The following is a 288,358-nucleotide window of genomic DNA, read 5'->3' on the forward strand; positions in this document are numbered from 1 at the left end:
AGTTGTTATTTTGCAGGAGGGTGAATGAAGCCTAACTGTACATGTCCTTGGCATAATTGCGATGCACAGTGCTGGAGCAGGTGAAGCGAGGCATTGTCTGTCAGGCCCCTGTTTTTGTTGGCTCAGGCTTCAGATTGTGTGTGTGGGATCCTGTCCTCAGGCACAATAGCTCACTCATAAAGGGGAGAGACTACCCGGCTGCTCCTGCTATGGTGCATGTGAGGGGGGGAACAGCATAAATAGTCACTTTAAGGGGAAAACAATCGTATTAAAACAGCGTTAAAAAGGAAGCCCCTCACGTGTGTCATTAATGCTAATGTTGTTTAATAAATTTATCAGGGTTTGGTTAAATAAGGGTAGAACGAACGCATTAGAAATAGTGCTATATCTGTAACAATGGTGGATATTTGTGCGTATTATTAGAATAAGATGAGCAGGATCGCGAGGCCTGTAATTGTGTCTTTCTGCGCAATGGAATTGGAAGTGTGAAAGAAACTCCAAATCCCATTGTGTGTCGTTTGTTTACACTGATACTAACCTATAATTTGCATACCTTTTTAATACCAAATTGTAATTTTACCCCTAATTTGATCTTAAACAGGTAGAGCTAGTTTCTCATAATGCCTCACAGCGAAAGTCATTTGCACAGAAAAAAAACAAGGAGGTCTGAAATTTGAAGAGCCAGTCAGCAATACCCAGCTGAATTTAGCTAATTCAATCCATAACTGCTGCTTGTCTCAACTAAAGCAATTACAGCTGATTCTCGTTTAGTAATTAATAAGTGTGAGGCCTGTTGTTATAGAATATTGTGGAGGATATGCGAAATAAAATATAAAGCAGGGGTTAAAGTGATGCATTTTTGTGTGATTACGCGTATTCTGCAGGCAGATTGTGATGCTCAAGCAGTGTGTGTGTGTGAGTGTGTGTGTGTGTGTGTAGTGTTCTTTCTATATATTTATTTCACACAGTATTTCTTTGCTTGTAAGGTTCAGTGGCTTGTAGCTGTGTTGATATTTATAGTTTGTAGCAGAGATGTAATGAAGGACAAACACACACTGCCTGCGTGTGTCTGAGCACTTTATTTTGACGTGACACTTTAAATTAAAATCTGCAGCACCAGATTTAAGACTAGATTATGTTTGTATTCGCGGTGCATTTAGATGCTGAATTAATGCTTGTGTGCTTATAATTCAAATATGCACCTATTATTCAATTGATCGCTGTCTGTCTGGCATTTTACGCAACTGTTCATCTCCCACCAGCTGCACGTCACTGCTGCACCCACATGTGTCCCATCCACTTTTTTTTTCTTCCAGCCAGCAGCCATGTTTGTGGTCAGACAGAATCTAGCTGAAGCTGCTGAGCTCATTGCTTGCTGAAAGGAGTGTCTGCATGGCCTAATTACCCCGCAGCACCATCACTACTACAGTCTGCGCTGTAACGCTCGCAGGCAATGCTTTGGAGCTATACTTCGCCTGCGTGGGGAGATTTAGGACAGAAGCCTACAAGGGCCAGATTTGCTCACTCACTGTACTGCCACAAATGCTGGAAGATTGCTATGATTGGAATTTGATTTAAACGCAGCTGTGCTGTTGACATTTAAGCGGAGGGATCTGAGTTTGGTGGAGGTTGGAGCGATTGTTTAAAGATGATCAGTTTTTGCGCAGGACTTTGGAAAGAAATTACGCATTTGAAAAAGATTAGTGTGCAAAGAATGGTGGAAACTTTCTCCTTGTTGATGAAAGAGATGGCCCATTTTCTGGTAGAATTTCTGCCGTCAATTAGAGCTACTTAGATCACATTTAACCGCATTTCAAACTGCCAGCGTAATAATAAGTGGCTTGGACAAGGCGCAGGGCTCCTCTAAATGACATTTGATACGGTTATTGGTGCAATCGAATTATGGGACTTTAAAGTTTGCAATGAAGCGCAAAATGGCTAATTGTCCTCAACTCTGACATCAGCCGTCATTTTGGGGTCACTTTGACCCCCCCTGCCTGGCTCTGACCCCCCCTATGGGCCCCCTTTTGCCCACTCTGAGAGCCAGGGCTCAAAAGCCAAGAGAGGTCAACGACTCCACCAAATCACCAAATCAGGCCTGATTACTTGAGACATTAGGTAATCGATTAGAAAACATTAAGTGACTTTGAATAAACAGAGGGAGTCCTGGAGCAACTGGCGCTCGATACTTCCGGTCACACACACTCATTCACAAAAAGTGAGAGGTAGTTTTATAGTTTTGCAACGTGTGCACACACACTCATTCACACACTCTCTCATGCACAAACGCCCAAGTTTTTTTATTTTTAGTTTCAATTTTATTTCTTTTTGGCTTTGTGAGAAATACACAAAGGTTTTGCACTGTGACATCACTTATCAGGAATCATTGTTGTCACCTATCAAACACTGATTTCTGCCAATTTCACGGCCTTGTGTATCATCAAATATATGAAAAAAGGGCGGATTAAAATTGTGTTAATGTTTCCCTACTTGGTTAATGCAGTTTATATTCTAGTTTTAGTCATTCCCTCTCTCTCCCAGTCTCTCCCTGCATCCTCTGCAGTCAGCCAGGGGGGGAGTGTCGCCCCGGGCCAAACATATGCTTCTTTCCATTGCACTAATCCAAATGCAGCGTGGAGGAATAATTGCTCGAGTGGCCGTGGCTTCGCAGGGGCTTTGTCCCTCACTGGCTCCCGTCAGCCAGGCACACGCCATTTCAATCAACTCCCTCTCTCTCTCTCTCCCTTTTCTCTCTCTGTGTATCAAACCCCAGACCTTTTATCAAACCAGACCCTCACGCTTCATAAGCACACAGCCACATCCTCTAAAACGCGCTTGTTGTTTTGTTGTTGTTGCTGTCAGGTCATCATATTTGGAGCTCCATCTTCATTAATATTGACAGTGCACCATGTTGGCAGGCTGTATTGGCAAAACGGTCGCGTGAGCAATGACTGCAAATGAAAATGACTTTTTTTTTTTTTTTTTCACAGCGCCTCAGACTATTTTAAAGATTCTCACAGATTCCCGAGCACCAAGCGTTACCCAGTCAGGAGGGAGAAATCAACTCGGTCATCCGAGCAGAAAGTTGACATAGCTGATTATAAGTTGCTTGGATTTGTGCAGAGCAGTGGCTGTAATATGTGGTTAGGAGAAGACAAAAATGAAGTGACAAATGACAGGAGATAGACTTTCACAGATGTTGCTTAAAGCTCGGAGCAGTTTGGGAATCTAAAATGACGAGGGCCAATTTCAAGTAAGCTTAATAAATAATAATTATAATAATAATAAAAAATAATAAAAAATAATAATTATAATAATAATAATAAATAATAATTATAATAATAATAATAATAATAATAATAAAAACTATAGTAATATACAGAAAATAATAATAATAAAAATAATAATAATAGTAAGACCGACTTTCTGACGTTTTTGGGGATAATATAATTTGTTAAGGAAACTTTTTTGTCGTAAAAAACTAAATACACTAAATAAAAAATAATATTGGGAAATAAATTGGGGAAAAATGAGTTCCATTTTGTAAATATTGGTGCCAAACTCATATACATACATTTATACGTCCTTACTAGCCCGCTTCATTGTGCAAAGTTTTGCCATCTGACTTTATGTGTTTGATTTGTCATTTATAAAAGCTGATTCGATAAGGCAACAAAAGTCCACGTCTTCCTGATGGATCAAAAACATACACAGTTTTTCCTACAAGTTTAAAAAGTAAATAACCGCGCGCATGGGCCCGTGTTGCGTCCTGTCCACATAAACACCCGCAGCTTTTACGCGCCATCTCCTCCTTTGTCTTATTTTCTGTGAATCAACGCTGAAAAAAATCACTCTAGTAAAATGCTGCATTTGCTAGGAAATCACATATTCCCCCGGATAAGGGAAGGAATAAGACAGAGAGAGGGAGCGGAGGGGTAAGAGGGGGAGCAGCGCAGAGCCGTGGATGTCTGACTGAATTAATAGACATGATAATTTCACACTATTTCATAGCGAGCTATCTGTTCCATCACAGCAAAATAAAAGGGTCACTGCGCAGCTGTGGCGAACCCCAAGCGTTATTATGAAGTTTGATGATAGACACCCCCTCCCCTCTCCTTTTTTCCTCCCCTCTCTCTTTTTTTCTTCTCTCTGGTACTTCGCTTCAGGCCAGCAATAGCTCGGGGCCACGCCGGTGCCTCCCCATGATAAAGGACTTAGACTCTGTCTGCGCGCAAAGAAAGCCGCAGCAGCTCCTCTCTCTCCCGAACCTAATCAACTCGCTGGCTTGGCCCTTTAACGATTGGTATACACCCCCCCCCCCCCATCACTCTTTTTCCCATTTTTTTCTTTTTCTTTTTCTTTTTCTTTTTCTTTTTCTCTTTCTTTCTGTAAGTTACTGCACATGTATTTATTTAGCCTTATGCCCCCAAACAAAACGTTACCATAAATAATAATAATAATAATAATAATAATAATAATACTTTAAAAAATGACATGACACAAAAAAGCTATGACGACAGCATTGAGCCAAACACAAAACAATTAATTATATTAAGCAAAAGTTAAACACACGATAGCCTACTTTTGTTTATCTTTTCATAGAAGCCTACAAACATATATATATATATATATATATGATATTATAGGACTTAAGCTGGGTGAGAACAAACAAAAAGTATTGTAACAAATAGCAGAATTACTTTAAAGTTGTTCATAACTTTCATAAAGTTAGCTACATATTGAATTTTGGACCTTAACTTTTAATTCAGCTGCCCCAAAAAAAACAGGTTTTAAGGATTAAGTGTTCATCCAAATCTGAAGACAACAACAAACATGTGTATTTATAGTTGGTTATAGTTCTCTTAAAATTGTCAGTTTGTTTCCCAAGATAAAAAAACAAAAACATGTATAAAAACAAAGGACAGCTTCGATGGCCTTCTTCCCCTGAAGCTTCCAGGTTGATAGGGACCTAAAACTCTCATCCCAGGTGATGGGGCTCATTCTGTCCATATGGGTTTGCTTCTGCCTCCAGGTCACACAGTTTTAACTTCATCCAGCACTCATGCACTGACAAAACTATTTATTCCAGAGCTAAAGTCAGGGTAGACTGATGGTTGGTGCTTAATTTTCGTAGATGCCACTACTTATTTTTTGGGAATGTTTTTGCTTTGTATTCCTTTATAGTGACAAAAATAAATGGTTACTTCACTCTCAATGGGGATTGAAGTGAATCCAACTCCAAAGGACCCTCAGAGAAGTGCAAGAGTGTTGATGTGTGGGCCTCTGCAGGTGGGAAACATATACCTGTCCAATCTTTCAAAAAGGATATTACAATACAAAATAAACAACATGAAAATACAAAGAAATAAAGTGGCCAGTTGGGACAGTATAACAGTATACAGTGAATACTGTCAGAGATGGAGGGGGGTGGTGGTTGTGACATGTGACAGGGGTCATGAGCCACTTATGGGCCAACACTCCAGAGAGCACATGACGCCTGAACCTGTGGAGCTCCCAGGTGGTGGTGGAGGCTGATCTCTACTTATCTGTATGACAAAATTGAAAGAGACCAAATAACTACCCCAACTATAAGGAAGATAAAAACTGTACGGCTACATTTACTTTGAAGTCATTTTTAGGTTGTGGCTTTAAAAAGATTGGAAAAGCAAACTGTTTTGTCGTAGTTTATTTGCTACTGAGCCGTATTTCACCTGCCTGCATTCAATATCTAATATCTCATTTCTGTCACGCTTAAGACTAACATTTGGACTATTGTTAAAGTTAAAGTTCCTATTCAAGCTTGACACTACCTTAAGGCACAGTGACCTCTTGCACATGTTCAGCGTTAGAGCAAACTTTTTATTACTGTAAAAAAATAAATAAATCAGTATTTTAATATTTAAATAAATGAATAAAATGTGCTAAAATGACATGCCACTGTAGGTGTGAGGCTAATTCTGCTTCTGTTTACATGGTGGTGTTGTTGCACAATATGAAGACAGTCCTTTCCTTCTTTTTAGTAATATCCACATTTATTGTAAAATGATTTGACGTCTATTTAGACACATTTTGGGTGATAAATATGTTAGGAAAAATGACTTTACTCATGGTTAGGGTTAAACTTTTAGCTTATAGCTGATAGAGCTCAATGCTTTAAACCTTTAAGGAACAGGAAGATACACTTCAAACGTCAGGATAGATTTTTTTGAGTCCCTTTTGTGTGTTTGTTTTAGCCTTGTTTAGAACTTCCTGTTTTTAAAGATTGAGAGATGTTGAGCTATTAGCAATAATGGCACAGGCCTCCAACTCCAGAAAACCAACACAATTATGGCTAATAGTGAGATGCTATTGTGCTGCCAGTGATGAAACTACAACATAAGCTACTATTCATTAATAATATTAGCTGATTTGTTATCTTCTCCTTTAGGTGACCACTGAAACATTCATTACATAAAACAGCGAATTCTCCACCACGTCCATCTTTATTTGCGCTTGCATAAAAACTGTAATTGTTCATGACAGCGCAGAAGTGCAACAAAGTTTTCTGTCATTCTTCAGTAGGAGCTACGTTCAGCTGATAGTAATGTAATAACTTTACGATAAGCAGCCACATTAAGAGCTTAAAGGAGACTCTTGTATGGTACAGAGAGTTAGAGAGCTTGCTCTGGCCTCTTGGAGCCTGTGAAGAAACGGTTTTGATCTCACCACAGGCTAAACACTGCCAACAGGACTTGACATTGCAGAACAATTTCCCAATTACCTTTTGACATGCATATTGACACAAACGCGCAAAACTGTAATTTTCTCTCTGAATTTGTTAGCTTGAGGGGCTCACTTTCATGCCAGTGGATTGTCAGATGTGCTGCTCTCTCTCTCTCTCACACACACTCACTATCTCTCTCTCTCTCTCTCTTTCCCTGTGTGCTTCTATGTGAGTGTCCAGAAAAAGGATTCCCTCCTGACAGCTGGAAAATGGAAAAGACCACTTTCAAAATGGAGGAAAAGAGTGTGAAGTTTTATGAGAGAAGCATTTTCTGCGTCTTGTTAAATCTAGTTATCGCCTGCATTTCAGTTGAATTGTGTTGTGTACGATCAAAAGAAGATCTCTGAAAAAGTATATGTATTTTTCACTCATGCGTCTTGGTTTCTGGAAGCTTCACAGATGTAAATGTGATCTGATGGTTTCCTTCCACAAACAAGTTTCGTCTAATACCACTGAACACTTGTGTGCCAAAAACCTCAACCTTTCCCAATAAACTTTGCAGAGCTCACAAACATGTTGTCTCTCCATTGTCAATCTCAACGTCCAGGCCAAACTCAACATGCCAGTTGACACTGAAATGCCATAATCACTGGGATGTTTTCCTGTGTTTGAGATGTCCAGGCAGCAAGGAGAGGAGAGAGGACGACGGCCGTGTCATCGTGAAGCTTGTCATCGCGTTCGGCGTGATTGGCACATGCTCGGCCGGATTACAGGAGCTGGTGTTGATGGAGGGTTACCCTGAGACTCTCAGCCTTCTGCTCGCAGGAACCCCCCGAAAAACTGGGTCAGACTAGGGCCTGGCTCTGCCCCAAGCCCCTTTGCCCCGCCGTTAGTCCCAATGCAGGAGCTAGTGGAAGAGAAGGATCAGGCCTCAGGCCCAGGGTGAAGGCCAAAGCCCAGGCTGGTAGCTCGACCTTCCCATGGTACTCAATTTCAAAATAAGACTCACATATATTTGTAGCCTTAAGTACAGTAAAGTTGATGACACTTTTGGTTATAAATTGTCTTTTTTCATCCCTTTAACATTTTTTCAAACAAACATTTTAATATGAAAGTGTTTATTAGTTGAATAGTTTTCTGTTATAAAATGTTAAATGACAAGAAATACTAAAAGGAAGCTCTAGCCCTTCAAAATAAAGGCGCCATATTCCTGCTTTTGTTTCCACTCCTTTATAAAAAAGGTAATTATTGTAATTAATGTGAGTAACTGCAACAGAGGATGTTAATTTGCTTTGAACCCACCATGTTCAAAGTACACAGCATGTGTGGTTACATGTTGAGCCCTCATGACAACCGGTTCATGACCCGCTGAAGTGTTTATGAAACACACGTTCAAACGAAGTGGGGGAAAAAAAGACTTTTTGACACTATCGGGTAAACAAATGGGTCATGTGTAGGATAGAAGCGAGTTTGTTTGATTTAACTTAGATTACTAATCATATAAAGTTCTCACTGGTCTTACTGGGAAACCACATTAGTGAGTGTGGTGGCAACGGCTGGAGTTTGACACCAGAGTGACATTTAACCAAACACCAGTGTGGCTTCACTGCTGTGGTTTTATGTAGTCATACATTTTGTACTTTAAGTAGAGAGCAGAATATAGAACTTTGTTTAAAACAAGGAAAAGTGTCTCTACTGACTTTAGTGTGTAGACGTTATTAAGCAGATCCAAATGAGGAAATGTAAAAAGCAGCCTATGACTGATTGACTCTGTGCATCCTCTTTTCTCCCTCCTTGGCCCGAGTACACGCTTCCAAAGTGCGTAACCCCAAATGAGCTCCGTCTTCTTTCAGTCGTCACCTAAATGAAAGCAGCCACAACTAAGGGGCCGGGGCTGAACGCCAAAGCTTTGCAGTGGCAGCACCGTGTTTAACACAAGTTCCATTAAAAAGAGCCCATTACTACCACTGAAGGAAACGGTGCCCGGGGCCTCTCTAAAGTGTTGCGAAAAACCTCATTGATAATTAAATGTTGGTTACCCCCGGTATGCATCGCTCCCGCACTTTGCTTACCAATCAAACCTCCGCCCACCGCGGAGGCTGCCATTTGCTCTCTCTCCTCGGTGTTTATCAAGGAATCATGCAGCCCCTCTAATAGGTGCCAATTAGAACCAATGGGGGCTTAGGGGTTAATTATTCCCAACACATTATTTGATTGAGCGTATTTAGAGCGATACAGTGCTGGGGAAAAATGGTGACAGGGGTAGCAGTAGATAACGCTTTGTTGATGTACACTTACAGACAGTGGCGCACACACATGCATGCACACACAAGCAGCTGAAATAACTTTCTCCATGCAGTTTCTCATGCTGCATGTTGTTACGAACCAATTGATTTGTTTAGGATCCTCACATGAAGTCGAAGCTTTGCATCCTCGCCTGTAACATCTCGTATTGATCTGTAAAGGTAGCGTGAGAATACACAAGGCGAGATAAAAGAACCGACTTGTTAATAATTTGTATTGTTGAATAATCTCCCTCACACAAATAAGAAAAAAAAATGCCCCAAATGTATTTCACTGCTAAAGCAAACAAACAAAAACAACAAGCAGTGGAAAAATCGTTATGCAGGTTCTTTCAAGTGCAACATAGACCGTATCAGCATCAATAATACAATAATATGTGTGGAGGGAGAAACAAATGTGGACTCAAGCTGCTCCCCTTGAACAGTAAACACTGGCAGGAGAAGAAAGAGTTAGACAAAAAAATCATATACACAATGAGCGGTAGGTATCTGATTTATGCTGGGTAAATAGATAATAATCATTAAGCCCAAATAGTGGCTCTGCTCAGTCACACAGCAGAGAGGCAGAGACATAAAAGTAAGTTGAGAATAAAGCTTTTGACAGGTTGCTAATGGATCGCTGTAGGCCCATCTGTTTCACTGCAAATAGAGAAATGCTGGGGTTTTGATTTGGGTGTTGAAACTGTTACCACTGTCACTGTAAACAATAATTGTCAAACATATTTACCTCGCAATCGCTTTAGCAGATGTTCCGCTTTTTGTTTCAAGCCGCTTTTTTGTGTGTTGTATCTCCCCTCTGCAGACACACCACATGCCCCACCACCACCACCACCATCACTGCTGCACCCCCAACTGGAATATTGAGCAGGTATTTGCGAAAGGTGCTCCAGGGCACAGAGTGCGAGGGATTGGGTGGGGTAGGTTTGGGGGGGGGGGGGGGGGGGAGTGAGAGGGGAGGAGGGAAAGGGAGAGAGAAGGAGATTATCTGGGCCCTTCATCAGTGGTTCTACCACCCCCCCACCCCCACCAATCCTCCTGCTCCTGCCCATCGTGGAGCCCTGAGGGCCCGGGGAGGCGGCCCTGTGCCTTGCAGCCATGCAACCTCTTTATCACTCTAATCTGTTAATTGTAGGCGCTCAATTGGCACATGGTGGCTTTTTATTAGAGCCTCCCAACATTAACTAGACAGAGAATGTAGCAAAGCTGGGGCCCTCGTCTTTTTGATTTAACTCTGTCTGTCAAAACTAAAAACAGAATACTTCTCTTTGTGTTCTTCATTTACTCACAGTGGTCTCATATTCTCACACTTAGCCTATAACTCATTAAATTAACATTTATAAAATGAAACTCATAACCTGTAGTACATTTTTCTAGATTTGAATCTGCGAAAAATAATTCAAAACCTTTCCAAAATAAATGACTACTATCATGACTTTTTCACAATAAGAGACACAATATATCATCCGCCTAAACGAATTCAGAAAAACCTCATGACTTTTTCAAAACAAGAGACACCATATATCATTTACCTAAAATAAATCAAAAGCCTTGTAATATTTCAAAATAAGAGACACAATATATCATCTGCATAAAAGAGTTATAAAAAACATTATGACCTTTTCAAAATAAGAGACACCATATATCATCTACCTAAAATAAATCAAAAGCATTGTAATATTTCAAAATAAGAGACACAATATATCATCTGCATAAAAGAGTTATAAAAAACATTATGACCTTTTCAAAATAAGAGACACCATATATCATCTACCTAAAATAAATCAAAAGCATTGTAATATTTCAAAATAAGAGACACAATATATCATCTGCATAAAAGAGATAAAAAAACATCATGACTTTTTCAAAATAAGAGACACCATATATCATGTGCATAAAAGAAATAAACGATCATGACTTTTTCAAAATAAGAGACACTGTATATCTTTCAGCCCTTGATGTTTTCCCCTGGCCCTTTAAAAGCAGAGTGAATGCAGAGACCAGCCTTTACTGCAGCCAAGTGATCAGCAGATCTGATCTCAGGTGTTCAGCTCTCCTCCCTCTGCTCCTCCCGCTGCCTTTGTGCAGCTTGTTACAGTGAGCCAATCCCCTCATCCAAAGACAAGACTCTGAGGGATGACTGTTGGAGGGCCAGAGGTCTCCCTCCTGTCCCGTCCGGGCTTGTCCGTGGCGACTGCTCTTTTTAACCCCCTCTGCAATTTCTCTGCCTCCTCCTTTGTTTGTCAGACTTGTGGTTTGTATCAATGAGACGGCTGAGACGTCGACAAAATAAAAGAGGTGGGGGATTTACTCAGGCTGTCCAGGTGACACAGACATCAATGCACTCTTCACACACACTTACACACCTTTACTGCTTTCTGTGGACAAAAAACAGCTTGTGTTTGTTGTCAAAAGACTGATTAGGAAAAAGACCCCTCTCTGCTGGCGCTCCGGAGCCCTCACAAAAGGTCAACAGCAGCTAAAGTCTGATAAATCTGTGTGTTTTTCTGCAGAAACATAATTCTCAATATCAGCAATCCACCAAAAAGCTTCTGTTAAACGGCTGTGACTAATTTAGAGTGTAGTCAGATTGTGTGCCACAAAGGAAGACAGCAAATATATGAAATGTTTTAATGTGAAATTACTCACAAAGAACTTGAATCTAAGTGTTCAGAAGTTCGTTTTCCAGTTTCAAAGGTTTGCCTGCCGATTGATGCTTGAAATGTTTGATTTCAAAGTAACAAGGGGGGGGGGGGCTCGACGTTTTACTTTTCAACAAAGTTTTACCCCATGAACCCCACAGAGAAATGCAGGCCTGCAACTTGGTGACAGAACAATGGAGTGAGCGATTTATGGCCGGCTATTAACAACTCCTGCTTTCAGGCCCCCATACTGCAAACAGGTGTTTTACGAGTCCGCCCGCTGTTTATTTCCAGCAACTTTCAGAGTTTCCATTTCTGCTTCAGACCAAAGGTTAAAAAAATTCAACGGCTCAGTAGATGACAGCTTCGAATCACATGGTTTACACTCACTTCCTGTTTGGTTTGACTGAGAAGAAACACTGGTCCCCTTACAGCTGAATGATGAATATTTGCTTTGTTATGACTGATCGGGGACTAAGCCTTCTTTATTAGTTCTTCACTTTGGATGCAGAAGAATTAGCTCTTTAAGAACATTGAAACTGCCATGAAGGAGATAAAAGCCATGACAGGGCAAGAGTGCAACTATAAACATGCCAAGCTATAATCATCATTGCAGCAGTTATGGCACATGTAACGCCACCTGATGTCCTATGCTGCTTTTTTCTCTTGTGCCATCACTCCCCTCAGAGTCCATGCCACCATATCCTCGGCTAGAAACAAGGCCCATCATGAAAACAAATTGGATGGGACAGTCTGAGATTCAATTTGTCAAAAGTGTTTAATTTTTTCACAGGTTGGCTTCAGTGGGGTCTTTGTGCATGAAGAAGGAGAAGAAGAATAACTTTTTGCAGGTTCGATTTGTCACATAGCATGTGTTAGCGTTAGCACAAGTTTCGATGCACGCTTTAATTTGTACATTTCCAATGTGTCTGTTTGAAATAGCACTTCCTTTAGCGGAACGTTTTATGTGTTTGAGCGAGAAAAGCAAATTAAGAGCTTGTATCAGGGCGAGGCTTTTATCTCCATTCTGCGGCCCGGTCACAAGGACTCCATGCGGCACACAACACTGGGTATGATACAGAAGTAAACACGGCATGAATGCGACTATTTTGGGTCAATGGTGCCACAGAGTGCAGCTGCAGAAACTTTCTTGGCCCCGGCCTCTCCTCGATCACATCTGCTCACACTCTGCGAAGTTCATATTGTCATTAATTTGAGGATTGATTTAAACAGTCAAGGTACATTTATATTCAGTCACTTAGCTATGCTTGAATGGCTCTGGTGAGTGATTGCTGCAGAGTTGGCACAAAAGCGTGCAGTTGATTTCAGTCAGACGATAATAATGAGATCACATGTAAAAAGCTCAGTTTGAACATATCATGTCATGTACTTTAAAACATAGAAGTGTCTTAGTAGGGACTACTTTTTTTCTAAAATGGAATAGTATCTGTGGGAAAGGAGAGGCAGGATTTAAAGCATTTCCTGAATGGATACACTTTCAGGTTGGGGCAGAAGACAGGGTGTAACTCTGCCATCCTGCATGGAGTGAAACTAATCTAATTCACTTTGAGGAATGTAAGTGGGCCAATGCATACAAGGTGTGAGGAGACGGCCTGTAAACAAAACTCTCGCAGGGCTTAATTAGAAACTGACGCACATAGGAAATATCTTTTGAAAAGCTAAATTTATCCTGAAATTGCTACCTTAGCTTCTTTAGCAAATTGCTGAGGTTGTGCTGTTATGTCTATGTTGGTTAAGACCGGCCATATAAGACTACAATATATCCTGAATTCCATCACAAATCTTGTTGACTAGCAATCATGAACTACGGCAAGAGAGAAGTCTATGTGCGTCAAAAGTGTGCTTGATCTCAAAACAGTTCAACTAACAAGCCACGCTAATATTAAAGATCCCTTTCTTTCTATGTGACTCCTTTCACAGTAAAAGCACATGTGTAAGTCCTCCATCTTCACCTCTCTGCTGTGGGAGTTTCTATTTAATTCCTCTCAGTAGAGGAGAAACAGCACTGTAGCATTACGAGTATAAAGTGGGACTTGTCTATACGTGTATGTGCCAGACTTAAACTAATTGTCTGTGTTGTGAAGCATTAGCCGTTTCCTGTTCTGTTGACAGCTTTGTCATTGGCGGTGAAACTTTGCAGCGGGCCGAACATGCCACGCTCCCGACCGCACTCCAGTTAAATAGCTTTTATTGGGTGACTTTTCGCCAGGCTAAATGGGGATACATTTTATTCGTAGTGTTTGGGGAGAGCCCGAGGTGTATACGGCCGACTTAAGTGGAAAGGCTTTGCAACTTAAAGGAGCCCTTACCTTCCGGCACTGTTTTATTACAACTACTGTTTACATCTCCCAATACATCCTAAGTATTTCCATTATTAAGTTTGGACAAATCATTTGCCTGGGGTTCAAGGTAGTATGCCATTGAAACATGATCCTACTGTTGATCTTATTACTGCCAAAGCAAACAAGCAGAAATCAATTTCAGCAGGAAAGGTAAAGGAAGAAGAAAAAAAGAGGAAATTAGATCAAAACGATTGGGGGTGGTGGTTGCAGCTGTGGGTGCAGGAGAGAGGTGGGGCTAGGAGGTATATATATATGCCACAAGAGTGTTTGTTCACTGTCCAAACAAGTCGACAAATAGTCAGCTGCAATTTTCTAAGGCATTAAAATATTGTACCTCTCCACAGAGCTGCTCACCCCCACCCTGCGCTGCCCTGGAGGTGAAATCAGACACCTTGGATTATGCTTTTTTTCAGATTCATCACATACTGTGCTTGTTTTTAAAGACTCACTCCACACTGTGAGAAAGTATGTTCCAACTGCTTTGGTACTAACGATGCCTCAAGTCTGATTATTTGACACTTTAAAGGCTTTTATCCACCGGGTTTGCCTTTCATAGATTGACTTAATGGAGTGTTAATGAAAATACAGATGCTGTTTCTGTAGACTGTGCATCCTGTATTTATTATTTATTGTTGGGAAGAACTTCAGTGCACATGTTCTAAGTTAATTCAACTAAGTTAATCGTTAGAGCGCATTTATTCAAAAACAGCCTGAAAGCGCAAACTGGACTCTACATTAGTTTGCCCCAAAGAGAAGTTGCACCCCTGGAGAAGTATGAGTGAGAAAAGGATGTGATAAATTAGCCCTGGGAGGAAATGCAAAGCAGAGGTTCTGGCGGCAGGCCACTTGGAGCTCCCATAAAACAGCAACATGCATACTCTCTCTGCTGTATTCTTCGCATTAGGGTGGCACTGGAGAGCAGAGGAAAGCAGGGCGACGCGTTAAAACTGTTAATACCAGATGAGTGATGTCATGGAAAAGTTAGCCATGTTTCGCTGCTTCCTCCACCACCACCTCCTCCTTGTTTGTCCACGCAGGGGATGACAGTTCACATACACACCTACTAATTGCATGCAGTATAATGTTTGTGTGCAAATACGCATGCACACTAATGCAAACAGGCCTGTGTGCTCATATGCTAATGCATACAAACGAACATATACACAACATATATATGAAGCATTTTCATGTTTTTTAGTTAAGAAATAGGTCAGCAGTGCTCGAAGCATCCAAATCTTTATTTACAACGTATGTGTTTTTGTAAGTGTGCAGATTTTGGCATTTATATTGGTGTAAACATGAACAGACAAGTCTATGTGAGAATTCCATTGCAAGCTATTTCTATGCTTATACAACGCTTAACAAATGCATTCTGCTTTCACATGGTTAAACCCAGGGTGCAGAGCCTGCTACTAACATATGGCATATTCCTTAAAGATCATACATATTTCAAATATGTTAATATGGCACGGAATATATGCAGTGTGGGGTTACAAAACGCACATTAGAAAACCTAATCTCATGAAAAATGCAAACCTGTCTAATTATTCGTTGGGACAATCATCAATTGCAAAACAGCTTCTTGCATTCAGGAAGAGAGAACAAATAGTTGCAGGGGAAAAGCTTGCTCCCCTCCTGCATTTGCATTTATGTGTTAAGCACTGCAGCGTTTCCAGCACGGGTCAGTCATGCAGGCTGATCGAAACCAACCAGAATTCCCAGGGACTTTCATGTTGCAGAGACAGTAATAAGTGAAGAAGCTCTTTCTCTCTGTATGCAAATCTTTGGGAATGTGCAAGGGGGCCCTTAATGTTACACACAGTTGATTTTCCAGCTTTGCTGCTTTAAATAGCTTTGTGAGTAGGGCAAGGATCACTAGCATGCTCCTGAACATGCACGCACACAGTTGTGAACACACACACAAAAAGTTTTTCAAGCACACTGGTATGCGGTCACTGTGTCTCTGTGTGTCTGTTCAGCTGCGAATGTTTGTGTGTATGCTAATAACTCAACTGCTGCTCCAGCAATAGACATCAAACAATTTAGAACTGAAATTGAAATTAATTGTGTCAGTCAAATGCAAGTACTGAAGAGCAAAGCTCTCCTAGTTTGGCAACTCTAATTGCCTGTTATCCTTGCAGAAAGCTGAGGTGTGGCTTTGATTACATACGCTCTACATGCGCTTTACTGTTCAATTGTCAAGGCAGTCAACCTGTCTATTTGAATCTGTCACTCACAGCGGTCAGCAAAGATGATGGCATGTCAACGTGTGCTCCAACCAGAACAACACACCCAACAAAACCAGCAAGCAGGAAGTTACCTTTATTTTTTGACAACACACAACTTTCAAGCATTTGGACCCTAATGCTGTTTATCACACCAACAGCTAAATAAAACATAGCGCCTGACTTGTCAAGCAAATGTATCTCTCTACACTCAAGTCAAAACATATTTATCTTAAAACTTTAAAGAACAGCTGCATTTCATCAAACAGGAGCTTGGCCTTAAAAGCAGCGCTCTCACCACTTCTTTACCGCTCACAAATCTAAGAGAAGACAGCATTTCTTTGATGCCAGACAACCCAAACGGCAAACATAATACTGTCTGCAAAGTGTGAATATTTGTATCTTTTTTTTTTTTCTTCCTCTTCTCTTTTTTTCTGCCTGCCCTGCTGTCTGCCTGTGTTGTTTTGAAGCGTTGAATAGATTTAAAAGATGCAGGATGACAAGACAAAGAGCTGGGGAATAGCCCCCGGGCGCTTGTGCTTTAAGTCATGCCATTTCCTTGCATGGCAGGCAGCCCTAAATAAGTTACTTATAAGCATTTATTGATGCACAAGTGTGGCATCTGTTCCTAGGCTGCGGTTCTGGATGTAATTAGCTCAGAACCTTACGCACTTCAATCAAGCGACACATTAAGAGATACAACTCCCCCACACCCCCTCCCTTTCAATGTTTCCTCCTCATTCCCTCTTTCAATCTCTCTCGCTTGGGTGTTTTACTCATTCACACTGCGCGGAGTCCTCCATGCACAGTAATTACTCTACGATAACCTCCATCATCATTATCGTTATCTTCTCCAGCATTCAGCCAGCATAGCGGGGATTGCTTAACTGTAAAGCCAGCAAGGTCCTGCTGTAGTGCGGGGACTCGCTTTGATGACATCATCGCGGATAAAGGGACACTAAACAATCAAATAGGCACATGAAAATCAGTCGCTGGTTCAGGCGTGAGCTATTTCACAGAGCCAGATTTGAAACGACCCCTGAAATTCTTTTAATAGGGTTTGTTTCACTGTGTGTGGATCGCTTTGTTGCCTTGTGTGTGCGCACACAGACATACCGTGGTGTGTGTTTGTCTCTGTGTGTCCGTGTGCAAGTACTTAGGCACGGCGCAAAGAGGAATTAAATTTGATTAATTTCAGACGGATTTTGAAAATATAAACTATTCATTTTGTTACATAGAACACAAGAGAAGGTTTAAACCTAGCCCAGGGGTAGAGCCTTTGTGTTGAGTCTCCTTTGATATTACTGAAGGCTTTTTATTGAGCTCTTGACATGATAGATAAACCATACAGTGGATTGAATGGCCTTCTTCTGCAGCACCCAGTAAATGCCATTTGCCATTAACAATGCTGCAGTGGGGTACATAAACCATTAATATAACCTTTATGACCAAACGGTCTAACTGAGCATGTCTCCTATATGCAGCTCCTCTTCTGATGGACGTGTTAGCCGAGGCCTCCTCTCAATACCACTAAAAGAAGAATTTAATTGCACCAAACAGATGAGATGACAGACATTAGCTTTTTAAAGGCTGTCGTAAAATGGAGACAGGATGAAAAACATAAGAAGTGGTTCACCTATCTCCTGCAAACTCATCCAATAAAACCTGTACCTCACCGTGGAGGAAAGAGATGGCGCTTTGTTTCTATGTGTTCTGACAAAGCCACCAACCGCTCTATGACCTGCTGTGAGGGTTTAACTGACAAGACAGGACGAGTGCCGCTTCCAGGCCAGGGGTGTGGAGAGGGTGGAGAGTGACAGGCGATCAGTCACAAGATGAGTGGGCCCAGTATAGCGACCTGTGGGGTGCCACAGACCCTCGGCCACTCCAGCAGGGCCTGGCCATTGATCATCACCAGGGGCCTATCGAGGAAGGGATGTGACTAAAGCAGGCATGCGTGGAACAATGGTCCATAGTTTGGCAGACGTGCTTAAGCAGCTGGGCGTCAGTGCCTTTAATAGAAGGGGTAGACTCCCTCTATATGGTTCACAAAGCATTGTCTGTTCCCCCCTTTGGACAGAAAAGGTGGTTTTCTGCAAGGGGCCGTACCCACTATCATGTGGTGGCTTTTTCCCCCTCAGCCAGCAGTCCCCATCAGCTGAACGGCCTCTGTGGCTGACATGGTCTATATGTTTGTATGTGGATGGAGGGGGATGCGACCAAGGAAGAAAGCAGCCCATTGAGTCACATAGCAAGGGGGAGAACACACACAGCATATCACAAGGGAGCATCTGGTAGGAGGAATGTGTACATGATGTCAAATGATAGTCCAAAGATAGGCCTCTCTTCATAAAAGCTGGAGAGGGTGATAAAGGGCAGCGCTGACAACAAGAGTCAAGAGGAAGAGACTCTTGTTTGTGTTGCCTTGTCGGAGAGTTGTCTTAATGGGGTTCGCTGGCAACGCAGCACAAGATCCGAGAGGTCCTGGCGTCTCATGACACATGAGTAGGAATGTTTCCACGACCAAGTAAACTGTCTGACTCAAATTGTGCGGTTTGCTTGAGGAACAGACAACACAATAGCATCTTCCCCCTCCCATCCCCTTAAAAATCCACACCGAGTATGTCTGTCTGGGAAGATAAAAAAGTTTTGAAGAGCATGCGTGCAAATCCACCTTGATCCGTCCCCTGAATGCACACTTACTGTCAGTGTAGGCCAAGGCATGTTCAGGCACAGGGGAGCTATTAAGAATCCTGCAAACACCTGCTATAACGCTCTGCAGCTTGAGTACGGCTATCAAATCACCACCTGTCTACGCACAGGTATCAGGGAAGATAAGACCTCACTTCATAAATGTCTTTAAGAGTGTAATAAAATGTGTATCAGTTATGAGGCAGCGGGATAACCATGGAGAGGTTATCCTTTAGGTTCAAGCCCCTAAATCTCTTACACTCTCCTACAGGGACCAATCAGGCAAGGTTATATAGAGATGTGTCTGGTATTGCTAAGGGTACTGCCTTCTGTATGTTATATTTAGTGCTTTGAACCTTGAACTTCTAAAAGAACACTTTCAGACAGCTCATTTATAGGAGATATGCCTGTATCTGAATGTTTTGCACTTCATGATTAACATCAAATGGCAATGCTCAGCCTAGGGTAGACGGTAGCTCAGTCTGTAGGGACTTGGCTTGGGAACCAGAGGGTGGCCAGTCAAGTGCCGGTACAGACCAAGCGTGGGATTGGGGCTGGTAGCTGGTGAGGTGCCAGTTCCCTTCCTGGGCACTGTCGAGGTGTCCTTGGGCAAGGCACCGAATCCCCCAACTCCTCAGGGGGCATGTCCATGTGCAGCTCCCTAACTCTGACATCTATCCATTTGTGAATGTCCATAGTGTCCTGTTTTGGCATGTGTGTATTTCAGGCCTGTTTGTGCAGTATGTTTGTAAAACATTGAATTTCTCCGCGGGGATTAATAAAGTATACAGTATCTTCTTCCTCAAGCCTAATCCATATTCCAAGGTAGAAAGTAAAAGTATGGAGGTTAGGGTTGTGGATGGGTTTTTCAATTGATAACCATGAAGCGTCCATTCTCTTAAACATGCTATAAATATCTGTAGTCCCAGCCAGCCAGCCAGCCACAGAGCCTCATGCAGACCAATGGAAGCGGGAAATAGAGGATCAAGCAGCCATTTATCATGCACTTGTCAGATCTTGACCTCCTTAGCAGGCAGATGTTGCCTAGCATTCACTCTGCTGCTGCACACGCACATGAAAACACAGTATTCGTATGTCAGTGGGGACGGAGCCGGGGTCGGGGTGGTGGTTGTGCACAAGTCACAAGGGAACACTCGGCTCTAAAACCCCTTGATGGTTGACCCACCCACCTCCCTCTTTTAGTGTATCTTTTAGCCCCTCTCTCTCACACTCTCTCTCTTTCTCTGTCCCTTGGGGTTGGTGGTTGGAGATCTTCCCAAGGGGGTCCTCCTTTAAGCCACCTGACTATTACCTGTGGACTGAGCTGTCACAGTTAGCTACCTGCGCAGGGGAGATACAGCACACACACACACACACACACACATTAACGTGCTCCCATACACTCGCTCTGGCTGCGACACCCTGAGGGAGCGTTGTGTCAGGGGGGGGAATGAGTCTACCAGGGGACCCAGCAGCTCTGGGGAAAGAGAGCATGCCATCAGTCAGGAGCTGGCCATGTGCTCGCTGTGACATAAGCGAGATAGCTGGGTAGCACGCTATCCTAGGGTGATATGTGTGGAAATACTTTGCTAATAATAAGCAATGGGTGTTAGCCACAAGGATCACACTGGCAATAAGCAATAAAAAGAGTATAAAGGAGCAATTTAGAAAGCTAAATAAAGTGAGTTCTTATGATCAGCTGTTTAACTCCGATTAATTGGAGTTTCTCTAAAAACAGAGGCTAATTGTTGCACATAGCCGAGTCATGCTATCAGTTACCGTTAAGTTAGAACAAGTAAGTGATACAGCAGGGTTTGAATGTAACGGCAAGGTATGCTGATAACAAAGACCATGTCAGTGAATTTTGTTAAATGAGCCACAGGTTGGTCTTGAAACAATCTGCCCTCTCTAACCCCCCTCTCCAATCCATCACTGTCAAAGCTCCTCACATCACTGCCCTTTCTTCCGCTCCCCTATATTGTGAGCACAAATGAAAATGCTCGGCAGCTAATTTAATAATGCTAAGTGTTTGTGCCTGCACAGTTGCATTTGGACGCTTCAGAACTTCAATTTATCACCACCTTCTTTATTCTGACAACAAGCTAGCATCTCTGCAGCTTCTCACCCCCACAACCCCCACCCTAAAAAAGATGTGACGCAGGGCATGTGAGGACTGGAGGGTCATAAGAAGGCACAAGTGCATGATTAGCTTGGTTTGGTGCCAGCAAGGGCTAGCTCATTAGCTACGTCAACGATCTGCCCTCCTGTCAGAATCTCCTATTTTTTAAATGCATCTCAAAGTCACCATGCAGCTACATTTTTAAATGATAATTGCATTTCATGGCTTTCTCTAGCCTCACTCTGCAGTTTTTGGGGTCAGAGTCCTGCTCATCCATGCTATGCGTGGCTGTGGCAAAGTGGCGTTTGAGGCCTTTTGTGCCGGCGTTTGCTATCAAGGGAAGTCAGGCGTCCAAGGGCCACTGTAACTTTATTAAGCACAATGCCAACCCTATGTAGCACCCAAGACAGGGCAGGAGGGAGGTGAGGTGGACAAAGCAGGCCATTGTGGGTGATGCAGGAGGACTGGTGCAGAGAACCACATGCTCCTTTCCCACACTTATCAGTTGGGGCCAGTGTATGAAAATAACAGCTGATGTATAATTACAGCAAGGAAAAGCAGGATTTAACAGTTTTGATAAAGAAGGCATGCCACTGTTACTCGAGTTTAAATCTATTTTTAGTAATGTGCTGTATTATTTAGATTGTTGCAAATACCAACCAAAGCAGATCAATGTCTCCTTTGAACATGTTCTCATCAAATGAAATAAAATAGGCTTTTATTTTTTACAGTTTGATAATACGAATACCACCTTGGTTGTTGCTGTAGTTGACTTCATTCTAAGTCCTAATGGAGAGAAAAAAAAGATTAATATGGAGCAAACATTATAACATAACAGTGCATGTGGTCATGTGATTACTCAATAATTATCATGAAACTTTCTCATCTGTTTATCCATCCATATTTCTTCATTTTTAATGTAGTTTTAAGAGTTTTAGATAAAGGAAAAGAGGCATGGCATGATTAGTTCATATTTAACATTTTTTGACATTTTTCCATCCATGATTGTCTTATGGAATACTTTCACCCAGTGGTGTACTCAGGCTGTTTGAGGCGCAGGGGCCAAATAGATAAAACGGGCACCAGCGGGCACAAAATTGCGATGCTAAACATGTGCTGCATGGTGAAACCAAACCCTGATTAGGATCAAAATTTTATATTGTAAAACTATGTAATATAATTACAATTACATTTAAGATACATTTAAATTCTGCATGTTATAACATGCTACACACTCCAAAACGGAATTTAGTGGTCCAAACTAAGAATTTTGCCGCACACTGATTTTTAAAAGGGTATATTTGGAAAACAACAACAATTGGGGCCTTCGAAGGAGGTGGTCTACGGAGGATGAGCCATTCATAAAGCCGAACTGAAATGAGACGGTCTGATCTACAGAGGATTTCCTGTTTGTGTTCCGCATCTGAAGGAGCCTTTGAATTTGAACAGCATACGATGCACCACTGTGACGCAATCAGCCTTCAAATACGGCTTTTGAGGGCTGAAGCCCCTGGATTGGGACACAGCTATAGTCTCACACGTAGGAGTGTGTGGAGACCAACTAATTTTCCATCATGCATCATTTATCCACTGGAAGGACACCTGAGAGGGCACTTTATCATTTTTTATCTACTACTGGAACGTTTTTTCAACATGAGGGCACCAGGGGGGACGATCATCCCCTCTGCCCCTATGTCCATCTTCGATTTCAATTATAGTATGAAAAGTTACAAATCTAATAAATCACTTAAAAACAGATGATATTCCTGTACAACAACATGTGATTGTTAGAATACTCAACACCTACTGAGGTACTGTACATCCAGGCCCCAGTATGGTCTTAAATGCATCACGTTAAAACAGTCTGCTGACATATATATATTATTTTTTTACACATTTGCACAGAAAGAACTTGTTGTTGCGAGTGAACAGAGTCTTCTCCCTGAGCTGAGAGGTTGTACTCTGGTGCAAAGCACTGACCAGCAGGGTCTCCAGACAGCCGAGGAGAGAGAGACGCAGAAAACAATCTTCTGCTTGTTTCTGCTTTACCTCTGCTGACATGGCCTGACCCCTCCATCGATCTCCTCTCTGCACAATGGGCTTCCTCCTGAAGAGCTGGCCATATGTGTGTGTGTGTGTGTGTGTGTGTGTGTGTGTGTTCTCTTTCCTGACAACATATTTTGTTCTAACCAACATGCCCAGAATTCTCCAGGACAAGTCTCCAAGGTGTTTTCCAGAAAGGCTGATTCTGATGTTGAGAAAATGTTGCTACAGCTTGGACTTCATGCTGATATACTTTTTGTATGTAAACTGTATATGAAAAGTGGCGCTGACACTTAGCGCGTTTCCTTATTTTCAATATTTAACTTTTTTTTTCCTATCCAGAAGTCATCACCTGAGGTGTTTTGGTTTTTTTTCTCGGTGATTTTCAGGAACACTTACCCATTTACCAGCAGAATGAGCAGGTTTGTGTTTATGCTTGTCAACATCAATGACAAAAAGCCGGTTGAATCATCTTACCACACACACACACACACATACACACACACACACACACGCACACACACATACTCACACAGCCCTGTATGCACACAAACACTGCCCACTCGTCTTATCTTACACTGCTTGTTAGAAGTAAATACAGTACAGTGAGTAAACCAGGACGTCTGCCAAAAACCAGAAGAAAGAAAAAAATCAAAATAAAGAGAGGAAGAAAACACAATGAAATTGAGGGAGAGAAAGAAAGAGAGAGAGCGAGGAGAAAGGGATGGAGAGGAAGCTGTTTGGGACCAGAAAGTGACTTGAGATAAAAATAACTAGTCACACGACACAGAGCAGATCTGGGCGCTGCTTCTCTTGCCCCCGGGGCCTCGGCCTGCCCAGCCACCACTCCGAGAGAGGAACAAGAGGGGAGGGGAGGCGGGGAAAGAAGAGGGATGGCAAAAAAATGGGAGCGGGTTTGGGGGATGGATGGATGAGGGAATTGATAGAGTGAACAGGGGAGAAGGTTAAGGTAAGAGGAAAAAATGTGTAGCAGGATAAAAAAGAGGAAAAGGACAATAAAGGAGTGCGAGAAAGAAAAGCAGGCCGACACAAAGAAAGCAAAGAGGAGCTGTGTTTGATGTATGGGCTCTTGCTTACTATTGTAAGTTCCCCTGAATTTGCTGCAGGCAAAACAAAAATCTTTTGTGATTAATTGGAAAAAAGTGGACTATTATGAAGTGACTGCACAAAAGCCGGAGCACACAGTAATATAAATAGTAAATGAGCACCACACAATGCGATGCAAATAGCTGGCAAGGGAGTGAAAAACAAGGTAGGAGTGTTCAAAGCTCTTAATATGTATTCAACTGAATTAATGCATTATTTATGGCTCTTTCACTTCCTCTTTGGGAGGGACTTTTCCCTTTTTTCTTCTCTGTTGATAACGTGTGTAATATGGTGGAGTTTGTGCGTCGGCTTCTGGTTGCTGAAAACAAACTCTGGCTTGTGGTAACCACTTCGTACAAACGCAACTGACATGCAGGTATTGTTGGGTTATTCAGGAGGTTTTGCGATCCCTGCACGCACTTGCAGAGACTAACCCTGCCACTCCAATCCAGCGGAGTTGAAAGACTGTTTTTGTTGCTTAAAACGTCTTAAAAATCACATGTGAAAAACTCTGTCACTCTTACATCTCTTTCCAGAAATAATGTTGTTATTACACGTGATGAGACCTCACTGCCAAACATTCTTGGCCAGTATGTACTGTACATTACATGCATTTGTTCTTAAACTCTAGCTTCTACTACAACTGCCAATGTAGACGTGAAAATGCCGCCAAATAAAACTGAATCTATCTGCAGATACCTCGAGGAGTAACTGGGAAAATATGCTTCTTGGTATTTAAAGTGACCCTTTAAATAAGAATAAATCCTGTCTAAATAAACCTTGTGACATATTCAACATCTCCCACAGCACAGTTTTTGGCGCTTGTCTTTGGGAAAATTTGCCCCGGCTAATGTATTGTAAATATAGGGAATCCGAACTGTGTCGTCAGCTCTCGGGACATCCCACACAGCCGACCTGATGAATAGTTCAAACACCTCCATCACCGAAGGGGATCCTGTTTAAAGTCCATGGCTAACAAGCAGCTTGAGCGAAACATCTTCAGTCCCGCCTCTGCAACAACGTAAAAACTTTTATTTTTCCCTCTGTCAATACGCAACCGACTGACGACAGTGTGTTTCCAACCTGGCACCATATGCCCTCCATGCTGCTTAACAACCTCGTCAGTTGAGTCTGCAAAGGACCATAAAAAATAGGCGACCGCGGATAACGCCTGATGGCCATTCTTGGCATCAGGAGGGGGCTCCCCTCCTCCTGAAGCAGGGCTAATTAACCGACAGGCTTATCTAATGATACCCCTATCTCTCTCTTTCTGTCTATCTCTCTCTCCCTCTCAGGCGAGGCCCCCCTTAGACACCTCTCCCTGCATGCTGACATTGTTTTCTATTATTATTCAGCCACTGATGCCTCAGTAAGTAGTAAAAAGCCTGTTGACCATTCAGTGGCCAGTGGAGAGGAGAGCTGGGGCTGCGGATAATTAAAGTTCCCCGGGTCTCTGGCCCCTCAGGGGTTAAAAGGAGGGGAGGAGCCGGGGGTTTGAGGGGCTGGAACAGGGGGCCTCAGTAGTGGTGATGTACGAGTCGCTCTTTTGGATGCTGAAGTAGCACAACAGATGTGTGTATCAGTGTATTAAGCCCCACAAAAACCATGAATTGACAATATACTGAATTCTGGAGTCTTTGTTTTGTGCTTCTTATTGTTTATTTAGGGCGATCAATGTTGCAAAAGACTCTCTGAAATGCATGTTTTTATTTGCATTAAAACTCAGCTGGCAAAAATGTCCCGATCAGATGGAGCCCTGTAGACGTGGGCCGTGCTTTCACACTATTTGCCCAGTCAGATGAAGCTAGTTAGCTACATGTAAGCTAACCTCAGATCCAGTTGTGTCAGTTTGGTGGTGACTGCAAGGCGAGGGTGGAGTGGGTGGTGATGGCGAAGAGAGTGAGTAAAATAAAAACCACATTGTGAAAATAAATAGTTTTGGATTCAGGAGAGACTATATATACTGTTTGAAACATGCAGAAAAGCAGATTGAACTAAGCTGAAGCTAACATGCACAAACCAATGTAAATCGTAATTATTCAGTAATTTTGAACTGGAATTTTGTGACTTATAATCATCATCACTAGTCTCTTTGTAAGATGTTTTTATATGTAGCCTACTGTATATTTTGTCATTTGCTGTAAATCATTTTCTTTCTCATTTTTTAACAAAAATCCTCAAAATATAAGTCTGCACACCCACCGACCCAACACACAGCACATAGAAGTCACTGTGACTGTGGCCCCAGAGCCCCTCTTCTCCGATCGATCAGCTGATTAACGCTTATTACTGATTGGCTCTGAGCTGATTGGATCCCATCATCAAGAAATCACCTCTAGCCCCAGGCATGTGTGTGTGTGAGTGTGTGTGTGTGTGTGTGAGTATATATGAAGGGGGCTGTCACAGCTCACTCGATTACTTGGAGGTGAGGAGGGGAATAGAGGGGGAGGGTTTGACCATCACAATACACACACAAATCCCCACACTATCCAGGGTCAAAGAGGTGTAAACAGAGGGCCAGAAATCATAATGCAGGAGTGAGGTTTTTTTTTTACTCTCTTACCCTCCCTCCCATCCTCCGTCACTCCCTTTTCTTCCCACCCTCCTTCCCCTCCTCCTTTTTTTTTCGGAGGCAGATTTGAGCTGGGTCAAGCAGAAACGCTAGCCCAGTTTCCGCTGCTATGGCCGATAAGGCATTGTACCTTGGCCCAGTAAACAATGGGATGCCATCTGTCCATTAGTGAGAGCGCAGCGTGAGGAGGGAGGAAGAAAGAGAGTGAGAGGAGCCATTAGTGGGTCCAATGTGAGGGCAACTTGAAACACATGAATGGAAGGGGTCCTCAACGAGGGGTCAAGCGAGTTTGTGTTACATTTTGGTGATGAAGAATACAAAACTTTTTCCATTAAAGTATGTGATGTTTTAAGCTGCGATTAACACATAAACTCTTGGATGAAACACACTTAAAAAATACAGTTTCATCCTAAAATTCTAGTGTTCATCTTTGATATCTTTTAATATGAACATAACTTGGGCATCATGACCTTATTCATAATTTCTTTTCCCTATAATGGGCAAAAACCCATTAATAAATAAGAAGTCACAACACAGCCTCTTGTGGCGTACTCAGATAAAGAGGTGAACACAAAATGCCCTGGGGCGATTCATGTCTGCCTCAAGGCAGAAAGACCACAGCAAAATATGCCCGGAGGCTCAATTTTATCTGTTACTTACCCTGAAATGGGAAATCAGAGTCAAACATCTTCCATCACAGAATTACCAGATACTTCAAAGTGAGTGTTACAGAATAATAATGAGACATTATAACCAGACATTTGTCATTTGTGAGGGAGACAGTGGTTGTATGGGGCTACGATGTGCTGTGCTGGTGCAGATGATGTAAACTACGGAAGCCTTTAGCGGACATGTATCCATACATTTTATTTACTCCTGTGAGTAATTTTTGGTTGTTTTCTTGAGATCTTGACTTATATTTCTTGTCATCTTTAGATAACAAAACTTGTTTTCTCATGATAACAGGATAATTCTGATGATCTTCTGATATTACAGACCGGGACATGCCATGCTGCCCTTGCCCACACTAATGAGGTAAGTTAAGCCCTCTATGTTGTGCTTTTGCAACTCTGGGGATACGAGTTATAAACATCTGACCCTACGATGGTGCAGTGTTTTTTTTACAAGATAAGAAATGAGTCGAGATTTCCAGAAAACAACCGGCAATTACAATCACAGGAAAACAGAGTGAATAAAATGCATGGATGCATGTCCGCTAAGGGCTTCCGTAGAAAAAGGACAAAGATTGTGCTCAGTTTTATATCAAAAATGATGACCAGTGTAATAAAATAATAAATGTTTTTGTAACTTAAATCTTTACATTTTTTGTGTTTTAGAAGATGTTTTCCTTACTGTATGTTTTGACCCCTTACACTGGCCTATGAGTCTTCCTCTGCCTCCCCCTGTCTGCATCCACTGTCTGTCTTCCTCATCTTTTCCATCCAAAGCCATTTCAGTGTAACTCCCTTTTTCTCTCACACACATTCAGAGCACTATAGATGTGGTATCTTCAGACGCATCTCATCAGAGTGAAGGAGTTTCAGGTACAAATGTCTGCTCTTTAGACGACACTGTGCGCTGCAGCCCTGGCACTCCAGGGACCCAAGTGTGGAAGAGCTGCAAAGGAAGTGATCTGAAAACTGTTTTGTGTGTGACACTTTGAGAGAGAGCCGTGTGTAAATTTGAGTGTGAGTGTGAGAGTACATTCCTGCATATGATGGATGTCTCAAAGTAGTTAGTGTGTGTACATGCGTGCATAAACAGAGGCGTTCGGTCATATATAAACGTGCGATGAGTGCGTGCGTGCGTGTGCATGCATGCTTCAGTGTGCCTCGGACTGACTGCGGGGGGGCCACACACACATCTCAGTTCCATCCCTTAGGCAGTAAGTTCTTCCAGAGTGTTTTCACTAAACAGTCTATTTCTCACTTAGGTTGTAACTCTCCCAAAAAAGTGTTGTTTTCTGCTGCTAAAATTTGACAGGGTGTAGTGCATGCTTGACTCGTGGCACACCTTGACAAGGCAGCAGTTCTGAATGAGGAGAAATGTATGAATCTTAAGCTTACACTTCACACATGGGTAGAGTTTGAAAACAGGTTTTTACCAGGTTTTATGCAGACAGGGATCATATAACTTTGAATTGAATGTATAAAACAATCCAATTTGACAAATTGAGAAATTAGAAGTAGGAAATTTGGTAAATTTGCAGTAAAAAAAGAACACGTCTGCTGTTTAGAAGAGACTTTGTGACTGAAAATCATCCACCTTATTATCATCTGTCAGCGTAAAGCTACACGAGTCATGCTGCTCAAGCAGGATGGCAGGTATTCAGAGAGAGATAGAAAGGGGGAGAAATATGTGGGAGAGTAAGACAGACTGACGGGGGAGCGATAGAGAGCCTGAGGGAGGACGAGGAGGGAGGGGGGAGGCGGAGAGCTACCTGCTGCGAAACTTCAAAGTCCAAGCTGTCACCTACATTATTTGACCTTTCACCCCTGCAAACCCCATCATCATATTATTGTTCCAGTGTGTTATGTTACTAAACCAGCTCTGGTGGAAAATGAAATTGTACCAAAGACCTAAGAGAGGACAGGAAGAGGACAGGAATGTGGATCTGAAGGTGTTCCTCATCCCTCTATAGATTTACATTTCTTTATCTCCTCTCTCTCTCGCAGCCCGGCCTTCTCTTCTGCTCTATTTTCTCCCACTCAATCTCCTTCGATTTATCTTCTAGTGATGGTGGTAAAGAGAAGATGCCTTAAAATGATTAGACTTAAATAAACGGTGGCGGGGCCTCGGGGCCTGGAGGCAGAGCCGATGTGGAATCAGATGCTATCAGCAGGTGAAGCCGGGCTCACCTGGCTCCGCAACAACAATAATATGAATAACCGCCATGCACGCCGCTAAATTATCAGGATTTACATACATTTTGTCCTAAAACCGGGACAGGGACTGGAGTTTGATTTCAACTCACTTTCAACTCTGTTAGAGTCTAACCTCCCAATACCACACACACCCTGACATATACACAAACACTATCAGTGCTGATCTGATCTCATTTTAGGCTTAGCAGTGAACAAAGAGCAGAGGACCAAAAATCAAAGATCTGTTTTTTAAAGCTCATTTTATCTTGAAATATTCCAAGACTGCTGATAAAAGAGGAACAAAAGTCAGCCAGCATTTGCATTAGGATAACGCACAAAACAACTGTCGTGTTCCCATGTACACGTCAAGCTGATTCAAGCTCAGATTACACACATACACTTCAAAATAAAAGCACCTGCTTTAAGTCATTCACAAAACAAGAGTTTTTATGTGTATTCTTCTGTTTCATCACAGTTTTTGTAAGACAGTGATCACTGATGATGTCTGACGTCATGCTTGGGTTGCAAGCTACTTGATGTATGCGTGTGTGTGTGTGTGTCTTTGTGCATATTGTGTGTATGTCTGAGGTCATGCCCGGATGGCTATCTATCTTTTTGTGTTACAGCGCCTCAGGGGAGATACTGAAATCTGATAAGCCAAGCAGGAGCGTAAATACCTGGCTACTTTAACATCACTGCAAAGAGGACACACCTTGTTGTGTGTGTGTGTGTGTGTGTGTGTGTTAACGTGTGTGTGCATAAGTGTTAATCTGTATAATTTCCGGTCTCTGTAGCACTTTGAACCAAAATTGGTGCATGCTAGAGATGTATGTTCTGAGTGTGATTACTGTGTGTGCTTTTACTTGTGCGTGCGAGAAAGCATATGGGAGACCTGATCCCCAAACTGTCATCCTTTGTTGTTTAGGTGATAGTCATCACCAGCCCCACAACACACACCTGCTACTAACAGTGTGTATACCGCATCCCTACGCTGTGAGATCTATAATGTTTCTTCTACACTGCAACTGTATTCTGAGTTGAACAAAAAGGCGGTTGCAGTCCCTGTTTAATTTGTAATCCATTTGATCTGCCCTGTTTTTCTGAATTAACGAGTTAATTATTTTGGAATTACGAGAATGAAAAATACAAACAATATTACTTAGACACAGGTGTCTCCCAGTGTGTCGACCCCAAACCAAAATAAAACAGCATTAAACAGGCAGGACAAGCTTGCTTTTATAAAATCGATCTTTCATGTAATGAGAGCTAATCACAGAATCTCGAGGTATATCGTTAATTCAGAAAAACAGGACCGATATTTTATTCTCAATTGAATGCAATACGCCTCTGTACTTGTCAATACACTACAGGAACAAAAACTTTTCAGTCCTTTAGTCACAGAGGCATGCACAGTGAGCTATGACATAGAATAGGAAACATGCTTGCTTTAATGTATGTCAAATATTTCTTGTATGTCCTTCTTGCCCTTATATAAGTTGACCGTCAAGAGTGACAGCATGTGTAACACTTTGCTTCTTAGTGTACTGCATTACCTGGTGCAGTAAATGGATCATGCACTGTATTCTATTCTGTTTGTTTTTGTCTCTATGCATACAGTATATCTTCTGGAACACAAGCAAACAATAATATATGCAAATAATTTGAATAATTATAGGATAAAGGAGAATATTTTATTTATAAATGGTCTGCACTTATAGCGCTTTTCTAGTCTTTGCGACCACTTGAAGCTGCTTTTACACTACATGTCACATTCACCCTTTGACACACACATTCACACACTGATGGCAGAGGCTGCCAAACTGTCAATCAGTCATCACATTCACACGCTGTTGGCTATGCCACCGGGAGCAATTTGGGATTCAGTATTGCCCAAGGACACTTGGACACGTAGACTGAGGGAGCTGGGGATCGAACCACCAACCTTCTGACTGAAAGACAACCGACTCTACCACTGAGCCACAGCTGCTGTAAATCATTTTATACACAAGATACAAAATACACAGAATACATAACAAAAGCTAAATAAAACCCATCTAACAATAATAATAAAGTTAGAAATTAGAGCACATAGAATGCAGACAAGGAAGTACACACAGAAACAGCGTAGTGCAGTGTTAAGTTTCATGAGACTCTTGTTGCTTCTCTGAGGAGTGCAGGAGTAACAATACAAACATGTGGCGCAGGGTTACTTGCATGAAACCACACTCCAGCGCATTGATCGAGGTGGCAGTGCTAAGAAATTCTCATTATTCCTTTCCAACATCTCTCTGCCTTTGTGAAGACACTTCACCTCCACACGGCTCCAGCAGATCTGTGCAGCAGTGGATAGGGCACGACTGGTTATACTGGGCAGCTCTCCGCTGGGAGTTGGAGTGCAATCTTTTCCACGGGCTATCGCCTTGGATGAAATAAAAAAAAATCTTACTCAGCTTTGCTTATATAAACAAATTTTATTTATTGCTGACAATACAAAGTAGACTGCTATTTCATTCTCTTCCATAGATGTGTTTGGAATTGTCTGTGTGCTGGCGGTTTCTGCAGACTTGCACGTGTGCGTCATGCTCTCGTATGTGCACATTCCGTAACGCACGCACACAGGCAGTGAAGAGTGTACAATCTAGGTGTGTGTATGATTGTGTGTCCGGGAAGTAAAATCCAGTGCCTTTTGTTTATCCCCTGCTAAGTGTCTAAATCCAGGGGAACAGGCCTGGGCAGGCTCTTTAAGACGCAGACCTTTCTCATTCAATCATCATTGGCCGCTTTGATGTGTGACCTCTGCTCCTCTTGCTGCAACACGAGAAATTAACAGCAAGAAGAGTTCAGAGGGTCTCAATGTGTGTCTTATTAAAGTACAGACAAATAGACACATTTCCATGTGCATGCAAATGTTCTTATGCACAAATGCATGCTTACACTGTCCCATGGATCCATATGTGAGTAACATGCATGCAAACACACACACGGTTCGGCCCAGACAAGATGAATCCTGTTTTTGTATTTGGAGTCAGATCAGCCTGAGAATCATTTAGGCATGTTATGTAACTTCTGGGCAAATTAAATACAAGAAATGAAAAACTCCTGGTTTTTAAGAAGCAAAGACTACGAGCAAAACCTTCCCTGAAATGTTCTCTGGTCACACCTTTGACTCTTTGTCATTTAGAATCAACTCTAACTGCATTTTCCTCATGTCTTAGCGGCTCTCCACAATCCAGTTTTACCTGGTCCTCTCTGACCCCTGCCAGGTCAAACAGTCAAAAGACTACCGCCTGAAAAAAACAGGAATTATCCTCTAAACCCCCGGCACGAATCTTTCAAAGCTGCAGTCATCGCTTTTTATCCACCAACTAAACACTTCTATTCTTCTCTAAGGCGTGCAGATGCAGATTGGGTTTGGAGACATTAAGTTAGTGCTGAGGAGGAGGATTTGTGGGGGGGACATCACTGCCTTTTTCTTCCCTTCTGTCTTCACTACCTGACTGAAGCAGATGGGACCTGAGCATTACTGCGGCACTTGAGCGTGCAATGATGCTGATCCGCTCAGAATGTGAACCCGACCCGCACCTTTCACACCCAAAGGCAGCATCCTCCCATTTGAGCCTATCCCATGACACACTCACACGCTAAAGCCACGCCATAATCTACCTTGGCGCTGTCTTAGACAACGGCGACGTCTAAGTGTGTGTTTTGTGCTGAGCATCAACGATGTCATCTTTTATGTTGACAGCTTTAAAGCAACTATCTAATCACCCTAACCTGACTCTTTCTGGGCCGAATTACGTGCGTGCCAAGTGTGCCTCTCCTTTGCCGTCGCAAGCTGCGTCTTTGTATCAGCATTACCGAGGATTTAGGAAAGAAGTCGAGGATGCCAGCGCACTTGATGTTGTTACGGAAACACATGTGGATCGTCCATGTGGCAAAGAGACACCGCTGACTTTTGTTTACATCTCTGCCTGTGCCGTGAGGAACAATGAAGATCTATTAAAACCACATTGTCGATACATGCGAATGTCTGGCATGAATCGGGGAGGATATTTTCAATACTTACTTTGTGTTTGCTTTTAACCCCGGCATCCTTTTTTCCCCTAATGATTCCCATGTCTGGCCCAGCGCAAAGCCCTGGAACTAGTTTTCTGTTGAAAACCTTAACTGCACAGTACTATTTAAGGGCATTTAGTGGTTTGTGGCAACCGACTCTAAATTGCAAAAACATTTGCACGGCAATACTCCTTCGCCTCGGAAAGTAGTTTCTAGATCAGGGTTTTATTGTGTTTGTTGATGACTGCCGTCTTTTTATGTGTTTTGCTCCATTGCCTCGCTCCCTGTCCATTTTAGAGGAAAAACAAAGGGAGGGGGAAAAAAAGCATTCCACTTGTTAATTCGCTGATCTCACCACCAATCGATTGAGATGCGTTTGTCACTGTTACGGCAGATTGAATGGCCCAAAAAAGAACATGGAGGCAGTAAAAGCAAGGAGAGTTTAATCTGAAGTTGTGAATGACAATATTGATTTGCCTTTTCTTTTTTGACAGGGAAGAATAGCGACTCAGAATCAAAGATAATGGGGACTATAACTGTCACAACAAGCTGTTACTTGTTTCCCCTCCGTCTTTCACTCTTTCTGCCTTTTCTGTTGCTGCTTTTTCCTCCCGTCTGTTTCGTAGCACGTTTGTGATAGCACTTTTGTCAAGAGGAACGTGTTATCAAGGATGATGATTTAGAAATTGTGTAACACCTTCTGTCATATGTGGAGTTATACCCCTTTTCCACTGAAAATAGCATGCTGACACTGGTTTTTCAGGCCCGGGAAGAATTGTCTCTTTTCCCATTGCCAGTGAAGTATACTGCTTTCGGTCTCTTTTCTGCCGCGTCACCGTCTGATATCACAAACGCGCCAGAAACAGGGTTAACAGTAATGTTACGGTGGTTATGTCTTTATTGTATCTATTACTCATTCAGTCTGTGTATCAAACTCGACGCAGACAAATTTGGAACGATGTTCGAGCGCTGCTCGGACGGATATTGCATAGCATCGCGCCGGGAAAAGGGAAGGAGATTAACGTGCCGACACAGATTTTGTCTTCCCATCAATGCTGATCGGAACCAAGGCGATAATTACCCGGGTCTACTGCAGAGTCATTTGACCCGGGTCTGAATGCCGATTGTAACCTTTCCCACTAAGCAAAAAAGCTGTGTGTTAGTGGGTTTTTTCGACCAGTGGGAAAGCGGCTTGTGTGTGTAAGAGAGACATTCATTATGTCCTACAACATTTAATAAATCTCAAATAATAGCGTTTTAATTGTGATTGCATCCCTATAAATTAGCCCCCTGTCCACTTCAGAGCTTGTTTGACTGTAAATCTAATGCAAATGCATCACAGTAAACACAATAAACATTAAATGTTAACCAACCTAAGTTAACAGACATTAACTTTAATTCCAAACGCGCACAAGTGTTGAAGCAAAGTGCAGCTCGGTGCAGCCTGCACCAGAAGGAAGCTCATCTCAGTGAGTGAGACTGGAGGTATTTGCCTTTAGAGGGCCTTGTGGACACATTAAGGCCTATTTGCATGTCCATAACACCAACAGAGAACCCCAGCCCTGCACTTAGGCTCAGTGGAGCCGTAGGTTTAAATATTGCAGGGAAGCAGAGCATTGAATGCTTGCCTGAGATGCTCTTTTACAGAACAAGTAATGAGTCCCAGCGTTAGCTTGTTTTGGATGATTTAAAACACTGTATTAAGCGTCCACTTGAGGTTTCTTTGTAATACGTCTTTTGAATGGAATCATCTCTTCTAATAGTGGTTTGTATATTTTACAAATAAGCCTTTTTAAAGAAAATGGTCCAGATTCCCCTGTTTTAACAGAAAACAAGGCGTAATTGATCTGTTTGGAATCTCTGTCTCTTGTTTACACAATTATGCAAAATGATGGCCTTTCTTGACCATCCGCTGAGCCCCTCCTCTGTCGCTTTTTAGAAAAATGTTACCTTTTTTCCCCCCTTTGTCCCGACCACCACAATTAAGGGCCCCGGCTCTGAATAACAAAACAGGGGCCCCTCCTTGCAAGGTAGCCTTAGGTTGTGTTTACACTCCAAGACATCAAAGGCATTGCTGAACTTTTCCAAGCCCCTCCTGCTCAGGTAGTAATCCCAAAGTATAATCTCTTTAAAAACTGTAAAACCCATTAGAGTGACACCATCTAAATCCTCAGAGAAGAAGAGAGAGAGCGGCAGAGCGAGTAAGAAAGTGAACTTTGTGGGGCCTCTAAATTGTGACAGACGCCTATTAAGTGAACGTGGCGAGGAAGAGGAGAGATGGCATGTTTACTCTGAACATTTCCTGGGATATATTCACAATAATTGGTTGGATGGATGGTCGCTTCCTGAGCAAACAGGCTATAGGTGGTTTAAACAGCATAATGTGTGTTTACAGAGGAGATGTGATGGTGTTAATTTGGCCTAACTGACTCTAAAACAACAGCCAAGCCAGTAAAACAAACAAATCTCCTTAGCTGCCCTGCCTTTAGGGGGTTCAAAACATAATTCAAACTCAAATAAATATTGTTAAACGTTTGCCACTGCCCTGCGCTGATGGCCTACAAGTAACTGCTGCTGCTACTTTAATACTTTGCTATCTCATAATAATACTTTGCTATCTTACAATATTACATTAACTTATTATTATGCAGAGGTGTGGAATTAAACTTCCAAATAGTTCCTGTCTGTATCATTTCTTAAGGAAATTGCACACAAACACACACTCTCTCTCTCTCGCTCTCTCTCTCTCTCTCTCTCTCTCACACACACAGACACACAATAAACAGAATGACCCACAAACATGCAAAAAAAAAAGTCTTTATAACATTTCTGGCAGTTGTCATGAGAAAGGGGTCTGGCATGTCATGAGAGGACTCACCTGTAACCATTTAGCCATGAGTGAGCATGTAGCTCTTAAGCTAGCAACATGCCCGCAATAACGTTCATTTACCTAGTTATACGGCCCCGAATCAGTCCCCCCGACTGTCTTTTTCGTGAATGTCTTCTCAGTAAAATACATAATTGATTTGAGGCTAGTCTAACACAGCTTAAACTTAATGTTAGCTTTCTACTTCACGCCTGACCAGTTGATAAATTAGCTAAACAGACACCATTACATACCTTTCTTTGTGGGTTTTAAAGGGACGGATGAAGTTTGATGTGTTGGTCGCCATGTCACTCTTTTTTGAAGTGCATACCTTACAAATCGTTGATTTCTTTTTATAGTCATCCATTACATACTCCTTAAATTCAAATGTAATGATTTTTGGCATAGCACCCTCCATGTTTGCTGCCTCCGCCGTTGCCTCTGCTGCGTCCTGTAGGTTGCAGCCAGGTGCAAATGTTTAATTAAAAAAAAGGTCATAAGAGGTCATAAAAAGTCAAGTCTTTTATGAGTCTCAAGTCTAAGTCAAGTCTCAAGTCATTAAGACAAAGTCAAAGTCAAGTTGAGTCTTTTATCAATGTTAGTCAAGCAAGTCTCAAGCCCTCAAATTTCTTGAGTCTTGAGTCTAACTTAAGTCATGTGACACTAGTCCCCCACCTTTGCTTATTTGGCATTGGGTCACGTGCAGATTACAGGCCAAAGAGGTTAGCAGTTTTCACATGACGGCATGGAAGTGAGACCAGGCTTTTACTCTATATACTCTAATTTTGGGCATTTATCTCCCTTTTCCTTCAATCCTTCTTGCACACACATGCTTTGACACTCAGCTATACTCCACATTTCCTCTCGATTACACACAAATTTACAGCACACACACATCCATACACACACAGATACTGTCCAATCATCCACTCCACATGCATCGAGCAGCTTTCTATAAATCCCGGGGTGAAGAAATATTCCATTTCTCCAGCCCCTCGCTGTGTAGCGTCCCCTGGCCCGGGCTCCGCCACGCCATATCACAATCAATTCCATAAGCTAAACTGGGGTGTAAGGTGCTCTATGAGGGTCAGAAAACCCACTTTGACTGCCATCTGAGCGTGAAGCACTTACCCTCCACACCATGTCCAAACTAGCTGCCAAGTACGACCTTAATATCCCTCCTTCCAGCACTGAAACTCTCCCCTCGGGTTTACCCAACACAGGCCTGTGGACGCAGTTATCTATTGATTATTATTTTGTGTATCATTACATTTGACCTTTTTAATGCCAACAATTACAGAGTTTTTATTCATCGGGGTGAAAGCACCTCACAGCAAAAGCTCACTAATGAAATCATTTTAGGTGTGTTAGCAGCAGCTTAAGGCAGGGTGACCCACCCCCATTTATTCTATCGTAAGGAAGACTTTGGGATACATAATCGCCTTTAGATGAGGAATTAATTTACAAAAGACATTGTTAAATAATAAATGAATAGAATAGGATGAATAGGATAGAACGTGGAGAGAAAATAACACTTTATTGCAGCTTTGATCAAGAGGGAAAACTTATCAGAACATATCAGAAGAAAGCAACTTTGACCTTTGGGAAAGGTCACTATTGTCCTGATTGCACTCTGATTTTTCCCTTCACCCTCTGTCTTTATTACCCCCTCCTTCTTATTTCTGCATTTCCAATTAATCTTTATCTCCTTTTTCCTTCTCTCTGTTTGCCCTTTGACTCTCTACCTCACCATCTTTGCTCCACCTACCTGTCTGCATCGCTTTCCTACTGGCAAAGCACAACCGCATGCGCTGGAGAAAAACCCTGTTTACCTCCATGTTCTTGATTAAACCGGGCCACAGAGAAAGAGAGTATTTTATTTAATGAGCGTGACGAACGCAAAGGTGTTCTCGTAAATCATCACATGGTTTACAAACTCAATAAGTAAGGGCTTCCTGCCTCAGCCAGGCGGGCCAGCATACACCTAAATTATTAACGAAGCTGGGGGCCCCCAGAGGCACAACTTTGATGATGTTATAAACAGGGGAGAGGACAAGGTGCCTTCTCAGCAAAAGATTACAGGACCTCCCACCTCCCCCCGAATCCCAGACCCCCACGCACTCACTCCTAATTACCCACCTCCAATGGAGAGAGGGAGAGATAGACATGGAGGGGGGGAAGCATCTAAATAAACTTGACACATTCCTTCCCTCCTTATAGCTTTAATTGAGACTGTACAGTACGCGGCTGCTTGTGCATGCATGTGGGCAACCATCGTCAAACTTTCTGCACTCATATACAGGAATAAAAACTGCATCTGCATTATATTTTTTCTTCAGATCTGTATATATTTGTAAATCATAAATATGCTAATGTTTTCATGCAAATTGCAGTCAGGCAGCCGAGATCATCACACCAACTTCCTCTGCCAGAGTTTTTTTTTTCCCCCCCTCATAGGATAAATTTGTCTCTGGGCAATACTCCATTTTTAAATCCAAATTCATCAAGCTTTGATTATAGCTGATGCAGCGTTTCATTGGGTTAGGTCGGGGGAAATTGTGGAAGAGGAGAGGGAGAGGAGAGCTGTAGGTGTGGATGGGGAGGGGGGGGAAACTGCTGGACAGGAAGTAAGCGTACCAAGTTGAGTTAATGAGAGAATATAGGAGAAGCTGGCAGATGTAACTGTAGACAAATGATAAAAATGGTAAGAGAGAATGGATGATTGAAATTGATCCAACAAACACATTTGTGTAAAACGATCCTGCATCCTTTAGCTCCTCGTAACACCCTCCTAAATAAGGCTACCATCTTTGTAGGCCCAGTTGTACAGCGCTGTTAGTAAACTCACGGCGAGTGGTGAGGTCTCTGGCGAGAATGAGATAAAGAGGTATGATTTCCCCAGCGCAAATATGCTCCAAATTAAAAACCAAAAAGACGTCCCCAGTGTCTTTGCTCTAAATCTGATAGCAAGTCAGATGAATTTGTCATTGAGCAGATAATAACTGTAGCGATTTTAATACGACTGTTGGCTCAAATAATGTCCCATGTAATGCTCATGTTTGTCTGAAGATCTATTTTGGTGCCATTTTTTCTAGTTTTTTTCCCCTATTTACCCTAATGTTAATCCTTTCAAAGGAAAAGGATTGTTCTCTCTAACTATTCGCTTAAATCAAGGTCTGTATTCAGCCTGTTGCACATCTTACAGGACGTGTCCTTTCAGAATAAATGCACCTTGCGTTTTGATGTTTGGTGGGAAGTAACCAACCTTGATAGATGATTCAGATTCAAAGTAAATCAAAGAACTTGATGATATAATAACTTGACACCAAGCATTGTTTATTTATAAATGTGATGGAATTTACCTTGAAGGCAGCACAGCATAAATCACACTGAAACAGTGTCAGATTTCATCGTGCTTTTCAATTTAAAATCTGCGCAGAAGTACTGACTTTAAACAAAAACACACCTAATATACCCGGTTTGATTTCAGTAGAAATAACCTGGAATTAAATCAGCTAATACGTTTGATAATGTTACTCATTTCACTCTCTCTCCTCCTCCGCTGCCCTTACAGTTTTATTATGTCTCTCTCTTTCACATGAGTCCAAACCGACGAGTGTTGGGATGGCAACAAGTGCAAACAGGAACACAACATCTGTTCACACAAACAAAGTGAACAAACATGTGATATGTTGTGTCAAAATGATCTCCCTGACTCTCTTACATGTGACAATTGAAGTCCAGAAACCAGAGTAAAAGCGCTTCGCTCGAACACGCTGCCATTTTCTCTTCTGTGTCCTCCATCTGTGGGAGTCTAGGGCAGCAGTCGTGGCTCGACACAGAGCCATCTGTGAGGGGGATTCAACCACGCACCAGGCCTTCGAAAAACGCACAGAGCATGCTTTCATACGTTTCCCATCACACTCAAGCAGAAAATTGAGAAAGTCGTGTCAAAGACGATTGAGCTTCCCAACCCCTGGTCTTGAACTGTAGCCGAGTTGGGGTGGCAGCTTTGGGAAGTCATGGTCATATACGCGGCCCGATCGCTGCATCGCTCTGGAACGCCAAAAAAACACAGATGCCCCCAGGGGGTTTGGTGGCACACGAAAGTCTCTGTCTCTCGGCTTTTCCCTCTTCTTTCTTCTTGAAAATAAGCATGGCTCTTGCATAATGGCTTCAGATCAGATGACTGTTGCTGAAGTAAACATCTAAATCTCTCTTGTGCTTTGTGTGTTGCCCCTCTTTTATGCTTTCACACATTTCCGATTTTCTCAGGCAAAACTGTATTAACTGTATCCTCTCCTGTGGTTATGAGCTTTAATCATGATTGGACAATTGTGCTTTTGTGTTTTTGCCTTTTGCCTTGGTTCTAATGATTATATGTAACCATCATATAATGTGAGGACATTTTAGAAAAAAAAATGAGGAATTGGGGCAAAGGGGACGACTTGTTTCAAGCTCTGTTATCCTGCATTTACACTTGTTTCGGTTCTCAGTGGTCCACATAACAGAAGTTATGTTTAACTCCTTACTCAAGATGCACAATCTCCTTACAATAAGTCATCTGTTGAATTCCAAAATGAGGCTGATGACACAGATGCCAAAGTATGCACTCTGAAAGGGAAGTGATGTCACTGTGGCTTCCTACTCAAACTGTTCAAATCAAATTAGATCTACGGCGCCGACCACCAAAGACACTGCAATGATTTGACATCTGCAAGGAGAAACTGAGTGCTAACAAAGTCTCTTATACTGAAAAGGGAGTTGGGCCAGTCGACTTCCTGTCTGAAGGGAGTGGCAGATGGTTTTCTTCCTCATCGTTTAGGTCTGAGCAACTGTAACGTACATGCCATGAATATGATGACATTAGCAGAGAAATGCAATATACATTTTCCTCATCTATTCTAGTTATATTGTAACTACGTCACTGTTAGCTTGCTGTTGTTTTGCAGTTGTTTATTGAGGGAGGTGTCCACCGTAGTGGGTAATTAGCTGAGAAGTAGTTCCGAGGGAGTTATTGGTATAAAGTTACGCTTAAGTGGAAGTTCGGCGTTCTGGGATGAATAAAACGCATGTTGAGTGAGCGAGAGCTAAGCCAGAAAGTTAGCCAACCTGTTTGTTGTTTTTCCGGGGATACCTTAGCTGTTGCTCTGACAAGGAAATAAATCTGGGCTCTGTTGAACGCCTCTTCCTCATTCTCCCCCTGTCTAGCTACCCCACAACGTTACAATTTCATTCATACCCAATAAGCAATATTCAAACAGTGGCCATGTTTTATTATGTCATTGAAAATTGTCAATCAAATCACTGCTTCAAGATTGATGAGCAACTGAAAAGACAATGAACAATAAAAAAACACATGGAAATATGGTCTTAATTCAACATAAAACAACATATTGGATAACCCATTAGCTATGGTCATACAACAGCTAACGTTAGCATCCAGCCACCCACTTGATAATACAACGGTTAGCTAGGTTAGCTTAGGTAGTTTTACACAATACAATAAGAAAGGCTTAAATTTCTAGCAAACATAATGTGAGCAAACTTAACATACTTACTAGCATGAAAGCACGAATAAAGAGAGTGCTTAAATGCTAACATTAGCCATTGTCTGATGGTTTACAATGAAATATGGCCAAATTCTCTCGAGATTTTCGCTATCAATTGTCTTTGCAGTTGTTTACTATAAGAGAAAGGTTGAGATGATACTGATTGTCAGGTACCTTGCTAACCTGGAACACAGCAGTCGGCTACCACATTATAGCAGCTTCCACCCTATGCCTACATCAGAGAAAAATGGCTGCCATATTGATATGCTGAATAAAAGCTGAAACAGTGACACTGATTGAATAGACAAATATCTCCTCTTGTTCTACTTACCAAATCCACTAACTAACAGTGACATGAGACAGATCAGTCTGATCCCTCCCTCCATCGTCTCTATGGGTTCATGCATTGATCAGTTGTTGTCAGTGTGCTGGACTTCCCAGCAGTGACACTGTGTACCTTGGACAGGGTTAGGCGTGGAGGCTCCACAGCCATAATTAGCTTGCCATCCAGGGGAAAGTTAATATTTCTCATGTTGAAGTGAAGTTTATTGGTTTCCTGGACAGGCTGTAATGGATAACTCAATGAGGCCAGCGTGCACCCACCCACACACACACAGATGCCAACAGCTGCACACAAATAAAAACACAAACACATACGTCCACTCCCCGGGAGGCCTACAGTCAGACAGACAGTGACACACAAATCTATCCCCATTCCCCACATGACAGACCGGCCGGCCGGCTGAGCAGCCGCCTGATCAATAGTCATCAGTGACCTCGTCCACTTGGCCGTCACTTAAACCAAAACTGTAAGACACAAATTAAGCAAACAGCACACTTTCACTTCCCTTTGAATGTGTGTTTGGTACACAGCACACATGGTTGTGTACATGAGCCTAAAATACAGTAGGTGCATCTGTGCATTTACCAGGTCTATTACATTAATCTTACCAAAACAATGAATGTGTGTGCTTGAGTGTGTTTGCACATCACACGTATTGCTAAATGTGCATTTTTACAGCAAAACTAACAGGGTGTCAAAATACAGTAATCAATTGTTTGCTTGGGTCACTGATCAATCGTCACATATGCCAATCAAAATCTAATTATTCATATTTTGCAGTTATTGCATGGACAGTCAGGCACGGCTGTACAGCACCAACCGCTCAGTCACCCAGAGATTACATATGATTTACTTCAGATTGAGAGTGTTGGATTTTTTAAGGCAATCATATATATTAAGAATGTTTTTTGAATTGTTTTGAATTAAACAGTTAAAGGGAAGATAACCAGTTTTTACTCATGGATTATGTATTATGTGGTCTTTGTTTTTCTAGTTCGATTGTAAAGATTCTGGAAAATCCATTGTCAACCAAATAAAAATAAACTAAAAATGCTGCTACAATTTATTTAAATGTTAATAATTTTTGACAATCATACACATACTCATATGTATGAATATGAATATTTATGTCAAAAAGGAATAAAGATGACCATAAATTCAGTGCAAAATGAAACGGGTACTTGATCTTTGAAAAGCAACAGGCAGCAGGGACCCTGGGAGCTAACACTGGCACCACAACAACAACAACAACAAACAAATGTTTGCTGATAAATAAAACATATTCAATCAAAGCATAACTGCTAATGAAAAGCGAACCTGCAATCACACGAGCTAAACGTGTGAGCTCTGGCACACAGTGTGTGAGAGAGAGGTGTTAATTGCTCTGCTAATTAGGTCCTGATTGCATTGCTCTTGTTTTGCACTTGCAGGTGATTAAAATTTCAACAGAGCACATTATTTGGCACTGTTAACAGGTGCCGAGCTCAGCACACAACACAAACAGAGAAACACACGCGGTTACAGACACAGAAAGGCGTAAACACAAGCATGGTCGTGCAGTGACTGCGCTCGCACAGTCACAAGCACATGCCCGTGCATACACACATTTACACTTACAAATGCCGCTGCAGAGAGCCATTATCAGCTTCCTGTTTCATCCAAGAGGCCAACAAATAGCTGTGTATAGGATTATTTATTCATTTATACATAATTATAGCAAACACATGTATTCAAAGTAAAAAAAATTATAAAATACATCAAAGACATGACTCTCTAAAAGCAAACGCAGGGACTGTTGCGTATGCTCTCTTTCTAGGCAAAATTACAGTTATTACAGTTACAACAATAATACTGTATTGTTCAATTCACTTTGAATTTGGTCCTAATTATTATTTCCAATTTAAACATTCAAGCTGTAGGCCATAGTGTTTTGTTGTAGCTCTTTAAGTAGGTGGCTCATAGCCTTTATGTATTTCTATCAACAGAACTGACACTGCATATCATGCTATGGATATTATATATACATATATACAGTATAGTTGTATACAACATTGTTATCAAAGTACATGATAATTATACATTTCAGTTTCTATTTTGCCTAGTGTACATCATGCAAGTTTAAACGTAACAAATAAGCACGAACCAACTGACCCTTCGTTAAGCCCCTCCCTTGATCGGCCACTGTCCAATCCTACCTTAGCAACCGTAACTTGGCGCAGGAGGCCCGTCAAGCTTTCAGTACAAGAAGAAATGCCGAAATGGTGTGCATATGGAATCTGCAAGTCCAACAGCAGATATTCTCAAAGTTTAGAGGGGGTTGTCTTATTTTTTGCTGGACATGGACGGACCTTACTCGTAAACCTCCTGAAAAATAAAGAGTCCCATGTTGTGTTATCCTAGCAATAAGAAGGGACATGGCTTTTCTTTAGGTGTACTACTAAAGCATGTACATGTACTTGCATTGGGACCGGTGAGCTTTCGCCTCAGATTTTTCTCTTCATTCTCAAGTCTTTGCTGACAAATTGTATTATAGATGTAGCTTTCAAATGCGCATTGTAGTCCTTTCTGTCTGCTTCTCTCCAATATTTGGGAACTGTTTTTCCAGAAATGTGCCAACATTACCTTTGGAACATCTCTCACTGTTATAAGCTAGTTGAAAACGCCGTAATATTTACATGCCGGTGCAAAAGCTTGACAGGCAACAGTAACCAAGGGAGGCAGGACTTAGCAAAGGGTCAATTGACCCCGGGGTGAAACTGGGTGTTTGGGACTTTAAACATTGGTGGCATGAATAAAAGCATGTGAGTATGTTTCCATTGTTGAGACACATGTTAGGAAACAGGGATCCACCGCACACTCTCAGCACAGTGGGCAGCAGGAGGAGGTTGATCAGCGACTGGCTGGCTGGCTGGTTGACAAGTCTCAGGAGGAACTGCTGTTGGGACTACTGCTGAAATGACAGCGAGCGGAGAGCGTGTGATGTGCTCTGTTCCAGAACAGTTGAGCGGCTGTCCCCTTTGAGCCAGCAGTTTGTGTGTGTGTGTGTGTGTGTGTGTGTGTGTGTGTGTGTGTGTGCCTATATTGACGCAGGGCCTGGGAAAATCTGCATCTGTTACTTGAGTGGGATTGCGGGGAGATCTGAGCTGTCAGAGTGACAGGCGAGTGTCTCTCTATTCTCTGTGGAGTGTCTGTCTATCTATCTATCTATCTGACTATCTATCTATCTATCTATCTATCTATCTATCTTTAAAGGCAGCAGAAAGAGCAGACAAGCTCGGAGGCAGACACACGGATGAATATGACTTAATGAATGACATTTGTTTGTTCTACAGGACTTGGCCTAAAGCAACAACTTTCATCACTGTGACAGAAGAGTTACTCACACATGAAACCTACCAGGAGGCACAAATACCCCAACTTCAGAGGCATTTTGTTTTAGTCATCATATGTCAATGCACGTATAACAGCCTCCATAATTCAACCTTAAGAATTAAACAATGTCACTGCAACTTTACCGGATATTCTCAGTGGCTTCTGATGCAGGGTGATTATTGCTGTTATGAATATTGATTATGATATAAACCAATACATGAGAGAAACAATTAATTTCCAGACATCACAGAGCTGGTAAAGAGCATAAAATTATATCTACGTGGCACAGAGCATATTAAATGTATTGTTTTACTAATCAGTCCTAATCACTTAATGTGAGGCCTTTTATAGTGGAATCAATGTAGAAGACACAGCTGAACACACTCAGTTACACATCAGTGTTATGCAGAGAAATGTGAAGAGTTCTCCTTTCCCATTGTAGCATGATGTCTGACAACGTGAACTATGGTAAATATTTTTTTGAATGCATTTTGTTTATTCATGGACAAGAAAATGAGCTGTTTTGGTTATTATTTTCGACATAGGTGCGAAAGTTGTACAAACAGCTCGTGCTTTCGCCCATTCTACATTCCTACAACACCCAGAGTGCATTGCGCCCCTCCCTCTGAAAGGAACGGCCCTAGATTGAGGAAATGTAGTTTAGCAAGCTCCCTGGCCTCTGCCAGATGACACGTTTTACGTGGTCTGGCCGAGGTTTTCCAGGGCCCATTGGAGAAGCGGATAGCATCCTCCAAAGGCACAGAGCGAAATTGAATTTTCTTTCTACCATAATGGCATTAGCTCCCAATAATAGCATGATAGGACTGAGGTTGAAAATCGGCAAACTTACCCTTTAAGGCCAAAAAACTCTTTGGTTTTAATGAGCAATGCTAGCAAAAGTAGCAACACTGGGCTTATAGAAAACAATTTCAATGACAGTAATGGCAAGATAAAGTGCATACAAAGCAATGCACAAAAGAATGAGAATATATATTTTGAATTAACATATAAAGAATCTAATTAACTGGTCAAATTATAAATGTATTGAGTATATAAGGTAAAGTGTGCAGGCTTAATTAAGGCTATTAAAGGCCTGATACATTAGGCATCCATCTGCTACTCCAAAACCAGCCAGTCATAGTCTCATACTCGCATATTTATCCACACAATCACCAAGCCATATGCTAATGGCTAGATGGATCTCCCATCACCAGACCCCTCCCACTTTAACCTTCAGTCTTCATAACTGCAGTTTCATGCTTGTGTCAGTGCAGTGCAAAAAAATTAACCCCTAATTGTCTTTCTCCTTCTCTCTCTCTCTTTCTATCTCCCTCACACGCACACACATTGCCCGAGGTCCCAACCAGCTGCTATGTCTTCCAGAGAGGCCACAGTAGTGGACCGGGACACCTGTCATTCTCCCACGACCAAGAGAGAGAGAGAGACAGGGAGGGAGAGAAAGAAAGTGGTGTGTGTATTTTGCTTTTTGTGGTGTATTTCATGCCAATGAGGAAAAACTGAGCTGAAGTGTGCATCTTTTCACATATGCAAACAAAACAAATACGTCTCATTTATTAAAAAAATGTTTTTCAGAGTGCCAGCAAAAACTCACAATTGTGCAGGAATAACATTATGATACAAGTTATTCCTAGAGTAACATAATCTGCATTCAAATAGCAATTTCAAACTGTTAATATTTGATTTTTGGTTAAGCTTGACAGCTGTACATATTCTACTACATGTGGCATACATCTAAATATGTGATTCGCTGATACAGCTTGTGTTACACTTATAAATCAATCTACTCAAAAACATAATTAAGGCACACACCTACAACTCAAACAGTGAATAAAAAACAAAATAGCACTACTGTTTAAGCAAATAGTTTATGCTGCTGCTACTTAGACAAGCAGACTACCCACATGTCTTTAAGAAGAAATAACATCCTTTGTTTTACAAAAAGCAACATGTGGGCAGATGAAATGAAGTTTTGTTATCAAATGAAACACTGTGATGCAGAAACTTTCTGTTTCTCTGTGGTCATTAAATGTCTGTGCCTTGCTTCGCTCAAAGAAATGGAAGAAGCAATGAGAAATAGCTGCCCTATTTTTGCCCCAGAAACTTTTAACTGCTGATAAAGATCAATGGCACTGCTGATGATATAAATTCTGAGCTGCTAGTTTATATTGATCCGGCTGTAATGCTTTTGGCTCTCAGGATGGCAGATGGAGCCAACAAAGAACTTCAGCAGAGAAAAAATAAAAAAAAATAAAGATTAATGTTGTAAGCCTACTCATCTATAGTTCTGATAGAGAATTCTCCAAGCCAAATATACATGGCTGCAGGACATGTGGGCTTCAGAGGTGTCTGACCCTCTCGAAAAAAAAAAGAAAATGATAAAACAGTTTTTTGTGTTTTATTGTCGATTTTAACATTAGCTAAATGTTTGGAGCCAAGCCTAATGCAGGTGTGCCAAAAACTACGAGAGGAAGAGGAAGAAGGAAAATGTCGTTAGTTGTGATATTTTATTTTGCGATATGTGTATAGCCCTATCTGTTGTAGAAAACAACATCCCACCGCATTACAACAGAATGTTGTTTTTTAACCTCCTGCAGTTTGACGTACAATTCATCCGCATATGTGATGTACAAGAGTACATTTGTCGATATATAAATGTATATATTAACCCTAAAGCAAGCAAAATTAATCCTATCCCCATATTCTGACACAAGACATGTAAGTGTTCACACTGATGCGAAGGGATGCACTGACTTATAAGAGAATCGACCCTTTGGTTAGTGTTGCTACGCCTGTCAAGCTTTCACACCGGCATGTAAATATTATGACGTATTCAACTATAACAGTGAGAGATGTTCCACAGGTCAAATAGCACATTTCTGGAAAAATATCAGAGAGAAATTGACAGAAACGACGACAATACTTGACAATTCATGTTAAGGACAATCATATGCAGGAACAACACTGTTCTTGCACAGCAGGGTGAGCCAATATTTTGTTTTATTTTAAGCTAATGTTTAGTTATTACTCCCTATAACTTTCATTATCTAATGTGTGTTTTAGCCCATTGCTAGCAAAACTAAATTATCCCACTTTTTCATTTTGTTTAAAGCATGTCAGGATATCACTCGCGTATTGTGGGCTTGATCCATACACTGGATCTCCTAAAGGCTCAACCGGAGAGCCACAACAATGGCACAAACCAAGGGGGTGGTAAAATAAAGGCTGTGCCGATATCATCGGTGGTGGTAGCGAAGCCAAACCGGAACAAAAGCGGAGACCAGTTGACCGTCGTCAATTTTTAATCTGTGTCCGACATCTCTCCTTTTGAGTTTTTGGCTTCGGAAAAGCGAAAAATATGACACCCGCCTCTAAACTTTGAGCATATCATCTGTCGGACTTATAGATTCCGTATGAACACCGTTTCCCTTGTTCTTAAAGATTGACAGGCCTCCCGTGCCTAGTTACGGTTGCAAACGTAGGACTGGACAGTGGCCGTTCAAGCGAGGGGTTTGACGAAGGGTCAACCATTATATAACAGTTAGTTCCGACCAAATAATCTGATTGGACAAGAGGCATAAGCTAAGTTCACATATCACATTGGAGATTTTGATGTACTGAATATCAGCACTGCTGTGATTATCTTCCGCATGAGGCCGCCAGGACTGAATCCCAGCAGTGCTCATATATTGCTTGATAATATGACAGTTCCAGACTTTTTTTTTGTTGTTGATTCATCAGTTTCCCTACTGTTTTGTGGATGTTCAACTCGATCATCAATTTGTATCTGGAATGGGTAAGGGGTCATTATGTAGGAAGCAACATGTTAAATTAGGGTTTAAAAGCTAAAGGGAGTTGAGTCCTCACAAAACTTACGTCCTGCTGGCCACTTTACAAGTTAACACTCTACATATTTACCATTGTGTATTTTGGGTATGTTACCCCCTTCTCCCCAACCACGTCAGTGTTAAGGGATTTGTACTGTTGAATCAGAAGCTAATGGGAACTTGCCACAAGCTAAAATGCTACACTAAAGCACTGGGTAATTATGAGTCCTTGGCAGGACACAGGGTTTTTATCTGCAATAGGATAAGTTAATTGGCAGAAATTATCCCTCCATTTACTCACAATGCAGATGTAGAAACTGTAGAGCAGTGTCTGCACCTGGATACGCTCAAGAGTTGAGGTTGTCAACTTCGAAGCACGCACACACACACACCTGAAAACACACCTGAGCAGTCAGCGCTGAGGTAATCACTACCATCACAGCCCCCTCCCTCCCCCTCTCTCGTCTTGGGTTCGACTTCTTTAACTCATCCAGTCATTATCCAGCATTTGATATTCACTCTCTTCTATCCCTCGTAACAGGTTGAGTTTCCACTAATTGGGGCTGAATAATACCAAGGCGATTTACGAGCGCTCTTCCCCCCCATGTGCCGCCGCCGCTGCAGCACAGATTCTGGTTTCATCCCGCCAGTGATTTCTGAAGGTATCATTTCTCTTGACTGGAAAAGGCCCCTGTTGAGTTGTCAGGCTCATTGCTCAAGGTTCGCCCTGGGTTTCAGGAGGGCTCGTGCTGACACATTCATAAATATGACACCTTGTTTTGTCCTTCTGGCGTCTTTTTGGTTGGCGATGGCCTTTGAATTGGAAACAGGTAAGCTAATAGGGCTGCGTCTGATGCATGGGAACCGTGGGCTTTGGGAGAAGGCAGGGTGGCCCCGGGCGACACATGACAGGCAGATAATGACTGTATAGCTGTCAAGTCAAGGATACCTGTCTGCCGGTAAATACAGATTTGCCTTTTTGACATCATTTTTCCACCTCCTGGAAGATCAACTGAATGCAGCTTTCAGACTATTTCAGACTAGCTATCAGACACTTTCACACACACTCAAAAGCACATGCATGTTCCTGCACATACACGTAAGCTAACGCACATATATATGCTGACAAATACATTCATGGACACACACTCATACACACACACCCACACCCACAAATGCAAGCAGGAACAAGAACAAAGGCACTCTAAATGTATGCGCTTATAATTGTGATTTTCTGCACCGTCCGGCGTTCCCACGTAACGCTGCATGTTTGGGAATGCATGGAGCGAGTTAATATGATTCCATTGTAGTCAGGCATGAAAGATAGAGAGAATGTGTATGTGTTTCTGTTATTATATATGTACGTGTGTCTGAGTCCATGCATGAGTGTGTGTGACTGGCAGGCCGGCTGAGGCCTGTGTTTTGCGCGTCGCCCCGGGGAATGCAGGTGAAAGCAATCTTGGTCCGTGAAAGCCGACGAGATGTGCCTTTCTGCACCCAGAGAGCTGGCGAGCTGATTTCTTTTTGATAGGCTCAAGCCCTGACACCAGCCCCCCCAACCCACCCAACCTCCACCCCCACCAAACCCCCAGAGCACCATCAAGCAACGGCCCGAGCACTGGTCGTTCACATCTCCGCTATCTATTCGTTAGCTAGTCGTCGTGCATCCGCTGTGCTATTCACTCCCCGTAATCTGAACATACAATATTCTGCCTTTTTCTATCTTTCCCATAAACCATTGCAGTTCCGTGGACACATGCACGCACGCAAGATAATCTCTCTCACCCCCCCCGTCTCTCTCCACAGCTGCCCGGAACAGAAAAAGCCTTTGATGCATGGCTGAAATGACGAAACACAGCCTAAATATACCTCATTTGTTTACTATTCAGTTACATTTCCTGCGTGCAGAATGATTAGGAACAAACCATGTTGGGTTTTAATCAAGAGGTATTTATGGCTTGATGCGTGTGCTGGGATACAGCGTGCATTAGGCCTAATCTCGTAATAAAGCAATTGTGTTAATTCTGCCTATGGATCCAGCACTGGCTGTAATACAAAACAAAAGTCAGTGCAATGAGAAGCGGGCAGCTGTCCATGAGCATGTGAATGGAACTTATCAGGCCGGGTTTGTTCGTATGGGAATTGAATTATTGCTGATCTGTTTGGTATTTGGTTCTGTAAGCACAGCTTTGGAGAAATGATTATTGTGATAATCAAGTTGGGATATTATGTCATGGATATCATATAATGTCTCAGTGTGTGGTCTGTGGTTGCTGCATATTTAAAGGGGTATTTTGGAGTCAGTATCTATTGTGAGCTCTGTGTTGTTATGTTGTACTGCAGCCTCTTGGGTACAGCTCAGACCTACCTATGAAGCAGACATGAGTGGCTATGGTCACAAACAGACAGATAGACAGAAAGGCTCTCACATGCACACACACACACACACAGAGTTCGTCCCCGGAGGTGGAGAATGCTGACACTTATGACAGTTTATTATACAGTGACACGGCCGCTGAGCGAGGCTAAACAGATTACAATCTGTTTGAATGCTGCCTGCATTCACACAGTTGCAAAAGACACTCAATGGGATCCAAGGAGAGAAAAAAGTGTTGCCCAAACACCAAAAACAAAGTTATTTTATCACTTTTAAAATATATTTTACAGTGTCTAATGTGTAAATGCTGAATATGTGGGTGTGTGGAGGCTCTAAACCTGCAAAAATGTACCTTGAAAAACCAAATAAGGCATCAACATAAATCACTCATGACAGCAGGTTTGAGGCACATCTTGTTAATGTAAACTGAGGCTATATTTTAAAATTTTAAACTTTTAATAGAGGCTTCAATATGATTTGTAAAGAGGTACAACATTGCACTCTTCTTTCTTACAGCCATGACAGTCAGTCACTCATCTTGCCGGCCAGCCAGTCATACGATATCAACCTCTCTAGCCGGCCCGCTAGCTAAAATGGAAATGTGTGTTAGTGCCAGCAGTTGCAGACTGTTGGGGGACTTAGCCTTCATTCTGTTGAGATAAAGTAGCAGGCCTAAGCCTCGCCTGGTGAAATGACATATCCCCCCACCTTCCTGTTCCTGTACAATCGCCATAATATTGTGTTTCTATGCTGGGCCTGTAACCTTTGATTAAATTAGTCCAGTATTGCCTCGGTCCTTTTCTAAACTGTAGGCACTAGAGAGCTACTTAACGGACCCTGTCCCTCGGAGGGAAGAAACTGCTTGAGCTTACAAGTGTACGGCCACAGAAATATCAAACCCCTCTCACTCAAATCTCTCTCCTTCTCTGCTTCTCCTTTCTCCCTCTTTCTCTCTTCGTGTATACCATTCTGCCTTCTCTTCTCGTCCTTCCTGAAGTGTCTTTCCGTGTGTGTGTTTGCATGTGTGTGCACCTGTGAGTCGATCCATCACGCTCTGTCACTCTTTAGGTGAGGCATGCATTACAGGATGTCAAAGAAAGAGCAGCAAAATGACGTGTTATTGTTGTTATTTTTCAAATGAACTATTGGTGCTGCACAGTGAATGACAGCGTGAATGAACAGATCAGAATTGCATTTTGTTCAAGGGAGTGGGATTAATGTGGGGAGAAGGCCAAAGAGACATGGCTTTGGTCAAACGTCAATCAGTTGTAGGTCTTGTTTAAATGAAATGGCACTTGTCGTCCACATGCAGTGTGTTATTTACTGTACAGAGGCAGAACTTCTCCTCAAGGGCACCATGCATTCCTCCATGATGTGTATGATGTAGTTAATTATACAATGTTTTTTTTATTCTGTCAGCTTCTCACTAATCTCATTTTATAACTCAAACGTAGTTCAAAGCACAGTTTCCTCTTTATTTTTCATCATAAATCTAGCCTCACTTTGTTCTTTGCTTGTGTTTTGCTGACTAGTTATCAACAACATGAACCAAGTACTTGATAAGGCCCCTAAACTACTCAGGACGGTTAAGGAAAACATCATGTTTTGGTGTAAAATTATTAAGTATTAATTAAATTAGTATTATTAATAACTTCGAATTTTGGTTTTACGTAGGACATAAACTGTGGTTATGTAAATGGTAAATGGTAAATGGACTGTACTTATATAGTGCTTTTCTAGTCTTTGCGACCACTCAAAGCTGCTTTTACACTACATGTCATCTGATGGCAGAGGCTGCTACATAAAGTGCCTAACTGTCAATCAGTTATCACAATCATACCCGTTGGCTATGCCACCGGGAGCAATTTGGGGTTCAATGTCTTGCCCAAGGACACTTGGACATGTAGACTGAGGGAGCTGAGGATCAAACCTCCGACCTTCCAATTGAAAGACGACCGACTCTACCACTGAACCACAGCCGCCCCAACCAATGTAACAACCAATCACAGCACAGTAGGCCAGGGCTAGGCAGAACACTCAGGGAGAATAAAAAATGTCCTGTGTCCATAAACAGCGTTTTTTTTTTTTTTGCGCTGGCGTCAGTTGTTTTTTTGTCACTTTCAGTTGAAAATAGTTCAACTTTTGGAACACCGCTGCGCTCGTCAATGTCATTTCTCCCTGAAAATCAAACAGGGGCGGGACTTACGACAGGACATTCCTTTCTATAATGATTACGTTTTCTTTGTAAAATTTCCTTGAACAAAAGCAAATATATATCAGTCACCACCAAGGAAGGCAGAAGTGCTGCCAGACAACTTTCGTAACCTAGCAACAGTAAGCACCGGTAAGAAGCGCTCTGAAATTTAGGTCGTGGGTGCTGCCAGCCCAAAAAAATGCTGTTATTGCACACAGGCCCCGACTTCTTTCTTGAGTTCAAGATTAACATTAGCAAGCTAAGCTAACTTTATATAAAACTTAGTTAGCTTGTTAGCATACACTTTTCCAGTGGAATCCAAAATTAACTGTTCGACTTAACTCTGAAATATCGAATCAAACTGTACTCAAACAGTCTATGAAATGTTCCATTAAGAGTACTCAAAAATGTTTATTCAAGTTGACATTCAGATATACTGGGGACATTTGCATGTACATGCGTTGACCAGCGTACCATTTTTTAAACACCATGGTGGTTTTGTGATCTCTGTATACAGTTTAAGTCAAAGTGAATGCTTCACAAATTTGGCTAAACCCCATATTCATGAATTGAAAACTAACACTAACACAAAATCTTATTTCCGCGTAAAACCACATTCTGGCTCGCAGCTTTCCTCTCCTGATTGACTTTGAGGTTTTTTTCTTTTCTGACCAGCCACGAAAGCTTCCTCATATCTGTCATTGTGGTTACCTTCCCACAGCTATCTCACTGATTATTCCTATCCGGAGGCCAGTTGATACAGGAAGGAATCACTTGTCAAAAAACGCTCTGAATGACTCTACTGTGTGTAAAGAGGGTGTGTGTTTGTGCATCTCTGATTATGTGTGTGTTTGTGTGTGTAATTAAGGGTGGTGTGTGAAATCTAAAACTTAAACAGGATGCGCAAATAAATGACTTGCAGCCAGTGTTGTTGTCTCCAAGTGAAATGAGTCATCCTGTCAAACTGTGGTGGTATATGGCTAATAATAACACATCGCTCTGAGTGGTGAAAGGATTCTCTTATTTAAAGCGTGAGAAAAGACGGAAACGTTCAGAGGTGAATTACAAGTTATTCAGTCAGTCAAACCTTAATGCAGGATATCTCTGGAAGCAGTTTACTCCATAATAAAGTCCCAAGAGCGTGACATCTACTCTTGCGAAATGATTGATAGCACAAATGTCTTCGGTTGACGTAGTCAGAGATAGTCATTTTATAGAAGATTTCCTATTGAATGATAGACTTCAAGAACTGATCGCCTGCAACCTTGTGTCTGGATTCTTTATATAAGTCTTAATATCCTTGGTAAACCATTTAATGTGCATTTTGATGCATTAACAAATGGCGTCAAAGGGACAAAGCTACATATTGTCACTCATGGCACAACTCCAGCTCCTGCCCATGCTATGCAGGTGTGTGCACGTGTTTGTATACACACCGGGGACCTGGAAAGATGGAGCACCACCCGCCTACAGATCCCTAATGGGAGGTCTATGCACCTGGGTCCACACACACACACACACACTGCTCCCACGTCATATTTCATGTCAGTGGGCATTTGATTGCAGACATGGGATACCACAACATGACAAGGTGGAAGCCGGCTTTTTCTGCAAGGTGACATCACAGCACCTACTCTAAGGAGATCAGCTACGTGTGTGCGTGCGTGTCTGTGTCCATGTGCATCTGTGTCTGTTTCCATGCCCACACTCTTCACACATGTCAACACACAAAAGCCACATGGGAGGCCATTGAGAGCTGCAGCAGCTGTGGAATATGTTATTCAAATGGTGTGTGACTGTTTGTGTGTCGCAGCATTAATATGTGTGCGCGTGTGTTATCATCTCTGCTTGTAGGAATAAACGGCACTGATGTGTCTCTGCGGGGAGCTTATAGAGAATCACTTACCTCTGTGCTCTTACTGCAGCGTAGCAATGAGTGACTCAGTTCTTCTGGCTACGTCGTATTAGGACAGGACAGAAAACATTAAATGGAATCGAAGAGCTGTTTGAAATAACAATAATGGATATGCCTCAGACGGTAAATACAGGGGAGTGATGTGAAAAGTCAAGATGGTGAAGATGGCCAATCCCTTCCTGCTGGAAGCTGCACAATCAGAGCCTGAATCTAAAGTAATGTAAAATGTCCCTCTTGCTTTTCCATAGCCTCGATGGTTAACTTACAGTTCCTGTGAGGAGTTTTTCGCTGGTTATGAAACAGACTGAAATTAATTCTGATGCTTTTATATGAGCTACAAAAGCAAATCAGACCATCAGCGACAAAATTGTTATTATATAGTTATAAGGGGGTAGGTGTCAGAAGAAGCAATTAACTTGACACTTCCTTTGTTTACATTTTCCATAGTGATAGACCAATTAATTGGTCGGCTGATTAATCGGGCCGATTAATGACATTTTGACATAATCGGCATCGGCTGATGTCTGCACTCACGATGCCGATTAAACAAAATATGTCTGCATGTGCAGGCAGCCTCGTCTGTGGGGCTGGCTTGAAGCATGCGCTTCACGTAGTCTGTTGCAGGTACTTTATCTATACTAACTTCCAATAACAAACCTGCCAGACGTCACATGCATACAACACACATAAGCCCACCATTCTTAAAGGGGAAGGCTAACATAACTCAATAACAATAACTACAATAATGTTCATTCAAGTTTAGCAATTTTGTGTCTCATTTGTTATTATCATTAAATTGTTCTATTTTATCAAATGCAAAATTAAGCAACAACATGATATCAGCCTCATATATCTGCCATTGGCCACCCTGCCCTCTAAATATCGGCATAGGCCATTGAAAAACCCATATCGGTCGACCACTAATTTTCCACTTAAATTTAAAGTGAGTAATAAACAGTATATGACTGTTAAAGAAGGTAGGATGAGACTTTAGCATGTACAGGACAAAATCAATAAAGAGATAAGAGGTACGGCTTTGTCCATAGGGGGCGCCAAAATCAACACAAACAGAAAGTTCCTCACAGGAGCTTTAAATAATGACATCATGTATACATCGTCAATATATCTAGTAAAACAGAACCTTAAATATGTTGAAAATGAACCAATTTTAAAGGCTTAAACATGTTTTAGCATTTCAATTCAATTCAATAAGCTTTATTGGTATGGATATGTAACAGTTATATATTGCCAAAGCATAATGTAATTATATAGATAGCATTTCAATAATAAAGCAATAATCGATATGATATAATATATATTTCATATAGAAGGAAAGCATTTATGCTAGCATATTTTGCTTTGGTTTTGGGCTGCAGCTATCAATTGTTTTAGTAATCCAATGTTCTATTGATTATTCCATCCGTTAATCGAGTCATCTATTAAAAAAGTTTTTTTTTTGTTTTTTTTTACATTTTTGCATTTAGCATTATGAAATAGCAAAAGTTAAAATACAAAATATAGATCAAAAAGTTCTTAAAATAACTAGCCATTGGCAACACTTTTATTGCTGACATTGCATTCAAAATTGTCTATCAAACTAAAACACCATTACATGTCCTATATTACAATCTGAAAACACCAATTTGCAAAAAAGAAAGATAAGTTATAAGATATGTCTTCTCACGTCACGTGTCCAAACAGAAGCATGCTGCGCCAAGATAATAATCATTCTCTGTGCAAAACACAGAGCGCTGTGTACATCTGTATTAAACAAGGCCTCAATTTAAAGAATAAAGCATCTTTGAGAATTTATTATTCAAGCTACTGAAATAATCTTGTTTTAACTATAACTTATAACTTGCTGGTTAAAGTCATTTCTTGCAGGTACATTTTGATCGATCTTTCCCTTTTTGGCAGATTAGGTCCACGGTGTGTGTTTCAGCCCTTAGTTTGCACCAGCCTGGTTAGCAGGATGTGTGTGTGTGTGTGTGTGTGTGCGTGTGTGCACATGGGTCCCCAACCCTCAGTGTGTGTGTGCGTGTGTCTTCATGTGTGTGTGTATGGTTGGCTCCCTAGCCTGTGTCTAGCCTTTGCGGCACGGGCCAGGGCTCCGCGGCTGCCCCGGGGCCACCATTGTCCCCGGTCTCCACAGCCCAGTGGCCACAGATGTTCCCCGTTTGATACCGTGCTCCTCACATATACTCCCCACTCCCCGAGATGTGTGGGTGGCCAAGCGGGGCGCCCTGTTGCGTGTCACACTGGCAAGCCATTGGCCGCCTGGTGCCTGCACGTGACACCGAAAGGGGGGGGGAAGCCATCGCGTCTACAGTTTTAATCCCGCCACCATGCATAATGGAACAGAAGTAGCCCCAAGTGGAGAAAGAAGCTTTGCATGAGGAGGTGTTCATAAAAGGATCATGGGAAAAACGGGGTGCGAGAGGATAGAGGAAGAGCAGGAGCACGCTGAGATGTTGTTCAAAGCACCTCGAGGAAAAGAAAAAGAGAAGACAACTGACATCTCTCCCCAGTTTGTGCTTCTGTATCATGTGTGTGTGTGTTGCATGTAATGCATGAGGAGGGATTGATCTGGTGGCTCAGTGCGACAAACAGGCCGTTTAAATTAACGACAGATGCAACGATGAACATCAAGAGACTTTGGCATCGCAGCTGAAGAAAATAAAGTGCTCGTAGGGGAACATTGTTACGCTTTCTTTCGAAGCACAAAAATGAGACACACACACACAGTTTCCTCTCCCTCTGTACAATTATATAAAGATCAGTGAGCTTCTACTGTTCCGGGTGAACACTTGGATAAAAAGATGCTTTTATTTTTAATCATGTAGGGAAGATTTACTAAGTATATATACTTTTTTTTTATCACTGGCGTGTAATTTAGCGTTGGCCACGAGTGTTTGAGTTTCTCTTAAGGGAGGGGTGAGCATTATTCAGTTACGTCCTCGTTTTCCTGTTAGGTTTGTCACAATCTGTGAAACATCTTCCACCGCTTTAATGAAAGTAGCATTTTGTTTGTGTTTTCAGTTTCCTGCCTAAGAAAATACAGATAAGACATGCAATGTTAAGTATACAGTTCCTCCTGAGGACATATATGTGTTGAAGTTTTCCCTTATCTCCACGACAATCTTTCAACAGCCCGCTTGCTCACAAACTGAACTGTTTGTCTTAGAGATTCAGTTTTCCAGTTAAACAACTGACATGCATTGTTTGCTTATGTATAATTACATCATTTAAAAGGGAAAAAATGCTTCTTTTGAGGGCTGACTTTGCAACAGAAAACATCATTAACAGGCAGGTGAGTTTAGTGAAGTTCTCTTGGCATGCAATGAGCCCCACTGGTCATTTATTGTGTGAATGTGGCAGACGTGAAACATGCTACACCAGTTTGTGTTACGCAACAGTGCCTTATTAACCCGTCACTCCAAAATTGAAGATGCATTCCAAGAAGAACTGACAAATTGAGCGTAAAGAGATAACAGGGCCCGTTTATGAACGCATCATACTTCAAAAGGTTCAAAATCTCAAGAGAAATCTACGGCGATGACTGATGTGTGAAAGCATATATGTGGGACTATTTTACTTATGGCTCTATGCTTTAGTGGCCAAAAAAAAACCGCTGGGAACTCACAGTAAATGATGTGACAGGTGCCAAATGAGGAATGGTTGCACCTTACATAATGTTTGATTCATTGCATCAGAGGCAAAGTTAGTAAAAAAAGACAAAGAGACGGCCATTTCTAAGAAGGATTGTGCTCTGCAGGAAATGACAGTGCGCAAGTAAAACGTAGAACAAGTTAGACGGAGAGAGGAAAGAGCCGCCATTTTCTCCTGCTCCAAGACACAGCTCAGTCTTAATCAAAATCCCACACAGGAAGAACACTTGAGTATCTTAATCAAAGATCAGCCTGCTCGGTATTAATAATAGAGCAGAGTGCTGAAATGGAGTTTTACTTATTCAAGACTGCACTTACTCGCCTCATATACCTTTAGAGTATATTAGGCTCTGGGTGTGGCAGGAGGGGGACTGAAGCCGACAGAGCTCTTACCTGTGTACATGTACAGTAGGCAACCTTCCGGCCATATAACAACTGCGATGTACATTTTAACATGCTGCATATATAAAAGGTAACAATGCTTACTAGCTGTTTCAAAACGGCACAAGTTGATGTTCCTTGCTTCGAGCAAATGTAATTCTAGGGCATGGCTACATCAGTGACTGTAAATATATCAGTAGAAGCTACATCAATGACTATAACACAGTTGGCAAAGGGTTGCAGTTGTGACCTCTAAACTTTGACAAGTCAAACAAGGGTCCACCTGAAAATCACTATCACTTACTTGCCTTTACAAACATGAGGAGGGGGAACATTTGTTGATACTGAACAAATAACTGTTAACTGCCTGGATACATTTGAACACTAGGTAGCACCCGGTCAGGGTAAGGAAAAGATGTACTTGGTTTAATCTAGAAGAGGTTCAATGTGACTTAAAGCACGAGACGTGACATGTTTTACATCATTAAAATTTAACAAAGATATTTTCTTAGTAGTGTTGGGAATTACGGCTCTTTGAAGGGAGCCAGATCTTTTGGCTCGTTTCTTTCCAACAGCCAGCTCATCGTTCTTTGGTCAGACTCGTGAACGTGCCAACACGCATATCTTTAAATGCTGGGCTTTAAAACTGTAAAAGGAAACAGCAGAATAATGTAATGAACGACATTGATTTGCCCGTGATTTATGATACAACTCTGTATGAGTTGGCGGAGGATTTTAACGTTGCTCACCGTCGGCACTATTTTGTGGTGATATGATTCTGCTGCACGTGACCTAGTATAGCAGTGTTGCAGTTGAAAAAAGATGCTTGTGGTAATTCGGCATTAAGGAGAGTGGATCTAGGGCACATCTATAAAGAGAACGGCTCTCACTTACGACTTGGTTCCTGACGTTTGCACCAAAGATCCGTTCAAAAGAATCGGATCGTTTGCAAACGTCACAACACTATTTCTTAGCCTAAGTTTTGTGCGCCCAATCACAACAAAAGTTATCTCATGACACTTTATAGCGCAAGTCTAGACTATACATTTTGTTTTAATACTTATAGAGACCCAAGGTTGACCCCGCAAAAGTAGCTATGACCAGATGGGCTGAGAAATTAGGAAAGAGAGAGAGACAATAAGACAGAAATGGAAAGAGACAGACAGAGAGGAAAACTTACACACAGCAACAGACTTGTGGTAGCAGTGCCAATATTAATAGTATAAATATGACTGATATTAGCAATAACATTGTGATTGTAGCAGTTGGACTCCAGCAGGTGCGAAGCAGCCGGGCAGCAGCTTTAACGCCGACACCTTACTGGTACATGATCTCTGCTCTCCTGTGATCCCTGATACAAAAAGTGTAAGACGTCCTACTCTTCAAACGTTCTTGGATGTATTTCAGACAGCAATTACGTTTCCTTCCACATCAGAATTGGTTTAACCAATTTGTACTATTTAATTGTAAGGCCCAGTTTGAAGTAATTCTTGCAATTAAATCGTACAACGCAATTAGCTTTGATTATGATTGACAGGGTTTACCTGTCACCAAGTTTGGTACTGCAGCAGCTGTTTTCACACTGTCCTAAATGCATGACTCCTGTCATCAGATTATCTGTATATCTAAACCCACGCCTCCACCTCCATCCAATTCATAATACCCTACACCCACCTTTCAACTACTCCAAGAGAGAACAGAGGACACCTCGTAACATCACACCTGCCTTCCCCAAGGGCAACATGGCTTGGGAAAATATCTTCGGGAGGCTTGACTTTCCCTCTCTTCACTCTCCCTCCTCTACTCCAGGAGGAGGTGGTATTTTTTTGGAATGCGAGTCATGAAGTGAACCCCAGCATTATGGAAACTACTGTGTTTTAACAACCTCACGACTAATTTTCCCAGCCAAAAGTCTGACACAAAGCATTCGATGTTCAAAATAACTGAGTTGCCCTCCAAATTGTTGCTAATTTTAAGAGGGTGACCTACATCTTGTCTGGGTCAAATAGAAACTCTTTATGTATATTTAGCTCAGCGTTTCAGCTCAGAACAGGGTTTTTCTACTGTGTTTTTAAGATAATCTTCCAGACATGGCTGTAAGATATGCCGCAGTCTTACTTTAAGTCGTCATTCTGCATTTTCCTTGAATGTTATCTTTAGTAACTTGTACTTGTGAACATAAGGCTTTACCTCTTAAGGCCTTTAATTCCTCTGAGACAAAAGGCAAAACAGAGGAAATAAAACATCGTCTTTAAAGCCATGTCTGGTCATGTCACTCCAGGACTCAGATGTAGCGAGCTAAAGACAAAACATGCAGGCGTTACATGGGATTATTGAAGAGAACCTGCACAGACAATAGCCTGTGCAGATACAGTGGGACAGAGATTCGTGCAGTGACAGCAACAATGGACATGTGTGGCGTGGAGATAGGCAGGCGTCGGCTAATTAGCTCAGTGGGAACACCCTATTGTCTGGGGTTCGGGACTAGTGCACTTCAATGGCACCTCACTTGTAGATTGGTATGCTGCAGACCGGGTTCGATGTGGCTGGGCCATTGTTGAGCTAAATGCTATTAACTTTTAAGCCGAGCGACGCATAAAAGTGAAGCTGGTGTAAATTACAATTCCCCTGCACATAATCCACTTGCTGATGGGAGACATTACAGCGGCCTTGTGTCTTGACAACAGATTACGGCGACGGCTTTAGCCTACCCCGCTCGCAAACAGGAGAAGCCACGGGATTTCTGTTTTTATCCGCCCCATCCCTTCTTCATCGTCTTTCTCTCCCTCCCTCCGTAACTCCCTCCTTTTCTGTCCTCCAGTTCTCCCATTGATCTCACAGTGGTATTCAGTATCTGCCAATGGTGCATGCCTGCAGGGGGGCCCACCAAATCCATTATCAGGTAGGACAACAGTTTCCACACTGTTTCACTCACACTGTATACTATAGGGAGGGAGGGAGCAAAGACAGGGAAGAGAGATGGGGGTCTGCACTAGCTTTTTAACCCAGATTACGAGCCAATGAAAATATAAATTAAACACAACAAAAAGATAAGTGTTATTTACACTACGGATATGCTATAGTGTGATCCTACATAAAGGGGAACAAGATTTAAATGCTCATAAATAGCCGGCAGGGGTTTACATACATCCTGTACGTGTACCTCAATGTTCCCACCACAGTTTCAGGCTTATGTTAATTACTACTGTGGTGCAGAGTAATATATTATCAAGACATGTCTGCACAAAAAGCTGGATAAGTTCAATTTACTTAAAGGGTGCGTGATTTATTTTGACACCTGAGCAGCTCAAAGTATTACCTGCATGACTACAGACTTGAGATTAGACGAAGCGTACGCAGAAGGTGTGCCGAGCATGTCTCTTTTTTTGCATTCCAATAAGTAGATATTGGAAGACATAGCTCACATTAGTTTTGACAACCAGTTGTATCAGGATGAAACAAAGCAATGATATAAACAGAGTAATTTGGCTCCAGGTGTGTGTGTGTGTGTGTGTTTTGGGAGGACAGGCCAGACATCTTCTAATCTCACGAAACATCCAGGTGGAAAGCTACGTCACAGTCTGATGCTGTGGTTTTGGTGCAGGGATGGGTTGTGGAGATACTGGGCAGATACTGGGAACGCTAAAACACCAGTGGCGACTGGCAGCATTTACCACATGTAACACACATAGATACACACACAGAGAGACACACTAACCAAGGGGCCACTGTAGCAGTAGCGATGGCCACTGTGCCAGCCTGAGCGTGAGTGTGTCTGATTCCCGGCTAATGCCGTCTACCCCCCAGGTCCGCTGTCCTTGGCTGCCTGCCACTCTCTCAGTACTCACTACGCTCCTTTAAAAGCCTTTCAAGGAAAAGGACAGAGGCATAAAGCAAGATAACAAACAGACAGACACAAAGCACTCTTTTTCAATATAGATATGAGACAGGTATTTTATCTGAGCAATGTTCGAGGCAAAGGGCAATATTGCTTTTGGAAAGGATGGCAGAAAAAATGTTGCAGTTGATTCTTTTAACATTATGGTTTAAGGAATAAAACAACATTTTTTATCCATTCTCTGTAGAAGTCCTAGTTGGTTAATCAAGTGCTCCTTATCTCTGGTATAAAATACAGACATCTTTTCCCACTTTCACTGGGATAAACTGCCACCTGACCTTTGACCTCTATGTCAACTCGCCTCCACCCACTCGCTTTCATAACCAACACACATCATCAAACAATAAAGATACTGTATCCCCTTGCTCTACACATTCTATGCATTTGCCCTAAATCACAGGTAGGTTTCAGCTCCTGCTTGCACATATTCACACATTCATATACGTGTGTGTGTGTGTAGTGTGCCGTGCAGATGTGTGAACCACTCGAGGCCTTCAGGGCCCGTGGCTTAGTGACATTGTGCTGGAGGCTGCCCCTTTTGAAACCTGACGCCTAGAGCAGAAGCTTACAGATAGTCGGGTTGGATCAGCCTGGGGGCGAATAGCAGGCTACAGCGGGGTGAACCAACCAGTCGGGCCTGTGTAGCTTGTTGTTGTGTTTTGCTATTTGAGCGCCTCTCTCCTTTGCTCATAACACTTCCTCTCTTACGTGCCCACCACCTCTGTAAGGAAATAACATGCACAAAAAAAGAGCTTGCACACATGCATATGCACAGGATGTCTCTGTTTCAATGTACTGTATACACACAGAAATGCACAACCCACATGATATATTCTTTTGCTTGTATCTGGCCCGGTGTTAACAAGACGTGTCCAGGAGCACACCTATCAAAGTGTGTCATCTACGGCACCCAAGGCCTTTTCGAATGCCTCGCTCTCCTCCCTCTTTCTCTCCGGTTTTGTTCTCTCGAGGAATCTAGAATAAATATGCCCTCCACACTATTTGAAACACATATTGTCATCACAATTACCCCCCAGATATGCATTTCAAGCAAAGAACCACAGGCAATTTTTTTTAGGAGATGCCAAAACATAAATGCTGCGCTTCAGGTAATGGAATAAGAAGGATATATTTAGAGCGGCGAGATACTCGGTGGAATTTAAACACTTGACTCATTCATTTTTTTCCCTCCTTTTTTCATCTAATTTGGATGTGTGTTATCTTCTATTTTGTTCTAGGTTGCCTTAAAACACAGGCCATCAACAAAGACAAGTGCTTAATTAAAGCGACAGGCTTTAGAGAACTCTAAAGAGCAGCATTAACATCTCATTTTCCAACAATTGAATAATATGCGTTGTGGAATTTTGAGCTAATAACTAATGTCATGTTGTATATCAAACTTAACTGCCTATTTTAAGAACATGGATGTAAAAACCCAGACTAAAAAAATGTACGCAAATCATTGTATTCCGATACAGTTACTGACTAACTGTTAAAAAATTTATCACAATTTAAAAGTAACTGATTACTTTCAGTTACTTTTGGATTACTTCAATACTAAATCTGCAAATACAGACACAAGAAAAACATTTCAATACTAAATTAATGCTCGAATGCCGGTTTAAATTAACATTAACAAGTCTGCTATTCACACTACTTCACACTCAAACTTCATGTAAACTGTAGAGACAATCAGACGAACCCTTTACAAATGAGAAACCAGATGTTATAGAGCAATTTTGGTATTATATTGTCTTAAAATTATAATCCTGCTAGTAATCTTAATTTTTAATAAATATATCTTTAATCTAATTTCCTCTTTATTCTGTAACTGTAACAGAATACAGTTGCCTTTTTTTGTATCCTAATTACGTAACGCTGTTACTTGTATTCAGTTACTCCCCAAGCTTATGATTTGGATCCATGAGATAGTTTGCATTATGCTGAATCCAGAAAAAATGGAATGATATCAGAATTCATTCACAATCATTAAACTAACATCTCTGGGCATAAGTCATATCTTGAAGATAAAATACTAGAGTGTTATATTTAAAGGTTAACGGCCATGGGTGTTCATCTGCAAGTGCATGTGCACTCAACTGTGTGTATATATGAATTTAAGTGAATATGTGCAAATGTCTGCTGACTTGCACACATCAGGCAAGACAGACGAGGATGACAGATGTGAGTGTATTTGTGCATGGGTGTGTGCGGGCAGAGGGGGGGGGATTCGTGTGTGCATGATGGAAAAATGTCGAATAGACATGGGAGCACAATGACTGCTCTTTGAGTCTCATCCTTCTCCCCATCACTGCCTTCATCCCTCCTTCCCCCACTTTCCTAAAGGCACAAACTCTGCCAGTTGTCACCTTAGAGTATTGCGGGCCCGGCTGAAGCACTCCACTCCTCGGGAGGAGAATGTCAGCCCAGGCTCGGGGCAGTTTTGACAAACAGAGTATATATTGATACATGATAAAGTATGCTAGAAATCACCCGACTGCTGAGGGCTACTATAGTTTTAATATCATCATTTGAATTAACAAGCATTCTGTGGAGAAATAATGAGCTTTCATTATTCAGAACATCATCCTTACCCCGGCGGAGACTCGCAGGGCTATTAGTGCTTGAGAACTTAATGAAAAGAAGATAAAGAAGGTTTGAGATAAAAGTTTGAATGGCCACACTCGGTAACCAGAGTTAAAATTTAATGCGGCCCCAGTGGATGACGGATGAGCTTCTTATCTGGGGCCTGGGGAACGGGTAGACAGGGGATCCACTTTGGAAGGTGCCATTCTGCGGCAGGTGAAGAATGTGCACCCCTCCTGCTTTGTCTGACAGGCCCAGTGTGGTGTACCGAGCTGGGTGGACCCCTCACCCTGCTGCTCAGTGATTCATTCCACACTGTATGTCCTGTACAGTTAAGGAGCACTTTTAGATTTAGGACCAAAAACATTGTTGCTCTGCCAAAATGATATCCCATTAAATTAACTTGGATTTGATAGCAAAATATGTCTGACTATCGTTGCGCCTAAAGTTACGACTGCTTCACTTCCCTTCTATAAGCATCTGCTACAGCGTATTACATAATTAATGATTAGTTATCAACAAGGAAAGATAATTGATGCCCACAGGAGTTGGTAGTTTAAGAGTAGATAGATCTGCAAAGTTAAATATTTAAAAAAAATGTAAAAAATGATCTGTTTTATTTCATTTCTCACAACTTCAATCTCACTAAGACGTGCAAAACCGCCTCAGGATTAAACATGTCCATTCTGCCAACCCTGTGGTGATGTCTCCAAAACAAGTGGTGTGTGTCCCGGCTGCAGTGTGTTACATAACCATCATACACTAAGAGATGTCAAACAAATGAAGCCCAACATATTTTGAATTTACCCGAGCTAATAATAATCCTGCAAATTGTATTATTACAAATTTGACTACTATCTATGAAGTCATCTGTTGATAGGGAAACAATACAATGCACTGTACAATAACACACCCGTAAACACAATTCACATTGAGAAAAGCACACCCACTCACACACACACACGCACAAGAAAAAAAAGACAGCAGCAACCACTCCTGGAGTCCCTCTGCTTGATGCTGTGTTTGTCCCAAGGGCCTTAAGGGAAGTATGTTTGCTTGCTGAACCATTGTGAAGTCTCCAACAGACATGTCTAGCTTGCTGCTGCGCTGTGCTGTGCTGTTCTCTGCTGGAGGAGATCGCTGTGAATGGGAGGGGAATGCATTGATTTGATGAATGAGTGCATATTTGTGGGAGTACTGGTGGCCAATGTGCAGTCTGGTGCGAGGAGTTATTTTTGTGGCTAGAACTTGACAACAAAGCCTTTAGCTCTGAGCGCAGACTGCTAGAATCACAGCTCAGTGAGAGGCTAGCACAGATGTTACTCTCGCACATTGTCTTTATCTGGAGGATAAGAGGCTCTGACTGTGGCATTTCTAAAATTTTCAACATGCATTTAATATTTCATGTTTCATTTGTTTTTATGTGAATGTATTTAGATAAATCTTGGTGAAACATTATGACATCATCTGTATAAAGAGACGCTTTTTCCACTGTCGGATTAAAAAAAAATTGTAGCTCTGTAATATTGAAACTTAAACGGACACAGGCCTTAAACAGGGATTTGAGGGCACTGGTTTAGCTCATTGACTGTATATATAGATGGATGACACGCCTCCATCTGCTCTCATTGTACGAAATTGAAGCCAAAATAGCCCCCGTGACGTCCCTGCTATCTTGCGTGACGTCAGTTGGAGCCAGGGTGGAGCCGCCGTAGCCACTTGCGCTAACCAAAACACGCACTTAACTTACCAATAAAAACATGTTGGTGTGTATTTTGATTTTATGGTTTGACTCATGTCCCATCTGTTAACATGGAGGAGGCGGGCTTTATGACCTATACTGCAGCCAGTCAGCAGGGGGTGCTCTTTTATGGAGCTGTCATGTCGTCCATCTTTTCATCTATGGATTAGCTCAGGCGCCCCACATAAAGAGACTACAGTCCTCACACTGATCGCAAATTCGACTCCTGGTCTACCGATCATTTGGTGCGTGTCATCCCACACTCTCTCCTCCACACATTTCCTGTCTCTCTTCAGCTGTCCTATAAATAAAATCAAAAGCCAAAAAAAGAATCTTAAAAACAAACAAAAAAAGGATTTCAAAGTAACTCAGACACACAGTTTGGACTTTACAGCATCACCAATGAGTTTCTGGCTGTTTCCATACAGCAGTGTGCACCTTGTCCCATTCCCATACATGAAGACGTGTACATATGCTGCCAATGTGCCTTTCAGTTTATAAAACTCTTAAGTTGGGCCATATAATCTTTTTAAAATAAGCAATTAATACTTCTAATAGAACAATAAAGTTTGACATCAAACCCAGGTGTCTCATGGAAAAAAGGACATATGATTTGAATGCAGGACTTTTACTAGTCGTAGCCGTGATGTGGTTTCAACTTCAAAGACAGTGCTTAATTTTTTAAGTTCCAATAAAGGTTCCTTATCCATAATGGCAACTCAATTTATGGTGGCTATATAACTTTAATTAAACACACCCATGTGTTGGCTGCTACAAGTACTTAACACGGAACAGCAACAATCTGACCTGGTAAAAGACATGTGAGGGAGAAGAGGGAGGCTCGGGCCTTTCTAGGGTTTCATTGGTTAGTTGGTTTGCTTAAAGGACCGGAGTGGTGAGAGTATTTAAAGGTTAATGCTTTTTATGTGGCTATTGGCTTCTCAAAACAGCAAAGAAAATTTTGTAAGTAATACCAGAATCCATGTGGTTTCCTAAGACAGGTGTATGCCAAACATCCAAAACATCACCAGCTACCACAATGGCCCATATAGAGTATGTTAGGGGTTACATTACCTATACCTCATTCATTAGTCCTAACACATCTCAAAGCCTCGTCCTATAAAAACACTTTCACAAGGGTTTAAAGTGACACAAAACAGCAGACTTGTATTAAAAGTATTCAGTAATCTAAAGGAATTTATAGGGGGCAAAATACTGCTACATTTACACATTATCTCAGCGTCTTTAATTCAGTTCTATTGCATCATTTTTATGGGACGGGGCAGGGATAGCTGGAGGGTAAGGCTGGGGGATGGAGAGAGGAGCGTGGTATAAGTCCTGTGCAAGTATTCGCATGCCCAGAAAGCAGGCAAGTGTAATAAAAAATGGCCCACTAATCATTTCAATACAGCACCAAGGCAGGCAGGAGGATGGCTCCATGCAACACAAGCACACACATACGTTACAACAGGTGTTATTCATGCAAGCTGAAGGGACACAGAAAGCAGCTGATAAGAGAAGATAAAGAAGCAAAAGAGCAAGAGAGAGACAAAGTCAGCTGTTCGTGTTCTGCAGAGAGAGAAAGAAAAAGAGGAATCTGACAGACAGAGTGATTTAAAAGCATCACACCAGAGACTATTGAAAAGAAGGTAGTATGTTTTTATAAGGTGATCGTGCCTGAGACTCGGAGACACCTCATTTAGATATCTGGAGTAGCGAGCTGCTGTCATCTCAAGGGGAATCTTGCTCCTAATTTCCCCTGGAATCACAAACAGCTGTTGTTTAAACTAGATCACATCACTGTCACATGGCTGCGGGGGCCCGGAGAAGCGGCTCTGCCGCTACTCCCGGCTGTCACCACCCGATAGCCATTTTTAACGCTGATCCCTTTCAGGTACTTTAATGTTCTCGCCGCCTCGTGAGACCATGGGGGTGGAAGACGTTGCAAAGGGAAATGTGAGAATAAGAGAAATGCATTTCTTTAATAAGCTCTGACCTGAGCCCAAAAGGACACATAAGCCTGCAGTCCGAGTCCTGCTAATAAAGATGGGATCTGTTTTGTCGTCTCTATCCTTTCTCCTTTTTCTTCCTGACCCAGGTTGTAAGGGCCCCGTCTCGCTCCTTCCTTTCCCAGGATCCCACGCTCATGCCATGTGTTGTTGCTGATCACAAACATATGGTTTAATTTCTGCAGACTGTGAGCAGACATAACAGCAAACACAGCCGGACCAACTGAGATAGATGTTTTCCAAAACCTTTATCCTTAATATTTATTTTCTTTCAAGAAGTAAAGAAGTAAATCTATTATTTTATTACTTTAAAAAGGTGAATAAAGTAACTATTGTTGGTTCTTGTACATGTACATCCAAAGAAATGTCCCTCAGAACTAAATTTGGTCAAGCATGATGCAAGATATCCGACATTCTTACTCCCCACAAAGAATTTTACTGGGATTCCATTATGCTAACTTTACACACTGACTTAGTTGGGCTCGGATAATTACAAAGTAAAAGTCTGATCTCTGTGCAGATGTTCACACATCCTGAGAAGTAGTGAAACGAGGTATGAGATATTCTGCTGCTCTACTTTCAAAAGTAGATATAGGTGGTCGCCTAGGGCGCCACGCTCTGTGCTGGCTTAAGCCTGAAACGTTTTGAATGCTGCCCCAGGTACCCTTCTGCCAGATTGACACCTTCATTTCTCTTTACTTGCATTTACCATCACTTTGGCGCTCTCTCTCTTTTTTCTTGCTCAACCACTCACTCACTGCCCGCTTCTCGACACATCGAAATCAGGTGATGCGTTCACGTCCAGGTGGAAAAACTCCAACTCCATCTTTAAATAGAGGGGAGGAGAGGGTAGGTTGTAAGGTTGTACATTCTTTTGTTTGATAAGCTTGCCCTACTTGTGTAATCCCACAGCGTTTTATGTAATGAGACAGACAGAGAGCGAGAAATATGTATAGGTTAGTTATTTTATTTTATTTGATCTAAAATGTCAAATTTCTGTGTTAAATAAGAAGTTCTGATATGAAGTAAATTTCCGAGGACTGTCAGAGGTTAAAAAGTAGATACAAAAAGAAGCTTAAATTGACTGCATGCACATAGAAAATATAGAACCTGTGGAGATACATTACCTTCCTCAACTAACAGTTACCGTTCCAACCACGGTGTCCTCTAAATAATACTCCTCATAATTAGGGTGTACTCCAGCTAGCCTAAAGGCTTCACTGTAAACATAGCTTGTATTTACACGTCTGACAGTTGAGCGAGAGCAAGGCAGATGCAGAGAGAGAAAGACAAACTGCAAGTGAGTGTGTGTGAGAGAGAGAGACGGCAGCACGCTGGAGTGATCCTCTGCACACCACGCTTCAGAAGACAGACGCGAGTGTAAAGAAGCAGAAATGTAAATGAGCGCGTCCATCCATCCAAGGGCGCGCTCAAAGCTTGTACACATGAACTTTAAATACCACCCACCCGGCTCTCTCTCTCCCCTTGCCCGTCTGTCAGTGCCCGTCTTAGGAAAGGGCAGCGGACCGAACTCTTTAGTCATTGATTATGTGATTATGCTGGCTTAGTGTGTAGCTACGTCATCCTGAAGCGAGTCTCATGAGGAGTTCTTTTTCAGGACTGTGATGACTGTGTGTGGGTATGAGTGGGTGCGTTGTCTCATATGTGGGCTACTCTTCATTTCACATCTATAGCAACTCATCAATATTCTTAAAAAGATTCTACTCTTATCGATGTTTCATGAAGAAACTTCATGCCGCTGTTTGTTTTTGTTCTGCAACACCATACGGCAATATCTTCAAACTGTTTTCTCCAGGATTATTATGGATGCAATTTCCAACTCTGAATCTCAACCCCTGAACTGAACAACGCTGCTGTTGTGCGTTGCTCATCGCCTCCCTATTGTGTGGGATCTCCCCGCTGCGCTGATCACAAAGTAAGAGACAAATCATCAGGTGAGTCAGAGGGAGCAGCATTCCTGCATCAACAGTTCCACTGTGAGCCGGAGAGTTACCACACAGTTAGAGCCACAGACACACACACACACACACACACACACATATACACACGCACAAGCTCTGCAGGTGTGCCATAAATTAAGTGCATGAGTAACTGTCTAGAAGAAGGAAAGAAAAAAAAAAGCAGTCCGAAGAGACATAAAATGCCAGCACACACTCATAAACAGATGTCTGAAGGTCTCCCTCACACATGCACACCTACATTCTTATGTTATGTTTTTATGCGTAAACGGGTGTGTTTATGTCCTGTACAGTAAAATGAGAGCTGGTTTAAACTCAGATATAACATTGCGAGCCACTGTTTTATGAAAAGCAAGAACAAAATGCTGCTCATACACCTATTTGGTTCTATTCTAAGACCACCCAGGGTTGCATACAGTTTACGGCCTGTGTATATACTTACTTAGGCCACTATTTACCATGAAGCCACACATGGGGGTTTAGTGTCTTGTGAAAAGTATAAAAAATGTACTTTGTGCATTAGTCATTTTGTTTTTTCAACCCAGACCTCACCTGTTTATTTCACTACATGCATGCTCCAGCGCATGACTTCGTTCAGGGCAGGCCTGTCCGTGCCAGTGACACAGAAATAATTAAAAAAAATGGCTTCCCGGTAGCAGTCGCAGTGGAATGTGGCAGAAGGCAGTGGCAACTTGACAGTCCGGTTCTGCGTCGGCGTGTGACGAGCCAGACCAAAAGGTCACAGACTTCAAAGCCTGGAAGCAGCTTCAAAACAGAGCTCCGCACCTCCGACAGCCACATAATGTTTGCTTAAGTGTGTGTGTGTGTGTGTGTGTGTGTGTGTGTGTGTGTACCTGCGTGCGCGTGTGTGTTGCATGTGAGTTATGAGACAGGGACATTTTTGAATTGTGGGTGTTAATGGAAGCCTGCCAAAGTTTTCTTTATGTTGATGGGTCAACACTGAAATCACTTTGATAACCATGTGTTACAGTAAATGGGGTAGTTAAAGAAACAGACCCAAGGACAGGAAGCTGTGGAGTTTTTCCTAGATTTGAGGAGTCATTTTGTCTCAGTAGATGCCCCAATTTTTGCATGTGCATATTTAATTTTGGAACGAAAATGGAGAGGGAGGAAGAATGAGAGCTTCGGTGCACTTGACTTTCTGTGACCTACTGCAGGTTTGGCGTGCACTTGCTCTCGGGAAACTTGATTGAAAAACTCAAAAGGAATGTGTATCTGTGAACATGCGTGGGTTTGTGTACCTAAATACTCCAAGCTGCAGCCAAGGAAGCTATTCTTTACAGACAGATGCAATCGATACACAGACATCAGCACTGACTCGCTGTGTCGAAACTCTGCAAAGTCACATTTAACTTGGGCTCTCACTTTATTTTTTCGAGGACTATGAGAAATTAATTTGTAAGCCTGACACAAATAAACAGCTCATGCATAAATATGCCCATAACTTTAAGACAAAAGGAGAACAGCTCTATCTTGGTTGCAAGGGGGGGATTTCTTTCCTTATCAAAGCAACACAGGGCAAGATTAAAGAGTCAAAATCCTCCCCACGTGTGTGTAGTGTGTGTGTGTGTGTATTCGCTCCTGCATGCCTGCCCCCGGACGTTCTCTTCTCTTCCCCTCCCTCCCTCCCTCCCTCTCGTCACTCTCCCCGTAGCATTAGGAGTTAGCTGCCAGGCTCTCCTCTTTAGCATCCATCCATCCCTCCATCCTTACCCCTGGAGGAGTCTGCATTAATCAGTGCTTTTTTTTACGAAGGGGGTCCTGCTACAGTAGCTGTTTTGTTTCCTCCCATTTGTTAGCATGCAGATGTGGCCTACAGTGAAGTCACATCAATCCTTATACAGTGGAATTACACAGACAATCAATAACATTCAATAACAACAGGCCATTTGCCCATCGGCCTGTCCACTCTTTCATCCCACCCACTGACAGTGGCCTCTAGTTTGTGTGCACACTGCATAGTTAATAGAATACACTGGCGAAATAAGCAAAATTACCTGCAAACAAAGCAAAGCACCTTTTCTGCACTCCTTTATATTTTACTGTATGTTGTGAGGTAATTTGCATCAGCAGAAACTTCATATTCTTCTTAAAAAACTAAGAAGTCAAATGAAACATCAATGCATAGATTATTGTTCCGGGCCTTATTTCCAAAGCCACTTTAAAAAGTCAAAAGAGTTTAACAATGTAAATAATGTTTTTTAATTAACATGACGTAGCAGAATTTACACCTGTGTATTCTTGACTGAACTAATGCATTGTGAAAATACAACAATGTTTTGATATTTTTTTAAAAACATATGAATACTTAAAGGTATAATAAGTAGGATTTTTTCTTGCATTTTCTCAACAACAAATTCAAACTGGGCCCCTCCTCCTGGGCTCTTTGTCACCAGAAGTTCACTCTCAGTCTCTCGTGCGAGAACAGGCCAACTCCGCCGAGCTAACACCGACAGCATCACGGTTACCTTTGCGCTAGCATGCTAACCGCCGGTTACTGTTGTGCTAGCATGCTAACCGCTGGTTACCATTGCGCTAACATGCTATCTGCCGGTTAGCTTGTCCTACCCAGTTTGAGGCACCTACCTGTCCAAAAGAAAGAGGGCCAACTCTGCATCGCTCTTTCGTCATGTTTGCCGTTTGAACCACTCCCACACTCACCTAGACGCTGCGATTGGCTCAGGGAACCACAACAGCGCCCCTCCTGAAAACGTCCCGTGCAAAGCAAAACAACAGAATAGATGCAGAGGGAAGGGTCTCACAGGGGTCTGCACACACACTCACCAACACACATATATAGAGGCCCATAAGTGATGATTATATTTTATTATATTTTATTTTTGTAGAAAAATCCTACTTAATATACCTTGAAGTATTTTTTAAAAGTAAGTACTCCAGTACTTTAACTCAAGTAATAATTAGACTGAGCAACTTTCCAGGAGTATCTGTACTTTGACTCAAGTACTGCGTGTTGGTTTAATTTGAAAAAACTTGCTTCATCTTTCACTACGCTTGAGAAATGTTCCTGCAGCTACTGACATGTTTAAAAAGGCTAGGCAGTAAACACACACAAAAGTTAATAAAAAGACTTTTGGTCATGACCTTAATTTTTTTTCTAGTTAATGATGTCTCCCATAGCAACAGGTACAGAGTAGATGCAGGGACGTCATGCTTCAGGGTTAGGGTTAATTGATCGGATTCAGATTATTGTTGTTATAGTCGGAAGATTTTCATTCCATTGCAGTCAATAACATTGAAATAAGCCTTCAGCACTTTACCGAAAAAATGTGATGTTGTCTTTATTTTGGCATCCATAAATTTAATACATATCTTCAACAAATTCCCAAATCAAAAAGTAAATTTACTTCAGCTGAGTTTGACAACAATATTAATGGCTATCTTTCAACATTATGAACTCCAGTTTGAATTTAACTCCTCAATATAAACATCTAAAATCCTCTGAATACTGCCCTCATATGTAAATTTACAAGCTCTCTAATACTAGCCTCCTACTCTCGGCCACACTGGGTCCAAATCAAGCTGTCAGCAAGTGTGCCAGTGTGTCCAGAGGGCGTCACCACACATACGGCACTGAGCTACGAGCACACAGCACTTCATGCAGCGGGTTTACGGTGTCTGCCAAAGGCCAGAGAGGAGAGGAGCACGGAGGGTGCACGGAGAGAAAATGTGGGACAGAGAGATGCAAAGAGAAGGTGAGAGAAAGAGAGAAAGGGAAAAGTGAAAGTAGGAATGGGTGCACAGAAGAGAAGGAGTAAGAGCGAGGATGAAGAGAGGAGGTTGGAGATGGCAGGAGGGCAGCATGCAGATTTGCCCAGGACCTGACTGGCATATTCTTGGATGGCTAACAGACGGAGAAAGAGACGGAGGAGGGAGGGGTTGGAGAGCCGGGGAAAGTTAGGGCCCTCAGGATGTTCTGTCCCACTGCCAGCCCCAGAAGTGTGGCTGGGAGATAGCAGGCCCACGTGCAGTGGTGCACCATACACACACACGTAGACACACATGCACTGACAGTGAAAATGAGGAGATGGAGCAATGCATAGGATCAAGATGGATAAGAGAATTTGTGCTGAAGAGAAGAATATACAGTAGCTGCTTCGAAAACCCAAACTACAGCTTTTCACAGAGACCAGAATGTAGCTGCATCCTCAGTCAGGTCAGCCTCACTTTCTCCATCTGTATCCTCCACTCTCATTGGCAATGTAGAGTGAAGGAGCTGGAGGCCATGTGTGCAGGTTTGGGCCAATTACAGGGATTCTCATCAGTGCTGGGCTGACTTCTTGCTGCAGGCTCAGAGCACACAGACCAGCCGAGGGTCCACATGGGTCAACCCTGTACCCCTCACATCTCTACGCAATGAGCATACCTAGGAGATAGAGTACTGCTGCTTTGGCAGATCTGAAAAGACAAAGAAGAAAATTATACTCTTTGGGCTTAGGTGTGAAAAATATGTTCATACTTTTAGGAAAAACCATTGAATTTGAATTCGACCTGCAAAACAGGCTGCGCAAACAAACTTAATAGGCTGACAACTGTAAAATGTCTTCACTTCAACTTGTCTCATATTACACAGAAAATCTGAATCAATCTGAAATTCTGTCCTCACATTAAAGCAGCTTCATAGACATTATTACAACTCCTGGACAATTGATTGTTAGACATGCAACAAGCATTAACATTTATGCATCCTGACTGCAAATCATACAGCCCTCAAGTAAATATGGAGAACTGGTGAGTGAGACGTAACTTCTGCAGAAAAAGTGGTCAAGGTGATAGAACCACTCAAAGCACTTTTACAAGACATGTCACATTCACCCTTTCACACACATGGCAAAAGCCTAAGTGCCAATCTCCAGTCAGATCTATGCCCATTCATGCCCGATGGCCTGATGGCACTGGGAGCAATTTGGGGTTCAGTGTCTTGCCAAACGACACTTTGACATGTGACTTTAGCAGTCCGGAATTGAACCCAAACCTCTCGATTGAGAGACGACCAACTCTATCACTGTCGCTGCATGTATATATGAAGACCCAAAAGACACCCTAATTTCCCTCTATCCTCAGAGAGGTCAAAGGTTTGTCTCAAGATTGACTGCTGGATGTATGTTTTATTGATAAATGGATGCGTAATGTACAGTGGGTGCTGACTAAGATGAGTTAATATCTATAAATCATAAAATAGAATTGTGTAAAAAAACAGTGTGTTGCAGGTGCAAGGTGAGAACAGTCAGGATGCACAACAAAAAGTCTCGCTGCTCGGTTTCTTCTTCATACATGTTATCAAAAAAGCAGTTTTGACCCAATTAGAAGGCAAAGCGGAAATGCAAAGATTAAATTACTGAATCAGTAAATGCTTTAATCCGAGAGGAACACCAGCTAAAAACATACACAGCACTATAACATAATAAAAACCCTGAAAATTAAATAATTAAAATATACCTACTGTACGGCCTCATAATCCAAATTGGTGGATGACTTCACTCAGGCTCGGTGCTTACTTCCTCATTTTACCTGCAGGTTAACAGAGGGGGGACTGCACCCGATGCCGGGTCTATAACAACAGCAGCACCAGCAATACTGCAAGTATACACTTTATTCAGCCATAATTACCAGCTCGGAGGGAAATTCGGCTGAGAAAGTGGATTATGCATGACCGAATCGTCTTAAGTGGTTAGAAAATCAAAGCGCACTGAATGTTTGCCCCATACACATTGGCTTGGGGATGAAAGGCTTGGCCGAGGTTCGTGAACTAGCGCCGACACCAGGAAGGTTTTTTTGTCAAATTATCTGCTTTTATACTACCAGAACTTTGAACAGTGCTGGTTCGTGTGTTTGCTGCTGAAACAGAATCTCAAACATGGCCTGAAACTGTGTGTCTTGGAGAAGGAACCAAACTTGTGGCCTGTTTGGCGCGGTTGCAGCAGCGCAGCCCTGAAAGTGGATTGTGCTGGTGTTGTGGATTAGCAGAAGGCAGCAGCAGGCAAGCGTGTGTGTGTGTGTAAGAGTGTGTGTGTGTGTGTGCGTGAATAAAGTATGTGTACATGTCTGTGTGTTGGCGCTGGAGGCTAGCGTGTGGTGAGGAGGGAGATTCACACCTCCATGCACGCTGCTGAAAACCTGCTAACCGTTGCATTTACAACTCTCAGTATGGTGAGGTAAACACATTTTTAGTGAACCCCCCTTCCTCTCCTCTGCGAGACTTTTAAAGGAAAAGCAGCGAAAACATATTCTAAATAGCAGCGCTGTAGAAGAGGGATCATCTTTGCCCCTAAAACTAACATTTTGGATTGCCAAATGATGCTTGTCATCCAAATGCAAACATCCCCTGATACCATCGCATCGACTTAAGCCTGTTGACAAAATGTGGAGAAAATCATGTGAGGTCACCGTCGCCACAGAAACCTGCATCGACATAAAAATGTACCCGCTGTCATACTGCTAATTCTTTAAACGCTAATTTAAGTGCTCTGGATTTTATTAAAACCATAATATAAATACTCATGGGTTTTCTTTCTCCTAAGAGAAGAAAAATGACTACCAGACCCAGATTTCTATCCCACAATGCATTTGGGGTTGTTAGTTGAAGAGGAGGAAAGGCAGACAGGGGAAGCTTTAAATCTGTGTCAAAAAGAGAGACATTAGGCCTGTGCAAGATGTTCATTTAGGAAACCTGGTGTGAAGGTAGGTACGTCGCTGGCCCATTAATTACAATAATCACATCGTAGGTGTTAGAATAATTCATTAACTCAGATTTAGTTAAGGCTTCATTTAATAAGTCCTTGTTGGTCAGGAGAATAGGAGACAGGAGAGAGGAAGGTGGGAGGGAGACAGAGATAGAAAGAAAGGAAGGGAGGGGAGGCAAGAGAGAGAGAGAGAGATACAGGGTGCCTATTAAACCACAAGGCCCGGATTGTCAATTTGTGTTTGAGCGTTCCACAGGGGGAACTGTTCCATCCTTTTTAAGAGATATATCATTTTATAAAAGACCAAAGGGAGGGAAAAGGAGACAAAAACCGGGGGGATGGAAGGGTGGTGCTGATACAGGGGAGGGATGGATGGAGGGAGTTACGGAGGAGGGGTGGTTGGTTAGGGAATCAGTTTTGCCTACTATATTTAACTGACCCATAAATCTGTTTTTAAATTCCCCTCCATTTAAAAACGCCCAGGCGAGCTGCACAGAACTGAAGGCAAGAGAAGGGAGGAAGGGAGGGTTTTTCTTTTTCGCGCCGGCTGTTAAGTACCACAATCCATGCATAGCCGGCGCTACATTTATCCTAACAATGTAATTGGTCCAGCTCCCTTGGCTGGTGGCTCAGTTACTGGCCCTCCCTTAGGCCCCCAAAGTGTGTGTGTGCGTACGTGCGTGTGTGTGTGTGTGTGTGTGTGTGTGTGTGTGTGTATGCGTGCGCAACCAAGGCCCTCCCTTCAGCCCTCAAATGAAAAGAAATCCCTGGCATCCATTGAGACAGAGACTCACTGGGGGGCATGGCGGCTAGGCTAATGTGGCTAATGCTAACATAAACTGTACACACCTGCTAACAACCTCACCGCAGGGCTGTGAGTGTGTGTGTGTGAGTGTGTGCGTGTGGATACTAGGAAGTCGGTTGGGAGTGGGATTGTTGATTGCACCATCGGCAACAGATGAAAAGCAAACAAGATGGACTCACACAAACACAAGTTCGCATGCACACATGTACACAAACAACCCCCCCAACCCCCCTCAAAAACCGTCTCCCACTCTCTTTTTTGTCTCTCTTTCACTCGCACGCATGTACAGTACACACACACACGCGCGCACACACACACACACACACACACACACACACACTCTGCATTGAGCCTCGGTGCAATTACCAGGAAGAGGACAAAAGCTTCACAGACAGAAGCAACATAAGGGTCGGCTCGCTGTTTCACCTGGAGCTAAATATCCAAAGCGGAGGGGAGTCGGAGAGGAGAGGGAGGTGTGGTAGAGGAGGGAGGGGAGGGGGAGGAAGAGATGGAGATGGAGGGGGGTGTAAGGGATAGGGGGACAGGAGGGGAAGAGCAGAGTAAAAGGGTGAGGAGAGGGGAGAGCAGGTGGTTAATCACGGCTATTTTGAGGTTTGATGGGATTTTGTAGTTTTGTTGATCATTTCCTCCTTCAAGTTTTTACTAATTCTGATGCTTAGACACAGGAACTTTTAAGAGACAGACACCTGTGAATTTTGGAGGTTAAAAAGTAAGGAGTGAAAAATTAGGAGATGATGGGAAAGATCTTAGTCAAGAGAGGTTCAGCAATGAGGATAAGGATAGATGTTGGATACGGGTGAGGAAATAGAGGAGAGGGAGGTGAGGTTGTGGAAAAAGGGCGAGTTGGGGGGTGGGGGAAGAGGAGGAGGAGGAGGAGGAGACAGGAGCTGCATAATGAAGTGCTGGGCTAATTTGGAGAACTCCAGCTGGCTGAAGCCAGAGGGCCTGAGCTTCCAGAACATCTGAAGCACCTTAATGCTACACACACACACACACACACGCACGTGACATCACTAGTGTTGTGCAAACATAGACACTTTATTAAGAGAACGCCACACACTCCCTTTGACCTGAACCTGTTTTGCAGTCAGCCACACACACACAAACACACACACACACACACACACACACACACTACAAAACATCAATACATTTGTGTGTTCTCTCTGTGTGTATGCGTGCCTGTGGTGATGTTTGATTTGGGGATTAATAAGGTCTGGGAGTTGGCTGATTCTCTTCGGTGTGTGTGTGCGTGTGTGCATGTAGAGTTATTGGAATGAAGAACGCTGCTATCAGTGACTTTTATTTTCATACAGTGTAATAAGCAACCTGTCCATCATGCTGATTTCTAAGGTATAACAGAACAAGATAATAACATAACATTTTCCATTCAAATCATTACACCTGTCTTGCTGGTGGGTAAAATGCATGCTTTGTCCAACTGCTTCTGTTATTGCGACGGCACAAGACTTTGAAGCAATTCCAATAGAAGAACTGAGCCATTCAAATTAGTTGCAAATTATAATATTATATAATAGAAATTATATTTTCATACAAACAGATTTAAGAGATACAGTATGAATAACCTATTGTTTTTTCTATGTCTACTGTATGTGGAAGCAACATGTTGGGGTACAAGCGAATGCAAAGGCCAGTGATGATTAAATAATGAAGCACATGTTATCTGTTCTTGTCAAACTATCAGGCTTGGGGAGTAACGGAATACAAGTAACAGCGTTACGTACTTAGGATACAAAAAAAGGCAACTGTATTCGTTAGTTACAGAAAAAAGAGGTAATTAGATTACAGATACATTTATGGGAAGGAATTAAAAATGGGGATTACTAGCAGGATTACAATTTTAATATACATATTAAAATGAAAACGATACAATACCAAAGATGCTCTCTAACATCCGGCGTCTCATTTCTAAACCATCCGTCTGACCGTCTCTCATAATAATACCATACACCTGCGCGCACACGTTACGACACTCCACGACGCACAAGTCTTACAACAGCGCTCCTCAAAGTTGCCACGGCCTGTGGTGAAAAAATTGCTTACAGTACAGTGCAAGTTATGCCTCCCGGCTTTCATTATCCAAGGACTCGACACCTAGTTTAAAGAAAAATTTACAGGTAAGACCGACCGCTAATGTTAGCTGCACAGAATTACAGTTAAAGATGTTAGCTAACCTGTCGTATTCTTCTAGTACTACTGATAATTAGTCTGGTGATGGCCGTGGCTGGGATTACTGAAAGTAATCAATTACTTTAAAATTGTGATACTTGATTAGGTTACTGATTACATTTTTTAACAGGTGATTAGTAACTGTATCGGAATTAAATTAACCTTCCCAACCCTGCAAACTATTCACTAAAAGTCGCTTTTAGACTACCAATCTGCTGTTGTGGCATAATGATCATCACCACAGCATGTACATGGTCGGTCCAATTATGCTGTGCCAGCATAATCACTGTTTGGCAGGAAGTTACAACATTTTTAGGTTTGTAAATGTATTTTTTAATTTAGGTGGAAGACATAACTAGTATCTTAATGGATTAGACGATAGTAGTTAATGCTGTTGCCTCACAGCTAGAAGGTTTCTGGTTTGATTCTCGGTTCAGACGTAGGGGGCCTTTCTGTGTGGAGTTTGCATGTTCTCCCTGTGCATGCAGGGGTTCTCTGCGGGTACTCACATGCCAAAGACATGCTTGTTAGGTTCATTGGTGACTCTAACATTGCTTGTAGGTTTAAATGGCTGTCTGTCTCTATGTGTCAGCCCTGTGATTGACTGGTGTCCAGGGTGTACCCCCCCTGTCGTAATTGATAGATGGGATAGGCTCCGGCCCCCCTGCGACTCTGAACAAGATAAGCCGTTTGGTACGGGATAAATTCAATAGATTAAAAATAGAAAGGCTAAAAGTTGCTAACACCAGAAATTGATGAAGACTGTGTGTTTACAGAGTTTATACACATGTCAGTTGTGATATTTGAACACCTTACAAACAGTGTTGGGTCACAGTTGTCAGTCACTCTCAGACGTCGGTCCCCTGATAAACAAAGCTGTTAGTGCCACAGCTTTGAGCAGAACACACTTGGCTGAAATGTGGAAGTAAAATTCCTTTTCTCTGAGGCTACATTACGGTAATGGCTTAAAACACAGCTGGATTAGAGCCTCTCCGGTTTACAACCATCAGGTTTCCCATCTGCAAACAATGCCCAACTATATTTTGTTGCCCTCCTCCATTTGGTTAACCTCAAGCCTTTATGGTTACCTCGGGGTGGCTCGGGGTGATGGCATTTGACTTAAGACTAGAGCCAAAGTGAGATGCTGACTAATCTGTAACATCTGGCAAATTTTATAAGCAAGAGAGAAGGAAGAGAGGGAGAAAATGATGCCAGGTTGGCAGGTGGAGGAGTGGGGAGCACTCACAATACATTTATATAACCACACACACAAGTAGTGACTAGACTTTCCATTGCCTGGGTGTGGTGGCTTCTTATGCCAACAGCTTCCCTCTGTAGTTCCGTGCCATTTTACGACCTAGGGAGTTAACTAACGCACATCCAAGCCCTTGTCTTCTTTACATACGAGTATACCTACAAACACACGCCGCTTATGTCCCGTGCACACACATGAACATATACACACATTTTGTAGAGTGAGGGCATGGCCTGGGCTGTTTTTCAATCATCACCCAGGCCTTCACTCAAAGGCACCATGAGCACCCGACCTGGGAGCTGTCAGCAACTCAAATGCTCTAATAAATAAAGGCAGACGGCTCAGGTTTGTGTGTGTGTGTTACTCAGAGTAGGCCTACAACAGAGGCCCATTCAGTTACAACTCAGAGATCATTCAATAAAGTACAAAGCAAAAGTCAAACAGATGAATGTACAACAGTAACTACTTCTAAAATTAACACACAATAAATAATTCATTGTAATACAAGGGCGGTCTCTTTATGTCAAAGTAGACTTAAGAAGTAGAACACAAAAGCTGTTGTTAAGGTTTCCTTTGAGGGAAGTCTATGGCGATCATTTGGAGATGTTTGTATGGGTGTTGGAAGTTGAATAAAGCATTTACAGTTTTGTTCGTCTTTGCTTTAAACCTGCTCCAAACTGAAGTTGAATCAACCAATCACATAGCATCGGATGCTTGACGAAATGGCAGGCAGAGGCAAAAAACAGGCAAAGGTCGTTCCACAAAAATGACTCACAAGCACAATAACAAATAAGCAGGGACAAGGTGACACCAAGGAACACTTAACGAACTGGCAACAAGAGGGAAGACAAACAGAGTACATTAGGGGAAGACGAGACACAGGTGAGGACAACTAGGGCGGGGCTGACACAGATGGCGGGAAACATGAGGAGCTGAAATCTAAAACACAGAAGCTGTATCCCAATTCAGGGGCTGCGTCCTTCGGATTATGCAGTCTATGGAGGCTGCGCTCTGTAGCTTGTGTAGTCCGCTAAGGTCGAACTGAAATGCAACGGTCTGGATGTCCTGTTTGCCTCAAACATGGCTCCTGTCGCTAACAGGTAGCTAGCGGGCTAACTAGCTATCATAACTTCACATAACTTGACCTATTAATTCGAAGATAATTTGTTTAAAAGGCCTTTTCGTTATTTTTAACAATCACTCGATTGAGTTGAAACCAAAAACTTAGATTTAAAAGTCTTATTCCTCTGCCGATTAAGAGTCCGCTATCTTGTTTGAATTTGTGCGCAATGAACCTTGGGATACATTGGGCTGCACAAATTGGACCCTTCCTGGTCCGGGAAATGGAGGACACATTTGTCGGCCTTTGAAATTGGACAGCCTTCGACACAATCGGCCTTCAAATACGTCCTTCGAAGGATGCGGCCCCTGAATTTGGACACAGCTAGCGACACTGGTAAGTTTCAAAATAAAAATGATAATATATTAAGACAAAGACATTACCTTAGGTAGCTTGACGGGGTGTGTGAATGATTTTTTAGCCGCAATATGTCAGTTCAGGTCAGAAAAGAGTCATTTTCCAGTGTCATGCAGTTAAAAACCCCTTCCTTTGCATTATAAAACAACCAAAAAGATCCCTTGTGCAACCTGCTAACGGTAGTCACAATGAAGACTCTGCAAATAAGAAATTGTAACATGAGAAAGGCGCAAAGTAGGTTGGATCTCATCTTCTGAATGAGTGAGTGAATTTGGGCTTTGGTTCAGGCTTTCATTGATGTTTCCATGCACACATACAGTATAACCATGCACATGCACTTCTCCAGCAGAGACACTCTACCTTCCCAACACGCTGAATTACTCTGATAATCCCAAGAAAAATGAAACCACTATGACACACAATACAACAGAAAAAGAAAAAAAAAACACATGCAACACACATTTACACAGAGTTTACTCCATGTTCTAAGCTGTACCATGTAGCAATCACACGTGTGGTGCGCACCGGGGCGAGAGGAACAGCAACAAATTGGATTTCCCAAGGATGATGGTGTGATGAAAGATTGTGTGTTTTTCTCATCTACCGCCAGTGCTGTTAGAGTGCGGCATGATTAAATAAAACCTTGCCCAAGTTTCAATAAACGCATTATAACAATTGCATTTCCTTGACAAAGATTTAGGGACTGGTGTGATGCGATTGGATTACTGGGGAACATTGAGCTTTTTTAATGCTGTTTTTGCCCTGCCTTAAGTTGAACGTACACCTCCACTTGAGCAAGTTTAAAGGATTTCTCTTCCCTCAACATGTGGTTAGGGACACTTTGATGAAGATGATGGAGGTGGCTTTTGCTCAAACCCTGTTTTTTTTCCACCAGTCTTTATGCAATGGAGGGAAATAAATGGCCAAGCTTCAGTGGAAGACATTGAAGTATTTGTATCTGCTATTGGGGATCAGTCGAGTGCAGTAGCAAGGTAACAAGTGCAATTTAAATAGAGAAATAAAGTTTTGCAACCAGTGTTGGGTGTAACGCAGTAATGTTGCGCATTACTGTCTTAAATTCAGTAATGACATTACCGTTACTAATCAAACAATAAGTTTCACCCGTTACTTGCGCTACATAAGTTCTTCTTCTTTTCATGCACCTATCCACTGCTTTGAACACAACATGGAATATAACCAAGCTCCTGCTAAAGCAACATGCGAACACAAAGCTGGTATCGAAAGACCCTGGAGTGATGCTCAAGGTGAGTGTATGCCGACCCCAACCAAGCAGCCAAAGCTTGCAAACTCAGCTAACAAAAGCAGAGATTAACAGGCTTGTAGCATCGTTTCGTGGAGGAAATGTTGCCTGTTTCTACAGTAGAATCGCTGTCTTTCGGAAACATACTCCAAAATACAGACAACTCCTTATTAGGATAGGGATTTATGCTGATATGTGGGCATATGTAAGATTTAACGTTATATTGTTAACTGGCAATTATGCGTCAATGCATCTCATTTGCGTTTCCATTTGTCACATGCAATCATTCAGACACAATCACAGTGATGACCCTGGGATGCAAAAGAGTAATGCAAAAGTAATGTCACGAGTCGTGAAATTAATTACTTTCCACACGGAGTAATTAAGTAACGTAATGCATTACTTTTTAAACAAGACTAGGTCAAAACCTAGCATGCGTCAACGTTCACTTTTGTGGGCAACACTGGAAGCGTGGCGCGTGAGTCGCACACAGTTCTCGGTCAAAATACACAATGAAAACGAATTGTGATGAGACCTATTGATCTCTGACAGCAATATTAACATATCTTCCTGTAGTAAAAGTCACAGACATGGAGAGTAAAGTAGGTCAACACTTCCGGTATGCTTTTTCAAAGTAAAAGCCCGGTCTGGAATTCTGACTCCCCTCGTTTGTACAACATGCTTTTATTTTGAAGTGTTTCCCGGGCAGTTGTTGTTGTTTTTTAACTTTATTTGGCTCTGAAAGTACCGTCGCTCACTCAGTCAGTTAGTCAGTACAGACCAATGTGTTGGGCTAACCCCGGGGGTCAGCCAAAAAGGATTAACGAGTAAAAAAATACTTTTTTGGAGTAACGACCCCAACACTAATTGCAACATACTTAGACGTGTCTTTCAAAGCGCTAAATTCAGTTTGTCTTCACAGGATTTTCCTTGACTTGACTCGGTTTTGACTGCATATCACACATTTTAGTAGTGTTTTAATATTGCAGCTCAGATTCTTGACGTAAAGTAAGCATTACTGTTCATGATGGTGTACTTGTATGTGTACCAAATGCAGAGAGTAATAGTGACTCATTGCTTTGGGTATTTTTATAGAATTCCAACACTCTGTCATACTGGAAAACAACTGTTTGCAAGGCCATACTCATGTACTCTCAAACAGGAATCAGACACAGTGCTGCAGAGAGAACAGATGTCTGATATGCTGGTGACTAACAAGAGAAAGTGACGAATAACAACTGTGGAAAAAGAGAGAGAGAGAGAGAGTGGGGGAAGCATTAGCACCCGAGATCAAAAGTTGAGACAGCTTATTTTAGAGTGTGTGTATGTGTGTTTGGAGATATGTCATAAACCACCGTGGGAAGATTATACAACTGTGCATCATGATGTAAGGTCAACTGTCAGTCTTTTCACTGATTTAACCCCCAGTGTCAGGATACACACTCAGGTAGGCCTAACGCTACCCATCTGTGATTCTGGCAGGCGGCAACAAGCCGGTTAATAACGCCACACCCTCACAGAAACACACACACGGATTACACACTGATACAGGAGCTCACTGGAAAAAGAAGAAACATATCTGTCGCTCTCGTCAGATATTAAATGAACTTCTCACAGGATTAACTTAAAATCATGTTGTTGGAAGATTTTGATTCATTTAATGAACTCTGTAACTTAGCGATATAAACATTAGCTTACCTCTCTGTAGTGTGTCCAAAGGTCAAGCAGTAATTCATTGGTTATAAAAGACCTACGCTCAATTTATTTCAACATCTTTATTCCATAGGGGAGTCAAGTTGTTGGCATGTCCTGCAGCGGCTCTCTCTTTTTAAGCTTTCTTACTGAGTGATCATTCCAAGCTTCAACAAGTTTAATGATGTTTGGACGAGCTTTGACCATCCGAAAACAGGAAGTCGGTGCACCCAATGGAGGGAAAACCTCCCTCACCAGCAGACAGATAAGGAACCTCTCCGACTGTTGTGTTGTCCATCAGAATGACTTAATTAGGCCCAAAGATCAGATGGAAGTTGGTGATGACGGGTTTAGTACGAGGGCTGTCATTACTGCTCTGGACGTAGGTGCCGTGATGAGTACAACCTACGTATGGTTGGACAGCCCAGTGGAGCATGAGAAGTCACAAAGTGTTATAACCAAGTAATAGTTGATCTGCTGTGATACTATTAACAGAATACCCAGCCTCACACTAACACTCACTCTAACATATTGACTTTATACGTCAAATACCGACGGAAGGATGCCCATATTGCTGCTATGGTGGATTGCTGCCATCTAAATGTAGCTTCTGAACAATTACTAGCTAAATACTAAAGTGCATCTCTGACATTTAAAGTGCAATTAGCAAAGCCTTGTCAGCACAGTTAAACTCCACTCAGGCTCACTTAGACTACAGGAGTTTTGGACCAACTGATTGACAATCTTGGGAGGAATCTGGTTTTGGCTCTTTGTTTGTGCAGATGTTTGGCCTGGATAACAGGCGAGTGAGGGGTTGAATCTTAAAGCTCCTGCACAGCTTGCAGAGTCATCAGAGCTGTGCTGTTAATATCAAACATGTTTTATGTAGGATCTAAAAGCTGGATGAAAATGTCAGAACAACAATAGCCCAAGAGAAAGAGAGCAGAGAGCAAAGGAGACAGAGCCACTCAGTGTTTCCAAACAATGCTAAACATTGTAGCCCCTGTGGCTAACTAGCTAGCATGCTTCCTCTGACAATCCCACCTACAATCTGTACTTAAGGAAAGATAACCCCTGTTGACCAGGCCTCCCCAAACTGTTTCTCATGTGGACTTTCTTTTTTGCAAAGATATCTACCACAGATTGTAAGTTCATGTGAGGTGGTGTGTTGCTTCCTCTGGCACACCCAATAATCTTAACAATATCTTCACCCCAGTATTTTCATATCTTGTAGCGTGTGCATGTTTGAGATTAAAGTTTTTCTTTGTGTGCGTGATGCAACCCGATTTGCAATCGTTTAAAACTCCAGTAGTCTGAGCCCGGCCTTATATCTGTACATGTAATCAAAGGTAAATGTAGGATGCAGACTGAAGGCGTGGTCTGGAACTGACAGTCAGGCAGACAGATAGAAGCAGTATGGTAGAAAGAAGGATTCAAAGATGGATTGATGGTGAGTAGTTTCTCAGCGAGGTTATTGGTGCAACATACAGATACAGATGGCAAAAGACCAAGAGGGTTCAAGACTTAAAGACCAGATGAAAAAGCTGGAAAAAGCACTTTTCTGTCTTGAAATCCACCAGAAAATGTTTGTCAGCCTCGATAATCTAATTAGAAACTGTGTGCTTTTAGTTCTGACACTAACATTGGTAAGAATGAAGCTGTTATCATAACTTTTTTCAACAGGTAAATATATGACATTATGGCATATGATACAAAAGTGACATTGAGTAATGACAAAAACACGCAACAGTATGCCATGTGGCAAAGGCTGCTGTGTCAATTCATTCCCGACTTAAGTGACGTGCCGGCGCCTGAACGCAAAATAAAAATAGAAAGCCGAACAGCATTATAATGAGAAGAAATTGTTTTATTAATGTTTCCCCCCCTCTTCTCTCTTTTCCTCCATTGAAGGGAACCTGCATTCTCCTCAGCATAGCTCACAGTTCCTCCCCGCTTGCACTCTCTCCTTGGAGGGAAAGTCAAAAGGTTTTTCATTTATCTCAGACCGAAGACGAAGCACAAAACACGAGTCCCCCGAGAGACCCACGAGGAAAACTGCGAACACCTTGCCCCAAATATCTGATCTTGGAGGAGCAGAAAATAGCATGCACGTATTTGTTTGCCGGGACGAAGACTTCCCTCGCTCCCCAGACGCGGTGTTGTCATTGAACATTTTGCCGCTGCGTGTTCGGCATATAAAAATACATTTTGATTTTTATTGGGGAAAGAAAAAAACACCTCTCATGAACAAAAGATAATTGTATTGATTTGTTGAGTATGTGGAGCAGTTCAAACAGTGTGTATTCTTGTGCTTGCATACACGTGTGTGCATTTGCTTGCTTGTGTCACCAATGCTGGTCTTCAGGTACAAAATGGATCGTTGAGTTTTTAAACTTTAATTCTAAGTGTGACTTTAAAGGTTTAAATAGATACGTTTTAAACTCATTCTGTGGGTGTGTCTGTGGAGCTGTACCAGCATAGTGTAACTGCATAATGGTGCTAATTTGAAATTGTGTTGCAGAAAATGTGAAGGCCAAACCACAATAGGTTTGAAGTGTGCCATACTCATCGGATTGTCTGGTACATTTAAAGTCCGTCGTTTTTTTCTATGCATGAGTAGCATGTTGGTCTTTTCAATGCAAACCAGTGAATGGATCTCACATAAAATGGCATTTCATGGTTGCTTTCACTGCATCTGAACACACACTGACAACAGTTAATCAGAGTCACTAAGAGGAACCGGTAATGTCAGTTATGGCTCAAAGAAACGTTTCCTCATCTATAGGCAATTACTCTCCCACTCTCACTGTTGCTTGCAGCTATGCTAAATCAGATAGATTTGTGCATTGATAAAGGCAGCTGCTGGACTGGAACAGTGACTGACTGTCCATACAAGAGCCAGAGAATAATAAGTAATTATGCTTTGTTTTCTCTTTATTATATGTTCTTTCTGACTCATTATATGTAAGTCATATTTTCTCGGGGTCACACACAAATGTACACATACATGGATGTCATAAGAATAATAATAATACTAATAATATTAAAAGTACTACTAATATTACTGATAGGAATAATAATACTAAAGATTGTGTGTTGTATGTTTTATTTTTTATCTATTACCTGTTTTATATGTAAGTATATGGGTTAGTAACTGAGGCATCATTAAACTTTTACATAATCAAATGAAAATACTGTTGTAGTTATTTCTATGCATCACAGGAGGAAGAAGGCTTGTAGCTGGGGTACCGGAGGGTGGCCGGTTCAAGTCCCAGTACGGAGCATGGAAATTGGGCCTGGTTGAGCTTGAGAGGTGCAGTGTCATTTCCTAAGCACTGTCGGTGTGCCCCTGAGCAAGGCACTGAATCCCCCACTGCTCAGGCGCATGTCTATGTGCAGCCCCCTCACTCTGATGCATGTCAATAGAATCCTCTTCATTCATGTGTGTATTTCGGGCCTATGTGTGTGTAGCATGTTTGTAATAATACCAGTGAAAACATTGAATCTCCCCTCGGGGATTAATAAAGCATACCTTCTTCCTTCTTTTTCTAAATGGCTAGAAGGACTGATCCCAACAACTTCTCCATGTCACCATTTGTAATGTATACTACTTCGCACAGCATTGCATTAAAGCTGTTGATGAAAGAGAAAAAATAAAACCAAAAGAACAATTAAGCTTTGGTGCATCAGTGTCAGAAGTCTGCAACCGTCAATTCTCAGCAGCGACCCTCAGCGTGTCATCCCCACTCCCTTCCTTCCCGCATGTCCGACTCTATCCAATGTCCTGTCAAAAGAAGGAAAAAATAAAAAGACTTTCAGACACAGATGTTAATAGAATAATTGCAGGGGAGCAGTGCAAAATCCTCCTCAGGTGCTTTCGGAGGAGATCTCCAGGGAGGCAGGCCGCAGGGAGAAAGACTGCAACCCTCCTCCCAGGAATGGTGACCTGCAGGGGGAGAGTGCAGGACAACGGGCCTTCAAAAGCAGAGACATTACTGCCAATCCATCATGCATATAAAATGAAGTAGAGAATCTGAGCAAAGATCTATTTAGTGTACAAAAACACAAGGGAAACTGAAAAGCTATAGAAAGCAGAATTACGGGAGCTGTGTACCTGAACACCGACACACACACACACACACACACAGGACAGATTCTCACTTACATTCACATTCTGCACATAGCAAACTAAAAAAACTCCCTCTTCCTCTTTCACCTACATATACACACACAAACAAACACACACACACACACACACAGAAAGTTTCAATCTGGTTATCAGCCTCGGTCTCTTGGCTACAGGGCTTGTGGGATAGCCCTGCTTCTTGGCAGTCATTTCTAACACAAGCTGGAAAAACAGGCTCTGGGTTTGTGTGTGTGTGTGCGCGTCTGTGCTTCTGACTCATTCTGCTTTTTGAGCGTGTGTTTTGTTGTTATTTCAGTGTGAGTGTGTTTTCGTGAGTGTGCCTGCAACTCAGGCATGGGCATTTTATATGGGCTTTTGTTTGTGTGATAACTTGTGTCTGCACGCCTTTGTGTGCGTGCACATTGGACTCTGTGTAAAGAACATGTGAGGAAGTGACAATAAGAAAATAAAGTGCTTGACGTGAATGATTTCTAATAAATGAATCCACCCCCATCAACTGTTTTTTTCTATGTGCAACAAAAGGACTTTAAAATGTTCTTATGCAGGATTTCTTTTGCTGCTGCTTCAACGATATCAAAGAGACAAAGAAATCTTAGATTTATATGTGAATGTATAAATGACAGAAAGGCAGAATCTAAATTTCAGAAGTGCTCAATGCTTCCATTTTATGTGGGCTAAAATGCCTCAGGGGCAAAAAAAATCTTTAACATTTCATATTATGTAAATCAGACGCTGTCTTCACATTTACAGAGAGTTTTCATATCTGAGTTATTCTAAGTCGGTCTGTTAATATTAGGACATTCTGGGGATATCTGAGAGATTAATTGTGTATTTTAATTAGAAGGAAAAGCAAAGAACAACCACACAAACACAGGTTAAATAATCACGGTCATGATATAATTTCTGAGGCGCAGTTTTAAAGAAGGATATCCGTTTACATCTCACTAACTCGTTTTCCTAAGAACTCCCACATGCACTTCTAACTGCTGCTTTTACTGCCTCCTGTCTGGGCTTTCAGGTCACCTCTTACCTTTAATTACCTCCGTCTGTCCCTCCCTAAATCCCGCCACACATCTATTCATGCTTCCTTTTTTATCTCGACCAAAACAGGAAAGATCCGTTTTGTTTGTTTCTCTGATCGATAAATGGTGAAATTATTTGGTAATTTTTACAGTTTTATTTGATCTCTGGTGACACTCAAAGCTCCTGTGAGTACTTTTTTTATTTGTGTACTTCTGCGCGTACAGGACAGGATTTGGAAACAGCTTTGTCCACAGGCATCACCAAGATTGATACAAAAGGAAAGTTCATTATAGTAGCTTTAATGATAATTGAGAGTATGTCTAATGTTGCGTCTTTTTAAGCTGGATGGCCTGTTTGGTCTTACCTCTAGGGTTATTTTAAGGATCAGTTCGCCCCCGGAAAAAGCTACTGTCAGTCAAAGCTGGTGTTCTCTGTAATCGATAAAAGCAATAATTTTTTAAATTGGCACCATAGCTGTGGAGAAAGTTGTTCAAACAGCTGCTTCTACATTCCTACAACACCCAGCATGCATTGCGCCCCTCCCTCTGAAAGGAATAGCCCAGCGAGAGGCGCTGGAGTGAAATACTACCGCTGACGCTGCAGGCAATGGCTCAGAGCGGTACAGAATCTGGATTTCGACGAGAATATACCGGTGGATTGTCTAAAAAATATTTTACGTAGTCAGGTGGAGGTTTTCCAGGGCCCACTGGAGAAGTCGATAGCATCCTCCAAAGGCATGGAGCCAAATTGCATTTTTCTTCTACCACAATGGCATTAGCTCCCCATAATAGCATGATAGGAATGAGGTGGAAAATCAGCGAACTGGCCCTTTAAGCAACAAGAATGTTGATCAACAAAGTTAAAGTTCATAAAACATATTTATGAGTATTGATATAGTTAAAGCAGGAAAAGCAGCTATGAACTCTGGGACTTGAAGGCTAGATGTATCATCGCAGGCCTGATCAGGTTAATATTTTAAGGGTCCTGATTCTGATCGTCGGTGTTGGTTATCTAACAAATTTTTGTTGCCTCCCTACTCACTCTGTCTCATACGTCATAACTCGTCATCAACAGATCCAGATTTAAGCTTCCATTTCATCCTAGAGGCCACTTAAGATGAAACGTAGCTGCTATGTCTTGCTTATAAATGCAAGTGATGATGTGCCAGGAGCCCAACACATACACGCACAGCTTCCTCTTCCATTCATACGAGCACATTTGCACACACAACTTGTCCCCTCTTAATCTTAAAAAGTGCAGGTGGGTTACTTTTAGATTTGATTTATTCACAGATAATGTCATTGGTATGCATGTGTTAAAATATGCAGAGTTTGGCTGGAAAAGGAAAAGATGGTGAGGTTACCTTCCTGCCAGCCAGAGAGCTAACATCGCTGAAAGGCAAAGAGAGGAGACTTACTAATCCTCACCTGCTTGTCAGGAGATCTACAGGTACCTGCCCTACTGGAAGAAATCTTGAAACTGAGTCAAAAAAAAAAAACCTGAGCACTGAACTGACCCAACTTTATGACAAGTCTGCAAGCCCCTCTGCAGCTGCTGAAAACTGTGAGATGCATTTGAAAGCACTAGTTGAAAGCTAGTTAGAGGCCTTTTTTGAGGTTTTCTTAACAAGATTACAGGTAGTTAATTACCGTACGCTACTGTTAACTGAATAACATTTACTTGACAAGCACAGGATACATATCGAATGGATACTCGGAAGAAATCTGATGCTAAAAAATCCACCACACAGGCCAGGAGTGAAATTCAACACTTGAAATGTGGTTGCAAAAACGATCATCCAACATCTCTATACCGCTGCCCTCCTCCCCTTTAATAAACCAGGTTAGTCTGAAAATCTCCTTGACTCAAGTTGTTTAATGACCATAGCTAATGCCGCCGTGCTCTGCCCTCTCTTTGTCTTGTCTGTGTAGCCCGCCTAATCGCTGCTGACAGTCAGCTTTGCTCTTTTATTAGCTCTGCGTCGCTTGCAATCAGTGACAGTGAAGTCAGGCAGCAGGAAGGGCTTGTGTGAACTCAACACCCACTCGGACCCAATGTTTAGACTTGCATACACACACACACACACACACACACACACACACACACACACACACACACACACACGCGCGCGCGCACGCATGCACACTGACACGACTGTCTCACAAACAAACTTGCACTCTTCCTAAGTCAAAAACACACAACCCTTAACATGTACATTGCTCTCATGCACGCCAAAAATTCACAAATGCACATACAGGCACGTGTTTTTCCTGTCTCTCTCTCACACACACACACTTGCTTTCAAAATAACAGCCTCCAATAGGCAGCCACTGGCCTCACTGTATGTGGGTCAGAGCCATGCAAAGCTGTATTGATTCTCTGGCTGTGTGTCTGACTGTGTGCCGCCATGTTAAAAAAGACTGACAGCTAATACGACAGCCAGCGAGCGCATCTGAAAACACACACACACTCATTCACAGACGAGAGGTTCCACAGTTTGCTAGCCTCTTCTTGTCATTGCCCCATGAATTGGCAGACAATGGACTTGCTTGATAAAGAGGAGGTCTGACATTCGAACGTGCAATTTATGAGCGACGGGGCGGGAGAGAGGACTGGGGGGTGGGGTGGGAGGAGAGGGTCAGGAATTCGCTTCACTCTCTTTAAAGAATGTAGCGTCACCCATATGTCCGTCTGCCCTGGTGCATACTCGATGGAGTGGAAGGGCAGGGATGGGAGAGTGCTCTCGCCCTTTTTCTTCCTCTCTCTATTTCCAGTCTATTTTGCAGGGCTGACGAGCCTTTCTCCCCACTCTAGTGCGGAGCAAAAGCTTAATGCTGTTTTGTCTATTGCATTAAACCATGCAGTGGCCATTTAGGACACTATGTAGGCCACAGCGGAGTGAGAGAGATGGCTTTAAAACCTGTGCCATCCACAGCTGAGGTCAGATCAGTTCATAGGTCAGTCACAGTGAAATATTCTAAAAGCTAAAATGTCCCTCATCCTGACTCGCCAGCACCCATCCATCCTTATTTCCAGTAAACGTGCTGCACGCTATGTTTAAGTGCTTTTGAACGAGCCCTTATTAATCCCCTTAACTGCGGCTTTGCACCTCATATTTACCACAGCTGACCTTTTGACCTTAGCCACTGGCTAACATCTAATGTTGGAAATTGGCTAATTTGTGAAATGGCTGAATTTGGGGGTAAAGACCACTTAGAGCTAATGGCTGGCTCATCTGAATATAAGCGCCTTGCTTAGGGGAGGGCAGGCGCAGGGCAGCAGTGCTACCAGTGTTGGTGAGGTGTATTTGCGAGAATTGCCCATCTCAAAGAAGCCAGATATTTCCCCCCCTAACATCAATCTGAATAGCTGAGACGCTCACTGCCTCCATTATCTACCCATTCGTTATCCTTGTGTGCTGTAGGCTTTTTCTCAATTACAGCCATTTATGGTTTCTGGAGTAATTACATCAAAGTCGAGTCAGTTACCTGTAAGGTGTGTTCTACTGTAAATTAATTTGGAAGTTTCTGTCTTACTTCCTTTTCATTTGGTGGTAATGGGCTCTACTTGTTCTTATGCACGACAACCAGAGGGCTGAATGAATTCTCAAACAGGAAACTGACCTCGTGAGGGAGGAAGACAGAAACTCAAGAGTTCAGAGCAATTTCCATTAAAGCCGCGAGACAGAACATGATATGTGACGAACGACGGCAGGCGAGCATATTGTGCCAGACCGGTACATGCAGTAAAGCTTCGTAACAGTTTAGAGTTTAGTGTCTGTCATGTACAAATTCTTCAACATCATTAACATAAGCATTTTATTATACACGCTTGGACATTTATCCTGTTATATTTTGGATTTTACTTCTTGTTGTTAATTAAATAGCATACAGTGAATTGTTAAAACTTTATTAACACAGGTGAGTGTAGCTTAAAAATGCTAAACTGGTGAGCCAGTTTTTTTCTTACATTTTATGTGATGGACAAAAAAGAAGTTTGGTTCCTTCCATTTACTGTATATCAAAGTTTTGTACTGTCATAGTATATTTTGGAAACATTTACAGTGTGTTAAATGTAATGGGAAGTTAATTTTAACCCTCCAACTGGCTTGACTTGAAGTGCTAATCTTGAAGATCTCAGTTTCATTCTCTGTGGCGGCACCTACAGCGAGAAACGATAATTGCAAGACTCACTTCCCGGATGTCCAAACAGTGTTGCATTTGTGACATCCACGGTTGGCTCCCTTTGTTATGGTTTGAAGTTGTATCTGTCGCCATTGATCTTTTCTTTGTTTGTTCTGCCATAGTAGATTACTGTTTACCTGCAACACTAGCAAAGACCGGAAAAGCAGCCGCTTTGCTCCGTCTACCCTCTAGAATTATTAAAGCTTTATCATGCCTGAGCTCCACTCACATCATGCATCATCTGCATTAACAGTGATTTCTGCCTTTTATGTACTTTTCATCTCTGGTTAAACAGCGGTCACACAGTGACTGCTAATGCTGTTCATCTCACAGCAAACAGAGTGTGTAGCAAACAAAGTCTGTGGATTATCTGGCTTTACAGACGGCATTCTTAGAAGGTATGAGTTTAGTGTGTGAACTGAAAAGAATTTTCCTCGCTGAAAGTTGCTTTCCTTTTCAGACTGTTTGTCTCATCTGACATTTGTTTCTTTTTCTTTGGATTTTCACTTGTGAAGTTGTATCTGTAGTCATCGATCTTTTCTTTGTTTGTTCAGCCATAGTAGATTACTGTTTACTTGCAAAACCGGAAAAGCAGCCACTTAGCTCCGCCTACCCTCTCTGGCAGACCAACCACTGCTGGCTAATGGAAAACACGTCACTAACTGGGCGCCGCTTGAGATTTATTCCACTAAAGTCTCACCAGACACCCAGTCTGTAATCCTACAAACGCAAAGGCTTTCATCAGTGGGCCGTAGGCTCACTCACCATTGTGTTACCTCATCCAGCGATAGATAGATTGTGACTTAACAAACATTTATTTATGTAACTTTTAAACTTGATCGGGCAATGACACGTTTCCTGCAAGAAGCAAATATTAAAGAAACTATATTTTTATAATATTATAAATTAAATAGCCAAAAGCAAATAATAAGTTAAAAAATATTTTTAAATTGACACAGCATTATTTCTACAAAATTACACAAGAGAAGCACACGATTCCAGTAATACCTGAGAAAACTAATTTATTCCTACCTTCTCTCCTCTACTCACTGTAATATGAGTATTACATGTTTCACTATCTCTGTTACCTTCAGCATATTTAGGCAGCCCTTCATTTGCACTCGTCTTTAAGGCTAACAGCTTATTCAGCCTGTTTATGGATGGCCCCTCAGAGCTAAATTAATAGAAGAGGCTTTGGGGACCAGTGAGGAAAGTCATAAGCAAGACTGTAATGCTCATTTGCAACGTAGAGGCTAATTACCAATTTGCCACTCTCCAATCTTGTTTCATAATACGTTCACGGCTCAACTTCTTTTGTGTTTTGGTGCCTGCGAGCGATGTATGACTTTTATACAACAGAGGATGCTTTGCTTCTGTCTTCTTTACAACTTCATGTGCAGGAGATATTGAGCTCTTAGACTTTCCCAACACAGGCCCACATCTAACGCTCGCTCATGTGAGAGCGGCGCCGGGATCGCCTTCAGCTTTGACTGCGTTCTCTTTGGCTGCAGTTTTTTGTCTCACGGACAAAAAGAGATGGAAAGATGACAAAAACATGGAAGAGAAAGTGTTCAATTGAACATCAGTCATCACTCTGCGTTACTGTGCAGTGATAAAGCTGCAAGAGGAGCGTCATGCATTCCATTTTAAGTAGGTTTCATTGAGATTCAGGAAGGACGCAGGAATGTGAATTTAGATAAGGATATCAAAAGAACGAATCTGATAAATAGACATTAAAATCTCGACTTTATTGAACAGTGAACATCAAGAAGACACTTACATAACCTGCATTTAAAATCTTTTATTGTTGAGTCTTTCCACTTTAGTCAAAACCCTGACATGACAGGATTTAAATTACATCAACAAATCTGTTGTTTGTACGGCCATTTACAAAACACAACCCGACTAACTATTGTGTCAAATCCAGCACAAACAGGGGTCTTCTCTCTGAGGGAAACGTGAAGCTGAAATGTGGGATAAGACGCAAGCAGTTAAAGCATTATCATGCCTAAGCTCCACTCACATCGTGCATCGTCTGCATTAACGCTGACTTCTGCCTTTTATGTACTTTTCATCTCTGGTTAAACAGCGGTCACACAGTGACTGCTAATGCTGTTCATCTCACAGCAAACAGAGTGAGTAGCAAACAAAGTCTGTGGATTATCTGGCTTTACGGACGGCATTCTTAGAAATCACAGTATGAGTTTAGTGTGTGAAACTAAGAGTGTTATTTGTACTATAACATGAACAAACATAATGGTCATGCTATAAATAAAATAATACATTATTAAAAATAATAATAAACAATAATATTGATGTTGAATGTTGAAGTAGTCTGTATCCCAGCAGGATTTACTTTAACTATTGGCACTGTCCCGGGTGGCAGCCTGCTACAGTCGCTCCTTTAATTCAAAATGTTGTGCAATGTACGTTTTTACTGTAACTGTCAACACTGCTATCAATTTAATTGCCACCATTACTTTCTGCCTACTTTTGACTACTTATTGTAATGTTATTGTTCTTTTAGGCACTGTCTCTTTTGCATTAACCTATACTCTTTATATTTTCACTTATATTTGAGTTGTTTTTTGTATTCCTCAAATTTTGTAGTGTATTTTTTCACGACAATTTCCTTTGGGATTAATAAAGTTCTATCTTATCGTACTTTCACTCTCAGTCAGTGACATCACAAGGTCACTTTCAGACCCTCTTTTTGTCCTGTAAAGTGACTGAACAACTTAGTTAGCATAGAAAGAGTGGATAGTGTGAATATTATTATATTAATGGGGACTTTCCATTTGTAAGCTTTTATTTTGAAACTCTGAGGGTGAAAGAAATCACAAATGTTCTCTGTAAAATCAACAACCAATCCGATCAATGGCCTTCAAATAACACAGAGAAGTGCACAGGTATGAGCCTTGTTCTTGTGTTTTGATGTGTGAAACAAAAAGGGCATCTTTTACAACATTTATAACAGTAGATTTTATTCAAATATTTAGCCTACATTAAGAAGCTAGCTTGTTCCAATGAAAGCTTATTGAGAAAAGTATTTTGTTTTGTCGATGCTAAAGGCAGTAACTTTATCTAAAGCTCATCTTTGATGCTTTAAAGACTACAAAAACTGTGCTAGAAACTACAAAAATTGCAACACACATTCTGTTAAAACTAATTGTACAACAATAAAGGCATCAGTCTGGATTTCTGACAACAATGACAGTGTATCAGTTGTGTAAGTTAGTAAAAACCTCCAGGCAAACAGACAGTACGCCTGATGCTACTGTTTGCACTGATGCGTACAGTGCTGTGGGAGAAATTGCACTGGCATAAATTAATCTAAAAACACAATTAGATGACACAGAAGTACATGTTGACATACTAATGTTGGTTAAAGAATGAGTCAAACAGAATAAATACAGTGTTACCTCAGTTAACTTCTACATGTAGATGTGCCCTTGCTCTGCCTGCGTGTTAATATGTCAGTGCACACACAGTAGTAAACTTAGTGTTGAATCATTAACTGTAGGAAATAGATCATTAAAAGTTCAAAAGAGATCTAGGTTAAACTCACAGAGTGAACATTATACCCTTTAAAAAACTTAAAAGGCAGGAGGCAGAGGACACAGTCTATGAATAGTCCAATGAGCTCGCTCCTGCCCTCAGGGTCAGCGTTGCATGTCCATTGAAGACAAGCTGAGCCGAGTTGGTCATTGAAGACATTTACATTTCAAACACTCTCACAGATATTTAGACAGATGTGTGGGTTAGCCAGTGACCTGTGAGATCAGGGTTGATCTCATTTCAGGCAATCAGCCGCTGTTACAGCAGGAGTCCAACGCGGACAAACAGTTTCCTGGTTATTCAAACAGGCTAACTTCCTTATGAGTCATCAGTTAATGAGTGTTTTTCAGCTGTAAACAAACTTATTGAGTTTTTTTTTTCCTTTTCCTCAGTCTTTTGTTTTAAACAGGTAAAGACAGCCTTTCCTTTACGTGAGCTGAAACTCTACATGCTTTTTTGGGAAAATTCTCAATTGTCATTGTCATACTTAATAATAATAATGAAATATAACAATAAGTCATGTAAAGGCATACTTTTTTGCATTTGGGAATATGAGAGTGCATGGAGAGTGACAGGAAATGTAAAAGCAAGATATATTGACATGTATCAAAATCTAGATTATAACACAGAACATTACAGCATCAGCAACTTGATTGACAGGTTAGACAGTGGGAGGAGCAAGTGAACTACATCTCTCATTGGTAATGTGTAGGCTAACATCTAAGCTATTTTCCACTGCTGTTGCAGCAAGCACACATTTTATTGAACGAATGTGCAGTGAAAAAAACCCCCACCACAAACAAACTAGAAGTTTCCAGGAAAGGTTTGGATTCACGGCCTTGTGATATGTGCAGTGCAAGAAGGTCAAATATAGTCTAGTAGTAGTATAGAAGAAAAAATACTTTATTAAAAATACCCACATGCACAAACAGGACTCTATGGACATGCACTAATGGAGAGACGTCAGAGTGAGGGGGCTGCACATGGACATGCGCCTCGAGCAGTTGGGGATTTGGTGCCTTGCTCAAGGGCACCTCGATAGTGGCACCTTTCCAGCTAGCAGCCCCAATTCCACACTTCCGTATCAGGACTTGAACCGGCCATCCTCCGGTTCCTAAGCCAAGTCTCTACAGACTGTCTACTTGAATAAATGAAGCTAAGGATTGTGGGCCAATTTTTGATAAATATGGTGGTTCAAAGCCCATTTTTCGTTCCAAAGTAGAATAAGTTTAGAATTTGCTGCAGCTCTGAAAAGGACATTGTTCTTTGGTGGCCACCATTGAAATCTAAAAGGCCATTACATAATACAAGGCCATGTCTCAATGTTCAGTTGTAAATTAAAGGGGCAACCGGAACTTTCTCTAACTTTTTAACTATGTGCTAAATTGAAAAGCTTACCTGACAAATACAGTTGTTGACCTTCCATAATCTTGTTTATCTGGTCATTATACATAAAAAAATGTAACATTTACTCCTGTAAGAACAAACGTCACTCAAAAGCCAGATTTTCAGTTCTTGACGAGTTCTTGACCAACTGCTGCGACCATTGCAGAAACCATTTTAAAGTGCCATTACACCACCTCTGGGGAATTCAAACTGTTAGTCATTAGGGGCGCCTGTAATCACCCAGCTTTCAGCAAATGACAGGCAGGAAACATAGAGTTCATTGTCAAGTCCAAGAAGATGAACAGAGCTGAGAACTAATTTGTCTGGAAAACCACCTGCTTGGATTATTATTTAGGGTGGAGAAACAGCAGATGCAAATTCTTAATGCATCTAAAACGTTCATCTTCACACAAAGACTTGAAAGATCGCAGTATTTATAATTTATATACTGTCTTTTTATGTAAATCCAAGTGATACAAATGACTTGGATCTTCACCTTTGTCAGTCCAAATGAGATAATAGCTATTTAGAAATAAAAGAATTGCAACAAGAATTACCAGAACATAAATCAATCACAGAGATCAACACAGCCACAGCATCCCCATCAATATCCGCCAGTATTAAATATTCCATCTCCATGTATTTTGTGAGTCATCAAAGAGCGGTTCCTTCAATCTACTCAATCCGTCAGCTCTTAATGCCTCAGACTGTATTTCATATCATATCCGATACAAACGACCCTGTGAGCCCCTGACACACCACCGCCTGTGGCCTCTTGAACTTTAAAACAGATCACAAGACCTTCACTGTGCGATGACATCACGGCATCTGCGAGGGAGCGACAAAGGAAGAAAGAAAATGTATTAATAGCACAAAGTTTCATTCCGACGATTGTCTAATTTCCTCGAGCGTTTTGTGCGTGAACTCGCAGTCAGTGCGCTCATCAAAGGGGCAGATTCACTGCCTGTCAGTCGGCACATAATAAATCCTTGTCATGGAGGAGTCAGTCGCATGCAAGCTTGTTGGTCAGCAAGATGCTTCTCAAACACTCCCCCCTTTTGCTCTCAATTTCTCTGAGATCATGCCCTAATGATGACCCTAGGCCCACTTTTAATCACTATTTGCATTGCCCTTTTTAACAATTATTCCACTTCTCTGCACATTTTTAACTCTACAAGCATGAGATGGAATCCTGTGATTGTTAACTGCCTTATAGACACAATCTTCTGGGGCCACGTCAGAAGATGTGATGCATAGAAAGAAAATGATGGGAAATTCAGAAGTATCGTCTTGCATGTCTTTCTGTATTACTTATAATGAATCATGCAAGGAAAGCTCGCTAACACAGCATTTGCTCCCAAGTTTGATTGAAGCAAAGTTTAGGATTTACATAAAAGCAAATCTTATGAAACGGCTTGAACTCTAGTGAAAGAGGACGAATAGCAAGTACGATAGACAAAGACAAGATAAGAGTCAAGCTAAATGACACACTGACTGTAGATTGGAAAACAAAACCCCAGAAACAACATGACAAGTAAAGCAGTAGTTTTCTGACTACACTAACGCCTCATTATGCCAAGTAACACACATAAATTGTCAGTCTGTTGCTTGTTTAAAACAAGCGGCAACTCTGGTGTTGAAAAATGAAGCCAATGCCAAGTGCAAAACACTGCAGTTCCTTTAGAGGCCACTTGAGGCTGGCTCCAGAAAACAAGAAATAACAGCCTGGTAAAAAAAACGGTTTTGTTATAAATAGCTCAGTTTAACTGTGAAAAACACTCGTTTTAATCAGGGGCCGGGGTCACTTGAGTGACAGGTGGATACTAGCTGGCTGTCTGCTAGACGTCAACACAGACACACAGTCACTGAACTTCGCCTGTTTGTGTTGTTGCTGCCTTTTGGGGATTATTTTATTCATAGTTTGGACAAATAATCTGTGTCTCTCTGTGGGATTTATGGAACTTTCTGGCAGTGCAAGAACTCCAGCTTTAATGTTAAATGCTAGTATTATTGTACTGATATATTTTTAGCACTAAACAGCAGGTGTACTGTGCTCGCTATAGCTGCTTATTAGCCTGTTTGGTGTTAACTTTATTTAATGGTCTGCCAGTAAAAAGGAGTCACAAATTGTTGGCTTTTCCCTGGAGAGATTACAGCGAGCCGTAGTGATGAGAGGACTGGTTATTTTACGTTTACCGTTACGTGTTCACCCGCCACTTTCTCACCTTTAGCTACTTCTTTTGTCTGATAAATAAACACCAGCAGTCAGTGACCACCACAAACAGAATCTCCACTGTGAGAAACAAGAAGTTAAAGTAGCTCATTCACGAGGTAATGGATCAGCTACAGGCGTTTTTCAGCTCTCCAGCTCCACCCTCTCATCCAAATGTGGTCACTCCAGGCTCCAGGAAACCAACATGGCGGCGGCTGTATTTCAGCTTCATTTTCGCAGTCAAGAAACAAATGGGGGATGTTACAGTGGCTACGTCCATTATTTATACAGTCTATGGTTTTAACAGAAGTGACATATTTCATAGCAAAACACAGTTATCTAAAAAAGATGACAGATTTTGTCATGCAGGTGTCTCGACAAAGAGTGTCTTTAAATTGTGACTTTAAAAACTATTTGACCTTTGACCTTTTGAAATCCAATTTTAAAACAGAACATAAACTCAGTGTGTCAAAATCTGAAATTTTGATGCTCAGGTCCAAGAAAATAGGTTTCCAGTGCTGCAGCGCCACTTTCATGTTTGAGTAATCTACATGTGAATAATAAAGTAGCCTTCAAGGTTTATGTATTTTTCCCTTCACAGGCTGTGTTATTAATAGCCTCATCTTTCTTGCCGCCTTAAATACAGGATGAAATATTTTGACGTGTTGAAAGCAGAGGGAGGGCGGTCCAGGCCAAATAAACATTTGTTTTAATTAATCATTTGATCTTGAATTAAAAAGTAGCTTTACAGCCCAGTGGCCTTTTCCTTTCAGCTCTGACATCTCCTTGAGTCAAACAGGCGGCTCCTGCCCCTGTAAGTCACATGTGTGTCTATTTAGGGAAAATCTTTACAGAGATAAATTATTTTTGAGCAATGAAGGATGAATCTCCTGTGTTTTCTTTGACCTTGTGAGCAAACTACAAAAAGTGGAGCAATCGATCGCTACCCTCTGAAGATGCTGCAATATTGTATTTTGGAATGAAGAGCGAAAAAAAAAAAAAAAAAGAAGTGGAGCCAGATGAACAGCTGTATTGAGATAAACCGTCACCCCATATGCTGAGGGAAAACAATCTCTGCACATTATGGAGAGCGAAGATGAAAAAAATACACTTAATCAACTAACATTGATATTACTTCTGGCAATTAGGAGCATGCTGGTAATGATATGAGTTTTCAGCTGTAAATAATTATGCTGCCTGCAGGCCATACTTTAATTCTCGGCTGTATCTATAAACAATAATCAAACCAACAGCAGCAGGCGAAAAGTTGGAGATTTGTGCTTTGCAGAGCAGCGGCTGAGGAGCAGCTTATTGGAGCCCTGTGGTGATGCCAGTAGTCAGGGTCACCTTCAGGTGCTCTCTCATCTGTACTCCAGCGCGCTAATGCGCAGCTCTATTGATCAGCCTGTATGCGTCAACACACAAACACACACACACACACACACACATGCAGGTGCACACAAAGCACACAGATAGGAGATCACATCTAATAGAATATACATAAACTCAGGGTTACATGGGTGCATGCGTCATAAGAACATGCACATAGGATAGTACATATGATTTGATGCAGCCACGTAAACGGTGCGAATTACAAGGGAACCAATTAAGGGCTATAATAAGACATGAGCTCCCCTGATTTTGAAATTTTGTGGGGTCACTGAAATATTCACATTTGCTATTTTCGCCATGCATTTGTATTTATTTTATTTTCTATTTATTCTGTATCGTCATCATAATGGATCGTTGGGCTATTATTGATGTATGATTCATGCATAAGGGGGATTCATCACTAATTCACTTCAGTAAAGGTACCGTCATGCATGCTATTCTTGCCATCTCCATCGAAGCATGGCGGCGCAATGTCATAAACTTCACTCTCTTTATGTCAAAGATAAAAAGCAAAACGAAAAACTTTCTAAGTAGTAGAAGTCCCAGTCAGTCTGCACGCCCAATCACTGTTATTCATTTCTCTGTATTACAGTCAACATAGCATACACATAATGTCGAAAAGAAAACAAAGGAGTTTACTCGTAACTTTTGGATTTACCAAGAAATCTATGCCAGAGTCTTCTCCTGCAAATATTAACGTTAGCTTGATAACGACCCACACTGATTGCTCCTTTTTGTGGATATTAATGGACCCCCCGTGGAGAGATTCCACCTAACGCCCTTTATCACATGCTGGATAAAATCAGGTCATCGCCAGTCCACATCATGGGCCTCTGGACAAACTGTAACAGTATTATTCACTGCGTTGGCACTGTATTGTATGTGGCTGGTGTTGATGAGGGCTGGGTCTCTGTAGGCTACAGTGCTCATGTATGTGCGTGTTGTGATAGGCTGGTTTGTTGATACTGACCCTCGCATTTGATGTCTTAATTGTACGGAGAAATTATTGATGGGTGACTTAAACCGTTGTTAATGAGGACTAGATCCTTTGTAGGCATTTGGATTTAATGCTCAAACATTTGTGTTTATAGGCTGTTTTGCTATTCATGTCTTAATTGTGCCAATATAGTAACTACAGTATTCTGTGCCCTGCTCTAGTTGGCAGTATTGTATACTGTGATGTGAAAAGTGATTATTACATATCCGATGTGCTGACATAAAGCAACTAAGCAAGTAGGCCTATGGGCCCATGTTTCATGTCTTACCTGCATCTTTGCAACACGATGTAAATGTAAATGGACTGTTCTTCTATAACGCTCTTCTCGTCTTTGCGAAAACTCAAAGCGGCTTTTACACTACATGTCACATTCACCCACTCACATACTGATGGCAGAGGCTGCTACCTAAACTGTCAATCAGTTAACACATTCATACCCGTACCAGGAGCAATTGGGGTTCAGTGTCTTGCCCAAGGACACTTCCACATGTGGACTGAGGGAGCTGGGGATCGAACCACCAACCTCCAACTCTACCACTGATCCACAGCCGCCTCAAGTCAGTCCCCCCTTCCCCTGGGGGGATTTAGCTCCCCAGAAAGCCATGGCATAGTTTGCACGCATGGATATCTTAACATGTCTAAGCACTCAACTTTATAGTTAATAATGTAATATATATAATATATTCCATACAGTGATTACCGATCAATTTATGTGTTTTATTATTTGTTTTGCTGCCTGGACACTTTCCTAGTTCCGGGGATCGAACAACGAAACTTTTTTTTAACTTGTCTAGTTGCATTTTTAAAAATTCAGAATAAGTTGTTCAATAAAAATAAAGTTATTTGTGTCAAACTCTATTGAAAATAGCATTTTAACATGCTATATGCAAAATCCATGTGCCAAAGTTGAAACTTAACATGCTTAATGTGCACATTTGCTGCCTGTAGTTGCAGTTTGTCACAGTTAAAATAGTGCAAAGAAAGAAAAAACAACACACAGTACAAGAGTGAGACTTGACAGCGAACTTTAACTCACTGTCAAACAGAACGCAGCAGCCTGCTGATGTGTAAGGACTAAGATGAAGTGCATAATTAAGGAAACATATGAAAGCCGGTGCTGGGCCTGAGATTAATTAGGTGAGTGTCAATACCCTCATCAATATCCGATTAACTAATGACACATGGCCCAATGAGGGCTATTGATCCGCTCCAAGTCTGCTGTGTTAATAGGTTGAAGCCGACACTTAAAGGGAAAGCTGACAGGAAAGTGTGAGGAGAGTTTCGCAGTGTGCAGGAATGCAGCGGCCAATAAACACAGGCAAATCAGAAATGTCCCCTCAGTCATAAGTAGTCAAATCACATCCCTGTAATGTTGTCTCTCGGGATTCCGGTGATTGCTGTGACCACAACTGAACTTCCTCGGCTTTGCTAGAATTCCCATCCTTTTAGTGATAATTAAAAATGACCCCAAAGGATCCCCCTCCCCAAAAAGAAAAAAAAAAGGACTCAATCTAGATTAATGGTGATGGAACGGCCAACATCATAAGTTAGACCCTTTATGATAATGATTGTAATGATAATAATGAACACTTGGATGAAGGATGAACAATCCCCTGTCCTGGAGTTGAATCCCTATACAGGTTAATTAGGAAAGATAACATCATTAGCCACTCTCATGCCTGCACTGAGAATTAATTGGATACGATGGAGATTTAGGTCTATATTTAATCGCACAAACGATCGACGACAGCTTAGCCAGGTAATGGGAGGTCCAAATCGGTGGGCATCTTATTTAGATCACATTTAACCAGCTTAATGAGCAAAAAGATCCCTGGAGTTTATAATATGGGTGCTGCAGAGAATCCCTTTGTATGCAGCGTATTGATTAAAATGTGCATTAATGATGTATTATTGTGCCTTGTTAACTTCTGATTGTTTCCAGCAATGTAGGATAATCAAGGGAGACTGTGATACTGAGCATTTGATTGGACAGAACAGAGTTTAAAGCACCTATCATTACTTATATATCAAACAAACTGACATAAAGACTATTCATTGCTATTACATACGAGCAATCTCTCTTCCTCTTCTGAAAAGGCCACCAATGGCCTAATAGCTTTGTCATAAATAAAGCCCAGTCTTAATGTTTGTTTTAAGCAAAGCATATGCTACTTTAGGATCAGACATTATTGTTAATACCCCTGACGCCAAACGTGAGCGGGCCAATCCGCCGGGCGTTTCGCACCTATTCTTCACAGCAGCTGTGAAGCTTGTTGGCTTGTCTTCAGCTGAGGAATACGTTTGTCTGGAGTTGCCTCTAAATAATACATGGAGGGAACTTTTGTGTGAGTTGTCATTCGCTACATAATGGATGTTTACAAAGCAGTGTGAGTACTTTACCTTCAGTTCCGGGGAGTTCATTGTAATCGGTGCTGAAAGGTGATGAAGGAGCCTGTTTTACCAGAAACATCTCTGGTGAAACAATAAGCGAACATCTCTTTGAAGGAGCGCCGCGACACACTCCCTATTAGTCATGAAACATCATTTAAAACACAAACAGGGATGCCATCTGGTAGATGAGACTGCCGCACAGATGAAACTTTATCTTGGCGCAAGTCAACGGTTACAGTTTCTGTAATGGCATGTGTCATATATCTCCCTCCCTGACTTTAAATAACACACATTTAGAAACCCGAGATCTAACTGATGCTTTTTATACATTCAAGAGCTGTATCATTCAATTTAGAGCGTCTCCTGTACTTTTTGTTTCAGTGAGTGAAAGTGAACACGAGCACGTTACCTGAGACTTTGTGTCGGCCTGCTTGTGAGTGTGTGTGTGTTGTCAGGGACTGCGTCATCGTTCCCTTGACGACTGAGGTGTAGCTGACCATGCAGCGGAAGAATACAGGCCTCCAAAGGTAACACAACCTTAAACCTTACAAACAATAATGCTTGTATACAGTTACTGATAAAATGTGCTATTTATTTGCACTAGAGTTGGTTTATAATCCATTAGGATCAAATGGCGTGCTTTGTATGAGAGATGAATTACCTGCTTGAAATGTACCTGAGTGAGAACACCCATAATTCCCTTATGGGTTGCATGAATTCACTCAAATATACTCCACTGCTGTCCACTTCACAGTGCACTACAGAAATGTGTCTTTGTAAGTGCACTTTAAAGAGTGCATTTAGTGTAAAAACTCATGCAAAATGTCTCCAGTGCAGAGCGAAGAACAACAAGTGTGCCCTTTTTCTACCCTTATTGTCATCTGCGTGAACTCTATGTCTTGAGGGAGATCGGCTGTTGTCAGACTCGTAAGAAAAGGCCTCTGTCCACGAGCAAGTCAGATATTCTTTGGTGCATGGTGCCCTGTCCCCTGGTGACTATTGAATTACATCCCGTATCCCTGTTCGTAGAAAAGAGAAAGAATGTCAAGCGAAGATTTCAGGTCGCACTATGCCATAGAGAAGGGGAAGTGGCTCGTCTGGTGTAACACAGAGCCCACTGTCATCCTGGATTAAGGCTTGATTGAGCTTAGCTGACGAGATGACAGAGGAGGTGGTCACTCTCAGGGCAGGGGAGGGAGATAGGGAAAGGGTCGCAGGTCGAATATAGTGTCATGTCATTTTAGAGGAGATGCTTGCTTTCTGTATGAGTATAGTATCTGTGTGAGTATTGTACGATTTACGCTTATTATAGTTTTAGCATTCAGGGATAATAAATAACTTCCACATTCATTATAATCACTGTTTAATTTATGCAAACTAGACAAAGTTTGCTGCTTAAAAGGTCAGGGGATTTTGGAGGTCTGACTGAAGGCCAAGAAGCCATTGATTAAAATCAAGTATTATTGTAAATGTTGCATTATTTAGACAACTAGAAGGTTTTGAAAAAGTCAAGCATCTTTAAAAACTGAGAAATTTCAAGCTCCAAGAATTCTAAACAGCAATCAACTGACAGCACTTTTTTCTTTCTGCTGCTAAACTCTGACCGGAGCAGCTTATTGCCGACTTGTTGCTGCTTTGCGTGCGGGTGAAAAACAAATACATTAGCATGCAATTCCTGTAGATATAATTTAGCTGCATGCTCACTGTGTGTGTTTTTTGACTTAATTTACTCACGTATGACTTTTGACAAAAAGGCTTGAACCCCAAGCGGAAAAGTGAGTCAGTACTTTATGTGGTTAACAACGGTTGTTGGCATTCTCATTGGTTAGGGAGCCAGTGTTTGGCAGGAGGCATGCAGCTTTAACAACTTATGTACTTATGCTTCTCACAGCATCACAATTTTACAACCTGTATAAAACATTCACGCACACAAAGCTCTATTAGTAAACCAGAAAAACACTTCAGCACATTAAAATAGGAATGTTCGGAGTCTTTAATTCAATAAAATACACATGTAAAGGAAATGCTGCAAAGTACCTCTTTATCTAAAAGTGTTTTCCTCTCTTGTGTCATGGTGATAAGCGCCCTCGACACAAATACACACAGCTGGAATCATAGTAAAAGAGTTTGAGTCTGCACACTTGTTTACACAATCAGGTTTTTTTTTGCGGGCCGTGATAAGGTGCATGGATATCCTGTGGTCTTTTCCTAGTTAATGTGTACGGACCGCACAGCGGCTCCGCTTTCACTGAGTTATTACGCCGAGTGTAATTTGAAACAATTACAAAAACACAGGCCCACTTGTTACAACACTCATTTTCCCTCACATATACAAACCACAGATTCAATAGCTTTACATGTTTTTCAATCACACCCAGTGGAGCAGTGTTCAGTGTGAAAAAGTATAGCATTTCATCCGAGCTCGCATGGTATGGGATAATCTTTCACATTTTGCCTGGGGTTTGTTTTGCTATTTCAGCAGAAACTTGTGCGAGCCATGTGAATTACCATAGGAGAGGACGATAAAAATACCGAATGATATTGTATCAGATGTAAATGAATAAACTATTTGAATAATCAGGGCCGATAATTTGTTATCTGTGATAATAAGTGGTGCTTATTGTCCTTTAGATGCATTGCAGAGATAACAGTTTTGAACATATAAGCAGGAGGGAGATTGTGTAACGCTGCATGGAATGAAGGATTCTGTGCTGTAAGCTATTAAAAGAGCTCTAATAACATCAACAAACTTTCAATTATAAGGCAAATTTGTAGCATAAGGTTGATAGCAGATTCTCCTCACACAACTTTAGCTCTTTCTCACCGCATTTCCACACATTCTGTTTCGCAGGCCTCGCCATTGTTCAGAGATCAGGGTCAGCCAGAGATGATCTTTTGCAGTCGGAGGAGATGGACACCTTTAGCAGTGTGAGTACAGTTTCACTTCTGGCCCCTCACAGCAGCGAAGCCTAGCACAAAGAGGTCAGGCCTCATACCTCCGACTCTCATTCTCTGAAGGTGCTGCTGCAGCCTGACCATTGACATTTAGCATTCCTCCGCGCTGCCTCTGGGTTCTCAATGGGGGATTGAGGGGTGCAGAGGCCAGTGCCTGGTTCTCAAGGGTAAAAACAAAAAGGCTCTTGAAAATCCCAAGGAGTTCCCATGATCCTAGGAAAGACCTTGATCCGACCTGTGTTAAATTTCCATTCCGCGGATTAGGGCGCACAAAAAGTACATATTTGGCTGATTTATTTTGTCTTTTGCGTCGGATTTCAGACAATGAATTGCAATGTTTTCCCTGCGCGGCGCTGACATATCTGGCATGGTGATTTGGCAAAAAATAGAAGTTTGTCCGTTTAGCTCAGGAAGATTTATCTCTTGTTAACTTAATCACTATTCATGCTCTTCTCTGACATTTCTCAGTCAGAGCAGACGCTTGTAGTGACATTTAATGGCGGAAAGTTTTCAAAGTCATTTTTCAAGGTTTTTCTGCAGCAACATACATAATCTGTTAGCATCAAAGGAGCACACACGCATAAATAATTGACTAATTCACTTAAAGGGGGCCAGCGTAGATTAATTAAGCTTGAATACTAATTATGTTTTCTGTCTACACCGACTGACGCCGTTGTTGTTTAATAAGGAACTGTTTGGTGGGTCACGATTAGCACGCATTGTTAAAGCTGCTCTATGAATTAAGATGGGTTCACATTTATGGGTAAAATGGCTTTTTTACGCCTTTGAAACAAAATGCTAACCTTATCTTAAGTGATCTGAATAAAGATGCTTTGTAGATGTTTTCATTATTATAATGCAATTTATTGATAAAGCCATATTTATTATGGTGATAGATAAAAAGAGACTTAAAAACATGGAAACAAAATCAACTTTAATGATTAAGAGAGGCATTCACGCTGATGTTTATTACATCTTTTATGATTAAACTACTACTTATAATGATATATAAACACATATTAATGATAAAAGCCGATCTTAGGTCAGGATATCCTGAAAACAGACATTATGGATTCTTTAAGTACAAATTAGAACCCAAACAAGAGACAAACATGTGCAGAAATCTCTACGTAAAACTCCTGTCATCTCCAGAAACACTCTTGTCCTTGACTCCCATGCCTCACACACACAGGGTGCTTGTCTGGAAACGGTAGCTTTAAGTATCTCTGTGAAGCCGAGCTTGTGCCGTCTCCGCTCTCCCCTGGCAAGCAGCGTGCGCGGGGGGGACAGAGGCAGACAGCTCAGAGCCGCGGCCTTGTTTACAGCTGCGTGGGGAAGAAAACAGGCAGACGTAAATGAGGGTTGACGGTTTCATGAAGCACAATTGGTTGATGGCAGATTCAATGTGACTGGGCTGAACTGGGCGATGATCCGTACAGTATGCAAAATTCACTTTCTAGCTGGTCTGTGCCCACCAGCCCCTAGCAGCGAGCGGTCTTCCCCAAGCCCTTCTAGCTATGCCTTTGAATGCAACAAGAACTGAACAAGGCATTGTTGTACTCAATTCCTTTTGACAACAATCACATTTAAAAAAGAAAGAAGAAAAAAAAAGAGTCATGGATGTTTTTTTGTCACCAGTTATAGATGATTTTTTTCTCATGTTGACTGCACAGTAAGCACTTTGTGTGCTGCGCAGTGAGCGGAGGAGAGGGGGGCAGATTAAGTTCATGTAGATGCCTTTAGATGACAAGAGGATGAACTCAGGGGGTATCGCTTTGTGCTGCTGTATATGTATGTTGTAACACACACAAATTTCTTGGCATCAGATTTTAGAGCAGCACCATGATTCCAACATATGTAGGTGCAATATGACAAACACATTATAAGATCTCTCAGCCATTACTGGGCCAGTTTCCCACCTCTTAAAATCAAGTTTATTCCCTGAACCTCTCTGACTTTTCCTCCCTAAGGATTGAATTGTTGTTTATCGCTTTAGAGATGAAACATCTGCATGTTCCATCCAGTTATGGCACATTAAACAACAGTCTGTGTATTACAAGGAGCATGCTGTCAATGTCAGTGGGGTCTAAGGAGCGGGATGAGAACCAGGCATGTTTCTTAGTTTCATAGACAGAGAGGCTCACAGGCTTTTACTGACAGTGACCCAAAGCTTCAGGCCTGGGGAGCGTGTACTGTATACTCTGTGTGCTTCCCCATGTTGTTTCTTTCACTGTGACTGAAGTAAAGGGAAGAATACATTCACAGTGATCAGAGGGCTTCTTGACATTTGGAGGAAATGGAGCTAGTTTTCTTTACATTAACAGAGAAATGGGAAGTGTTGAGATTCAAACTACTTCTATTTTTCTTAATTTAAAGTAAAAAAAGTTTTTGTGAAATTTGATGACTTCTGTTACATTGCCATGTCAGTGATATCCTTGACTGATAAACAAATACATCTGTATAGCATATAGATGTATGGATATTATCGGCCCGTTATCGGCATCTGCTTATATGTAATTTTTCTGCTGATATTTTCCGCCGATAAAACGAAGCTTTAATTCTGCCTAAATGCTCAGTGATTCCCTAAAAAAGCTTGACGTAATGCTACGATATAACTCGGCGTGGGTGCGCGCAGACTGCATTGCACCACGCCTCTTCTGTCAAACGTGAAGAAGGGTGCAAGATGTCTGCGGTATGGCAGTTTTTCAAAGTTTCCGGAACAGACAGCAAGGTTGCTATTTGCAGCGGTTGCTCAGCATCGGTCATGCAACAAGAAGCCTGTCTAAGCTGTGAATATTAGTTTTATTTGAAAGAAAATGTTACATACGAATAAATATGGCATTTTTTACATAACCTAAGTTTAAGTAGTTTTCATATATTGCCCAGTGAGTGCGTACAGTTTAAAAAGCACTGTGTTATGTTATTTCTGCATCCGCCAGTGGGCCACTACAAGAAGAATAGGCATGATATCAATTCCACTACAGGGGAGACTTGATGTTCTCTGGAATAAGGTGGAAAAAAAGATGCGCCTAATATATCGGTAACGCAATCGGCAAAAAAGGTTGGAAAATATCGACATATCGGATATTGGCAAATAATCCAATATCGTGTATCCCTACTATAGATAAAGCTACATGTGATTTCTCCACCTTTAGCCCTAAGGGCAAAAACTATGGTGTGATCCACCTTCAATAATCAATCTTAAATAATATAACATGATGATTAATTACTGCAGAACTTTCAAACTATGCACTCATTAATGACAAGAAAGCATAATATACTTTAGAGGTATATAATTTAAAATACATTCTTTAAACCATCAAGTTTTTAGGTTTGCCTCTGACATTACAATAATAATCAAAAACTTAATACCATATAAAGAATGCTAATGCGACTTATCACCATAGTTTACGACATATTATTGTTGAACATGCTTGGTATTATACATACCAAATGTTGCTTGCATTCTTTTTTTAATAAATAAAATTACCTGATTAATTTTCCCATAATTCTTTTAGGGAGTTTTTCCATTCGCGTATGCACCCAAACAATATTTGTGTTGCAGAAAAAATAAGGTGCCTGATGAAGTAATAAAGAACGGAAAATAGAAGGGAACACAGTGAGACAATCAGCGCTGATGCTGAATATTTCCGTCTCATCCTCCACAGCATGTGAAACTCAGAGAAACTGATTGGAACCCAGTCGAAAAGAAAATGGTTTTTAAATAAGTTACAATTAGATAAGCATTAATCTCAGTGGTATAAATGAATGTCTTGCTGTAGGGCTTGTTGAATGTAAAAACAGATTTACAAAAACTCCTCTTACCAGATTGGTCTGGAAGTAGTCCTTCTCTATTTTAATTGCTCTGTCATTTAGAGTTGAAATAAGCCCCCCACTCGTCTGCCCCTTGATTTTGCCTTTGAAATTAAATATTGTATACAAATACATGCTGTTCATGGGCATGAGCGCAGTTCATCATTGAAATCTGCATAAAATGATGCTTAAAAGGCTCCATACGCTCTGAGCAACGGAGCTCTTTTATGGTGCATTCTTATGTAAACATATCCATAACGAAAACAACTACTTCTGGCTTTTACCTCGACTTTCTTATTGTTCTGTTTGTCCGCAGAAATGAGAGAAATGTGGGAGTGCAGACTTTGTTCCACATACTCTTGATTTCAAAGGATGCTGTGCCTGCTTTAATACATTCCTCATTTCTCTTTCCATGCTATGCCCATGCAGACCACCTAGGACAGCAGACATAATAGTGCTATAGATGTATAGATTGATTTAAGATGCATCACATTAACGCCACATTTTTATTCATCACAGGTTTATGCATGAAGCCCACAACTTTATTTTGAAAATCCTCCAACAAATTACAAGGGACGTGGCAGGATGTTATTTAAAGATAATTCTTTCTCTCTCCTTTAGAGATTTTCTAGGTTGAGTTCATGTGAATTGAAGTAATGGGAAGTGTGCCTGGATTTCCATACTGATTTGCACACCGAGCCTGCATGCTCCCATGCAGCCCTGTGTGTAAAAAAGAAAAAAAACGCATAATTTCCAGGAGAGTGTTGTTGCCCATTCATTTTAGAAACAAGGAGGAAGTATTTTAATGTGACCTTCATTACACATTCATGTCAACTTTTCTTATCTATTTATGATTAAATTCTTTTCCACTCCTGTTGTTCAATTAGTGCTTGACCCCTTTAGCGGCGATGTAAATTAAATGACATTTTAGTGTCGTCCCATATTTAAAATACTGCGTTAGTTGCGGATCATAAATGATGATCTTCATTCTGCAGCTAATTTATTCATTTAACAATTTCCCTCCAGAAGTTACAGCAGAAGGCTCTGCAGCAACCTAAGCAGAAGAAATCCAAGTCGGCTGAATTTCTGATGGGTGAGTCCTGCTTGATGAGTTATTGCTCATAATTTGTGTAAGGATTAATTAACTAATTACAGACAAATGGCTTTGGGCTAAATTTTGCTCTTGCTTGTCAGGGCGCAATTTGTAATTATTTTAATCATTTCTTCTTCTTCTCTTTTTTTTCCTCCTCCTTTGCAAGATTCTGATTTAATTTTAACCTAATTGTGTTTTAGTGTCATTCGAGGAGGATGCGCCTGAGCATGTTGGCGCAGAGAAATCACCAATAGAAGAAAATTGTAGTCATTATTTACGCTTGTTCCTTTGACGATTCACTTTGACCTAACTGTTGTATCGCCCCTCCATGCCCGTGTTTGTATTTTTATTTATGTTTCTGCTTATTTTGTCAGCCAGAGAAGACAGAGCTGCTGTGGTGGGCATAGAAAACCCAGCCTTCGATGGAGGAGGAAGCGCGGAGCTTTCCGTTTCTCCGCTTTGGCTGGGGAGAGAAATTCGAGGTGACAGGCCAGATAGCACCCTTGCAGCTCACCAAAAAAAAATGGAGCTGCAAGCCCCTGCCAAAGAAAGAGGTGAAGCTTCATTTTTCATTAGCCTCAAATTTGTTGACAGTAGATGTGTTCCTGATCTAACCTTTCTCTCACTCCCTCTTTCTTTCTCTCTCTCTCTCCGTTCGAGGGGCCCTTGGTCCCTGCATTCCAAAGCAAGCGTGTCCTAACAAGCAACCCTCGTATAACTTCTTCCTCCGCTGGAGAACGCTACAGTAGTGGGTGTTCTATCTCTATCTAGAAGTACCCTCGACACAATCAGCCTTGACTCCCACTCTCGGCTACATGCCTTGTGGTGGGCTGGAGTCATAGGAGAGTGCATTTACATACGCTACTACGCTACCAAGCCGATCCGCTGTCTGTGTGGTGTACTCACTACGCCCCCGAAACACGGCTTAAGGCCAATCAGGCATACGAATATGCCCCCTTATAATTCAGTATGTCAGGGAGAACTCTTGAGGAATGGGATGGTAAATTAGGATGCGTTCAAGGTTGCGAGCGTGCCAGTTTTCTCAGGGATGAGTCACATGTTAGATTCTTGATTTAATGTGGTTTATTTTGCTATTGCTGTGCTGGCTTGTAATTATTATCAATTATTGTCATGATTTTTGAGCACAGGAGGTGAAATTAGACTGTTGTTGTTTGAGGAACCGGCCGGAAGATTAGCATTAAAGTCAGACTATAAACATTTACAACAAAAGAGAAGTTAATGAACCTTTTTATTGGTTTATTATATTGATAGGTCTTTTTAAATATGCTTTATCAAATCAGTTTAACCACTGCATAAGTAACTCTCTTGTTTCTGCTCATTTGTTTTAGTCCTGAAAACAATGACAACATGTATGCTATCCAGTTTATAGGTTAGGCCACATTGTTAATAACTGACTGTGAAAGTCAGCTTTTCCTGGATGTCTCTTTTCCCTTGATCATGTCAGTTTTCTTGATGTTATGTGACATGTTGTGACTTTTCTTTTTTCTATGAAACTGCAGATAATTAAGAGTAATACCAGAATTGTACCATATCATTTTGAGTTGACTTTTCTTGGTGGCTTCATTGCTCTCTGATCTTTTGATTCCTCATTTATCTACATTAAGTACGTTTTGCTCACAGTGTTTTTGTGGCATAATGACGTTCTGCGTTCTAAACTTTAAAAAGCCAGTGTATAGCAAATGTGTTGCTTAGAAGGAGATGAATCATTGCAGTGAAGTGTTACACCCACCATCGCGTGACTCAACCCAAAATATAAAAAGATAGATTAAACTCGCCCATGAAATTTAGTTAAAACACATCATATTGTTGTCTTATATTAGATAAGTTGAGAGAAAACACATGAAAATGAGTAGTTTCATGAGTATTTTCTTATAAAAACAAGTAAAACGCTGTTCTTAAAATGAAGTAATCATAGACACCCTTATTCTGAAAAGTTGTTTTGTTGGCGACTACAGGATCTACTTTCTCTTAGAGAACCATGTAAACACTTTTTTGGAACGCACATTTGGGCGTGCTGATGACTAAAGATGAGTTAAGTTGCTATTTTTTTCTGTCTTATTTTTTTTCGCTCTATTAATTGAAAAATGCTAATTAGGCCACTTGCCATACCCTTAAAGCATACAAAATGAACTTAACCATATGGCAGCTTATTGATTTGAAAATGCGTTACACTGGCTATGAAGCCATTATGAACAGTCTTTGCTTTGTTAATATAAGTTTGTCAGTTCCAAATAAACCTTTTTCTTTTTATCACAGGCAAGTCTCAAATTGCGTTCAATATGTTGCAGGCTGTGTGTTTTATAGGTTTATAACTTCATCTTAGTGGGAAATGCACTGAATTTGGGGTTTAAATAATACAAAGAACAAAGTAAGTTACATTTCATCAAGTGTGCTTAACAGTTCCCTGACACATGCCTTTATTGGAAGATCTCCAAAGCAGATTGTTCCATGTTTGCGTCTCTTCTATTTGGCCTTCACCAAAATCTTCCCTTATCTCTCCTCCTCCTCTGTTAACAGCACCTCTAACAGGAAATATGTGTCACTTATTGATATTGTGTGTGTAAGAACAGAGAATTGAAACTTTCATTAGAGAGATGAACTGGAGGACAGCCAGACTATTTAGGTAAATCACAGATATGATTCAAAAGGCGATCCACGACGCTTCCGCCATTATGCAAATTTGTGTTTGAAAAAAGGGTTTCATAACCTCAGAGCTATTTGCAGAGAAATTGTTCAAACCCTGTGTTAACGACGGAGAGGGATTTAACATCAGAATTTCACAGTCAATTTATGGCACCGTCGAGGAGTCATCTGGCTGCTCCGCGTTTAATAAGTCTCTCAGTCTGACTGTTTAACTCAGAGTGAGGACAGATTTCTCATAAGAGCACGTCAGATTCCCACTGAGCTGTTTTAGGTTGTGGCCTGTCGGACCAGCAGTCCTCCTGTGCAAACACACTCCAAGCGGTGATACCTTCACACTATAAAGGTGATCCTTGTGTGGAATATATAACATGATTTAATGTACCATGCATTTTTCAGCCCCACAACCTGAGAAATACAAGTAAAGCAATTTAGATTGGAGTGAAATATTCAAGGCCTGTAATGAGAATGATTTGGGGTTAAGAAAGCGGCGTGGTGGGGTGTACCCTTAATAGAAAGACCCTGAAGCCATCGGATTCCCATAAACTCTGTGGAGCAGACTTGATACCCATAGGTCAGTGATTGCTAATAAGAAGTCAATGAGACATGGGCTCAGGTTATTTTCCTTTGGATCTGCTCCTCCAAACTTGCCGGGTCCTCTAGGCCGCTGACCTCGGAGTATTTAGAAGGTATTGTCTTTGAAATTCCAGGTACTTTTGAGCTTGTAGACTTTCTCATTAGTTCCTTTTGAACACGGCAAACATATGGCAGTCGTATTTAAGAGATTGCCTGCCGTGACCTTTCGCGGCATGCTAATTAGGCCCCAGAGCACCGCAGGCCGTGGAGAGGCACACTGAGAAAGCCAGCAGTCTCTTTCCCACTTCTCTCTTTCTGCCTCTGTACTCCTGTCTCGTCTTGGCTCTGCCTTATCTGGTAGCAGCCGCTGCCCCTGCCCTTCCACAGTGTGGGTTTCAAAATTAACATTTCGCTTCATGTGCTTCTAATAACCACTAACCTGAACCTGTACAACTCCCCTCTTCCCTTCCCCGCCACCCCATCAACCAACTCCCAATGCCTCTTTCTCTCATTCTCTCGCCTCCCGCACTTTCCACAGGAAATAATCGCGCCCAAAATTACTTTGACCCGTTGTCGGCAGAGCAGACGGACCCAAGGCATTGCAGGACGGCTGGGGTCAGCGCTGAAGATGAGCTGGAATTAAGTATGCCATTCTCTGTCATAATAGTTCTCCTCGGTTCATTAAAGTGAGGTCACTGGTAGCAGGCCGCCGTTTGTGACGGCAGGACGGTCTATGTAAATACAGCAAATGATGGCATCGCTAGATTGGCTATCCAACTCGCTGTCATTGACGAAGGTCACGTATCATTGGTCAGTTTTCATTTCACCGTCTCTTTCTTTCCCTTGTCAGATGACACACGTAGAGCCACATCAATAGTTTGCAGCCCCCTCCCAAAGTAGGCCTATTAAAAGCGAGCTCTTGGGAGCCAAGCAATATGCATGTTATAATGAAACATGGTTATTAATGGAGAAGCCATTTCACCTGTATCTTTTGGATATCACTGCCGTGTAATATCAAAGGATTCGCCAAACCAAATCTCATCACATGATGACAGGCCGGCTAACAGGCATGTTAATGCTGCTTTTTCATTACCCCTCTGCATACACTTGATTCTCAGGCCTCTCCAGCCACAGCTAATATCACCGGTGTGCATGTTAAGATGTGGTTTAGATTGACTCGTCTGATAAGTGGAGAGTAATTTTGAAGCACACAGAATGCATGTAATTCTTCAGCACCGTTGAAGGTGTACTCATTTTATAATTGTTTTGACTTGTAGCAATGTTGAACGCGGATGAAAACCGGCTGTATCGAAGAATGGCCGCATTGCTGGATGAGGACGAGACGTTTGTAAATATACCTGGTTCGTATCTCCTTCATACTGTATGTCTGTATATTTATTATTCTAAGGCAGTTTGTTTGTGGGCTCCAGCCATTATAGCAAGATACTTTTTATTTTTAGAACTTTGAATGATAAAAAATTAAATTTTGGGATGTAAAACGCTTTCTATTAAGGCCCTTGTAATTAGCGTTAGTTAATAGGTAATAAGTATTGGTATCGGTATAATTGGTAATCTTAAAAGTTCTCATAAGATGCTTATTAACATTAAATATATGTTAATAAGACTGTATAACATTAATACATGCTTTATTATGCAGTAAATAGCGATTAACTATGCACTTATCAACAGTTAATAACGCTTTTTGAAGCTACTGGATCTAAAGCGAGAACAGTGCCTTGTTAAGTTTAATAAATCCTTTATTATGCACTTATTAACAGTGCACTATGCTTTGTTCATTTGTAATGAGCACTACATGGGGGTCAAGGTTGATATAATATAAATAAATCATTACATAAAGATAAAATGTTTTGGCGGGAAAAAAAAGCACTTTCAGACAGTTCCTCTGAATCCCCCCCAACACTTTAAATGTACATGGTTGACACATGGCCCACAAAGTATAAATTGTGCTTATAAATGTCTCATAATCTAACAATAAACCTAATTCTGTTACTACTATTACCCTTATATAGTCTTATTAACATTTGTTTAATGTTAATAAGCATCTTATAAGGCCTTATAAGGGTCTTATTACCGATTAACTAACGCTTATTACAAGGACCTTAATATAAAGAGTAACCTAAAAGGTTAATTTAATCCCTTTTCAGTGGACATGTACTGATAATACTTCTTTTAAGATAATGTGTATCAATGCGCTTAGAAAAGTAGATCTGATATGAGACATTTTTGTAGGTGAACCTGCTGGTTGATGCTGCTAAGATGTATGAACCAATTGTATCTTTACATGTGCATGGTCATTTATTGATGAAATCATCTTGGAACCAAAAGACAAGAGTTACCTCTTAAAATAGCGACTACAGTGTTCACAGTGGTGCCACAGTCTTTACACTCTTCAGGTACTGTAGCTTTAAGAAAAGCTGAGGACAGTGAAATCATAAGAACCCAGACACATATAAGACGCTGCATTTTCCACTAACACTAAGAGCAGCACTTACACAGAACAAAGACTAAGACTAGAAACCGACCCACACCAGTAGTCAGTGCTTTCCAAGCACAGCCATTGTCTCACAGTAGGCGTGCCTTTTCTCATTAGCTCAGTCTCATTTCAATATGTAGCCAACCAGGCAACATTGAGGTGGTTTAAGCTTAGCATTGTTCTGGCAGAAGACAGTCGCACCAGATCCTGTTGACATGACGCACATCTCCCTTGTAATTCCAGCGCACAAGTGATGGGTTTAGGCCCGCTTCAACACGGTAGAATTTTCCCGGCTCGTATTATTTGCCATTGTCTCGGATTTAGCTGTACCACCGAGATTAGCAGCCCCATCCATTGTCTTGGAATGTTCATGAAATCCCACAGAAAAAGTAAAGAGGATCTTGGATTAACTGTTCCTCCATGCAATAGGCTGAGACACATGGAAGGAGAGAGAGAGAGAGGAAGAGAGAGAGAGACAGCTCGTACTTGTACTGTTGGAGTCCAACTGCGTCCGCTGCCAGTAAGCACTTCACCGAGCTACAATAGACTTCAAGACAATCACCTTATGCTGTTGTGTGGATGCCTCCCACCGGTGTAGGCCGCAAGTCTTCTTTGCAGCTGCAGAACCGGCTCAGTGTATGTCACCGCTGATCCTGACATTCTGTGACTGCTTCTCACGCTTTTGTCTCAGCTTTTAGAGGCGACCACAAAGCACCATACACACTTTACAAGAAGGAGAATAAGACAAAGTATTAATGAAATGGACAGTGGCCAGTGCTGTAGACGTTTTAAAACATTCCTGGAGTAATCCCTTCTTCTTCTCTGTCTAAGATCTTCACTTCCTTTTTATCTCGATAAATTCTATTGCTTTGGCTCGGAAATCAAAGAACGTAAACCTGGCACTCTTGTCATTCTACTTCTCTGTGAGGCGTCAGCCATTGATATCAGCCTCTATAACATAACAGCTTTGGCTGTTACACATGTTGGACTGCACACGTTGAGAACACAGATGCTCAAAGAAAACCTTGTGCTTTCTTCCAACGAGGAGACACACAGCAAGCAGGCTAGCTTTTTCATATGACGCGCCTTTGCTTTCAGAAATATATCCTAGATTACTAACAAGAAACTGGTTCACGTAACATGTAGAAGAAAACTTTCTTTCAATGTATTGGCTACTTTAAATTTCTTGTTGAGGTTTGTGTTTATTTTTTTTTAATGTTCACAATGACTGTTTCAGACTCCATCATTGTCCGCCTGTGTAAAAATCTCTATATACATGTGTGTATGTGTTTCCAGATATTCTAGTATGCGCATCCATCAGCGCGTGTGTGTGTGTGTGTCTGTGCATGCCCACTGATGCATATCTCTCCAGGTACGCTGCTTGCCTCCAGGGATGAGGAGGTGTTGGAGGTGAAGGCGGGTGATCCGGTGCTTCAGCGGCGACTGCTGCTCCACGGTGGTGGTGGTGGTGGTGGTGACGCCTCGGGCTCCGGGCCCTCGCAGGCCCACACCGTTGCCAAAACCCAGGCTGAAGCCGGTGCTGGGCTGGGAGGAGAGGCTGGACTCCAAGCAGGGAGGATGGTAATGGGCAGAGAGAACGCTGTAAAAAGTAATGCTATGCTTTTGATTTTTATATTTTATTTTTTATGTGTAGAGGCACTATGTTAGTTTGGTATAGTGTAAGATGATTTAGTGTAGAATGATGGTACTACATGTATTTTCTTTGCACAAATAAATAAAAGCTACCAATGCATTAGTTTACTTACTTGGAGCTTGATAAGATTTTAAACCCACAAAGATTTAAAAAACAAAATGATAAAAAAAATAATTAAACCAAGCAAGGAATCATTCCAGGAAGATGTATACTTTGTAATGGGACAATATTTTATCCTCACATATTTTATTGGTGAAACGACATAAAATGATGAATTACACAGCAATACGGTTGTTTTTTTTAAATAAATATAACATTTGTGTTGCCATTGCTTTATTTCTTGCAGTGAGGACAGCTAAGGAGGCGATCCCCCACTACGCCCAGCAGCTGAGGGAGCGCGTGCGGCCTGACATGATCACGCTTGGCAGCCTTTCACTGCAGCAGGTCAGGGCTACAAAGAGGAATATCTGTGTCATCATCCCATATTCACCAGCACATCAGCCATGTCCATTATGCTGCGGCTTCAGCTAATGGACGTGAAGCGTGTGTGTGTGTGCGTTCCTCTGTTTTGTCTGTCCGCATCCAAATGTGTGTATGTACGTGTGTTTGCGAACATTTTTTTTTCAACATTTGCTTTTTTGTTTTGCTCCACTTTTTGTCCCCAACCTTGTCCCCACGCTACCTTTATAAAAGTTCTGTGTTTCATTTTCAGTGCAGATCTCCGAATGCGGTCACGTTAAACATGCATTGAAGGTTAGATAACTCATTCAGCCTCAGCTCAGAATAAGCACATGCATTTTAACTACATAATCTATTCTACATGTGATCTCCTCACACAATGACTTATTTGTGGAGACAGTTTTTGCTGTGTCTTTGAACTTTGTTGTGCATCATTATGCATATTTGTTCCTGACTGAAGCTGCATTTTCGAGGTTCTTTACCCGTCTTTAGGTCTTTTCAGGAAAAAATAGAGCGTGACCACCTTTTTATTTTCTCACTAGGGAGTGGGGAGATTGTGAACTAGTGTTAAGATCTAAAGCTTCTTTCAAAACAATCTATTTCATAAATCAGGGGGATACACGAATAAGGGGTTTCCATTGTGAAACCCCATCGTTTATGCATATGTATACAGAACGCGCAACTTCTATCCACTGTATTTTTAGTTCTAATCTCACTTGAAAAGAGGCTACGAGTATCAAATTGTGTCTATAGAAAGTCAACGTAATTGGGAAAAAATGGTTCAACAATGTCTTCACATCACTTGGAAGCAGCAGCAACAGTTGACTCATCCTGCCTTTACTCCATAATCAGCAGCATCTAGTGTGTACTGTATCAGTATTGGGATCAGTGTTATCTTATTCCGCCATAATATGTATGCGCTCTCCTACTGTTTCCACACCCACCTCCCATTGAAAGCACATTATCCACCAGAGATTTCACATCTATTTTAAAAATAATAGTGTTTTTCTTCTTTCTCTATTCTGCCGCACAAAGCCTCTACAGGGCGAGACGCTGTCACTTAGCAGTGTCAATGCGTCTGAATGGGGAGTGTGAATGTGCTGACTGAATGTAAAACCGGCAGAAATACTCATCAAACGCTACATGTCTTTAGGGCCTGGCTCAGTATCGATTGCCTGCAGATTGCATTACAGTTGCTCCTTGTGCTTAATTCTGCCATTATGGTGCACTGCACTGTTTCATAAAGCTGCAACCAAAGAAAGTGTGCATGTGTGTTTACACGTATTTTCAGCAGGCGGCTCAGAGGGGACCGCTGAAGAGGAGTGAGTGGGCAAAGAGGAAGAGGAGACTTATGGACTTCTTTACTGGGAAGGTAAAGTCTCATGTATCTACTGTATGGCAGAAGTGTTGAATAACTTTTATACGCATTTTCATCCAATCATAATCTATATTTTTCCATTTCTGCGTAACATAAAGTCAGTAAAAATTCAGATGCTCAGGCCATTATCTTTAAAAATAGTGGGACACAGAAATTAAAAGACCTTACGTTATTTAAATTCAACCGTCAATTAGCTGGTAAAGTTAATGCTAGTTACCACATTAACATAATTTGTTAACATATGCACTTTAATATTACAAAGGGGCCTCATTCAGAGAGAGAGTGTGACGAGGCCGTGAGAGAAACGCCACAGCCCCGGATGAACACGCTGCTTCAGTAAGTCCGTTTCACATTTCTCTCCATATGTAAAATTGATGTCACACGACTGTAATCATTAATTGTGTAAGAAAGCATTTGTATTCTCGCTGACATTCGGGAAGGCATGTAATTCATATGTCCTCTGCATGGCTTCTCCTGTCGATGGGCATTGCATTGTGGGTAGTATGGCTGCGGGGCAGAGAAATCTGTCCATGTCATTGGGCTCGCAGGCGCATCAATTCTTGGTCCATCCACTTTAGTCAGAGATCACACATCAAATCTGGTACGAGAGCCCCGCGGGGAGTCAGCTTAGCATGTTTAAGTTTTTAGTAATTATGGACTACCATGCCAGCTGACATGATAAAATCAAGAAACTGCTTTACACATCAGCATCTTCTGTTGTGTTTGGTTGTTTTATGGGTGGGTGGTTGTCGGACACCAGCTCTGTCAGATGAATGTGGTTCGGAGTTTAGCGAGATGACCTCCTCTCGACAGCCTTGAACTCTGTAAATTCCTTCTGATATCAATGGTGGGTGGCTATTAGACATGGGAGACTTTCTATGCATCACCTAGGGCTACATCTGCCTGAAATTTAATGAGAAATGATTTCACTTTTTCTCTCCCTGCGCCTATAAAAGGGAAAAAAAATAAAGAGGAGAGACGCGGAGCTGACTTGTGGTTTTTGTAACAAATGTGTAATTCATTTGTTTCCACTGTTTCTGATTTAATGGAGGTCGAGTAATTGCATTAGGAAGCACATTGTGCCTTGTTGTGAACTGATGAAAGCACATGTAATACTTTTGATAGGCGAACAGAGAGGAGGGAGAGAATGGGAAGAAAGACCCAGTGCCTGCCTTTGATGCCGAGCATTTATTTGCTGAATTATCCTCCCTTTTACAAGCATCTTATCCCCAGTCACAGGCAGGCCAGGGCCCCTGTGATATTGCTTTATTTTGAGGAATTAAGAGAGGTGGCGAGGAGACAGAGCGAAGCAACCGCTTATTACATTACCACTGATAAGATTGAAAGGCCGAGAAAGGCAGAGGGAGAGAGAAAGAACGAGCGAGAGGGACCCAGTGGAAAGTGTTTTGTTGTGCTGTTATTAGATTGAGCTGCTGTTGGCTGCAGAACAACAAAGAGTCCAAAATGCAGGTGGCTGTAAACAGGGTTAACTTCTTGTGTTTGTGCGTGTTGTATACGCGTGTGTGTGTGCACATAGCATTGAAAGCCCGTCACTCAGAGCGCTGGGGGAAGGCCAAGAGGAAGCGATGGCCAAATACGGGCAGATGACAGAGCTCCAAGAATCCTCCTCTGCAGCATCACAGCCTCAGTGGCAGGTAGGATCTGTTAGTCGCTTCGACCAGACAAACACTCATTTTAAAGTACACAAACAGGAAGTGACTCGCCCCTTAATCTCTGAGAAGGTATTGATCCCTAAGTGTTTACACATCATGGAAAAATAAGAGGGTTGTTTGTTCAAAAACAGAGCAATGATGTAATTATGTGCAATCCTGTGATGAATGGGACGTGGTAGAGAATGGGAAAATCATATCCCTTATTTTTGAGTTTTTCATATTCTTTCACTCCTTTCATTACACCAATGGGGACTGTATGTGCACATGCCTTTACAAAAGCACACATTCAAACACAGACACTATTGAAAAACGCTTCCACATGCAGAATTCGAGGTATCCATCTATGTTTTTTTGTACAGTATATAAAGAATCTTCTCCCTGCTTTGTGTGCATGCTGTCTGTGGTTTTAGGAATCTAAGTAGGAGGGAAAAAGGGAGTCTTTGGAGATGAAAAAGGGGAACAGAGGGAGAGGAGAGAAAAGAGAAACCAAGTGGGAAAGAGAGAAGGAAGCTGCAGCTTTAGCGCTAGCATCACCAGCTGTGGGAGGAGTGTGCTGTTGTGTTGCATCTGGGGATGAGGCTGCCATGCCACCGTGCTGGCTTAAAGATGTAATGAATCTTCAGTCGGGGGCTTTCCTTCCAGGGTGACAACTGGCTTTGAGGAAGGTTGTAAATGCAGGGGAGATTGTGGTATAATTCCTCAGACTGGCGTTTGTGCCCCCCAGTCACCATTCGATTATCTCCCAAATTGCTGTGTTTCACTGAGATAAAGATTTTTTATGGCTTGCTGACTTGAAACAACCGGCACAGGCAGAATAGGGGGCAAAAGAGGGAGAGGGAAATAGAGAAAGAGAGAGAGAGAAAGCAATGGCCAAACCTGCCACGCATAGTAATTTCCTTTGGTAAATGACAAAATCTTTGTTTATATGACATTTCCCTAAAATTACTGCAGCGAGATGAATCTGAAATATAAAATGTCACATTTGGCATGCAAAACTATGAAAATATATTTCTGTGCAAAATTCATGGAGGCATTTAATTTAGAACGTGTTTAATAACTAAGGCAGCCTGCATCAGTAATCCTGCCCGGAGGTCCCAAAAAGATTGTCATATTTATTCTCTGCTTTCTTCACCCCCCTCCTTCATTCCGAAGCCAAAAAATTTTAAGGGTAAATGTTCATTGTTAATTAAGATTTACTAATTAAAATGAAAATAATTAACGAGAAAGCTTAATCTCTGAATATTAGCCCATACTTAGAAAGAAAGGAAGTTTTTGTATGTGGCATTTCCTGTCTCTATTAAGAGTGCATTTTGTGTGATCAGTCAATACGTGGAAAGCCCTGAAAAGATATTTCAGCGAAAGGACGGCTGCTTGCCAGCAAAACCAAGGAAGATCCCTTGCCGGAGCCTTTGATCTCATCTGTAGGAGTGCTGTAATGTTATGGCACTTTAGGCACAACTCAGGCTTGGGGCAAACAAACCACCTCTGATATGGAAAATTGGCTCACTTCACCTTTTACCTTCGCCTTGCTGTCTTGACTGTCTCTCACTGTGCCTGTGCAAGCATATGGGCCAGATAAATACAATTCCTCTTAAAGACATACATAGTGCGAATTGGACACCAGTGTGATGATATTGTTTTTTGTTTCTTTGCTTCTTTTTTTATCCTTTCTCCTCCTCCTCATCTTCCAGTCTGCATGCATACATCTCTTTCCAGTGTGGGGGTTTGGAGGCCTCCATCACCTCCTCCCAAATGTAAGATGTGTGGGCTAAACCGCTTTGCCACCAATTATACTAATTTCACTTCTGCCTAAATTGTTTTTGTTGTTTTGGTATGCAAAGATGCTCACAGTGGGGAGATTGAGGGGCATTACTGCAGGGCTCAGCGCACACCTTCCCCCTTCGCAGTCTGGCAGAGCAGTGGGCACCGCCAGCCCAAGTGAATGTTTATGTGACGTGTGTCTGTAAGTGGAATAGGAGAAGTCTCAGGTTGCTTGGTGACAACACTTTACACAGTATAGTGTAAAACAAACAGTGGATTCAGTGTATGTGTGTGTGTGAGCACATGTAGCCCCTGAGTGCTATATGTCATCGATTGGAATGGAGGACTTTAATTGCCAGACACTCAAAATTTGCCCTCGGGAGTTGGTCAGCACAGTTTAAATTCAAGTACATAAAATAAATGGCCATTAAGAGATGCAGCTTAGATAATCAGAGACAAATAAATGTCTCCACTGAAGAAAGGGAGGCATAAGAAAGGATAGGATAAAGCAAATAATAGGGCAGGGTAGGGCAGGGCAGGATGGGAAAAGATAGGATAGGATAGGGCAAGGTAGAGTGGTGTAGGACAGGATAGTGTATGGTAAGGTAGTTTTGGGTAGGGTGGTGTAGGAAAGGATAGTGTAGGGTAAGGTAGGTTTGGGTAGGGTGGTGTAGGGCAGGGTAAGGTAGGGTTGGTAGGTTGGTGTAGGACATGATAGGGTAGGGCAGGGCAGGATAGGACTGGGGAGGATAGGTTAACGTAGGGTGGGGTAGCACAGGATGAAGGGAAGGAAGATAGGAAGACAGGGAGGAAGATATGGTAGGATAGGAAAGGATAGGGTGAGGTAAGGTGGGTAGAGTGTGGTAGGATGGGATAGGATATGATATGATAGAATAGGAAAATATTGGATAAGGTAGGGTGTGATAGGATAGGATAGGATAGGATAGGATAGGATAGGATAGGATAGGAAAGGATAGGATAAGGTAGGGTGTGGTAGCATAGGATTGGATAGGATAGGAAAGAATGGGGTGAGGTATGCTTTGATATGGTGGGGTAGAGTAGAGTAGAATAGGGGTAGAGTAGGGTAAGGTAGGATAGGGATGTGTTAGGATAGTGGTTGAATAATAGGATATGATATTCCAGTATGAAGAACAAAATGTTTTGATTGTAGAGAGCAGTAGGGTGCGATACTGTAGATTGGTACAGGATAGGATGGGATGAGTTGGTATGGGTTGAGTAGGATAATAAAGGATAGAGCAGGGTGGGGTAACATTAGATGGCATTTGGTGGGGTAGGATCTCATAGGATAAGATTGGGTTAGGTAGAGTGGGAAAGGATAGGGATTGGGCAGGGTAGGTCGGGATAGGGAACCGTTGGATAGGATAGTAGAAAAGGATAGGGTGGGATTGGAGAGCAGAGGATAGGGTTGGATAGGATAGTATGGATGAGGATGAAACGGGATAGAATACAATAGGATAGGTCACGATAGAACAGTGTAGGAAAGAAAAGAATAGGATGGGATAAAATGGGAAAGGACAGGATAGAACATGATGGAAAACAGATAGGAAAGGATCGAATAGGGTAAGAAAGGATCAGATTGGATGGGATTTAATTGGATGGAATAGCAAAAGAAGGGATAGGGTAGGAAAGGGTGGGATGGGAAGGGTTAGGATGAAGACATTTGTTGTACACAATTGGAACTTTTGGTTTGAAGATAACAGAGGAATTAGGGTGAATGAGTCATCAAAGATATCACAAATGGGCACACTTAATGGTTCATTGCAAATGTCATCGCAATCTGGTCCATGCTAAATGACCAAATGGATATGGCATAATGTCTAACTATCCAAAATGTCCAACCAGACAATGAAGAACAAACCTACATTGCTATCAAAGCTTAAAACATAATGGTGATGAAGACCAAGTGACTCTTTTAAAGCCAGATTGACTTTTCATTCAGTGCTGTTCAACAGATGCCATAGGGGACAAAAGACTTAAAGTGTATTTATATTGTTCCCTGATTATGTTTCATTAAAAAGTAAATGTCTAGCCAGCTTACCCTATTACTCATCCTAAGCCCTAAAAAAGAGGCACATGTCACCAAAACAAGCGAGCAAATAAACAACAAGTGGGCTGATGTAGCCTGAAGGTTAGTGGGATGAGCTCACTACCAGAAGGTTGGCGTTTTGAAATCTTTATCTGAATGGGCAATGTGGCCAGGGGAAATAAATATGACTCTCAACTTCAACAAGTTTTGCCCCTGAGCATTGCACTTAACCCCTAAATGGTTGAATGGAGATCAGTGGATGCAAGCCTGCAGCTTTAATGGGACAGTCTTATATACTATGAATGCTCCCAGTTGGGGAAAAAAGCGGTCTTGTTTAGCACCTGAAGATGTCTCTACCTCAAGATGCGACCTTATTTATGTTCAATGTTCTGACGGCCTGATGAAATTAAAGGGATAGTTCGAATTTTTGGACACCAAGTTGTATGAATTACTTGCTAGTAGTGTAGCGGATGCAAAGCTATTATGGCCCACTCACCGAGTCCCGTGGTCAGTGTTCTGGAAGGTTCAGAACGTAGAATAAGTAGTTTCGGCGAGATGCCAGGGTCATGAAACCAAAAAATGTTACCCTGCAAAAACAACACGCATTTCCAACACAAAATCATCATTCTAGGATTTCATTTACTGCGCCTTTTTTTGGGCACTATTTTCTCTCTTGAAAAATCCAGTATCAATACGCCTGCAGCAGGCCAATTAACTTTCTCTTTAAACGTCTTATATTTTTCTCACTTCACTCCTATATATGAAATTCTGGTCATATATGGAGCACAAAATCATCTTTCATTTTTATCTCCTGAGAAAGAAAATGAGCTGGAAACTGTTTTTACATGTCCTTTACTTGCAAGGGCAGGGGGTGTACAGAGATAGCAAAGTGTGAGTAAGGAGGTGTTTCATTGTGTTTACACAGCACTGTTTTAAACAGTAGCGGGGCAGGGGGAGAGTAGATAAGATAACGTAACTGTTGACAGGATTTACAACTATGGTCAATATGGCAGCTTCACACTGTCAACAAATTGTTTGTCTTAGAGGCAGTTTAACTAATTACTTTCACAGGTTTGTGATGGGTGAGTAGATATTTTACAGGCAAACTGCAACATCCCTCAACTGACATTACTGTATTTGCTCAATGATCGACATTAACTGCAGTGTTACGGTTATTTTACAGGTTTTCATCATGTAGGGTAACGGTCAGGGTTAGGGCTGTCTATGTCAAGCTATTGATATAATATACCCTAATTTGTCTTCACTTACCAGAAGATGTGATTTGAGACAATAAAGAAGGAAAAGTGCAGCATGTACTATATGTTCATATTTTAATTGTAAACATGTAGAAAAGGAATCCATCAAGGGGCAGCTGATTACTGATATGTCCTCTGTACAACTGTGTCTGTTATTCACAAGTTCACTCCAGTGTGATGAAATATTTAGCATCCAATCATTTCAACTTAACCACAGTTTCTTTAGCTCCATGGGAAAAAATGTCAACCAATATAGAATCGATAGACTATTGCAATCTTACATTCTGCATCTTGTGTATTACAGCTGAACCAGAGCACAACTCCTCAGTCTGTGGAGGTGTGTGTGCGTTCCCTTAGAGCCACCAGAGACAAGCTACCGAGGGGCCTCTACACGGTCAGTGTGGCCCTTCACAGCCGTCTAGGAGGTCCAGCTTTGGCTTTGTGCAGTAAGAAAGAGCAGCAACAGTGGGCGGTGTCCACTGAGCCGATCGAGCATCGGGGACGCTTCTACGACACCGACCTGCACGTTAACCAGAGTGTGTTCATGGTGAGGGTTTTTGGTGGTGCTAGACATGTTTTGTATCTTTAAACATAAATGTAAACGACATTGTTAAAATTGAGAAATCCTAAATTTTGAAGTTTAAATTTTGTTTAAAAGTGTGGAAAAACATAGATATAAGTGCAAAAACCATACATTTGGTTCATGAATTTCAAGTATGCTGTTTGCAATCAATCAGCACTGAGTATTTGGATCAGAGGTGACTCTAGCTATTGCAATAAATAAATAAATAAAAATGAGAAAAGAAAAAAAAAGCAATGTGCTTTTGCAGGTACCTGTGGCACGTTGCTTGTCTCCACTGACACTAATGTGTTTTATTCAACAAGGCAAAGACAGAATCAGGTTGTGATTTGTGACTGCAATTTTATTTAATACACCCCTTTACTCATATCATGCTTGGGGAAGCTGCTTTAAATATTTCTTTTTGGAATAAAAACCAAACAAAGCAATTTTGACACTGAGGGACCCTGAATTAATAACACACTCTTTTCCAATGACATGGGCAGAGCCTTTGATGTGAAATTCATGGCTAAGATAAAAGCAAACAATAAAACACCCTGTGCTAATATAACAGGAAGTACCATAGTGCACTTTTAGCTTTTAAAAAAATTCAGATTCCACTTTCTGTTTGCCTTGACTACAAGTTTTAGTTATAGGAAGTTATATTGCTGTAAAAGAAGGCATTTAACATAAGCCAAACGCTGCCTCAAAGTTTTTCTCAGGGGATAGTCATACAAATAAAGCAGCAACTTTTCACATACAACATTTAATCCATTGAAGGAAATCAAACCCACGATCAATTATTATTTATATAAGTCAGTACTGTTTTATTACAACAACTTTATAAGTATCATTAGGCATCTTTTCTGCATGTTTTAAAGCCTCTATAATAGGCTTCTCCAACAGCTACTGATAGCTTACGGCCTAGATTTTAGTAGCTCGCCAATAGGTTCACAGAAAAATCCGACAACAACAAATACACCTTGAAAGCCTCTTCCCACTTCCATTCATACAGATGACCCACCCCCTCCAATACAAAAAAAATAGGATAGGCCTATCAGCTGTCAATAGAAAAAATGTTAATGCTCCTGGTAAGTTTGACATTGTCTTAACCTAACCAATCACAGCAATGTTGCAGCAACCTCCATCGACAGGTCGGGTCAGGAGTCCAATGCTATTAGCCTGTTTAGCCAGATTTATGTTGGACAATGAAGGTGGCCACGCCAAGAAAAAGCATACTATTTCCACGGTGAGTGGGAAAGCAAGTTTTTATTCACAAATGTGAAGGACAAGTGTATGAGCCTCATCTGTGGTACCAACATTTCAGTCGACAAAAGAATCAACATGGGGTGCCACCAGCAATTACAGCGATGTAATGCAAGTAGCTTTTGGCCACTTTAATTTTTTCAAAGTAGCTCTCGGATGAAAATGCTCTATACTATAACATAGTGAAGCTTCATTAGAGGACAAAACAAGACATAGAAAAGTTCCGCAGATTGACTAACGTGTTATATTTTTAAAGAGTTTAAAAAAAAAAACGTAACCCCAATTTCCATCAGAAGTAATGGCCTTGGTATGTTTTCACATTTAGTCCTTTTAAAGAAACAACACAGCAGATTACATTAGATGGAATCTATGCACATTTCACAACCACTTTCCTAAACCTCTTGATTTTAGGGGGGGATCTTCCATAGAAGCCGTGCTAATCTTAAAAACCCACATACTCGTTTTAGATCGTCGATATTGACCAGTGGATTAGAAATCTCTGTTTATTTTTATTCAGTGACGATGTTTGCACAGTATGAAAGATTCACAAGAGAAACCTTAAAACAGAAGCCACTAAATCCAGTGTCCCTCCTGATCCCATAGAGTTTTGTGCCGGCTCAGAAAAGGGCTTCTTCAGTGTTCTGATGGCAACTCTAAAGGCCTTAGCTGGAGCATTTAGCACATGTGGACACTGTCAAAAGGCTGGTGGGCGTATTCAGTGAGCGAAAGCATCCTGATAATATTGTCTCCAGCTCCCATAAAACATAAAGGATGGGGTAAAAGCTGGCATAAACTGAATGCGGACCTGGGATCTGATTCAGAGGTAAAAAAAGGTTTAAGTACGGCATGGTAAATGCCTCATGTCACTCTTCCTTCCCTCCTCTCTTCGGCTGCGCTTTATAGACAAACCTGTTGTTGTCCTCCTCATTGACAGCGGTGGAAACGCAGATCAGATTTGTCTGAGACTATCAGGATTGGCTTGGATGTTTTCTCTCCCTCCTCTTGCCCACACTATAGCGTGCGATTTCGGGAGTGCTTGCAGTGCCTTCTAAGAGGAAATGAGGAATTAGTGATGGTAAGAGGAAGCCAGGAGCTTATTTTCCTTTCCTCCCTCTCTCTCCCTCTTTTTTTTTTCATTCACCCTTTGCTTTGTGTGCCTGGGTTTGGATTTAGAGAAACGGAGCAGTTTAGCAGGAGATGTCTCGGATACACTGGCAAGTGGGAGCAGTCGGGAAGAGTTGGGTCCACCGTCTTTATGCAGCTGTTACACCAATGAGAAAGATGCTGTTTTCGTCCCCTTTTTAATCTTCTGTCCTACATTTTGGTCATTTTGGAAGTAGGGCTATGAACTGAGTCACCTTAGTGGAGCTGTTTTTATTTAAGTAACAAAACATCAGCAGGCTACACTGTAAGGAATTTCACTGTAACGACAGGGACGGAAGCAGAGACGGCAGCATTTTTACTGTTATTTTACAATACTGTCATTTTAGATTACATTACATATAGGTTAACTTGGTTTTACGGTAATTTTGCAGTGTATGCCAGCATGTTACTGTTTATTTACAAAGCAGTATTTGTCATACATTGATTTATTTAGCCACAAAATCAACACTTAACACCACTTGATTGAAGTGCTCTCGCTCTCAGATACACTCGGGTGATTCCAGGTCCTCACTCCGTTCCGAAACTCTTCCCGTTTGCGGCTACAGTCGACTCTACAATAGCACAAGTAAACACAAGTCAGCTACATCTTCACTTTTGGTCGAGTAACTTTAATGGCGCTTACTTTACTAGCTATTTTTCCGGTGGCTTCAATTGAGTCGAAGGGTACCGTAGGCCTACCTTATTTACAGAACTGTTTCATAAAAAGGCAGGGAAACTGCCGTTAACTTTGCTGTTAGCTAACGTTAGCTAACATTGCTCGAGCTACAGGGCAATTTTTGCAACCTGACCAACTAAGACATGATCTGAAATGGCAACAGTTCAATAATCATGCTGATAAAGTCATGTTACCTTCTTGGCTGAACTCCCCGAGGACTGCACTCTCTTCCCCGCTGCTTCGACAACAAGTTATGCTCAGGAACCGCCACACGCCACTCAAGATCATATTTCAGCTTAACAGAAAATATAGTTTTATGCTATTAAATAACAGTTACTTCCTGTTGTAAACCGACCACATTAACTGTAAATTTACAAATATTTTGGCGGCTATGGCTCAGTGGTAGAGTTGTCTCTTAATCGGAAGGTTGGGGGTTCAATCCCTGACTGTTACAGTTGCATATCAAAGTGTCCTTGGGCGAGACACTGAACCCTAAATTGCTCCTGGTGGCATAGCCATTAGGTATGAATGCATCGGTCATTAAGTCTCAGATGTACGTCACTTTGGATAAAAGCGTATTTATTATTATGAAAAACTGTAAAATACCATTTTAAATCCACCATAAATTCACAGCAATTTGTTACATATATTTTTTTAATAAACAGGATATTTAGAGTGGTTTAAGGAGCTCCTCCGACAAACCTCTAAAACACATCATCTAGTCTTCCTCACATCAACAGCACATATACTGTACATGCAAACAGGAGCACGTGTCTGCATGCAGCCACTTCACACATGCACACAAATGACTATTTATGCAGGTCATATTTCTTACAGTAAATGAATAATGTGAAATATCCTCAATATCCATAATCTGTGATATTATGCCATAAATTTGTGTCCTGAGTCAGACACTACTACCCATCATTTCACAGGTGCGTACCAACAGCAGATTATCATGGGGAGGGGAGGGATACACATGATTTATGTGTTAAAACAAGTCCCCTGCGTTTTCCATTACAACTAATAAAGGAATAAAATATTTCCACCCGGTGATGGATGAAGCGGCGTACACCTCACTGTCAGTTCATTTTTTAAGCAAACCCACCGTTCTCTGGGTAAATAAGAATGCGTGTTTGCCATCGACTGCTAACTACTAACACTTTTTGGTTCATGCAAGATACCCTTAATAACATCAGTTTGATTGATGGTGGCCTCAGTGCATCGGAAATTCAGTAACTGTCAGCTGGGAGACTACAACGGCAATCTCACCTTCTCCTCCGCCCTGTGTTTGATGCCTACAGTCTTTATCACTCCAACATCTCCTTTTAGGCAATTTGCAGAGTTGGACGGGTATGAACGGCAGTTAAGATGCCTCTTTAAGAACACGGAAATAAGAAAAAGGAGGATTTAAGACTAGGATGTAGATTAAGTTGCTCCCTGAGGGCTCCTGTCCTGTTTGTTACCCTCACTGTGTCTGTTGTCATTGGCTTCATCTATGTGCGCTCCCTCATTGTCTGTGTGTCTGCACATGTGTGCAGACGTTAGTGTGTGTGCCTGCAGGCGTGCGTTGAACTGTGAGTCTTTTTGTGCCTTACTATGTGTGTGCAGATCTTACCTGCAGCCTGTGAGGTCGTCCCGTCCATGGTCCTGGTGTTCCGACTGATCGCACTACCAGGACAGAGCAGACACATGAGCTCGGTGCTGGCTTGGGGGGCATTTCCTGTTTGTGGGACGAGCTTTGGTCATGTCCAAGGGAGGTGTGTCATGGTTGAAAATCACTGTTTTTACATGAAGGAGTTTGTCTTTTGAAGAGTATTTTAGGTCACTTAATCACTACAATTCCCAGCATAACGTCATGAAATCATAAAATCTGTGCAGTGACCATTACCTGTTATGTGTTGTTGACCCAGGTTCAAAACCCCTCTGCTCAGGGGGGAGCCGCACACACAACTGGACCGCTTTAAAGAGATTGAAGACCTCATCTCATCTGATCTAGACCACTGGCTATGCAACCTGTACTTCCAGGTGCGTGTGCAATTAAGAAACATGCTTGTTTCCTCTGAACACTCTTATCTGCTATTTCATATATTTACAATGCTGTGCATGTATGATGGTTATGGTTCTCATGTAAAATCACACGTATGTGTGCGCATATCTTTACCCCCACTCTGGCTCTCCCCTATTATTTGGGAGTTAGGATGGTGGATCTGGATATTTGGGGGCTGGATTTTTGGATTTTGTATGATAAAAAGCTTTTAGAAAGCAATTGGAAATTGGCCCCAGAGAGCAAACAAGAACCACATCTTCTCCCAGCGATTCCGGATGCATTTGAGCTGATGCATTGATTAGATTAGTAAACATCTTAATTGAATTAAAAGCCAGAACAAAGCCCTCCGTCTTGGGTTTGTGTCTTTATTTGTCCCTTCGACTCTGACATGTTGTTTGTATTACTGCATTATTATTACCTCCGATGCTTTGATTTGATGTAAATACCCATTTGTTGCACTTGTTGTTGGAATACAGCACAATCGGATGTGCAATATTGGTATTAGTCACTTTTTAGTCTTAATTGAATTATTTTATAACATTATGGCACACTATGACAAACACTAATAGATGGTTATGTGCAGTTTGATCACTTACACCTGTAGTGTAATTACACAGACATGCTGTGTTCCCACAAATAGCAGTGATGCAATGGAACAATATGAACATAACTGCGGATGAAATTAACATTGAGAGGTTATATTAATATTCACTGAACCCATATGTGCACCTCTAATAAACACCTCCATTGCTCCATTGCGTTGTTTTTCAGATAAAGAGGCTCCCTTCCGGGGGTCCAGAGCGCTGCATCACTGTTTCAATCCCCCCGTCTGACCCCCAACCCGAAGACCCTCCACAAGGCCAACTGCCACCCCAGCCCCAACCTCTGTCACAAACACAGCTCCGTCCCCACTTCATCCACCCCCAGTCTCAGCAGCAGCTTCATGCGGGCCCCAGCAGCCGAGCGGGAGAGCCTGCTGTGGTACGCTCACACCGGGGGTCTCCTCTCCACCTGTCAGCTGACTCTGCTTGCTCTTCCTCATCTCTGCCAGGTAGGGGTCCAATGTTAAAACCCCCGACTATGCCACAGTGGGGAGAAAATGTCACCCTAATGTCACCAGCGCTGGGATGAGAAGAATGGCAGGCCTCACTTCCAGCACGTCTCCACTGAGGTGAATGTGCTGGAGGGAAGGGCTGGGTGGGCCAAGCTTGACAGACAGAAGTTACATCAAACAAAGGATGTTTTCTCAGTTAGATTATATGCAAAAAGCCAACAGATACACTGTAGCATTAGTGTTAGTTCAAGCAAATGTTTGAGCAGCAAGTTCAACACTGATATGCCCAGCTGATATGCTTGTAACATAATAGATTAAGCTTTTTGATAATACTGCCACCACTTTAATAAGTAAACAAACCCTGTTCTGTATGATGAGAGGATAGAAGCTTTATATAAACTAATTATATGACAGAAACTTGAATTTAAAGTGATAATCTCAATGACTTTCATGTAAATAAATGTCTGTTACGTGACTATCTATCGCAGAATGAGGTAACACAATGGTGACTGAGCCTATGGCCCATGGATGAAAGCCTTTGCATTTGCATTATTACTGACTGGGTGTCTGTGGCGACATTCACGGAAAAAAACACAAGCGGCGCCCAGTTAGCGTTTTCCATCACCCAGCAGTGGTTGGTCTGCCAGAGAGGGTAGGCGGAGCTAAGCAGCTGCTTTCCCGGTCTCTGCAAGTGTTGTGAGTAAACAGTAATCTACTATGGCTGAACAAACAAAAGCCTTTTTTACACTGCCAGTTCAAGGCGGGATTATTAGGCCTCTGTTACGTTTCGTCTTCTATGTAGAATTCACAGAGGCGTATTGGTGGGGCTAAGTCATTCCGCCTCTGAGCCGGCATCGGAGGTAGTAACAGAGGCGTAACAGAGGCGCAATGGCGTCTGTGTAAACTGTAGAGCTGGCAGGGCGGAACAGCGCTGTGTGTGCGTATCTGTTTGTTTACACCTCGCACTCGTTTTGCTTCTGCAATGCCGGAACGCTATTTAAAAACACACACTGGGGCGGCTTTACGCCGGCATTGCTTGGTCCAATGTAAAATAACAAAGGTGGCATGAGGACGGAGCTTTGTTACTGCGCTGAAGCAGAACTGCAGTGTAAAAAAAGCCTAAAGAAAAGGTCGATGACTACAGATGCAACTTCAAAAATATCCAAAGAAAAAGAAACAAATTCGACACTCATGAAGGCAAACAGTCTGAGAAGGAAAGCGACCGTCAGTGAGGAAAATCAAGAGTTACAACATGAGCAAACCGTGGACGTCATACATGCGACACACCTGGATATCTGGGAAGTGTGCTACCACAATTACTGTTTATCCTCATAGGTGCCGCCAAAGAGAACGAAACTGAGATCTTTGAGATTACCGCTTTAAATGTAGACGTAAATACAATAAAAAAAATTCTGATTACTACTTTGATGTTGTTATCGTTCCCATTATCCCCTGGAATATTCAAGTTTCATCATTTTCTATCACTCTAGTTGTCACGATCACTGGTGCTGGAAAAGGAGAACCCAAAAGCACGACAATCAGGCAGGCAAGTTGAAAGGGAAGATCCGTTTATTCAGTCCAAAAAACCGGCAGAGTCAAAACCGGGAGATCAGTCAATCAGGCAAACAAATCCGACAAGGGGCAGGCAGGTATCCGAAGTCCAATAAGGCAAGACAGGGTCAGCACTAGAAGGCAGAATAGAAAATACTGGAAAGCTTGGCAAAAATACACACAAGACAATCTGGCAGGGATCAAGTGAAAATGACTAGAATATATACTGAGGGACTAATGACCAAATGGACTGCAGGTGAGGAGATGGGCGGGGAAAACCAGGTGAGGGAAATGAGATGATTGCATGGCAGGGAAGAAAGGCAGGATCTGAAATGACAGGAGAGTTAGTGATAAGACATGAACCAAATAAGAAAAAACAAACTAAGAGTTAGTGTAACTACGTTACACTAGTGGACTACAACAAAGAATGAATTACTTTAGTTGACAAATGAACTATTATAGCAACTGTCTAGTGGCTCAGTGGTTAGTCTTTCTCCACAGCACCTCTGTGGAGCTAGCATGTTTCCCCTCGCGTTTGCACGATTGTCCTCTGGGTGATCTGGTTTCCTCCTACAGTCCGAAGACATGCAGGTTATTTTGATTTGAGTCTTACATTCCCAGGTGTGAATATGATTGTTTCCATGTTTTAGTCATGTGATGGACGGGTGCTCCTTTACTTTTCTGTAAGAGTAGGCTGGGATAAGCTCCAAGATGATCCTGAAAAAGGTAGAAGTCTACCCAGTAGATGCTTTGATTAAATATTCCAATGTGGTCACCCTGCTTATCAGGTGGTCCGAAGAGGTCATACCATGATTGTAACCACATTCAGAGGTGGCTAATGACTTCTGTTAATAGCAATTTGGATCCACTTCCTCATTTTGAAACACTGCTCTGGTTTCAAGGCATCTTAAATCCTGTCCACTGCCAGGATTCAAGTTCAGGCTCATTTGGTATTGATCTACTACAAAGGCGACTGGCTAGCTCCTTTGTTATTAATACATCCGCCTTTTTTTTTTTCCTTTTCTTTTTTTCGCACGCACAGCTCATCTTTATTTAACAGTCCTCAAAAGTTTCTGGGGTGCTCTGCTTTAAACATCACACAGGCTTTTTAATTACAAATGAGTTGTGACAGGTCTGCTGGGTAGCACCCTGGCCCATTTTAAACGTGATGCCGGCTGACAGCTTGGCAGTGTTCTCCCAGCACTGAAACATGTGGAAGAAATTGGTCTTTTACATTTCACAGCTTGTCGCTTCCTCCGCCGACTGACCTGTGACCCCCCACAGAGATCCTAACGCCCACAAGGGAAGTGTCCCCAACGAACTGACTGCCTTTCCAGAGAGAGGTAGGGAGAGAAGGAGGGAGGGAGGTACACGCTATGGGAGATTTATGTTCTGCCACACAAGGAATAAGGTACCAGGTCTGGGCTCGCACACAGACGTGGACGTCAGCACACACACATTCTCGCAGCCAGGTGAGGAGGTTGCTCTGGAAGTGAACCCGATCCGTAAATGTCGGATCAAAAGGTGTCCCAAGCAGCACCTCATCCACACCGAAGCCTAAGCCGACCTGACGTCTGCGCCTCATTTGCATACAGATCCGTTCATTTTGCATTACCTCTGGAGCGAATTATGGCATTCAGATGGGGAGATTACGTCAAGGCTGAAGGGAGCGATTGAACGGACAACTTTAACCTAGCCAAAAAATGGAAATCCAATTCAGCGCGGTAGAAGAAGAACAAATTACGCCCTGTTCCCGAGTCCTCTGTCAAGTCTGGGGGTTTCAGACATTTCCTTCCCATTTCATGCCTCTCTGTTTCTGATGTGCGCCGCGCTGAGAACGCTTTCTCTGCGCATGTGACGCCAGGATTTTCCTCATTACCCATTTGTCTCAGAATCAGGACGCGTATACGGAGACCCCTTGTCATTGGGATAACATAACACACGGCAGAGCTTGACAGTGAGACAGGAAGTTTGTATTCCTGAGGCCTAAAGTTAATTAATCCCTGTAGAAACATCAGGATGTGCGGTGAAGTGTCTATTACAGAAGAAAACCTGACATCCATATCCAAGAGAATAACTCTGACAACTTTCAATCATAATATCACAACAGCACTGAAAGTGCTATTATGGGGGCTTTTAGATTGACTTGATCATAATTCAGATTTACCTCGGTTGACTCGTCGAAACATAATAGAGTGAATAGAGCTTTTTAACGTAGTGATTAGCTGGAGGCACGCTGGGTTAAGTGACCTTTCACATTAACTGAATGATCCAGTTACATTGGGTTTGTTTGAACCCAAATGACTAATTAGATTAGTGTCTCGTTTCATGATCGCCTTTAGTGGATCACTGTGAGCACGCAGATGATTCTGCCATAACTGTATCACTGCCTCATTTCTCTGCCTTTTTTTTTCTGTCATTTTGTATTTTTTTTTTTTTTTTTTTTTACAAATGCATGGTAACATCCATCCCCTTGAGCACACATGGTGATTTCGAGGATTCCTCATCTAATGTCTTCTTTGGAGCGCTGCCCTGCACTTTCAGGATGTGCTCCCCTCCAGGCCGGTCCCAGTCATCAGTGTTGCAAACCACAATGTTACATCATACCGTCTCAATCAGTCGCACTCTGCATCCCCACGATTAATTCAACAATGTCCGGATTCCGAACGGATGGATGCAACCTTTGAAGCCTGTTTGCGGAGATACACATGTAAACCCTTACAGTGGGTGTAGTAAACAAGCCTAGAGGACCGCACATGGGGGACAAATACAGAGCATATGGGACACCCAAAGGTGACACAGTCTTGCTTTCAAAAAGCAAAACTCCCAGTTTTAGTGTGATAAGACAATTGCAGGAAAAATGACAACAGATTTGACTTTCAAGAGCAGCAAAACTGCATGAAAACAGCCTGCAATACGAGTCTGTTATTGTCATTAACGTGCTGGATTACAAAAAAATAAACTCTTGTGTGAAACGACACCGAATCCTCGCAGTATCATAGCAACCTTAACACGAATCCCGACATGGACTCAGGGGTAATCCGTGAGTCACTGACCTTCAATCCCTCTGTAACTTCGGACCAGTCATCAGGCAATTAGGGGCCTAGGTGAGCAAGAGCCGCCATCGCAGCCTGGTTGCATCTCACCGCTAACACAGTGATGGGGTCTCGACAGAGTTACGGCCCTCAGGCTTCTCTCTCTCCTTGGTCTGTTTTTGTGTGTACGCAAAAAAGGAAAAAGAGGTGCGTTGAGTTATGCACTTGTGAGGTACGCTCATTTGTATTTTTCTACCCTGGAAAATGTTAGTGCATGTATGCAAGTGTCTACATATTAATGTGTTTGTTTGCATGCCGTTCTGTGTGTGGGTGTGTCAATGCAGTGTGTGCACTGTATGAGTATGTGTGCGTGTGCGTGCTGGACTTAACACAGCTCAGAGCGCAGGGGGGTTGGGGGTGGGGGGGATAACAAGGAGTTTGTTGTTGGCCTTGAGTGCCCGAAGAGGCTGAAGTTGTGGCAACTCCAGCGCTCCGAGTTCACAGACGTAGCCCTCAGCTGTCGAAGCTGTCGATGGTGTCGAAGCCGTCGATGCTGCCTCCGCACTCATTCTGGTTCCACAGCGTCTGCGCATTAGCAAGCGGGGCCTGCTGTAATGTAATGAGTGTGTGTGAATGTGTGTGTGGCTGTGCGATGTAAAAAAGCATCCTAATCCATGGTGGTCCAAGTCTTGTGAATCCACGGCTGCTGCTGCTGCTGCTGTTGCTAATAGATTTGGAGGTGTGTGTTTATACATGTGTGTGTGTGCACAGGCATCTGGCCATGGGCTGCATCTCACACAGACACACACTTTATTGTAATTATTAGCTTTTACTAGGAATATTAGTGATAAACCTTTAACACAATAGACTTAAACTTGAGTGAAATAATTTTTGGATGTTCTCAAAGTTATAAAAGGAGGGTATTTCGTATTTTCTTTCGAGGTGAAAACAGTTTAAAAAACAAAAAAAAACGGCCAACATCTCACTTTTTTTTTTGTTTATATCTTGTTTTGTTTTATGGTGATTTAAGAGTGTAAAAAATCGTGTCACAAAGTCCATGCTTTGGGTTTTATTTACACATTTAACACAACACAATTGACTGTTGCTGCTATTTGATTTCTAAAATTGAGTATGCACTTATATAATGTCGTGAAAATGTAGAAAAATAACACATTTCTTATCCTTAGAACAGACCAAATATAACCTTATTACCTTATAACTGTAGGCACTCTGAGTGTTTATAGCAGCAAAGCGCTGGTAATTAAAAACTACATCTGTGTTAGGATGAAATCTGATTTCAGACTCGGTTAAAAATAACAGCGAGCAGACTCCTCCTGCCATTTAAGTCGATTTAAGCTGTCAGTAGGATTTCTTATGTGTCGCCTATATTTAAGTTATTATTACTGGTATATTTAATCCTGCAGCAAGAGAGAAATTATATCATCGCAGAGGTTTCCATATGTATTATATAGATGTGACTGGTTCCACGAGGGGGAGAAAAAGTTTCACATAGTGAGATTTTTACATGTATCAAGCTAAGGTTTACTTAATTACAACCTCCAGGCAATGCAGGAACCCTTTTTTAAATTCTGTGAATGTTAATATGCTAAATAATGCAGATCTCCGACTCTTCAAGCATGAGACACACATCTGGCGGCTTACCATTTAAATTACAGCAAAAAAAAAAAAAAAAAGAACGAGTGAGACAGATAGGGAGGAAAGAAAAAAGAGGGTGAGGATGAAAAAATACTTCAAAAGTAATTTTCCCAAGAAGAGAAGAATAGGAAAATGTATTACAACCAAACTTAATTTCTTTTTCCATTTTTCATCATTTCTAATTGCATACATTACAGCGATGAGGCTGGAGAGGTTCAGCTCCGGAGACTGTGGGAGACAGAGTGGCAGTGGGAGCTGCGTTAGTTTTAACGTCACGTCCTTCTGCACAGAGAAAAAATCTGCTTTTGTTGCTTTTGCTGCAAGTCTCCAGAAAGTGAAGCACAACGTCTTCACTACCTGCCGAGGAGAAGACAAAAGCAGCTCTTGCAGTTTGTTCAGGAGGGCAAAGAATATTTCATGCGATTTCTTGTTACACTGTAAACAACATATTTTTTTTGCAGTGGTATAACAAACATAAAAATATAGACTTTTAACTTATTGAGGTGTATTTAATTAGTCACAGTGTTAATTATTGTACTTTTTTTTTTCAATTTTCCATTAATGCTGTTTTTGCATACTTTAAACAACCGTACTCCCGCAATCATTTGGATTTGTCTAATATAAATATTCCTAAAGCAGCCTTGAGCCTCATTATGATTGCCAGATGTGCTTTGCAAAAGAAAAACAAACATGAACCTTTCTTTCTTTTTTCACACTCACTGCTCATAACTTCTCTGTTTGGGATGCAGGCAAGAATTCCTCCTCGGGAGCCATTTCTGGAAACACGGGAGAGAAGAGCGAGCTGTGCCAGGAGAAAGCGGAGGGTGGGATTCACTACAAGGTAACGCTGTGATTTAAGGGAAAGTATTCCCACCCTTGAAATGAGCACCCTCTCTCCGCTTTTCCCTTCCCATTCCTTTCCCGCCCCTCTCTGCACCCCTACACACACCTCCCCGGCTTATTATCTGAGATTTGTCAAAATACATTTCACACTAACAGGTATTTTTCAGCCTTCAAAGCCAGTTTTGATCTGCTTGACAAGCCAAAGCAGCTCAAATTCTGTGAAATCAGCAAAGCCAGCCAGGCCTCCCTTTTTTTTTCTCTCCAAGCCGCTCTAAACACGCCTCTTCCTGTGCTACAGAGGACTTAAGCTAAATTAATCAAAGCCTGCATGTTACCTGCCATACTTTGAAGTGGTAATTGTAAAATTACTCTGTGTGCTGATCTGGCATTGCTGCCTCGCGGTCCGCCCCTTGCCGTTGTGCCTCGGCTGCGGCCTTTTGTTGTTGTGATGTTATTGTCGAGGTAGTTAGAAGCCTAAGAACAAGCCTCCATCTGTCATACACACACATACTGTACACATCCTCCCCTTCTGTAGATGCCCTCCAAGTCTTTATTCTTCTTTACCTCCTTCTGCTGATGTACAAGGCCGCCATTAATCAGTGATGACCTGTTAAATAAATGAGTTTGTTGATATGAGCTTTTATTTCTCCGCAGCCTCTGTAGACCTTTTTTTCTTCTCCTCTCGGCCCTTTCTTTAAAACCTCGCTAACTCTGTCAAATGTCGTGGTGTGGAACCCAGTTGTCTAATGATTAAGTGGAGTGATCTCCAACCTGCCCCAGCCTGGGAGCGCTAGGGATCAGATTTCAACCCTTCAACCTGCAGTGCAGCCCTAATTAAAATGAATTTTCTCCAGGCGACCACTTTGCCCACAGGGCAGGAATCCAGCTATATACGGAATCCGCTCTTAAGGTATTGCATTAAATTTATTGTTGGGAGACACCGGAGAACATTGGGGTTTATATATCTCCTGCTTTTTTTTTCTCCTCCCTGCTTTCTCTCCCGCTCCTTTCCACCTTTTTATTGTGATCATCACTCTGGAATCCAAGCTTGCTTTGGCAAAGATTGCCCTATGAAAACGGATGGAGCTTTTATGGGGCCCTGCCCATTTACTACTTCCTGGGCCTAGTTTATCTCAGAGGGAGAAACAGAGCGAGGGAGAAACGGAGGAGAGGTAGAGATGGAATAATGAAATGGAGAGAGGTAGAGTGAGACAGGGGGGAGAAGAAAGAGAGGGGTTGCTTATTCCAACTGTGGATCTCATTAACATACATCAGCGAGTATTTCACAACTTCAAGCAGTAAGGCACTAAGCCCACCCAAGGGCAACACAGGCAGGGCTGACAGGGCCAGGGAAAGCAAGCCGTTAACATGTTGGCGGCTTAACAAATAATATCTGCTCCCAAGTACCTCGGTGAAATATTTAAAACCCCACTTCCTAACTCCATTTGACTGTGTTTATGACGATGACAGTAAACGACTTGTGTGGAAAAAAACAGTGCCAGCTGCTCAAATATCACATATTTAACGCCGCGCTCACTGTACTGCATGTTCTCCGAATGAACTCGACTTGAATGATGGCGTGCCGTATGCGATTTTGCCGTCATTCTTGTCTCGTGTCAATTGAGGCGCGGTTGAGATATAGGAGAGGCTCCAAAGTGCCACGCACACTGTCACTGTCACCGTGTGCATCCCCCAAGATAAATTCAGAGGCCTGTTTCCTGCTTTGATTACAAATGACATCCGCATGTGTTCCCCCCGATTTCTGCTCCTCACAGAAGAAGCCAATCAAGAAGACAAATAGCTGCGGCCCCAGCATGAGCGGCAGCAGCGCACCGCCACGGCAGGCAGACAAACAGAAGATGCGGAACCTCTCGGCGGAGGAGATGGAGGAGTATACATTCTCCCTACAGTAAGTCTCACCACTCATTATCCCGCCTCAGTCTCGCAACATTCAAACGTGGAAATAAAAAAAAAAAAGAAGAGAAAAACGTGGGTGACAAGTGGATTCTGCGCCTCGCAGACAGTGATGTGCACGGCATCAAGGAGATGCACGCTGACAACTAAATGTGCCTTGAACACCTCACGTACGAGTGAAGATACAGTAGTCACATGTGTTTCAGGGGAAATCCAAACTAAATGAGGTTGCATCTGCTGTAGCTTTAATCTTGTATAACTCACTTGTAATTTGTCAACACAAGCAAGTCACAGGGAGAGTCATCTGCAGAGCCTTGTGGCCTAAACTGAAAGTCATAACCTGCAAGAACTTTGTAAGTCTAGAAGAGCAAAAAACTTGGAGCTTTGACCTAAACTCAACTTTTTTGCATTAAAATGAATGTGGACAAAAATGCCTAAAATGCAGGGGGGAAAAGGGAATTATAACTTTACATTTCACCTTTTTTATTTGCATTTTTTAAGAGAAAACAATCAGTTTCTTTCACACTAATTTGCATGTAGCCAAATCAAACATAGCTCTCCCCATTATGTCACTACGTGCTTTATTTGTTTCCCACTCCTCTGCACGGCAACAAAGGAGGTTTGGAAAAAAACTTGTTTTTCCTCCTCACTGTGGCTTACAGCATTTGATTTTAATGAGAAAACTGGGATGTATGAAATATAAACAAAGCAGGAAGCACTAAATTTCAAACACCTCGGCCAAACGTGTTAAAAGCAGCGAGGTGCAGCACTGTACGCCCATGGAGCATCAAAACAGGCTGAAAGCAAAATTGCTTATTTCAACAAAAAAGTCACAGGTATTTGTTTTTATTTGAACGTCAAGTAAATTAAGGGGAGGGGATCAGCACACACACTGCTACACTAGGGGCGAGAGAGAGAGAGAGAGGGAGGGAGTGTGTGAGTGTAAGAGACAGAAAGAGAGCTCTCCCTGGAGATTTAAAAGTACCCATGTTTCCTCATTTCTGGGAGTTGGTAATTTATAGCTGCTGGTCACATATTAAACAAGATCAGAGACTACTCCCTGACATCTTCTGAACATACTGGGGGAATTCAAATGATTACCAGCGTATCCTGCCAACAAATGACGACACAGGGACTATCTGGAGGGAGAGCGAATACAAAACGAACACAGAGACCCAGGCAGGCTGCGCACAAAGGGACACAATTAAATGGTTTTCACGATTATTCATAGTGCCGCTTTTTTACCTCTGAGCAGTCGCCGGGTTCGGTGAGATGAGACGTTTCTGTCAGTTATAGGTACGGATTGTATTGAGTCGGAGCCCTGGCGGTTCCCTGATGCCCTGTGAAGGGGCTGCTGCTATTGATTTCATCTTTACAAGCACACACGTTACAGTATCTCTGAGCTGAAGGCGCCTTTTATTCCTGCCCTCGCCTAATCAGAGCATTAGAGAGATACAGTGCCAGTGTTGGCTTTCAGAATAAAGTTAAAGACACTGAAATCTCAAAGTCGCACCCTCACTCGTACCCCCCCACTGTGCTGTTTGACTTCCTCTGGGCTCCTCTACATCACCTGAGGATGCAGACGAAAGCGATTGCTTACTGATTCTTTATTTTTGTTGCCTTAATGATGTCATCTCCATCTCTTCTGGCATTTTTTAAGAGCTCTGTTTGTATCTCTTTTTATGTGCATTAGTGCATGTGCGTGGGAGTGTGTTTGTGTTTATGTGTGCATTAGTTCTTGCCTGTGTGCGTGTGTGTGTGTACAGTACGTGTGCACCCGAACGTCTGTGTATACATGTATTTTATGTGGGATGAGGATTCCTGCCGCAGTGATTGAGGGATATTACTGCCATCTATTGAGCCACGAGAGACTGAGCTCATTGAGATTTTTATAGGGCGTCCCGACACGAAATGTGCAAATCAGATGCTCATGCATTATTAAGCAAACACTTACAAACAGTAGGATTCGGTTTGGAAAGTCTGAGGATCCCAAGTAATCTTTTACACGATGCATTTATTTCCAGAACGTCACAGTCTGGAACACTTTATGCTTAAAGTGAAATAAATGTTAAAGAATGTATTGGGATGAAGCAGGTTAGTTCCACAGTGTGTACAATATAATTAGACTGAATCTCATGTGTGTATTGCAGGCTGCGAGGTGTGACTCATAGGATGACTTTATGTTAAAACTTGTACTCAATAAATAATAATATTGTCATATTTATCGCACCTTATAATGACATTTATATTTCAGTAAAAGTCTTTTTTTATATAATTTATAGATTATTCTCTCGTCTATTCAGACTTAATACCTGGGGAGCTGTTAAAGTGTCTCTATTACTTATTATTTTATATATAAGTTGTATTTTATATTAAAAGTTTTTCTTCTTCATTATGTTCTTTTTTAGATTATTTAATGTGAACTACCTGGTTGACAACCTCAAAAGCACGTCCTTCCTTTAGAATAAAAAAACCCATCATGATATATGGCATCATAATAACCGTAGAGCACAAATTACAAAGACAACACAGCGCACCTTTTACTGCACGTATTGACAATTGCAAGTCAATTCTGAGCAAATGAAAAAGACTATGAGAGCAGGCCCCGCAATGACACTTCTTCTTTCTTTCTTTTTTTTTTTTTTTTTTACTTCATGCCGCTGCTATCTGTTTGAACATGCATAAAAGACTCCTGCCGACCTTCCAGCTTATTTGATGTCTACAAGTGTAATCTCAACCACCTTTTTTCTCACAGAATAGCACTGAGCAAAATCAAAGCATCTGACTCAATACGGCTGTTGTAATTCGATAAGGCCGATTTAATGCTTCTGGATGGTGCGGGGAACAACTTCTAGAAAGGGTAAAAATAGTGTAGGAGTACTTTACATTAACTGTATTAACCAGATTTTTCTAAAGTTCATCTTATTTTGCAACTAAAAAATCATTTGCATCTTAATAAAACCTTAATATTAAAAACTTATTATCTCTGTTAAGGATACATATTTTGATTTTCATGCATCCTGTGATTATTGCCAACTATCTTTAGTGTTGCGTCTCACCAAAGTCACCTATTAGTTTTTTTCTACTCTGATTTTGAAGAGAGCAACCTGTTTTAATCAAAGTCATTCTCACATAGCAATTAGATCTAATTAGTCCAATTATCAAGATTCTAATTACATTGAAATATACCCCCTAAATCTCATATCAATTATAGTATGTGTGACTTGTCCTGATCAGGAGACATAAAGAGAGAGAGAGAGAGACGGAGACGAGACAAAGCTGGGTGGGAGGTAGAATAAGAGCATCCACATCCTCCGGAGGCCAAGTGACTGCAGAACTGACTCCATCTGTCCCCGAAGCTTTTATTCTGAAAGCCTGTGTGGCCATGTGGGGATAAATGTCACTTAACCTTCTTCATTTTTTATACATTCAGAACTATTTTGTTACTAGTTATGATGTTATGATTAGCTACATGCTAGTTTTCTATTTCAATTAGATGCCTGACAGGCCAAAATAAGTTGTAGCGTTCAGGTTAAATTACTACGGGAGTAAATAATTATCACCTGTATTAAAATCAAACTTTTGCAGTGTATTAAGTCACATGCCAAAGTGTTGCAGCTAAGCCACAAACACACACATAAACACGTACAGACCTGCACAGTATGATACTTTAGTGATGCAGTATGGCACTGTAGGTGCACCAGTAAAACACACGCGCACACACACACACGCGCGCACAGCCTGTTCTTGTTGTGGAGTCAGAGGGAACACACTGACCTAATTTCCCCCAGTTAGCTCGCCTCGTTGGGGACCAACAATCCTCTCCGCCCGTTTCCCCCAACCGAGCCTATCAGAGCACTCACTCACTGTGTCTCTGTCTTTCTGTGCCCTCCATCTGTTGGAGTCTGTAGACATCATACAAGTGTAGGATTAGCAGGTTAGTGTACAGTAAAGGCTGTTCATCTCGTAAATACATTGACAAATAAATAGATACAGTGACACTGTATTGGGAATTTAGTATCGTGGAGAGAAAGCGAGTTGGCCTGCAGTAACAGACAGAGAAAGAGAGAAAACCACCTGAAATAACAACTAGTTCCAGGCTGTCAATCCCCTGCACACTGCAGCTCCGAATCACAACTCAGTGCAAGGGTCAATCAATTCTGATGTAATGCTGGTAGGAGAGGTGGGTGGAGATGGCAGTGCTGTTCACCCCTGGGTCTCTAGTGCTTTCCAGGGCTCTTTCCTGTGCTGAGGGGGCAGGAATGTGTCTGCGTGCGTGCATGTGCGCGCAAGTGCGTGCATGCATGTGTGAAAGAGAGGCCCCTGGCTAACCGCGGCCCGAGTGCACATGTTAGGGTTTTGTGCGGCCAGACGCGCCCTGGGTCACTTCGGATCTCGCAGACGCACATACACAATCAACGTGCTGCTTCCTTTATGGAAATCCAAGCTGTCAGCTCCCTGACAGGCTAATGTTGCGATATGATTGGTTAATCTGCAGTGATGTGGGTGTCAGTCAGAGCCGACTGCGGTCCCATTGGTGGTCTGGGTCAAATGAATGTGTTTCCCACAGACACGTAAGAGAGACGAGGGGAGGGGTGGTCAGAGAAGGAAGGAGTGACAGGAACTATATGTGGGAGCATATGAGTGATTGCGTGTGATTTGTGCATGTGAGTTGTGTGTGTTTGTGTGTGTGAGGGAGAGAAATAGAGCTAGGCCAGAGGTGACACTTCCCTCACGCTCTTCTTTTTTCATGCAGTCCTTTCTTCTCCTGTTTGACATAAACATCTAAAAAAGATAGTAAAAGTCAACAAACAATTTCCCCGAGAACTTGAAAGTGGATTCTTACATGCAGATACATGTTAGCTAATGCACTACAACACAAACACTCTCTAACGCACTGCGCCCTGTGCAAATAAATATGAACTTTTAGAATAACAGCGCTGACAGGCAGCTCTAATAATAGAACTGACAAGCTGTAGATGTGGATGTAATCACAACTGGATTCACAGCGTAACATTTGTGTTTATATGAGCATGACGTCATTAGCATGCATTTTAGCCAGAGCATGCTCGATTGAGAATTGCACTGACACTAAAGTTAACAATTAGCCTTTTTCCTTACACTTACTTGTTGGCAGGCAGGTACAGTATATATGGGATATAAGTGACATTCATGAAAACACAAACACATACTCTATTTATTGTGTTTTTCCGAGCCAAAATACTGTTTGTGTTTATATCTTTTCCATCAAGTTTTGAGCCAGTTACAGGAACTGTAATTCACAGGTACTAATGGAATACAGAGCAGCAGTCTTAGCAGCTGGACATTTGCAGCCATATAGAAAAACTCACAGACAGACAGTATAATATTAATACAAATATGCTCAGGACATAATACCTTTCTGAAAAACAGATAAAGGATCGGTGTGATTTCTAAAAGTAAGAGAAATGTATTTGTAAGAGGCCCATTTCATCCATAGACTGTATAAAAAGATGGACGACATGACAGCTCCCTTAAAGTGAAGTCAAAACATTTCAAGCGCCCCCTGCTGACTGGATGCAGTACATGTCATAAAGCCCGCCTCCTCCATGTTAACAGATGGGACATGAGTCAAACTCTAAAATCAAAATACACTCCAAATAAGTTTTTCTCAAACATGGTTTCTGTCATTATAGTTCTTATCATGCTGATTTACATCCAAATGTTCATTTTGTCAAGTTTATTAGTTAATTATTAGTTAATTAGTTATTTGATGATGTCACGTCGTCCATCTTTATATACTCTCATTGGTTTAAACCTGCAGAAACGGAAAGCTGCCTTACCTGCTCTGTGACAATGGGTGACATTTCAGGTCATGTCTAAACACAGAAAACCTTTTCACTGCTTGATTTTTTCTTTGTCCATCACCCACTTAATTGCTCTCCACACACATGCATAACGCACATAGTTAGTGTCTCATAATTATTTCCTCTCTCCCTCTAACTCTGTCCCGTTAATTCCGTCTTTATCTCACTCTCTGTGCCTCTAATTTTCTCCATCTCTCTCTCTCTCCATCCTCTCTTCATTCTCTCTCTGTTTCTATCTCTCTGGTGACAATGTCCTGCAGTTATGAGGCAAGGTCAGAGAAGTGAAATCCATTTAAATACTGATGCAACTCTCTGGAGGCTCGTGCTCAGCCTCCGCCGCACTCCTCCCTGTACGCCTCACCCAAATTGATGAATGGATAGATATCCTTAGAACAGAGATTATTTGTTGTGCATTAATCATTTGATTAATTGGCACAATGTTTTCAGTATTTTCTCACTGCCCTAAAAAAAAGTTTATGGAGGGAAAAACAACCTGTTCTTCATTGCTGGTAGTTGTAGTAGCTGTGTGTGTAATGAGAGCCTGGGAAGCCCCAGTGTGTTTGTTGATCCCAGGTGCATCTGCATTTGAAATGTTTCCACCCTAGTTTATGGCGCTCCAAGGGACCTGCCATTTCCATGTTTTAATCCTCTCGTGCTAAGTCAGGCGCTCCATAAAAACTCCACATGTTGCATGGCAATGAAACAGCTACCTCATGTATGCATCTAAACAAGTCCAAGGTGTGTGCGGAGGCCAAAACTTGTTTTTGCAGGAGGGATTTGTTTGGCCAGTGCAGTAGTCATGCTATCACTCATCAAATTACTGCTGTTTAACGGCCCTTTAGCTAGCTAGCATTACCCATTGTGAAATGGAGACATTTCCTTCACAGCCATGTCAAACGTAAAATGTAAGTTGAACATCTAGCCTTGAGTTTCATCGACAACTCTGACAACATTACAGTGATATGAAAAGTTCTCTTTTTCTTCGTCATACTAAAAAAACAGAGGGATAAGAGGGATAAGGGATGTTAGCTTTTTGCTATACAATGATATTTTTGATGTGTTTAAAGTGTGTTAAAGGACCAGGTTGACATTTTGGGAAATACTTTCTTGTTACTGAGGGTCGCTGAGGGTTATTGTAGATGAGAAGGTAAACAACGTGGTCAGTATGAAGCTAAAGCTAACAACTTATTAGCTTAGCCTGCAGTAAAGACTGTAAACAGCTAGCTCAGCTTTTCCAAAGGTAACAAAATCTTCTTACTCACACCTCTAAAGCTCAATTATTAGCATGTTAAATCTTCTCTCTTTAATCTACACATTAAAATCAAACCACATTATACACTAAACATAAACAAGGTGTTATGGGCCTGACTATTTTCTGGGATTGCACAGTTCTTCCTTTGAGGTCCCAGGCAACTAGTCGAGACTCCCGTAAGGTTACCGTATGTGTCGGAAGAGTGAATTAATGAATAACGACTGCAAGTACAATTACTGATCATAGTCCAAAACTAATAATTTTTATTTTGGTACTGATTGTGTGTCGTTAAACACATTAATATCATCTGCAGTACCTTTTAATGTAATCCTCCAATATTGACAATCCCATGTATGGGTTTTGGTTGCCCAACATGATGCTTATGTGAATATTTGTTCCCAGTCTGCCCCTTGGTTCCACGAATGCAACATTTCTATCAGCTCGTTATTCTGTCAGCATTGCAACTCATCTGATCAACAGCACAGAGCTCTCGTGGCCTTTTTCATTGCCAATAAAGTATATTCTTGCCTGTATGTGAGAACCTCCCTCACATTGTAAAAATGAGAAGCCAACTCTTAGTCAAACATGAATTCCTAATTAAGTGGAACATATTTTTTTCAATGCTTCTGATTATGCTCTCTGCCGCTCCCTGTCAGCTGCAAATAATTCTGATAATTTGGTGCTGCATCGTTATACTATTTTAATTATATGATGATGAACTCCAGTTCTGCAGCTGAGTCACAAATCCATAATTTTCTTTTAACTACACCCCAAATACCTGCCACTGTGCTCCCATTTTGTCAATGAAACTCATTTATGTGGATTTCACTTTGCCAGGGTCTCTGTAAAAAACTGAGCTTATAAAGCCCCTGAATGGTAAGATAATTGTTCTTGGAACAAACAAAATGTAAGAGCGAAGAGAGTGAAGGAGAAAGAGGGAGCACGAAGTTAAATCTAAAGCAGATTTCTGTGTTTTTTTGTGACTATTTTAAGTATAAATAAAACTTCTCTCAGGATGATATAAAAATGACTCAATTACCTGAAGGCCTCGCAGGCATATTGTGCTGCTCTGTTCGACTTGTTTCCATGCGCACACACATTCAAGGTGCTTTGGAAAATGATACCAGTTTAGTAACCACTGATTATCATTTAATACATCTTGTGGGAGTGAGTCTCTTTGTGATTTCCACTTTGTGAAGTTTCATGGCTTCCTGCTTTATATTTGCCCCACCTGTGCAAAGGCCCGCTTTATGCCAGTTATTACGTACACTTTTGTGCTTCTGCGTGTGTGAAGTGAATAGGCAGTGAAAGCCAAATATTTCTACTGTGGGAAAGACTGTAGCATCTGTACATGTTGTACACTCGCGCTGGCATGCATACAGGGTGTGCATTGTTCATGTTTATGCGACATGTATGGAAATACATATGCAGAGGCAGTCATAGTTCTGCATATGTATAAGCATACAATAGCTCAACAAATAAATATTCATGACAAGAACAGCTCTAGATAGTGGAAATGGCAAATTGTTGTCTTTTGCAATTTTAACAGCACTGTAAAGGTCATTCAGTGTGTCTGTGTATGTGTGTGTTTCAGCATCTCATTGCTTTTACAAAGACATCATTAAAAAGGGCTACATTAGCTTAGCCCCCCTCTCCTTATATTGTCTGTGTTCTAGCTGCCATTTGAGCAGTGATAAGGACGGCTTCTTTCTTTTCAATAATTTAATAATAACCATAAAGTAAACCCCTGTGACTTAATCTCAGCTCTAATGCAGTATCATGATCCAAAACTTCAGATAAACACTGTTAATTGAGGGAACAGTACACCAATCAGCCAGAACATTATGACCACTGACAGGTGAAGTGAGTAACATTGATTACCTTGTTACAATGGCACCTGTCAGTGGGTGGGATATGTGCGATGTGAGCCATTTTGGCAAGGGTGATTTGACAAGGGCCAAATTGTGATAGCTGGATGACTGGGTCAGTGCATCTCCAAACTGCAGCTCTTGTGGAGTGTTCCTGGTCTGCATTGGTCTGTACATACCAAAAGTGGTCCAATGAAGGACAACAGGGCCATATAATGGCTGATTGGTATACACTTTATGCATACAGTATATATGACATCTGCAAGACATGTTTCAGAAGTTTTTTTCCATCAACACTGACAAAAGGGTTTATGGTGCTTCTTTCAATTTAGTCTGTCCAAACATATACTTATTTTCCCCAGAGAACCTGCTTGGAGTTCTGCTTCAAACCAAAAGTCAGTTTATTCAATATTTCAGCCCAATTCCTGGTGTTTTCCAGACTCTAACCAAATACTTTTGGTGCCAAAACCTAACGGAATAGTTTTAGGAAACCAAATCACTAGGCTATGTTCAGAAAAAGATGGTGGTTTTATCTTTAATAGTAATTCAACTCTGACCTTTGGTTTCACACAAGACATGAACAATGGTCTTGTAGGTTAGAGAAAAAGGGAGAGAAAAAAAATGAAAGGGAGAGATTTACAACCCTAGCTCCTAACCTTTTGCCAGGGGCAAATGATGGACACCTTGGACCTACTTCTTAATGATCTAAAGTCTAATGGAAGTGTTTACATGGCTTTGATTATTAAATTACTTTTTTAACACTTATGTTTAGATGGTGGAACTCAGATTTAAATGGTTGGGAAATTCCACAATTCCTTTTCAGCTGCACCAAAAGCTTCAAGACATTAAATAAACATTATTTGTTTTTGTGTTCATAATTAAATGAAGGGAAGTGGAGAGGACTCAGTTTTCATGTTCACTATGTTGGGTAATGGACATGATTGCTCGCCCTATTAGACTGTGACTGTCTTTTGTATGTTTCCTTTAAACTTTGGTGGCTGTAAAATGTGCTTACATGATATTGTCCTGTTTTAATGGCTGCTTTTGACACTTTATAAACATGCATCTCAGAGAGCTTTTGATGAAACATTTATTCAGGGCTGTTACTAAAAGAGACATTTAACAGGCCTGATAATAACACAAGGGAAAGTAAGTGTAGTACATACTCCTCTCCCTATTATTGTGGGACGATCCCGTGCACAGTTTGAACAGTACTGTTATTGCAGTGTATTGAATTCAGGGCCTGACTGAAGTTACGGTTTTTCTCTAACCAAATTCAAGTTCTTTTTGTTGAAGAAATGTGTTTCTTTTACTCACTGTCAGATTTGACAAAACTGTAATAAGGTACAAAAAATGTACACTACATGTTTTTTAAATGAATCCAGCAGATTCTTTTTGTACAGTTAGAGCTGTAATAACAGCTTTGTATAGACCTGGTTGTGTAACCCATAGAGGACCGATGATAGATACCGTCACAATCCAAAACAAATGCATTATCAACATTCTTCAAATATGAAATGTAAACAAAGACGTGATATCTTCAGTCCTATCTCTCGACACCTCAGATAATCACTCTTCCTTAATCACCACAACACTTGTGCATCTGGGCCACTAAGAAAACAATCACGTTATCTGTCAATCTTTTAAGTCTATTTCCACACTGTATCTTTTGCTTTCTCTATTTCCCCAACAGCAAACCATTCTTCGACTGTGTGGGAAAAGACGTGTGCTTTTATAAACAATGCCCGTGGCCCAAATAAGAAAGTGACAGAAAAAAAATAACTTAATCCCCAAAATAAAGGGATAAGTCGAATACTTTAAGTGGCCTAAGACTGGAGGGTTTAAGCCATCAGGGCCTTGCAAAGGGATTCTGAGGGTTACCTTCAGCCTCCTCGGCCCTGGAGCCTTCTCACCATAAATCTGCTTTTTAAAATGTAACACCCAACTGTACTCCTCTCCTCCCCCCCGCTCCTCCATCTCTCATTACCCAAGCCGTCTTAAAGGTTTAATACATGTCTGTACTTGCTATTCACTTTGTGCTATTTTTAAGAGCACAGCTCCCGTTTGTTGTCATGCCGTACAACGTTTAGGGACACATCGTGAAAAACGGCCTGCGTGATGGTTCTTGCTCGAGTTGTTGACAGATATACGCTAGTTAAATTTGATTTACAAGCGTTGGCACTGGATGGCGAGGTTTGAGGAGGATGATGTGTCCTATGCAATGTGCTGGGATGACATGGGAATGAACAACAAATGTATCAAAACTGAGATAATGAAGTGAACAGCTTCTGGCCCAGATTTCACAGAATCATGTAAAGTACAATTAAAATAGAGTACTATGAGCCAATTCTTCCTGTTGAAATGTTTAGTTTCATCTTTGAGCTGCTACGCCACATGCTATCAGTCGTTCGGGGGACAAGCTGTGATATTGGAATGAAACATCCTTCGTTCCTGCAAGATAAAAAAGCCCACACCTCCACCCCCTGCCTTCCCCTCTTTTTCTGCATTGTACTTTTGTAATTGGAGGTGCCATAATGAAATCAATTCAGTGGCGATAACAGATTTCACATCATGTTACCAGTTTCCTTTGGAAGCGGCCGCCACATGAAGACGTCTAAAAATACCCCTCTTTCATGCATCATCAATATCTTCATTATATGAAAGATGGGCGTCAGGTTGTGTTTGCTGTTTTCGTTTAATGTTACTTGACAGGGTAGCATCTTGCCTGTGTCTGTGACACGCTGCTTTTTTGTCTACTCTGTAATTCCACTTTTGCAGACATGCGGGAAAAGCACTTTTAAACCACACAGTGAAAGCAAGTCGTGATAAAGCCTGGAACAGAAATAAAGCTTCTTTGTCAAAATAAATCATAATAGAGAAGCAGAGACACACATTCGCTCATACATTATCAGTTTTATGTTTTAAGTACAAACACACTCTTGACACTGAAATCACACACTTTTCAATATAAAGTCAAAGCAGAAAAGGCTTTACATTGTAGTGACCTAAAAAGCTGACATATTATGTCATGTGCGGCTCCTTTGCATCATTTTATTTACTCAAAAGATTTAGTGTATTGGCTTTAAAGTTATCCTTATTGTCAGCGTCCTTCATTATTATGGAAACTGACATCTTGTTCTTTAATCACACAAATACTAGAGCACAAAAAAGACAAGTTAACGGTGCCTTCAGTTTACATTTAACAGAAAATGCAGCACGTATGCAGCAGCTCACTGACCTCATACAGGAAATACACTTCGGTTTGAAATAACGGAACAGAGTGATAACTGACTCGTACAACAGATGTTTATCCTCCACTCGAGTTTATTTCAGCCTAGCTATGAATATTTATCAGCCCAAACTGTTGACTGAGCGTTTTCTGAATGAATCTCGAGCTCTCCCATGTGTGCTGTACTCTACACCGCCACTCTTGTGTGCATCCACGAAGGAACCTGATAACTTCAAATAATTTAACACTTCAGAGAGCGTACCCACCTCACAGGACCAGCAAAGATGATCTCTTTTTGTTTTAAATGCTGCTGTGTGACGGTTCATAATTCAGCAGCATTATGAGCAGAAGAAAACACAATGCTGCATTTTGATGTAAGTCTAGCCTAATTATTTGGTGGTGGTGGAGGGGAGGGGGGTAACACAATTGATTCTGTTTTTTTTCTCCTTTTTCGTCTTTAGGCAGTGCACCATTTTCCCTAGATACACACTACAAAGTGAATTCCTACTGTGTTGTGGGAAACAGTGGTGAGACACAGGGATGTCCACAGGCAAAGGCCTAAAGTCACACTCTGTGATGCTAACCAAAGCTGTATACACCGACTTTAGCCGCGTGCTAATTACCGTCAGCCAGACGATAGGGGTCATCAGTGTCTGCTTATGTTGACATGTTCAAACTAAAATAAACGGATGTCTATGCACATAAATACACTTTAATTTCCTATACACACAGACACATTTTACAGTGTTGTATGCTTCCTTTCCTTTCTTTCCCTTTCCTCTCTCTCCTCTCCTCTCTTCTTGCCTCGCACTGTTCCATCTGTGCCCTCTATATGAAAGGGAATAGTTGAGCAGGCCTGACAAAGGGCGGCACAGAGGAGGCAGAGGTGCAGAGGGAAGCTGAGCACTGCTGGAAGGGATTCCTATCTGTTTGTGTGTGCATGTGTGTGTGAGAGTACATTTGTGTGCATGTGTGATGATTTGAATACCACGTTAGGGAAATATAGTGTTTATAAACCTTTACTGAATACTTCTGATGAGAACAAAAACATGCATGTGAATGTACACCTAATGACAGAAAACAAAGGTATGTGTGAACCTACAAATCAATAGATCTAACTTACTTTTAAATGTATTACCTGGTGAAGTCAACAAATGTCTATACAACAGACATGTTTCTGTTTAAATTGTTCAAACAGACGCTGTCACCCATATGCAGGAACTGTTTACAATACGATACGATATAATATTTTACAGTATGATGCGATACAACACGATACATGATGATACAGTACAATATGGTGCGATGCAATACGATACATTGCGATGCGATAAGACGACACAATACGATACATTGCGATGCGATAAGACGACACAATACGATACCGATACTGATACAATAAGATACATTGTGAGGCGATACAATACGGTGCAATGCAATAAAATATGATACATTGCGATGCCATACAACATGTGATAAGACAAGACGGTAATGATGCGATGCAATATGACACAAGATGATACCAATAGGGATACAATACGATACATTGCGAGGCAATACAATACAGTGCGACGAGATGAGACCGATACAACACGATTCGATTCGCTACGTTACAATACGATATGATACGACACGGGATAAGACTGATACGATACAATTCGTTATGTTACGTTACGTTACGTTACGTTACGTTACGATACCTTACCTTACGATACGAGACTGATACGTTACACTATTGTCCCTGTAGGGAAATTTGTCTTCGACTGCTGCTGCAATGCTGTACACATTTAGCTGCCTCCACAGTAGTATAAGTAAAAGTGGAATAGGTAGTAGAATTTCTTATGGGTAGTATCAGAAAAAACAGGATGACACAAATAATTTTTAGGATTAAATTAGTATTATTAATATTAGGGGAAGGAAAAAGTAAAGTACGACCTTATCCTTATGGTTGGTCTCATTTTCTTTCTAAAAACAGATCAGCACCGATTGGACCTGCCTCCTGCCCCTCGCGCCTCTCCGACCGAGCCCGCCTGGCCCTCCGCATGCTGCCGTCCGAGCTGGGCCTGCCGTTGCCTCGGCAACAACAGCCGCATAGTAGCTGGCGTGGCTCCGTTCGGCAGCTCGGCCTCATTATGCTGCTGCTGGCTTTGATGTGGTTTGTGAGGCTCTACCTGCATTACTGCAGCCAGTGGCTCTACCTCCAGGCCATCGCAGTTCCTGTCAACAAGTGAGTTTGCTTCCTTTGATATCGCCCTGAACGCACACACACACACATGCATGGTGCGGGGGGAGTATAGGGATACACACACAAACACACACACACAGAAGTACATAGACACTGTCTGAGCACACACATTGCTGACATAAATCCCTTTACATGGAGGCAGATACATATATAGATTGCTGAGGCACAGAGGCAAACACACAACACGACACGTATGTCAGCTCAGACACACACACATGCAAAAATTGTGTTGAAATGAGATGTGGAGGATGTGCAGTGTTTTAAAGTCTGTGCATGTGTTTCACATGCACAGACTGGATACGCCCAAATCATCTGCTTGGAATCCCCCCATTAACATTTTAACAAGACACCCTCAATATTAACAAACCACTGCTGGGGGAGTTTGTTGGTTTCACCACTCAGCTTTAAGTCCCAAAAGGCTACATTATTTGGAAGGAATTTATTGTTATTATTAAGTACACAGCATCGATAATAAACAGCAATAAGATACCACAGAACTGTTAAATCTCATCTCAATAGCATATGGTGCTGATTTAATTCATCACAATAAAACACGCTGGCTGCAAACATGCACACAAGCAGGTTTTTATTACAATAACATGGGGCTGCAAACATCACGCATTAACTCATGGAAAGTGATAGAGGAGGAAGAAGGGAAAAATGTGGCTGAATAAAGGAAAAAAAAGGATGGACTGAGGGGGTGGGTAGGAGGTGAAAAAACAAAAATGTGAAAACAGAGGGGGTCAACATTGGATGACAACTTCCACATGTCCAAATCGCCTGCTCTCCCTCCGAGCATTTCTCTCTCCATGCAATGTCCAGAGCTGCTGGTGCCCAGTGAGAGAGAGCGAGAGAGAGAGAGAGAGAAAGAGAGACCAAGTGACATTCAGTGTGGCCAGTGTGGTGACAAGCCTCCCTCCCTTCTTGTTTCTATCTCACTTTCTTTTTCCTTCTCTCTGACTCTCTGTCTCTCTTTGCAGAAGGACAAACCTCCTCTGGCCCCGGTGTTGCTTTAACCACCATCAGCTCTCCTTCTTCCTTTTCTCTTTTATATTCTTATGTTTTCACCCTAACACATGAAAGTGTTTAAACAGTCTAAAAATGCTCTGATAAGTCCCACGTTCGATATTGTACTAAAAATGAATGTCGCTGTATTTTAAGGCTCATTTTAGTTGTAATTTAATCATCTTGTAACCATCTGTCAAATGAATAGGGTTCAATATTTCCTTGTTAAATGTAGAGAAGAAAAAGCATAAAATGAAAATATTCACACAAAGAAGTGAGCATTTACTTTCAACCAATGGTCAGTATCAACATTAGCTATAAAGCACATTTCAATACAGTATCACATTTAAGGAGACATCAAATTTGATTTAACATTGAATAATGCATTTAATATGGAACAATGCTGCTATTGTCAAATACTTGTAATATTTAATGTAAAATGTATTGAACTTGTTTCATAATACTATACGGTACGATACAATGTGGTACGATACAATATGGTACGATATGGTATGGTACGGTACGATACAATACGATGCGATGCGATACGATACAATACGATACAATATGGTACGACAATACGATACGATGCGATGCGATACGATACAATACGGTACGATACGATACGATACGATACAATACGGTACGATACGACACGACACGATACGATACGATACAATACGATGCGATGCGATACAATACGGCATGATACAATATGTTTATGCCTTACCATACTATACAATATGATGCGGTAAGATACAATATGATACCATACGATATAATACGATTCAATACGTTACAATATGATACAATACTTTATTGTCTCTGTAGGGAAATTTGTCTTGGACTCGAACGCTGCACACATTTAGCTGCCTCCTAAGTAGTATTGATAACTTTTAAATTCATTTGATCATCATCATGTAAAATATCAAGTATGAAAGCAGGAAAACTTAAGAAAAAACTAATTCTATGATCATATCATGACAAATTGATATTGATGTTCTATAAAAAATATCCTCCTGTCATTCTTGAAATGAAATTAAAATGCCAAATTAATCAGAAGAATAAAGGCCTACCATGTTAAAATTAACATTGAACTCCTCTACCTGAATCTTTCATTCAGTCAGATAATCTCTGTGCTCTAAAGGGACTTCTGGAGGATTGAATCTCTGTGTTTTGAGATTTGCCTCAGATAGACCTCCACTGTCAGATTAATGGACAGAATCTGAGAGACGCTCGACTCTTGGAGCAAATCAGATGGAAATTAATGAGCAAAAACTGGACCTCTCCTCTCCCACCACTGACTCTACCTCCTCCTGACTGATGGAAGATTAAGAAACTCATGAGGCTTGCTGTAAACGGGGAGTTTAACTTACTATAGGAGGCTGAAAAAGCTTTCTTGAGTTTCAAACTGATTTGCAATAACACAGGTGTAAATACTGTTACTGCGACTTGTCCATTTCATCTTTGATTTTGCCACTTTTTGAGCAGATGTACTCGTGACAGACGAGTAAGGCTGCACATACTAGAAAAAGCACAAATTATAATGTTAATTGTCATCAACCTAATTCAATATGATTGAATCAACCACAAACAGACCAACATAGTATGTGAATTGCTTTAACCATTTGCCCTTGAGCTGCAAACCACACAAACACACACACATATTGACACACACACACACACTTCACACTCAGTCTACCCACATGCACATCACCCGCCTCTGTTTCCTCTCTCGTAAGATTCCAGTTCCACGCACACACGGTGGACCTGGTGTACCAGGGTTCTCTGCTCCACACCCGGGAGGAGCTGGCGATGGTGGTGGTGGGTCCCCTGACCTTGAACGCCATAACGTTCCTGCTGGTTCTGATCAGATGGGGCTGTCAACAGATATTTGGCTCACTCCCTTCCTTCACGTCAAAGTTTATCATGGCTCAGGGAGTGTGGACAGTCCTCGACCCCCTGGCAGTCTTTGCAGTGGACGCCGTCCTCGGGGTAAGTCACTTAAAAATAACTTGGACACTTGTGCACTTTAAATAGGAGTTCACTTTATCTTGGCAAAGTGACTTTAGATTACAAAAAAGGGGGGAGGGGAGAGGGTGAGAAAAAAATGTGCAAGGTTAGATGGGTGTCGTTTTTGGCAGTGTGTTGGATTTTGTCAGTGAGGAGGACTGAAATGATTTAGACTGCTTGTTAAAACACTTGACAAGAGGTACGGTCTAAATCTAAATCAAATCCCAGTTAAATGGTTAATCATTCTAAAATCAGTATTCTATTAGTAATAATATACATTTCCACGAATGATTCAAAACCTTTGTTATATTTGTGAATGAAAAAAACAAAACAATCTAGGACATAGAGTCTGAGTCACGCCAGCTGACCAGTGTGACACTCAGTCCTTAAGCCATCATGTGATCTTCCTCTGATCAATCCCTGTCTTGAGCCAGAGCTTCTCCATATTGCAAATGTCCAGTCGTATACATCTAACAGTTACTGATTTATCTTTTTTCTCCCTTTTCTTTCAATCTGTGTCTCCTCAGCGTCTCGCCTACAGCCCAGACACACCGGTGGGTGACGCAGCTAAGCTGTACTGGCACTTCTATCGCGCCGACCAATCAGGAGCAGCGGGAGTTATCATCACGCTCTTCCTGTACGCAGTCCTTTTTCTGCTCTCCATCACCATCCTCTCCATTTACCTGCTCAGGTGAGTGACACAGGTAGACGAAAATCTGTGAATATATCTTGTTTGTTTTCACCTTTCTCCCATAAATACAATCAATTCTATTTCCAGTGGCTTCAGTTCCTTTCCTTTGAGCTCTACGTCTTACCTTTGTGGTAGCTGATAATCCTCACAACACGACTCAAGTCGCCAGTTTTCAAGGGTAGTTTTCCCTGTAGGGACCGTCTGCCGGTGAGGAGGATCTCAGGCCCTCACCAGCTTTCTATTCTCAAGCACCAGTTCAGAAATAACTCCAAAACCGTCCACCCCCGCATCCGCATGCCGTGTTTCACCCCATCCACCACTCCTCTCCCTCCTCTGTCCACAGAAAAGCACAAAAACAACAGAAAATGAAAACAAATGTTGATCTAATCCTTTTTGATTTTATAGTCGCATGGAATTACTTAAGCAGTTATGCATCAACCTCACACATCTACACACACACGCACACACAATGCGTTATCAGACACAGAGCAGAAGTACACACATGCAACACAGTTGCCTTCTTTGAACACACCATACTCTGCGATTGGTTGTAATATTGAAAGCGTTTCGAATTGAAAAGTTAGATGTGTTTTGATACAGCGTGAACATATAACCCCCTTACATTATCCGATTAGGCTGAATGTTTTGCATGGTTGGAATCACCGCAGGTTTCATACATATTGAAATGGACTGCATATACATGGTGGCGAGCATCTTAATGCACTATGTGTTCCACTCATGTCTTGCAGATTGAGGTCAACCATGCTGAAACATTCTCTTGCTTGGTTTATATTATGTTTTTGCCTTCTATAGAGCTGTTAGAAGCTTGGTTAGTGGGGATGAACAGGAAAAGAAGGCTGGTCCCAAACTGTATATCCCTAAAATTACAGGAGATTGACACTGCATTACAACGGGAGGGCAGACTTACACATACTCTGCAGCACCGATAAGTCCACATTTCAGCGTAAAAGATGACTATTGCACTTTTTAAATAATAGAAGGACAATTTTTTGCAGCATGAAAGTGCAAAAGTATAAGGACGGGTGATAAATTACAGATTAATGTAACTCAGCATTCATCCAAGGTGTGTTCTCCCACCCTCATATACGACCAAATTCCATTAACAGCTCAAAATGTAAGAAAAGCCTTATTGAATTAATCAGTTTGAGATTGGCGGCCGAGGAGAGGGTGCCATCTAATTTCAGTAAGCGGGACGCTTATCGGGCTCCGGCTAAATGGACAATATTAAAACAGCAGCCGGGAATAATGACTTCTGCCACTCAACCGCCACACGGGTTTGTATTGAATGTAGGCCACGAGGCTGAAGCAAGGCTGATAATTTTATGGGTTACAGTTTCCTATTGGCTGCAAGGAAGGGGCTCTGACACAGAGCGTGACCTATTTCTAAAAAAAATGCCCCAGGCTATATGTATAGATAGAATGGACTGTTATCCTTTTTTAATTACATTTTAGGCAGCCTTTATTCACTGGCTGCAAAAAATACACATTAGTGATGTGTTAGACACCTCTATCCTGTTTGAAACTTCATAAACACCAACAAAAAAAAGTGATGTGACAGTTATACGGGTGCAGTTACACCCAAATTACACGGTCCAAGACTTAAAAGTGAGTTAGTTTGCATTCCCTTACACAAGTATTGGTTTCTATGTGTATGTGAGGGATTCCATGTGGAAGGGAATTAAGTACTCAAGTTATGTACATACAGCATTCAGTGAGGATGTGCTGTTTAGATCAGTTATCTCTTCTTAGAAGAAAATGGACCCATGGGCTGTAAAAGGAATTTGTATTGGTGTGAGATTGGGAGGAAACTCTAATGTATGGAGTGATTTTCATTTAATGTACAAAGGTTCCAAACACAGATACCCTTTATTTTATCCACCATGATCGTGTTGTCATAAATACTTTCAAATCTTTGTAGCCCTTAAGTTAACACATCATCAGGTCACACTGAACAAATAAGTAATACATACACAACTTACATTCAGGGCACTCCCAACACTAAGACTGGAGACTGTTTTGATGCCAAACATACAAAGATGTTGAATTTCTCCACGAGAGAGAGACAGCATAAATGAATGAGAAGCACAATTCAAGTGTAGGATGAAAATGAATGCATGCTATTCCTGTGTCTGAGGTCAAGATTCTACAAACATCCCTCTCCCAAGAGCGATGGGGAATGATGCTGGGTTCAAAGCTCCACACTAGCGTCTTGTATAAATCCCGGCCTCCTTGATGTTGGTTTTATTTGAGAGTTGATTACCCTCTGACAGGCTAGAATCTCTATGGAAGGGCACAAGGTCTGCTGGTTTTGATGGTCAGCCAAGGCATTTGTTTACAGACATGGTGATTCTTTTTAGGGGTTGGCTGCGTGCACCCTTGTGTGGCAAAGGAAAAATAACACTTTGGTGATGTGCGCTCATCTGGAGGTATGAATCAATACGCCTTTTGCTGTGCAGAATGTTTCCTTGTGACTCAGGCCCGTCTCTCCAGACACATCTGCAACCAAGCACGTCCGTTGCATCTGCCATCTTTGAAGCTCAGCATTAACACTGAAGAGGATCCCAGGATCTGACTCCCACACATTAACAGATGTACAACCACGCAGACACACAGCCAAACACAGACATGGCTACAGTCAGCTTGTGTTAACAAAGTGCTTCCCACTCACAGGCCAATTTGTTTGATTCCTTTTTGCTCTTTCATTGTGTTAGAATTGATGTTTTATATATTTATAGAGCGTTACACTGCAAACACGCTTTGTGTAATCAATAGATGTTTCACATGTTCTTCCAGCAAGTTGGTTTTATTGTCATTCGACCTTTTCAACAAAAGCCAGCCAATGTGGAAGTAAAAACTGGACATGATTCTGCTTGGCACAAGGTAGGTATTGACAGTTTGACCCCACATCTGACCCCAATTTGACCCCATGTGACCTTTATGCGGCCAAAGGCAGTGATTTAGCATGGCCTCAATCCTGCTACAACTTCCCCCTGCTGACTTCTCCTCTCACACTACATCTTCCAGATTCCACAACAATGGCCGCATGCTGGACGTCTTTCAGCGGCTCACAGCCAAGGAGGGGACGTACTTCCTGCCTGAAGACCTGGAGCTGTCCAATCAGGAGCTGAGCTACATTGTGAAGAAAGCAGAGCAGTGGAGAGGCTACAATGGGGAGAGGCGTAAGGTAAGCATCTCCCCACACTGCAGCCTCTCCTGTCTCTGTAGACAACGGTCTTCTCCTCAAACCCTTGGTGATTAATTGGGCTAATGGATGTTTTCTTAACGAGACAATGAGTCAAAAGGTCACCATTACTAATCTGTTAGATTGGTCTGTGAATAAGGAAGGAATTACAGTTTGTTGTCTGTAACCCCCGGGAGGTTTGTTTCATGTTTGAGCGCTAAACGAACGGGAGAGGAAGAGCCATGATGCTATCACTCTCTTCACCAATACCTCTTTCTATTTGGTCACTTTAACGAAGATATTACGTCCGAGAAGATATATACAATAGGCTCATTTTATGTCATTACATTTTCTTTAGTTACATTTCAGAAAGCTGAGAATTCATCTCAGAGGTCTTTAGCTTCATTCTAATTAGTACAAGATAATTACCAAAACAGGATCCCGGCTAGCGGGCTGCCTGATTAGTCTGTGGAAACCAATTTCCGAAGATATTTCATTAAAGAAAGACTGCTCAATCAACACATACTGGGGTGCATATATGCAAAAGCTGCACTGGGCATTCTCTTAAAGTGGACAACTTAGTGTCATGGGGAATGCAAGGTCCCAGTTTGCATAAATCTATGTCCCAGAAATTGCAATTGCTTTGGAGTTTGTTTGACAGCCCAGTGCAGGTCGACGGTGATGACACAGGGAAAGGCAACGTATTAGCACCGAGCCTACACCCAGTGTAAAATCTTTGCATAGTGATTGAAAATGTGACTTGTTGAGATAAGGGAAATGGAACACAGCGATCAAACTGCAGCCCCCTTTAATTTATTTTGTAGGATTTGTTAGTGGCACACATCGGTCCGTGTTCTCCGTGTTCATTAACTCCCCTGCTCTTTGCTTGTACAAGTTCAAATGGCTGCAAAGGGGTAAAATGGAACCAGACAGTGAACTTGAAAAATATGGAATGGCTGGTTGATGATGTAACAATTTGTTTTTTTATGTGGGGTAAAAACAGGCTTTACAAAAAAATGTTTGGGGGGTCAAAGTGGTTAATATTTTTATGATAGGGGAAATCCAATCACTACTAAAACAACTTGCTCTGAGAAGCCCTGCATTGACAAATTGACAGTCTACTTACATTATGAATGGATCTTTAAAAACACAATTAGATGCAGAGATGTAATGATGGACCTTGTTCCAATGAATAAATATATGTTTACTAATGATAAATACAGAATTGTGTCTCTTTGAAATTGTCGCTCTTGTCAGATAAAAGAAAATATTGATTGCAGTTAGTTTTACACAATCTCTATTGAACATTATTATTGATTCTGATTGGCTAATTATGATCTGAATGTCCGGTAAATTTGACGTCGGTCTCAGACGGAAAAAAGACAAGAGACAAAACAGCTGAGAGAAACCAATAAAGGTTCACCGATGTAAAAACTGTAGGCTACGACAGAGAGATCTACACAAGTGAAGACAGCACATGAAGTAAACATAAACAGAACAGTACAGGATACAGTGGTGTTTAAAGACAGTGAATAAAAAAGAAAATGTCAACAGACTCTGACAGTGACGAGACAGAAAACCTCAATCAGGTGCTGCGCTGATTCCTGCGGTCCCATTCAACTTGTCTTACTTCACCATCAGTGGAATTGTTTCCCTTTAACATGAGTAGAAACAGCTAGCTTAGCTCATTTTATTGTGAGTAATAACAGCTAATTTAGCTCATTTTAATGTGAGTAAAACAGCTAGCTTAGCTCATTTTAATGTGAGTAATAACAGCTAGGTTAGCTTATTTTAATGTGAGTCATAACAGCTAGCTTAGCTTATTTTAATGTGAGTAAAAACAGCTAGGTTAGCTTATCTTAATGTGAGTAAAATCAGCTCAGTTAGCTTGCTCGAGTTAACCGTTGTTATGGACGCAGCTGTGAGTGTAGTGGACTAAGCGAAAAATGGAAAGATAATAATTTTTAAATTAATTAAAACTTTTCCAAATAAATATTTGTTGTCAAATTATAGATTTCGTAAGTAGGTAGCCGTGTAATAAGTGGGATAATGTATAGTGAGCAGGTTGTTATTGCAGAGGAACCCCTTTGCATCATCTGCCAAAATAGATGTCTTCAGAAGTTGACCTCACTTCCTGTTCCTGTTGATAGTGAATCCTATCAAAGTTGAACTCCTGAAAAAGATGATGAATATTGTTTACATTTTTGGCACTTTAAAAGGGGACATTCATGTTACTTGAAACATGCATAACTTACTGAATACATTTAGTGTTACTGCTTTTTCCTCCTTGTCCATCTCTTTCTAGACACGTCTTGTAAGCTTTAATGAACTGCAGCCCTGGCTCTGAGAGGTGACTACACCACTGCTAATGGAATGCTGATGCTCCTGTTTATTGGGAGAAAATTGAACCTCCCAATGTTTGGAGACTTTGAAAGAAAATTACAGCCCCAAAGTTTGTGATTAAGAAAATGCTTCATTTAGCGGCTGATGGCCTCTTGCTGCGGTGGCACTGCTAAATCATCCTCGCATTACTGCATATCTCCCTCCACGGCAACAATTACAGCGTACTTCATATTGTCCCTAATTTGCCGTTATTAAACGGATAAAATGCTAACACGTTAACACATTCTCCAGCATGATGAAAATTTAGGGTTATTGCATTTTATGATTTTTACATTATTCAAGCCGACCATTTTTCATCACAATAAGATGGGCTTTGCCATTATTTCATAATTATTGTACCAATTTCTCCTGAGAGAAGGGTCACTTTCCCACCTCAGCAAAGACATATCCCTATTAGACTCATTTGCCTACATGCAAATTTTTGTCACTTTTCCCTCATTAACTATTTATCATCGACAGGAAAAAAAAATATTCATGAAGCCGAGCAAAGGAGCCGCCCGACAGAGCTGAAACTAATATTTTGCAACTCTAATGATTTTTTGCATCCTTAATTAGATAGAATAAGGTTGATATGATTAGGTCAGGATGTAGTGTTTTTCATTAAAAATACATTTCAGAAACTGTATTCCAAATGTGCCCTTGCAATTAAATAATGAATCCGACGCATGCCTTATTACGGACCCAATTAATATCAGAGGCAAGGGCGTAATTTTAATAACAGTGGGCCACGAGGCCTTCATTAGCTGGGAGAGAGAAAGGAGGGATGAGGAGAAGGAAAACAAGGCACTCGCAAGAACAGCAGCAGTCTGATATTGAGCCAATTTTAGAAAGTTATTGAACAGCACACTCTAAAAAAGGATAAAGTGTGACATTTTCAACTAATCAGATCTGGGGCAAGAAGGGACTGAAAATACCTCGTTTGTTTTAGTCTCATTTGATGCCAGTTATATGTCAGGTGCAAGACAAGGAGACTGAGAATTTAAACTCATTTAGAGGATCACATTTGAAAGTATTTTAAGGTTAATCTACTATTAAAATAAGCTTACACAATGCTAGAACCTCTACTTTAGTAACAGATAGAGGAATTTAAGAGATATATTATGTCTTTTAACTGTTTGTCTTGTTTCTTAACTGTCGTCATGTGTTACATTACATCAGATATAATGGAACAAGCAGACTGTTCATTATTTTTACCGAATGTTGACGAGACTTTAAAGTTGTAATCTTGAAGATCTCCGTTTTGTTCTCTTTGGCGGCACCTATGGCGATAAATGGTAATTGCAGGAGCACACTTCCCAGATATCCAGACAGTGTTACATGTGTGACGTCCACGGTTGGCTCCTGTTGTAATGGTTGTAACTCTTGATTTTCCTCGCTGACGGTCGCTTTCCTTTTTACACTGTTTGCCTTCATCTTAACGTCAAGTTTGATGCTGTGTTCGAAATGCCATACTATACCTGCAGTACGTACTGATTTGGCCAAAATGCAGTGTGCAGTATGCAAACAAAAGCAAAATGTGCAGTATGCCAAAAATGCCCAGATGTCGTACTGATTCGGAAAAATACTGCAAAATGAATTTGAAAAGCTCTGCCATACTACATACTACCACCGAATGCAGTATGCAGTGTATAGCATGTAGTATATAGTATGTAGTATGTAGTATGTGGTATATAGTACGGCATTTCGAACACAGCATGTTTCTTTTTCTTTGGATTGTCACTTATTGTCGTATCTGTAGTCATCGATCTTTTCTTTGTTTGTTCAGCCATAGTAGATTACTGTTTACTCGTAACACTTGCAGAGACCGGAAAAGCAGCCGCTAAGCTCCGCCTGCCCTCTCTGGCAGACCAACCACTGTTGGGTGACGGAAAACGCATCACAAACTGGGCGCCACTTGTGATTTTTTCCGCACAAGTCGCACCAGACACCCAGTCCATAATACTGCAAATGCAAAGGCTTTCATCAGTGGGCCATAGGCTCAATCACCATTGTGTTAGCTCATTCAGGGATAGATAGCGACTTAACAGACATTGATGTAAATGAAAATCTTCGAGATTATCACTTTAATATCAGATGCACGTACTAGTTAACTTAAGATTTTGTAAGTAAATGTAAAGCAGTGCTCCAAACATCACATATTTTGTAATTACAACATTTTTTTAAAAGGAGAAATACACAACAAATGACAAAGTTGAAGTGGGTAAAATTGTTTTTTTTAAATATGATTATAATGAAGTTAAATTTGTCATCCTGTGTGCTGTGTTGTAACTTCACACCCAACAAAACCTCTCTGACGCTGTCTCTCCCTCCAGCACTGAAACAATAAAAAAGAATCCACATCCAATAACCAACCTGCAAATGGCCTATTATTATCAAACTTGTAATTTTCACAAGGCAGTCATAAAACATAATCTAATTTTTACTTTCTCACCAATTAACTTTATATTAGAGATCCATCCATGCCATATGATCATTTGAGTTGTTTCAAGGTTTAAGTGTTGCTGGCAGGTTAAGGTGTCAGCCGTAGAGCTGAGAGAGGGTGAGTGAGTCAGTGGCCGATCTACCTGTGTGCTCTTTAATTTGATGTCAGGAAGGAAGGAAGTAGAAAGAATGAGTTTCCGTCAAAGATCAATAGCCTCAAGTGTTGTGGATAACAGCTGAGTGAGGGGGCGTTAGCTCACACACCAATTATGACATCATTATTGAAATTCTTTGAGACTTACCTCACACTTTCCTCACTTCTATTTACATATGTAGCACATACCATAGTGTGCATTATGATAAAACATCGTATGAGCTCAACAGATTATTGCTATAAAATAAAGAAAAACATGTAGGAAGTAAGAGATTTCAGCCCCAAATCAATGCCCAAGAGCAAATTGCCAGTGCATTGTAACTATGACTATGACTGTGTAACTGTTTCTCAGATGGATTAGCATGGACGCTAACAAAACATGTGTAATAATCCAATCAAAAGCTGACAGATATGTATGGGAAACAGCAGTTAATGCTGAACAATTAGAGAAAAACTTTCAAAATAAAACAAACAAACGAGCATCCCTTCTTTCTGAGTGCTTTTAGTGCTTTCATGCTCAGAGCTAGTGAGTGTGCTAGCATGCTCCACATCATGATAGTGTTTCAGTAATGAGCCCCATTAATTATGTAAAGGCAGTGATGCAGATGGACCTAATTAATTGTCTCCCGTCACCCCCTTGATTACTGTACCTGGAAGGGAGTTGTTAATTTCTGTAATACTTAAGCAGGTATGCAAACTGTTTTGTCAGAGCCACCGCCATGACAATGACAGAGTAGAGAACCAGCGTACCCGCTGCACGGCTCGTCCTGCTAATTCACTGAAAGGAAACTTTCCCAGTGGTGGTGGTGACATTGTGATAATTGAAGGAGAGAGGGAGAGATTAAAAGAAGTGGGGAAGGAGGGAGGGGAGGGGAGAGGAGAGAGGGGGTTTGCGTGGTGGCCCTGGAGATGTTTTCGCAACTTGATTGCATCAACATTTGCGTACCTTCGTGCCGTTTGTCTCCGTATGTCTAGGTAATGGGTTACCAGCGGGCAAGTTTGGGAACACCCAAGGTGCTTTGCAACAGCAGCGTGGTTGTTGGGGAGCAAACCTGTTGAGAGTCAAGCAGCACAGATTGGAGTGGTAATGATAACCTGAGTCCGGGAGGCTGGCTGTTAATCATAAAGGATGTGTTCTCCATCTTAACATACAGCCGTGACATGATTGTACCACCTGACCACAGAAATACGAGGGCCATCTTTTTCCTTCCAATTTCCTAAATAACATTTATATCTATAATCTCATTGCACAAGTTAATTCAGAAATATTCTATCTTGCCTTGAATCTCAAAATAAATCACAAAACAATATAATTTTGTTACAGTTTCTTACTGAAAATACCCGAAAAACACTGAATAGCGGTAGGAAACAGTCCTTTTCCACTTTTAATACTGTAACTTAGTTTGCATCCCTGCAAATAAGGAATTTTAACATCATACAATCGGAATGGCCTCTAAACTCTACTATAAAGCAAGAGTGCAATACTCAGCCTTTCACCTGTTTTATTCATCAGTTTCCCGTCCAAATTATACAGTAAGGCAAGTGTGAGGCCACCTGAGACGCGAATCTAACCTCAAGTAAAGGAAGAAGAAACTTTAGTGAGGAAGGGCGGACAGAGGGAGCAGCAGGCCGTGACAGGATACACAGGAACCGCTGTCACACAACAATAGAACCCTCAGCTGCTGAACAGGAACCCATAACAGCAGCACAGGAACACAAGGAGATGCGAGGAGGAGCTGAGTGCTTCGGTAGCTCAGGAGGGGTCGTGTAGAGTCAAAGGGCAACTATTGGTCTATGGTGTGTGTGTGCAAGCGTTTGTGTAAGCGTGGGGTCACCGGAGTCCTCCCAACCCCCCAATAACCTCTACCAAAGAGCAATGTTGTCAGGGTGTGTGCATGTGTGGGCACTTATGTGTACAGTGTGCGTGTATACAGTCTGTCTGTGCATGTGTAAGTGTGACTACATGCACACAAACCTTTCTGTGCACTCGCACGTGCATGTCACATTAGAGTGGCTTCTTCAATTACAGCGGATGAGGTTTTTTTTTTTTTTTTCAGTGGACAGCGCTGAGGGCCCCAATGGCCCCGGGCGATAGCGAGCAGGCAGGCAAGGACAGGAGCGACGTAGCAGCAAGCACAGCTTTCACAGTCAGAGCATTAGGGAGCTCAATATGAGATATGACTGCAAAGGCTACATGCCTGTGTTCCTGAAAAGGTCATGGACTTTGCTGGGCAGCAATGTGTGAAAGCGGTGCTCACTGGTTAAAAAAGAACACACACAAAAAAAAAGATAAAGATCAAACAGATGTTCACTCTCACCGTTTTACCAGTTCACACAGAAGATTTTATAGACACAAATACAAAACCCATCCATATAAACTGGCCGATGTGATATTTATATATATTTACAAATCACAACAGCCATCTGCTGGGACTGGATCTGTGGAGAAAGACATACAACAACAAAGAAAAACTTTACACACGACAGTTCTCATAAGGAAAATATGCTAAAGACCTGGACCCTTTTCATGGCTTTTTGTGCACATTAACCGTGACCTTAAATGTGCTGTTAGAGGTGAGCTGTTCTCTACTAGTCAGTCCCTAGCTCGCTTTTTTCTTCCAGCATTGTTGTGATACTCGTGCCTCATCTTTGACCTCTGTTTAGCACCTGCTGGTAGGAGACAGAGACCACACACAATAGCCAAACTGGGCCTGTACGTAGCTTTCTCAAGAGGCCTGGGCATGTGACGGCAAGAACAGCTTAACCATTGTCACAGTTGTGTAACAAACAGAGGTTGGCATAATAACTCATAATAACTGAGCAGGAATTGGTAATCACTATGACAACACGCCAATGTTGTATTTGGTTACTATTTATTTACAATGCTGTTTGTTGTGGTCAGATCTTATTGGCTAGCATATGATTCATAGGCTCTACGTTGGGTGTACTGTGTCAGATTCACAGAAGGGCCCAGGCATCAGGGTTCACTCCTTACAACTTGACGTATGTTTGAAGACATTTATGCATATAGGAGTCTTCAGCTGCTATTACAGAAGAAAGTAATTCCTCATGAGGAGGTTTATTTTTCTGACATGTTAAATGTCTCATGCATGCTCACAATTTCTAGCTTTCTTTCTCTCTGTCATAGTGAGTATATTTTGTTAAGCAGTGTGTAATCTCTATTTTCTACAAATTTTTTGGTATTTCGGTATTGGAAGGTTTCTGTTTTGTTGTCTGTAGTGTGTTTGTAGTCTATGTAGTATTGGCAGACTACCTTTCTGCAGTCTTAAAGGTATAATAAGTAGGATTTTTTCTTGCATTTTATCAACAACAAATTCAAACTGGGCCCCTCCTCCTGGGCTCTTCGTCACCAGAAGCTCACTCTCACTCTCTTGTGCGAGAACACGCCCAACCCTGCCGAGCTAACACTGACAGCATCACGGTTACCCTTGCGGTAGCATGCTAACCGCCGGTTACCTTTGTGCTAGCATGCTAACCGCCTGCTACCTTTGCGCTAGCATGCTATCTGCCAGTTAGCTTTGAGCTTGCATACTTACCGCTGGTTAGCTTGTCCTACCCGGTTTAAGGCACCTACATGTCCAACAGAAAGGAGGCCAGCTTTGCATCGCTATTTCGCCATGTTCGCCAGTCCGAATGGGGCCCAGTTGCTAATTTGAACCACTCCCACACTCACCTATACACTGTGATTGGCTCAGGGAACCACAACAGCGCCCCACCTGAAAATGTCGCGAGCAAAGCCAAACAATACATGCAGAGGGAAGGGTCTCACAAGGGTCTGCACACACACTCACCAACACACATGTATAGAGGCCCATACGTGATGATTTATATTATATTATACTTGTAAAAGTCTATATATTATTTTTCTAGGAAAATCCTACTTATTATACCTTTAAGTTGCATGCAGGAAAACCAGTCGAGAGAGTAGAGAGTAAAAGAGGTGACTGCAAACCCTGATCCTGTCTGTTGTCATCTGACTTTTGATGTGTTGTGAAAGGTGGGTTCGTCTCATATCCTGGTTTCAGTTACGTTTTACAAACATCAGGCCAATTGAAGTAAGGAAGGGCCTTTATCTTCCTCCTGTTTGTGTTTGAATTCACAAGGTGATGCATGCAGTTTCTCACAAACATGCCACAATAATGTCTCATCCCATTTCCAAAGAGGCCCACTGTTCCAGCGGTAGATAGAGGGAGAAAGTGTTCCAGTATGAACTTGTCGGTGTGAACACTTTAATTACAGGGAGTGTCAGCCCCATTGCTTAATGTGTCCCTCACAATTAATCCAAGGAGAGGATGTCATTATCTACCAAAGCCTGGGCCTGGGCAGCGTCTCTGTCGGAGGGAAAGAAGGAGTGATGAGAGAGTGGAAAAGACAAATCCAGTCAAAAGAAGGAAGTGCCTTTACTCAGCAGCTGATAGTCGACCTCTGTGTCATACAGAAGGATCAGACTAAGATTCTTGCAGATTATTTCAAAAGATTGTGCTCTTTAGATGTTTTGGACAATCGCCTCTTATGACTCCATCAACGAGGAAGAGATTTTTCCTTTAATTTCTTCATATTATGAAGCTTCACCGTCAGCTGTGAAAACAAGTCCAGCTGGAAGAAGTTAGACTGACTCCGGGTTTTCATCACTTGAAGGGGCTTTTCCATCCGTCCCTACCTCTCCTCATCTTTTACCTCCACTCCTTCCTCTTCCATTATACCTAAGGAGTCGTGGCCTGTTGCATTGCCATCCCATAATGTGAGCGAGAAAGCAATAAAGAGTGAGAAAAGATTGCTTTGCACACGGGAAAACAACATACACACACTTTACATACACACAAAGGCACTGCTGTATGTAATGCTGACTCAAACAAACATGTATACAGCCTGTAACTCTGCAGAGCTTTTACAGCTTGAACTTGACAGATCTGATTCTTTGTGACTGTCCATCGTTAGTCACTTCTTCCCCCCTTTCTCCCTTCCTTCCCTTTAAAGAGTTTGACCTTGGCCGCTTCCTGCGGCCCGCAGGGGATGAGGAAGGTCTGGTGATTGTGACAGGTGTCGTGTCTTAACAGCCCCACATGACATCCTGAGGAGAGATAGACATTTGGATTTTTTTTTTTTTTTTCATAGGGGTTTCACTTATAACCTTAAAGAGACAGGGCGTGTGTGCATGTGTGTGTCTGCACATGTACAGTAACCATGTGAGAGGGAATGTGTGTGTGTGTGTGTGTGTGTGTGTGTGTGTGTGTGTGCGTCTTACGGCTCATTCCCAGCTCCCATTTCGATTATTGGCTTGGATACTTATCACCTCCAGCCTCGGAGGCCTGATTAGGTTGAAACTACTCCAAAGTCAAATTTTGGATATCAAAGGCAATACTCAACTTTGGCATCTGTCTGCAGCATCTTAATACGGAGCCCGGGCTCCTGACATGTTGAGAATTGAGCACAACGTCTTAAAATATGTGTTCCGTACAGTTAAAGTGAGGAAATGTGTTTGCAAGGATTACCAGAAGGAGGCATGTCTACAAATACTGAATTAGCTTGGTGTTAGTATCACAGTGTGATCAGTGTAGCCTTTGAGGACTGTATGGTTTGTGATTAGGTCTAGTTAAAGAGTGTGGTATGTGCTTTAATGTGCAGGGATGTATGTTTCTGTTTTAATCCTTGCATTAATACTTATAATTTTGCACCTGCAGGCTACCGCAGGTGGAGGCACCAGTATAATGTGTTAAGTGTTTTAAATAGAACGTGGAACACATATATCTCTCTTCATTTTCAGGTAAACTTAAATTTTCTTCAGCACAAACCTGGAAAACTGATCTCTTTATGGCCCAGATGAGTCAGAAACGCTGTAGAAGTAAAAGACGGGCTACTATCCGAGTTGTTTACTGTAGGCTGCGAGTAGGCTTTATTTTCTGCAAAGGAGATTAGTAACAGTGAATTATGCATATCTTATTTTCTGGATTATCTCAGGCACTCACAGATACTATCTCAGCGGATAATCTCTTTTAAAGTTGTTCAGTTTATTTTGAATGTAAATATAGTCATTGATGCTTGTTTATCTTTTCTCGAAGTCCAATTTAGTCCGTGCTACTTTTGGATCGAGTGTGTTGTTGCACTTTAACTTCAAGTTGAAATATTTATAGTCGGTGATCTTTGCTTTACAACCACAGTAATGAGAGGAGAGCGGATGAAAAGCCAGTGTAGCGTACTAGCAGTTTTATCACTCTGTGTGTGTGTGTGTGTGTGCCCCTGCATGCAATATGAATGGGTGGCCTGTCTTGTCCAGTGGTGCGTTTAACCAGACACAGACCTTTGCTTCAGCCAAATCAGGCCCAACGCAGACAGTGTGCATCCATGCCATTTTCAAGCTGCTCCAATTATATCTGCCGAGCGTCCACATATTGGCCAAATTTACAATAATAGCATATCTATTTCCATCCTAATGGCTGACATTGCTTGGCTTATCCATGCATGTATGTCGGTGGTCTTTTATGCTCTGTGCTTTGGTCTGTTCCCAGCCATGTGCAATGTGCTGTAGCCTGTCTTGGCCTTGCATCTGTGTGTGTTGCATCAGGCTCGTGTGTGCATGTCTATCTGTGTGTATGCATGCATGCATTAATATCTCTATGAATGAACATGTGCGTTTGTACACTGTGACCCCTGACGTAAAAAAAAAAAAAAGCATTTGTACCACAGTATATGTGCCTTTTATTTTAAATGTGTGTGCATGTGTGACCCCAGTGCATGTATGTTGGTGCATGTGTCTATCAGCTTGTGTTGGCACGTGTGTTTGTGTGTCTACACACAGTCTGTGTCTGTGGTATAAACCGAGAGCTCGGCAAACAGGCCTTGAGCCCGGGCCAGCTCTGACAGACAGGGTGGTGGAGGTGGTGGTGGTGGAGTGGAGGGATTGACCCTCTATAGCTTAGAGAGCCTCTGCACAGTACGCTCTCCTCTCCCACTCCCTCCCCATCTCCCCGTAACCCTCCCTCCCCTCCATCCCCCCCCCTCCCTGCTGCCTAGCCCCAAGTGCCCGCAGGCACTGGAGATGCACGCATGCGTTGCCTCGCTGTGTGAGGCTTTGTCTGTTTGTGAGCACGGATGTGTGTGTGTGTGTGTGTGTGTGTGTGTGTGTGTGTTAGCATGTAGATGAGCATTTGTGTGTGTGTGTGTGTGTGTGCGTGTGTGGATGAGGATCCGTGGACAAAAGAAGCAACCATGTCTACCTCTTCTCTCACTTGGCAATAATCATTGATGCTCCTTTCTGCTCTATCTGTGCTCGTGTGCTCGCTGCATGTTCATGTTATGACTGCCTTTTGTTATGAATTGTACAAACAGATCACTGTCATGTGGTTACACTTAATAGAATTACAGTATTCCTACATGAACACAAGGCATAGCCTAATAAAATCAATGTTTAACTAAATCAATGTTTAGTCTTAAGATTTAGTTGCTTCCATAGATCAGTTGACAAAGTTATAAAACATTTCTATTAGGAAGATGAGTCATATTTTTTTTTGTACAATACAGCGGTGATGTAAACACATAAAACTTCTATGGCAGAATCTATAAGCAGTTGCAATTGCCCTTATACTGTGTTTACTTAGAGGAGCAGTTCACCCCCAGAAAAAGCCACTGTCAGTCAAAGCTGGTGTAATCAATAGAAGCAATAATATCTGAAATTGGCACCATAGCTTTGGAGAAAGTTGCACAAACAGCTCTTGGTTTCGCCCATTCTACATTCCTACAACACCCAGCCTGCATTGTGCCTCTCCCTCTGAAAGGAACGGCCCAGCGAGAGACACTGGAGTGAAATACTACCGTTTCCGTTGCAGGCAATGGCTCAGAGCGGTACAGAATCCGAAATATAATGAGAATATACCTGTGGATCGTCTAAAAAATCTTCAGGTCTGCAGTGTAAATTTCAAACCTGATGATTTTGAACGAGACATGACATCGGAGGATGGCGTCCTAGATTGAGGAAGTGTAGTTTAGCAAGTATTTTTTTCAACCATTATGGCGTTAGCTCCACATACTAGCATGATAGGACTGAGGTTGAAAATTGGTGAACTGGCCCTTTAATACAAAAGGATGATCAGTCATATTTTACAATACTACTTATTAACGGTGTTTGACTGTGCAAAATATATGAAAATGGCATAAGTGATGGTTTATGTAGCCTCAGAGTTCTGGACATCCCTGGGTGCCCCCAAGCTGGCCTTTCATAATCTGCTGCAGAGCTGCTGTAATGTGTATCCCAAATAGTTCCAAGTTTTTCCTGATAACAATGCTTTTGTGACTCAGGTTTGGCTCACTTTTGGCACATCTACATTTAATAAGAGTTTGGCAAATACTCAGGTGACTTGCGACCTCATAAATTATTTCAAAGGCTTATGTGCTGTTTGTCTTTTTTACACAGGAAGCTCCACTTTATTCATACCACTGTAACAGCCGATGAAGCCTTGTCCAGACACAGTTTTTCCTCAACTCATTTTCAAACCTAGCACCCTTTGTCCAAATTTAGCCCCCTAAATGTGTTAGTAATAATATCATTTCCTATTACAAGCCCTCTCCTCAGTACAGATATAAATACATATTTAGCCACAGCACAATCTCCACATCCAGCTCCATTCCCACTGCAGCCCTTTCTAAGTGCCAGAACCAACCACAGCCCCATCCTAAGTACCAGGTCCAGAACCAGCACCACCCTCAGTTCTCCCCAATACTATACCTATACCTCTTCTCCACAGTGCTCCAAGTCTCAGTCCCACCATAGTACCAGCCACAGCCGGGGCTTCCATGTGCGACTGACACATAAATAACCAAGCCTGTCCGCCACCCAGGCAAATTCAAATGCACCTGTCAAAGTGATGAAGCACCCGCCCGCAGGGAAGCATTGTTTACATTTTCACTCCACTCTTCACAAAAGTGAGATTCTAATTATTTTCCCACTGTAAATTAAAGCCAAGTGGGACAGAACTACAAACCAGAATGATCATGGCAGTGGCAGGAGGAAAAACCCCAGCCCTACCATGTATGCATGCACTGGGAAAAGGGTGAAGAAAGTGTGTGGGTGGGAGACGGAGGGAAGGTCAGTAGCTTCTGTCAAGAGGGAGACAGAGAGGGGAGAACATGGAGGTATATAGCATTCACACAGGCTACTTATGTTGTGCTCATTATAGGCAGGGTCCAGAGAACTTCAACCAACTTGAATACATTACTCCCCTCACATTTCATACATAATAATGTGCCAAAAATGTGCTGCATTATTTTTCATATCAATGGTCATGGACAGAGAAAGACAGAGAGAGAGAGCGAGAGAGAGAGAGAGAGATTTAATTAGTCTACGGGAACATGCAAATGGAAGGTAAAATTAGACAGTGGACGGGAGACCTGGGGAAGAGTGAATGTATGAATGGTAATGATGGCTATCTAGTTTGGATCAATCATTAAGGGATCAGGGGGACTGACAGGCCTGCTTGTGCCCACGCCTTAGGCTCCTGTGCTGGACAGTCGCCAGCCTGGCTCAGTCTGCCTGCCCAGGGAGACTTCTCTGTCTCTGCTGCTTTCTGTTCAGTCACACACAAGAACATATACATGTACATATATATCAAAAATGCTAGAATGGAAACAACTTGGTAACTTAGACCCCTAGAGTCCTCTCGGATCAGAAGAAGCGCTCTCACCTCGCTGTCTTACCAGTGTTGCTGTACCTTGCACGAAACTAAGAACAAATTCGGCGTTGTTTGGGCTTCTGAATCCCCGCGACAGCAGCCGGAAGTTCAGTGCGCATCACAGCAGTGCGCCGGAAAGGGGGGGCGGAGATCAGCAGGTTTTGTGTTCCCCCTCGGAGCTGAGGCGATTACCGGGTCTACTGCAGAGAGAATGCAGATTGTAACCTTTCCCACTTTTTGACCAGTGGGAAAGGGGCTTTACTGTAGGCAGTAATACATGTTTTCAAAGTGGCATATTAACGCACACATTACTTGACTACAGCTCACTTCTGATTTGCTGTCCAGGCCTATGATTGGTTCCCATTTTGACACTATGTTTTCATAACCAGTTGAAAATAGACAAAGTTTTCTGCAAGGTCAAGAGGTCAAGTTCGGGAACTGTTTTGGATTTCAACTGGGACATGTTGTCTGGAGTCACAGGATATGTCCTTTTTAATGGTGGTCGGTGTTAGACACCATGTTTATGTCCAACATGTCAGAGAATTGAGGAAAATGTCAGACATAGTTATTTGTGACAGTCAAGGACATGTGAGAGAAGTGTGTGAAATACATTGTACCTTTCCCAGACATAGCTTTTACTAGACCAGTCTGTCAGCCAGTGGAAAGTTACTATATTCCTGCCCCTGCTTTTAATTGAGGTAAGAAGAGGGGTCACTTTTTAAATATAACAGGAAAAATATCATTTTTAGAATAAAGTGCATTCATTTTTTTTAGAAATCCAAGGCAGTAATTCCTATTATTTTGCCTTTACCTTACAAAACAGAAGTAGAATTCCAAATCTATCTCTTGACAGACTTTAAATAAACTAAATAAACACACACTTGAATAAAAATGATTGACAGACCAGTCAAATTTTATTACAAGTCACAGCAAATTTTTCAAAAGAAAAGCTTTCCACAGGCGTCTGCATTTAAGTACTGATTGCTTTTCTTCTGCATTCACATGGAGTATGGTATGATTCGGTAGGTGTGAAATCGCATCTTCTCCCAGAAAGACAGACAGACTATATTTGTGAACCATGGAGCCATGTCTGCAGCTGTGCCATCCCCACTTCCTGTGCCCTGTCCCTCCCTCCCATTCTCTCTGTGTGCATTTGCGGTAATGTCTACAAATCCTAAAATTTATGTCCCTGCTGGAAAACATGGTTTGCTGTTTATAGTCCTCCGCTAAAAGAAATAAGGCCCGTCTCTCCTGATGCTAGTCAAGAGACTGATGCAGACTCTATCAGATTTCTAAATACAGACCCCGACAATAAATCCCGGCTTGATTGGGTTTGAATTGGGTTAGCTCACTTGAATGCTATCTGCTTAACCCACAGCTGGCCTGTCTGCTCCATGCAGGCATTGAACCTAAATCAGTCACTTAGTGCTATCAAATGGAACAATGGTGGAGTGGAGAGAGCACTCACGCTAGGGCTAGAAGCCAGGCTAGCATCATAACGCAACACAACAGACCAGAACAGAGTAGTGTGGAGCAGACAGGCCCCTTAATGCTCTTTCCTTTTTGTGTCTCAGCAATGATGCATCCTGAGAGCCATGGTGCATTGCATGAAATGGCATCACCCAAACCGAACACACAAACACCTTTTCAAGCTTTTGTCTGGTCTTGTCAAGTGGATTTCACGTGCTAATTAGCGTAGGATGGTGGCATGGCTAACATCAAAAAAATCTATTTTCATGCAAGCCAAAATACATACACATGCACACTACACAAGGGGATTTAAGCAGGTGCGTTTAACCAAAGTGACTGAGAGTACAGAGGCTCAATGCACGGGTTTCTATCACTACTGTACAGCTTGGTTTGTACTATCCTGGAGTGGGGCCTTAACCGGGTCAAAGGCACACTTCCTGTGACCAGTACAGCAGGGAAGGTGTTTCCTTACTCAGATGTCTTTTTTTTTCCAAATCTGTGGCTCTTAATGTTTTTGTGTTCATACTGTATGAACAAGCCACAATGCAGAAAAGGATGTAGGATTTTCTGCACACTCCTATCTGTGTTCGAAAAAGAAAGAAAAGCAACACACACTATCCAAACAGACTGATTGCTGCCTAGCAGAGGTGCTGATTACTTAAGGAATTCAGGTAATCACTTTCCCCCAGTGTGGGCCGAGGCCAAGCTGCAGGCAACGCGCAGTTGAGGCGATTTCACTAATGAGCGTCTTAATTAGCGCTGAAGAGATGCATCCCCGCGTCCCCATGTCCCCTTTTAAAACACACACATTCACACACACCTTCTTTAAACTTGTCCTCCTTCTTCTTTGCACTTCTGACTCTCTGACATTTTGACAACGAGGGTCCTTTCTGCTCACGAGTCTCTAATCACAAGTGGGGTAATGGCTCCCGCTGTTTTCTCGGTGAGGTGCCTAGAGTTGTGTTTGGCTAACCGTTTGTAAGTGCGGGGTGACATCGATACAGCGCCAAATTAAAGCTCTCCTTCAGCTTGACCCTGCCACTCACGGCCCCGCTGAATGAGTTTGCCTTTTTCCTCTTTCTGTGTTTTTAAACGAATCATAATTACGCAGCCAATTAGGGGGTCACCTTGAGTTTTGCAAATTACTTCGAAAACTTCCTCCTCTTTGACTGCGTGTGTGTGTGTGTGAGGCCGAGTGTGTGTGTGCATGAGCTTGTTAAAAAGCCACACAAATCACTTCTATAATAGTTGTATTATCTTTACTGTGTGCATATGGTTTTACTCCTTTGCCTTTATTTAATGCGATGTATAAGATCCCCCACGATGCATGCTATGGGCACACACTCAGCCTTCACCAGCAGACACTATCAGAAAGAGGGGGAGCCTCCATGATCTTCACACATGGATGACTTCGAGTTACATGACCTATATAACATGTTACACGCTCTGCTTGCTCCACGTGTCTCACCCTAATACAGAGGGGCAGCGCATTACAGGTGTGTAAGCCCCCGACACACACACACACAAAGAGTCATAAACAAGCCTGCCACCGGGATTATACATATGTATGCATGATCACAAACACAACCTGTCTCTTTACCTGCCGCAGATCAGGCCCCACAGGACTCATGCACTACTAGGAATTAGCGTGCTGATGTACTGTACGCCTGTGGTGCTTATCTGGTGGCTGCAGTTGTGTGTGATTAAAATTAACATCTCAGCGTTTTACAAGGTAAGGTTCAGGCTGACTTTAAAATGGATACATGGGTTTTAGATGTTGGGTTCTCTCAATGAAATAAAGTTAGTCAGATATATATATCATTAATACTTCCCCTTGAATTATTTCTTCATTTTTATGTTTTTTTCTGTAAACAACAACAACTTGTTAATGCAATACTATGTTACGCAACACGGAGTTTACAGTCCCTGCTCACCATAAGTATCTTTGTGCTTGATTAGGTGGCAGTCTACGACTATATCTGGACAGTGGAAGACCCCTCAGCAGGCTCCAGTGAATCCCCAAGAGAGGGTGCACCCTTACCAGAGGGAGAGACCAGCACCCACGTGGCTGTCTCCACCCTGTACCTGAGTGGACGGAAGCAAAAATACAGGCACTTTATCAGACAGCCGGATGGAGCCATCATGGAGGTGGGATATCTTCTTTACAGTATATCCAAACAAGTATTTTCACAATAAAACAGACATTACTGTTTTACTGCTGAAAATGGGTGAAGCACAACTTTTGTTTGACATTATTCAGGCTAAATTCTACCTTTCGATGTTTATGTGGACTTTCAGGCGCCGTCCTGGGCAGCAGCCTGCTAGAGTTGCTCTCGTACTTTCCTTCTGGATTAATAACGTTTTATCTTATTTTATCTTGGAAGTGAAAAAGTGAAATTCATTTCAATAATCTGACTATAAATACAGACAAATACAGACAAAACACATACCTACGCCAAGGAAGAGAAATAACAAGAGGAGGACAAAAAAAAAGGGTGGAGAGATGAGTTGGAGATTCACAAAACACTTCCCTGTTTGCTCTCTCTCGGTTTCGTCTCTCTCTTAGGAGAGCAAAAATGGGAGATGACATTATTCTGCATTAACAGTAAAAAGACAACAGTAGCTCTGTGGTCTGACAGGGTGAAATACATCTGGTGAAACTGGATTCAAAGTCTTCTTTTCAAACAGGATATGACTGGATTCAAAAGGTGGTTTATCATGTAACTGCTACTAACTAAAACTTAGTTGTCTTTCTCTCTTCTGCCTGTGTTTTGTCCATTATTACCCCGTGGTTCAACCACAAAAGAAGAACAAAAAAAACCCAACAATGGTGCCTTCATTTTTGCAACTTTTATCAAACTCCTCTTCCTCTCCGTCCCTGCGAGACAGACAGGTCAGAGACAGACTGATTCACAGATTGCTGCCTAATTAAAAGTGGAGCTTTGTGACAACTGCTGCAGAAGCAAGAAGTCATTCCCTTCCTCAATCATTCTGTCAGTCGCCCAAGAGCGACCTGGATCGTCCCGACAAAATTAATATTTTGAAGTTTGAATGTCAGAGGAGTGAGGGAGGAGGAGGTGGGGGGGGGGGGGGGGGGTTGTGTGCGCTAACAATTAGCTCTGAGGCTCTTTTGCGTTCTAATGGTTCTCCGTCATAATTTGAGTGATGGTGAGCTTATGTGAGTAAACACACAGCATGGTATATTTATTACTGGTGTCGCACTGTCTGCGTGTGTGTGTGTGTGTGTGTAGCCTCTAGACCTGTGCATAGCAGATGAGACATCTGGGGGGATTGTGCACAGCCAAACAGCACAGACAAACACACACATATCAACGCTTACTGTGAAAAAAGAAAATGTTACAGAATACATAAAAACCTACAACACTCTCCCTTTGTACAAACACACACATTTACAACACTCATAACCCCGACACGCAGACCTTACTGTGGGTAAAAGATTGAATTCCTGGTATCTCTGCTATGCAAAATCATTTCCACTGTGCTGCTGACTCTCCATTCTTTACACTGTGAAGCCAGATTCATAGAGGCAACCTTAAGTGAAAGATATCTGTAACTGTCCTTGGGAAACACACACACACACACATACGCTATCTTTCTGTTGCTCTCTTTTCTCACACACACTGTGTCCCTTGGGTGTTGCTGTCTGTTCCTCGCAAACTTAACAGGCAGGGACCTCCAGTAGCAAGAGATGCCGATAGCATCCTCTTTCACCCGCTGGTAGTGGGGAGCGATAACACCGCATCGCCGAGAGAGCACTATGCCATTCCCCTTCGCCTCGCAGCAGGGACCCCCACTTTACATATTCAAAACTAATCCTCCCCTGAATATATAGACTGGTTTTATGTATAGAGCAAGATCCAGGAATCACCAAAGGGCATCTCCTAGCACTCGGAAGAACACTTGAGCTGATTTTATTAGCGCTTTATATAATTCTGGCAGCGGTACACACACTGCGACAGGGTGCTGTGTACAAACTGGCCTTCAGATGGAAGGTGACAGCTCCTCGGAGAGGAATAACAGCCGTGCAGGCGCTTGTGCAAAAATTAAATAGATAAAAAATATAGAATGAAATAGGAAAAGGCTCCTCGATGAGATGCAGTGACCACAGTAATGCTGAGAAGTTCCCCCTCTCTTCTTAGATTTATGACGTTTTAAGCAATTTTATGGTTTTTCCTGTACAGGCTTATTACTTTATTCACTTATCCCAATAATAGCATGTTTTATGGTGATGCGGTTACACTGCTGTGTTTGCAGACAAATATTACATAGCATGACTCCTATTTGCGCAATGAAAAGTAATGTTATTTGTTTTACTGGAAGCCAGATATTTTTGACACTTTCACACAGGCCTTCTTCTAACATAATTTAGGACGTAAAGGACGTTTCTATTATTATTAGTAATATTACATACACTGTAGAAGTAGTATTTTTATAAATATATATTTGTAGTTTTTAAAGTCTCCATCATTAGTAGATGACACTTGAAATAAGAGGACAACGGTAGTAAACAAACTCCATTCGCCTGCGTAACAACACGACTCAATCCTCTGTCCCACTTAGTTAAAGACTAATTCCGCTACTTAAGAAGTCTGTTTCCATTCACTGAGGAAATATTGACGGATGGCTCATTTCCTTTAAAGAGCTCTGTTTTCGCAGGCAGTGTCCTGGACGCCGATGCCCCGGAGGACCGGCTCCTCCCTTAGACTAACATGACCACAGCTCCGGGGGGGAAGCAGCTTTGCATAATACCCACAAATTTACACCCAAAATTTGTCTAAACGAACACCTTAAAAAGCAAGTCCTGGAAGAGTCGCCCTGAGCTATAGACACTGTTAGACACTGTTTGGAAGGAACCGAACTGCGAGGTGTGTCCTGTTTGATTTGCTGCGAAGAGAGAGGCTGAGCAGAAGTCATGAGAAACTAAATATTTCTCTTGTTTATTCAGCCATTATTGAACCAGCTCTGTTGACTTTGAGTTATTTTTTTTCTGTCTGCGTTGCGTCGTTAGGAACATAGAGGAAGGAGAGAATTTAGAATTGTGGGTGTGTTGTAAAAAATACAGCGATAATGAACTCTTTATTGACTCGCATATTGAATTCTGTTTAAAGAAAGTTAATATTAATGATCCATCATATGCTCTCATTCAGCGCGTTGCCAGAGGCAGGCGTCTGTAATATTGACCATGTTGGAGGAATCTTCTAGCTGCAGCACAACAATACAAAAAGTTACAGCTACATTCCCATCAGCGTGCGCCAATAAAAGACATTAAAGGTAAAGTGAGGTGTAGCTTTTCAAACACTCATTACCTATAAACAGATGTTCCCCAGCTGCCGACTCACAAAAAGCACTGCTGACAACAACTGTTAGGGCCGAAATTATGCAGGGAAATGCATCCATATAACCTAGGACCTTCAGAGAAGGCCTCATAACCACTCTGTCTGAAGAAACAAGATGGCTGATGAAGAAATTAATGCAGGCAAAGTCATTATCTTCCCTCCTAAAACCACAGTGGGTTTATGTCCCCCTGTGTCGTTTTTTCTCTGGGGCTAGCATTTAAGTGTCGATGGACTTATAAAAGATAGGACAAGCCAACTGTGCTCCTTTTGTCTCCTTCCCTCCATATGGGAGGCAGCAGCATATGCAAGAACTGGCTCAGCTTCTGTAAAACTTCCATTAAAGATGCACAACTAAGGCTCTGCCAGCTTGAATATTACCTCTCTGCGCAAATTATTTATGGCTCGGAAAAAACGCTGATGATGAGCATCTCCAGCGACTTGTATAAATAAAAACACTTTTCTCTGCAATTTCAGCTGCGCTTCCTTTTTTTTCTGCCTGTTTTAGGGGGATGTGCTTAACCATTTGTAGAAACAAAAGGTATGCAGTTTATTCACATAGTGAGGCTGAAATGTGCTGCATTTAATTATTGTAACCTCAGCGGGGATGACTGTGCCGTGGTGTGCATGCTTTTGTATTTTTGGAGACGGTAACAACACAACACACAACAGAAAGCAGTTTGTCGTTCTAAAAATGACACAAAAATGACTCCATAAATGAAAATCAGAGAGAGTATGAGGAATAGAAGACGGAGCGACTTGTAAAGAGCACTCAAAGTCAGCTCATCATCATGATATGCCATCAAATCTCCGATTAACAAGAATCCTTTGTCTCTGCTTTCCATGACTCAGCCGGCCGTCCGTCTGCACACCACGACGGCTCCTCGCCAGACCAATATTGACCTAATTTAACATGCGGAGAATATGAAGAAGTTAACCTTTGGAAAAAAAAAACACCTTGCAGCAACATTAATTGACAAACCGCATCAATTCTCCCTCCTACCCCTCTTTTGTAATTACTCTGCCGCACGTTTGATTGCCGCTGCGGAGCTGAGGACCCACGCTTCATTTGCCGTGAGGTCATCGGCAGCCCTCAGAAATATGAATATGATTTATACAGGAAGTGAGTGCGAGCTGTGTGCTGTGTCTGTGCGTGTGTGAGAGACACAGAAAAGGAGAGAGAGAGAGGGGGGAATGTCCTTGGCTACGTACTGTATGTTGCATGAGGAGATTAATGCCTCCCTGGCAGCCATATCTGCTTAGCAGGAGGACTTCTCCAAAGTACACCGCATGTAATTATCTGGCAAGTTTATACTAGTTTTAGATAAAGAGGCACTCTCTGGCACATTTTTCAAGTTGCCTCAATTGCTGCTCTATCTGTGTAATTTGCAACTTTAGAAAAGTGCCAGCCTTCCTTTTTGACACGACTACTTAATGCTGCTGTTATGAAATATAGAGGTGATGTGTGGAAAGAATGCAGAGGTTATTCTGAGCAAACCCGTCATTTAGCTACATTTCTGCTCATTATTTGTGTATACGAATTGCAAAGCTCTAATTTTCTTCACATATTTATCGTCAAAACATATTTTGCTTGTACAAAAATTGACAATAAATCATTTTATCGCGGCGCACACCAGCGAGATTCAACTTGTATTTCACATCACGGTACATAAGTAGGCCAACCCGGAGTTGCGCGAGCTGTCTCCCCTCTGGGACGAGAGGTAGTGTGTCATGTAAAGTCTCCATTTCTGTTTCTTCTCCAAGTTCACTCTAAGCACCAGGACAGAGGTAGAGACTGTGCATGACAACACTCCTCGCAGGCCTCCAGGAAAATAGCAGTTCTCCTGCCAATCTCAGTCACTGTCATCCAAGTTCAACCTGCACTTTGAGACGTACGACCGCGGGGTCTCCTGAAACAGTTGGGTTCAATGTTGTCGTACTGTACTATTGTTAAGTTTGCTCCTGTCTCGCTGACTCACACTTGCGTGGCTTTTTCTGAAGGTGATTGGTGACATGGAAGGGTTGGATAACGCAAACAAGATGATGGCCTGCCAGGGTCAGGGCTCGGCCAATCAGAGAGAGGATAAGGAAGGCGCATGTTTTCCACAGCAACTACGGAAACGGAAGAAGCTGTTCGGGCGTGAGTGTTAACCTGACTCTTCTTTATAAAAAAAACAACTTGAGTCCTCATCACCTCATCTCACACGTGACCCTTTTACCTTTGCAAACTTTTCCCACCTGCTGTTTGTTAAGTGGAATTTACATTGTTTTTTTCCCCTCAGGGTCCCATCGTGTTGAGCCGGTAGGAGGCAGTGGGTGTGGCTCCAGTTTTGCACTGCAAGACCTCAACCAATGACAAGAAAGCAAAGGAAAAGATAGGTGGACACTAATGTAGGTCATCTATAAACAGTGTTTTTGTCATGTTTAGGAGTTTAAACAAAAAGGGAGAGGACCTAGATGCAGATGAGGATATATTAACACAAAAACAAGGCAATAGCAAAAACACAAAGGCCTACTGTGAGTCCAGGCAACGACTAATCTAACAAAAGGGAGAAAACACAGGGAGAATCAACTAGAGTCCATGAAACGTATATTAACTAAATCCACTGGAGAAAACACGGGTGACTTGACAAAGGTTTGACAAAAGGTTTGACAAAGATTGAGAAAGACGAACTAGCACGGAGACAGGAGAGGACAAAGACTACATACACTGTGGAGGTGAGGATAATCAGGCACAGGTGAGAGCCATCAAGGAGCAGGCGAAAACAATAAGGACAGGGCACATAATCACACAAACGGGAAATCGTACAAGGCAGGAAGTAGAACATCACGAGAGACAAAAGCTGCATCCCAATCCATGGGCTGCAGCCTTTGAAGGACACAGTCTGCGGAGGATGCACTATTCATAGCTTGTTAGTGAGGTTAACATCTCAATTCCGTGACCACTCTCTGGCTGAGATGTTTTGATGATTGATTTGACTTGTATGGACGTTTTATAATAAATTTAGCCCCCAAGTCCCTCACACATTTTTTGCCAGAAGGCCAAATCCAAGATGGCCGCTGGCGCCATATGGAGACTTTTGAACCAAAGCACCTAAAATCATGTATAAAGACACTTTTTCATACAAGTTGACCAAGAGGATTCCAATTCTGACATCAGTTTGACATTATGACCCCATTTTAACCCAGAAATACAAGATGGCCGCACCCGAGTGAAAACTGTATTTTTGAATGGGAAGGTAAGATGTGGTGTTTCCACTTTTACAGTATGTAAGGAACGAGATTAACGATGGTAAATCATAACTATTTTATTAACAACCTCACATGCATGCTTTAGTAATGGCAATTTGTAATATGGGGGTCATTTAATAATTCTGTTTACTGTAAAGCTGTTTATGTCAAAACCTATTTGAAAACCAACTGAAATGAGACGGTCTGGTCTCCGAAGGATTTCCTATTTGTGTCACCAGCCGTTCCCGCCCTTACGTCACCAAATGCCGCTCCTGTCATCTAGCAGCAGGTAGCTAGCGGGCTAACTAGCTAGCATAACTAATAATAATATTTTACATTTAAAAGTGTATTCATCAGCCGGTAGAAGTACACCATCTCGTTTGAATTGCCACGCAATGAATCTTGGGTTGGGCCGAGAAGGATGCACCCGATGGATCCTTCGTGGCCCGAGTAAAGGAGGACGCATTTGTCGGAATTGGGACAGCCTTCAACATGCCGCTGTGACGCAATCAGCCTTCAAATATGGCCTTCAAAGGATGCAGCCCAAACTAACCCCAACCCAACTTTTAGTCTGTGCAGAAGCTGTTGTATTTTCTGCTCTTTGTAGTTTCTGAATTGTGCAGCTCATCAGTGATTGAAAATAAAGCTATATTAATGCTAATGTTTAAAAATGTGGTTGGACTTTTCACATTAATTACTATTTTACAGCTCTCTTTCTCTGTAGTACAAAATGCAAGTGTTTTGTCATGTACTTCTACTCTCTATATAAAAAGGTAAATACATACTGTATATAATATAAAACCATAAATTATTGAAGCTTGACTTATCAGAAAAGCAGGATCCTAAAACTGTAATGTGCTTTATACTGCTCTTGGGTTCCTTGACAACATAGGTAGTATATGTGAACTCATAAACTATCTACACGCTAATAAACAATGTTCAGTAACACCTCTAATGAATGCAGGGCGCTGGGTGTTGAGTGCGGCCTCAACACAATGAAAAATGAAGATGCTAAAAGTCACTAATCAGAACACGAGTGATAAAATATCAATATTGGCCTCACATTAAGCAGGATAATATTCAGGCCAGCTTGATTTGTATTGAATATGTGTCTGCTAGCCGGTGCTCAGTGTAATGAAGTGGCTCACAAATCAGGCCATAATGGCTGCCTACTTACACATATTGCTTAATTAAAGGTTGTGAGCTTATTAGCATGTGTCTCTGGCACAGGGCGCGGGGAGATGGGAATCAGGACTCATGTCATTGAGGGCCTGGCTTTAAAGGTTTTATAGATAGCTAACCTATCATACTAAAGTCATAGCCCCCCCCCCTTAAAATCGGATCTTAATAACCTGTCATTTTCATTGATGATGATTCCACTTTATGGGCGGCCATTATGGATCAACTTCTGGGTCTTGTTGGATGGCGTTAGCGGCCATTCGTGCTCGTCATTACCGGGAACATGCCTCACTTTGGCCTTGAAGTTGCTTCTTACCTCCATGTTTAAACCATCACAGCGGTGGCCTTAGGGCGTGGTGCGCAGCGCATATGGCACACACAACACATTCTGTCTCGCACATACACACACACACCACAAGCCTTTTCTACCTTGAAGACTCCATTAAAGGAAGAGAAAACTTTTTAAATCTTTAAGTCTATCTCTGTCTGACATAAAATGAGGTCATGCTGGAATCATAACAGGGAATTTATTGTATCTCCACAGTATGCTCAGTAAATATTTTGCTTGTTTTTGTGTATTTCCAGCACCGGCAGGATGTGTTAGACTCCCGTGTTGCATCCTGTCCTTCTGCCTGCCTTTGACACTAGCCAGAAACTAAAGAGCTAATGCGCTCCAATTAGAGATCACTCCATTAACAGTGACAGTGCTACACCCCCCAATTCAATCAGCCTCCTAATGAACATTAAGCAGAGACGCTGCCTCTCAGAGATGACAGGAAGCTCCTCTCTCCTCCCATTCTCCGACGTTACTACTTCTGTCGTCCACTTTTCTTATCCCTTTAAGTCTGCTGTTGTTTCTAATATCTCGATATGTATTTTTTAAGCATCATATTGGTCTAAACATATACCTTTTTCGATATATTCATACTGCTCTTCATTTCATCATCAAAACAACGCCCTGTGCAGGATTTTCCAACAGGGTGCAAAAGGTGCAGATCCAAAGAGGGCAGGGGTATTTCACTGGTTCAAATATTTGATTGTTAATGACAAACACCATTTCACCACGATTTAAATTTCAAATTGATCCCTGCGAGCAATTATTTCTGGGGGAGAGAAACACGCCGCCAGGTCTGTGCTGCACACATTTGCTGATTTAAGTTAAAAGAAAACCTTTTTGCAGAGCTATCATAAGGGAGCTGCAACTTTTTGAAGTGCGAGCCTGCATCTGCTTAGAGCCAAGCCAACCTGGGGATGTTGCTGGAGAGCGAAAAAATAAAACATAAAAAGAAAAAAATAACACTTTGTCTAATTCTATATTTATGTAGCCCTCAGCTTGAGGTGTTCACATAAAACAGTTTGTATTCAGAAGTGCTGCGGTGATCGTTATGCTGCAGTGGCGAGATCGGCGGCTCTCCGGGCGCGGTTGGCGGGTCGAGCTCAGCCTGATTCATTTGAATTAAAGTTCCCAACGAAATAAAAGGGATTCAAATTCCCACTTTTGCTGCTTTGTGTTTTTACTCTTTGCAATCCTTTACTGATTGTTTTTTTTAAGGCAGAGCTTTTCTTTTGATGAAGAACTTTGTACATTTACTGTCTTTGCATACACGTCTGTATTTTCTTCACAGCTTTATTTATGGCCCCTTTTTGATGTTGAAATGTAATTGCAATGTGTTGCACTTTAAGAGCTTGGTGCTCTGCTGCTTTCCGATCAAAGAAAACCTACAATATATTATCAATGAGGATAAACTCAGTTAGATGTGTGTACCTTACATGTTTGTTCACTTGACTTTTCATTGCTTTTCTCGTGTTATTTTAAGTGAAGTTGGAACTTTTTTAAACTTCTGTCATGGCCAACAATATCTAAGAAAATGTTGAAAAATTGTAATATTGTTCAGCTTGGAGTGTAAATAAATGAATGTTCCAGATCTGCCTTTATTATTACATCTTCTGTTTCAATAATTTATGTAAAGAAAACCCACCAGTTACATGAAGGAGCTGGTGAGTCAACTCCTGATCCTCTCCTCTGTGCCATGAATTTTCGGTGTTCGTGACTATGAATAACCTGCAACACCAGCTTACGGTGGCATTTATGTCACTGTGGTAGAACAATAATATGCAAAACACATTTAAATTCCAGACCTCTGTCAGGTTTTTCTGCCCGAGCTGTATTCTTCTCCACTGACCCCGAACATGATTTCCTGGTGCTTAAACCGCGGAAAACCCACACGGTCGGGGTGTGCGGAGATGTCAACATCGTGCCATATTTCTGTGGCATCTGGATAGATCATGTGCCTCTCTGCACACATATTTATTTATTTTTCCTCTTCCAGAGCGGTGTCAGGGAGGCAGATGTCCTGCTCACAGGAAAAAAATAATTTGCGGTGAAAAGCGGGGAGGGGAGGTGGAGGGGAAAAAAATATATGAATATGCAAATCTTGTCACAGTGTGGAACCTTGTAATGAGTGGGAAATGTTGTCGCCATCTTTCATTATGCAGAGGTCATTGCTTAATGCCAGGCAGCTGGGCCCAGCTTCTTCTCTCTGCAACCCCCCCCCCCAACCGCTCCTGTCATCTCGCAGCAACTTGAACCAAACTACAGCCTGGCACGAAGCAACACGGAGGTCACACACGCGCACACGCAGTCGCACACATAACCCTCTGCAAAACACCTGCATGTTGCTGCTGTTACAAGAAAACCTTGTAGCTTCAGTTTGTTGGTGTTTTTTTGTCACATTAAGGATCTTAAAAATGTTGAGACTTGAGACGCAACACTTTTCACGCAGAAGAAATAGTCCCTCAGCTTGTACAGATGGTTGTGTGAGAGTTGTTTTAAGTTGAAAGTGCAGAAGTAGGCACAGCCAGAACCGATCACTTTCTAGTTGTTTCCTTTTGATCAACCCTTTCCTGTTTCCGTAGACTTCTGAGACAGCTCGCTGCCGTTCTGTCTCCCCTCGCAACAGCTTTCCAGAAATTTCCGCTGGCATCTGCCCGACATTGAGCTATGGGGCTAATCATTAGGTAAACCTGTCTCACTCTCTCTCACGCACTCTTCAAATAATCCCGAGTTTGAATGCTAAAAATGTAATGAACTTCACGGTTCATTGTGTCTGACATTGCTTAATTAATGGGTGCATTTAAAGTACATAGGGCCCCGGTAATTGATTTATATGCATGATTTGCACATACAGCTGTTGGTTCCTGTAGGAGACTCATCACTCAGAGAGCGGCGGTGCTGATGATAGGCTGGCGAGGTAATATCAGGATGTTCTGTTGGCCAATCCGGCCTTGGGGGGAAAAAAAGACCAAATTATACGTAAGCATATTTTCCTTTGGGTATATCAAGAAGCACTTTCAATTTTGTTCTGGGCATTTTCAACCAAACACTTATAATAGACTTGGAAACCTATTCCTCCTGTAGGATCACTGAATAAAATGACTAAATATAATTGAGAGACTTTATTTCCATTAGGCTATACCTGATGAGGAGGCTGGACAGTTAGTTTCGTGCCACACGAAGCAATTAAACCTCCTCACGCCAACGCGGTGCCTTAGCTTTGCTGTCTCTCTGTATCAGTCTGAGCGCCTGCATGGTCGCCTTCCACACAGACAGCTTGTCTTACTGCACCTGCCAGGAGCTGGATGCAACACGCAGGCATCACCAACAGTAACGCCAAGGCTGTGTCTGGATCTGTGAACTAAGGTACACATCAGGCATTGGACATGTTACAGGTTTAAATCAGGCTTGAAAGCTAATGTATGGATGGTAGAAAGCACACAATCCTCCTAATCAGAAACAATGCTTCTTGTTAGGTATGTTCATGTAATAGAAACATGGCGTGCAGTTCTGGTGCTCATGTGTTGTGAAAAGTGCTTGAAGAGCCAAGTGGCTCAATGCTACAGCCACAATTGACTAAATATTCATTATGTAATCAGACTAGGGCTGTGACGGTAACCGCATGACCGCAAAACCGAAGTTATGATGCCAACCGTGGGGTGGAACCAGTCACCGTCATCACCAGTGATGTTGCTTGGTACGCAAATTTTAAAGGGACACAGTAAACTCACTATCCATGCATCCCAAGGAAGCATGTCATCTTTCCGTACAGAACGATACATTACCAACAACAAACTCGTTTTAAAAATCACAGTAATCAGCAATGGAAACCTGTCTGTCAGAGCATCACTGTTTCAACCCTCTGCGCATCTAATCGGCACAGAGGAGCCCGTGTGCAGTATCGCGACATGCTAGTTTAGCCGCTACAACAACAGCTAGCCCGTCACCACGGATTTCATTTCAACAGTAAGGAAACGAACTTAGTAGTGCTTATTAAACTTGCGTTTCCACCACTCATGCTGTGTTCACTCATGTCACTGGGGCGGCGGTGACTGTCGAACCACAAGGCGAGCGTTAGTGTATCACAGCGGTTAGAAAAACTCAGTAGGCCTACCGTCACAGCACTAAATCAGACGCAGTGTGCCGTAAGACATTTTCATCACTGTGGTCTTTGAAAGGATCTTAATCTGTTAATAAATCAAGTGAAAAATAGTCTTTGTATTGATTATTGATTGTATATTGAACGGTGAAAGGTTATTTTTATAGATGCAAATTTACTTTGAAAGATATCAGGAAGCAGGCACTTTAGACTGTAGACATATAGTACCTACAATTTCATCAGAGCTTTGATGATTTACAATAGTTTGTTAACAGCCATGTTAACAGGTGAGCTAAATTATTAGGTTTTTTTGGAACTACTTTCACCAGAGAAATAGTCCCTGTAAAAGTAGTCTGCTGAGAATTATTGTGAAGATGCGATGAAGAAAGAAAGAAATTAAGAGAAGTGAAGCAAAACCCCAAATTACCTGCATAATAAGATATGTTGATACATACTTGTTTGAAATATAGGTGATCTGGGCCTTTAAACACCTTTTTTGTTAGATATATTATGGAGCTAATTATCGGTGAAATGTCCAGTTCCTTACTGCTGAGCCACCACCTTTACAGCGTTACTATTTAGCCTTCATTGAGCGTGGCCTTTATGCTTAGTGCAGGCATACATGAGCTGGTTATAATTATTGTTTTCAGTGGAGATCTGGAGGTCGCTGGCCCCTAACCATTATTTGGTTTTTGACAGACCCTCTGTGGAGCTCAGATCAATCTCTCACCTAGAGAACATTCTAGCATATTTCTATCACCAGCATATTGATTTTTCCATGAGCAGGCCCCTTGTTGTATGTGTGAGGTGTTTGCATGCACGGCGCATAGGGGGTGCAGCCTGCAGCGTGCACACACACACACACACACACACACGTGCATGCACTGTACATGGGCTGACACAAACAAACACACACAGGTGCACACACTGACACACAAACTCTTTCATTTATGCATTTCTGTAGACACCCATAGGCATTTCTTTGTGTAAAATGCACGCATCGGCATATTTAGTGGCTTTAGATCTCACACACACACACTCATACACACACACACACTTCTTGTTAAAGCAGACACCAAGTGAACCATGTCCTCTCTGGGGCCAAGTGTCTCGCTTTCTTTATTACACACACTAATCAATACAGACTGGCCGGTTGTTGAGGCCTGCCATCTTTCCATCTTTCCTCTGCGGCCTCCCTTGCTCCCTCCTCGTCCCACCCTCCACCCACCACCTTCCATCATTCACCTATATCACTCCTCCCTTCCTTTCATACATACACCTCTCTGTCTCTTCCTATCTTTTCTCATTCTATCCCTTCATCTTACACTTCGGGCATCACTCTGTCCAAATGTTTTGGCCCTTGCCATCCTTTGGATTCAGGAGGAAAATAAAGAGCTAGAGTGAGCGCGGAAGAGGAAAAGAGAGAGAGAGGGAGTGTGCGTGTGTGTGTTGGTATGAGAAAGAGAGAGAGAAAGAGAGAGGCAGCCTTATTGTCATCTATAACATGGCCGGACAGGGGAGGGTGATTTGGATTTCAATAATGTATTAGCTTTTCAGAGCGACCATCCACAATGCCTCACAACACTATGAAACATAATAACTTAAAGGTATGCATGTGTGTGTGTGAGAGTGTGTGTGAAGGTGAAAGAAAGAAAGAGAGACATACTGCAAGAAATTTCATGTCTTTTAGATGCAAATTGAGTTGCGTGTAAAAAGGTTTGAAGCAGACTGATCGGGCCAAATTATACTCCTGCTGTTGTTTGGCAATAAAGTCTTTTATTGTGAAAGTGTGTCACAAACACACACAAAGTCGGGCTGCAGAGTCGAATCGGTGCTCTGAGACAAAAGAGGTGGTCCGGCCCGGCGGGAAGCGGAGGGGGGGGGGATAAAAGATTGTGCTGGAATTTGTCAAAAGCCAATAATCATTGTGGAGCAGAAGAGGAGTACTACATCAGAGCGCTGAATCAATATCACATTACTTTGAGTATGGGAGTATATACAAGACTCATCAAATTGATTATTTTTGATGCTACAATGGCAGTTTCATTTGCCGGAGCCTTCGACAACAACTACTGTTCAATTACCGGGGCTGTGTGTGTGAGGAGGGAAAAAAAAAAACATACACAACAAGACAAATGGATATTTATTTGACTAAAATAAAGGCCTGCTTGGAATAGAGATGAGAAATGGTATGTCACAGTCAAGCTCTGCTTAAAAGATGACTTGTTTCATCGGACATTGAAATTTCATGAATATATTTTCCAAGGGGCCTGGAAAAACAGAATTCATCATGAAGTTTGTACAGGCCATAATGTCACAGCGAGGATTAGTCAATTTCCTAATGTATTGTGTATGTAACTGTGGCAGTGTTACACATGGGCTTCTCCTGACTCGGTTACAGAGTATGATGGTTGTAGACGGACTGTGATGGCTTGTGTTGTTATACAAAAGTGTAGTTTGTTTTTTTGAAAACATCAAGAGCCATTATTAAAACAATATTGTACACTTGTTTGCTGTTTCACATTTTAAGACTAGGGAATGCACGATATTATCGGCACATTTTTGGCATCTGCAGATAATGGCTTGAAAATGGCTTGAAAATGATGGTTAAAAAGTCACCTATCACAACTCTTAACTAGCTAAAAGTTAGCTCACACTCTCATTTTACCAGACTTAACAACATCAAACATGACGAAAATACACTTGTGGCCACAACCGACGCTAACAGATTGTAACATAAACATCAGTGCAAAACTAACTTACAGCGATCAGACATCTCCGTAGTAGGTGCAGTAAACAAGTCCGGGCATGTCTCCCTCACTGCCGTGTTTCGGGGGGGATGCTGCATTCAGGTGTGCTCAGAAATGTAAGTGATCAGACGTGGGACCTTGTGTCCAGCGCCTCCTCCGTCAAGCATAAAGAAGGTGCAAGATGTCTGCTCTATGACAGTTTTTGGCCACTACAATAAGAGTAGAAATGATATCAATTCCACTACAGGGGAGACTTGATGTTCTCTGCAATTAGGTGGAAATATCCCTAATATAAATATACCTAATATATCGGTATTAAAATTGGCAATCGGCAAAAAGGGTTGGAAAATATTGGCATATCAGACATCTGCAAAAAATCCAATATCGTGCATTACTATTTAAGACATATATTTTGAAGTTACAATGTTGGATGTCCAGACTAAACGTGGGTGAAGCTTCAAATCTGTAGGTAAAATTATGTTGGTGTAATCCCCTGCTAAAAAAGTCTCAGTCTGCAGGCTGCTGTGAATGCCACAGTTCACACAGTTTTTTTCCACACGCTGCACTTTGCGTCGTCACAAAGTGCAGCTTCAGCTGGCCATTCAGAAAAAAAGTGGTCTAGTAGGGCGGGGTTTCTTAAAGGGACAGAGCTGACTGAGTCGTTTCTGGTAGAGGCCGTATGAGGGCCTGTTCAGAGAAACCAGTGTGAGAAAAATGATGAATTTTTTTAACTGTAAATTATGCTAAGCTACTCCACAGGTAACACAGAGTGAAATATTAAGCTTGAAAAGAGCATAAAACCCCCCTTTAATGATGATGCATTCACACTTGCAGAGGTTCCCTTACTTGTTTTTTTTGGACAATTTCTTATCCACTTTTAATGTTTTTGTTTGTCATTTTGAAAAAGCAATCAAACACTTAATATGTTGAAGTCATCTAATCAAGGTTAATAAAAAAAACTCATCATTAAAGGCCTCTAACAAATGTTCTCATGCTTCATGCAAACTCTTTCTGTTTAGTTTGGACGAGTTGCACCCTGAAAAGTCGTCTCCTTAACTAACATCAGTCCAACTGTTGAAAAGAGCGTCTTCTCCCAATGAACTCCTTCTCCTAATGGCTCCAAGTCTTCAATATGGGGCCATCAGGAGAGACAAGGCACAGCGGCTCCTTGGATGATTAAAAAGTCATTTCCTTAACTGTCCTCCCAGGATTTGCGAGCTTTTTTTTGTAAGAAAACATTAAATTGCTCCAATCAAGCATAAACGTCTCCTGCTTGTGGTGTAATTTGTACTGCTGTTCGCGTGGTGGGCGCTTATTTGTCATCCTTTTCCTTTGGCGCTTTTCCCAACCGCCTTGATCAACAATTAATGGTTGAAATTGCTTCCTTGTTACTTATGGCTGTGCAGACAGATGCGGCAATGCAAAAAAACAAAAAGAGAAAAACAAAACGATAGTTTAATTGAACAGCTGAAATATGTTAAGATTGGTTCAACTTTATTCGTACAGTATAAACTCATTCCTACTTGTCCTTTTAGTTTTTCTCATAGTTTTGTTGTGCAATCTTACAGCGTGATACATTCTGTAATAACAGAAATACAGTATCACAGCTGCTCATTCGTTCTTTCCTGTCCACTCTATTCTATTCCTCTCCACCTCTCTGCTCTTCTGTCTCTCTCCCCCACTCTGTTCTTTTACACAATGACCTTTAGTGCTCTTTCCTTCATTGCGGGGACAGGCCGGGGCCTGGCATCTGATAGAATCAATATTCTATTATGATAGTGCGTGGAGCGTGTGGGGCTTTACAACTCGGCTGTAATAGTCTCTCTATTTCATCCCGTGGCAGCCATGGCCTGAGGGATCATCCAGGCTTCTCCAGGCTCTATGCTCCCAGCATCGCCCCATTTCCATTAACGTCGCAGGCCTCTGCCTACCAGGGGACAATCTGTGTGACCGATGGATGGGGTTGAGAAAGAGTCCAACCCGGGTGCAATGTGTGTCAATAGACTGTGTAATAGCCAGACCTGGGTGAAATGTTAGTTAAATGGCTTTCCAGTTTGGAATGAAACAGGATACTTCCTATTTCTTTTATTTGATCTGGATGCTTTTTTAGAATATTAAATGTCTCTGGAGGAGAAATCAAACGAAATCAAGTTATACATGAACTGGTCGGTGGGAAATATCCGGCCCCGCGAGGATGTTACCTCCTTGGAAATGTTCAGAGACTGTCTCATTTAAAAAAAAGATCCCTTCATGCTTTCAGTGGAAGCAAAGTGTCTTCTTTGCCGATTATTTTTCATATGCAAGAAATGGACATTAAAACAAAAAGTGCAAGATGTTTGGACCTTGGTGCCCTGCTGCCCCCTGCATTGTACTCCAGCATGTAAAACAGTTGTTGATTAGCCGAGCGTACTCGCATGCAGGGAGTGCTAAAGTGAAATGTTAAGCTATTAGAGATCATGGCATCAGGCAGACCCCCATAAAAGATTCATGCCATTACGGCTGCCTTTCTGGAATAATTAACTGATGTGAGTATTTTACTCAGCCAAACGCAGTTACGCTTTAAAAATCCTTGCATTTAAATGTCATTTGGGCGTCGAGTTTTGATGTGAATTCTTAATCTGGTGCAATAAACATTATGAGGTTAACGGGGCACACTGACGGAAGCTTCCATCAAACTCTCAAATGTCAGCGTTTGCTGTAAACTACGTTACAGTTTCTGTCTGTGGGGAAGTTGTTGGAAATAATATTTGTAAAGTCACACAAGTCAAGAACCGGCCCTTTAAAGTGTCCTTTGTAGTCTTTACCTACCACGCACCGGCAGGTGAGATGCTTACACTCCTCCAGTCCCATTTACTCCTGATGTATGACTCTCGCTCCCGCAGAAGAGTCGCCCCTGACAGCATTCATGTTCCCCCTAAGCTCCGCCCCCGCCTCGCCGTTTGATTGAGAGTTGGGCGAGTGGAGGTGCGTGATGAGGCCCCGCTCGTCTCATATTCATCATGATGTAACCGTGAGCAACCCGGATCTAAATTACCTTCGTCTGGCATCATTCCAGCACATGCTATAAATGAGGTAATCGTCCTTGACTATAAAATTTGCATTTTCAAGACTTAATTGCTATCATTACATTTTTTGCGTAATTCTATTAATTTAACAGAATGGGGGATCAGAGGCTTTTTTATGGTTATAATTTGCAGTAAAACAATGCATTCGCAGAGTAGAAAAAAGTCTGGAGTAGAGACGGGGTGAGCGGAGCATCAGGACCCACTCTGGCCTCTCATCATGAATTTCCATTATCTCCTTTCATTTAAAAAAGGAAAAAACAGCCAAGAAATACTTAGAAAAAACTTCCACTAACATGCAGACAAACACAAAAATGTTTTCTGTGCAGGCCAGGATGAAAAGCTCTCTCGGTACTAAGACAGGAAATGCATCAATTACATCCCATCAGCACATTGTGTGGGCTAACTGAAGCTTGTGTCTTAATAATGTCGGCCCTGGCTCTATTTTTGCCACGCTTTTTTAATACCGCCTGCCTCCTTTGTGTACATGTACACGATGTCAGCTGTGCTCAGTGGTGCCGTCCCCGAATAGTATGGTGGAGAGCACGGCGGATGACACGGAACAACGGAGCCATCAACTCCCATTTATGCTTCCTGCAGTGACCTTGCCACAGACGTCTACGAGGTTCAGAAGTGCGCCGAGCTAAGTGCCAGCAACATTCTGCAACCCGCTGCACTTCCTCGCACTCTGCTGACCTTAAAAGTGTGGCCTCAATTTGGTGGAAGGCTGAAAACACACACAGGCATTCTGCTCTTCCTTCTCTTTTGCACTTGTGTTTTAATGACCTACTTTTATAACATAACAACTGTTCACAATTTTGAAAATATGGAAATAAACTTAGTGCGCATGATTCATATCAACTTGTAGCTTTGCAGTTTTAGTTTTGTTTCAATCTTGGATCCCATCGGCTATAGCCTGACGACGATATAGCCTCTGGGGACAACGGTGAACATGTCGGGCGTGTGGCCAGCGGTTAGCTAAACGACTTCCAGTCAAGACTCCCTTTTTCGCGTGCTGCATTGTTTACAGAAAAATAAACAGTTTTTCTTGCGATTTACTTTAACGGGTCTTACCTTTGCCGAAATTTCAACATCATGATGCAGATTAGTATAAAGTAAAAATGAAGCTTAGTCAGGTCTGTCCTCAAGAGGAGAAGAAAACTACATTTAAAATGATCGATCATTTCTGATGCATTCGAGGAAGTCGGGAAATCTAATCGCTGAACGACTTTCGTGACACCGCCTCAAGGGAATTTATCTCAAGTTGAATTTTAGATCTAGAGCAGATTGTTAGCTGTTAGCATGCAAATGTCTGTTTATAGCGATTAATAAGAAGCTAAATCGTCATCAGATGACCGCTGATGGGAGCCGGGATGTCATTTCAGCACATTACGCTCCGCCTGGTTTTTCCTGCATACGCCGCAGCCTGCAGATACCTGATTGGTCAATATTACTCGGACTACAAGCGTAGAATCTGTAAATAGAGATTAGTTTTGTTTTCATGTTGTATAGACAGTTTAAACCAGGAAACAGCAGCGCTGAAGGGAGACATGAAAATATTCCACTGAAACTCAAGCTCTTATTTTGTAATATTTAACTTTCTTCAAAAAGACACCAGTTCAAACTGTCAGTTCAATCTTCCACATGTGTACATGCCTTGGTAACATTCCTAGCTGAGGCCTGCAATCGCATTATTATTCCTCACACTGGTGCTTAATGCAAGCATGTGGCACAACTTCAGTGATCAATAAAAAGTGGGCTGACAGTGAATAAATCGTATATTTGTAACTTTTTTAAAAATGCACCAGTAGCTCAATGAATATAAAAATAAAGAAATAAATCCCCTGAAGGCAAAACATGGCTCTGTAGCAACCGTCGGACAACAATGCATACAGAAAATAAGCAGCAGGCAGAGAGGATGAATGGATGTTTAAGGGCTTTACCTCGAATGTATGTCCCCGAATTAATTTATTTTTATTTAAGCCAAGGTGCCATTTGTAAAATCCAACATTATGGGGGGAAAAAAGTCCAGATTTATTTACATTAGATTCCTAAATTATCTGATTTGAGTACAAAGGTCAGAGTTTTGGCCAATCTAGCGTGCTGCTAGACCAAAATAATCAATACTTCAGTTTCCTGAAGCAATAAAGTACAGCAGGAGAAGACGAGGCTACATTGTGCCTTTCCTCCATGTCTCCCTCTCCCCTTCTCTCTTCCTCCTGTGTACCGCTCATGCTGACTCCTGCTGACACTGACCAGGTGGTGTCGTCACAACAGGTTTCCATGGAGCCTTCAAACAGGAAGCAGGTAAGGCCTGACACAGCAGCCCTGATGCTTAACGTAGCGGTGTGGAAACACAGGGCTTTGTTTTGACCGTGTCAGGCAACATCAGCTCAGACGCAGAGGACCGTCTCCTTTCTTTGGGTCTCTGTTTCAGCATCTTGGGTGCGAGTGTTTCCGTTGCAGACGTGGTTGGGAGAAGCTGTCAGGTGCGTACGCAGCGGGGTGTCATCAGAGCACTTCTGACAGGGGGTCTTTAGAGGGGGTGTGCACATGAAAGAGAGGAGGGGTGACTCACCTCTGGAGGATGCTTCATGTTGAGGCCTTACTGGGAATCTACACCGACACTGCAGCTTCAGACGAACGTGCGAGACACGTAAGCGTCACGGCAGCATCTATTTTGCAATCCACACCGGCTGTGACTAGAGCAAAGATGAGTCTCAAAGTTTGTTGCGATTCCCGGCCATAAATAGTGGTGGCAGTGACGCCAAAAAGTGTGCAGTCTGCTGGAAACAGTAGAAGAAGACAAGTTAGCAACTGAGTTGTAGACTTATTTCCTAATTGTGCATAAATTCTGTATTTATGTAGGAGTCAAATTAGAATGAATTAATATGATTAGTATACCCACATGTGGAGGATTTTTTAAAATGAATCTTGCCTGCTCATCTAGCCGATCAATCTTCAGCAGGAAACTGAAGTTATAGTCGTCCAATATGTAGAGATCACATTGTTTAACATGGATTGTGGTTGTGGGCATGTATTTACATAGAAGTCAGTGGCTATCTACGCTTCACTGACACCCAGTAGCGGGGAAAAATAGACTTGACGAGTAAAACAACGAAGCAGCGGAAAATGACTCGCGTATTACGCCTGCCTCCCGCGCAGCATATGCGGCATTGCAGCATTGAATAACAGTGGAGCGGCTCTGTTCCAGCACACACGTGTCAAAAATACACTTCAAATACGTTGCCTGTGTAGAATCCCCTTTTGTCTTAAAGCATATTACCATAGAAGAGAAAAGCAAAAGATACAGCAAGGTTGAGCATGGTTTGAGGTTGGGTTGGAAAATAGTGTCCTTTATAGAAGGCTAGAAAACATTGTGATATGAACAGGTTTAAAAAAACTGTAACATAATCAGGGTATTAGTGAATCCCATGTTTTGTTTGACTTTGGATTTGAAATCCTAAACCGTGTGTTGAGAGGTACGACTCTTTAGAACCGCTGCTGATAATCTCCATCCATCAGCGCAGTAAGCTTCCAGCATTGAAATGTCTTATATCTGGTGATTTAATTCATTTTGCTCAGTGGCATTTGTCAATAAAGGTTCAACACTTTTCAACATCAACATTCTCACATTAGTCACTTCTGGTTTGAGGCCAATTTAAGCTGTTTGCTCAAGATCAAGTTCTCAACAGAAGAGTTGAAATGGAGAAATCTTCAGTTGATACACAGAATGATTTGATTCCATTGAACTAAGCATTATCCTGTTGGAGCTACTCGCTGCCCTTTGTGTGTGCGTGGATTCCTGTGTTGTGTTGTAAAAGCAAAAACTTTTAATAACTTGAAAAGAGGTTTGTTAATGCCAAAATCAAGAGCTCATTCCACTTGAGCCTCAGCTTTCTGCATACTGAAACAGGAAGGACATTTTGTTGATGAAGCACTGTACTTGACATTCATCTGTTGTGCAAATTAACATTTAATAGCCATACACATTTGAATATGTTCTTTCTTGACACAGTGAGAAACCGGCGACGTCGACTACACTTCCAAGCTCGAGGAGGGCGAGAGATGGGTTTTTGGCCGCGGGCGCTTTTTGCCCACCGCAAGCCACATTAATTGTTTTGTGAAATCTAACTGCGGTGCCCATTTTTCAATACTTTTTTCTTGTTTTGTTTCCTCCTGTAAACAACCCTCGCCTCACAATTTGTTCATCGTAACTCGACATTGGACGGCAGAAACATTTTTATGTGCCCCGGAGTAATGACCTTGAAAAGAGGCTAAATAAAAAAGGACCAGTGGGAGGATGATGAAGGCAGAAGATGGTTGTGCATTTGTCACATTTATGAGTTAAAGAGAGTTATTGTTGCACAAGTAAACATTCGCACACGCATCCACGTCGACATTTAGCATGAAAGGTGTTTTACCATATCTGGCACCCCGGTTATTTGGCCGTGCCTCCCCTGTGCTTCAGCTCCGCAGCCTGACACCATCTGTCTACTGGGTGCTGTTTGTTTGGTGCTGCTTGACTTCAGCTCGAGAGGAATCCACTCTTCAGCTCCTCAGGTGGTATACGCACTGTTTTAGAGGAGTTGTCATGAAGCGTGCAAAAGGTGGCAATAAGCCAAGGTGATGTCATCAGAAGATTTTCTGCTTTAGAGAAAAGCGGAGGCCGAGAGCGTTGTATCGGTGTGTTTCTTCCTCAGGTGTGACAGATGTGACAACAGAGACAGACCAGTACTTAGCGCCCGGAGGTCAGGTGGAGTTAGACTCAGCATAACCGTCTCCTCCTGGTCAGGATCAGGTGCTCTCCTTTGGGGATGGTCATTGTAGAAACACTGATACCAGCCCTGACCCTGAATTAAATGGTGTGTGTCTGTGTGTGTTTGTGGGCACCAGAGAAGGGGCATCTCCTCCTGATTGAGACTGATGTGTGCCGATTGGTTGCCAGGCCGTGCTCAGCGGCGGCTAAGAAGTGTCAGGTGAAATTAGCAGCCGTCAATGAAAGAACCTCAGACCTGGGGGATTCATTAGGGGACATCCTCCCCCATCTCGACGCACTGACAGCCCTTCACACTTACATCCCAGACTCACACACACACACACATTTAAGCAAACACGCCATTCCCATCTTATCCAACAGCTCCGAGTAATGACTGCCAGCTAAGAGTCTCACCAAGTCCAAAAGAGTGTATCCATGCGTGTGTGTGTGTGTGTGTCTTTGTAAGTGCATGTGTGTCCTGTCCCTCTTTTTCACTGTGTGGATGTGTGGGGCTACAGGCCATTTTAGCTAACATGATGCCAACCACAAACCATCATTCACAACTATCTTCTTCTTATCCAACTTGTCTGCTGTGCGGAATAATTTAATGTGGTGATAGATGTTGTCCATCTGCAAGTTCTGCCACCAGAGAAATAATATAGTGAACAACTTTATGGACAAATATAACCCAAACTGTTTTAGCATTTCGGTTAAGCGAGGAAAAACGCAAACAGGAAATCCTCCGTAGGTGAGACGTCTGATTTCAGTTTGGCTTTAATGGTCTCCGCAGGCTATGAATGACGAATCCTCCTTTGAAGGCTGCAGCCCCTGGATTGGGACAAAGCTACAGATTGAAATCAGGGGGTAAAATTTAGCCTGGCTTTGCATAAAAGTAAAAAAAAAAAAAACATCCAGCACTTCTAAGACTTATTATGGAATATGTTTGTCTTTTTGTTTATTACTTTTGGACACAACTAGGCTAGCTGTTTCCCCTGTTTTCAGTCTGTATGCTACAGAAAGCTAACCGGCCTCCTGGTGTGGCTTCACATTTAAGACAGTTATGAGAGTGATATCAATGTTCTCATCTAACTGAAAGAAAGTTAAGAGGTTTGTCTCTTAAATGTCTTATTTTTTTGACACTGAAACACAACAACACTGCTGATAAAGAACAAGCGTGCCTGCCACGCAGCTATCATGCTAATTCTGGATGGTGGCTGTCCCCTTCCTCCTGTATCAACAAAACTGTGTCATGTCTGTGTTCACATGTAATTTACATGCTATGTGTGTTTTCTCTTCGTCTGCCTTACTCCCACAGGTATCTCGCCAATTTTGTCCTGTTTTATTGTGCAGCCCATCCCGTCAATGCACACAAGGATGTATGCGCACTTTATTTGCATTAAAGAGGAGCCTGCTGTCTCCAGCTGGACACGGCGCTCAGGCTACCTGTTTGGCTTTATCCCAGATTTGTTCTGGCAGGTGAGAGACTGCTTTCAACCGGCCAGGATAACTCACACGCCTTGCTTTTCTCTTCCCCTTCCTGCATATATCCTAAAATGACAAGCTAGATTTCCCTGCCTGTAATCCTTCTCTTCAAGTTGATTAAATTCATTAAGGCCTCCCAGACACTGGTGATTCAATGGAGCACAACCTGTTCAACTTTTGTTGTGTTTACTGCAAAATCTTTTCTGTCAAACACTAAAACATGTTGGAAAAGTGTCAAAGTCATGTATTCAAATGTGCCCGAACGTGCTATGTCAAATTTCTTAACACCTTTATCCTAATTATTTTGATAGGATGAAAGTAAAAGTGTTTTCAACCTCATATAAAAGTATATGGGTGTAATCATCTGATAGAGGCTTTAATGCCCATGTGTACTTCTTCATGCCTGATCAAAGCCAATGACTTTGAACTCAGGTCCATTTGCCCTCATGAGAACTCTCTTAATCCACTGCTTCCCAGTTTAGGAGCATGTAGCTGCAACACAGAAGCTCTGCTCATTAGAATTAGAGACATTAGTTACGACCAAAGGAACTCTATTTCACGCACATCTCCCCGACGGACTAAATGAAGCTTTGCAAATCCTCCACAGCTTTTAATAGCTGCCACTAATATTACAGGTCACAAATGATTGCACCCTCAGACTCAGATTTGGCTGATCAAACACAGGCTGAGATTATCAGTGTTATTTACGCTTTTGTATCACTCTGGCATAAACACGCACTTATGGAAATGCGATCCCTCTACGGTAATGCACTTTATAATGATTTATGCTAGAACGATTCATGGAAAATATGGCAGCACAAGCCGCATCAGCCCACAATCCAATGTTGTTTTTTTCACCTCACTCTCCGGTGAAGGAGAAATTTCACTTGTAAATGTGTACATTTATATACGGCGCTGAAGTCACAAAGCCTCGGTTTGGAAACACAAGAGCGGCCCGCACTATAGCGCGGTGGTTCCACCTTTACAAATCAATTATAAAGTCTGAAGTAAATAATACGATGCATGTCTAATTACCCAACAATCCAAAGCTTTTGGGGGCCTTGCCAAGAAGGAATGGAGCATGTATTACAACTCAAACAAATGCATATGCGCAAATCTAAACATGCATAATTATGTCAACACATGTGCACACACCTAGGAAACACACAACATGCAGTCACAGGTACTCGATGTATCGACCAATTAAAATAAAGGATTACTATGTTGACTGCATGTGTGCCTCTGTGTGTAAATGTGTGTGTGTGTGGGCACTGCTGCCACGCACACAGGCAGGCAGGCAGGCAGGCCTCACATTGCCCACAGCTACTCGGTAAGGATTCCCGATAAGGAGAATTAGTCAAAACTTGGGAGCTGCCAGTCAGCGCCAATTAAACTTTAATCTTGGGCTGAAACAGGCACAAATAAATTAAACCCTTGTGAGCGGCAATGTGCGCTCTCCTGATAATAGGGGATTGAAGTCGTCTTGGAGCGAGGCTGCATGTTCCCCAGCTCAGCCGTGGCAGGCAGCGATGCAAGGGGGAACAAGGGTAAGGATGGTGACAGAGTGAACTGAAAGGAACTCTGGAAGTTGACAAAAGCAGAGACGATGATACGCACAGACAGAAAGGAGAACGTAAATGACTGGAATCACCGATGCCGGACAACAGAAAGAAACATATTACAGCACTTTTTCTGTCCTCATTTTGCAAGCTCGTAATCTGAACTGTGAAAGTAAAAACTCAAATTGATCTTTTTCCGTCTTTTATGCACACACACTGTAATTATTGTCTTTTATGTACGCAAACAGACATTCCTTTACTATATGTGCACCCACATTGTTAACGGATCTATGCAAATATCAATAAAGATCCTCAAACTTCCTTCCACGCTCCATGACTAAATACGTAATCTTTATTAGAAATGCCACCCAGGCATGCAATTGACCTCCACTTTTCCTCATAATAAACTCTGCATAAGCCCACTATATTTTTTTGTAAATGTCTTTGGACAATCTTGGGGCAGAATCATATTGGACCTTGCAGTGTGTGTTGGAATTTGATAACAAGCCATGCATGACGCTCCCAGTACCAAGTGGAAATGATATTTTCAATCATGCTCAGGCGTGGAAAACAGAGTACAAGTATCAACCAATATAATATTAATAATAAGGAAAGATCTACCCTTCGTATCAGCCAGAGGAAATACTTTTAATGTTGCAATATTCAAAAGTATGGTCGTCTCCATGCACACAGTGTAGAGGGGGATATTTCATTAATATTTTTTAATGAATTAGCGCCCTTATCTCTATTTCCTGTGCCCGACCTGTGCTAGCCTGGTGTTTAATTTCAAAGTAATTTTCTTGCCATATGAGCATGCCGTTTATGTATTAATGTCATGGGCCTCGTCAGCCACCGCCATGATTTATTCCAGAGCAGCGGTCACATACATCCTAATATCTTAAAAATAAGCCCCAGAGAAATGCTGTAATGAGAAAACAATAACATTAACTATATTAGCAACAATAATGAAAATAATTGCCGCTGAAGCAACAATGGTAATCACACATAGAGGAATACCTCTGTGTTTGACCGAATCGTACACAATTATCATGCATGTGTATATAATATAATTAATTCTATGTCTGAGCCTCTTAGCCCGAGGCGATCAGCATAGAATCAGTTTTGTATGTATAATAGATCAGAGCGCAGTTCATGAATAAAACAAACGTGGGGAGTATGCAGCAGTGACTGTGAATGTTTGTCTTTGGACAGCAGAATCAAAGTGAACATGTAATATTGTGATAATCCATACTTGATGAATTCAAGGGGCTGACTTGCCTTAGCTAAGTTCAGCTAATTTCCAGACATGGCTTGCCTCCGTAATTGAGTTTCCAATAACATTATGATTATTCCAGCCCACATGATAATTGAATTCAAGGTATTTTTTTCTTAACACTGCAATATTGTAGATGTGTGATTATTATGCATTTGCATGTAGATTTCAGTGCCTTCCTGAAACTCATCACTTTCCTCCTAACTGGATTTCCTATATTGTAGCATACATTTGGCTCATAACAAATGACGGGATCCCCTCTCGTTATGAGCACCGAGTCAATTATTCCAAAAAGTTCATTTTTATATCAATTTTACCCCACATAATGATATTGCAAAGAAGATTCTTCCCAAAAAACGTCTCCAAAAATCTACCCCGCGCCGACCTGTTTCTCGCTCTCATTATACGTGAAAAGTGAATATTTTTACTGTTGAACTCATCAAATTCACATCACTGCCAACACTCCTCCCGCGCTTCCAGTTTGATCCTGCTTAAGAAATGCTATCAAACTTAGACACCATGGCCCCAATGCTCATCTGTTGCATAATGTAAGCTGTATAGGCAGGAGTGGCGCGGGTGTGAATGTAATTTTCATTAGGCTGATCGAGCCCCCACAGATTCAGACCATGCATGGGGGTACAGTGGGGGCACAGAGCAGAGCAGCGAGCCGGCTGCTGAATACGGGAGTGCTGCGGCGTTCTTCTCAGAAGCTCAATGCGCCAAATACCCTTTTCTCACAGCTCTAGGTGAACTACTTGGCATCTTTTGTTCCCTTCAATAAAATGAATTTTTGACAATGCAAAGCTAAAAAGTTGGTGCATACATGCGTAGCATCATAAGCTAAGCAGGCTCTTCATGCAAAGTGGGAAATTATTCAGTATATAGCCCTATCAGTCTGCCTCAGACCTGCCCTGGAAAGCAAAGGAGCTTTTGAATGTGATGCTCACCATCATCAACACAGACCGAGAGTTTAAAGTAAAAAGTGTTTTTGTTTTCTTGCATTAGCGTTAGCACTACCCGCTCGATCTTAGTCGTGCTAGCTGTCACATTGGGGAATGACTGGGCAAGTTGACGCTGCTTTGAGCTACTGGGCACACATGGATGGCTGTGAATGGAGGCTCTATCCATTCTCCTCATTTGGAGTAGCCACAGGGCCCGTACAGCAAGGATGGCACCAGCCAAGACATTATGCCAGAGTTTAGCTGTTGTTTTGCATAAATGTTGAATCATGCCAGCGTCCTTTTAGAGTGTAACAACAGCCTGCATTGATATTGATTTAATGCTCACTAATATTTAAACTGCCCTCGGGGATCGATGGTGTTGAACATGATTTAATATGGCCTACTAGTACAGATATAAACACAGCCACATAACACAGGAAATCGATGATTTGGTGTTTACTATAATAACTTGTTCAGAACGTTGGTAAATGGACATCAAATCGTGGGTTTATTTCAAACTAACAAACTAATGGTTTATAAAGTAATGCTACTATTATAAGATGCTAATGCAGGGTATATGTAATATGTTGATATTAAATATATAGCTAAATGAAATATACACATTTTTCCTTTGATTTTTTTGCATTTCAAAGTGGATATGTATCATTTTTGACTCCCGATGATGAGGCAGGGGCAAAGAAAAGCCAGAAATAAGTAGGAAAGAAAGGTTGCAACAACTTTTAACAAAACATGACATGCGAATGAGCGCTGAGTCCTCATTTACATATGCTGACATTTTGCAGAGAATATTTCAACGTTAGGCTGAGCTGTAATGAACTCCTGCCAGGGAGCAGTCAAGGAATAATGTTTCCATAAAGGTAACCTGTCCACATCTCCTCCAGGAGAAAGATGTGGAGGAGGAAAAGAGACATTTTTCCTCTCTCTCTCTCTCTCTCTTCCTCCGTGTTGGCTGTTTGGTAACAAAGGGGTATTTTTCTTTCAGCGCGCTTCATCCATCTTGGCCGATACTGATTTAGTGTATTTTCCCAGCCTTTTTACAGGCTAATTGCACAGCGCGACGGTGAATTTGTTAGTGGTGACACCTTGCCTACCCATTGGGAATGCATCTCATTACCGGACACAATGTCCAGGAACATCAGATATTATTAGCTGTCATTAATCTGCCATATATAGTGAGGGGGGGAGAATGGGGGAGAGAAGGGCAACAAAGGACACAAAGAGACAAATATGATGGCTGGCAAGGCTGCGTGGTGAGGTCAAAGGTCACAAAGGTTAGTAAGAGCGCAGGTGGACATGGCGAGGTGGTGATTATGAGAGATGATATTTGGATGGAGGCTTAAACTGGGAACAGGCCTGGAGATTACTGCAACCTACAAAGACTAGACATTACACACAAAACAACCGACTACCATCATCATAGAGTTTTTTTTTTTTTACTTTTGATAATAAGAATAAAACACTTATTGAATGAGTAAAATAAAGTGGACACAAAGTGATACCAACAAAAGAGGTAGACAGCAGCTTAGTCTGTAGGGACTTGGCTTGGGAAACCGGAGGGTGGCCGGTTCAAGTCCTGGTACAGGCCAACCATGGCAGTGGGGCTGGGAGCTGGAGAGGTGCTAGTTCCTTTCCTGGGCACTGTCAAGATGTCCTCCAGCAAGGCACTGAATCCCCAAACTGCTCGGGGAGCATGTCCTTGTGCAGCCCCCTCACTCTGACATCTCTGTGTCTATTTTGGGCCTATGTGTGTGTAGCATAAGAGGCCCGGAGATGAGCTTCAGCTGAGCAGCAAGTTTGTATTGAAACCTGGATTAACTGTATGATAAAAGGTAATACATGCTATTCCAACAGACATTAAATATTTTGCTGTTTTCACTCAAAAATAATAATAGTTCCACACCTCTAAAACTAACATCCTACATTCTAGTATTAAATGCGTGTAAAGTAGGGATGCATGATATTGGATTTTTTGCTGATATCCGTCATGCCGATATTTTCCAACCCTTTTTGCCAGTTTTGGTTTTCGATACCAAGGCACATGTTTTTGTCCTACCTAATTGCAAAGAACATCAAATCTCCCCTGTAGTGGAATATCATGCCTGCTGTTATTAGTGGCCCACTGGCAGATGCAGAAATAACACAGTGTTTATACTTAAACTTAGGTTATGTGCAAAATGCCATATTTATTAGAATGCAACATTTTCTTTACTTTTTTAGGGGATCATCGAGCATTTAGGCGTAATTAAAGCGTTGTTTTATCGCCGGAATCAGCAGAAAATATCGGCCGAAAAATTACATATCTGCTGATGCCAATATGTGATTTTCAGGCCATAATCTGCAGATACCGATAACATGCTGATAATATCGTGCATCCCGAGTGTAAATTTACAAACTTAATGAGATCTGTTGAAAAATGTAAAGAATTCTTGAATAATGAAATACAAACAGTGGGATTTTGTTTTTATATTGAGCAACCCGGAGCACAATAAAAAACATTTTCTGATCCTTAAACCCAAATCAAAAATATAATTGGCCTAAAAAATGTAAAAAATGTGTAATCATTAAATTCTTGTATTTACTTTAACCTTTTATTACATTTTTATGCAATATATTTAGATATTTAAATAATTCATATTAAATTTCCTTTCCTTTTTCCCTTTAAACAGACATGGACCTGCTTTGATGAAGGTCCCTCAGTATTCTCTGTGCTTTGTTTTTGTACACAGATCAACTATTGGGTCTGTGTCTGTCATGTTTCAAACTGTGTTTTGTTCTCAAATCCCATTTGACTAAAATGAAGATGACAACCTTAAACTAGATTTCCACAAAAAAATCATTCTCTTTCAATGCGGCCTGATTGTTGAAGAGAGTGCTTTTTTTTTTTCACACATATGTTTAATTTGATACAGCATCTTTGGCTGTTTTTCCTTGCGCAGCCCCGCCTGAAGACTGCTACATGCATACTAGATAGGATTACACCTTCTAAGCAGATTTCGTTGTGGAAGGGTTAACACCGATCCCCCTGCTCTGCTGAACAAACAGGACACCGTCTGAAGACACAGGAACTAACTGGGCTCTCATTAGGAGAATTTTTCTTCTCTGGAGTGGGGGGGGTCCTGTCTTGCTTTTTTGTAGAAGAGGCACGTTGCGGCCTCCTGCCGCGTCGCCTGGCTCCTTCAGCGGGATGGAGTATATGGCCTAATGACTAAAAGTTCCTCTATAAAAAGTATACAGCGCAGCTCCCTGCAAATTGAGTTTCCTCTTTGTGCCAATTGAGGGTGGTTTATATAGGCTGCGGGGAGTTCCTTTGAACTCCCATTCCAAAAACTCCAGATTCCTGGGTCAATCCCCCCTTCTCCTTCCCTTCTTCTCTCCCACCAATGGGTGAGATAGAGGAAGAGGAGGCCGCTGTCTCAGACACCCAAATTCATGCCACATTGCACATAACAGGCTCTCCAGACAGAGCGAGCGAGAGAAAAGAAAACACAGCTCAGAATGAGGTTAAGATGGCATGAAGCAGGTGTTTCTCTTCTCCTTTATTGGTAATAAATGAGTTTGTAAATTGGACTTTATTGGATTTAACTTTCTAATGGTGTTTACATAAGGCCAAGGCAGCATAAAGTCAAATAGACGGGCCAATCAGGATGTCTTATTTTCTTTGATATAGAATTTGATCGGTAACTGGACACATCTCAACACAAAATCTGAAACCACTTAACAGATTTTTGAAGCTACACGTACAATTCTACACTTTCAGTAAATATTTGACTTTTATTTTGAAATTTTTAAGGCCGTCATAGTTGTTGGTAAAATTGTATTTCTGCACTTACAAAACATTTCGAACAAAAATGTATCCCATGTTAAAAAGTTTCACTATCACATGTTTGTGTTTTAAGGATAAAAAAACTACTAGAAATTAAGAAGGCCTGCTTGCAAATAAGAATATGCCAAGAGGTACTTGCTGTCTGTCTTTTGTCCTCAGCTATCTTTATTGCCAAAAGCGAATGTTGGCGGCATCCCATGTGGAAGCGAAGGGGGCCTGGATGCCCAGGACTCAGCCAAGTGGCAGCGATTGTTTTCCATGTCGGGGGCATGAAAGCTGGGCTCGTTCTACACTAATCAAAACCCCCAAAAAGGTCTCAGCATAAATCCCGACACTTCTTCTGCTTCTTCTTCTTCTTCCTCTTTTCCCCCACCCCATCATCTTCACAATTATGCACACACATTGCCATAAATCTAATGCGCTTTCATGATCTGTGGGAGCGGAGTACATAAAACGTGTTTGCCGGATTTGCATACAAACATACTTATTCTAAATCCCCCTCAGAAGTTGTAAATGATTGTCTTTTCCTGAAATACATCTCAGCAAATTGTATTTGGGCATGTTTATGAATCCTATTATGGCATGGGTTTTATCATATTTTGTGGACAGTGATGGCTTCTCAGCGTAGCTGTTAAGAAGAGGGAGAGAGGGGCCTTGGGCGATAGACTTTGTCATTTGTTTCAGATGGGCGCTGGATTCCCCTTCATTGCTCCATGACAGGTTCACGGTACCAAGATGGATCTCTGCTTAGTCCTTGCGTTGGGAGTAATTCAGTAACTACTGTCTACTGAGTGAAAGAGGCTGCATTCAGCGTTCACTTTGATCTTCACATGATGCAGTAACAGCAGCAGAATCTCTCTTTGATTGTGGCCTTTTCAATCCTCCATTTTTTTTCCTCTACACCCTGTAAACACAGTGACATAATGGAGTGGAATGTTGCTTAATAAGGCCACAGCAGAGCAGGATTTATCAGGAGCTGGAGAGCTGCTGGGCAGGGAAGTGGAGGAAGACTTAGTTAGCAGAGCCTGAGAGGCCTTGGATGCCAAAGAGATTATAATATCTCTATGTGCCGTGCCTTCCTCTGGCAACTTCACAGCCAAGGTAAAGTGGTGATGACAAACACACGACAACAAAGTGAAACACAGGCCAGTTTATGAAAGTCTCACCTACATTAAAACAAGATTTTCCTGGTGATATTTTTAAAGTTAGTTTGCCTAAAACATCACAGTATCAAATATTTGAATTATTTCTGCCTTCTTTTGCCTGCAGCAGCTGAGCTCCTGGACTTTTTCCTGTCAGAATCAGTCATTAATTGGTCGGACAAGCTGTTGAGTGGGAAGGTCATAAACATTTCAAGAGTTATAAAACTTTCATTAAGTTCTCACGATAACGCGCCAGTGAGTGACCCTGTTGCTCTCTCCCTCTCTCTTTTTGTCCGGGTGGCGTTGAAGAGGGGAATGATTGCGAACAAGCGGCCTCTTTGTGGCGGAGGGAGCCTTTTTCAAACTGTCTCGGCCTCTTGACTCGTCCTAAGCCAGAGATCAGAGCTTGGAAAGTGGCAAAACAAAGGGCCGATTTAATGAGATTGTAAAACAGGCCGAGGAAAAGGAGGGGGTTACCAAATAGCCAGACTGCCAGCTCTGGTCCATTTCAAAAGGTCTTTTCAGGATCTCCTCTAAGCCGCCTCAATATGAGCAAGAGGGGAAAAAAAAAAAATCAAAGGACTCCAAATGCTCTGACAGATTTTGACATGAGGAAGATGTGGATATTTGTCGGCTGTTTTCCACACAAAAGGGTTGCATTCCTGAAGCGCTCGCATGGCGGACAGAGTGTTTTCCCCCCCTGGGATTAAAGTGCTTTTGATTTTAATAATGAGATAAAAGATGTAATTTCAAACTGCAGACAGTCAAACTTAAATTGCTGCAATTAAACTCTAATTGATAAGCAATTAAAAGAAAAGCGCTTTGAATGATGCTGATAGAAAATAAATAAATCAGTAAAAGAAATCAATTACACTTAAAACAAACATCTCCTCAGATCAGCGCACTTGGCAAAGGGAAATAAAAATGAAGTCTGGGTTGTGATCTTGAAATAAATAAATAAATGAACCCACCAATTATGATAGTCATAAGGCGGGCCTTCTGCTTGTTTACACACACACCCTATAAATAGTACTGGCACACATCACAAAGGAAACAGCACGGCCATTCTTGTCCCTGAGCTTCTGAGTTGCTCTTTCTAAGTAACGCCATCATCACGTTTATCCAGATTACATCTGTCACGTATCTTCTCCCCCCCAAAAAATCTCTGTGGAATTGGACCGTTTAACCCCTCCTCGGTTATCATTAGAGAGGGGAGGATGGAGGGATGGAAGGAGGGGCGAGGGGAGGAGAGGAATGAAAACAAGCCAGAGTTGAGGAGATAACCATCAGGGTCCTAAACCCATTATCTGGCCCCTGTCCACTGCTGAGTGTCAGGAGTCACACCCAGGTCCGACTTAGCCTGGAGCTGTTGACCTGATGCTCTCTGCTGACATTTCCATTCAGATGAATGGCTTTTCGCTGCGTGCTAGGAAGTGTCCAGTTTGACCCTTACCTGCCCCAAGATTCCCTCCCTTATTAGCTGGGCTGCGGCCCTCTGTCTAACCTGTATTCTATTGCCCGTCCCCCTCCTCCCTCCCCCGTCTCGGAGCCGTCTCCAGTAATAATGGAGGACAAATGAAGCCAGCCGACCCTAATGGTGCTGGTTTTTAATGACACTCAGCTTTTGTGCTCTTTTCATTGAGACAAGGAGTGAGAGATGAGGAGGGAAAAAAAGCGCTGCGGCACTGCGACAGTAAAAGCGCGGCGAGCGGCGTGCCCTCGTTTTAAGGTTATAGGACGCAGTTAAGTTCCTTCCGTGGCACAGGCAGGCGTGTCAGTAATGGGCTCGTCAGGGGAACCGCGCCGTACACAGCTGTTTCTTTTATGTTCTTTAATTTGCTCCGAGGAGAAAATAAAGCGTGTGAGTGTGTCTTTAAGGAGGCCCATGGACTTGAGAGACCGAATACCAAAAGGACCTTCATAGGTGCACTGTAGTTAACCAATGTAATTGGCAAGAACACAAGTAATCAGTCCAGGGAAGTGTGTCATTAAATGGCATCCCCCCATGATTAATTTGCCACTCGTAACAACCAAATGAACCTTCTCGGTGTCCTTAATGACCCTGGTTAATCTTTTAAAGAAGAAGGGAGGAGAGGAGACAGAGAGGGAGAGATAGTGAGGAGGAAACTCTCGGGGTGAGGGACCTCATGGCTGCTCACATCAATAGATGTGTTTGCAGTTATGTCAGTTTTTAAGATGGACTACAGATTACAACGCACAAGTCTTTTCTTTGGCTTAAATCCCTGTTAAAGAACAGAGGCAGCACATGGTCCCCAGCATCTGACACCATGCTCTCTAAAGTGGAGGTGGCAAGGAGATTAGTGAAAGGAAAAGAGGCCCTATTATGAGCCCTGTTGCATTATTAAACACACCTCTACTGAGTTCAGTCTGTACCGGAGTACATATTTGTCTTGGTAATTTTTCTTAAGCCGTGATAAAGCTGAATTAACCATTTGAATTAATCATGGGAATTAAGGCTTTGATACCAGGCCGGGGCCCTCGCGTCCAGCCAGCTGCACTGGCCACGGCCCGCCTGCTTAACACCAGAAGTGCCAAGCATATGCTAGCTGGGAGGAGGAGGGCAGATAGGGAGGCCTGGGTGGGCAGGGAGGAGGTCCCTGCGGAGCCCTTCACAATGAAACACAATATCCTCCTCCTCAGACGCGTGCAATGACTTAAACACTCCATTGTATTAAATATGAATGAGGTTCCCCATTGTCCGGGCGCGGGCGAGCGGGGAGACAGTGTTGTCGATTAGCCACATGATTAAGCAGACGACACGGTAGGGGCCACAGAGGTAAATAAAGGCCGCCTTCTGTCATTTCCTCGTCCCCAAGGGGGCCTCCGCTGATGGCTCCTCACAAAACTTAGCACGCTTAAAGCCAATTGACGGAAAAAGTGATAATGTATGACTGTGAAAACAGCTGAGTGATAGAAGGGAGGGAGGAAAAGAGAGAGAAAGAGAGAGAGAGGGAGGGAGGAAGGTTTAGAAGCCAGGAAGTGGATGTGAAGGAAGTGAGGAGAGAGAGGAAAGGAAGTAAGTAAGGGATGAAGTGAGAAATGTGAATGAAGAGAAAAAAGAAACTGTAAGGAAAGAGGAAGTGATGAAATATAACAGAAATAAAAAAGAAGGGCAACAGAGGGTTTGGAGCTGCAATAAGCAGCGAGCGCCTTTGATTAAACAGGCAGGATAATTCAGTCATGCTCCATGTCAGGTGTTTATTATCACATTGCAGCATTTGCATGTGAAAAAGACGCTCGCGCTCGCTTCGCCCCGGCCCCCTTTCCTGCCTCCTGATTGGCTGTCGGGGCATCTGCGCTACTGTTGCAAATCCCCTCCTGTTAGGAGTGCATGAACCCAGTCACGGCTATTCACAGTGGGCCCAATGTGTCAAACGGTTATTACTGGCTGCATTAGACAGGAAAACAAATAGAGGCAGAGAGGAGCACGATGAAAGGGAGGAAAGTGTTTTAATCAATTCTGATCATTAATCAATTTGGAGCAATATGTCAAAGACACAATAACAGTTGATATTACTGACGAGTCACACGTTATTCAATACAGCTTGTAATCATACAGGATTATTGCCCTTTTATATGTTGCACGTTATCTAAAATCTTTTGTGGGTAACTTTAATTTTGATCTTTAATTCAACTTTTTTACTTTTTATATTTTGTTTTCGAACCTGTTCATTAATAATATGAATATGTACAAATATGAATTACTAATAAGACAACTCAAATAAACTGCATATCGTATAATTCAGGCGTTGTCACATTTCCTCTGTTCTCATTTTCTCTGTTCTGCCTCTTTTACCTTGAACCCCCATGTGGTTGAAAATCTATCTTTTAGGGAGTTCCATCACGTTCCTGTAACTATGATCTCCCCCACTTTAATGATATCAAGCAGCTAACCTCAGCTAACAATCAAGCACCCCCACCCCTCCTTTCCCCCCTCCCATCCCGTCGCGGGACATTCAGGTAACTAATCTGCCTTTAAATATGTCTTGAAGGAAGCGCGGCTAATTAGTATCGGAATTTACTGCCTTCACTTTTATTGACTTGTCCTACTTCTCCGATAATTAACTAATGAGTAAAGTAATGAGCTATGTCGTTCAGTCGTGCTGTTCAATTAGAGTGCGGAATCAATTATTGAAAATGGTTTCTGATGCCAACGCCGCCTGGTTTGGTGAGTGAGAGTGCACGCAGAGAGGGGACAGTGCGGATTTCACCAAACGGAGGAACTTTAAAGTGTTTCCTAACTGATGACTTGAAGTCAGGCTTCCACATTACAAAGATACTAGAATACTCTAACCTTAAAAAGTCCTTTTTCAGCTATAATATCCTGTTACATGATGTCACACTTTCACATGTTATAATTAACTTGCACTACAGATCTGCTGATGAAACATGAACACGCACCAGGCTATCACCAGCCTCCCTGCAGAACCCAGTGGAGCTGGGCTGAGGTCTCCCAGTAAACAATGTGTCACTGAGGTATCTCCGAGCTTAACAAAAACACTGGCTTCATTATAGAAAATTAATTAGAGAAACACACTCCCAAGTGTTTTGGCTGATAATGAACTCTCTATCTTGTCAGGCCAATTTAGTCTGACGCTCTCTGATAATTATGTTTACATCAAAATCAATGTCCCTTGTGATTAAATATGGTATAATTTTATCATGTGGTTCAACACTATACAGGGATATAGTGAAGTTATGTGCTTTATAACAACTGTTGTCAAAGTTGGACTTGGATTTGTGCAGTGCAAAAAAATAGATTTCTCCTAAATGTGCTTGTTATTGTGAACTTTTCAATATGACATGCAGAGATGGACAGTAAGAAAGTAAATTTACTTGAGTACTATACTGTAAGTACAGATACTCACATTTCTATTACTATTTTCTTTTCTAAAATCCCAAAGGCAATAAACTGTGTTCATGCAGTTTTGCGTGTGGTTTGTCTAAGTGGTGTTGCCGTAGCTGTACCTAGCACCTCTCCATGGTTGGACGCAGAGCAAACGTCACTCAGATCAGGCAGTTCATTTAGTCGTGGTAATGATGGCTACGGCAGAGACGGATGACAATTCTCCACCTGAGTACCAATGGCCATATCTTTAGCTCATGTTTGAGGTTTTTGAAATGAAGTGTGATTCGTATAGTTTTAAAAAGATAAAAAAGATAACAATATGTATGCCCTTTTCTTTATATATGTTTTAGTTTTGGGTGCTAACACTGCTGCAGAGAAGCCAAAAGAGCAAAGGAAGCTTTAGCAGCACCAGGAATAAGAATACTGCACAGTCTTGCACCTCCTGAAACGGCTGTTTTAAAATAATTTGAATGTTTTCTCACGGTGTAAAGCCTGGATGACATTTTCCCTGGTCATCAGGTCTTTTTGGTTGTTCCTATTGAGGTTCAGATTATTTTGCAGCTGCAAATCTGTAGCATGTGAGTTTAAAAATGTAAATAATGTTTTCTAAATAAATAACATTGCAGAATGTACGCCTGTGTATTCTTGACTGCACTCATGCATTGTGACAATAAGTTTTTTATTTTTTAAGTAGTTTGAATACTCAAATATTTTTAAAAGCAAGTACTCCAGTACTTAAACTCAAGTAATAATTTGGCTGAGAGTCATTTGTATTGGAGTAATATTTGTCCAGGAGTGTTTATACTTTGACTCAAGTATTGAAGTAGTGTACTTTGTCCACTACTGACGACATGTGTATTTTTAATGTCAGTGTTTTATTGTTGTTTTCTCTGCTGATTCGAAGTGGCTGGGGCTTATTTTGAACAAGGTGATGTCACATATTTCAATTCACCAATCAGAGTTAAGTAAGGTTGGATTCAAAATAATGGGCCTTTCTGAAATCGAACCCTCCCCACGCGGAGCCTCCACGTAAGCACGCAAGCGGAGTGGAGGTGTGTAGGGAGAGGGTATAGGGAGTGGTTTGAGAAAGTGAAAGTGGTAGGGATATTTGAACAGCATATCTCACAAATATAATCCAACAAGATGTGCACTATCACAATTAGAACAGTTGAGTTTTTGATTGTTAATATCATAATAAATGGAGGTTTATTTCAAAAGTTGACATTTTAATTCAGTTCCATTCAGATCAATTCTAAATGTTTTTAAAACCAAGTTTCAGGATATTGAAGCACAATACTGTTTTTTTTATTATTGATAATATTTTTTGCCTTTATTTATAGGACAGCTGAAGAGAGACAGGAAGTGCAAACCTGCGTTCAGTGCGTCAAGGACTGTAGCTTCCATACATGGGGCGCGTTCTCTACCAGCTGAGCTAAACCAACGCCCCTGAAGCAGAGTACTTCAAAGTTTTTTGTTTTGTTTTTTTGTTTAAAAAAATGCACACATAACAAATGCAAATTTCAGCTGTTAAGAAAACGATGTTAAAAAAATTGTGCAACTGAATTTCTCATCCAAATGTTTGAATACTCCAACAGCGGGTTGTAAACGTGCCTGGGAAAGAACACCAGCATGGGTTGAGTAATATTATTGGCTGGTTTAAAGCACTTGTGGGGTCATGCTAGTCCTGGCTGCTGTAACTGCAGCGGCGGAAAGATGAATAAAGATTGTTGGAGGAGCTCCCAGTTTTATTCGAGGCTGAGTCATTGCTCTTAAGAAATGTTAACATGAAGGTACATGTGTGGTGGCTTATGAAACAGAAATGACACAGATGGTCGGGCATGTGTGTGTGTGTGTGTGTGCGCGTATGTGTTCCTCAACCACCGAGCCCTCAACTGGCTCCGCCTAACCATAACATTTTTGCTGATTGTTGAAATATTAAACGCACCTGCATTTTGTGCTTAATTAAAAATTAAATCAAAGATAAGGAGAGGTAGAAAAAAAAACCTCATATGCAAGATTTTCAAAATAGCAAACATGTTAAGTACAAACAGAGAAGGAGAGAGGAGGGAAAAAAAGTGGCGGGTTAAAGTCCTGCAAAAAGTGAAAGGGGGAGAAGACACGAGGATCCCACCTCAGTGTTTTGGCGGTATCAATATTCTATTAATATTCACAATGCCAGAGGTCCCGGCTGGTACGCCAGTCAGTGCTGAGCCGATGTGACAGGCTCCCAGAAAGACGCTAAAGCCAAGGACATTAAATTCCCCCTGACAGCAACCTTGGAGACCGTCCCAGGCACGCGTCGCTTTGACTGTGGTAAATCAGAGAAATAAACTCAAAAGAACATAATGGAGTCGGCTCTCATCATTATTATGACAAGCAGGTTTATTTAGTGTACACTTGGCTCTCCGTCTGCTCCTACATATGAGTGTGTGTGTGTGTTTGTGCTTCCCTTCTGCTGGGCTCTAACAAGAAACCAGGGGTGACTGTCAACTGTCAAATATTCCAGGAAGCCAAAGCTGCCATTAGACTGGGCAGGCAGTAAATATGGAAGATTAGACTGAAATCCTGTGTAATTCTGTGAGAAAACCACAGTGAAGCAGCAAAGATATGTAGTATGGCCAAATGCATTAAGTTAATTTACAGATTAAGAAACCTTAAACCAAACGTGGCTGCCCAAAATGTGTCATTAATCTACACTTCAGAAGTCCATTAGTGGTTTTTAGATATTTATGGGATTAAATATCGGTATACGGTACATTTTTGGGGTATTTATGAGTCAAGTATTGTAGTGTGTGTGGCTATATTTTGGATATTTTAAATACATGTATTGATTTATATATTTTGGGATGGATTAGAAGCTATAGCATTGCTGGAACAAGACACAGGTTTAACCTCTGGCCATATCCTCACAGATCCAAGATGACACATTTCTCTATAATTCCTCACGCAGCGTATAGCATGTAGATTATGTGCTATACGACTTCAGAGATGGGGATAACCCTCAGACCTCCCTGCCAACTACATACTGTATTTGTTCTTCTGATTACATCCACAAAATGAGAAATAAAACAACAGCTTATGGCAGTGCAGACAGCCTGAAGCGAGCTATCTGGGGGCCCCCCTCTATCATCCTTGTCTTCCATTCCCCCTCCTTTACACAAGCCTTGGCCAAACCTTATCACCATTGCGCCCATTTGAATAGTATTACAGACACGGCAGCCAGGGGAGATGGAGATGTCATAAAAAATTGTATTGATTTTTTTTGTTACTTGTCGTCATACATTAATATCACAGAACAACTGTGCAGCTCCTGTTTTAAGCGCGGCTTTTGTGGAACGTGTCACAGTCTCCCCCCCTCCTCCCCGAACAATATGTCGTAACAGATTCTGGTGACGTTATCTTTCCGGTACACCGTGACTGATCCTTTTGCATCTTGTCAGGCTTCTCTAAGAAAGGCCTTTTTGACATGCATAGCGACGCTGCAGCACGATTTGACGTGGCATGATGAACAGTAGACTTTTACTGTGGGTGACCTCCGAGTCCTCACCAAGGACTGTGTAACAGCGGCTGCACTGGAGTGTCTGCATGTGTGATATACGTCTGCATAGGGATGTTATTCTTCCATATTTTTCCAGTGTGTGCCGTTGTGTGCATGGACTTGCCGTGCCATAGTGTGTCCCGATGTGTGTGTGTGTCTCTGCGAGCTGTGATGCTCTGTAATGACAGATTCACACCTTCACCAGACAGCACCCATGTCCACACGCTTAGGCTGTTGTCCCTGTTGTCCCCACACGCCTATCCAAGGTTCTTCTCTGGCAGCAGGTGACAAGGTCTCCAGAGGTGTGAGTGTGTGTGCTTACCTTTAACTCACACATTCTGTCAGGTGTCACTCACGGGGACTGGATAGAGGCTGAGCGCGGAGTGGAAGGGCGGCAGTGTGGGGAAGAAAGTCAGTCTGCACATACACAGACACGGTTTATTTATCAGGTTGTGCTCTCATGTGCTCAACAAGTAAATGTGTATTACTGTAAGTGTGTGTCTTCAGATGGCGTGGCTCTATTTTTCCAACAAGAGCCAAACAACCCGACAACCCTAATGCGCACAAACAAACCGGCATTGTTCTACAGAAAACAAAGGAACACTCCCTCATACCATATACACTGCAACCAAACGCCTCCTCTCTCTCCCCCAATCAAAACCTCAGCACAAAGTCGTGACACAAAGAGGCACCAACGAGGAAGTCAGCACAAAAAAAAATCGGAAGGGGTCAGCATATGTCCGGTCAGCGTACGACACCTCGTAAGACAACTGTCCCGACCAAGCAGATTGGGTCTCTCCCATACAGCTGCGGCGTGGTGTGGCGTGCAGCTCAGTGTGTGTATGCACTTTAACTGTACAGTGTGTGTGCGCGCTCACCCGTGTCACGTACAATACTACACAAGTGAAGATAGGGCAGAATAGCAGGAGAGCTGCATGAGCAGATTTGGGTGTTGCCCCCAGGGTGTGTACTGTAGCCTCCATAAGTAATGACATGACAGGCCTTGAACCCGTATTTTTGGGGGGCTTCATTATACTTCAGGTCCAGGTAATGAGGTTAGAGGGGTAGTGCTGAATTTGATCAACCACGAGCTTGTTTAATTCATAAAGAAGCTCTTGACACAGTTTTTTAAGGCTGAGAGGAGTAAGAAGTTAATATTAGCAATGGTAGCACACTAAATTTAGCTGCTTGGCCTTTTTTTCCACCGATATATAAAATCCAGCCTTTGTACTCAGCTAAAAACTTAAGCTAAGAACAGGACCAAGTGACAGGACCAAAGCTAACTTGAACTTTAAGGACATTTATGATTTTTGCCATGAACTGCATGCTTTTAAAATCTACTATTCAATCATAAATATCACTAATTACTAAAATGTCTCTGCTTCCTTAGTCTACATTGAACAATACATTACAATTTAATCGTTATTGCAGTTATACTATGCAAACAAGCACTGCTTTCTCACTAAGCATGGGGAGGTTTAATCTCGTGGATGGATTGCTGGGCACAATGGACATGCTTTTACACCATTTTAATGCGATCAGATGAAGCCAAAGGTAGCCATCACTTAGCCTCAGATTTAGTGGTGAAAAAAGATGCTTTTTGGATTTCTTTTGGACTCAGGAAGGATACATTTCAAGGTATTGTATGAATCATGCAGAACAGCAGATAGACATAGAAGCTAAGAGTAACAGCTAACAACGTCACATTCACCCTTTGACACACATATTCACACACTGATGGCAAAGGCCTAAGTACCAATCTCCAATCAGATCTATGCCCATTTATACCTGATGGCTCTGCCTTCAGGAGCAATTTAGGGTGTCTTGCCCACTTTGACATGTGACTGTAGCAGTCAGGAATCGAACCACCAACTTCCGATTGAGAGACAACCAACTTTACCAGTGAGCCACAGCTGACATTGTAAAATGAGTGTGTGCTTACTTAACACTCATGTTACAATTTCATTTAGCAGACGCTTTTGTCCAAAGCGAAGTACATCTGAGAGTTAACACAGCAAAGGGAACAACATGAGTAAGTGCCAACAAACAGCTTCAAGTGCGATCAGACACAGGTGCCAACGGGCAGTGAACATGGCCGTAAAGAAGCATTTTTTTATTTCTTTTTTTTTTCATTTTAATTTTTTTAAATAAATGTAATCATCATCATAAACAACATCAACAAGGTTGTCATTATCATCATCATGATTAACCCTAATCGACATCAACAATGTCCGCAATATCATCCTCTTCGACATCATCAGCAGCATCAAGATCATTATGTGGATCCATCTAACCAATATCAGCCAACAGTGCACTTTGTATTCACACAGGTAACCTAGTCCAAACACAAACAATCAGGAGGTTATGTCATGTGAAGTCTCATTGAGACTAAAAATCTATTTTTGTATTTCAGTGTGATGTCTCAGACAGGCAGTACAATTACATATTTGCTGACATAACACTATTTAAAACAAACCCAAAAAACGAATCACAAAATCATAAGATGACATCATTCACATCTTCAGCCAGACCCGTCTTCTTCTGTGTACTTCATTTAGAATCGCTGTTGATTATATATACATGTATTTATTTATTTAATGTATTGCTTTAATTGACTACATTTACCATCACTGATTGGTCATCAACACAACAAGGGGCAAGAGTTCCTTTGTAGTCTTCGGGTGAACAAGGCAGACCAACCAAACTGAGCATTCAAAGAGCAATGGTGAGTAGGGCTTCAAAACACTCCTTTAGGCCTCAAGGGAGAAGCAGGGCATGTTTCTGAGATAAAAACACAAGCTTAGCTTTAGTTTTTTTTTTTCATCAGTTGCTTGATTTAAAGTTTAAAAAAGAGAAACTCAAAAATTAAACTTTTAACGTACTTGATTTGAGATATAGAATCATCATCAAATGGTTTTGATAGAGGGAGGTTCACTTGTTCAGATTTTGCATTTGAAAACATCACAAGTTTTAAATCACAAACGGTACTTTGTGCAGTAATAAAAGCAAGCATTAGTTGATAGAGAGAGGAAATGTGTTCTTGTTGATGTTGCGAAGCATTGTTGTTGTCTTGGTAATAAAATCTGAGTCATCAATTCAGTGAGTGGCACAGTGAAAACATAATACCAACGACTGCAGCACACACAGTCATGGATGTGGTTCCCCATGTTGCTTGTGTTGTGCCTCCACCACAGCCACTGATCCATCCAAAGTTAATCACTCCAAACAGCGTTACAATTAGTGCAGTTTGGAGTCAAACATCCATCTCGTGGTCTATCTATCACCGTTTTTTTCTCTACGTGGTAATATTCCCCAATTAAAGCATTATTGTAGCCTACTTCATCAAGGGCTAAAGTAATCAAGATTAATCTCAGTGAGCTGACACGCGCTGTTTGCTAAGGAACACACAGAACAATTGCTCTGGGCGAGCATCATTAGGAAATGCAATAAAATTAGGCAAACTGATTATATTTCAGAACTGGGGAGCAAAATAAAAACACAATTTGGGGAGGGCTTCAATTATGGCGGCTGCGCTTGCTTGTTTGAACATCAGCCATTAAAGCGCTTTACAGTTGCGACGCTTGGGCACAAGTTTGTGTCGTGGCGGTTGTGTGCTTGTGCATGTACACAGTAAGAGCGTGGGATGTGTGTTTTTGCGTACGTCTCTGCATAGATGTAAAATGCATGTGTGTATTTTTATTCATGCGTCTGTGTTGGTGGGAGGAAGGTTGCTGGTGGTGAGGAGGGGGCAGCCTGTAGCCACACATACAGGCTTGCAGCCAGCTATTGACACTAAGTTGGACTTAGCCAACGGCTGCAGCTACCATTTTAGGCTCTGTTGTCAATTGGTATCTAATAGGGGTTAAGTGTTTTGAATTCTGTCTTTTGAGGGAAAAAAAGCCACCGGAAGGCAAGTTTTCATTTAATTATAGCTCAGCTGGGAGATGGAAAATACGTACGTGTTGTATGCTGTGTGTTTGATGTGTATGTGTGCCACATTGCATGTAGGCATGTGTGTAGCTCTATAGGTAAAGCACATGTGCTTTGTTTATTTATTTGCTCCTGCCTTCAATAGCTTGCTGGCGAGTATACCGGGGCAATCTCTTTATGTCATTCATGGCCACTCAGTAGTGAACAATACTCTGAAACACACACTGTGATTTGCCGGTTAGCAGTGAAACCGTTTTAAATGCTTATTAATCTTGCCTGAGGCCGAACGCTTCCTCCCCCTTCCCCAAAATGAGAAAATGAATGAAAATACATGGAAATATGAAAAATACCTTATCTTATCACCGCGTGGAGGTAATATTGTGTGATCCCTCGCTGAAATCGCTCTGAACATTCCATGAATATATTTTGAATATTCCCTTCGCCTGCATTTGAGTTGATGTACAGCAGCGCGTATGCGCGTCCGTGTCGCCTGTCCCGTGTCAGGAATCAGCTGTGTCGCAACGTTTTACCAATCAACTCTGACATAAAGGGACACTTTCATTCATTTAGATTGGAATACAATGAAATGCTTCTATTGTTTTTCCTCTATAAAATATCTCCCATACCTCAGATTACCGCATCTGGCTGCAGATAGAAGCTGAGCTGCACTGAGTGACACAAGTGATAACAGGCAGAATGGAGGTAGTGAATGTCTGTATTCAAAACTTCCCTCAGGTGTGGTCCCTATCACACCTGCTGTGTGTGCGTATGTGTGAGAGAACCAGCAAGGTTTACCCACCTGTCAACTCTATAACCTCTGCTTTAAAGACGGAAAGAAAGACGGGAAAATGAAGAATGTGTTGAAATGTTGACAACAATTAAAAAGCCTTGTACTTGCGCCTGGCTTCCTCATCTGTATTCTATCTTTAAGTCTCACTACTTGTAAGTTGCTCCATCGTGCTGAAAGTTAAAATAGGCATGCTAGTTCACACTGATCCTCTCCCATCGGTCAGTTTCCACCCACTGCATGGCTCTCTTGAATATTATAATAGCCCATTTATTGGGGTCAATTTGATATTTGCAGGCCACATATGGATAAGAACTCACCAAATCAATACAATAACACTCACATATGCCACTATGTGATATTCATTGTTTTGAAAGCATAATCAATATGCTCATAAAAAATCAGGACGACCTTTTTTGCAGCCGCGTGACCCCCCTTGCTTCTGATTAACCTTGTTCACATTGCGCCACTGACCTGTGCCTATAGACCTTATGAATTATAAATGCACTTCATTATCATAGTCCAATCGTTAAGGGATATCACAGCATACATGTAAGTGTTTCCTTTCTGTCCCAAGTGGGATGATTCTCTCCCTCACTGTTTTCCCAGCGTTATCATACGCAACGTGTCCTCTTTCTTCTTTTTCTTCTTCTCTCTTCATTCTGCATCTCTCAGAGGATGAGGCGATGGAAACAGGAGGCGAGAAGCAGAGAAATAGTTAACAAACTCTGCAAATGATTGATGGGCTAATTTCAAGCCCTGAATAAAGCAGTTTCAGAAGTCTGTTGATTCTCCATTTATTAGGTAATAGAAGCATTTATCAAAAAAGTCACATTTTTTGCTTAAGCAATAATTGCATTTTTAAGCCCTCATTAGGTCTTCCATGCATACATAATCCAATTGAATAAATACAGTGTTGGAGTGAAGAATTAATACCCTCCTATATGGTAAACTGGAAGTTGGAGATACTGCAGCTTGACTCCTGCTCACACGGGAGAGAAAATACTTTGAGGTAAAAGTTAAACTTTTTTTTTTGTACAACCAAAACCTTCCAGGGGCTTAATTCAATATTTACTACTGCTGTAATTTTCCTTGTTGCAGAGGTCAGAGCACAAGCATACTTTTAACCAAACGTAAGCTTACCTTTATTCCAGACTAGTCTTTATCTAGTCCACTGTGTGATATCTAAGTTAATGGTAAATTGACTGTACTTATATAGCGGTTTTCTAGTCTTCCGACCACTCAAAGTGCTTTTACACTACATGTCACATTCACCCTTTTACACTCACATTCACACCCTGATGGCAAATGCTACTATGCCAATCTCCAATCAGGATCTATGCACATTCATACACGCAATTGGAGTGCAGTGTCTTGCCCAAGGACACTTTGACATGTAACTGTAGCCAGAGCCGTCACAGGGGTGGTGCCAGGTGTGAGGCCCTGCTCATTGACATGCATGCCCGCTAGCTTCACACACCTGCTCAGTCACCACATCTCTGGAAGTGTTGACAAATTCATCCAGCGACCCGCGCAGTCAATTTTTAAATTCTTCATTTAAAAAAAAAAATCCTTTTCTCATCACCCGACTCGTGTTTACGCAATCTGTCGCTCTCTTGTGCGGCCGACATTGTTTCCCCTTCTCCTTCGTCCTTGCAGTGAGCAGCGACATGGAGCACGCAATACCATGAAGTGATATCGTATCGTAAAAAAATTATTAATTTTGTAGGTTCGATTTTTGAGTATGCATAATGGAATTGACAACAACAGCCTATATGAAAATATATAGTAAAAAAAAATGCAGGATTGGAAGCCAGGGTTGCCAGGTCTGTGATTTTCCCGCAGAATTGGGCTACTTTTGAAGTGTTGCTGTCGACCCTATGCGGTTGACCAAACAATGCCATTTAGGTAAAGAAAATGGAAATCTTTTTGAAGTTGTATCTGTAGTCATCGATCTTTTCTTTGTTTGTTCAGCCATAGTAGATTACTGTTTACTCGCACTTGCAGAGACCGGAAAAGCAGCCGCTTAGCTCCGCCTACCCTCTCTGGCAGACCAACCACTGCTGGCTGATGGAAAACGTGTCACTAACTGGGCGCTGCTTGAGATTTTTTCCGCGATACTCGCCACAGACGCCCAGTCCTTGATATACTGCAAATACAAAGGCTTTAATCAGTGGGTCATAGGCTCAATCACCACTGGGTTACCTCATTTGGAGATAGATAGAGACTAACAGACATTTATTTAAATGAAAATCTTTGAGATTATTACTTTAACATTATCCATAAACAGTATCTATTGTTTATGTTTTTAAAACATTGGCTTTTTAGCTAAAAGAAACGGAAATCATAATTTCTATTTTAATTTAAGATTTAATTGTCCAGTTATTAAAAGTATGTGAAAATGGTATTTTGATACATTTGTAATATAAACTAAATAAAAAAGAAAATTCAGCCCATAATGAAATTAATTTCAATATGTTTTTAATTTCCCATCAAAATTTGGCTATAAGCACAGAAGGCTTACAACAATATACATAATAACTTTTTCTGAAAGTTAGTTTTTATTGCTTTGCCTCATGATGATCACAGAGAAGCTGTTCATTGTTAAACCTCTTGAGTAGCTACACAGTACATGATATAAATATGGGGTTTCACTTTCTTACTTTCTTCACTGCCTGGCCAGAGACAGAGGTTTCCCTACTTTATCTCCTACCATCCTACATTAGCTTTAGCCGTTTGCGTATGTAGCCACATCAAAACAGCAGTCATGTCTTGTTACCTGGCAACGGTCCCACTAGCCGGTTGCGGCTCCTGTTCCAGCAGAGAGAGCCAGTTTTAATCACCTAGCAAATTTCCAGCACTGCAAACAGACAGGGCCTCAGCTTAATCTTGTTAGCACGATGAGGCCGTTTTCAGATATCATTGCTAATCAAATCATCCCAAAGGCTTTGAGCCCGGGGTTTTTTTTTGTTTGGTGGTGATAGTAGTGCTGCTGCTGCTGCTGGTGGTGGTGGTGGATGCTGCAGATGTGTGTGCGTGCGTGCGTGGAGGGGGGGAAGGTGAAGAAGCGGTTGTCTGTATGTGTTTGTGTAAATGCATGTGTGTGCATTCATAGGGTGGGGGCTGGTTTGCAAACAAGGTGTAAAAACACTAAAGAAGCAGGAAGTAGTTCCTATGCATTACGCACAATAACACCATATAACCATTGTACATACACTACATGCAAACTCATCGTCGAACCCAACACTCCCCTCCCCGCCTTCCCCTCCAAACTCCTTCTTTCACTTCAATTTGAAAGGCTCCTCCACTTCTCCCAGTAGATAACCTGCATTTTTTTTAATAGCCCAGAGCCACTCGCCAGCACCCACAGAGACTCCCCAACCCAGGGCCCAGGAGAGCCCGCACAACAGAGAGAAAAGGAGAACAAAGCCAACCTGCAAAGTCTTAAAAAGTTAAAACGTGTACTTTGATAGCCTCAGCCTACCTATTGCGGCGGCGCTGATCCGACCCCAGGGAGACTGACAGCACCGCAGAGAAAGAGGGAATACAGAGGAGAAGGAGAAGAAGTGGGCCACGGCAACCCCAAACTCTTCTCTTCTTCTATTTTCCATATCTACACACGCGCACACACAAACGCGATAGTTTGACACAGTATATGCCGAGCTGATGGTTTTGCTACTGTTTCCCGATGCCAGTGTAGTCCAACTACTTTCTGCATTAGCATATCTGTCTTTGAACAGTGCAGCGAGTGAGAGGCAGCAGCAGCTGTAAGATACTGTAAACCGAGCCAAACACAACATCCAAATGTAGCGATTGTGCCGAGGGATTTGCACTTTCCGTCACAACTTGAATTTCCTTTTACAAATCTCCCAGAGCACATTTATATTGTGGAGTGACATAAGCACATACCTTAGTTTGCATGTAAGATGCAGCGGAATATCTTAAATTCCTGGATCAGTGATGGCATGAGCAAGTTTGGGCAGTTTCAGAAAAGTCTACGTAGGAAGGTATGTACAGTAACAAATTAGTTTGAACGCTGAACCTCTGATTGTACGTGTGTGATTGCTCCTGATTTACAGTAGTACTAAGTACACTAAGACTCCCAGGAGCTGTCACAGTAAAGTGATGGGAAATGGTCATGAACTAGGATATAAAACCTTACAGATTAAACTTTCAATTCCGTCTCAGAAGTCTCATATTGAAGCTTACCTCTTGTGTATTAGCTTTACATTCAAATCAGAGCTCAGAATCAGTCTAAAAAATAAATACCCTTAAAATACCTGATACCTGACGTTCCATTCACCTTTGTACTTCCATTGTCCATTAACCTGGAACCTTCTATTGGTCATTATACAAAAAACGGTTCTAATAACACGTCATCATAATAAGGTAATGATAACACCGTCAAAAACTTGTGTCGAACCAACCTCAAGACTTCTTATGATCTAATAAAACACAAACCTTTTGTGCCCATGCACACAGCTACTGCCTTACGGCCTGACAACAACGATGGAAGGAAACAAAAAAATAAGGAAGGATGGAAGAAAACAAGGATATTATCTAACTATCTAAACAGATCAATAAAAAAGCACATTATTTTCACACTCCTCAAGTAGTGCCTCGATTTTTAACCCATATATACCTGTGCTCAAAACAATTAAAAACTTAATTATGAATGTTCTTTTAATTTCAGATTTCCATATTCAATAATGTGATTTTTTATTATCATATTAAGCAGTAGAATTAGCGGGCAGATGGTTAAGAGAGTCTTCAAGATTCAAGAAGAGCTTTGTTGAGAACTCCGCAACAAGCTGACCTGTGCCAAGATGCTGTCAGCTGCTGTCTGAGTACAACTGCTTGTTACAGAATAAGACAAAGTGCTAAAAACTGCTAACATTAATATGTAATGTACTGTCAATCCATCTGTTATATGGATACAGTAGGTCATATGATCAAGTAGTAACTGGTGAATTTCACTCCAGAAATGATGACCCTTATTTCCACATCTCCTCACTGGGACGGCTGATGAATCACTTTCCCTTCAAATGTTTCTTAATCAGATGTCATCAAACCTTCATGTGGAGAATCATCCTTTATGAGTCTTCATGAATCACCAATTAAAGAATCTCTGACACAAGGCCTCATAATTGCTGAGGGATGACTTGACATCAAATGTGGCAATTTATTGCCCACAGTGTGGCAATTTATCGCCCTCACTCAACCTGTTGTTAGGCCTTAAATCACTGACCTTCAGTGTCAGAGAGGCCTTGATGAGTGTCAGTGCTGACAATAAGCTCGGAGCCTTACAATAGTGTGTACGGATACAATCGTCCACGCACACACATACACCCACACATACAAACCTCCGCCTCCTCCCTGTTATTAAATTTGCCTGTTAATTTTCTCTAAGGGTTTCATGTAATTAATGGACCAGTTTAGAACGGCCAGCGAGACCCGAGCCGCCGTCACTATCCTCGTCCCCGCGGTCAGTCATGAAGGGCCACTCCAGAGGCCCACTGGGGTCCCCTCAGCACGGGCGCAAGGCCCTGTCAGTCACATGCTCACCCTGGGACCACGGCCTGTCCATCAGGAATAGAGTGATGGAAAGATGGAGGCAGGGAGGGCCTGTGTGCTTGGCTGTGGCAGTTTTCCCCTCAAGTGGCTGTGGTTGTGCTCATTACTGCCCATTTACATTTCATCAGCAGGCTAGCTAGCCCCGCGCTGTTAGCACCACTGACTCATTAGCACTCAGGGGGGGGGGGGGGGGGGGGGGGCAAGGAGGGAGGGAGGAAGAGTGAGGTGTGCAAAGGCCTCAGGCATCCAGGATCTAAAATACACCAGAGGGAGGTTTCAGAAAAAAGAGCACAGAGAGGCAGCGAGACAGCGAGACAGAAGCACAGAGAGACAGAGAGAGATCGACCGTTGTGCCTGTGTCTGATCAGATAAAACAGAGAGGAAAGGAGGAGGGATTTAAATCGATATGTAATAATGTCCGGTGCTGTCTCTGGCCCTGCCCTTTCCTGGATGAGTAACAGCATGAGAGTCTCTGTCAGAGGCTGGCTGCATTTACACACAAACAAATGATCTGCTTTCTGTGGTGCGCGAGTCATCTGCCCCTCTTTAGAAACATGACGTCACGCTCCAGCAGAGACAGTGTACTCCAAGTGGTGCTTTTACATTTTTCAGAGAAGCTGAAGGAACTTTTTTTTCTTTTGGGTGAAGAAAAATATTTTAGTAAAGCTAAAAAGAAATGTCAAAAATGTGTTGTCATAAAGCTCAGAAAGTGGCTTTTTTTAGGCCATGCAAAGGTGACAGTGGATCAGGAACAGGACAATAAATAGATGAACAAATACATGTACTGTATGTAGACAGTAATAATACGGTTGTACCTCTAACAGAGTGTTCAAAATAAGAAGGTCATGTGCATATTTGTTTAGGCCTCAGACCTGACAGAGACATTTATAGACACTTGGATTCAAAAATTTGCAAGATACTCACAAGACAATTAACAAACCCAGAAATCTTTCACCACTTTCAGAGTGTGTGGTTGACTTCTAACAAAAATAATTGCCTGTGTCTAATCACTTTTAAATATACAAAAGAGGTGAGATCATATGTTCTACACAAACTGGTGCTTCCTGTTGCAATGATTGGAAGTGTCTTCTACATATGCGTTTGATTTTAAAACACAGTCAGCATCAATAAATGCTTGAAATTTATAAAAGCTAGAAATCTACATTTGAGACCACTGACCTTTTATTAAATGAATTATCCTGATTATATGATGCAAATTACAGATACAATACAGATTTATACAGTCAATTTTAAAGCTGATTTGGAATATATGATGTTAATGTGACATGTGCATACATAAATTAAAGAAGAATTAAAGTAGAGTGCAAATCGTGATGCAAAAAAATGCTAAGCAACACATTTAAGAAGAAAAAGAGCCTGTGATCCAAATAGGTGTGAGTGCATTAGAAAGGTATCCAGGGGAAAATGTGCTTCAAAAATTAAAATAAGTGGTTCAATCTGGCTGCTGTAGTGTAAATTAAAAAGGTAGAAACAGCTGCACAACTTGTCATTATCTGTCATTTTTCAATATCACAGTGTAAAACAAGGCGAGGGCTCCATTAGGGCCTTCAAAGTCAATATAAAGAGCATTTGCAAACAGCCTTTAGGAACATACAGAGGGATTCTGACCATAAGAACATGATGAATTTTACCATGCAAACAGCTGGAATAACAGTGAGAAATTGTTTATTTCTGTTTGTGTCAAAAAATACAATCATTTTTGTGCAGTAAAAATTCTGACCTGGGGGCATTAAATGAGCACCTTGCAGCACAGAGCGTGTAGGTCTTCTGCTAAATGGTCTCAACTATGTATAATAATTACATTGTAATCAAACTGAAAAAACAATTAACAGCATTCACAATAAAAGAAAGGAAAATGTATCAATTTATTTTGCTTTTAATTGTAACATGTTTCACTGCTGACATAAAGAGAACAGATAGCATGTGCGTGCAGAAAAACGTTTAGTTTCACCTGCAGAAAAAAACTATGTACAGCACAAAACACAACACATGTACAACACAGTAATAACAGAGTGCCGTAAAGTGTAAACTAAAGTGTGTCCATCCTCACCAGTCACCCTGCAGACACCAGAGACTCGGCTGGGTGGCGAGGGTGATGGTGAGTGGGGGTCAGACATTCCTCCTGACTATCAAAGTACAGACGCCAGAGAAAGAGAGAAAGAAATAGTGACAGGAAAAAAAGAGGGGTGGGGGGGGAGACAGAGAGAGGGAGAGAGAGAAGATGTGTTACAGGATATGAGATTAAATACAGTATGTCTGCCCTCTTCTGGTCACCACCGCCACCATCCACACTGACAGTCCCCACTAGGGGGGAGGGGATCGGTTTGGAGGAGGGGGGTCCAGGAGGGAAGGAGGAGGAGATGTAGAGAAGGACGTGAAGAAAAGGAAGGTGTGGGAGAGATGACTGTACTTGTTATAAACTTCTGGTACATGTTGGACTTTTACAACAGATTGTACAGCTGTCTAAAAATAACATTAAAATCGTGCTGCAATTTCCATTACTACTGGTTATCTTGTGTAACCCTCATCATAACAATTAAAGTTGTTTGTGCTGTGGTTATTATCCTATTCCCTTGTCATATCCACACGGAAATTATAATTTCATATTGTGTACCTCATTTACTGTTAATATTAATCCAATATCATGTGAAATGACATTTCCAAGTGACTAAAAACTCCATGATATTCAAAATGTAATTAAACAGCGCTGCCACATCCTGCTATGTTCCTGATTATTAAAGCAATAGCTTGATTACGCGGTAAAAAGAATATAAAGTGGAAATGGTTTGCCACTGTTTTTGACTGACAGCATTGTTTCTAATCTCATTAGCGACAGGAAATTGACTGCAAATGATGAGTGCACATTCCTAATATTGCTAATTTACTTTAGCGCGCCGGGTGTTTCTTCAGCGCCCGGTGTGTATTTGTTAGCTATAATTGCCACAGCTCTGACAAAAGGACGGTCAGTGAATGACACAAACCGAGAGTGAGTGTAACTATGAGTTTTTGTGGAGTGCATTTTTGTGTGTTTGTGCAGGAGCGGCTCAAGATTGTGTGTGTGTGTGTGTGTGTGTTTGATGTGAGTCCACAAACCCGGCCTTATGCATAAATGTGTGTGTGTAAGTCCTCTTGGGGCCCACCTCTGCCTCTAGGTGCTTTGGGGCAGGTGTGTAGCCAACAGGCAGCTGCGATGGCTAGTTAGCCAACTCAGAGGTGAGAGGTTTAGTCTTAGAAGAGCTAGTTAGTGCTAGGCAGGATTATGCTCTTTATGTCAATAGCAGATGACTCCTTATTCTTCTGTGCTGGTTCAGGTTTGTTTGGAAAAATTCAAAAATTGGTCCCACTGAGGTACACACATTTTGTGGTTATATCGAGGCCTCGGGCGACAATCGGAGGCTTTAGATGGGAAACTCTGTCAACAATTATAATAATGTTTCTCTTTGCTTAGATTATTCACAGGCCCACGTTTCAACCACAAAAATATTATCTGATTTTACATCTTTGTGGGGATAAACCGAAAACATCCCTGCTTTATCAGAAAGTTACAATTGCACTTACTTATTGCAATACTACTCTTATTAAATACAGGCAGCACCATAAAATCAAATCCCTGTTTTTAGCTTAAAACGAACACAGACGGACTCACTGAAAAGCTTATTTTTCTAGCTCATCTATGAACTTGATATATTATTTCCATTCATCCCAGCCTCACTGTCATGTTTGCTTTCCCAGAGTAAAAGAGATGTCAATCCCATTTTGACATATGGGTAAATAAAGATTAAATATGAACGAAAAAGTGAATATATCGATCGGGTACAGGGTTTATTTCTGAGAGTACAGTTACATGTTTGATGTGATAGCGAGTATCTGTGCCAGGGAGTACCAGCAGGCCTGTGTGTGTGTTTGTACATGGTTTACTCAGTTTTTTGATTCTGTGCCAGCTTGTGTGTGTAAGTGTGCAACTGAATGAGTGCTTCCACCTGCTTTTGTGTGTATCCGACTCTTTGCATGTTCATATGTGCACTGTACATGCGATTGTGTCTGATCGCCTTTGTGCATGTATTTGTGCTCCCCTCTCTCTGTATTTGTGTGTGTGTGTGTGTGTGTGTGTGTGTGTGTGTGTGTGTGTGTGTGAATGTGTGTGTTCCCCTGGGCTTTCAGGGTAAGCCTTCGTGGCCTTGTGCTCCTCATCAGACTCTGTGTCTGGGGGCATGGCTGTAGGGTGGGCCTCCACCGCGGGGACCCTGGGACCGACGGGGGACAATCACTGCTGCCTCGTAGCTGCGAGGAAAGAGTCAGACAGAAGCTGCACGGATGAAAAGAGGGAAAAAAAGAGCACGCGTTTTGTTTGCTCTCCCATTTTTAGTCCTTTTTTACTCCTCTACATCCTTTTTTGCCCTAATCCCCCCTTCCTCTCCGTAAGGAGTTTAGCGAGATATCACCTTACACAAGATGTGTGTTTTGTGTGTGTGTGCGTGTCTTATTATATGTGTAATTTAAGGGAATCTTCTGTCAACACCTCTTCATCTGCCAGGTCACATGATCCGGGTCTGTCACACACTGTGTCAGGCTTTTCCTGTTAAAGAGTTCCGGAAGGATAAAGCTTACCTTCCTAAAATCAAAAAACACAGAATCCCTGCACTTATCACTCGAGTATTGACAAGGTCGGGAGGATAATCTTACACATTGTTGTAACTGTTTGTGCAGAACTGAACTATTAGCTTACATGCTAAATAATTGCCTGCAAAATCCCATCACTGGAAATAATTTGAACATTTCTTAGTGCATTCTGAAAATGTGAATTTTTAATTCCTCAATTTTTAATAAACATGAAAAAAACCAGACTGTTTTTTATTAATTTATTGAATTAAATTTGTTATATATTCATGACACCATTTACTTTGAATGTTGTTGCATTATTATAGGTTAGTTTAATTTATTGCTTTTCCAGGTGTAGATGTAATGATGTTACTTGTTAAGTCTAACAATATTATATCACAGTGGATCTTTCCGTTTATGGATTAAAGTTTGTTCAAATACTGTAAAATCCGTAATATAAGTAGCACTCTGTTTCTGGGATATGCCAGAGGAAAAAAAGGTTTTTGACTATCTATTAATAAAAATCCTGTATACAATTTTTTTTCAACACTATTTCAATCTATTTTCATTTGAACACACACAAATTCTAGCCTACCATCTGTTTTCAGCATGATGAGTTTGCAATCCTGCTAGCTATTGGTGCGGTAGCTAGCAGCCTACGTTGTTGTGAGGGTGGCGGCTACACTTGCGATCACGACAGCACATGTTCATGACGAAGTGTTAGCTGCCTTATAGTGCCATTGTCTGGGTAAAATACCATAACACAATAAAATTGACGGAATAAAATATATTAAAAGTGTGTCTTTTTACTGCATTTTATGGTAACTTACCATTAATAAATACCACAGTGCTATAGAAAATACATTCCAAATTCTTAATCTGTCCCCTGATTCACTAATCGTGTCTTGGTTGTTGTCTTTAAACAAATAATCTACAGGCCATTGTTGTTACTCTCTAGCATGAGAAATGACTGTTGTTGCTAATGATGTTCTATGCAAACAACGTAATAAGGCAGGTTAATCAGGCCCGCATGATTTTCTATTAGCTCTGTTTACTCAGTCTGCGAGTACTTCAGGGGCTAGTTTCATCTTAATAACAAAGGATCAGACTCGGAGCTCTGACGTGTCTAACTGAAATCTACGTTGGGAGCCGGTGACAAACTCTGAGAAAGTGTTCTTTCTCTGCTCAGAGGAGCCCGTAGCTCTGAGATAGAATCTGATCCTAACAAATACCCTGCCAACAGATTCTTTTGTAACACGATCGGTAAGTGAGTGCGTAATTGTTCATGATTGTGTTGAAACCAAATATTAAGATGATTGCTCTGCATTATACAAGCTGTCATAATCCTACAGATGAATTTAGTCTATCACCTGTGTGTGTTTTTCTAATATTATCTCTCATGCCATGACCTGATTTAATTATCTCTCATCTCAGCGTCTGCGCAGCCTTTTGTTATGTGTTGGACGAGGGATTTGTTGTTGCTCTTTGACTTTTGAAAGTGTTTCATAAGAAACACTCTTACAAAGCACCGTTCTCTCTGACACCTGACAGATTCAACCGCACACTCATCAATTCTTCTTCACACCGCACCCTGCCGCCCCCACAATGGATTCCAAATCTCAAACGGTGACTTCACCAAGATCGGATTACCTGTTCCCTCAATGGGAAGAAAAGTAGATTTCACCTTTGACCTCTGGGTTCTCTTGGTAGGTGTCACTAATATCAGCACTAGGTACGTTTCAACATCATGCATAGTTTGTTGTTATACCAGAGGCAAGTAAGTGACTAAAGTCTAGTCTCTGCAGCAAAGCAGGTTCACAGGCATGCACTGACTGACACGTGGTGAATTTGTGGCACAAACAATGATAACACTAAGTGGGGTTAAGATCATTTAATGACACTTTGAAAAAAAGTTTTGCCACCTCTATTGCTAGTGCTATTGAGTTGCAATGGATGGACAAAAACTATTTATATATTTACAAAAACTGCATGAAATCACTCTCCATAAATTACGAGCAGGCATGAGACAGGCATGTTTTAGAAAAGTTTGCAATTTGGGGAAATATCTGTTCTTTCATGCGGAGCTTTAAATCAAAAGAACGAAGCCCCCTAATATCAGTATGCTACATACGAAGCCAGCAGCTTGTTAGCTTATCTTAGCATAAAGGCTGGAAACAGGAAGAACTAGCTAACCCGGCTCGGTGCGAAAGTAACAGTAACAAGTCCAGCTGCCAGTAAGTTCAACAAAAGTCTTTGGTTTTAGGGTTCTTGTAGGATCATTTCTTAACAGGTCAAAGTGACTTTCTGGAGTCTCAGTAGATTGCCCAGACAGCATGCAGGATGACAAGCCTTTACGAGGCCACTGCACCAAGCAAAAGAAAAGTTTTACACACTAACCCTCAATTATACCAAAAACTTTTATATTTACACGCCGCTTTTTATAGAAATGAAATATTATTCAAGTGGTAATCTCGAAGATTTCAGTTTCGTTCTCTTTAACTTTAACTGCAGGAGCACACTTCCCTGATATCCAGACAGTGTTGCATGTGTGACGTCCACAGTTGGCTCCGGTTGTAACTCTTGATTTTTCCTCGCTGACGGTCGCTTTCCTTTTTGGACTGTTTGCCTTCATCTGAGCGTCGAATCTGTTTCTTTTTCTTTGGATTTTCACTTATTGTTAAAGTTGTATCTGTAGTCATCGATTTTTCTTTGTTTGTTCAGCCATAGTAGATTACTGTTTAGACTTGAAAAGCAGCCGCTTAGCTCCGTCAACCCTCTCTTGCAGATCAACCACTGCTGGGTGATGGAAAACGCGTCACTAACTGAGCACTGCTTGTGATTTTTTTCTTGAAAGTTGCGCCAGACAGTCAGTCCATAATACTGCAAATGCAAAGGCTATCATCAGTGGGCCATTGTGTTACCTCATTCAGCGATAGATAGTGACTAACAGACATTTATTTAAATGAAAATCTTTGAGATGATTAATTTAATTCATGAGCTTCAGAGGCACAACTAGGCAGTATTATGAGCTTTGAACAAAGCCAGGCTGTTTCCCACTGTTTCCAATCTTGAAGCTAAGCTAAGCTAAGCTAGCGACTGCTAGGCTGTAGCTTTATATTTAAAAGACATATATAAGATAAAAGGAAGTAGTAAGAGTAGTATTGATCTTCTGTTTCTTGAAGAAAGAAAGCCAATAAGCATTTTTTCACAGTGTCAAATAGTTGCTTTAACGCCTAATACATAAATAAATAGGTAGAGATTTGACATGTATGCATATGTGTGAATTTGATCAGTATCCACTGAACATCATTAGTTTTCCACTGAGTGACGCAGCAGGAGTTCCTCCATGGTTTGCCTTGTCAGGGAGCAAGGGATGAGAGGCAGGAGGGGGTGTGTGGGTGAGTGTGTGTGTGCGTGTATGCATATGTGCGGGTAGGTAGGAGTGGGGGGTTGGTGTGGCGGAGGGGGTCAGCGAGATGGAAAAACTCAAAAGACGAAAGAGTGTGTGTCATGTGCCATAACGGCGACCGCTCATCTGCTTTTTGATTCTGCAAAAGAGACAGCAGAGACGGAGAGAGACAAACTGACACAAGGAGAGAGAGAGAGTTAGAGAGAGGGAGAGATGGAGGGATGATCAAAAGGATTGCAGCCATAATGATGAGGCGTCTGACTGGACGGACGCTGTCTCCATCCAGTTTGCTCTCATCAATGTCAACGCTCCTCTAACAGACACGGCGCGGCAAGCAGGAGATTGATGCCTTGCACTCATTCACTCCTGTCTGCCCACACAGGCATACACACACATTTTGACATCACACCAAGGCCTGTCTGTGCAAACACTAAGCTAACGCAAAGCTAATGATGGCTAACGTAGATTTTGCATTTTGGTATGCACGTGCTGTGTGATTGATTACACATTTTTCACTGCAATTTTTTTCCATTTGCAGCTCGTTTAGAATTTTTTTCTAAACACTTTTTTTTTTATCTCTAAACTCTGATGCACCCATAAAAATCTTTTATTTTTCAGATAGTGTGGCAGTAACCAGATCCATGTCTGTTGGGATGACACAACACAGTATCTATCACCTGATCCTCCCAGCCATGTGAATAGGGAGATGTTCTGGAAATCCCCGTCACCGATCCCCTGTACTGTCATAGACACCTGCGGCCACATCCTCACACTGTTACAGAGGGCCACTGCCACAGCCCTACTGTCACACACACACAGCAGGTCTGAGTGAAAACAATGGTTAAAAAATTAAGGGTCCCTGAACTGCTTCTAATATGGTTATTGGATACTCTCTAGTTTGTGGTGAGAGAAAAGAGTACTCTGCAGCTGCTCAAAATCAGCACAGGAACCTTACATGTTTATGAAACTGTTTTTATAAACCCCTTAAGCAAATATTTGAACATGCAATTCCATCTGTAGCTTGTATAGTATTATACGAAATACCAAGACTTTGCCTAAGACAAGTCACTGCATAATGTATTATATAAGCAATGTATAATATGCATTTATAAAATGTTGCATTAAATGAATAAGGTGTTTTTACTGTGTGAATGACCCTTGAGCCACGAAATTCATTCAGCAAATGTACTACACATAAAGTCCTGAATTTTACATTTTGTTTACCTCATACATTTTAATGCAGTTTCAAAATCATAGCTACGCTATCATAAGTTTGGATCAGTAACATTATGACCACCTGCCTAATATTGTGCAGGACCCCCTTTTTGCCGCCAAAACAGCCCTCACTCGTCAAGGCCTAGAGTCCACTAGACCTCTGAAGGTGTGCTGAGGTATCTGCACAAAGACGTTAGCAGCAGGTGCTTTCAGTCCTGTAAGTTGCAAGGTCCGGCCTCCGTGGATCAGACTTGTTTGTCCCACAGATGCTCGATTGGATTGAGATCTGGGGAACTTAAAGGCCAAGTCAACACCTTGAATTCGTTGTCGTGTTCCTCAAACCATTCCTGAACCATGTTTGCAGTGTGGCAGGGTGCATTATCCTGCTGAAAGAGGCTACTGCCACATGGGAAATTCCATGAAGGGGTGTACTTGGTCTGCAACAATGTTTAGGTTAGTGCTACGTGTCAAAGTAACATCCACATGAATGGCAGGACCCTAGGTTTCCAAGCAGAACATTGCCCAAAGCATCACACTGCCTCCGCTGGATTGCTTTCTTCCCATAGTGCATCTTGGTGCCATGTCTTCCCCAGGTAAGCAACGCACACACACTCTGCCATCCACATGATGTAGAAGAAAACGCGATCCATCAGACCAGGCCACCTTCTTCCATCGCTCCGTGGTCCAGCTCTGATGCTCACGTGCCCATTGTAGCCGCTTTTGGTGATGGACAGGGGTCAGCATGGGCACCCTGACCACTCTGCAGCTACACAGCCACATACGCAACAAACTGCAAAGCACTGCGTGTTCTGACACCTTATCAGATCCAGCATTAACTTTTTCATCAATTAGACTTGGCCGCCCATGACACTGGTTTTCCTTCATTGGACCACTTTTGGTAGGTCCTGCCCACTGCAGACCGGGAACACCCCACAAGAGCTGCAGTTTTGGAGATGCTCTGACCCAGTCGTCTAGCTATCACAATACGACCCTTGTCAAAGTCGTTCACCTCCTTATGCTTGCCCATTTTTCCTGCTTCCAACACATCAAGTCCAAGGTCAACGTATCCCACCCACTGACCGGGGCCATTGTAACGAGATAATCAATGTTATTCACTTCACCATCAATGGTCATAATGTTATGGCTGATCAGTGTATAGTAAGTGCAGGACTGACATAAGGTGTTCTGAATGGTTTGTTTAATGATGGTATTTGCATTTGAGTCATGGGCTGATTGATGAAAGGAACACAAATACATTCATGGCCTTTTAAATTACTATTTTATGCAACTCCGGAATTGAATTGCATCAGATACATTAATGTGTTGTATAAAGAGTAATAGATGTATGATTTTGAAGCCTTATCAGTAGTTAAACCCTGCTTAGCAGCTACAAATATTCTGAGACAGGATTTTATAACTCTGCTAAGCTTCCAGAGCGACCATCATCTGAGATGCACTCACAGGGCTAACAATAAAATGATGCTGTTGACATTACAAAGACATTTGCATGTATTTGATTGGCCAGTGCAGAACCTTGCTGAATGACATTGCAATGTCACCGATGTAAAGGGGCGTGATTTCGCTTTTTACACCCTTACAGTGACTTTGTTTCAACTTTAAGGGTAAAATAATAGCTGTAAACTGTGTTGCATTGAAGGGCTACATGCAAACATATTCCATTTAGATGCACACTCAGTAACTATTGTGTTTTATTAACCACAAATATGTAGTGGACTCCTCACAGTATCCGCTCAACCTGCTTGCTTCAGCCTGTTTAACTTCAGCAGCTTTTCAAGTGGAGATTTTGCAGTTCTGATAGACACCATCAATAAAGCCTGCTCACATAATGAAGTGCTGTTTAGCATTAGCCATTCATAGCTTCAAGTGGGAAGCATAACATCCCACGGGTCGCTTTCACTCCTTAACCACAATAATGGCACTTTCATTTAACCCCTTAATATATGTTAATCCAGGGATGTCAATGGGTTCTCTTAACACTCATGCACAGGCTGTCGGGGGGCCGAGAGGCCAGCGAGGAATGAGCCGAACACGCAGACAAAGGCTGGCTTGAAAGACGGCCCTGATATTTGATTTAATAAGAGAGGCTTCCTTAAAACAAAGGCACATTGTTGGCACTTGGCTCAGTGTGCTGTGTGTGTGTGTATGTGTGTGTGATTGAGAAGGGATTGCATGTATGACTGCATGCGTGTATGCTTGTGAGTTTTATCCACCCACTTGCTGGTCTGCCCTGGCCCTCTGTTTGTTTCACTTCTGCTGGCTGGGTTGCCAGTTTGGAGACTCCATGCCTCAAACGACCGGCAGAAGGGTTTAAAGACAGGGTGGGGAGAGAGAAAGTGATGAATATTTAGAGCCCATTGAAATGAAAATCCCAGCAGCCCCTGGAGAGCAGGGCTTAGAAGTCATCGCCGAAGGGATCTCCATCTGCTTTTACCTTTAGCTTCTCCTCTATCCATCTATCTATCTATCTATCTATCTATCTATCTATGCAGTCTAGTATGGTGGCAGAGGTTGGCTATGTGTCTGTAGTCAAACACAAATATACATGGTGTTGCGCATACCTGCATGCAAATCTATGCATATTCTGTTTGTGTGTGTGTGTGTGTGTGTGTGTGTGTGTGTACGTTTAGTGTGGTATATGTCTCATAGAGGCCTGAGTGGTGCCTAGCTTTGACAGAGGCAGCCCGCAAATCAGGACTAAATCAGGACCTGGGGGCATGCCGGCTTCACTGAGGGGGAAGTGAGACATATTCAGTGAGACCAAATCAGCCTCAATCTGGCCTCAGAGAGCCCCGAACACCACTGACCAAAAAACCCAACAAACACTGGTTCTCTGTGTTTACGCGTGTTTCTGTAGATGCGCAGCCCTCAGACGGATACAAGGCCTATCGCTTAACTTCCTGTAAGTTTTTCCCTCAAACCAGGTTGAACAGATGATGGTACTGTTAATGAGGCAGTCTTATCTAACCTCCCAACAACCTCTTGCAATGAACAGTAAACTTCCCACACAGTAATTGTGTTTTTACTATCTTTCATTCATGGCATTGTGCTTTATGTTCAGCTTGATTCCCCTTCTAAATAAGGATTACCATTATAAACCAGTAGACTGGATGTTTCTTTGTACTCTCAGTGCTACAGTATGTTCTATACACAGCCTGTTGAAGGTACCACTCTGGATATTGTTCTTTAGCCTATCGTGTGCTATGGAAGGAATTTAGTTGACTTAAAGGAGCAGTTCGCCCCTGGAAAAAGCCACCGTCAGTCAAAGCTGGAGTGCTCTCTAATCGACAGAAGCAATAATATTTGAAATTGGCGCCACAGCTGTGGAGAAAGTTGTACAAAGAGCTCGTGGTTTCACCCATTCTACATTCCTACAACACCCAGAGTGCATTGCGCCCCTCCCTGTGAAAGGAACGGCCCAGCGAGAGACGCTGGAGTGAAATACTACCGTTTCACTGCTGGTAATGGCTCAGAGCAGGACAGAATCCGAAATACAACAAGAATATACCGGTTGATCGTCTAAAAAATCTCCAGATCTGCAGTCTACATTTCAAACCTGACGATTTTGAACGAGACATGACATCAAAGGTGGGCGTCCTAGATTGAGGAAGTGTAGTTTAGCGAGCTCTCTGGCCTCCGCCAGATGATGCATTTTAGGTAGTTTGGTGGAGGTTTTCCAGGGCCCAGAGCAAAATTGCATTTTTTCGCCTACCCTTATAGCATTAGCTCCCCATAATAGCATGATAGGACTGAGGATGAAAATCGGCGAACTTGCCCTTTAATGTTCACTTTGGGTTAAAATATACTAGAGAGTTATATGATGTAAAAACGTATGTCCTCACACTGCTAGCTTGATTGCTCTATTTTTATAGTCTTATCCGACGTTGCATTTTTGCTAATTTGACCACAGAGTCCTGCACAGGCCAGACTGACACTGTGGTATCTATTCATTTTTTCCGCATAAGACTGCAGAGTAAGCTGCCCTATAAACTGAAGATAATGTAGCATTGCAGGCTAGCTAGATGGATGGAGGAAGAATGAGGAAGATGCGATGTGCGTTGCTCGCTCAACAGAGCTCAGCTTTATTTCCTTCCGCAGCAACAGCTAACCCGAGGTTGATGTGTCGCAGGAAAAACAACAAACAGGTTGGTTACCTGCTTAACAGGCGTCTTCTCTGTCCCAGAACGCCAAACTCACGCTTAAAAGTAGCTTTTATCAATAACTCCCTCTTCCCGCTCCCGGAACTACTGCTCAGACAAACACAGCAGCAGACATAAACAGGAACTTATACCCAGCGTTACAATATTATGTAACCATCATTTTGCTCCCTTTATACACTGCAGTCATAATTCAGACATTTTTCTCAAACATAGACACTTACAGAACATGGCATGGACACAAGACTGAAACTGGTTCATGCACTGTCTGCAAAATAAAATAGCATCGCCCAAACATGATGAAACGGCGAGGAAACAGACGATATAAGAGGCTTTAGATTAACTGTATATTGAAGATTTCTAAATACCTGCAATAATACCTGCTTTCTCCCTAAACTGTGGAGGTGTTTGCGAGAGCAGCATGGTTGCTTTGCAGTGATATCTTTGTTTACTGTCTCCTTAAAACCGAGCAGACAGACATGATACATACAGGCGGATTGAGTTGTAAGGGAAACATTTTCTTTTAAAAGCAAAAAGAGGAATGGTTGGGAATGGAGAGACATGCTGTGCAGGCTCATTGTACAGCTTAGTCCTTGTTTTGCTGCCAACTGAACAGGTTCTGCTGCTTCCATCCAGCTGCTTTTGAGTTTCCTTGGCACCAAAGTATCAATGTATCACATCAAAACAATAATAGACCACATCCTTAGAAGTCCTTCACTTCTCTTTGATGGGAAAATTCAGTGTTTGCTTTCTAAGATCTCATCACAGCCTCATTTTACATGAAATGGAATGAAAATTACGCTGGTACATGACCACTTTAGCACTGTGATAACCACAGGTCATTTGAAATCTGATGAAGCAATGTATGTAGGTATTACAGCTGATATTAAAGTGTATAGCATAACTCCTGACGTGGCAGTGCCAGTCTGTCATTTCTGTTAGGCGTTGGTGGTTTTTGCAGTGAGCCAGGGGGCGTGCGGCGAATCAGAGGGGCCTTGTGTTCGCCTGCTACCTCTCTGCCAGACACAGGCCATCCCAGGTCACCGCCACTCCACAACCAATCTTTGTCATCGCCGCCACATTCTCCCACTTTCCTGACAACGTGTTACACCCCCATGCCCAAATCCTTCTTTCTTCCCCTCCTTCGCCTCCTTGCTTTTCCAAAATCCCCCTTACTTTCTCCTTACATCCATTCTCTCTCCCTCTTTGATCCTCCTCCTGCTGCTTTATTTTTGTAACCCACTCTCTTCAATTCACTATTTTATTCTCCTCTTAAACCACCTCTTCCTCTTTTTTTTTTGCGTTTTACAGCATCTCATCCTTCTTCCTGTTCTCATTACGGTACCCTTTTCCTCCTGCTCTTGCTCTGCTTCCTCTCTCCCTACTCTCTCCCTCCCATTCTCCAGCGCTCTGCTCACATCAGAAAGTGTTGGATTTTGACATCTGCCTGCAGGAGCAGTGACCCATGAAGTAATTAGAGGAGGAATCTCGCCTTCTCTTTCTCCCTCCCATCCCTCCCCTCCATCTTTCCCGCACTCTGCCGGCTCTGAGCGGAGGATCATATAAAAGCTGGTTATGTTTACTCCCTGATCCATCTAATTTCTGTAACGAGGGCCGAGCCGGCCTCATCTCCTTACCGCGCCACGCTTAAGCCAAGGCGTTGGGCTGGAGAGGCGCCCCAGGCCCCCGCAGGGCACTGTGGAGCTTCAACCACACCGCTCAGCCGCGGAGACGAGACTGGGACCTAACCGGATTAACTCCCTACCAGCACAGGTGGAGGGACCCCGCTTCAAACACACACACACACACACATGCAAACGTGCACACATAGCAAGATGCAACTTTACACCATTTAATGTATCATCAAAAAAGTGCTGGGATGAGACATCTATGTGATTATGTGTGGGTGTATTTGTTTGTGTGGGTGTTGTGTGTGTGTGTGCTGCAGAGTCCAAACTTCAGCTGCTGCAGCTTGAGATGAGAGAACACAATTATGAATTGCTCCGGAGCTTACGGCCACTCATGTGATAACTCTCAAGTGCTGTGGTATCAAATTGCCAGAGCATAGAAATCAACCCCCTCACATCCCCTCATCCCCCCACCCACAATTGAAAATATTTGCCCCTGGATTGCAAATGTAATATGTAGGCTAAGGGTTGATGTATAATGCAACAAAGTGAAGTCTGAAGGCCATTCCAAAACATGACAGGCTGGGATGTCAAATGTTTTGCTGGGCATCATTAGAGTGTTTCTCCATGTCCTCATTTACTGATTATTCATTTAGAAACGTCTGCAGGGATTTTACTGTTGTATGCTGCTGGTAAACATGGCTCAGTTTGCCTCAAATGTGGTATCATCAATGCTAGTTGTGTAGCTATAAAGATCTATTATGCCTTTTTTTTGATGACATTTTTAATTTATGATCACCAAAAGCACCAAAAACAGGATCTGCTTCAAATTGGAGAGGGGTCTGGCTGCAGACCTGCACTCTCAAGCCTGTTCGCTTGCAGGCTCCACTGTCAGGACAGGAAGTGACTTTTTTCTGTATATTTATTGGCCTCTAAAGATCTTCAGGTTTACAGTACGAATACATATATTGGCTAATACATCTGTTTTTCATATTAAATTGAGCTCATTGCAGTAAAACGCTGAACTTCATTATTTTTCAAATGGAAATTCTGAATGAGAAGTTTGTTTTTTCAAAGAAAAATGTAAGAAATGTATGTATATAAACGTTTTTACAGCATGCATTAATAACGAGTGTAAATAAGATACTAGTAGACAGGCTAATAGTAGAACAATTGAAAGATGAATGACGAGAGCACTAAGTGGAGGTGGCCTGACAGTGAAGCCTGCAACGGATCCGACTGCAGCTAAACTGTCTTGCCAAATTCAAGAAAATGTAATTCAAAATTAAATTGACATTTGTAATAATGCAAATAAAATAAATACAACCCTTTAGCATAACCGTGTTAATGACTTTAATGGAGACTATCTCCCATAATCCCAAAACATTTGCTGGTCCAAAGTCACTAGTTTGGCAGATTGAGGCCTGCTAAGTGGCAAAAGGATGGAGTAGGCCAAAGAGTGCAGATGTTTTGATGACAGGGAGAGAATCAAGAGTTGGCAAGACAGCAGAATGTCACAGATAAGAGAAACTCAAAGGTAAGATGGTGCTTTGTGCTTTGGTAACTATATCGATAGTAAAGCGCAGGAACAAGTTTAATGTTTTCAGAAAGGTTAAAAAACCTGAATTAAGAGTTTTGACTGAGTTACAGAAGCTAATGTCAGCTCAAGTAGTGAGATGAAGAAGAAGAACAAGAAGAAGACATACTATATTAATCCCAGCGGGGAAATTCAAGTTTTTTCACTCTGTTTTTACATGCTACATACGCATAGGCCCAAAATACACACATGCACAAACAGGACCCTATGGACATGCATTAATGGAGAGATGTCAGAGTGAGGGCGCCCCACATGGACTGCACCCTGAGCACTTGGGGGAATCAGTGCCTTGCTCAAGGGCACCTCAACAGTGCCCAGGAAAGGATCTGGCAACTCTCCAGCTACCATATAGAGACTTGAACCGGCCACCCTCCACTTCCTAAGCCAAGTCCCTACAGACTGAGCTACTGTGTACCCCAAAGCTACAGCGTACCCCGGTAACAGGTCTGGGTAAGTAAATAAAAGTACATTAAAATGAATGAATAATGGAGAGGACATGAAGGTTGTTCATCACCCTGCTACATCTGCTTCCCTACTACAACTAGAACTACAATATAACAAAGCCGTTTATAGAGCATTACCAGTCACTGTGTCTGACAGCGTCTCTACAAACTGCCATCATGTTGGTACAAGGTGTTCTGTTTTTGTGGTCCAGAAACAGTTTACGAAGCACTGGCAAAGCTGATAGAAGTGTGTGTGTGTGTGTGTCCGTTCCTGTGCTCCACGACAGCTTCAGGCCACAGACACTGGCCAGAGCAAGGCCACTCTAACCCAATTGGACCATCAATTACTACTGATTAGCCTCAAAGTAGCATCTGTCTCAGGAAGCATTTAACCAATATGTTCTCCATAGTGACATATGGACTCAGAATTAACTGTCATATGTCAGTGTGGCTTCATGGTGTTATTACATTTTTGACATGTTCAGAAAGCCGCGGTTTGGCTCATGGAATGACCGGTAGAATGCAACATGGCACCTGTCTTTAGCATGTCTGTTTTCAATCATGCAAAGAAATATGGATGATGTATCATTCGAACATTACCAAACATTTGTTTAAGTAAAGAAAGAAAATGCTGCTTAAATATTATCCCTGCTTGGATTTTGCAGTTACCCATAATTCCACCTGAGGAAAAAGTCTAGTCTTTATTAAACAAGTGCCAAGTTGTTAGATTGTATTTACCTGGTAAAGCAGAGAGCTGGGAGGAAACCCAGGAGAATAGGTGTCAGTCAAGCCGATGGAGTCGGTAAAACAATCTGTCAATGTGATTTCTGTGTGCGTCTGTGTGCTTGCGTGTGCGTGCATGCGGCTGCGTGTTTGTGTGTGTGTCGGTAAAACAATCCGTCAGTGTTTTGACAGCCATGTCACACGCCGGGGATCAGTCTCAGGGGATCCTGCGATGAGAACTCCTGATTACCCCTCTGTGCATGAATCCTATATTTAACCCCGGCAACCGTGACTTACGCGTGGCACGGATGAGTTGCTTTTTCGGGGGGAAATTGTTTTGCAGCAGGTGCAGAGGGTCGTACGGGGCATGAAAAAAAAAAAGTTTTCAAGGTGACACGAGGCACAGTGGTGTAGCAATGAATTCCTCTGCCATCTGTCTATCATTAAGGTAAGCTGTTTGGGAACAGCGACGCTCTGGCACAGAAGAGTGAGTACGTCACTTAAGGTTTCAAACAAAAGCTTTTGTGGTGATACTGATGCTTGAATTGAGTGTCACAACATTAATACAGTATAATCTGCTACAAAAGATCTGGATTAATACAAATATGCACAAGTCTCACCACTTCTTTCACTAGTCTGATACTATTTGCCAATGAGCAGTTTCCCTGCAGCTATTGGAGGTCAAGTGCCTTGCTCAAGGGTGCGTCTTCAGTAATTGTTAAGGGAGGAATACATGTTTCTTAACCTTCAAGTTGGGAACTAAAACAGGTCAGAGGCCGGTTTCTCTCGGGTGCCCTGACGACTTGGAAGTTTTCTTGTGACTTGGACCCACGATGAGGATAAATTTCTCAAATTTCACTTAGGCCCTGAGAACGAGCCTGCTGCAGAGTATTAATGGTTCAGTAGGGGATGCACACAGTAATATAAACCCTGTGCGCTGCAGAGGAAAAAAAAAAAGTCTGTGGTGGTTTTCTCTTCTGTGTGTTAATGGCAGTGGCAGGGTGACATAACATAACTCTTGATTTATAAGGCTATTTGAAATGCCATCGCTCGCGGGGCTGTACCCATAGAGCAGGCAGGGAGGATCGCTGACAGCTCACTGACTACAGGATGGTGAGACAGAAACGCCTGGTGTGTCTGTCTGTCGAGCTCTCCCTCCTCATGTCTATGCCGGTCGACCATCTTTTGTTCTGTCTCGTGTGTTTTATACAATCTTCTGAAAGTCTCTCATCTTGCTTTCCAAGCAACTTTCTTCTTTCCATTGTGGTGGCATACATATGTAGAACAGAGGGACGGGCAAACACTGGAAAGGACTAATTAAGTTAAAAAAACCTTTATACTGGGTTGAAACTTTTTGTCATAGTTTGTCATAAATTAAGTCAAAGCTTACAGGAAAACAAAGAGATGCTCGTCGAAATAAGTGTTCCGATACCGATTTTTCGAGGGATGCACGATATTGGATTTTTTTGCCGATATCTGATATGCCAATATTTTCTAACTCTTTTTGGCGATAGCCGATTTCGATACCGATATATTAGGCAGATCTTTTTTCCACCTAATTGCAGAGAACATCAAGTCTCCCCTGTAGTGGAATTGATATCATACGTACTCTTATTGTAGTGGCCCACTGGCAGATGCAGAAATAACGTAATACAGTGGTTTTTAAAATGTACACATTCACTGGGCAATATAAGAAAACTACTTAAACTTAGGTTATGTACAAAATGCCATATTTATTTGTATATAACATTCTTTTTTTAGAGAATCATCAAGCATTTGGGCATAATTAAAAAAACGTTTTATCAGCAGAAAATATCGGTAGAAATTATCGCCAGAAAAATGACATATCTGCAATGCCTATATGTCATTTTGAAGCCATAATTTGCAGATACCGACAACGTGTCGATAAAATCGTGCATCCCTACTGTTTTCCTTTCGATACCGATACCTAGATTTGAGTATCAGCGGATACAAGTACCCTTTTGATATCCATCCATCTATTATTTTACCCTATTCAGGGACGCAGGGGGGCAGGAGCCTATCCCGGCTGTCATTGGGCAAAGGCGGGCTACAACCTAGACTGATCACCAGTCAATCACAGGGCTGACACATAGAGACAGACAACCGTTCACACTCACACTTTAGAGTGACCAATGAACCTAACAAGCATGTCTTTGGACTGCAGGAGGAAGTCGGAGTACCCGGACCCCTGCATGCAGAAGGAGAACATGCAAACTCCACACAGAAAGGCCCTCTTCGGCCAAACCGGGATTTGAAGTAGGAACCTTATAGCTGTGAGGCAACCACTGCACCACCGTGCATCCTCTCTTTGATATCAGTCCTATTAAAACAAGACTAGGTCAAAACCTAGTACGTGGCTGCCCGCATCAGGTCAGTGTGCGCTTTTGTGGGCAATGTGTTATAAGGACTGTACTTATGAGGCCGATGACAACGAGTTTGAAAGCAAACTGCGCGCTGCGGACGTAGGTGAGGACAGCGGACGAGCAGCGGAGGAGCAGCCCAGCCTACTCCCTGAACAAAGTATCCAGAGCCGTAGAGTCGTGTCAGTGGAGGTCCAATATGATCCATGATGCGCCATTGCGATGTCGCAACTCTCTCTCTCTATGGCTGTGAAAGTACCGTCCCTCATTCAGTCAGTTGCTCAGTCAGTCACATTACATACCCATGTGTAGGGCTTACCCCCAAAAATATAAATAATATTGAGGAAAAAAACATTGTTTATGACATTTTGCAAACTTCACATTTTACTCTCTGCTCGTACCAAACTGTAGTTTTTGTAGCACTTTGGATATTGTTAGCTAAATGCACCAAGTAATTTCAACAGGTAAATGAGTGAATGGTGGAGTCATAGGTTGAGGTCAAGAGGTAAAGGTGTGTGCAGGTATGACAGTAATGTTTGAGAGGCACACCTGTGTAGCCCTCGGGACTAAAACATAGTGAAGACAAGAGTGAAAGCAGTCTTTTAAGATGATTTGCTCATATAATCATCGGTGTATGTGCTTGTTTACATGTGTACTTGATGCATTGGTGACTGTGTGCATGTTTATTTCTACAGAAAGGTGTGTAAAGAGTGTCACCGAGGGAACTTTAAAGGGCGACACCTGAGAAGTAACACAGTGATACACCAAATCTCTGCAGCAGCTAAGACAAAGGCCCAGGTGGGGTCACCCATTGTCATGCACATAAGTGGACACATATGATACCTATTTTTCAAGCATGTTCACATTACCAGAGACATTTTGGAAACCTACTGCTGTAATGTGATCAGTGAAAAATAGTATTGAACACAATATAAGGCACAAGCAGGTTTGACTGGGTGGGAACTGTAGCAGCATTGGTGCTTGCTGGGGGAATTCCTGAATGAGAATAAATCCTTGCACTGTCACACAGGCTCGGGTGTTTGTGTGTTTAGGTATGTTTGAAGAATGTTGCCACTGTACATTGTCATTGTTGACAGGGAAACTGAACACTGTATTATATGGCAGGGGAATATGAGCAAAGGGAAACAGATAGGAGTGTCATCACGTTAAGAATGTGGCTCCTGAAAGAGAACCGCGAAAGCACCTTCAAATGATACTGTTTCACCGCAGCTCTTTACTGTCTGACACATCATAAGTAAGTCAGCTTGGGAAGATGTCAGATGGTTTCATGCTCCCCACAACCTCCGAGGTTGCTTCTGTTTGAGCTCAGAATAAAACCATTTAGACCAGCCCATTGTAATTAAGATTGGGCCAGGTTTGAGGTGCTAATGGACGTTTAATTTTCTATGTCAAACTGTGAGGATGCTACAAATGTAAATGTCTTTGCAATGCACCTTTTACATTTTTCAAATGGGTAATTGTTTCAATAAACACAATGTTGCATTAACCTCTTTTAATCCATTTTACTCTTATACATTTCTTCTGCTTAAACAGCCTGGATAAAAGTAATAATCTCGAAGATTTTCATGTAAATAAATGTATCTTAAGTCACTATCTATCGCCGAATGAGGTAACACACTGGTGATTGAGCCTATGGCCCACTGATGAAAGCCTTTGCATTTGCAGTATTACAGACTGGGTGTCTGTGGCGACTTTCACAAGCGACGGCCAGTTAGTGATGTGTTTTCCATCAGCCAGCAGTGGTTGGTCTGCCAGAGAGGGTAGGCGGAGCTAAGCGGCTGCTTTTCCGGTCTCTGCAAGTGTTACGAGTAAACAGTAATCTACTATGGCTGAACAAACAAAGAAAAGATTGATGAGTACAGATACAACTTCAAAAATAAGTGAAAATCCAAAGAAAAAGAAACAAATGCGACGCTCAGATGAAGGCAAACCATAACAAAGGGAGCCAACTGTGGACGCCACACATGCAACACTGTCTGGATATCTGGGAAGTGAGAGCTGCCATTACTGTTTATCGTCATAGGTGCCGCCAAAGATAACGAAACTGAAATCTTTGAGATTATTTTACAATGTTACAATTTCATTTAGCAGACGCTTTTATCCAAAGCGACGTACATCTGAGATTATCGCTTTAAAAGTTTTTATTAAATAAATCTTTTTTTGCCAAAAAACTACCTGCTAACAAAGTATGTTAACACCCGTATTCTTGGAGTTTTTAGCAGGTTATTCAAAAGAAAAAACAATATTACAATAGACTGTAAAAATAACCACCGCAACAACACTCAGTGGTTTCTCGACAGCGTAAATGAAGCCTCATGTACGGGATTATGGCTTCCACCATGTTGGATTTCTGGAGCCAGAAGTGACTGTATTTGGTTGAGAGGGTGGTTCTGCAGAGGAGCGAGAGCTTGGCAAATGCCATGTTATCAAAGCTAAGCTGTCTGTGCCCAAACTAATTCATTAGCTGGTGAATAAGCTATTCAACATCATGTTTCCCACAGAGGAGATTCTTTTAGTGGTGGTGACTAAAAAAGTAGCGGACTCGCCGCTCGCTCGCCTGGTGAGAAGATGTAACGTCTTTTAATAGAAGATTTTTTTTATACTTATAAACATTTCTTAAGGTTTTCCTTATTTACACATTTTTATAAATGATTAAGGGGCCAGATTGAGGTTGTTACAGGGCTGCACACAGCCCACTGGCTGCCAATTATACAAGCCTGATTTAGAGCATTCACAGGTTTTTCCAAGATTTTGTCAATATTCAACTAAATTAATCATTTATAATGTACACATTTTAAGGAAAGGCTGGGTGCAAAAACTTTAAATTTTAAACCTGTGGGAACAGAAAGTGTGTTGCCTGTAACCGTGACTCATGCCGTCTGCCATTTCTGTGGTTGGGGTAAATGCTCTGACCCCAGCATCAGTCACCATCAGCCCACAGACAGGCTCTCATTTCACTGTCTGAGGAATTTACCTCCCTATTCAATGCTGGAGCTGCTGTAAGACTATACTACTATAAATTATGTTAACAGTTGAGAAAAACTTTTTTCATAAAAGGCATGTATCAAAGTAATATTTTTAGGTTGAACAACTAGTGGCATTGTTTCTGTCCTGGCCTATTGTTTCATTTTTGTTTAAAGTGGAAGCCACAGCTAAATCTCAGTGATGACAACAAATCCCCACACAGCCAAACATTGTTAGGAGATTTAAAACTGAGTAATCTTACTGAAAACTCTGTTAACACATAAAGAGAAGAAGTGCAAACAAAACACATCCTGGATAAATATGCTAAATCCATGCCAGTTGATTGAATCATCTCCACGTTAGCCTCTGCCATGAGTCACTGCTGTCTGGGAGGTCATGTTCAAGCAGATTAGGAGTCACCTCATGAATGTCTGTTTTCCCAGTGATTAAGTTCAGCTTTTGACTTTATATACTCAGTGATGATCTCTCCTGATTAAGTTAAACTTACACCTTTAAGTCCCTTTGTCTTTGTGTGTGCGTCTTTGAACGACCCGGCCAAACTAAGAGGAACCCAACTTACATCAATGCTAACTTCTTAGCTTGTGGCCCTCCCAAACCTCCTTGTATCCAAACATCTCTCCCCCCTTCGCCTTTCCTTTAAACACACGGTCCTGTTATCACCCTTGCTTCCTCTTCCCTCCTTCCCACTCCCTCCTTCACTTTTCAAAGCATGAGAACGGGGCCGGGGCGATTAAGGAATCCTAGCCCTTGCTAATCACCCCGGACTGGAGCACTTCCGCTACGCTGATTACCGAGGAAACCATTAAGGAGAAGAAAGTGGTTGGATCTTTCATCCTGGTCGGCCGGGCTCAGGGGAGGTCAGAGAGGGGTGTGTTTGATAGGCCATTTACCCTTCCTGTTCTTATTATTCCAGCATTTCCTCTATCTGGACTCAACGCGACTGCAGCGAGCGGACCCCAGGCCTGTCTTGCCCTCCCTCCCAAAGGGCTGTAATCATTGCCATACTGTTGTCCTGGACTCACTGGTGGGTATGCATGACACCACGTTGATTCACAAACACACGTAAATGCACCCATGCACCCCTCATCACGCATTCCACACACTTTCACACCCTCACACATATCACACTGGTGCCCACTCCCCCTTCCTCCATCAATACGAGGTCTAGTTGAGCAGCAATGACCCTCTAAAATCAGGGTACACACATATACAAGCAGCGCCCCTTCCTCCCTCATTTTCCACCCCCTTCCCAAAAAAACAAACCAGCGTATTTGTGCGCACCAGGGCCTCATGGGTACTGTCACAGATGGTGCTAATGACGTGTGCCCTAGCAGAGGCAGCGCCCTCGTTCGCGCTAGACTGGTGACATATGCTCAGTCGCAGGGCCGTCAGCGGAGCACGGCAGCCCCCAGTGTCCGAGAAACACCCCCGTAACCCCTCTACTACGGCGACACAATGACAGACCCTAAACAAACAGAGAGGCCGGCTCTGCCTCTTTCTCTCTCTTCATTGTATTTCAATCTGTTTCTTTCTCTGTCCCCCCTCCTCCCACTGTCTGTTTCTGTCTCTCCCTGTTACTTCTCCCTCCCCTATGTTGTTCATCCCTCCTCTGCCTTTTCCCCCTAATGTCCCCACTGAGCCGGACTTGATGGATGACCCTTTGCTTTGGCGATTAGGGTCCCCGTGGGGGCCCCTTCCCTCCTCTGTAGGAATCCGGGTACAGCGGAGTGACAGAGCAAGTTCAGGCCGCCGCCTGCCTCTGAGTGTAAGCGTGTGCATAGCAGATATCAGGGGGATTGGTATAGAAGGGTGACAGGACGTATCAGTGGAGTCGAGTCTCATTGTCGGTAATGGGCAAAGCACTAGCTTGTCTTTGTGTCCTATGGTCTTCCCCTCCAACCCAGGCCGCTTGTGTACTGTCGCAGAGCGTCAGAGATGAGATGTGTTGTGGTGTTCTGATATTATTTCTCCTCCAGGCTTTACAGAGGTTTTATCAAGTATAAAGAAACATTAAAAAAAAAATGGTAATATAAGCTTGCATCATTTTCCTAGCTTAGTAAGTAAAATTAGCTTGAATGCTAGCATGCTTAAATGATAACGATTATCAGATTCCCAAAAATTATATGACTTGCAACTCAGAACAAAGCAATACAGCATAATAAAAGACTTAAAACTTTCCACCTTTAGCGTGATGTCAGAGGAAAATGGCCGCCATGTGAATATGGTCTATACAGGATATCATTACAGTATCCAAAGGTGACACCACTGCACTGACACTTCAACAAAGCCCCCAAAAAGGGGAATTCCTCTAACATGAGGGCAACCAAAAAGACCATTGGCCGTCATTATCCCTGTAACCCAACCTTCTCAGTGTTACTGTAACTCCACACTGATGCACCATGGGTAAGTATAAACCTCCAGAGACTTTTTGTACTGTATAGTGATGCCACACCAGCCTTTTGTACCACAGCATTCCTTCATAAAGTTGTAGAAATGCTGAAAGGTAGCTGTGGACAAATTACCAAATTACACCGCAGCCCCTCAGGGAGCACGGTGTGGAATCAGTGGAAAGTGTCGGAGGAAAAACACTGTGTCATGTTTCTGTAACCAAGACGATGTAACCATAGATGCCTTTTGTTCAAGATAAAGCAGAGAGACAGTCGTCTCACCATTTGTTTAGAGGGGATGTTTAGCTGATGAGCTCATGCAGAGATTCACTTTTCCATGTAAATGGATTAGCTATAGGACGGGCGCAGTCGTTCTAACTCAGCAGTAATAGAAAATATAAATACAAGCATATGCATGCACAGCAAGCAATGTGTGTATAAAGTTTGGAGGGAAATTATCAGCATTGATGATTGTTCATTTAGTCTGAATTGCCTGAATGATTTATTGTAAGCTCTGCAGTTTTAAAGTGTCGAGCTCTGCCTGTAGTCTCAGTGCAGAGCAGGAGTCCTGCTAAAAGCAAACAAATGTGCCTTAAATAAACAAATGAGTGACATTTGGAAATCAGTTAAATGATATGAGAAACTGCAGAGTTGATGAATTTCTGGATATAAACTTTGGAAGTTAAATTCACATTACAACACAACTTTTGTAATTAAATCCTTTAGCAAACAGAGGCATTCTTTATTTTACTGTAGGATATGTGTTCCCATCCGGACTAATGGAATATACAGTCTAAAGCACAGGACGTGTACGTTGTGTTGCAGAGGGTTACTAAGCACATACGCATATTTAAATACATGTAAAGTTCCCTCATGATTCTCCAAAGGAAAACAGTAATAAAGTGGTTAATATATCCCTCTTCAGTCAGGGCCAAGTAGCCTAGTCTCTTATGTAACCTGCAGTGTAGTAACAACTTCTGCTTCGTGGTAATATGAGAAAAAAAATATACAGCATTACCTCAGCAGCTCAGGCCATGCTTATTGCATGTCTCATTGTACATATACTACACATATAATAACTCTCTGTGACTAGGAGATATCATTTAACTAACTAAAAATGTCACTACCATGATCTTAAATTATTGTATTATATTAAAAGGTAAAGTTAGCCATTGAACATCCAACTTAACCTAAAGTAGAAAAGTATCTTTAGAAATGTTTACTTCTATCTTTTAGTATAGATAAGTATAGAAAATATAATACTTGTTCCATACAAAAAAAGGGCCCTTGACATATTTTATACAACATTAATACTGGTTTAGCTCGGTTGGTAGAACAGGCGCCTCATACATGGAAGCTACGGTCGTGCATCAGCTGTAGGTTCAACTCCTGCCCTCCGCCCTTTGCTGCATGGCATTCCCCACTCTATTCTCCTAATATCTGTCTTCATCTGTCCTTTCTAATAAAGGCAAAATGACCACAAAAAAAATTTGAAGTGGTTTATACTATGGGTAATGTGTACGAAACACTGTATGTAGCCGGATTAGCAGCTAGTTTATCTACTTTATACAGCTCGGTAATCCAGTCAGGAACAAAGGGTCATGACCTGATAATTTGGGCAAGCAAAGAAGTCCTGCTACAGACATAAATAAAAATAATATTTTGGCCTTTCTCTAACCTTTTTATTTTTTTCATAAGTTAATTTTACCTGTTTCGTGTAATGGAACAACTTGAAATGGGGGGAATGTCTGTTTCTTGTAACTGCTAACAAGCCTTTGACGTCTGACAATTCTTTTTTAAGGCTACGAGTTAATATGAGTTTATTACAATAAACATTCCTTGTGTTTAGATGTATAAAGAAGAAGAAAATAGAAATCAGTAAAGTGTGAGTACTTCATTTACTTTCCTCCTCCACTGGAAGAGAAACAAAGTCATTCATCAGGGCTATGTCACCGAACTAACTGAAAACATCAAATACACAAACGTGTATCATCGAGCGTTCTGCAATGGAAACCAAAAATGAAACGCAGACACAGTGTGTGTTTTCACTGCCAAGAAACAACCTTTGAGTTTGATTTCAACAATTGCTAGGGAAAATAAATGTCCACAATAAGGATAACGTCAGTGAACCGAGACATGACACTGACTTGGCATTTCACCTTCTGTCATGAAGAAATTCTTATGTCATTTTTTACAAACAAAGACGCATCACATTCGGAGTGTTTGCATGCGCAAGTTCCCAAAGCATGGAAAATTTAAATTCCCAAGCTGCAAAAAATTAATGGAAAAAAGGAATAAATTGTGCCGGCAGTTTAAAAAACGGCCCTGGTGGTCTTAACCGGCCATCATTCTCTTAGTTAACGGTAATGGGCACCATGTGAGGAACCCCTGGTTCCACAGACAAAGCAGAAAAAGAGCAAAGAAGAGGTAGCGTATTTATGTTCCCCAAAGAGCCCACATCCGGAGATAATCTGCTGTATCCTTAGATAATCTTTAGTAGCTTATACGCACCGGCTGAGCTGTAATTAATGGCAGGGACACGATGACATGGTGACCCAGGGATGTTTGTCCTATCACTGTAAAGGCTGTTCATGAGAACAAGCTGGAGACAAATGTTATTCTGCTCCGGATTGAAGTTGGTACAGTGTAGCAAGAGATGAACCAGCCGACGATGCTCTCTTTCCTATTTCCTTTTTTTATTTTGTATATTTTAATATGTTCGGATAAACTGAGATGATAATCACCATTAAACAGTAACTCGTGCCTTAGTTTCACTCACTAAGCAGACCTGTAAAGCCTCTTTAGACATGAAGTTCAGTTTGCCAATCAAAACATTTGAGCGTAAACACGACTAAAAATACACAGTGATTTAACATTGGGATAGTGTTTTGGAAAAAACACGTAACTTGTTTTTGGTGTTGGATTTATTCAAACCTAACTGGCAAAATGATCCATGTCTCAAGACTTTTTTTAACCATAGCTTTCATTAGGATTTAAACCAAAGTCCTTCCCAATCTTAACTATAACAAAGCTGCGGCCTAACACTGAATGTAAACTTGAGCCATTTTGTTTGAAAAGACACTCTAAGTAGTTCGACCACTTTGTTGAGAATAATAATAATTTGTCTATGAATAATCCCAACAACAAACTATATCAAATATACTGCAGAAATAGTTCCCAAACACAGACATAAACAAGTTAAATCATGCATTATGTCAATTTTAACCTACAAAGCAAAAGAGGAAAGTATTGGCCCACAACCATCTTGCAACATAAAAGGGATTTTTTTCTTAATGATATTAATGACCAAATTAATCCACTCTAAAATATGTATGAAAATACATTTCACACGGCTACACACTTTTGGTATTTGGTTTGTTTTTCTGTGTGTTGTGCTGCTCTAACTGCAGCTTTAAAGTCAACCTGAAAAATCTACTCAAATCAACTCACCTATGTAACCACTGATTTTATACACTTGCTTTTAACTTGAGCAACGTGTTTTCTTTGCTGGTATGTGTGTGTGGTTTTGAGAAAGGGTGCGTGGGTGTGAGAGAGTGAGCATCTTTGAATTTACTGCTCTGTGTCATTCTGTATTATGTGTTGTAGTCTTGTAACGTGGTGCTGTTTTACAACTATTTATTGTTTTAATTGTGACCTGCAAAGGGACTGCGGATGAAAGTTAGCTTTAAGCTAACTCTGGTTAGCAATGAATGCAACGAAAGGTAATTATACAATAAAAATAATGTGTTCCTTCTTCCAAAATAAGCACTCATTTATTGTAAAGAGAAATAACTATGAAATTGTGTTGCAACATAACCAAAATGCCATTGACTCTCTGACGATTTACAGTATGTGATCATGTGTCCGATAAGAATCTGAATCACATGTATACCCCAGTTTTTGATATCAAATGTGCTGCAAAAACTCATCAAAGGACGTATCAGTCAAGTAAATCCAGCCTGTTAACTGGATGACAGTGAGTTCATCCCCACTCTGTGAGATGTGTGGGAACTCTCCGCTGCAGCCGCAGCAGCTCTCTGTCATGCCGGCTCCAGTGTCTGGCCTTGTCATTTTTCACCCCACCGCCGACATCACTGTGGAAGGGGAGAGGACGTGTGCGCTGTGTGAAAAGCACACCTGGCAATAGAAGAAGACCTATAACCTCAACCCTCCACCGACCGACCGAGCTCAAACCCCCCCCCCTCTCTCTCTTCCCACCTCCTCTTTCTCCGCCCCTCCATCCCACCTTCCTCCCTTCCCTTCTGCCCCGGCCCCGAGGGGAGAGATGGATCTGTGTCTTTGGCTGGTGATGTCACTCTTGGCAATCTGAGGTTTTGGAGTTCAGAGGAGTGAACTGGAGGAACTACCACTTTGTTTACGACGCATGCAGACTCCGGTGCATGCATGTGAAAGTTGAAACAGTTTCTGTATACCGGGCAGGTATTGTATACAGCTTGTGGTTGAAGTCTGGTCTTTAAATGTATGTAGTTTCAATGGCATAAGTTTGCTGTCGTCACTATTGTTGGGGTGTCTTTTCTTCATTTACTTGAACAATGGGGATGATGAGAGGAGCGTAGTGGAAAAATTAAAGACAAACAAAAGTTAATGGAGACCAGGAAGGACATGTGTTTCCAAAGGTGGGGATCAAACCTGCGAAGGTAGCCAAAATTTCAAAATAAGAGCCAGAATGGAACAAATATGGCTTATAAAGTTAGAAGGTATCATCAGTAAATGAAGAGTCTTTGAAATGTCGACATGTTTCTCACGATCAGGGAGAGCAATGTCGATAGATAATCAGTTCAAGATATCTCCGAGTGTGCACCCTCCCTGAGAGGAGTCCTAAAGAGATACCTTATGTGGTTTACATGTGTACTGCCTATATGTAAACACAGACGTATAGACAAACAGCCCCACGATGCCCAAGATGCTTCATGTGGCTGGAATCATTTTTGAGGATTTAGGCCTTGTGTTCTGTTCCGTCGAGCGAAGACACGCGAGAGAAGACAGCGGAGCACATGTCACGGGAGTCAGTCTAGATGAAAAGACTTGTCTCTCTCTCCTCAAGTCGAGTCGTCACAGTGTGCAGTCATGCCGCAGAAGTTTACAGATTTTTAAAAGTCTTGACATTGTCCCATCAATTACAGGACACTGATGTCACGGGCTCATCTGAGTCTCGCTGAATACTTTCAATATATGCAGTCAAAGTCAGAGCAGTCAAAACAGATTCCGAGCGCATCTTTGACACCCTCACTTTTTCCAGAGAACTGTCAGGAGCTCCTCAAGACGTCGACGTATCAGCATTCGTGTGAGCGTGCATGTGCCTGTGTGTGCACGTGCGGTGATTAACTCCCCTTTCTCGGTGTCAGATAAAAGCATGAAAAATGGCATGAGGTCAAAAAAGAAAATGGGGCGTGTCCCTTGCCAGTTGTAGCTTCAGTTATCTGATCAATACCATGCAATTACAGAGATTTATGTCGCCCAGCATTCCAGGGCGAGTTCGTCTCACAGCCACCTGTGGAAATATGATCTGTTTTTAACTCATCTGACGCCCAGACAGGAGAGGAGATGAGAGGAGAGGGAGGCGACAGTAGCTAATTCCACCTAAGTTTCCACTATAAATACATCCAAACACACTCATCCTTCAGGAAATAGCACAACAGAGCCAGCAGAATGCCAACCAACACGCATTCCCAAAACAACATATCATTACAGCGTGATGGATTGAGTGTAACTGTGCCTTCTGTTTGGGTCACGTTTGATAGGGATCTTAAACCCCATTATTTCAAGTGTGACTGAAGTGTTCAGGTTAAAAGGGCTCTGGAGACTTTTCTGTCTTTTTGCAATCTTTAAATTTTGAAATATTTCACATGCTGACAGTAAACAAAGCCCAAGTGTATTTCGACACTATCGCTCAGGTACGTACTCTGTACTGTAAGAGGCCACACTCTGAAGGAGATTTCACCTGCAATATTTTTGCTGGAAAATCCTGATCTCCATGGCGATATTTAAAGACTTAAAGGCAATATTGGAAACATTTTTGAAATGATAATTATTGGTCTATTGATATCGACTATGTTCATTTTGGATAACAATATAGAAGAGTTATTAGTTATACAGAGCATTTAGCTGCCATGGTTAGAGTTTACTATCTACTATTCTCACACACAACCTTACCTTAAAAGGTAAATACTGCACTTCCTAAAGTCAAAATAGGTGCAGAAGAGGCCAATATATTATCGTATCACTTTTAACGGATCCCATTAACCAAGTCCCCAAAATTATACGCTTCCCATATCTGTGAAGGTTCTCACTCATCCGGGTTATGGTAATTCGAAGCTTAAAGACAACTTGACTTGGTTAAAGTTCACCTGTCATCCGAAAGGCTTCTTCAGTTCTGGCTCAGTTCAGTTCAGTCAGAACTGAAGAAGCCTTTTGGATGAGAGATGAAACTTCTTCGAGAACTTTAAGCCCAGCTGCCTTTACGATTTAGCTTAGAATTACGCTTCCCATAATGCAATTCTGTGTAGTCCATTCTGTCACCTCAACGCTCTTTGAAATAAGTCATCCAGGGTTTGTGACGCAGGCTAGCTGGTAAAAATTAAAATGCAATCTCTCAGCCCAAGCAGAGAACACTAAATGACATAATGTGCATTCATTTTCCTTTTTTAACAAAACTTCCCCAAGAGCCCCAAAAGACAATAATCGTTACAACAGTCAAGGTTGTCCTTATGATAAGTAAACTACATTTTATATACAAATGCATCTTGATACATGGTCATTTTGCTGGATGTTAAATACGTCCTTTGGAGTCATAATTACCAACACTACAGAAGATGAAGGAAAGGCAAGGCAAGTTGATTTATAGAGCCCCATTCATACCTAAAGCAATTCAAAGTGCCTTAAAGTGATTTAAAGGGTTCCATCATACAGTCTAACAGCTTGTGATATTCAGAGTATAAATGCTGTCTCTGGTCAGTCCTGATGTCCCCTGGGCTCGTGTTGTAAGGCTGAACCACTGAGGCGCTCCTTGCTCCGTACGGGGCAGCAGTGATTCTGGTTCCACTACACGGGCTCTGCAGGAGACCACATGCTCGTACAGCTCCAGTTCAGTGATCAGGCTGTGAGGGCCTCTAACGCTCACAGCTCTAATGGAGGATGGATGGCTGTCTATTCTAACATTGCTATCACTTGTTTCCACATCCTCACTGACTTTTTCCTTTCTCTTCTTTTCCATGAGCTTTCTGGTTTTGTTTGCCTTTGTTCCATGTAATGACTCATACAGAATGAACTCTTAAGCCCCCATCAGCCCTCATCCGCTACACCTTACAGACAAGTTGAGTGGCAGTGTGATCTAGGAACCTGCGTTCTGCTCTTGCAGAAGACCATGGCATCCTAGCATTCAAACAATAGTATAAGATGCTTTGCTCCGATTACTAACTGATTCTTGTGAGTAATTCAGTCCAGATAGTCCTTGTCAAAGCAGGTTTGTTGTATTGTAACCTCAATGCTCAGGTTTTATTAGATTCATTTGCAAAAGGTCAAAGCATCAGACTTTGCTCCGGTTACAAAGGGAATTGCGGTCAGAGTGGTTTTTACTCCAGTGGACAAAGCGATCTGTCAAGAGCTTATCTTCCAACCAATAAAACATAACCTTCAGTCAAACAGAGAAAGGGTGTTATTATATTTACCTGTTTTTAACTACAAACAAGTGAATTGCCATATTGAGATGGTCCTTAAAGTCCTGAGCCAAATTTGGTCAATTCTTTGATTTGGGCTTGGAAGGAGAGCGTAACATGTCTTCCAAAGGGTTTTCTGCCATGCATGAAGAGAAAATGTCAGAGAGAATCACGCTGACCTGAAGCCTGTTTCAGATCTGTTAAGTGGAAAATTTCACCGTAATAAATTACTGCTGACACGCTAAAAGGCTTTGTGAATCTGTCATATTCAAACACTTCATCAGACAATGGCATCCGTACATGATGACACAGCTTAGGTCAAACCATTCCAGACCTGGTAACTGTATCTCTTATTTTCTCTCCCCACAGAGCTCCTTAACTGGATTTACTGCAATGTGATACACGAGCAAGTATTGAGTGTGGAGATGGTGGTTTGTGGTGTGTGCGAGTGTGTTTTGTGTTTGCCTGAGTGTATTTGTGCATGTGTTTCTGCGTGTAAATGTGGACACAGTGGTGTGTTTGGGTAAGAGATCAGATGTTTTTCCTGGTCCATCTCTGGGACGGTGGAGGAGCAGAGGACGCTGGGATATGCCCGGCCCGAGGGGATCCTCTTGTGTGCTGAATGGAATTGAGGAATGCCACCATAGACAAACACGCTGCAAGCTATGAAACAACCGCCGTACAACTGAAATCAACACTGTGCGTCCCTGCTATCCAACACAAAAGGGGAGTCAATCCAAGAAACTAAAGGAGAGAGAGAAGGAGAGAGGGAGGAAAGAAAAACAAACATTACAAGGGTGCCTCAGAATAGCCCAAAGGGGTTTCAATGTAATGTCACTGCCATGCTTAATATGGAGCTCAGCATGTAATGAGTTGATGTAATAACACATGCATTTCTTTTTTCATTATTTAACAAGATCTGTCTATAGTCCTTCAAGACACGTTTGGTCAAGCCCACATCTCTACCATGCAGCCCAGAACACATGCAATGTAGTTTGAGTCTTTAAATGCTAAATCAAGATACCTCGTGGCCTTCCTGTATTCCCTTCCAACTTTCTGTCTCCAAAATCCAGGCTAATGTTTTTATTCCTCCACATTTACACAAGGAAGTTTGATAAAAGACAAGATAAAACTGGTCCAATGTGTTGATACAGTAACTGCAGGTGTACTGTACAAATAGACTTTTAACCAATGGGATATTTTACAACTTTCACTCGTACTTGTTTGATAGAAGGTGATAGATATTTCCTTGTATTAAAGAGCGTGTCCGGGGGGCATGAAAAAAAGTATGTATGTCATGTCAGTATGAACATGGGTTGTCTGTAGCTCACGCGGTAGAGTGGGATGGTAATTAATCACGTATCTGCTGGTGTATGTTTTATATGTTATTCCTTTCAGTGATTTTAGACATCAAGTGAAATTGCTGTTTAAACTAATTCAATCAACCAATCATCACTTTTGAATGGTGAAAAAACCCAACAAAATTTATCGCATGATACTTTACATATATAGTATTCTTTTTATGTTATGTATAGAGACCCAACAGTAATCCATCTATGAGCAAGCACTTGGCAAAAGTGGCAAGAACAAACTTCCTTGTAACAGGCAGAAACCTCGAGCAGAACCTTATTTGTGGACAGTCATCAACCACAACCCCATACTAGCTGATGGATGGTAACTACACCAATCTGCCATAACATTATGACAACTGACAAGTCAAGTAAATAACATTGATTATCTTGTTACAGTGGCACCTGGCAGTGGATGGGATATGTTAGGCAGCAGGTGCACATTTTGTCCTCAAAGTTGGGTCCTGCCGTTCATGTGGATTTTACTCTGACACGTACCACCCACCTAAACATTGTAGCCGACCAAGTCATGGAAACGGTGTTCCCTAATGGCAGTGGTCTCTTTCAGCAGGACAACGCGCCCCGGCCTACTGCCAAACATGGTTCAGGAATGGTTTGAGGAACACGGCAACGAGTTTGAGGTGTTGACTTGGCCTCCAAATTCCCCAGATCTCAATCCAATCGAGCATCTGTGGGATGTGCTGGACAAACAAGCCTGATCCTTCTCTGTGGAGTCCATGCTTCGACGAGTCAGGGCTGTTTTGGTGGCAGGTGGTCATAATATAATGGCTGATGGGCCTCTGAATAATGAAAGGCCCAAGCTCTCCAAAGAACGTTCATTGATTCCAAGAAGTATGGCTGATAGACTTGTTGCATACACAGAAAGCCCTGAGATAATGGTACCAGAGGATCTCTCTGGTTTGGGGTCTTCTTCCATGTTGTTTGCCATGTTTGCTTTTTGTAGAACACCCACAATTCAAAAAGCTCCCTTCCCAGCAAGGGGTTTATGTGTTGATGGAGCTTTTTCCTTTCCACATTCACACACATAACATTACCATACCCGTACGCACGGATCCGCAACATTGGCTAACAATTGCCACTCGTGTTCTATCTAATAATTTGAGCTTGCTTGGCGGGATATTAAGCAGGCTTACGGATGTGTGAGACGAAACGATTTAAAGTCGTGTTGTGATAGAAGACACGCGGGAATGTAATTGATTTATTTATTTTATGACAAGGATGCAAAGCAAGTGTGAGATTTGCTACTGTAATGCGGCTCCGGAGAGAGACGGGGAGCCATTGTGGGATGAAGGTGGGGGAAGGTAGCTTCTCATATGTGGCGGGCCCTCACAATCCTTCCAAACCTTCCAAGAACGTTGATAAGCAGATCCCTGAAATGAAATCTTCCCCAGCACCCGGCTGGATCTTCCCCTAATCGTTTTATTTACAGTCACTATAAAAGACGCCTCCCTTTTAATGGCGCTGTGAAATAATAGGCAGCCGAGGAACAATCGGTACAGTCCTAAGCGCATTCCCCCCTTCCATTTTCACATTAGGCTAATCGAGGCGAGGGGAAGGATATAAAGACATCAGTTGGATGAAATGAGTGTAATTGGAGAATAATGTAGTTAGTTTGCTCTAATCTTCTGCATAATATTAAAATGTTCTCAATGCACCCCAGCTGCAAGCAATCACCCCGCTCTGAGGAACCTGGGCGACGATGTTTGGAGTGAGGAAGGAGATTGAGGAGGAGATGCAGTACGTGAGAGATCAGGAAAAGGAAAGCGGAAAGAAACAAGTCTGAGCGTCGGCGGGGAGTCCTAAAAACTGTCTATAAAGGTCTCACCCTGGATAAACTGAGCCATCCTCTATCTTTTTCCTGTCATGGAAAAAAAAGCAATCCTTGCACCCTGCTGATGGCTGGCTAATTTGTACTGGGGGCTTGTTGGTTGCCAAGACTGGTTATGGAGTTGTTGAAATCAGGAACAGTAGGGACCAAAACTGTCAGCATGGGTTTCAGAGGTTCATTTTCTCCATGCTGAGTGCAGCCTGCTACAGCCTGACTGGTTTTTAGCTGCCAAAAAAGCATCCTACAGTACACCAGCTCACTGTGTCACCAGCATGTTCTCAGACTGACTGACTGAGAATGAACAAGTTTTCTGAGGGACCAGTTAATAACTTTATTTAGAAACATTATTTTGAATGATTTAAGATCGACTCATAGTGAAAATATTCATTGTTGTGCACCTGTAAGGGCCTTGAGATTGGGAATTGAGAGGTCATCTTTGCATGGTTCATTGTGGTTCAGTTTAAAAGATTGACTCTACATTTAGGACTGCAGGGAAGTTTCATTGCGAGCAGTAGCCTCACAGTGGAATTAAGGGTGAGGTTCATTAGTCCCCCTTTGGCTTAGCCTGTCTGTGATTTCAAGGCAAAAAAAAAAAAAAACTCGCTCTGAGGCGTCTCTTAACTGGTGTTATTGTGCAAGAAAATTGTCATTAGACAGTGGAACAAATAACCCCGAAACGTCATGGGTGTCTTCGCTGGGGATCTCAAACAACAACAAAGAATTAATCAAATTAAAAGGAAGCCTTGTTATGCGATTTCAATTTAATTTCCACAACCAAGCCTTTTATTTAGTGTTTGACAAAACCTTAAAGAAGGGCAAGTCACAGTTTAGGGGCTCAGTAACAGTTTTATATTAGTGAAGAATTATCAATCCTTTAAGCTAATTTGGATAAGTTGGGGAGCCATAAAGTGGGCTAAGAAAATGGAGTAGCCTATTTGTTAAGCTCCCACCCCCTTCCACTCTCTTTTTATGCCACCGGGGCACTAATGCACTTTTGTTTTCCCTTGTTGATCATCTGCCATTTAAGGCACATTAAATCCTGCAAATTAATATAAATCTATGGAAGCTATTAGTGATTTCCGCCCTCTATCAGGCACCCACACAGGCCTTGTATTAGGCCTTGAATAGGTCCTAAATAATTCTATCAAAGTCTTAAATCCACGCCGCCAACTCAGCAGATGAGACAGTCTCGCATTCTTGTTTCCATTGCAACCAAATTTCTCTTTCTTCACTTCCCTCTTCCTATTGTCCGTGCTATTGTTTTCCGTATGTCCTCAGACTTCCTTCCTCTCTTCTCTACTTTTTCCCCCCAAAATCCTCTCCTCTCCTCTCTGTTCCTCATAGCCAAGCATTTTAGGCAAGTGCCATATGCCCTGATTAAAGCTAGCGGCAGGCCAAGGAGCACAGGGAGGCTGTTTTGTCATTAGCCCCTCGCGCGGCTGAGGTGGAAACTCATTTAGCCCCATGCTGGACCTTCATTATGATAGACTTGTATCAGATGGCATCTCTGGCTGGGATCTCTGGCTCCTGGCTAACGGATGGGGAGATGCTGTGGCTTCGGCCCCTCTCCAGCCCCAGCAGGGAAAGAGAAAGGGCTTTAAATGGGGAAAGGGCTGGAGGAGAATGGCTGCGGCGGCAGCGGGGTAATGGGAAGCGAATGGGGATGAAAGCGGGGAGAGTGGTGCAAGGGGAGAGGAACAGGTCGAGAGGCCTGGGGTTAAAGGTTACAGGTCTTGAAAGCAGGCCTGGGAAAGTGTGCAGAGTCGAGAAGAGAATTATATTAATAAGACATTTTTTGTTGCTACTCTTGTTTTAGGCACTTTACAGTAATAGATTGTGACCGCTGCATTTGTTTTATGTACCTCAGTTATTAGTTATGCAGCTGATTACGGAGCTGGATGACAGGGACATGCAGAAACAGGAAGCTAGAAGGTGATGGGAGATTAAACAGATTGTGTTGAAGAAGACAAATTAAGTTGAAAGCAAACATTAGAGTGCCTGCAAGGTGATATTGCATGTTATTATTTCACACACAAGTTAATAAGAGGATGATTTATGAACAATGTAATATGTGCTGAATTTGGACACAGGCTTATGTGTTCCTGCAACTCAACTTGACATGTACCGTTTTTGCACCATGCTCCTGCTCTAGTGTGTTCACTGTGGTGATGTCTTTTTCTGCAGATGAACTCAGTTTCTGTTTTTGTTGGCGCAGTTCTTCACCGATGGTTCAGCCAAGGTGAATAAAAGCTAGTTGTTCTTCTGTTTAAAAGAAGAAAAAGTAAAACATTATTGCTGCTCATGGACACGTTTACGGCATGACTTCATAATAGAAAGCAAAGATCTGCTGTATTACTTGTGCCGAAATCACGATCGGGCTGTATTGAGTGGTCAAACACAGAGCAAAGATAGATATAACATGGGGCCGCCTTGAGAGGCTGATGTTGGTTTTTGGGGGCAGAGAAATATGAGCAGATAGAGCTGCAGGGTTTCGAGGCAGAGGCTGTACAGGAAGAATAGATGCAGGCCTGAGGGTCCTGTTTCAGGGTTACTAACATGGTTTGGTGTGAAGACAGGGCGGCGAGAGCAGAAGAAGACAGCAGGGCCTGGAGGAGAAGGCAGTTGATGGGGCTCCGGTCTTGAGCTGGGGCCGGGGAAGGATCTGGGTCTCGCTCAGCCTGGTGCCTCTCTGGCAGATGCTGCAGCAGACTGGATGAGGGGACCACCACTGACAGACTGCTGGCGGCTAGAGCTGTGTGTTCCTGGTAGACTGGAACCACCTCTCTGTCTGCCTGTCTCTCTCTCTTATACTGTCTTAGTCCACCCTTTCCTCTCTGTACATCTCTTCCTCTTTGTCCTCCTTTTCAGTGTCCCCATCACTGCGTACAACTTACCCCCAACTCACAAATCCACAGCAAAAACACGCTAGCTGCTGACACACACAAAAGACGTGCACACAATGTGTACATGGAGTAAAAATTATCAGCTTCAAATGTTCCAAAGCAAATGGCTGAAACAAATTTCGCCCTATTTGCTGACAGTAGTGCTACCTCCTGTAATAAAAAGTCAATGAACCAAGGGCAGTCAATATATTCCAATAACAAAGACCGAGAGATTCGTCATTTTCCCACTCTCTGCTTTTTTTTGATGAAAACATGCCTTTCCTCTTAAGCATGAGAAGAGTGGGGGGAGGTGGGGGAGCCACATGCACACAAATGCAGTCAAACTGTCTGTTAAAAAAAGAGAAATCTAGGAGAAAACGCTTCCGCCCCCCACCAAACACAACCTGAAGAGAAGGCATCTGACTGTGACAAACCAAATACGCTCTGTAATAGAATTTTCCATCTCGGCAAAACTGATAAGGAAGAGAAAACATAACAACAGCGAGCGGCACATATCTGAAGGAGGTGATTTCAAAGAACAACACCACGGCACTCCAGATGCCTCCTCTCGCTGAGTTCTTACATAAATATGCCGTTAAGCAATATGATGTATTATTATTACCTGAAAACATGCTATGAGCCCGGGTAGGCAGCATATAAGCCGAGCGCCTTAGCTCCCCAAAGGAGATTGTCTCGACATCACATATCAGCCTGTGCTATTGGATTCCCTGACTTTTAACTGGGTTAACCCACTTCCTGGTGAATACAAATTCAATTTTAACTGCCGCAGTTTTTTATTTGCCATGTGTGCCCCCCCTCCCTTTCTCTTTTCACTTGCAATGCTCTCAATAGACTGGAATAACCACGTAGAAACAATTTCCCTCTATTGAGTATACACAAGCTATAAAATTAAAATGAAGTGCTATTACATGTGTGCAAAAAGGAGGGGGGGGGTCTCCTCAGCTAGAGAGAGTGATCCTTCTAGTTTCTTTTATTTCATCCATCCGTCTATCTCTGCCCATAGCTCGATTTCACGTCCTTCTGCTGCCGTCCGTGGTGGCTGATGCTGATAATCGTACTTGCTTTGTGTTGTGTAAGGAGCAGCCATTTGTAATAGATACAGTCACCTTTAAACACACTGTAAAAAATAAGGGTTTCTGGGAAACTTTGAATGCTTAAAAAAACACAGCCACCATTGTTTTTCTAATGAATTATTTGTCATAACATTGACAAGTACAGTGCAATCTTGCCTTCAATTTAATACAGAACTAAATAAGCAACATATTTTAATGGAACCTGATTAATCATTAAACTACTATTAGCATATTAAATTCAAGTTTAATATATATAATTTTCCTTTTTTTCATAATTGATTTGCATAAATCATAATATACTTCACAGAATAATTTGCTTTGCGGCCTTGTTTTAACAGTATACTTTACTAGTACAGTATGTATGAATACAATGTAAAAACATTCATTTAAAAAAAGGAAGAACACATAAATGGGTGCTAAAAATAAATAATTATAAACACAGTTTTTACAACTTGGAAGTAAAGACCTTAAAGCTGCTGTGAGGAACTTTTAGTTTGTGTTGATTTTGGCGCCCCCTGTGGACAAAGCCGTACCTCTTCTCTCTTTGCTGATTTTGTTCTGTACATGCTGAAGTGGTGGTTATTATATGTATCACTCACTTTAAATTTTTGCCCAGTAAAATGTAAACACACGCAGCGTGCAGTTAAACTCTTTGTCTGACACCCCCCCGCCAGCAGTTTCAGGCATTAAAATAACTATATAGAAATAATCAATGTTGTCGCTGATGGTCTGGTTTGCTTTTGTAGCTCATATAGAGTTATCGGAATTAATTTCAGTCTGTTTCATAACCAGCGAAAAACTCCTCACAGGAGTTTTAAGATGATCTCAACGCCTTTAAAGCTCCACAAAAACTTTTCTAATAAGAAGGTCCTTGAAGGGGCCTTGAGGTCCTTACAGGCACCACACGAGCACCCTGACACACAGAGGGTCCTTAAAGTGCCTCTACACAGGTCTTTTTTAGAGTGCAGGTCTGTCCTCCATGGCCTGTGTGACTGTCTTCTCAATGGGCTAATGGCTTTCCTCAAGCAAAGGGAGGGAGAGCAGGGCCTAAACAAAGCCAGATGAGGGACTCAGGAAGCCTTTCAGGACTTCATTAGGTCTCCTCTCTGAGAGGGGAGGTTAAGAGCCCGGCAAGCTGGTACTGTTTAGCTGCTTAACATCAACAGGAATGCTCATGCAGCTGCCCCGTAGACCCACCGACAAGAGCACACAGGACGAAGCAAACACACGTGAGCAACAGTCTCACAACATACATGTAGACAGATACACGCACGGACCCCATATAGCCCCTGGTTCAGACAACACCACTAAACACAGGCTGGTTAGCATGAGAGGGAGGCCACACAGGGACTCAAACTGCCGCTCCGTCATTAGACCTTTCCTCCTTTTTGAAGTACAATGACATGTTTGTCTCACTTTGTTGGTATTCTGCTTAATTTTGCTGATGTTATGCTCCGCAGACAATGGACAAGGCAATACATCACGGCATTGGACTTTAGGATTTATCTTTTAAAAGTTGCACAATTTATCCTGCAAACAATGTCTGCAGCAAGAGGACGAAAACATCACGTGTGGTAACGCGAGGTGTAATCTGTAATATAAGTTTATTAAGGATGTAAATCAGAGGCACCTTGGTGACCTTAAGTTTTGTACAATACTTAAGTGTATTACATGTGGACACTCGGTGGTAATAATGCGAAGGATGTTTAAAATATTTTGACTGAAATGAATGTTTTCTCTCTGACTGACCTGGTCTGGCCTGAAATACTGCCAGTGGAAGGTCACAGGTTCCTGCACACACTGCTTGAGAGAACTACATGTGGGAGAATATGCACTCCTGAAACTGCATCTTAAAAAATGCAGCACATTTTGTAATAAATAAATACACAAATAAATGTCCGAGAGATGCCCCTTGCACTTGTATAACAAGAACTTTTTAACCAACTGCCCACTTCATTACACGGCCGACTATTGACACACACAAGAGCCAGAATACAACATCCATAGGTCGAAGCAGCATTTAACCAAGTTAGCTAAGATTAATCTCTGTATTTCAGCATGCAAAGATCAGTTTTATGCAGGGAAACTCTGTGTGTGTGTGTGTGTCTTTATATGTATGTGTGTGTACCTTTTACAGGTATTGTGTTGCAACTGGTCGCCTGCCCCTGAAACAATGAGCATGCTACCAACCCCTTCCTTGTAGTCGTGAAAGGGAGCAGAGGAGAAAAGGCCAGATGATTAGATGGATATCATAGCTTTGGACACGTGTAGCTGAGACTTGATGTGCAAGGTTGAGTGTGTGTGTGTGTGTGCGTGTGTGTGACGGCAAGGAGGAAGGGGTGAAAGGGAAGCTGATGAATATCAAATGAAAAGAGAAGAGGTCTGTAAGTTGAGCCCTGCATCGGTCCGCCTGCTTTGTGTGTATGCATATGTGTGTGTGTGAGAGAGAGGGCAGGGGTGGGGGTGTTTTGTTGTTCTCTTAGAGTGAATAGAATGGGAGTTGATGATAGTGTAAAGAGAGGTGTGTGTGTGTGTCTGTTTTTTTGTGTGTGCGTGTGTACGAGTGTGTGAGGGCTGTGTTCAAGCACCACCTAGTGCTCGTGTGCGGCAGCTCACCTGTGAAGTAAATCATCACACCTCGAGTGTTACAGTCAGGAGGTACAGCTCGAAAGAGTCTTATTCGATAATTCTGAGCATTAATATGTTGGACATTTAGATCGTGTTCAGTTGGAAATGTTTGGACTACTTAGACATTAAAAGATTATAACATGGTATTAATATTGCAATAAAGGAACAAGCTTTGCAGCAGGATATTAGTTGTTAACCTTTATAATCTCAACTTAATGTAATAATCATAAAACAGAATAGAACTGTAACATACAAATATGTTAAATGTCAATATAGTTAACTCTTTTCATGATGGTTCAAACATCTTTAAACTATCATAAAGCGTAACAAACATTAATGATGTGATATGACCCTCACACAGGAAGCTACGACAGAACCGGCTCCCACATAACACCTTCTGACTATTGTAAGATTTGGGGGCTATTGTGAGACGGAGATAATGTCACAGTCGATTCCTCACTCATCTGACAATCACCACCAGCCAGCAGATAAGAGGCACGAGAAGCGCCCGGGATAATTATGGCACACATGGCTTAGCAAACTTTCCCCCGTTTCGCCCGCTCATTTCAATGTGCCCTTGAATACAGTGCACTGTCAACACACATCCATCGCAGTCGGCTTACTCCAACTTAGCACCACAGCCCCATCAAGCCCTTCCAAACAGGCTGGTGACAGTGATGTGAGGCTGTCGTGCTGGATCAAGGTAATTCAGTCTGAGCCCCCCCCCCCCAAACCGCCCCATCCCCCGCCCCCCACCCCCGTTGTCAGTCGAGCGCGCCGTGACCCTCGGGCCTTCAGATTCAGCTCCCCAGACCTGTTTATTTTTATCACAACAATGAAAATTAGCATGATGCTGAACGCCTATGCACACTGCAAGCCTCCGAGGCTGTTTGTGTGCGCGTGTATATATATGTGTGTGTGTGTTTGGGGGGGGGGCTAGAGTGACAGTGTCACCTTCTTATCATGGGGCCAATGTGGTGTAGACAGGGAGATTTAGCTGAGAGATTGAGGGGGCTCGGTGGTTACTACTGTGCGCTCTGACAGGTATCACCAATACGCGGATTATCAAAACAAAGATTCCATGAAAGTGTCAGAGTGAGCGAAGTGTCCCATGGCGCTTTGCAGAGGAAATGTCAAAATTACTGATCATACAGTTTCTTTTGTACCTTATCTCATTTGGTTTTCATTTATATTCAGGTGTGAGTTTGTTTTGGTGAAAAAAAGTTTACAGTTTGATGGATGTGTCCAGAGTGACACTGAAGTGAAAAATAGGTTAACTACAAAAGAAAATCTGCTTTATTGTAATAAAAAAACATTTTATTCATTTATTTTATATAATTTAAGTAATTGACGGATATTTAATCACAGATTTAGAAAGTAACCAAACAATTCAGCTCATGAGAAAGTAAAATAACCTACATTTGACTTGTTATTCTGTGTCTACTTCTACACTTCTGTGTACAATTAAATTGAATTGCTCCAGATAACTGTGAGACATGTTTTTCTTGCTTATTACACACTGGCGTTTGACCAATTCTGTTTATATTCCCACTCATTATGTGAATTATTTTAATTTCCTGTTTGAAATTGCTGAAATCTTAAAGTTAAAAGCTGGAGTTTAAGGGGGAAAAAACCCACTATTGGCCATAATAATCGTTTTTGTTTTTGTTTACATGTCACAAAGCAACACACACTCTGCAAACTGGGCCTTCAGCATGACCACAGCAACGTTGAGTGATACAGTTTTAAACATTTAGTCAGTCAGTCGGGGGCTGAGAAATACTTCACGAGTCAGTCTGTCTGGCTGGATGGAGCTGAGACAGATGTTCAACACTTTGCCTGCCTGCACACACACACACACACACACACACACACAGACAAAACCACACTGTCCCTGCACACAGATGTGCATGAGCTTGCAGACCCATGCTTTATGCCTCACTCCACACACACACACTCTGGTGGAAGCGTTTGCAGTGTGACTGACAGCAGTGATGGAGATAAGCCTGATTAATTGGGAGGATGGGTGGGAGTGGGAGGCTGCACAGAGGCTATGCTGCAGTGCTTCAGCAATGCCTCTGTGGCATCGCGTGCCACTGCTCGAGCAATTTGTCAACACTGCTGAACGACATTTATTGACTGCACCTATGGTCTCAATTTTTGCAAAGTGCTATTTTGTCATAGCTGAAAAATGGCCTTCCTGAATCAACTTTGACACTCGGCTGCAAAGTTGTTTTTTCTTTTACTTTCCCCTGTGTAACGTTGGAGGAAGGTAAGGTGGCTCAGAGCATCAGACAGCCAAAGGTCAATGCAACAGACTGTCTTTATAATAAAAGACATGTGTGCCACAGCTGATAATACAAGGAAACAACGGCTCAAACGAGACTTCTGCAGACCTGTAATAGAGCCTGACATTAATGCCACAATTACATGTTGTTCAATTAAATTTTTGGTTTTCAAATCTCAACATTTGTGGGCTTTAATAATGTTTTTCTCAAAAGCTTTTGCAAGATGCTTTAGAGAAAACAGCTGATCTTAACATTATATTAATGTTGTGATTCAGATTTATGCATCACATTAACGCACACTGGACTTGGATGCTGAATTGGACCCTTTCTGTCTGCTTACATTACGCTGTTTAATTTTAAACTGTTGTGTAAACTGTTTTGTACAAACCTGCACATCTGCACAGCTCTTCCATTCACTAACTGCACATATTTTGTATAATATTGTTTTTATATTCTTTATTAATGGGGAACTGCTGGTCCAAGCTACCTACTTTTCTTTTTAAAATTCTACTTCTGTTTATTGTTCTGCACCTAAACATCAAGTCAAATTCCTTGAATCAAATCAAATTTGATTGTATAGCCCCAAATCATTACCAAAGTTATCTCAAGACACTTTACAAAAAGAGCAGGTCTGGACCTACTCTTTTTTAACGTTGTTTAGAGAGAGACCCAACATGAATCCACTATGAGCAACAGGCAGAAACCTCGAGCAGAACCAGACTCATGTTAAACAGCGCGATAGAAGGAGATGCAGGATCGAGACAGGCAAAGAGAGCAACAACACATGTTCTTGTATGTTGAAAACTTACTTGGCAATATACCCGATTCAGATTCAGATTTAGCACACGTTTGAATATTGTAGACTTTAATGTATGATGATTGTAATTTGCTCTTGGATAAAAAAAAAAGAAAAAAAAGTTATGCCTGAGGCTGAACAACAATATTGTTATTTTATTATACCAATATCTACACTGTCTTAAAACTGTAATCTATATTTGGCAAAAGGCAATGCCAATTTCAAAACAACACAGTGGCTTCAAATTGCCATGAGCAAAAAAAAGCCTTTCATATCCTCTTTCAATTTTTATCATCATCTTTCTTTACCACAATTGGTGTCCATCAGAAATGTTACATTATATGTATAGGTTAATCTGAAAATTGTACTTCTTTATGCGTATTAGTAAAAAAAAAACTCAACTTAAAAAGTCAGACTAGTGCTGAGCAGTGTGTTCAGACTGTCCAGTGTTTTTTTAATGGGCCTAATGGTTCTGCTTTGAGTGACGTCTAAGACGTATCTTGTTGATAAAAAGACACCAGAAAATAAAACCCAGAAATTTATGCCAACCTCGACAGATGATCATATATACTCATAATAAAGAACATTATTTTGCAATACAAAACGCAGCCTGGTCTGGCCTGAACACTGTGATGTATAATTGCTCTCAGTGTTGTAAAATTGTCATTTCTGAGACTTCCCTCTAATATAATTGCTCTCTCTTCATCGTCAGCTCTATCAAGTCAAGCCTATCTTAATGCAATCCGCATTGCATAAAACTTTAACATATGTTCGACAAACACAAACCAGTTGTGTGGTTTCATATGGTTCAAGCATCCCTGAGAGCTCTCATTCAAAACTGGAGGGAGAAAGACAGATATGGCAGAGACGGGAAATCCATTCAAATATGATTAGAACTGAATTAATAGACATTGACGTTTGTGTTTGTTCCAATGTGGTGAACAGCCCAGCATTTCCTGCCAATGGGCCCATGGATGACACTAATACCTCGTAATCAAAGGAAATGTGTATAGCTCCACAACCATTACATTCAGATTTTGTCTCCCTCGTTTTCTTACTTCACTCTTGTTTGTTTCGGTGTAATGCAGATCAGTTCTGCGTTTATTTTCTACCCTCAAAGCTGAATCTTTTATTTGATTTGCGGTAGAAAAAAGAAAAAATCCTGGTGAAATTACATCCACATGGATGGCAGAGGCTGGGAGCTCGTACTGTAGCTCGGTTGGCATTGACAACAGACGTGCCATGATGACAAAACAAGGTTTAGGAACAACTGAGGATGTGTTCCAAAATACTCAGGTACTATTTTAGGTAATAATTAAAAGATGATGGCCATTAGTCAGTATCTTTTAAATATAGAACCGTTTGGAACAAGAGTGTTTGATTCACTGAGGCTTAAGTATAATGGGTGCTTTCACGGGTGTTAATGAAGGCAGTTGGGATCAAAATAGCATCACTGACTGATGCTGAAAGTGTTGAAACATTTAAAATGATCCAATAATGTATACCATTAAAACAGTGATCTGACTAACTCACTTAACAATTACTTTCTTTGTACAACGTGCAAACAGTGCAAGTTCAAAGGTGATAAATATTTACACATTTTCCCAGAGTGCAAAACACCGACAAAGTTGCCAAGCGCTCCCACTTAATGATTCATTGTGTCCTCTTCACCTCAGGATGTGGCTGACACGGCATGAAGGGATCTCGATGCGCTCTCATATCTATCAATGAGCGACTTTTCTTCTCTTTTCTTCTCTAATTCCAGTGAAGACAGTTCCCCCTCAGGAAAGAGGCGGCTACGTTTTCACTCCTTTCCGAAAGCAAAGGGGGGGAATTAACCAGTTGAAAGGTTATGTGGTAAGTCAACATTAGCTTTTTGGCTTACCTCAGTGATTGAGACATGTAATTAAAAGACACAACTCTGAGCTGTTATTGGTGGAATCCTTGTCTCTCTTTATCCTTTAACTTTGGCAAAACAAGGCTTGCTTTTCATAAATACATGACTTTTTGTTTGAACTTGTAACTGACAATTTGTTACAAGTCGGTAAAGAGATAAAATACGGTATTTGCATTTCGGAGTGTCCTGTAAAGTGTATTTTCTGTCCACTTAAAATGTTTTTGAGTTTATTTTTTACTTCAGCTTCTTTGTTCCCAATAACTGTCATTGTTTATCACTAAATCACACAGAAATGTCCCTAAGGTACGATCTTGTGTGCTTATACTTACTATTTTAACCTTAGAACTGGGAAATGTTGTCCCCCACTGACACGAGTCCGCAACAGATCAGGGTATTTTTTGTTACTATTTAAAGAATAAGTCACAAAAGAAATC

General features: G+C 41.9%; 1 protein-coding gene across 1 annotated transcript; it reads left to right on the plus strand.

Annotated features, from left to right (window-relative positions):
• The first annotated feature begins 3,233 nt into the window (after positions 1–3,233).
• Positions 3,234–193,883, plus strand: ofcc1 (orofacial cleft 1 candidate 1). The gene is made up of 26 exons (XM_069667856.1): positions 3,234–3,253; positions 7,377–7,547; positions 9,809–9,923; positions 116,919–116,989; positions 117,364–117,539; positions 120,761–120,865; positions 121,500–121,583; positions 124,089–124,325; positions 124,717–124,814; positions 126,121–126,222; positions 126,485–126,545; positions 127,744–127,862; positions 133,249–133,491; positions 138,200–138,348; positions 138,502–138,616; positions 139,410–139,695; positions 141,063–141,068; positions 146,705–146,775; positions 148,553–148,686; positions 162,862–163,113; positions 165,879–166,131; positions 166,677–166,840; positions 169,886–170,045; positions 188,133–188,321; positions 193,529–193,667; positions 193,810–193,883. Exons 1-26 carry the CDS (start codon positions 3,234–3,236, stop codon positions 193,881–193,883), a joined length of 3,594 nt encoding a protein of 1,197 aa, XP_069523957.1.
• Positions 193,884–288,358: the final 94,475 nt, after the last annotated feature.

Source organism: Semicossyphus pulcher, unplaced genomic scaffold (genome assembly GCF_022749685.1).
Source record: "Semicossyphus pulcher isolate SPU_LCO1_2020_fin unplaced genomic scaffold, fSemPul1.0.p SCAF_18, whole genome shotgun sequence".
Lineage (NCBI taxonomy): Eukaryota > Metazoa > Chordata > Actinopteri > Labriformes > Labridae > Semicossyphus > Semicossyphus pulcher.

What these genes read in the sequence shown, in the direction of transcription:
- ofcc1 (XM_069667856.1), top strand. Translation starts at nt 3,234, where the DNA reads ATGACGAGGGCCAATTTCAA. An exon ending in AGCCCCTGCCAAAGAAAGAG is followed by an intron (nt 117,540 to 120,760) that starts GTGAAGCTTCAT and finishes CACTTTCCACAG; the next exon opens with GAAATAATCGCGCCCAAAAT. An exon ending in TATGCAACCTGTACTTCCAG is followed by an intron (nt 138,617 to 139,409) that starts GTGCGTGTGCAA and finishes GTTGTTTTTCAG; the next exon opens with ATAAAGAGGCTCCCTTCCGG.